Raw genomic sequence first — 254036 nt, 5'->3', positions numbered from 1 at the left:
GTTTGTACAGTTTAATAAAATGTTGTGTATAATTGGGAAATGGGCGCTGAAGTGATTAAATAGGGACAAAGCATAGAGGTGCATAGAAAAACCATTAAAATGGCTCTGTGCTGTCTGGGGGATGTTCCCCAGGGGAATTTCAGCCCATAAATACACAGCAGCAGCAAGCACTTGAACAATTATAACTACTCCACAGGGCAATATCTGAAACAAGGATTTGGCACCATGCAAAGGTATCCAAAAAGAGAGTAGAATGTTCCTTTTTACTACCAGAAGGTGACATGGCTCTGAATGAGGTATAGTATCTCAAAGGGGTTGCAGAGGAGATGTGTAGAGGTCATAACTATTAGAGAATGATTCAGAACATCTTCCTTTGACACCTGAATGAGGCTGGGTCAGCCAAGTCCTTGAGTCTGTCCATGACCCATGTCCACTCTGATGGAGTCTGGTCAGCCTGATCCAGACTAGAGATTGCATTTCCGAGCGTTTGAAGACTGGCAGTGCCCCCAAATGACTGTTAGGGGTGTTCTCTGTGCAGCAAGTTTGGGCTTGACACCAATGCAGGGACACCCCAAGATCATAGACTAAGGAAGGAGGGTGCTGGTTCACCTCTTGTGGTTAAGTCACTGAAGAAGAACATGCTTTAACACCTCCCTGACCAGAGGCAGGGCTCTCTGCACTCCACATGTTGTCCCATACAGCCAAAGGTAAGAGTGACTTGTGAAGGAACCTGTTGAGTAACTCCTAGAGCAGGCACAGCATTAGGATTAGCGAGAAGCTTTTGATGCAAACCACAAGAAGAAGCACCTGCTTCTCTCTGCAAGATGCCTTCAGCTTAAAAAGCAAATAGAAACCCATTGAGGATAGGGGCAGGGAGATGGGGAGAGGTGGGTAAGAGCCACCACAAACGTGCTTGCTGTGTGTCCCACCAGTGCTGCAGCCCTAGCAGCCTCCCAGCTGTGCCTGTGGGGTGTGAAGAGTGACGTGGGAAGCAGCAAATGCTTTCCTGTGGTGACAGTGATGGAGAGATAACAGCCAGGGAGGGCTGAGTGCCAAACACCCACGCAGAAATGAGCAGGAGCCCAGGTACTCACAGAGATGCTCCTTTGCCTCAGCTGAACCTCCATTGCTATCTTCTTTTTTTCTCTCCCCCCCTCCATAAAGTGTTCACTTTATGGCATGGTACATGGGTTTGGGTATTCACTTGCTGAAGGCTCAGTCCTGTTCTGGAGCCCTGTGGGATCACAGCACTACTGCAGGACCACGGCACCAGCAGACATCTGTCTGACATCCAGCACCACCTGCTTCAACTCAGGTTTTGGGAGTCCTCACCACCCAAATGCTCCTTCCTCAGCCTTGCTGGCTCACTTGATGGATGTATGAATTCCTACTTGTTGGCATCCACCAAATCAGGATGAGTGGGAGTCACCTGTGAATTACAGCCCTGATTTCAGCACTCCTGCAAGGACTTCCAAGAGGAGGTGGGTTGGTCTCACAGCTCCTCACAGCATTCAGAAGAGAAAACCAAGCTCTGTCCTGCACCCCACCATGCTCTTTTCAGGCTGTACTGAAAGGAAAGACAGCTGTCCCCACTCCTGTAGTGCAGAGGTGTCACCAAGAGTCCTTGTCTGACAGCACAACTCCAAAGAATGGGTCCTGGCAGTCGAAACACTCCTCCCTTTGTAATGATATTTGTACTTTAGACATCTAAAACCCAAATGAGAGATCCCAGCTGGGACCTAACCTCACTCCAGGGATGCTACATCACCTGCAGCCACCAGATAATCATCAATGTGTGGCACAAAGTGTGTCTTGTGGTGTGAAGCCAGCAGAGCTCTCAGTGCAGAGCTCAGGAAGCTTTTCTACCTTCCTTGCTTGCGCTGAAGTTTTATCTCTGGTACATCACAGCAGCCAAGACAGCACATGCAGAGCTGGTGAATACAGGAAATAAGTGTATTTTTGGCTCTTTGCAGCCCAGTGATTGTACCTGATGTAGTGGGGTCTGTGCCACTCTTTGGTAACAGGCACCTTGGAGTCCTTTATCCTCTACCTCACCTCAAAATTTATACACATAAAGATATAATTAAAAAATAGATGAAAAGTGAAGCAAAGAAAATACTAGCATTGAATTGTGAAAGTTGAAGCAAGCACAGAAAAGGCAAATAAGGAAGAAAAGAGTGATACAGGTTGGGGTAATGTTATGTAACACTTCCCTTCATCAACTGGTTTCAATTAGAGCTCTGCTCTTTTCTTTCAAAGCCACCACTACCATCCTAGAGTTGCTTTTGTAGCCAAAGCATAGAAGTTTGGGAGATTTCAGAGGATGAGACAGCCTGAGACCAGAATGGCTCTGATCTGGCCTCCCAGGTAGCACAGAGCTGCCCCTTCCACTCTGACATCTCCCCTAAAATCCAAATATTTCTGTTTTGAATCTGGATTCAGGTCCCGATTCAAATATTTTTATTTGCCTGTTTGTATCAGGGGAATGCAGGTTAACTGCTCATCTTTAGTCACATAGCATCACTGAGACACCTTGGGTTATCCTGGAGGACTTCTGGTAAATATGGGTTTCTCCTACAACCTGTGACTTATCCCACAGCTCTATTTCCCCAAAACACCCCTGACAGCCACAGACACCTCTCTGTAAGCAGCAGAACCAGGCCAGAGCTCACTCCTCAGAAGGCACCTGCACTCGACCAGTCAAGTCTTGTAAGAAGAAACATCAAAAATTAGTTATCAACGTGTCTTCTGCAGTTGCTAAAGAAACTTCATGAAGGAAATCCTCCATCCTCCTGGTACATCCTCATTAAGGGGGACCAGAGAACACTGCATTCCCATTTCCATTGGCAATCACATTCCCTTCTCCCATACTAAAGCAGTGATAACAAGAGAGGCACAAAGCTCAGCATTTATGCTCTTTTGAGAGCTGTCTTTGCTTTTGAGGGGAAACACTTCTAAGCTGAAAGAAGGTAGGTTTAGATCAGATGTTAGGAAGAATTTTTTTACTCAGAGAGTGGGGAGGTCCTGGCACATGTTGCCTAGAGAAGCTGTGGCTGCCCCTGGATCCCTGGAAGTGTTCAAGGCCAGGTTGGACAGGGTTTGGAGCAACCTGGGATGGTGGAAGGTGTCCCTGCCCATGGTAGAGGGTTTGGAATGAGGTGGCTTTAATGTCCTTTCCAACCCAAACCATTCTGTGATTCTGTGATTCAGTCACAGGAAATACATAATAGGAGAAGCTCAGTTAAAACAAAGCTTAAGGGCACCATCTCTTTCTCATTCTGTGTTTTCACATGTGGAATTTAAAAAACCCTTAATCTCTGTTCCAAGAATCAACTGGATTCTGCCTGTCTGGGACCCAGCGATCACTCAGCTCATGCTGCTCTTCTGCCTAAACAAAAACCTGCCAGTGCACAGCAGCTGGGGAGGTGAATCATTACTTTAATAATCACCTAGAGGAAAACATGCTGCTTGAGTGGAGAGAAAATAAAAATTAAGTATCACATTTAATTTATGATGTGGCCTTTTATTTTAAAGGAACATAAACTGGAAATATTCAGACATCAAAGGAAGAATCTCAGCTTTCACTTCTAAATTCTATTTTATTATTGCTGTTAGCCTCCCAGTAGCAAAGGAAATGAGTTCTCCGGTAATCATTTCCATTTAATTTTCAGCTCCCTTCTGTTGATAGCATCGTGTGTAACCTTTTTTTTCTAACAGTTACTTTAAACTGTGTATTTTGATATTCCATTCAGCTGGTGGAGAAAGAAAAATCAGTTCTAAAAAAGCCATTTTATCTCTGCTGTACATGAGCTCAGCAGGATAATGTGATATCTCAGTGGGCATATTTATTTCAAGTTATTGGTATTTTCCACCAGGGTGAAATTGTGCAAGATATAACCTCTCATTGCCTCCCTCCTTCCCACCCAAAAATATCATGGGGCCAAAGCAGTGGAGAAAAAGGAACAAAACAGAAACGCTCTTTCAAAAGGAACAATAATCCACCAGCAAATCAACTCAGTTCTGGTCATTCTGGGCAGAATGAAAAGAGTGAAAAAAACTGACAAAATGGGGGAAATGGAGCACACAATTATCATAGGGATAATAAATCCCTGACCACAGTGGCAATTTTGAGATAGTGAGGTAGAAGTTAGCAGTGACACCGAGTGACCTTTCTTGCAGAGCTGTTAAAGCTCGATAATGTGGTTTGGTTCTTCAGGAGATCCAGTGACATTGGAATTCGGATGGGAAGAGGAATGCTGGTTTTCCCTTTGTGCTGGGCTGTCTCTCCACCAAATCACTGACTTGCTTCTCTTTCTTTGGGACTACTGAAAAGAAAGGAATAAATAGAAAGCCTCCACAAAAGACCACAGCAGCTTTGGCTGAAAAACAGCCAAAAGCAGAGCTTGAACCTTCTGAAATGAGGACTAAGGGCCTTAATATTTCAATTAAATGCCTTGTCTGAGATTCAGCAACACTTTCACAGACTTACATGGAATAACCACTGTCACTGTTGAGCAGCTAGCAGAGTAATGAATGCATCAGTTCTCAGTGGCAAGAAGGAATGACCTTTATTGTTTTGATTTCATCACATATATAGAGTTCTCAAAAGTCACCCAGATTGGTCAGTCAGAAGCCTTCCCCCAGGCCTGATTGGCCAGGCCTGCACTGCCCAAGTTCTGGGACACTGTTCCAAAAACATCCAAACTTTATCTTTATTTACAAAACACAAGAAAATTTCTCATGGGAAAAACCTGTGCTAGCCACAAACCACTGAAGTGTGAGACAGCTGTATCAGCTCAAGCCACTGCTTGTAGCAGCAGCAACCACCTTGAAACACTTCCCATATTCCAAAAAGAGGGTCTCCAGTGGAGCTCTGGGGAACTCTGATGTGGTTCTTTACCAGCACAGGACTATATGGGAGAATAAGATCTCCTGATTCTAAAGTCTGCCAAAATTTTATGTCTAGACACAGCTGAGGAGGTGACTAGGAAAATTCGAGATCCAGGCTGGGGCTGCAAAAGGTCCCTGCAGGAGAAAAGGTGCATGTGTTCTTGGTATGAAGAAATAACAAAGCCTGATGGCTGTGGAGTCGCTCTCTGAAATGCACACTTCTTCCTTGCCATCAGTGCTCAGCCAAACGCTGACACTGAAGAGTGGTGAAAGGATGACCAAGCTCTTCATTTTCCAAAGAAATAACTCAGCACTCAGGTGGAAGCACCTGTCCACCATGCTTTTCCACAGGTGGAGCTCAGTGTCCCTGGCACAATGTCTGATTTACACCAGGGAATCAGCCCCAAATATCTGCCTGTTCATTTGGTTAGAGATTTTGGATTCATCTTTTGCTTCTTCTGCTGCTACAGAGGAGAGGTCTGGAAAGTGTTTTTATTTGAGTGTTGCTCTGCAAACAACATAACCCTTGCTTAATATGGTGAAGATCCCTTTTATTCAGGGTTTGTAGACCTGAGTTTGATTTTAAGTTTGCAATCTATTTTCTGTGATAGCACAAGCCTTATTTCTTTCACCTGCCTTTAGCTGTAGGGATCATGGGATTGTTTAAATTGAAAAAGACATCTAATATCATGGAGTCCACCCATTAATCCAGCACTGCCAGGTACCCCAGAGGTCCAACTCAACAAGACAGGGAGGTTCCCCACACGATCAGGAGATGCTCATGGACAGGGAGGTTGATCCCATCCCAAACAGGGGATCAGCAAACAATGAAATATTCTCCAGATGCCTGTAAGACCAACACCAGGACTGAGCCAATGCTGTGTCTGTGGCACATTCACAGCCCAGGTAACATTACAGTGCTGTAGAAATCAGGTCTGTGATTTATACCTGCACTAGAGTGTAGAGTGCAGGTGTTTGTACCTGGATAAGCACAACCTCAGCTCCCTCTACAGTCACTAAGGATTAATTATTACTGTCAGAGAAACTTATCACCCTCTTGTAGCCTGCCCCTGGAGGGATAAGTGTTTATTACCTTGATAGCAAGCACCAAAAATGCTGTGAAGTAAACCCAGTTGGGATCTCTGTGTTATTCTCTCTAAGTTCCTAGTGAAAACATTAACAGGCTGAAAATATTACCCTGATCCCTCTCTTTCTAGACCTGCAATCTCTGAATAAGGAGAAATCAGCTATCCTGAAGTGACCTCATCCAAAACATTCAGTGTTTTTATTCCAGATTTACACCACTGTAAAACATCCTGGGTTTCTCCTGAGTCCTTGACAACCCCAGGGCAGCAATGGGCTGGGACCTCTTCCCTTTGCATCACCTCTGTGCTCTTCTGCATGTGCAGATGTTCATCCTCCTGTCACTTTTCAGCCTACAGAGGGGGGATTTCATCTATCCAGAATTATTTCAGAAGGTGCTTTGTGCCACGGATGCACTTGGAAATGCCCAGGTGAAGCCTCTGGATCTGCTCCAGGGCTAAGTAAAAAAAAAAAAAAAATCCAGAAGCCTCAATAAATTTATTTGAAATAAAACTTATTCAAGTAGCTTTAATGAGTATCAAAATATTCTTCCTGTGAGGGAAAGAAACTACTTTTATCTACTCTGAATCTTAGCATCTTCCTTCAGTGCTCTCAGCAATGTCCTTAGCAAGCTGAGGACCTGGATCCCCAATTCCTGCAGGTCTGGCCATCTTTGGACGTGGAGATTGAGTTCATATCAGTCTCTCTCGGGCTCTTTTTCTCTCATTCACTGACTGTGTTTAAATTATTCCTTCCTTTTTACTCACTCAGCAGAGAATTGAAATTTGCTGATGTCAGGATCTCGGAACAGATGGGAGAGCGGTATTGATTAAGCAGTTGAGAGTAGGACATAAATAGCTTGTTAAAAGTAAATAATAATGGTTTAAATGCTGTGTACAAACCTTTATAAAACCTAGTGAAGCAAATCGAATAATCCTTCCAGAAATCTATCCGAGTTTTTTAGCAAGGTGATGAAATTCAAGAGTCTTTTTCACTTACTTAGGTTAGTGCTGATGTAAGAGCTGATTGAATCAACAGTCTGGAACTGCTAGAGATGAGCCTGCCTTCAGCATCACAGCCAAATGAGATGTTTGCAGCTGATGTGTGAAAGGGAAGAGAGAATTGATGAGGGGGAGAGAGCAGGAGGACAGGAGCTGCAGAGTGTGAGCCAGTTTTGTTCGTGGGGAGGGAAATTTATTTTTCATCAAAAATTCAGAGTCTGGGCCGAAACTCACTGCTGTGTGTGACATCCAAATTGGGGTCTAAGGCAGGGCATGGTATAAAGCCATGGATGAGATGTATCCTTATTGATTTTGGTTCAGGTTTGATATGTACAAAGTCCTTCAGAACTGAGAGCTTTGTGAAGTCCGTGCTTAAAATCCATCTGTTCCTCCATCCACAAACCACACAGTACCCAGCTGGTTGTGACTCCCAATTATCATGGTAGATATGAAAAAGAGATTAAAATTCTAAGGTTATGTATCAAAGAGAAGATCTAGGGACGGAAAATACATTTTGAGCTCGGGCTGCTATTATCCCTCATGTAAATGCCATGTTTTCCTGACCCATCTCTCTGCTGATCAATCAGCTTCAGGACAAAGTCTGCAGCAGACACTGAGTCACTTCAGGAGAAGTGTTCAAAATTATAATGAAAGCTCAAGGTGAGGAACATGGTATTTTTACCAAAAAAAGGGGAAAAAAAGATCTTGCAAGTCATTTGTTTGGGAGAAAACAGGATTTTCCTGTATCCCTCTTGTTTTCACATTGACCTATTCCAGCTCCAGCTCAACCAACACCCAGGAGGTGGCTCAGCATCACAGCCACATTCCCAGACACCCAGGAAGGTGCCCAGGGACATGGTGAACCCACACTGATGGCAGGGCTGTCCCTGTCCCCTGACATGCTGGAGATGCCTCTTCTGGAAGGATATAGCTTCCCTCAAGTGTTCATCAGTGCTGCTGCAGAAAGAAATGCTGGAATCTCACTGCCTCCATCTCCTGAGCCCTGATTTTCATCCACAATGTGGGGTTGGGCGCCATGAAGAGGCTCCCTGCTTGCTTTTTTTTTCTTTTTTCTGGCAATGAGCCCGAGGAAACTCCCTCCTTTGCACCTGTGCACTCTCCCCAAAGCACCTATGGCTTTTTCAAGGTTTCCAGTGGCTCATTTCAGAAAAATTGAAATGTCCTGAGGAGATTCTGTTGGGATGTTTTCAGCTGAAATTTGTTACAGATTCAAGGTGCTTTCAAAAAAATCCCTATTTAAAGAAAAAGTGAGAGATCCCAAAGACTTTTAAAACAGATTCAACCTCCCCATGCAGAGATAAATTAAATATCTGGCCCCAGGACTTTCAGCAGAAGTGACAGCCCAGGAAATCTGAGCTATGGGCACACTGGAATACACAGCACTGCAGGGAAGCAAAAATTCTTACACAGCTTCATAACCAAAAAGACAAATCAATTAAAGATTTTGAAACAAACTGCATTAAATGAATAATTAACTTGTGGAAATCGCTGCTGAAGGATAGTGTGGAGTTTAACCGCAGATCTAAATGTTTTAGTCATTTGTAGCAAAGACATTTGTGGAAATGGGAAATAATATGATGAGAAAATGCACAGCTGGGTTAGATCAATAGAATTCATGGTGTGCAAACATCTCTCCAACCATGGTGAGAAGTCCTTGTGCAGGGAAAAAGTCTAAGAAAAGAGGGATCCTCCTAATTTTCCCTCTCTTTCAGCTCCAAACCTAACGTAAAGAAGGAATTGAGTATCAACAGAGAATATAATTCTCTGGCAATGGCAATACAGAAGAGAATTGGGTATAATCCCATTTTCCAGATTTACCTTTAGCAAAGGACAAATTTTACCTCGGCACACTTCGTTTCCTGTGAAAAAGACATTACCAGTCTTCCTTAAAAAGCAGGTGTGATAAGTGCAGAGCCAGAGCACTTTGGAGATTATCTGCTGATATGATTATGAAAAACACAGACATTAGATGAAAAGACCAATAAAGGAAAAATTGTTTAAGTTGTGTTACTACTGATTCACATCAAAAAAAAGAAGACAATTCCCACAGTGAAGAATTTCACTTATGAGCAGAAGGTTGCTGTGTAACAACACTAAGGCATCACAGCAACAATAAAGAGAATTGCTGCTATAAACAAGTTATTTGATATATTGAGGATATTTTGTTTGTTTGCCTTAATTATTCACAAACAGGTGGTATTTTTACTAATTTGTTCTCTGCTAAAAATAGTTGGTTTAAACATATTTTTGTCTCTCTGACAGCACATCAGTAATGTTCTCATTACTCCTTCCTGGCTATTCGTGTCACTGTAGGATATTAAATCACACATCAGATATTATGATTTTGCCACTACAGCGTCAGCTGCCTCTTAAAAAAAAGGGGGGAAAAAAACCCTTTCCTTTTTTTTTTTTTTTTTGGTTGGCAAATCATCTGCAAAAAGCTCAGCATTGTTTGAATAATAAAAAAGCTTTTACAGATGGCCACAAAAGTGTTTGAAACGAGAGTATTCTCATGAATATTTATTCTCACCAATTCTCCTGACAACTTAACTTTCTGCAGACATTCTTACAAGCAAACATTCAAACAGTCTCCAAAAAGCAAATAAAAAGGTTTTGTATATAAACACAAGAAAACTCACAGATTCTTTATTTTGCAGCGGTATCTCAAAATCTCACCCAGAAGAAAAGCCCTCTTGTGTTCAGTTCTGTAGATACACAGATGAGAAATTCCCTCCTTAGTGGAGAGTTTGGTCTAAATGCACCAAAAAAATTATCCAGTAACTGTTCAGATTTTCCAGACAGGGATCTGATGTTGACCACAACTTGCCCTAATTATTAGGGGCAAAAAAAAATCATAAAAATGACTTGCCTTAAATTAGACTGCGAACAGAAGAATCACAAAGCTAGCCTCTACTCTCCCTGAAAACCCATCTTTGCACCTAGATCTAGGTGCTTTCTGCCAGGCAGTGATTTAGGAATTCTTTAGTGTATGGATTTTTTGGCCTATCCACTTTCTGATAACTCCAAACTATGTGCTACCCTGTAAAGAGTTCCCTATGTAAAATCTTAGAGTCATGTTGGAAAGGAAACTTAAAGACCATTTTGCTCTACCCTCTGCCACGGCAGGGACACCTTCCACTATCCCAGCTTGCTCCAGGCCCTGTCCAGCCTGGCCTTGGACACTCCCAGGGATCCAGGGGCAGCCACAGCTTCTCTGGGCACCCTGTGCCTCCCCACCCTCACAGGGTAGAATTTCTGTCTAATGTCTAATGTAAACCTGCTCACTTTCAGTTTAAAGCCATTCCCTGTGTCTTGTCCCTCCATGCCTTGTCCCCAGTCCATCTGCAGCTCTCCTGGAGCTCCTTCAGGCTCTAAGGTCTCCCTGGAGCCTTTTCTTCTCCAGGTGAACATTCCCAGCTCCCGCAGCCTGGCAGAGCAGCAGTGCTCTGGCCCACACAGAATCTTTGTAGCTACTTCTAGACTCACTCCAGCAGGTCCACGTCCTTCCTGTGTTGGATTTTTTTTGTTTTTTTTTTTTCTTGAGATTGCCTCAACCCAGGCTCAGGACCTTGCACTTGGTCTTTTTGAACTCCACAAGGCTCACACAGCTCCACATCTCCAACCTGCCCATCTTCCCCCAAATCACATCCCCTATAGAAGCACTTTGTGTTTAGTGTCCCTACACTCCACATCCCAGCAGATGCAAGAACTGGAATTGTCCCCTTGATAATGAGCACAGGCTCTTTTGCTTCAGCCAAATTCCGCTCCCATTGCACGATTTTTGAAACAAAGGCAGAATCTTTTCATGGATTGCCATAGTTCAGTAGAGTTTGAATGGCACAGCAGCACATTGGGTGCAAGGCAGAGGCTGGAGGTATGGAGGGTGATGTATTCAGCTGGGCTACTTTTCCCCACATGGTTCTTTTACAGGAGTTGAATCGTTGCAGATTATGCCTGGTTGAAAGGAAACAGTATATTCTGTGGTGTTTAAAGATGTCACACTCATCGCAGAGCTTTTGCAAACCGGTGAGTCAGCAGGAGGAACACAATGCTGGTTCCAGCTATTAGGCAGTTATTTAAAACAAAACAAACAGAAACAAAAAAAAAAAAAAAAAAAAGCCACTTGTGAATTCAACAGATGCAGTGAATTCCCTGCTTTGCAAAGGCTAAAGTGTTTGCACAGAGGAAAGGGGCACTTTTATTAACATAAAGGTCACCGCAGTTCAATTCCTCATTTGAATGAATTATTCAGTATTTCCTTTTAATCTCGTTAAATGTGGATGTCTGTAAACAAATTCTGACGATGCAGAGAAAATCAGACTAGCAGAAAGCATGTGCAGTGATGGAAAAGAAACAGAACTGACAACTTTCGGGTGCGCAAGGAGCACAGGCAGATCTTAGCTCAATGAAGGAATCACACATGAGAGCTCAAAATGCCATCTGACTTCTCGTGAGCCTCCTCACACATGTTTTGCCTTCCCCATGCATGGCTGGCTTGTTGCAGATGTGTTTCCTTCTCCTCCTTAGAGAATGGAAGGGCCTGTGACCCACGAAATCCATCACTGAATCCTCTAGAGATCCCCAGAGACCCCCAGGTAAAACAGGATCAAATTCCCTCAAGACAGGATCAGACAGCCCAAGTTCTCCTAAGCCCACATGTCCAGTGTTTCCCACTGGTGTTTCAAAGCATTCAGAGATGGTATCTGCTTAGAAAGTAATTAGGTATAATTTCAATATCAACTGGAATGCATTGTTTGATGTTTTCAGAATATTGAGATGCTTAACTTCTTTTAAGTGGAAACTGAAGTCACCATAGATCACATGGCAGAATGGAATTCCCTAAGCTCTCTGGCACAGATCTGCGCTCTGCCTGTCTGTGTATCTATAAAAACTCAGAATAGACTTGTATGGATTCTGTAGACATAACTGGAACTTAAGAAATACCTTTTTTCACTTTTCCATGCATAGAAATTAATATATGCAAAGACAGAAGCTCCAGATCTGTACATCCAGCATCTGGATGTTTGAGTTCTGGAGCCAGCTAAAAAATCAAAATAGTGGAAAGGGGGAAAAAAGAAATCACAGCATCTTCTGATTAAGAATTGTCTGTGTACAGACTTTTAATTTTCACCAACTCATTTGTCAGTCACAGCTATTTGAGGAGTGCTTTGAGCAGCCATCTCATCATTGATCTTTGTAGCTTATTCTTTTGCAACATCTGTCTTCATTTGCACTTCATTAGCCTGGTTGAGTGATGGTGTCACTGTAAATCTTCCCTTTGTTTGCTGATTTTGGGTCCATAACACTCTCCACGTTTAGGCAGCCGTATTTAGCCAAAACCTGGAACTAACATCTCTTCTGGTTAAAGGCAACACTCTATTTCCAGGAATAACTACATGCTTTGTTTTCATCTAATGAATTCCTAGTGTTTAGTTACTAAAGCCCTTCAGTTTTATTTGCAGCCCTGCCTAAGCACAGAGATAAATCTAAATCCAAGACTCATATCCACTGTAAGCTTCTCCTGGTGGATGGTGATTTAGGCTTGGGACTTTGATCTGTGGATTTTGTCTCTTCGAAATTGGTTCTCCTCAGGTTGAGAACAGGGTGAATTTTATTTTTAAGTATAAAACAAGCTAAAATTGCAGAGATTTGCTCATTGCCAGTCTGAGCTGCAGAAGGTCCCTGCAGCTCTGGAGTCTGGTGTTGCAGAAAACTTCTTACGAACTTTTTAATTCTTGTATGCCAGAGAAATGTCCTGTTTTCTCAGAACCCCTCTTCCTTATAACTACAACTTATTCCCATGGCAATGGCACCAGCCTTTTTTTTTTTTTTAATAGTTCACAGAATTTCTTTTTCTCTGAAACAGAAAACCACATTGCAAGTTGATCACCCTTGTGTGTAGTTGAGTCAGATTCAAAAATAAAGAACAGACAAGTTCAAACCCAAACAATGACATTAAAGAAGGCTCTCCAAGACAGAGTTGGCTCATAATCAACCAATTTCCAGTAAAATTTCAGAGAAAGACTTCAAGGGGACTACTCTCAACCATATTTGGTGCTACTGTACTGGCTCTAAATAGTTCTCTTCTTAAAGCCTTTGCATAGAAAAGGACAGATCCAGCAATACTCATTTGTAGCCACCTTTTTCTCCTCAAAATTCTCTTGTGTCAGTGCCCTCCTGACAAAGGAAAGAAAGGAACAACAGAGAGCAGCCAGGGCAGGGGTGGAACTCTGACTCCAGTTCAGGACAGCAGCCTGATCCTGACCTGAACTTCAATCACCTGGATAATTTCCTTTCTCCTAAAGTCAAACTCTAATTAACTCAATCCATGCGACTTTTGTACACTTCCAGTGTGAAGTCACTGGTAAGTGATTACAGCCACATAAAACACAAGTCTAACAGATTCTGCCATCCTGGACAGTTAAGAGGAAAAACCAATTAAAGTTCAGGCACCTGAGGTGAATTTAGGACATAACCCAGACTTCAGAACTCAGCAGATTTAATGTAATGCAGTGCACCCAAAAAATTACCACCCCAGACACTGCATTGAAAGCAATTTGAGTAAAGAAAATATTTCAGTCTTCATTTTCCTCCTCCTTTTCCAGTTAAATAAGACTTAACAATCCTGTTCTCTGATTTTTTTTTCTTCTTATCTTTTTTGTGCTCTGTTCAACTTCTGGGTCCATTGAAAACAAAATTAATAAACAGAAAGAGGAGAGTCCCTACCATGAAAGTCACCATGGTCAGGGCTCTTCCTGTGCACTTCTCTATCAAGTGCAACTCCTTCACCTCCAAGAAAAGTCCCATCAAAAGTGACTTTTGAATTGCCCTTTGATCCATGCTAAGTTTTGGATGGTGGAAGTTGTCTGGAAGAACCTCAGCCAGTGAAAGTTTAGGGTTTTTTTTTTTTTGTTTGTTTGTTTAGTTTTTTTGGGGTTTTTTTTTGTTGTTGTTGTTGTTGGTTTTTTTGTTGTTGTTGTTTTTTGGGTTTTTTTGTTTGGGTTTTTTGGGTTTTTTTTAATCATTCTAGTAACTGAACCATTGCAATCCAGATCTTGTGTAATTTCTTGCTATGGACACTACCCCACAGATGTGATTAAAATGTCCATCGCAAGTCAAGAACCACATTTGTACTGCCAGATTACTCCATATCTCTGCTTTGGACCCATGAGAGCCACAAAGGTTCACAGAATCCTGAAAGGGGAAGAGAAGAGATTTTCTGAAAGAAGCTGTTCCTTCCCAAACTGTTCTAATGTAGAAGACAGCACAAGCTACACAGAGAGAATATGACCAATAATCTCAAATAGCTTCTTTCCCTCTTTTTCCTTTTTATTGGAATCAGCAGATGGGGGTTTTTCTTCAGACTCAAATCCCAGCTGATGGTCAATTATTTCCTAAGTCCCTCGAATTATTTGTAATTCTTCCACAAGCAGCACTTCTTTGTCACAAACTCAGTCTGACTCTAAGTGTGTCCACATTAACTCCACATTAATTGGGATCCAATGCCCTTGAGTTGGAAATAGCTCCAAGATCATGACCTTCTGCTAGAGCTTTTTAGCAAAGCTTTTTCCTGAGAAAACAAGGAATTAAAGGAGACATTTTGTAGCTCTGGGTGACCCAGCCTGCTGATTTGTGCCCATCCTTGTGAGACTGTGAGCCCCATGGAGGTCACTCACAGCATTTTTATTGTGCCCACCTGGGAGAGTGTTGCACTTAGAGCACATTTCCAGCCTGCCTAGTTGACTCTTGCAAATTTGAAATCTGCTCTCCAAATGAGTTGCTTTAATTAGCTGTTTGAGTGGAGTTTTCTGCCAGCAAACTCATTTGCTAAAATGTGCATAGGAGGTAAATGCAGAAGAATATCTGTCAGTTGAGAGCGTGTCTGAAAATTAGAGTGAATATCCACTGCCCTGATTTGACAGTAATTGCTATGATGTATTAAATCTGGGGCATTTTTATGCCTGGAACCATGATTCCTGAGTCCTGAAGTTGTCTGAGTCTGTTCTGTACATCCTCTTCACTTGTACAGCTGCTGAATCCAGCCGAGGTCGGGTATGAAAGGAAGTCATTTTTATCTGACAGCCATTTGTTGGTGACAATAAAATCAGCTGGCAATCACAGCTCATTTCCTGCTCCTGAGAAGCCTCACCAATAATTCCCAAGCCTCACATGATTCCCTGCAGAGAAGCCTGAGTCTGGATGAGTGAGGTTGGTCTCATCTCAGATGCACAGGGTGGGAATCATGCACCACCCCAGGCCCCCTCTGAGCTCAGAGGGAGCAAAAGCTGCCAGCCCTGCTCAGGGCAGCAGATCAGGGCACTCACACCCCTCTGAACTCTTCTATGATTAAATGGTTGGGCTCAGTGACCTTAGAGGTCTTGTTCAGCCTAAATGACTCTATGATTCTATGATGATACACTCAGGGAGAGCCAAAACTGTCTTTTTTCTCTCTGAACCTCCTCTGTGCTGCCTGTGCAAGAGCTGCATGGCTGGGAAATATGACTGTATCACATCTTATATCTTTCCAAACTCCTTCATCCCTCTCCTTGAGGTCCCTGTGTCATTAAACACAGTGCCCAAACCCTGGGGCTGGAAAGCAAATGGGAGGCTTTTCCAAAAGTTCTCCATGCTGGTATGGCTTGGTGGGCAACAGGGCAGGAAATGCCAGTGCAAAAGCTTCTTCCCACTTGGGGTATTTGTTTGTGTTTTCCCTGTCCCTGTATCAACCCTTCTCTTCTGTTTTCCGTCTGGATTATGAACCTTCCCTGCTGTAGTTGTGTCCAGGGAGACCTGGTCCACAGTGGGAATTGCTAATTATCCCTCAAAGCAGCTCACATAAATGAGTAAAGGATGGTCAATCTCATCCCTGCTTCAAAACCATGACCTCTGATCTCATGGTTTTCACAAACAGCAGCTCTGACACTCACATATTGTGCAGCCAGCAGCAAATCTGTCACTGCTTCAAAGCTGGCCAAATGTCACCTGGTTTCTTTTGCAAATGTCCAGTGCAGGTCTAGGTCAAAAACTCAGCACTGAGGCGACAGCGTGGTAGAAATAATATAGAATAACAAATACAAATGGTGCTGTGAGCACCTTTTTTGTACATTTAGGTTGACTGGGCAAGGTTTAATCTGGCAGTGCCCCACTTTTTGCAAACAGGCTGAAACTGGCTTTAATAGTTTCAAGAGCTCCTTCCAGGAGGGAATTGTTGGCTGGATTTAATAACATGATAATCAAGTCCAGATATAGCCCATCAGACTAGATAATGCAAAGTTTCTGAAATGCACTGAAATTTTACAGGGTGGGAAAAATAATCACATGTTTGATTTTAAACGGTGTTTCTAGTGGCTTGCCAGACTATTTGTGATAGGAATGAGCACAAAGCTGAAACACCTTCTGGGATATGAGTTGCACACACCTTTGATGAGCAAAAACTTTAAAATTCTACCTGGAGACCCTGGGTGGGATGGAAATGGAGCTTGACCTAGACTTTATGCCCCTGTCTTGTGTTGATCCAGGGTTTGCCAATAGTTATTATTTTTGTCAGGAAAGCTGCCAAAGAGATTGAAAATCTGTAGCCTTCACTGTAGCTCAGTGAAGAAAAAAGCTTCTGTCTCCAGAAATGAACACAAGATGGTGCTGCCATCCACCAACTGCCAGCCTTGCTTGTAGCCTTACACTGATTCTGGTTCTTGGGGTGTTTAAAATGAGACTTACTAGAAAAGCCTGAGAATGGTCATGTAGAAATTAGGGCTTCTCCCCAAAAAACGTGGTGGGATCAATAACCCAACTGAGGTGCGTCTAAACCCATCACGTGCCTCAAATTGCACCAGAAGAGGTTAATCTAATATCCACTATTGGATAGCAGAAAAAAATCCTTCACTGAAAGGCTTGTCAAGTATTGGAATGGGTTGCTCAGGGCAGTGGTGGAGTCACCATCCCTGAAGGGATTTAAAAGACATGTAGATGTAGCACTTGGGGACATGGATTAGTGTCAGACCTGGCAGTGCTGGGTTAATGGTTGGATTCAATGATGTTAGAGATATTTTCCAAACTGAATGTTGCTCTGATTCTGTGAAAATCCTCATTAGTCCAGGCAGAAAGTGCCAGATGGCAAATGCAACACAAGCTGAGCAAAAACTAACAACAAAAAATGCACTATCCAGGATAATACTGCAACCAAATTCAGAGCTGCTGTGTCTGCAGTGTTCTCAGCCCAGTCAGCATTTGGGAAAGACTTCTCAGTCTGCTGTGGATGCAATGCAAATTCCCAGCTCTTTTTCTGTCTCTAAGGAAAAGCTCTGACTGATGGATGTGAGACTTGAGCCACTGGACATCAAAAAGGGAAAAGAAGCCTCATCTACCAGGGAGATGGAGCAGATGGCAACTCACTGCTCCCAGAGCCATGTGATTATGTGAGACTCACTCCGAGAAAGATGTGCCAGACTAACAAATTTTAATGAAAATGGGGAAACCAATTCCTCATAAAGCCAAAATCCATCCTTTCTTGGCTTCTGTGGCTAAACCCTGTAGGCACATGACTGAGACACTTATGAACCACTTGTTTATGTTCATTGCTCTTGCATGGAGCTTCTTTGTGCCCAGGGACTTTGTCTTCCTTTCATTAGAGGCTCCCATAGAGATTCTTCTTTCCACCCAGCCCCTTGCTTGCAAAATCCATGGGCATGTCAGTTCCTGGGAGATGTCTCTGTCCCTGCTGACTGGGATTGGAACCAGCCAAGTGGCTCAATGGTTCTTGGTGGGACACACAGCACTGGGTAAGTCTCTTTCCAAAGGAAACAAGGCTAAAGGGAGATTTCTTTCCTCCTTGGGGAGATTTTCCCACACATTAAAAAACATAATGCAGATTTCTTCCCATCAGGAGGGAGAGAGCTGCACTGTGGTTTTGGACTCTGAGTGACTTGTGCTGCATTAGTCCTGTCCCATCCCTCATTTCTTGGCTTCCCAGTCCAGACTAGATCATTTGGATCTGTGTCTTTCCCACCTTCATGGTGCTTAGGCAGGACCAGGGGCTGTCCTTTGTACAGATGAGGCTTGAATATTTTCTCTGGTGTTTTGGTTTTTTTCCCATCAAAACCCAAATGGTTTTCCCCTTCACACAGCCATGCCACCAGATCTTAGAATGTTCTGAATATCCTGAGTTGGAAAGGACCCACAAGGATCACCAAAATCCAGCTCCAGTGGAGGTGTCTTGAGTTGCCATCCTGGTCAGTTCAGTGACACAGGGAAAACCAAAAAGCTGTTATTAATATTACTGGCCCTGAACCAAACCAATCTTCTCCTCTCAGCCCCCTGAAACTGGTTTGAAGACATTCCTAGAAGTTTCCACTCCAAGTTTCCCCCTCCAAGGCACAGACAGGCATAACTAAAAGTCAGATACCACCTGGAAATGCCTGTAAAATTTTAGCCTGTAATTTTTCCGTCTGGGCTCTGAGATTCACCTATTGTTTGGCAGCACATCAAATTAATAGCTGAGTGATTGGAGGTGAATAAACCAAGTAGTAGAAAAATGCAGAATGGCTCAGATGTTCACCAATTCAATGGGTGGGCCTTGAATGCTGTGGTCAAATCCTCATCCTTCTTTAAATACCGACTTAGCCATCTCTTCCCTGAAACTACCTTGATCTTTGCAGTAGCCAAACTACTTCTTGATGCTGATTTGTCTTCAGGATCACTTGTTTGAAGGTCCCTGCTCCTCCTGGAAAGGCCTTTCTGCTGACACACAAGCATCCTCCTTTCTGTCCCTATTTCTGTGATATCCTATACTTTATCAATAAATAGGATATTGATGGGGATGTGGTGAGGAAAGTCACTCACACACAGCTCACTAGTCCAAAGCTCTTGTTTTTAAGACAGATGATACCAGAAAGGGCAAATACTGGTTGGGATTGAAACCAGGGGAAAATAAGTGGGAAAACACTCAGGTGAAATTTCAGTTGCCAAAAAGCAATTCCAGGCAAACAGCCTGTATGTGATTCCTTTCCATACCACAATTGCACATGATGTCTAACCCTTCCCAGGGAGGAGGATGAGCAGGCTACAAGCCCAAAGGAATTGTCCTGTTGTCCTATGAAACAGAGCTAAATCAGGGAAGTTCACAATACGTCTGAGCAAGCAAAAGTGAATGTCAACTCAAAGAGCATCATCTCAGGGATCCAGGACACACCTAGGCCTGCAAGGATGTACACCCAGCTCAGGTTATACCTGTTGGGGTAGAGACAGCAGCAGGGATTGTCCAGGAGGAGACAACATGGATTGGTCAGGAATTCAGGTCCTTAGAGCTGCTCGTTTAATCAGTTTATCACCAGAGGTGAAGCAGGAATACATTGTCCAGGCCATGTCAGTGGCCAGACAAATGAGTGGAGACATCTTTCTCCAAAAGCCAAGCACTTCTGTGCTCCCTGTCAGCAGGTACCACACACCTGGCAACAGTGCCAGCCCCAAAATGCTCTCCCTCACAAGCCCCCTTGATTCCTAAAGGAAGGCCCAGAAGGCTGGCCTCGCAGTGATATGGACATTTTCTGTTCAGAACCACGCCAAGAACTGTCAAACTCGTTCATCAGCTGCCTCTGTACACATGGCAGCAGCATTCACTGGCCTGGAGCTTGGCAGGCGTTCAGAGCACTGACCTAGAAGTTAAAGGCTCTTTGTTTATTACTAATCCCTGGAGCTATGCAGTCCCAAAGCCATTCCCTTTCTGTGCAACACAAGACCAGCTTTCACAGCCCTAGCCTGAGCCCAGTGGAGTCAATAGAAAGGCTGCCATTGTCTCTGGTGACCAATGCACTGTCCCTGGATTCTGCAAAACGAGACTGGCTCCTGCTTTTGTTGAAATCAATACAAGTATTACCAGTGGCTGCTGCTGAATCCAAATGGGGCCACTGCACATGTCCCTCAGGAGTCTGAAATCTGTGGCCACCTTTTTCTGAATATTTCAGAGAATGCAGGATAAAATGGCTTGAAATTTTAGCAGGTTTTTAATATTTTTAGGTGCCTTTTATTCCCAAACGGACTTCTTGCAACCACACTTGGATCATGTACTCTTTTGTCATACTCCCACATAACCCTTTTTGGAAGCATTACATCTCCTAGAAGTTCTTCTGCTGTGATGTGAAACCACTGTCCTGGTATAACAACACTTTCCCAGTGCAAAAACTGAGCTGGGAAATGGGGGATCAGTCAAATAAACATCAGCTAGTTGTTTGAACCCATCCAAGAATCTGCTTTAGAGATAGAAGCAAAATCCCTGGGTTGTATCCTTGAGCCAAGCTTCTCCTGGATTGCTGGGATCTTCTCTGCTCTCACTGTCTTTGTGTCATTAATGACATCACTGATGTTAATTGGTTCTTGACAAGGATAAGAATGATTCTCAGATTTGGGGGGAAAAAAAAATAATAATTAAGAAATGGAGCCATGAAATCCTGGGCCAGCCATCCAAGAGGAGGATGAGTTACCCTCTGGAATTTTCATCTTCTCCATTTTGACTACAAGGAGTACCAAACCAGTATTTTCCACTAAACCCTTGTCCTTTCACTGACAGAACCTAGAGGAAAACTGACCCACTGAAAGCAAACCCATCCCACTGACCATGGCCAACACAAGGTTAAGCCACAGTGTTTTGGGCCTAATTTTTCAGAGCTTTCTTCAATTTTGAATAATTATTGCAGGTAAAATGGCCTTTTTAGGCCTAGGCAACCAAAAAAAATTGCATCTTGTTATTTTCTGCTTTAAAAGAATAGTTTGCATTGAAATTTTGAATGTTGAGAAATGATAATTTGCTTCTTATTGATTTAGGTTATTTTTATTCCAAAAAAGGCTGAGTGGAGCATTTCTATGCTGAGTTAATTGTATTTAATGCATCAGCAGAAGGGCCCAAGACAGATGCTGGTGGAGGACTGACATTTCCTTTTAGGCCAGTAGATGGAGCTATATCCTCAATAATGTTCTTTTCCAGCCAGGCGAGCCGAGAAAAGGAATTGTGCTGGTCACTTCTCCCAGAACTTCATCCAGATGGGGACTGCGTTGCCAAAGGAGATCAATAAGCAGGAAAGAATGAAGACATTTCCAGGATTGGGATCATTATCCATTTCTCCAAGAGCTTTCTTTACCAGACATTTACAATGGGAGTTATAATCCCCTTTCAACTCCATCCACTGTAACAAGTGCTAGAAGAAAATCCCCTGGGTTACAGCGTTGAGGAAGACTTCTGGACTGCTGGAAATTCCTCTGTGTGCCATTAATAACATCACTGATATTTATTCATCCTTGATAAAGATTAGAATGATTCTCAGATCTGGGAAGGGCAGGGAGTAGTAGTAATAATAATAATAATATTAATAATAATATTAATAATAATAATAACAATAACCACAATACCAATAACAACAACAACCAAAACCAAAAAAACAAACAAAAAAAAAAAACCCCAAGGCCAAAGAACTTGTATGTTGCACATACAAGTGTTTGCACTTTTCCACAGCCTGGCTGCAGCCAACCCTCAGACCACCAGTCTTCTCCCAGAGTGGTTTTGTTCCCTCTTGTTCAATGGAAGAGCTGAGGCTCTTCATTAAATTCCAGGGATTCATTATTTAAATGCCTGTCAAATGGTTTTATTAGCCATAGTGTCTTCAATGTCCCTCCTTCTCCTGCCAGGGACCCTGAGCTCTTTGCTTCTCCTTTCCCATGCAACAGCTGAAGTCCTGGAGATCTTTTTCATTTATATGGGTTAAAACCTCCTCTGGCATATGTTCATGCTTCATCTTCAGGACTCCATAAATTCCTTCAGCATTCTCTTCCAGACCTGCTACTCCCAAGTTTTCATGCATTCTCTCTAAAAGAAGAACAGAGAGAGACTCCTTCCTCCCCCCACAATGATAGAAGCCATAATTTTGAATATTATTTCCTTGAAGTGGTCGAAAACTGAATCATTGTGTAAGCACAACACCTTATTATTTATGGGCAGGCAAATCACAGAAAGATATTTTAATAATCCCGTGTTTATCATCACAAAAACCTCGGCAACATTTCCACAAGACTGAGCAGCTGCAGCCCAGAGCCTTCAGGTTATTGTGAAAGGCATCCATGAAAATGTAAAACCATCTCAGCCTTTAGCAGAGCCTAAGCTGGGTGGGGTAGGAGGGAAAGTTTATTTATTATTTCTAAATCCATTCTGTTCCAACCAGGGCTAAACAAGCTGTTCCTGGATGACAGAACCTGCCTGGATTTGTTGTTTGGAAACTCGTGGTTGGATTTTCAATGCCTGTGAGCTTCCAGTGGGGCTTTCCCTCTACCTCAGGTTTTAATTTGAATTCTTTGGTGCCTCGTAAGGAATGAGTTCGTGGCATAGACCTTCCTTCAGTGGGGTAATTGCTACATTTTCTGTCTTCCTTCAGGCTACCTACTTTCATTAAACTCCTTGGAAATAGTACTTTCGCAGCCTTTTTCTCTCTGCCAGGTTCAGTTTAAACAGTCTGTAGCATCCTAAAGCTATTGGGGTGGAAGGACTCACCTCAGCTGTCCAGCATCCTCACAGCTAGAAACTGGGAATGGAGCTGGAAAAATGTGGGATTTCAACATGCTTCAAAAACGAGGCAGTTCCCATGAATGTGTCAGTGTCACCAGCATCCTCGCAAATTCCAGGAAAAAAAAATTAGATTTCCTGGGATAAGAGCTGCAACTGTTGCCTGAATGTCTGCTTCAACTTGCATACCTGAGATGCTTCTGATTTGTGGACAGGGAGACACTGGCAGAGTGAATTGCCCTCCTCTGGTGTATTCCTCCCTCTCTTTCCCTTACCCCTGCCAAGAAATCAGGAGTGAAGTGACCACTCCCTGGTAATCAACCCACATCTATGCCTTAGAAAGGCAGCACAAGGCTTTTGTAGCTTTTAATCTGACCCGAAACATGTTGGGACCGGGCAGAGGGAACTGAGCTTCGCTGCGTTCGTGGGGAAAGCTGGCAGACATGTGCTCTGCCCTGTTGGCAGATGAGTAAGGCCAGGGCCCAAGCGTGGAGACAGTTTTGAAGGAGCTACAAGTCTGCAAAACACTCAGGTATTTCCAGCTGGGAGACTTTTCAATGCCCTCCAGTGAGGTTTAGGATGCTGGTGGAGAGAGAAGCCAGGTAGGAGAGGGGAACGTGCTGCTGGTTTTTAACCATTCCACCCACCGTGGAGCGAGGCAAGCGCCAGGAACACATTTCATAACATCTCTGATGTTTTCCCCTCCACAAGAAAGAGCTTTCAGTTGTGGTTCTCGCGCTCAGATAAGATCACAGGGTGCAGGGGCAGAGGAGAGGTGCTGACTGGGACTATTGTAAGCTCCGAAGCTCCTCGGTCCCAGGTAGGAGCCATGTGAGAGCAACATGTGCCGTGGGAATGCAGGCAGGAGGGGCACTGGGGCTGGAACTTGTTTATTGTTCTTGCCTGATCCCAGCCTGGAAGGCGAGGGGGAGCTCAGGAGGACACAATGTACCCTGCTGCCTTCCTGTGTCCACCCAAAGGCAATTTATTCTTGAGCTGAGCCGCGGCCCCAAAGCAAAATAAATTCCCGTGTTTGGCTCCGAACAGAGTAGACTGCAATTAAGGAAACCTTCAGTGCAAAATGCTTCCCATATGGGAAATGTTGATGGAAAATGAGGGACAAGGACATGTCCCACATTATTGGCACTTCTGGCTGTAGCAGAGGGTTCTTGTGCCCTTGGGAGGGATTTCTATAACATTCACACTCTTGTCTTACCTTCAATTCTCCCTTTTGGGTTTCCCTTTAGGTTTTCTCCCTCTGTCCTGGAAGGGTTATGGATAGTTTAAGGAGGTGATGAAAAGGACTGGGAAGGATCCCTGGCTTTGGAGATGGGCTGTGTGCCCCACAGTCCTGGTTCCCCAGCTGCCCAGGCCATAGTCTCATGCTCTTGGTGTCACACAGCCCCACATCCCAACAAGAAGCAAAGGTGTGTTGGTGGTGACCAAGGCTTCAAGCAAGCTGTAGGTGGCACTGAACACCCTCCTGTGTCTACAGGACCTGGTCTTACTCATGTTGGATCAGGTTAATGCCTTAATATCTTCTGGAAACAAACACAAACCACAGGAATTCACAAAACTAATTGAAAATGGAGCACTGGGCAGAGAAGATTTGCCCACTAAAACTCACTTTGAAAATATTCTCTTAAATTGCTGAAAATAGTCTCTTGAAAATATTCCCTGGGGATGTCCAAAATCCTTCTTTTTTCCTTGGATTTAGATGAAGATGGAACAAGCAAGAGAACAGGAGATACTTATCCCTACTTATCTAAGCAGCAGAAGAAAGATGAACCTCCTGCTGTCATAATCTGGAGAGAGGGACAAGACAAGACAATGTCTGTCCTGTACATTTGTCAAAGTAATGCAGTGGAGATTGTTTGCTCCTGTCACCTTCTTGCTGTGATGAGCTCAGCAAACCAGAGGTGGTTTGAACCCTTCATAGATGTCTTCTGCATAAAAATCACTGGGGTTAGACTCCCTCCACAGCCAGTGAAACACAATTTATCTGCTGCACATCTATGTTTGGAAAACTGAGTCGAATATTGTGGTCAATAATCTGGTCAGTGACATAACTCACTCTATGTCAGGCACCTGCATGTGACTGGCTGGATCCCTGCCTAGATTCTATTTTAACTAAATCTCCTTTGGGCTCCTAAATCACATGGGGACACCTCTGGATGCCTTCACTGAGTGCCTGTATCAGGAAGATGAATCTGATCCCCATGTTGGCTTTGTGAGGTGGAAAGAACAGCATGGAACAACCCTGTGGTCTCTGACCTCCACAGAAAGGAAAGAAAAAATGGTAAATGGAAATTTTCCCTGCTTTGCCATTGGCCCGGGGATTTGCAGGTCCTTCAGTGTTCTGTGGATGCAACAGGTGAGTTCCTCCCCTCTGCAAAAATAGAAGCTGTTTTTAAACCAGATTAGATGATCTTTATGGCAGGTTGTGTTACACAATTCCAACATGACTCTGCAAGTACCCAGTGTTTCTCCTTCCTTGAAATGGCAGCACTAAAGAAAATATCTTGATCTTCTTTTACTTGGGAATGTGTGGAGGTGAAGTCAGGAGAGGTAAAACTACACAGAATCCCTGAATGTCCTGAGTTGGAAGGGACCCACAAAGATCATTGGGTCCAACTCCTGGTCCTGCACAGGACACCCCAAGAATGACACCATGTGCCTGAGAGCACAGCTACACATTTCCCAAGGGATGTCCAGTTAGTCAGCAATGGTCACTTGGTTTCTAAACAGGCAGAGAGGACCAGGCAGGTCTTCCAGGCATCCCAGACTGTGGGTAACTGCAGAAACTGCTGTCACATCTGCTGTCACATCACACCATATCTTGTAACTGAAGAAAAAGGACCTGCAGTGCATTTCATCCCTACATGCACACCCTGCCCTGGGCTGACCTCCTTCACCAGAAAAATGTTTGTGGGCTGCTGGGTTTCGATATGTTCAAGTGGCAGTTTCAGTGCACCAGCCCTTGGGCACCAGCTATTGAAAAGCATTCTGTTTATCTGATCCAGCTCTTACCAAGACTGCAACCCCTCCTTCTCAACAGGATGGAATTTGCTGGCACCACCACAAGCCTATTCCATCTTTTCAATAATTGCCATGACCGTGCAGCGTCCCAGGGTGTTGGCAGATGCTCTCCAGAGTAGGAGGGCATTGCTCTGCATGCCTTTGCTTTCATAAAAAGCATTCCCCAGAATTATTATATTAGCCCCCATTCCCAAAACATGTCTAGACAGAGTTATTTAGGATGGGCTGTACTACAGTGTCCTGCCTCAAAGGGCTAACCACCACTGAATTGTTCATGATTTGTTTATTGAGAGAGTTGAAGTCAGAGATCCCTGTCTCCCTACGTGCTAGTCAGAAAGAAAACACTTGAAACACAGATATCCATTCCTCAAGCAGGTACAGCCTGAAAAAGATGAAATAAATAGAGAGAAAAGAAACCAGTGTGTAAGAGTGCAAAATTATTTGGTTGTTAAAGACCTTGGAGCAAGCACAGAGAAATTCAAGGGCAAAACTGATGGTTTTACCTTTATTTTCTCAACTCAAAATTTTAGGGATTCGTTTTCAGGGCAGATCTTTAGCAAGAGGGAGTGGGGGAAGGTATGAGGATTGTTTAGGTTTTGTGAATCTTTTGAAATTTCAAACCTAGAACAAAGTGTAGCCGGATATATTTTGAAATTGGGGGTATCAAGAAACATTCCTCCATGCAATTTAAGACATTGTTTGTACAAGCAAGATGCCCTGACTGAGTTCTTTGACTTTGTAACTGAATGCAAGACTGTGTTATGCAAGCTTTAATTATTCTTATTTGGAAACAATTTTCCCTTTTTCTTTCAGGGTTCTTTGGGGAATAGGAGGCAGCTCAAAACAGCAGGGTTTGCCAAAGCCAAAGCTCAGAAAATCTTCCAAAAAGTTTCACTCTAAGTCTGTGTTGTAGCAATTCTGATAAACTTTAATTTTGGCAGAAGAATGTGTCTTCTCCTAATCTTCTCTTGGGTACCAAATATTATCCCAGCACCATTGCTTCAAAGTAAAACTCTCTGGGGATTTACTACAAATGAACACTTCAGGATCTGACTGTTTCAAGAGAATAACACCAAGTTCACTGAGATTGGAGAAGCAAATATTAACCTCAGGGTTTACACATTTTACAAGAAAAATAAAAGAGTAAAAAATGTCAGGCTGGCTGGAAATTCAACCAGAGTTGAATCCTAGTTTCAGCCTCTGCACCAAGGGCTTGAAATATCATTCTGCTGCAGCCATACTGATTTTGGTATATGAAACACTTCTGTATAAAGTCAGCAACATTTATTGTAAATACCATGAGGATCTGTCCCTGAGAAAGTAGAATCATGAGTATTTACTCTTTCCACTCTGAACTGTGCCATTCAGGAAAGTATGTGCAACCTGAAGCTGTGGGACAGGTTAACCTTTGAGATCAGTAGATAGAGGGATGATATTTTTTTTATTTGAAGGTTTCGCTCCAGATTCTTCAGACACAAATGAGTATGATGACAGGCAATGTGGGGTTTTGTTGTTCAGAATGAAATCAAACTCAGCTGAGCTTTCAAGTTGTTTCCATGTTGGGTTTTGGGTTTGGTTTTTCTTTCTGTGGCAAAATTCATAGAATCACAGAGTGGCTTGGGCAGGAAGGGATCTTAAAAATCCTCAATCCCAATCACTGTTCCATACTCTGAAGTTTGTGCACAGCCTTGCAATTGGTCCCATCCCTCAAGCACTCTGCCCCTAATGGTATGAGGGCAATTTTCTGAGGAAAGCTATGGCAAATGGGAGCACAGGGAATGTCCTGAAAGTTGCCTTATATCAACCTCCATCTTATTCCACAAAGTCACTGCTGCCCATCTGGGCACTGTGCCTGGAGGATCTGTCCCTACACCACAGGTCACTGCCACTGCTGGGGGAGTGATGCTTCCCAGTATGGACTGGGACAGACACAACCTGCTGTGGGATATGATGGTGTCTGGACATCCTGTCAAGGTGTTGCAGTTGGGTTCCTCCTTTGTTTCCCATTTTCACAGCAAGCAGGAAAAATATCAACCCCTCCTTACCCAAATTTTGGAGATTTCCTACCTCTACACATTGCAGGTGGCTGGGCACACCCAGCCAAGAGAAGTCAGGGAGAAACCTGGCCCAGAGGAAGGTGTTCCTGCCCATGGCAGGGGGCTGCAACAGGATGATCTTTAAGATCCTTTCGAACTCAAACTATTCTATGGTTCTTTGATTGAATCAGCTGTTCTGAATTCTCATTTCATCCAAGCTTCTTCTTGCAGCTCCATCCCACACATCCACTCTGTGCTTTGCAAAGGACACTGCATTCAGACCCTTCATGTCCCCACCCACCCACAGCTGCAGCAGCAGGGAATTTTGGACCAGACCAAGGAGGGACAATCACCTCCATGTTCTCCTGTGCCAGGCAGCCTTTCCCAAGCTCTTTTTGAGGTCATGAGCCTTTCCTGCCCAGGCAGTACTGTCTGTGCTTTGAGGATTTGGAGCACAAGTCTTATGAGCAGCAGCTGAGGGAACTGGAGTTGTTTAGTCTGGAGAAAAGGTGGCTCTGGGGGAACCTTATCACTCTCTACAAGTACGTGAAAGGAGGTTGTAGACAGAGGGGGTTTGGTCTTTTTCCCAGGTAACAAGTGATAGGTAAGGAGGGAACAGCTCCAGGTTGTGCCAGGTGGGGTTTATATTGGATATTAAGGAAAACGTCTTCACCAAAAGGGTTGTCAAGCACTGGAACTGGTTTCCCAGGGAAGTGGTAGAGTCACCATTCCTAGAGGGATTTAAGAGTAGATGTGGCACCTGGGGACATGGCTTAGTGTTTGGTTAATGGTTGGACTCAATGACATTAGAGATCTTCTCCAATCTTAATTATTCTGTGATTCTGTGAGTACTTTCCCCCACAGAGCTGTCAGCTTAGGAACAACCCCAACCCTCCACCCCTACCCCTCTGCCTCCCCTGAAAAATGACATCACTCCAGACAATTTACTGCTAATCAATAGGATTTAAAAGGCAGATAGAGCCCCGAAAGAAGCCGCTGATGCAGCTGTATCCCGCCAGCAGCAAACACCTCCATGTGAATGGAAGCATGGTCTGCCTTCGTTGGCGTTTTCTGCTTTGTCTCTCACTAGCATTTGCATCTCCTAATTAAATAAGTATGGGCAACTGTATAAATATATATATAGCATTGCATTAAAGCCCTGGGATCTGTCTGACAGCCCAGCATGATGCAGCAGCATTAGCAATGTTTGCTGTACCGTTTCAAATGACCTCATTTGGAGGGGAATTGCAGCCAGGCTGTGCGTGTTCTAACCCAGACAGTTGCAGGCACATGGGTTTTAGTGGAAATACATCCAGTGAATTTCGTTTGGCAGTTCTTTTCTTTGTAAAGGCCGTGAGTGCTCTTAGTGAAGTTAATCTGTGCTTGCGCGACTGTGGATTACATTCTGATGTGTTCCATCAGATAAGTGAGCTGTCAAGCTGTGATGGCAAAGTGTTGGATGCTGACAGATGATTGATGATTGGGAAACTGCAATTTGGCCTCCTCACACACCAGGACTAGGTCTTCAGCTTCGTCATCCCCAAAATGTTTTTCTTCTCCAGGCACAGGATGAGCAGCTCTTCAAGGATGGGTCAGTGTTCTGCGGAAGGAAGAACTCTGATGAAGCAAAAGAGACAGGATGAGCTACTTGCTTTGGAGGGTGACATTCCCCTGCTAGCCTTACCACTGAAGAGGATGATTTAATCAGTTCTACAAGGTCTTATATGTTATTTCCATATCACCTTTTCCTAGGCTGCCAGTGCAACTCCAGGCTCATTTACACACAGTTCACTTCAGTGCAGGGCAGTGTCATGTGCAGCCCAGGCTGGAAATGCTTTTCCACTGACATCAAGAGTTGAATTTGGTCCAGAGGTGAATTTACAATCTCAAGAGTCATCTCCCTTCTCCACTGAACGTGTTCTCCACTGTTCACTGAACAGCATGACCCGTGTCATCCATTGCTCAGCAGAAAACAAACAGGGAAGGGATGATTTAGATTTCTTGGGTTACCTACAAGCTGGTTCTTAGAGCATCAGTGAGGGTGACAATTAACTCTACCCTCACAGCTGCCAGTGTTTAAATATGTTTCTTAGTCTTGCAAGCAGGAAGCAGGATGATAAGTTAGATTATCTCATCATTATCTTCAGGAAGGAGGCCAGCTGGGTCGGTACAACACTGCTTAGCATGACAGCTGGTGTATAAATAGGATCAGGACTTACAGATGATGACCAAGGTTAAAAGAATAACTAGTGTATAAATATACTGTGATCATGGTCAGATTCTGCCTGTATTTCCTGTGCAGGGGTTGAGCATGACGAGCATTCATAAACAATGTTTTTGGGAGCACCAGGGGATCTCTGCAGGCACCACGGGCAGATAGGAGAGGGCAGGGTGCCTGCCAGCTGGGCAGGGTGGATCTGTGCTCCCCATCATCTCCCCAGGCAATGATGGAAATCAACTTTCCCCTCCCCCTGACCTGGAACAGATGCAGCACAGGACTGTCATGAGGACCAATTAGTTAATAAGATGCCAATGTCCCCCAGGCAGGCAGAAACATGAAATGACACAGGGATGCTCTGTCTGTGGAGGCAGGGATGCTGGCATGGATCTGGAGGGTTTTCTCTGGGTTCATCCTTCAATGAAAGCCAAACTAAAGTGTCTTCTAGGATTCACAGCACCATTCGCACAGCACAGGAACCTGCTTGAATAACTCGGACTGCTGAGGAGATCAAGTGGGATTGGAAAGGGATGCTCAGGCTGCTCCCTGCCAAGGAGCAGACCTTGCTCCTCTACACTCAGTTGGCAAAGGCAGGGAATAAGGGTCAAAACAAACCCCAGTGGCTTCAAGAGGCTTTTAGGCAGGTGAAGGAGGAGCCAAAGCAAGAGCTCAGCCCAGCCTGCAGTCTGCACAGGCACTGTGCCTTGGGAAGCCAAGGATCATGTTTTCTCTTCCAAAAGCCATGGGCATGAAGTGCTTGTTGCCACAGAGGTCTTGAATTTGTGCATTTCCTGAGAAACCTCTCTGCCTTAGCAGTGACGTGCAGCCGATGAGCACAGCCTTAACTTTTGATGGTGATTTTCCATCCTTTGCTTCCCTCCCCGCCAAAAAAATTATATAACCCCATCCATTTTTAGAAACGCAGACCCAGGGCTCAGCAGATCAGGCTAATATTGATCGTTTCAGCCGTCATGAATTCAGAAAGCCAAATTCTCCACAGGGCAGGACAGGGCAGGACAGGGCAGGGGAGTGAGAACAGAGCACTTAAGGGGCACAGGCAGCACTTTTGTGTGGAACAGAGGACATGTTATCTGCTTGCACACCATCTTCTGACCTGCTTTTGCCCCAAGAAGAATTTGTATTCATAAATACTGGAGCTGTACCCCTGGGAGGTGAGGGAAGAGGGAAGGAAAATAGTGGGTTTATCAAATCTGGGATCGCTGAAGGGCTTGGAAAAATAACTTTCTTCCTCTCTCTTCCAGCCCAACTGTAAACCATACTGCCTCCAAGAGGGCTTGTTTATTGGCCCTTGAATTGGACATTTTGGGCCAAGACAGCTCCCCTGTCAGTGACCTTTGGTTGATAGCAGAGCAAAACAGATTCACGAGATCATCCTGCTCCCCTCCGTGCCTCCAAGAAGGTGTTGACTGAATGACTTAATTCTGGAAGACTTTACTCAGTGCTGATGTTCTTTTGGGCAGAAAAAGGCCAGAGAGGGTAGTATATCAGAAAATACTCACCTCTCTGCTTTGCCATGTGAGAACCCAGAGAGAGAGGAGAAATTTGGGGACAACTCAAGGTGGGTGGTGAAGAAGGACATTGGAAGAAGGGGAATGAAAGCTAGCATGTAACTGGAAAGATCAGGGCACCACAGGCATCCAGGCCCTTCTTGGCATTTGGAATATGAAGCACAATTCTTGTTCTCCAAAAAAACTGGAAGAGATACAGAGAGGAGCAGTAGGAGGGCTGAAATACAGATCTGACCTTGCACTTCAAGAATTCAAACATTTCAGCTAGAAATGGGGTGTTGCAAGTGGAATAAAATGCCTAGAATACCATGAGTGGTCTGAAGGAGCTGTTAGATAAAAACTCAGAGGGAACATCAACCCCACCTCCAGCCTTGGCTGTGCCACTCTGAGTGACAGAGCTGGCAGTCCCCAATCCATGTGTCCTGGCAAGTGGTTTTTTCTTCACAAGGGATTGCACTTGCTAAGTCAGGCAGGCATAGCTGAAAGATAATGGTTTTTTCCTGTTGAAAATTTTTTTATGCCTGCAAGAGCAGCCAAGGCACGCTATGAAAAAGCAACCAGAAAGCTCTAAGGATGCACCTAAAGGACATCTATTCACAAGTTTAAAATCTGTGGGAACTTGCTCTTGCTGTAGACGTTCTGTGGCTTTTGTTTAGGGTTTATTTAAGATAAGGCTGCTCAGTGGTAAGCAGAGATCTAAGTTCAAATCCCTACATTCTTTGCTGGTTATTTCCTCTGGGATCTTCAGTACATCTCTCTGTGTGCTCCAATTTTCTCACAAATAACTCTAACTACCTGCCTGAAGAGTTGGGTGAGATACAATAAAGGCTGTAAAGAGTTGAGATAATGTTGTAACAGGAGCTGTAAAAACACCCACAGAAAATAGAGATCCCTTTATATCACCATTGGAGCTAATATGGGATGCAGCTTGTGAAAAAGGCACATGACTGCAGGAGTATCTTGGGCTCACTGGGAGAATCCAGTTACACTCAGCACTGAAGTCACTTCGTGTTGTTTCCCAGCCTCTGGCAGAGCAGCCAAATATTTACACACAACTTCCACTTTCACTTCAGAGGCTGTCTGAAATCTCACCCCATGCCTGGGGAAGCAGCTCAGGTGTGAAGGGAAGAGTCTTCTTTACAGGCAGCGATATGACAGAGGGGAGCAACTTTAAACTGAAAGAGAAGAGATTTAGATTAGAAATTATGAAGAAATTCTTCCCTGGGAGGCTGGTGAGGCCCTGGCACAGGTTGCCTAGAGAAGTTGTGGCTCCCCCATCCCTGGAAGTGTCCAAGGTGAGGTTAGTCAGGGTTTGGAACAATCTGGACAAAGATTGGCCAGAACTTGGAGGGGTGGAACTTGATGGTTTTTAAGGTTTCTTCCAGCCCAAGCAATTCAATGATTTTATTACTTTTTTTTTAGATAATCACATTGCAAAGTGAATTTTTCCTACACAAAATAAGTCATAAGCATGAGAGTGAGGGAAAATCTGATTTATCATCACCAAAATGTTTTCTTCCCCTCTTTGCAGCTCTGTCTGAGGTGATGGGCTCCGTGCAAGGACACATTCAACAGTGCCAGATCATGTGTTGGGAATGTGGAAAGGAGCACAAGACACAATCCTGTTGCACTTTCAGGTATTTCATTTTATCAGAATTTGAATTTTTCCCTCCAAGGAATTTTGTGCACGAGTAATTTACCACAAGGGAATGTACCACAAAGCCTAGTTGCAAAAGAACTCAGTCCCAAGCCAGACAGAGCCCCAAAAACATCAACAGCAGAGTCAAAGTACTTCCCACGGAGCTGAATGTCACCTGAGGAAGACGAGGGGACGCTGCAGCCTTGGGGACAGCCACTAGATGGGGGCACGAACACACAGGTCCAGAAGGCCCGAGCTGAACCCCAGAGCACCAACACCAGGAGGTGACACCTCACCGACCTTCCCTGCCCCTTGGCAGGACCAGGACTCTCCAGGGAAGTGGATCTGCTATCCACCAGATTCACAGGAGTGAGCCATGTGTGCATCGCCTCACAGTCTCTCTATTAACTGGGGTAATAACAGCTGACTGTGGTATGGTTTTGGGGAGCTCAGGCTGGGCCATGAACACCCCAAACAGCCCATGTGCTTTCCACTCGAGATCACTGTGGAGCCACAGAACCCTGACCTCAGAATCTGCTCCTAAAGATTCCTTTGTTCAATGCTGCCAGCCAGCTGATTCTCCCTCCCACTACAAAAAGCCTGCCCACTTCTCTGGAGAGCTCAGCTCCTCCAGAGCATCACTGGAAACAGCCTGTGGGCTCTGTCTGCTGCCTGCCTTTTGACAAGGTGTCCCACAAATCGGCTGTGACTGAGCACAGCGCTGCTTTCCCAGAGCCTGGAGGGATGTGAGGATGGGAAACCTCCTCCTGACCCCAACACATCCAACGTGCTCTCTTGGTGAAGGACCAAGTTCAAGAGGCTGCCAAGCACATCAGCCCTGGAGCCTGAGCAAATCTGCCATGAACTGCAGCTTATACACTCACAGATCTCTTCCCTCCTCCAAAAGGAGCCACGGAGGGAGGGGGAATTTGCCTCCTTCTTGGAATGTTAAGCTTACCCTGTTTGTCTGACCAGCTTTGCAGAAACATAAAGAGGTCTAAACAGTTTCCACTAATGATGTGTCATCAATTAAGCAGTTTTATGAGGGAAGATGGTTTGGCTAATGCACAGTCCTGATGACATATCCATGGAAAAGCTCCTTGAGCAGGCGCCACTTCAGACCCATCCTTCAGATGATGAGTAAGCCAGGGAAACTGGGAGCCACTTGGCTTCTTGACCCCATGATGGGGCAAAACAGTGGAGAGCACTTCCCTCCTTGTGTTCAAAAGGATGCTCATAGCAGTTTTTCCAGGAACCCTTGGATGGGAGCTTACACAGACAGCCTGTCTCCTAAAATAACTTTTCTCACCCCCAAAATAGGAAGGCCCCCATCCTTTCTTGAGTCCCTGCTGACTGACACTGATCCAGCAGGTTTTCCCTCTGCTCTGAGGCAGAGAATCCATGCCATTCACTTTGAAAACCTCTGGGAATTTAGTGGTATAGGGCAAGATCATCTGTCACACAGAGGTTATAATAAATCCACATCCCTTTTCATCCTCCAGCACCTCATGGTCACCACGGTTTAGAAACACTTGATGAGAGGTTTGGAAGTTGCAAATAATTCTGTCCAGACATATCCCAGCCAGCCTGACCCTTGATAGCTTCTGCCAACTGAGGAAACAGAGAGTTTTTCAGATTATATTGTTTTCTCCCTGTAACTGAGGCTCCTTGTTCAATGCAAGAAGAAAATAGCTCATTGTCAAGCCTGTCTTTGCCACCGACATGTGACCAAAATATCAGTTTCTCCTTTTTGCTAAGGCCCAGCTGCTCCTTCACTGGTAGAAGGGAAATCCCTGGAAACAGAGAGCAAAGTCAACAACACGCAGCCTGAATCCTTGAGTCAGCATGGCAAAGTTCTCCTCATTCCCCCTCTGCCAGCCCAAAGCTGCTGAGAAGACGTTGTTGTTGTTGTTGTTGTTGTTCTTGGGTGGGTTTTGGGGGTTTTTCAGTTCAGCATTTTCTACAGCCGGACACATGACCCTGACTTCCTCAGTTACACTTGTGGTGTCTTCACGTGCAAGCACTGAGCAGGTCTGGGTCTACTTAGCATCTGAATTCAAAGAAAAAGCTGTTTTCAACCCTACATGGCAAAGCGCCAAGGAGTCTCAGTTCTGTGGTGTTACATTTTATTTCGGGGTGAACTTAGAAGCAACTTTGCCTCCAAGACCTTCTCTTGCCTTGAAATAACCTTTTCTCTTTCTCTTGGTTTTTTTTCCTCTTTTGTATTGAGACACAATCTTCACTGTGGCAATGACAGCTGAGGATGGCAGCTTCTGTTGAAATTTTGGCTTCACTCCCCTTCTTGAGGGACTCAAAGGTCTCAGCTCTGCATGCTTGGAAAGCCTTTTACCAATAGCTGGGCACTCCAGGAGGGCTGGCTGGGCTTTGTGCCCTGAGATCCACAAAGATTTTCTCCTTGATCCAAGGACTTCCAGGAGAGTGGAATGGGCTTGTTTGGCCAAGGTCACCAACCTCTTTATTCTCTTGTTTACAGGCTGGCAGAAGGAAAATGCTGATTCAGCAGGCACGAGAGAAAATATCAACAGGGGAAAATGCACAAGGAGTATCCTGGCTGCACTTCTGCCGCTTAGTTCTCCTTTTTTTGTTATCCTGGTTTCCGTGTTTCCTGCACCCAACAGATACATTTGACAAAGTCGGGTTTTCAAAATCAGGGATGCCCCACTTTGTCCATTTTAAACACTTCCTACCCCAAACCACAAAGGAGATTGGTAAGTGCCTGGAGAGGACTCAGAGCCAGTATTTCTCCGAAATTTGAGCAAAGTTGTAATACAATCAAACAGAGACAAAAATAGGTGACAGTGGCTTTGGTGAAGGTTGTTGTGCTCTGAGGCTCTTTGGGAGGGAGTTTCTCTTGATCCTCCCAGGTAGCACGTGGAGAGTAGTGGTTAAAAAGAGAGGCTGTGTCCTCACATCCTCCCGCAAGTCCTAAGCTGATTTTCGTAGGTCTATTTTGTGCTCTAGCTCCGGGTGTCCCAGTGACCCACTCCTGGCCCTCCCTCTTGCAGACTGCCCGTCTTGGCTCGTTGCTTGTATTCATTTCCAAAAGCAACTCAGTGTGAGCTGTCACATGCTCAGGGCAATTGTCCATCTGAAAGACTTCATTAAGCATTTCTGGTAAAATGTGTGTGTCACTAAATGGCTTTAAGATGAGACTTCCAAATGAGTCTATGTCTTTCATCAGGTCTTTGCTCCTAGAGGAGGCTTTTTTTTTTTTTCCCCCACATAAATAAACTCAGATATTTAGGCTGGAAGTGAGATTCAAGGAGCTCTGTCAGGTCAGGGGGATTTGGATGACCTCCTTTCTTCAGGTCTTTGCTAAGAGCAGCACAGCCAGAGCATCAGCTGCAGGAGACATTCAGGGTGAATTTGAGAAGGCATTTTACTTCTCTATGCCTCTGTTTGCCCCTCTGCAAAATGAGGATCTGGTTCTTCACCATAGACTCCCCTTGCTTTTTAAAGATCTTTGAGCTCAAGGGCTGAAAATTCTGCATAAAACCTTGACAACATTATTATTTACCTACACAAATAAGAGAACTTGGTCTTGCAAAGACAACCTTTAGCTTTAAGTCTTTCCTCAGCTCTACGGGAAAACAGTCTATGAACAGACACAGAATTAGTCACACGAGGAAAACAAGCTCTTGGGCAAGTTTTGCTTTTCTTTTATCTCCACCTGCTACCCAAGTTTCAGGTGTTTCTCTTAGACAAACATTGTCAGCCACTATTGGTTTTGTTGGAGAGCCATGGAATCTTTAATGTTGGGAAAGACCTCTACACAGTGTTCGAGAGACTGTGAGAGATGCCTTGCTTTTGTTTCAAAACGTTATGAAAGAGTGTTTCCAGTGCTCATTGTTTCAGGCCAAAAAAAAAAAAAAGGAAAACACTTCAGAAAATACTCAGAAATAATTGACATCCTCTTGGATATTACTTGAGGCAGCAAAAGAGCCTTGTGGGTGCATGAAATGTTTGTCTTTGCATTGCTTTCGTTCTATTGCTTTATAACCACACATTTCCTTTACTTTCTCCTCTTCCAGTATCCTTAGATGTCTGTGCTGGGCATGCACCTTCTGCATGGCTCCTGCCTGCACAATTGGGCAATTAAACTGAGATTGTCTTCTGTCACCCGTGGCATTTGGAGCCACAGAACCGTGCTGCAGCATTTCGAGAAAGCAAAGGGCAAAGATCTTGTGTTACACCAAGGCAGAACTTTATGGGCTCATTAGAAAATTGCCTGTTATTAATCCTGCTGAGAGTAAAACCAGACTGGTGTAAAACAGCCCAGCAACAACCCCTCTAGCCTATCATGTTGATTTATTCCAGTGTGTTGTCTGGGCCAGCCTCAATCATGGTCAGATTTGCTGGACCTTTAGATAACAGGTGCCAATCTGCCATGTGTGAAACATCATCAGCTTGAAACCTGAGATTTAACTGAAGCAAGAAAAATCAGCCTGAAGCTGAAACCACTTGAATTACCAAATCTAATTTGAGGGGGAGCAGGCAGCAAGGAAGATGACAGGGGATGCAATGCTCCATGGCACTTCTTCAGAAGCTTTTTCACACCCTTATGAGTATTTGTCAAGTCAGACCATAAATCAGACCCTGCTAAAAATTTGTATCTGCTTTAGGCTTCAGGCATCTGCTAGAAAGGATCCCTTGGGTCTATGTCATGCACATCTTGTGAAATTTGCAGTGGTTTTATTCAGAATTAGGCAACAATACACAATTCACCCTTTTTTTGTGTGTGTATGTGTTATCAGCCTGCAAGAAGGGGAATAAATTAACAAAACACTGTGAGATCATTCACAGCATCCTCATTCACTAAAAAAATTCATCACAGCAGCCTGACCCGGCCAGGGGACTTCAGCACAGCTGTGTCACAGCCACTCCAGGTCACTGCCAGAGCACAGAGCTGGAGGGCAAAGGCAGGAGGGGATTTCATCCCGAGTAGCCCAGAGCAGGTATTGCAGAGCAGAGCTGGAGCACACTCGGGGTTGTTGACTTTGCTGCAGACAGTCGGGCTGGGGCAGAGTCAGACAGCAACAAACCCTTTGTGAAAGCAGCCGGGAAAAAGAATCAAAGACATCCAGGAACCGCCAGTTCCTGCTGGACAAAGTTAACCCGTTCAGCATTCCCAAACAGCTAGTTTGCCTGATTGGCACCTGCTCAGCTCATGTCTTGGCTCAGTTAAACCCCTAAATTCAATGTCTCCAGAAACATGAGGGCACAAAGCACTTCCAGGGTCCATTCCATAGTCATCCCATTACCCAGTCCACACCGTAAGTGTCTATACCATCTTTTTAAAAGCTGGTGTATGCCAGGGTTGGTTTCCCCACTCCCTGAGCTTTCTGAGAAGCTGTCACAGAACTCCCTGTCCTGGTGAATAGGACATGTCCTTGGCCCTAATGTCTTATGGAAAACAGAGCACATGGAGAACATGGGGACTAAAGTCCCACGTTCTTGTTTTCTTCAAGCCATGAATGCTCCAGAAACTGAGCCAAGGTGGCTTCAGCTGCAGGTGATGACATCAGTGAGTCAGGAGGATTGGAGAACACAGCAGGAAATTAAATCAGAGCAGAGCTGAGAGAAGAGGCAGAGCTAACTTCAGCCTTGAAGACCATCTACTTGGACCTTTAACTCCTTCCACAGCGCCATGGATGCAAAACATTGGCTCTCAGGAAGACAAAACACAACACAGTTTATTCTGAGCTGGGGTAACTCAGCGAGTGCAGAACCAGAACATGTGTGGACAGAAGGTGACATCCCAGACAAAGGCTGGCACTCCCACAGAGCTCCCCTGGGAGGGACATGGGCCTGCATTAGGGTGACAACATGTTTGTGCCCATCTGCTGCAGATGGCACTGTGCCACTTCACAGCTTCATTTCTCCCTGGGATGCTGGACTGGGGCAGCGACTTGCTCAGCCCTGCCAGGGTTCGGTCCCAGGGGCAGGTGGTGACCTCTGAGCAGGCAGCAAACCAAGCAAAACCAAGGCAGAAGTGTGCTGGGATTGGCCAATGCAATCACAGTGAGACGCTGGAGGACAACATATCCTTGGAGACAACAGTGCCTGATTTCCTCAGTCCTTGTAAAGGAACCCAACCCCAAGTTTATACATGGATTTTTGCCAGTGCCAGAGACCTGGGACTGTTCTCCCACGTTATCTCTGTTGGTTATAGTTTATCTCTCCCGTTTTATTACGTCTGAAGCAGCTCTTTGCCATTAGGGTCACTAAGAGTGCACACAATCCCTTCTGTACTCACTGTCTACATTCTGCTGAAGAAAACTGTCATTATTGCAGCATCTGCTGAAGGATGTAGAACTGATGTTTCTCTGTATCATGTCCCCATTTTAAGCCTCAGTGCAGTGCCTCTTCTTCCTTTAAAAAGCCCTCAATGAGATGAGATGAGATGTGATGGGTGATGCTTTCTGGGGTAACACCAGAAATCAGTTTGCAGGAGGCACTTTTAGAAAACATGAAAAATTTATTAAGAATTCAGTGTTTTGAGGCTAAATCTACTGCTCCACAGGCTTAAATTATTATTCTGACCTTATAGAATGATCAGAAATTAAATGTATTACTAGATACTTAACTACTATCAGATATATTTATATATTCACACATGCAGAGTGTTTGTGCATAAATTTCTATCTACCTAATAATCAATCAATCTACCATATATTGATATATTTCTGTATGTCCATGTACATCTTCATGTTTTTCAGGAGATTTTACATATTTATATCAAGGAGATTCTGCCTGGGATTTGCCCTAACACTTGCCTAGAAGCCTTTAGGGGATTTCTACATTCATCTTCTCACTCCTGCACAACATGTAGATACAAAAAAATGGGGTTTAATACTTGTATCTACATAAGAGATGCCACGTGCTGATAAGCAGTTTTCTGAAAAGCTCACACTGTGATCTCACATGTATTAACATTGATAATTACAATGATAGGAAGACTCCATGCTGTTGGAGCTCTTTTCCAAAACGTAGTGATTCTCTGATCCCAGGAGAGAACTCCATGCCATATTAGGGAAATCCCGGTGTGTCCTGGGTCATTTTGAACCAGGAAAGGTCAGCACAGATGTGTCCCTCAAGAACAACAAAGTCTCAACTCCTTGCAGGACCTCCACACTCAGAGGACTCCCAGGACAGCCACACTCACTCTTGGAGAGGACTTTTGATTGGAATTATTTACCTTTCCCTCTTTCTTTCCAGTAAAACTGGGAGACTGAGCTGGCTGTCTGACAGCTGCGGGAGGGTTTCGTGTAAACGCACTGGAATTAATTCGTCTGATCGGTGTGAGCTCTGCTAATGGCCAGGGCATGAGGCAGCCAGTTATTTGGATATTTTTTGGCTCTGGGAGAGGTTAAGTGAGGACAGTGCTGAGAGCTGCATTGAGATTTGGCAGCCCCAAAGGGGAAGTCTGTCTCAGAGAGCAACCGCCTGTTTTTCAGCTGAAAATATATTTCCTCAGCTGTCTCTGAAAGTAAGGTTAAGCTTAATTTAAAGCGGAGCTTTAGCAGCCTGGAAAGTAAAAGTTGTAGAAAAAAACTTGTTTCTCTTTTCTGACACTCTTAATGTGGTTTTCTCTATCATTGTCTTCTCTTCAGTCATTGTAACCACTCCCCATCTTGCCCTAAGAGAGATTTTTTTAGAGTCTCAACAAACCAGTCATCCAGCACTTCTTCCAGCTACCAGAAAGAGATTCCAGGTTTTCTCACTAAATCCAGGAAAACAATTCACCCAAGTACCCCTTGAGCTTCCCTGACATTGGCTTCTTATGCAGAGCAATAACCATCCCCATCTGATTGAGTTGTTGTGAAAAAAACAATGGAAATGAGAAAAAAAAAAAAGTGGGAATTCCAGCTTGTGGTAAGTGAAAACTTGTCAGCGGTGGTGATAAACAAGATTTGAGCTGGCATAATTTAACATTTTGTGGTTTACTGGAGGAATGAAAGGCAAGGCAAGTGATGTGCTTGCAGAGAGTCACACCTGTGCCAAAACATGGACCTGAACCCACCTGGAGTGGCCAGGGAAAGGGGGAAAGGAGATGACAGGTTTTTGTTTGACTTTATGCTAAAGTATATAACATCAGGCACTGTCAGATCCAGCAGATGATGCAAAAGGAAGATAAATCCATCAGCCTTTGATGGGACTTGCACTGGTGGTGGTTCTGGACACAGTACCATCAATCACCCCACAGTGGGGATAAGACAAGAAAAAGAGGTTTCTTGAAGGAATTTCCTAGTGCAGAAAAACTGACAGCAGGAATAAAATAACCCTATATAAGTGCACACACACAAAAAAAGGTAAAAATCTTAGAATTTGAGGTTTCCCCTTCCTTGTATAAATAGGCAGAGTAGATCTAACAGAGCAGGGACAAATGAGGAGGGATCTTGGCACTTTTGGTCTGATCACTCAGCTCTGTTATTGAGTGTAACTTGCACTCAGAGTGGATGTGATGTAGGATGACATCTGACCTTTGAGATCCAAGAAAGCCACCCTGGATCTCATTAAAACCCTGAGTTTGGCACTCAGCAGTGATTATTCACAGACACAAAGGTTGGAGCCTGAAGGGGCTCATTGTGACCAACTCATCAGCCTGGTGGTGACTCAGCTCTGCTGTCCTGATCGAGCTGGACATTTTTGTAGGGAAATATCTGGCTTGGTTTAAGGGGTAGGGATGGGACTCAACAGCTCAAACACAGCTCTATCAACATCTGAACTGGTTATTTCCAATGTCAGTGAAGAGAAACTGTCTGGATTGTGGGTTATTGAACCTAAATAGGGCAAATGAATCACACTTCCAAGTGCCTGATGTCTTCCAGGGATTAAGAAGGAAGCTGTCAGTGGTTAGCTCGAGGTGATGTCTGCACAGCAAACACTGGAAGTGCAACTTAACAATAATCACTGTTGTCTGAGGATAACAAATCAAGTAAATGTTGTCCTCCTCCATTTTCACACATCATTTCCTGCATGTGTGTGGTTTCCTGGGGTTGCAGTAGACTCAAGTGTTCACCATAAGGGAACCCCTGGAAGGAAGCACAGGCTGAGAGCTGCAGACAGCTGGGTTTGAAGATGTTGGGATTCCTACATCTCCACAGGTTTTGGAAAGCAGGTCCAACTTGTCCTTGCCTCCAGCCAGCTCCTCACATCCCTTGGCCTCCCTCACCCAGGACAGCAGGTAAGGACACAGCCCTTCCAGTGTGAGTAAAACCAACAAGTGTGGTCAGCTTTGGCTTCTCAGTGGAGATCACTCTTCGTGGGATGTGACAGGAACCATGTGGATGCAGTGGGATTAGGAGAGAAGGAAAAGACAACCTCTGTCCCTTAACTTCAGTTTTTGTGGTCCAGAATTCCCTCTCACCTCCTGGAAATGGGAATATTCAAATCTCTTCTCTGGTCTTTCTATGCCCAGGAAGAGAGAAGGACTTTCCTCTTATAGGGCAAAGGTACAACTTTAATGCCAAGGAATTCTGATCTAAAACCTTGCTGCAGGGCTGAAAACCCAGGATGAAATCACTTGGCTTCTGACAGGTGTGAAGGCCACAGCAGAGTATCATGATTCTCCTTTCTGGCTCACAGAGTTGTGACTATTTAAATAACAGCATTTTAAAAGGGGTAAGAGAGTCCACATTGATAGTTTTGTTTTTCAGTGCTGAAGTGCAAAGACATGTCTGAGCCTGAGCTATTTCACCTGACATCCAGAATATCAGTTATAGCAAAAAATAGACCACTGATTTCCCCTGGTCTAAGTGAGGTGACTGTAATCACAGCATCATGCCCAGAACCTGCTCAATGGTTTTAGGCACTGAAAATGCTCAGAGTGATAAGGGAGACAGTAAATGCTGGAAGTCACAGGTGTGTTGAACGTGGCAAATCACCTGACAGAGGGCAGGTTTGGATCAGGTATTAGGAAGAAATTCTACAGTGTGAAGGTGGGTGAGGCACTGGGTTTTCTCGAGAAGCTGTGGCTGCCCCTGGATCCCTGGAGGTGTCCAAGGCCAGGTTGGAGAGAGCTTGGAGCAACCTGGGATAGTGGAAGGTGTCCCAGCCCATGGCAGAGGGATTGAAATGAGGTGATTTTTAAGGTCTCTTCCAACACAAAGCATTCTGTGATTCTGTCATTCCGTTTGCCTCACAACAAGGAGGTACTCCAGTGCCACAACACCTCAGGGAATTCCTGTCTGTGAGTCCTGGGAGGCATCAGTCCCCTCCATCCAGCCCAGAGCAGGGTTTTTCATGCCATGCTGTCAGTGTGAGCTACACCAGTCAAAGTGGGGCAGAAGAGATGAAAACTTCATTAGCATTGTGCTTCCCTCTTCATCTGTCCAGTAAATCCTACCTAAACCAGCGTAGGGAGAGAAAGTGGTTTGTCTTCCTTCAACCACTTAGACTCTCCTCTCCCTTTTCACTGCTGTCCTCAGCCCTCCACATATCCACCCATCTAGGAGGTTGCTGATGATATAATTTTATTTTTCCTTATTGCCTTCCAGGTTGTGAGTGAAGCTGACAATCCACTCTTCTTCCTGGGTAAAGAGGCTTTTTGATTTTTTTTTTTTTAATTTTCATTAATTTCTCTTGAATGCTCACGAAACCAAGCATGTCTGAGAAATCCCATCACTCCATCAGCCTGAGGATTTTCTACCCATTTCTGTGCATTAGGTTAATGGAAAATACAGTCTCTGTATAGCTTGAGGTTTATATCATTTGCCTGCGAATTTGAATTCCCACATGTACACACAGTTTTACTCTTTTCCCTTGGGGAAAATGAAAACAAACCACTTCATTTCTGCTTCAAATCACTTAAAATCATCCTTTTGTTTTGTTTTGTTAAGTAGAAATGAAGCATTTTGCTTGGGTCATGCTGACCTCATGCTCTGCCTATTTTCATTGCACAGGGACTTCATAAAAGTGCTTTCCAGTGTCTTAGACATTTTTCTTTAGCTTGAGGCAACATTCCAGCATGGACAACATTTTCCTTGGTACGCCCTAGACCTTGACTTGCACTTTGTCCATGTTCATCCAGTAAAAGAGGGGAATGCAGTGCCTGGCTGGGGGTAGATGGGATCCTGATACCATTAAACCCAAACACAGATGGTCTCTGACAGCTCAGAAAGATTCAGGTTAATTGTTATGGAAAAATACTCCACCAAAAAAAAACCCAGAAACAACAACCCACAACAAAAAATAATAATTATTAAAAATCGAAAACAAACCAAACCCAAACAAACAGAAACATTATTAAATCCAGGAATTTGAAAATGTTTCCTTTGGATTAGAAATACCAAAACAAGGTCTTTCCAGAGACATGTTTAAAGGGAGGGACAGCTGTTCTGGAAATGTTAATATTTCAGAGCGGTTTTGACTAATTTGGAAGAAAATAATGGCATTTTTCTGGGCCCACAGCTCTTGTTTCAACTGGCTGTAACACAACCTCACATCCAGCACCTCCAGACCTTCTGGGAGATGGGCAATCCACATTTTTCATGAGAAACACAATTTGCCCAGCAAGAGATGGAGCAAGTTTGAGGAAAGCACTGCAAGAATAATGGGGAAAGAGGATCTGTGGAGAGCTTGTAGAGCCAAAAGAGGAAATCATGAGAATGGACTTCTCTTTGTCTAAAAGGGGAAGGTAGAAGCTGAAATCCGTGTGCACAGCTAAGCCTGCAGCAGTGACACATTCCCTTTCCAGGATCATATGAGAGGCATGAGTCACACTGTCCCCATCCCCACCTTGGAGGGATGAAGTGCAGCATCGCAGTTTGCAGTGCACTCGACTGGAAATAATCTCTTTGGGACAAAAGGCCTCGTTGGAAGCTGCTGCCATTTCCAAATGCCAGCATTTGGAAGCGTGCAAAGAATGACAGTCACAGGAGTTGGGATTTGAGCAGGAAAAGCGGTGCCAAGTGCTATATTTGGGCATGATTATTGCTGTGTTTGTTATTATTATTATCCCCACTCGAATTATAGTTCTGGTTGGAGACTATGCTTGAGATCAGATCTCCTTTTAGCAAGGGCTGCCTGCAAATATTGTGAGAGATAGTCCCTTCTCCCAGGGCAAAAATAAATAAAGATGTTAAAAAATATATCTTTTCAGTAACAGCAAGGTTGTCCTGTGTGTACAAGAAGAGAGGACTTCAGGATATGCAGGAAAGTTCTGATAAGTGCAGCCCAAATCGTCTATCTGAGAGATAGTTCCTCTTATCAAGGAGTTTTTTCTCCTAGTAGATAAGAAAGAGTGAAGAATTGCCATCTCTTTCTGAGGCACAGAGAGATGAAGCAACTCACCCCAAAACTTACCAGGAGATCTCCCTAAGCTCAGCCTTCCTAGTTCAGAGGAGAAGAAAGCTAGTTTCTTCTAAACTGGAGTTTGGTCACAGGAGGTTTAAATACAGATGTCACTGCCTGGGCCACCTGACCCAGGAGAATCCCAGAACCCTTGAAAGTAAGGCTTTCAAGGGGACACACTAAGGAAATATGGTTGGTCTGGTGTCTTTAGGGATTCCACGCCAATCACAGCCCTGTTGGTGTTTTTAGGGATTACTTTAAAACAGGGATTTGTTTTCTAGGGCACCAGAGTATTGGGGTGTATGGGAGACCTGCAGTGCCTACAATGACACAGGGACAGGACTGAGGGCAGTCAATATAACCTTGTGTGTCACTCTTTCCACCCCACACTTTCCCAGCAGGTTTCCAGCTGCTCCTCCTCAAGGCATGGATCTCTCACAGACCTCTGTCATATCTGCCTGCCCTGTTTTGAGACATCTCAAGTGACAAAAGACACCTCTGTTTAAGCAGCAGATCCTTTTCTGTGTGCCAGGTGTCTCCTGGTGAGGTGGATATCCAACCTCCTGTTACAGGCAGCAGAGACCTAGGGCTCCACCAAGCACTTGGAGCTGCCAACAGCCAGGTGAGATGTTGTGGCTTCCCTGAAACATCTAAGCAGCACAAATATATAAGACCTTCACAAAATTTATTTCCTTTTGTAGTGGCAGCTGGAAGGTGGGAGGTACTATAGGGCCTCACATATGGCACAGGACATATGGGAAGCTGAATTGTGTCCCTAACCTCTGAGATAAATCCCATCCATCCAGTGTATTCTTCCCTGTGGGGCCTTAAAAATCTCTCATCACCTTTCTTATGAGCTCATCTGTTGTTGTGACTGTTTTCCAGCAGCATCCCAAATGACTTTAAAAAGGAAAAGGATCTGTTTCAGGGGTGAGGGAAGTGTGGCACAGAGAGGTGAGCTGAGATGCCTGTGGTCATCCCAAAGACAGAGCTGGGAGCAAAGCCCAGTTCTCTGAACCATCAGTCCAGGCCCTCTAACCAGGAGGTGTAGCTCTGTATCCCAGACTCTGATCCTCAGATCCAGCACAGGAGTTAGTGCACTCCAGCTTCTGGCTGAGGGTTTCCTTTTTCCTGTAACTGGAGGTTGAAAAGCAGTGAAGTTTCCAATATTCAGTTTATCTAAGCCCAGCCTCACTCCTGAAGTGACTGGAGGGCAGATGTCCATCTCATTAATATTTTTGGACCCTCAGAGGAAGGTTTGGAGCACGTGGCCACATCCCACTGCTTCGATGCACCCAGAATTCTTACTCCCATTTGCTGCTGGGCTCTGAAAATTTGAAAATTCCCTCTGCCTGTTCCCCCTCCTGGCTGTGTGCATTGATATTCTCCTCCATCCGAGTGCACTGATGTGGCTCTGTGCACTGAATTTCAATTAGTGAGTAGGGGGTACAGTCCTCATGCAGAAATCCATTAGAAGCTGCCTGCTATTGAAGAGCAGTGAGCAGATAAATGTGATTGTCTACGAGTCTGAAAACAAAGGGAATGTGCTGTGATTTTACTGGAAGAAAGGCACTGTCAGTGGAAATGGTTCAATATAAAAACTGCTCTCAGCTGCTGCGCTGAAAAGTCTGGGAAAATTGAGATGAATAAGGAAAGCAATTTAGCTAGGAGGGGGAAAATAAGGGAGGGGAAAAGGAGCTTTATTTTATTAAATTACAGCTGCAGGATTTCTTTATTTTTAAATTCATGGGATGGTTGAGAGAAAGGTCAGAAGCCTCATTCTTCAAAGCCGATGCCCAAGCCCCACGCACAGCAGTTCAGAGCAGAGACTGCCTTTTCACACTGTGTTCCTAATGTGTCAGACATCCCTTGGGCTTCCTGGGCAACTTCCTAAGAATTTTCTGACTGATTCTCTCAGCTTCAGCTGGAGCAGCCACTTTCCCTGGGTGCAGGTGAGTCATAGAAAGCCTCATAAAGAGCTGTGGGTGGCTGAGTGCTGATGGAGGCAGCACACCTCATTATCCCTGCGGATCCAGCCCTTGGAATTCCACTCCTACCATCCCTTGAAGGGGACACCCAGTGCCAACCAGCAGAACCTGTGTGGCCTCCAGCTCCCAATCCCAAAAGCAGCCTTGTGGTCCTGAAAATCCAGGGTCATATCTGCTAGCTCCACGTGGATGTCTCATACCTGGGGCAAGTCTGAGCTCTTGAATCAAGGTCCTGAAGTGGGGTGAGGGTATTGCTACCTCCATACCTAAACATCTTTGGACAATTCACCTGGAAAAGTAAGGCAGAAAGCCTTGCCAGCAGCAATCCCCACCAGCTGTGCTGGCATCTTCCCCTGCAGGTCCACAGGAAGGTGTGATATTCATTTAATTTTAACTCTGCATAATGCATCTCAGCGATGGAAAAGCCCAATTCCCAGCCAGGGCAGGAATAAGCTATAAACTGACCCAGACTCATCTCTGCTTCACCTTCCTGTGCCCTCCAAATGTGAGATTTCGACTTTTCTGCACCTCAGGCTCCATTTCCCAGCCTTCAAACAACAGCCATGGCACAACAGATCTGTCTCTAAGTATCACAGCTATAATTTGCACTTTAGTGCAACCCTCCAGGGTTTCAGAGAACCACTAAATAGCAGGGATAGCTCTTTGGAAAGTGGAGGAAGTGTCTTCTGCCCTGTGTCCTCCTCTGACTTTTCCATAGACCAGCAGGAGGGAAGTTTGTCATTCCAACACAAACTCTGTGCCCAAACCACACAGTTTTCTGCATAGTCCCTGATGGTACCAACACCAGTGCTTGAAACAGGAAACAAGTGAAATGGGGAAGGAACAACAGAACGAGTGTAGAGACCTTGTTAAACTGCCAGAGCACTTCCCTCCTGCCCTTTATTTCTGCTCTCACTCATAGTTGTGTGGCCTCCCTGCCTCGAGGCTCCCTGCCTTAACATATCCAGATCCCACTGATCACCTCTGCCAAGCAGACAGAAAAATCCCACTTGTGGTCCCTTCTGTCCTGTGGAGTTGGCTGGGACCAAACCCAGGAGCTTGATCCACTTGGTAGTTTCAATAGCACAGAAGCACCCAGTGCCATTTGAGACACCCTTGGGTACCTGAAACACCTGCAAAGCACTTGCAGATGTGGCACATCATCTGTGAGAGGTCAGGAGCAGATGAAGAAGGTGGGAAGCCCCACTTTGGAGCAAATGTCTGTAAAATTCAGAATCCTACATTAAAATATAGAAACAGTTCTGCAGTAGACTCATAAATCCTAGACATCAGAATAAAAACATTGTGAACCACTATTGCTCTTCCTGCTTATTCACCCATATTTCTCCACCCAAAACACATCAGATGGTATCCATTTTCTCCTGACTTTTAGGCTCCTATTCACCTTCTGCATCACATTCACAAATCCCAGCCTTCCCTTCCAATCAGGACAGGGTTACACATCTGCTCTCATTTCTTACAGTTTCCCAACCATGCAGCCTTTTCTGCAGGAATAAAGCTACTCCATGCCTCCATCCACATCCCAATTCCTCCTCCAGGACACACTGTTCCCTGCCTGGCAGGTCTTCTCTCAAACACCTCTTTAAAACAGACACTGGAGTGTCTGTTTTAGGATGACACATCCCATAATGGAAACAAACGAGAGGAAAAAGTTCAACAGAAACTAAATTTGGATCTTGAAGCTTAAAGACCTGAAGACCTGGTGAGGCTGAAGGAAGGTCCAGCCTTCAGTGGGTTTTTTTCCCCTCTGTTTTTGCAGAGAGCACAGTCAATACATGGTGTGCCGCATGTTTAGTCTCTTTACTGAGATAAAACAGCCAGAAATGCTGTTGTTGTCTCCCATGGCTCTTTTTTTTCAACTGGGCTATAGCAATGAGAGATAAAACTGGGATTGCATGGTGGCCAAAATATTGGAGTGACATGATGCCATGTGACATTAATGCACCAGAGAGCTTAATGCTAAACTTGTCCTTTAATCATTAATCATCTTGTAAATAGCATTAATCTGATTCTCGAAGGAATTACTCTGCAAAAGGCTTTGATCCCAGCCTTTTGGGGAATAAAGCCGTTTGGGAGTGATTTTAAAATCACTTTCATTCTATCAAATATGGTGAATTGAAGAGAGCCAGCACCTCCAGTTGTTTTCACTGTGTTCTAAAACAGGACAAGGATTCCTTCAGAGCTAGCCAAAAAAGGGGAAATTGCAAACACCCAGATTCTCCTGATTTTATTCAAAGTTTTTATTTCCAGACATACTTTCAAGAGATTATGCCAACCTTCACTGCCTTATCCAGAGTCAGCTGTTCCAGCTTCCCTGAGCATATCACAAGTCGGCATGAGGCAGAGATAAGCCTCGAAGGAGGTCAGCAAGAGTTCGAAAGAGCAGACCGAGGACAAAAGGCAAGGAGGATCCACGATAAAAAAATGCAAATGCATGAGACTGGAGAGAAAGGCACATGAAGTGCAGCTGTGTTCGCTCACTCTGAACCTTGTGGAAGGGCAGGTTGTCTAGACTGTGCAGCTGCAGGACTCAGGGAGGGATGGAGCCCCATGTGATGGAGGAAGAGCAGCAGGAGAGCAGGGGTAACAGCTCCTGCAATTCTCATCTGCCTCAACCCATTTACGTCCAGAGAATTCAGTTTAAAAGAGATGCGACCAAGATTTTCACCAAAATCCAGCATCAGCTTTGGCATTTCCGAGAGGCTGAAGATTATGAAAAGCTTTGCTCAGTAGCTTTTCTTCTTCTCTTTTTCTTTCTTTGAGAAAATGGTCGTGATTTCTGGTGCAGGCCCATCTCTTTGGGACATGCCTCTTAAATTTGCTCACACACCGCTCCACCACCTCTATATTGCACACACACATCCCTCAGAGGAGAGAGATGTTCTTCATGGCTAAAGAGTTTTTTATTTTAGACAAAAAAAGTATGAAAAAAAAAAATTTAAAATCACGTGGCAAAGATGGACACAAAATGAGTCATGACGTAAAAGGAAGCACCTGAAAGGAAACTGAAACCAGCAGCTTCCTCCTTGTCACAGGCTGCAGTGTGCTGAGGGGTTGAGAGGAAAGTGAGAACTTTTCTGCTCCATGGCCAACACATCCAGTGCTGTAACCCAACTCCTGGGCTCTCCCTGTGCTCACACTCCATTTCCCCAGCCTGGGCTGCAGCTGCAGAAGTGAAATCAAATGAAATTCTGCTGTGCTTCAGCACGGGCGAAAGAAAGCTTCATATCAAAGAATACATGATGCTGCAAGTGACGGCAAACTCAGACCACAGGCAAAGTTCCCACAGTGAAGTGAAACTCAAATGTCTTCACCAGATCAGGCAGCAACATGCCAGCTTCACCTGAAGTCATCAGACAGATATTTTCCCTTCACTGACACAGGAGAGGGCAAATCTTCCCTGCTTCCCTGGTCCTCTGCTTGTCTATACAAAGCCCTGCACTGCTGTAACTAAGATAACCTCATGAGGGAAAATTGGAATTTAAAATAAGAGAAAAGTTAAAAAAAAAAAAACCAGCATTGGGGATTTGTTTGTGGTTTGGTTCTGGGGATTTTCTTCAACTTTTTCAGAAGCCACAGTCTGCCTTAGTCCTGTGTGGTTTCATACACCCCACCAGCCACCTGGAACAGAGGCAGCGCAGTCTGAGTTCATACTCAGTGCAGAGCATCAGGGTCTCATGAGTCCTTGGCTTCTCTTCTCACCCCAAGATTGTCCCCTTTCTTCTACTTATGTCGCGACAAAACATCTCCCATCAATACAGAGGATAAAAATTAAGAAGAAAAGTTAAAACTGCATGGATTTTAGCAAACAGTGGCTACTAAAAGATGCCTGCTCCCCAGCCCTTAAAAAAATTATGTTTCCAAGCCCTTTTTCATCTGTGATCACTTGCTGAATTCATGCAGAGTCCACAACGAGCTTCTGCCCATCTGAAGCTCTGCTTCATGCCAAGACCACCCTCTCAGCCCAAGTCCTGAGCCTTTGAAGTCACTGAGAGACCAAAGCCCTCAGCATCATCCAGCCCTAAACCACATTTTGCAAGGCTGGTTCTGGTAGGAAAATGATCAGAGGGGAAATAGGTTCCCCATCCCCCACAGAGGCACTGGTTGCTTTCTCAATTATCTGAAGCTGCGAAGAAAAAGGACAGTTTACAATCCAAACCTCGGGTCAAATTCGAGCATGTTGCCTCCCTTTTCCTGTACATCCTTAGGGAATCATGACAGGGAAATATTCCACTTTAATTTTCCAGCCAAGCTGAATATTGACATTTAACCCAGGGCCACGATTTGCTCCGAGCACTGATCAGCTTCCCACAGCTTCTCACAGGAAGCTGCCACCAGCTCCTAGCATTTTTCACTTCAATATTTACTCCTTTTCCTTCTGCTGACATTTCCTGGCTCTGCACCTTGCACATGACTCAGAGATTTCCCGGACCCCGACTCGGCAGTGACATCAGCTCTGAGAGCTCAGATTAATAAACACCACTCGTTATGTCAAACTGTAATTACGGGGGAGGTTGTTAGGCTTTTTTTTCAAGTGAGGATGTTGAGTTTCCTCTAAAACCATATTTGGACCTGAGCTGCAGCACGCCTGCTGTAAGGAATCGTGATTTTAGTGACCAAAGGAGAGAAAGTAGATCACAGGGCTTTGTTTTGGTCCCGGCTGTCTCAAGGGACAAAAGTATGCATAAAGCAAACTGTGCTGTAGAACACCTGGTATAGACATAAGGCAAAAGTCCAGCAGAGCTTCGAGGTGATTTCCATGTCCTGAAATCACCTCTGAGGGTGACTTCATCTCCAGGAGACTCGGCGGCTTAAAAAAAATAAAAACAAAACAGTGAAGATATTTCAGACATGCCCAGCATCTGCCGCCTCAAGCAAACATGAGTAACTCTATAAATACATCTGCTTTCCTGCTTGATGTTGTACATTCACTTTTTACTTTTAAAAGAAGTAAATATCTCATCCTACACAGGCAAGGTGAAGCAGAGCTGGGGCAGCATGTGAATTTCAGAGAATCATGGAAATGTTTGGGTTGGAAGGGACCCTGAAGATCATCCAGTTCCAAATCCCATGCCATGGACAGGGATGTCACCCACTAGATCAGCTTGCTCAGGGCCTCATCCAACCTGGCCTTGAACACTTCCATGAATATTCCCTGTACATCCAATAGTGATTCTGTTTATACTGGGTTTCAGCACAGTGAATTTTTTTACCAGCTTAAACACAAATCACCTTAAATTTTACAGATTCTCAGTTTCCACCGAGATTTGCTTGAAATCACCTCTTTTCTGTATTTTTTATATGATTTTTGTGTATATATTTTTTTTTTTTAATTTTTTTTTTTACTTTTTTTCTTTGCAGGATTTTCAGGTTCACTTCCACGATACCTCAATTCTTCAGCCAGAGTTCAAGTAGAGCCACTCGCAACCACATCACCTTTTCTTTCCAGGACAAGGTGACACACCTGCCAGCACTACCTGGGGCTGTGACTCAGCTCTGCCAGGAGTCACGGGCCCCAGGGAGCTGCCAGGCCACAGGTAACACGTGTTCACACAGGGGGTAAGTTCTGAGCTGTCACGAGAATAAGGCATGAACCTGTTGGAAATGCCAGCCAGGCATCTCCTGCTAGCACAGGAACCAACGAGATTGCAGGGCTGGGGAGGTTCTTGCAGCACTTCCAGGCTGCCACAGGTGACTTTTAATCTGGTTTATCAGCAGGTCATTGAATTTCAGCAGAGTAATTTAGTCTACCTCACCTCTTTAGAAAAAAAAAAGTAAACTCAAAAAAAAAAAAAAAAAAAAAAAAAAAAAAATCAGGCTTCATAACATAAGCAAGATGTTATGAGAAACGCCCTGGAGTTCTGGTAGAGATATTTGTTTTTTCAGCCTGGATTTCTCCCCCTTTTTTCTTTTTCTTTTTTTCCTTTTAGGGTGTGTTTTTTAATCTTTTAATAACTCTGTCTGGAGTTATTTCTCTGTGAAAACTGCCACCCTGCTCATAAAAGGTAGAAATAATGTTGTGAGCAAATGCAAACAGGCACCTTTTCAATGTCTAAATTATGTGGGGAATTTGGGGTTGAGGGATCAGAGCAGACATGTCCAGGTGGGGAAATCATGCTTACAGATTGAAGGGGAGATTTTGGCTGATATCAAACTTTCAGGGCAGGGATTTTGAGCTGGCTTTTCCTCCAGGGCTGGTGTTTTATTGACCAGGTATGGCAGCAATGGGTCAGCAGCACCTCTGCCATGGATGCAGGCTGAAGCACCTCTCCCAAATGCTTCCCACATTTCTGGAACTGGGCTTGAGGGTGACAAAACCTGTCCTCTGCCCTGAGCCCTCTCAGCTCTCCCAGTTTATCCTCTCCAGTGTCTAATGTGGACACAACCACCCTAACATCAGTTGCTCATGGTCCTACAGGTGAATTTCTGCTCAGTATTCTTGCTGATATTTAAGTTCAATGCTTTATACTGAGCAGCTGAGACCCAGTGTAGAAGAAACAGGATTCAAAACAGCCAACAACTGTGTCCAGAGCTGATGAACCTCACTTTCCAAACAGCTCAGAGCAAGACTTTCTCCCCAACCTCATCTCCTCCTGTGGTTATTCTGTGACTCACAGCCTCAGGTCACTGGAAGGCTTTCCCAGGAGAAGGCTCCAATATTCTGCTCAGTCACTGCTGGCCGTGGTCCATGTGGACCATCAAAATGATGCTGTACAGCTGCTTTCATGCTCATCCTGTTTTTACATGTTTTTTTCTGTTAATTTCAGGGATGACATTGGACTCATCCTCTCTCATCCCACTCTTGTGCTCATCCTGGGAACTGTGGGTTGGAACCAAAGACTACAAACACAAGTGTTGTACTTATTTGTGGAAAACAACATAAAAATGACTACTCAAGGGCCATCTAGCCAGTGTTTTGGTTGACAGAATTGACCTAAGGGAAAATATGACAAGATAAACATATGGTCACATTTTTCCGGAATGCTGTCCCAGTGAATTTGTGCAAATAACTTCCAAAACCCTGAAAGCAGCAGGACTTTGTCCATGGCATATTTGGTGATGGAAAATATGTCCCTGGCAATGGAGAACATCTGTGGACAGTCAGAGCTTTGCTTTTCATCCCCTGGGCTTTAAAAAGACTGAGGTGAAGGTGCTGCAGCTCCGAGAGCAGCACCAGGGTAGGGCTGAAGGTCCTAAGGAAACAGGAGAGCAGCACAAAGCAGAGAAAAACCTTGGATGCTAACACTGTAGCTTTTCTATGGTCATATTTGGGTTATTTGGGGATGGCTAATAGGACCACTACTATCAAATAAATAGGATTTTGCCTGAGCTGTGTTAATGGAGTAACTCTGTGAAAGACAGTCCTGCTGCACGAGCAGCAAAGGGTGAATGCAGCTGTTTGATGTGCTGGACAAGAAACTCTTTGTGTCCCCAAAAGTAGTCACATCTGTGTTGTACATACTCATGGGCAGACCATAGATTTTGCTGCCAGGTGTGTTGGTTATTTTAGTGTTTGGCTGCAAATACCCCAGAGGAGAGGCTACAACGTGGCTCTGACTCTTGGAAACAACAAAAAAGAAGTCTGAGGCCTTAAAGACGACTGAATCGTTTTGGAATTTAAATGATGTGGGGAAAAAGTCCTGAGGAAGTGTGAAAAGGAATCTGGAACAGGCTTCCCAGGGGAGTGGTGGAGTCACCATCTTTGTCAGTGTTCAAAAAACTTTGTAGGTGTGGCACTTCACAATATGGTTTATTTGGCATGATGGTGTTTGGTTGAAGGTTGGACTTAATGATCTTGGAGGATTTTTCCAACCTAAATGATACTATGATTCCAAGATATTACAGAATCAAGTAACTCTTCTTTAAACCTTAAAAACTGCAGAAAAAAAATTACTTAAAATGACTGAAACTGTCAGGGCAATGTCGAGATTTGGTTCAGATCTTAAAAGCAAGGGAAATATGAACACTGCAAACCCGTGTGGTGAATATCTGCTTCTCAGACAAGCTGCTACCTGAACAGAGCCTGTTGTAGCAAAATAGGTCCCTCCACACCACTTCACTGGAAAAATCCTGCAGAGGAACCACGTTTGCCTGCCACGTAGCAGAGAAGAGAAAGATTCCGTGGCTATGTGAAAAGCATCACTTGGGAGACCTCAGCGTGTCTGAGGTTTGGGCTTTGGCACAGTCGTGGAAACAAAACTCCCTTGACAGTGACTTGGCCCCTGGAGCATCCTCACTGTCCTTGCGTGTGCTTCCCTCTGTCTGTGGCCAGCAACCTGGAAAGGTAAAGCTAATGACAGCAGGACTCGGCTAATCTGAGAATAGGAAACCTTCAATGAGTCTGACCCATTAACCCTAATCTCATAATTAGCCCGCCATTGATCAGGAAGTGTGCGCTAATTAGCAGAGCGTTAGGGCAGAAATTCGCGCCCAAGGCGTGAGTCACGAGCCTAATTATCAACACCTCCTCCAGGCCTCACAAAGGCTGGGACTGCAGCAGGTGATGTTGTTGTGTCCCTCTCCTTTCGGGTGGAAATGGCTCACAAGTACCTGAGAAAATGAGTCTTGTCGCTTGTCTTGCACCATGTTGTCTTTGTCAGCTGCTCCAGTGGCAACATGGTCCCGAAAGGATTTATGTGACAGAAATGTCATCATTGAATCACAGAAATGTTTGGGTTGGAAGAGAACTAAAAACCATCCAGTTCAGGCCCCAGCCATGGGCAGGGACACCTTCCACTATCCCAAGTTACTCCAAGCCTTGTCCAACCTGGCCTTGGACATTCCAGGGATCCAGGGGCAGCTGCAGCTCCTCTGGGCACCCTGTGCCAGGGCCTCACTGCCCTCACAGTGAAGGATTTATTCCTAACATCCAATTTAAATATATTCTATCAGTTTTAAGCCATTCCTCCTTATCCTATCACTGCATGCCTTTTAAAAAGTCCCTCTCCAGCCTTCAGGGTCAGCCAAGCAGAATCCAGCCTTGCTTTCTGGGTGACACTAACCCAAAAGGGAAGGCCTGGGGACTGATTCTTATTCATGCTGTCTCATTTTCTTGTGCAAAGTAAGCTTAGCCCCTGCACAAACTAAAGTGGCCATGTAGCAAAAGCTTAAAACCATCAGGCTGCAGAATCCACTTTGGATCCATGTCTCTGTTGCTTTCTCCAGCCTTCCCCTTGTTCTGCAGGGTTTTTAAGCCCTAATGACCCAGCGTGGTTGACCCTTGAAGAGATTTCCCACTGAATTTCTCTGGGTTTGCTCCTCCTCAGGAGAAATGTGGGCTTCATCCAGCCACATGCTCACCTGGAGGGGCTCCTATGGAGGTCTCAGGGGAAGGAGATTAAAATGTTTCACCAGGGAAGGACCAGCTCTATTCCCAATTCTGTTCTCACCACAATGATGGGGACTTTTGGGAAGGAAAATCCTTCCTCCTAAGCTCTGCTGGGCCTAAGAGAATGGCAGGTCTGTGGGAAGATCACCCTGCTGTTGCTGTACAGTCACACCTGGGCTTTATCTCAGGAGTTCTTAGAAGACTTTTCTTGGCAGGCACAAGGTCCAGGTGGAGATATCACCCTTCCTCGTGTTGGTTATCTGCAGGGGACTGACAGCAGGAGCTGACTCCTCCTGCCATCCTGAACTTTGGGCCCAGGAGATCTCACCAAGCCTGGGCAGCTGGGGAAGCTACAGAGCTCCCTTGGGGACAACACAGAGGAGGAAGGAGCTTTGGGCTTTGCAGACTCTCATTCTCAGTTCAGATTGTCAGTGTCTTCACCACAGAGGTGCCTGGGACAAAAAAATCTGGATTTTCACCTTTAGGGTCTTGTGCAGTGCTCAAAGGGAGGAGCCAGAGACAAAAGCCATTCCATCAGACATCACCATTCCTGCTGAAAATAAAACTTCTCTGGTCAATGAGTCAAAATAAAGCTTTTTTATTATTATTATTTTGTTTGTTAATTTATCAGCCACAGGCAACTGCAGTGTGGGATTGGAGAACTTCTCGGCCAAGGGCATCCCTAAATCATTCCTCCTGTAGTCCTCAGTCCAAGCAATGAGCTCCCACATGCAGCCCACATCAAGCCCTTCCTTGCACCATGGTCGTGAGTCAGGAATGAGTACGTGGAGCTCCTCATGTGCCAAATGCAGCTTTACTTTTGGTTTCGTTTCTGTGAATTTCTGATATGGACGGGAAAAAACGTTAAAGCAACAAACAAACATAACTGCACATAAATATATTATTTTGCTACTAATGCCTGAAAGGTGAGAGTAAAATCTTCCAGTATTCCAGGAGCTAAGTCCAGGTCAGCTCCTACACCAAGAGATTAATTTGCTAAGAATGGTGTTATTCTGCCTTGTGTCTTTGAGAACTGCTGGAAACTAAATCTTGGGGGGTTTTGTCCTGGGCTGACAAATTATCCACTTGCTGTAAAACTCCATTTTCAACTCTTGTAAGCAGCTTGTGACCGGGAATATTGTCTGAGGTGGTGCAAGGTCCAAATAGCAGCTCACCCTTCAGCAAGGATCAAGTTCCACTGCTGCATGTGGTGTGCAGCTCTCTTTTGCCCTGACCTTGGGACTTGCTACTTCATGTGCCTGGAAAGCAGAATTTAAACTGATAGCAATGATATTATTTCCCTTACAGTCTATTTTTCTTCCAAGAATCTTCAGGCACTTTGGAATTCCTGGGAGGCTCTGGTCAAGTTCAACATCACACCTCTCTCTGAATCGTTTTTGTTCACTATTTGTTCAAACATCACCACGTTAGCAGGCTCTAAACATGAGGGAGTGGTGAGAATAATGGAAACTCTTCTTGTTGGATAACGTTGTACCATATGTGTGACTCATCTTTGTTCCCTATGATTTTGGTGGGACTCCCCTCAGCACCACAAATTACCACAATTTCATTCAATCCATGTGTAAAATGGCACTGAAAAGGCAATTCTGCCCCAAAGTCATCCTTGAAGATGGGTAAAATACTTAAAAAATGGTGTCCTTCAGGATCTTTTATTACTCTTACAAAATATTCTTTGTATCTCTTTCGCAGATAACTCACAATATACAAGAATCTGGAAAAATAAAATTAAAAGGAAGTAAAGAAAAAAAAAATTATTAGAGCACTACTGACAGCAAAGGATGAAGGGTAGGTGTAAGAGATGATCCTGTAGTGGATAAGAACAGATTAAACAAGTCCCTTTTCTTCCACAGAGGAAATCTGAGCTGCTTTTAACTCTTTGCATGGAAATATTTATCTCCATAAGTCTGAAAACAGCCAAATCTCTGGGAAGGTGGCCTGAAGTCGTCATCTGACTAATTTAAAGTGTGTTGGAGTAAAAAAGGAGCAACTTCTCAGTGGAGAAATTCCATGTGGAAAGTGCCCATGGGTAGAATCAACCTGACAGGCAGCCTTAGCTCAGACCAGAGACCACATCAGCAGAATTTGATTGCTGTGGCTACTCATGAAGAGTCACTTCTTCATCCAGTTAGAGCCTAGTAAGATACAGAGCTTTAAAAATCTCTGTTATGGTGTGTTTGGGATAGAATTACAGAATGATTTGGGTTGGAAAGCATCCTTGAAAGGCCATCTAGTCCAACACCCCTGCCATTGGCAGGGACACCTTCCACTAGACCAGGTGGAAAACTCCATCCAGCCTTGAATAGGGCAGAGCAGTCCAAGCTTTTACTTTCCCCCCCGATTTTGGAGCATTTTCTACCAGAGGTGTGGGTGGATTCCTTTGTTCTTGTTGGTTGTCATAAGCCAAACCCAAACTTGCCATCACAAGCTGCTCCAAAGCACAGTGTGGATGCTGAGGTCACAAATTGAAGCTGAAAATTTGAAAATGATAAGGATCTTCACATTCCCTGGCACTTCTCTAGTCATCTTGGAGACAGTGAGGAATTCATCCCTCCTGCAGAGTGCTCTGTGCTTCTTCTGTTTTACACAGAGGTAATGTGAGCCACGGAGATGTTTAAACATCCTGGCCAAGCTCTTGGAGGAGTCTCAGCCACAGATTCAGAAACAGAGCTCAGATGTCTCCCCTCCAAATCCTGCTGATGGAGCACTGTCAAAAGCTCCTTGTCCCATCACCTCAGGTAGATTCCTTTGTGCTGAATCACTGGCAGCAAAAAGAATATAACAATTAGAATAATTAACTCCTACACAAGCAAGACATGATGCAGTTTGCAGAGATCTCCAAGAATTCCTTACCAGTAATTCTCATCTACATAAATGGAAGCACTGGAGAGGCAAACCACTCAACCCCAGGCCTGTCCTTCTCAGTCACAGGCATGTCTGGGATCAGAGAGGCCGCTGTGATCTCCTGAAATACAGCTCTCCTCATGCCGAGGCACACCGAGACACCAAAGGTGGGTGAGAACACGAGTTAATGTTATCACATGCCTACAAGCCATCCCAGGGAGGCTGCTTGCAACACCTCATCCCTGAAGCATTCAGCATATGACCAAGGTCACATTTTGCACGTCAAATTTCCCAGCTGGAGACCTGGGCAATGCCCACGAGGAATTTGGGTGTGTTTGCATAACTCTACTTTTATCCAGACATTCAGCATGTCAGGAGGTGCAGCACAAGCATGTTAGCTAGAAGAGATGCTACTAAGAATTTGGTGAAAACCATGGTTTTTCAGGAGGTTATCCATGGTTGAGAGGAGTCTGCATTTCTCATGCCCTTTTAGACTTGGTGTCTAATATTGGTCTTCGGAAGAGGGACGAAGCCAATGTTTCAACTGGAGTTTCATTCCTGCAGGAGCCACACTGAGGGTTTTTGTTTGTTTTCCGTGGAAAAAGCCTTCAGGTTGCTATGCACAGCACTCCTAATTTACCCAACCATCTGCAGCAGAAGGCTGGTGGTGAATCAACACCAACTGGAGCTCAGCAGAAGCATTTAGATTGCAATTATGCTGGGCTGTGCTCTGAACCTTCATTAACGGGAACCTCCCAGTCCTTTCTAATATCTACTGATGCCTTGATTGATCACATCCTCATCAGAAGAGCAAGCAAGAGGTCCTGACATTGTATCTGACTCCCAGCCCACAAGCACTCCTAGATGATTGTTGGTGTCACTAAGCAAAGTGGTTTTAATAAGCTCAGTCTCCAATTTTCAGTTCCTCCTCCAAAAATCCACCCTAATTTTGGGCTACAGGTTCCTCAAAAGCTGCTTTCTTCAATTTTCCAGAACCCAGGAAATCTGACAGCATGTAAGACCTTGGAGAAAGCAAAGTGTTTGGTGTGGGAGTGTGCCAAGATCAGTTCCCAAATCTCTCAGCCAAGACATTAGATGATGTCCAGGCCACCTGTAGGGTTTCCTGCCCTGTCCATGGACCACAGGAGAGGAATATATAGTTGAATGTGCACATTTTGTCAAAACTGTGATTTGGAGCCATCCCACAACCCTTCTTATTTGGTCAAACTGATCCAAGTTCCTAATAATGGTTTCTCTAACCAGAATAATTAAGTGCAAACAAATGCATGGGGCTTTGAGCTACCTGGTCTAGTGCAAGATTGAAATTGGGCAATTTTTAAGGTCCCTTCCAACCCAAATCCTTCTGTGATTGTATAATAGAGAGATATTTGTTCTCATTTACTTACCTGTGAGCAGAAACAAAGCTTCCCTCACATTAAACGATGAGGAAATGTTAGATTGACACATGATAGGATAGGTGTGGCTGAAGCAATAGATCTATCTCTATGTCATGTTCCAATCCCAACCAACTTGAAGCAAATCTGTTGAAATCACTGAATATACATAGAATTTCCAGCCCCTGAATTAGGCATGGAACTTGATTGTCTGTGCTTTTCCCAGGAGAAAAAAAATGGAGGGTTTTTTTTCCTCAAAAAAACTGGCTTAGACCAGTTGCTCAAAGCTCCATCCAACCTGGCCTTGGACACTTCCAAGGGTGGGGCAGCCACAACTTCTCTGGGAAACTTGTCTTTGTTTCCCTCTGACCTTCACTGTATGAGCTGCTCAGTCTTCACAGCTTTATGCTGACGGTGGAGAACATCCTACAGGAAGACACAGGTCAGAAATAACAGCACTGTAGCTCCCAGTCATTATCTTTCACCTGGAGCTTGCTCATTGTCAGATAACAGTCATCAAGTATTTCATTTTTCATTTTCTATGAATTCATAAGGGAAATGGCACCAGGTTTTTATCCCCAGACACTGGCAGTTTATCATAATTTCCAGTCAGCCCATAAAAACAGGGTCTAGCTACTAATAATTCAACCCGATGATCCTGAAAGCATCCTCTAAACCCATTCCTGGAGGGATCGCCGGGGAGCCAAGATACGGCATGGCAGCAGATGGCGCTGAAGACCTTGAAGCCCATCAAGGAGCCCTGATCAACCCACTCCCACCTTGTGGGGCTTCCCAAAAAACCTTCCCCCACTCTGTTCCCCTCTTACAGCAGAACACAAGCAGACCTTGTCGCTGAAAACTGGAACATCTTAGGGCCACATGCTCTGGATGATGGTTAGAGGGTCTAACTGGGACTATGAGAATGGCAACAAGCCAGGGACCGCAGAAGATCCCTATTTCTGGACAGCAGCCCTGTGTAATGCCTTCTCCCTCTATTCCAGCCTATTTGGAGGGCTCCATGCAGCCACAAAGCAGCTGATGGCCCCTTGCTCTGATCTCGGTAATCTCTCCAGAGGCAATTTACATTTATAGCTTCACAAGTGTGTCTCCAATTATAGAACTGCTGCAGGGTGGCTCCAAGGCACTGTCTGCCACTGTCACCATGAGACCTCTGGGGACTTGTGACAGCCTGTGCTGTGGGAGCTCAGGTCAGGAGACATCCTACTTCCTCTTATCTGATAGAGCACCCTTGTATCTTAGGTGGAACTTGACATATCTGATTGAAAAAAAGACTGCTGTGACCTCCCAGCTTTCCCTGTCTGTTCTTTTGATGGTTTCAAGAAAAAAACAGAGGAAGGGACTCCTTTGGCCTGCTCAGTAGGTGATGTACACATGATGGGGTGGCTGGAGGAGGCTGTACCTTATGGTGACTCAAGTCTGGGACCACAGATGTTTCTTCGCTGAAAAAATGCAAATTAGTGTCTATGCTATCGGTGGGTGGAAGAAATGCACATTTCCAGGTGCCCACAGTGAGTAGCAGTGGAAGGAAGACTTCAGGCAGACCATGTATCATGTTGAAGCACTTCCTGGTGTGACTGAGTTGTGCCTTCTGTACCTCCAAGGGAGAGAGCAGAGCAGATATCCAGATTTGCCTATTCCTGGCTCCCTGTCCAATCGAGTCAAAGGCAGAAGGGCATTTGGTCACCTAAATTTAAGATGGGCATCACACCCACTGCTTTAACTGGGAGCTGAGCATCACCCACCTTTCCCTTGAAAGTTAAACTGCAGTGTGGGCACTGCAGGTGCTGGGACATCTCAATTAAGTACTGCCTGTTCCTGGCAAATTGGTGTCATAAAGGCTATAAAAGTAGATAAGAATAAAATATGTCCTTAATTGCCTGTGAGGATGGGAACAGCCAGGCTTGGGCCAGACAAGAATCTCCGTGTTGTCCTTAATGCTTCTTTGAGTTACCAGTTCAAATTCAGGGGTCTCACCAGGGCAGTGGAGAAATACCCCGAGGATCATATCTGAATAAACCTCAGCTCCATAAAGTACTCAGGATAGCTGAGAAATCCCCTCCCTTTCACATCCTTGCAGTCATTGGGAAAAACCTTCCCCTGGGGCCAGTTCCCTGACCTCCAGCAGCCCACGGTTACTCATCACATCGCAGCTCATTGTGACCATTTTAGACAGGAAATTAAGCTTCTCGCTAAACACCCTTATCTAATCTCCATGGTCAATATTTCCACCTTGCTTGCCCTAAAGACATTTCCCTCAACATCCATAAAGCTGGGAGAGATCAAAGGGCAGCTATCACGGGTTGTGTGTGCTCACAGTGATGGAAAGCTCTTTCTCACAGGTGCTACACCTTCACGTTTTACCTGCAGCCTCCTTAAGTTCCTCGGATGGAATTCTTCAGTGGTCATGTGGGCAAACCAGGAACTTATCATCTTTAGTCACATAAGGACATTTCATTCTTCTCATGACAGTTACACTCAGATGATCAGGACATTGATGCCCACATTGGATTCATATTGATTCTGCCAAGTACAACAGGTGTATGATATTTGTTTTATGAACAGGAACAAGGGCATGTGGTGACAGGACAAGGGGTAATGGCTTTTAAATGGAAGAGAGTAGGTTTACATGAGATATTATGAAGAAAGTCTTCCCTGTGAGGGTGGTGAGGCCCTGGCACAGGGTGCCCAGAGAAGCTGTGGCTGCCTTTGCATCTCTGGAAGTGTCCAAGGCCAGGCTGGACAGGGCTTGGAGCAACCTGGGATAGTGGAATGTGTCCTTGTCCATGGCAGGGGGGTGGAATGAGATGGAATTTAAGGTCCTTTCCAACCCAAACTATCCAGTGGCTTTTAATTAACTGCTTCTGCTGGGGTTTACTCTGGCTGGGATAACCAGTGCTGTGTGCTAACTTAATTCATCCCAGAAACATACCCATAAAAGCCCATGCTGGTGTTAAGCACACCTAAATGTTCACAACTAGACAGATGGAGAAAAGATGCTCATGTGTGTATGCCAAGACTGAAATGGCATCATCTGTCATGCTTTCGCTCCTGCAAACATCAGATTTATGCATTAGTAATGCCAAGGCACCCAGATTATCACTTCCAGCACTGTGTGCTCATACGTAGGTGAGCGTGGGTGGGTAGATATCTGTGGATGTTAAATACTTTAGCATACACACATGAATATGTAAAAATCTCTGAGTGTAAGATTATAAATGGATAGGCAGATTTGTGGTGCAGAAGTTCAGATATCCAAAAAGAAATCTCCTCGTGCATCTAGACGTCAAATTGCTAGAAACCCCTGCATACTTATAACAAATCTTGCTGGGATCAAAGGCATCCATCATCCAAGAATGAGTGTGTGCCCCTGTGACACAGAGAAACAAATATTTGGATGCTGACTGGTGATAAATAAATACCTGGCAGTGTTTATTCCACACCCCAGGGTGGGGCTGGCACTCAGGCGGATCAAGTGAGTCCCTTTGGTGTTTGTTTGGTCGGTTTCCGGGGGGGCATTTCCCGTCCTTTCCCAGCCCTCCGGTGGGGTTTGGTAGGCAGGGTCGGTAGGTAGGCTCGCTGTGACAAGAAAAGCTGCGGAGGTGGGCTGGGGACTCGTTCATCAGGGAGCTTTAATGAGCAGTGTGGGGAAAGGAGAAGCATCTCCCTAAATGCAGAGTGAGTCAAACTCACCTCTGGCGAAGGGAGAAGAAGACCTGGAGCAGAGGAGGCGTTGACAAGGCACCGTATGTGCTCTCAGTCACATCCTCTGCTGTTTACTCAGGCTGCAGGGATGTGAGCAGAAGTAAAACCTGATTTAGGTCACATATGCCTTTCTCTTTGCTCAGTGCCGGAGTCAAAACATCCCGTGGGCAAGAGGAGGAGGAGGAGACGAGGAGCCGGTGCATTGTCTGGGAGATGAGATAGGGCTTGATGTGCAGTGCTGGGCTAGCAACCAGGCCATTTCTCCCAGCAGAGAGCTGGGTTTGCTTCTCTCTAAAACATTCTTTTATGTTGTTGTTGTTATTGCTTTTGTTGTTGTGGACTTCATGCCAGGTAAGTTTGGCTTATCTGAGACTTTATTTCCATAATCAAATAGCTTTGAATAATTAATGAACTAGCTTCCCAGCTTGCTCTGTAAAGCAAACCCTAGCTGGCAAGGAGTTGGCTAGATTTATGCACCTAAACAATGGATATGTTTTGCTTCCTCATCTCCTCCCCTCCCACCCACCCACACTGCCTTTCCAGTGCAGCCTCTGGGGTCTGTATAAAACCATGGGAATTGGTAATTCCCATGGAAGTCCCAGTGCACTAAGGGTGGAATCTTGGTCAGCCTCTGGGTATTGCCCTGGTGACCTGATTGTCCTGTGATTTACTGACTGATTTTCCAAAGGCACTGGTGTCCTTGGAATCAGGGAGTCAGTTTGGGATCTCTGCTCCATCTGCTGAGCAAAGCCAGAAGGAGCTGTGCCAGAGCTGCTGCAGGTAACCCAAAACACCTGACCCCATCTCTGTGCAATTTAAATGTGGGGTGGTGGTAGGGCCATCACTTCCAGGGATGGGGCAACCACAGCTTCTCTGGGCAGCTCTGCCAGGTCCTCACCGCCTTCACAATCAAGAATTTCTTTGTTTTATCTAATCTAAATCTCCTCTTTTTTAGTTTAAAACCCTTCCTCCCTGTCCTATCACTATCTGCCTGTGTAAAAAATCACCCTCCTTTTTATAAACTCCCTTCAGGTACCAGAACGTGTCTTAAGGTCTCCCCAGAGGCTTCTCTTCTCCAGGTTGAACACTCCCAGCTCTCCCAGCCTGGCTTCAGAGCAGAGGAGCCCCAGTCCTTGGACCAGCCCAATGTCCTCCTCTGGACTCACTCCAGCAGCTCCACGTCCTTCAGATGTTGGGGATCCCAGAGCTGGAGGCAGCTCTGCAGCTGGGGTCTCACCAGAGCAGGGCAGAGAGGGACAATCCTCTCCCTGGATCTGCAGCCCACACTTCTTGTGATGAAGCCCAGGATGCACTTCCATCACAGCTCCAGTGAATTAACTGGAAGAAATCTCCTCACCAGCAGGCCACCTGTGGGGATGGATCACAAGATCAGTGCTGCTGGTTGTCTCTGCTGTGACATCAGCAGAGAAGAAAAAGGAGACTTCAAGCCCTGTGACCAAGCAGTGGGAGAGCTCTCCACCATCTGCCTGGTGGTAAATTAAACATGAGCTTTGCCTAAGCACACACCAATTACTGGAAAAGGCTGACTGTGACATGTGGTGACATCCTCCCCCTCACTTCCCCTCTCCCCCTGTGTGAACGCAGCCGTGACTCTGGTTTTGAGCAGCTGAGCCAGCACCAGGAAAAGATGCAAATCTCAGTCACTTCTTGCACTCACCACGTGTGACAGGGCTGCATTTGACAGAGAAATACCTACCCACAGCTTCAAACACTGCTGCACTCACAGCCCGACTGCCTCCAGAGTTCCTCCTTCCAGGGAGGAGCCAAACCTGCCTGCCTCATGCAGGCTTTGTAGAAATGAGAGGACAGAATGCACCTGAAGTCCAGAAGTTTTATGGCTTAAACTGGTTGCTGTTAACCTTTTCCAGCCTGGTGGAGAGTTAGGAATACAACAATTGAAGCCTGGGGGTCGACTGCAAAAGGAGCTGCAAATTTTGGCAGTGGCAGCACCTGCCAAGCAAGGCACAGGTTGTAAATCAAAGCATCAGCACTAATAAATGCAATGTCAAGACGCTAAAGAAAAGGTAAATATCCAGTTTGGACATCATTTAGAGGTTCTCCTGTGCTTTATGACTCCAGTGGTCCATCGGCAGATAGTGATAGGACAAGGAGGAATGGTTTTAAAATAAAAGATTTGGATTAGGTGGCTTGGAGCAACCTGGGATGGTGGAAGGTGTCCCTGCCCATGGCAGGGGTTGGAACTGAGTGATCCTTAAGGTCCCTTCCAGCCCAAACCATTCTGTGATTCTGTCAGCCTCTGCCCCATTAGACAACATCACTTCTGCTGCAATCCCCCAAGCCCAGCAGATCCTAAATGAGAAGGCAGTGACCAAAGTGAGGTGAGAGCACAAGGTTGATGTGCCCTGTGGGAAAACTGCTCACTCGCTATTGCTAATGGCAGATCTCAGGACTGCAGAAAATCCATAACTGGGACCATGGGGGAGGAGGGGGATGTTGGCTCTGGAAGGCAAGGAGGATGTGTTTCCAGCTTGTCTCTCTTTTGAGGGATGCCCTGGCTATGTTTGAAAGCACAATGGGCTCCACATCTGAGCCCTGGGTTTGATCTCTTCCCATACAGCTTCATGAATCAAACTGCTGGAGATCCAGGTGGATGTGTGACTCTTCCTAGAGGCTGAAACAGAAATTTATCCCTCCAGGAATCAGTGAAGTATCCCTGGGGATTGCAGATGGTGAGAAATTAGGCATTTCACTGCTTCTGTTCCTTCCTGGACAAATAAACCAAACACAGGGTTTGAGCTGCAACAGAGCTATCCTGAATCCACTCTCTGGATCCCTCTCTGACCTCCTGGCTCTCAAGAAGCACAGATGAGCTCATGCCACTCCCAGACATAATAAGAGTGATAGGAACAAAGACAACAATGATAATAGTAATAATAAAAACACAACTTTTCTGTCCATCAAGGCCAGACCTGCTTTGGGGTGATTTACACACATGCAAGCTCAGACACCAGCACAACAGGCAACTTTCAGTGGTTCAACAACCAGAGCTGGCAGCTGAGGGTGAAAATTTTTTTCTGCCCCTGCCCCAGAAATGTATAAAACCAGGTGTTTTCCCACAGCTCTCCCCTTCCACATGCAAGCAGTGGGGAAGGATCCATGGGGATGGAGTTTCCCTCTGAGTGTTGGGATTTCCCTGGGGCTGTGCATGCTATGGCCATGGTGTGCATCACATTCATGTGGCCCCAGCTGCTCTGAGTCTTACCCAGTTCATCTACCGTGGCTATTGTCCCCCTGACAGCAGAATGCTGCCCTCAGCTGTGCTCACAGACCCTGAAGTTATAATCCACACAATCCTGTGCTCCACAGGCTGCACCCGTGGTCAAGATCTTTCTCAGAGTGCCTCAGATAAGGAGCTGGTTTGAGCACTCTGATTTATTTTGGGAGAGTATCTTTGGAGAACAGACCCTCACAGCTGATCCTTGTACACAAACTGGGCACAGTGTGGCTGCATCCCTGAGCTGTGGCATTCGCTGCCCTGCTCCTGCTTAGTCCAGGCCACACCAAACCAGGGACACACCAAAACACCACTGATGATCCTTGCCCTGACCCCATTGCTTGGCCAGAATAAACACAGCCTGGCATGTGGATGCCAGAAAGAGCTTCAATTTTTGACAAACCAACATTCTCAGCTAGGAAAAAAGCTCACCCAGAAGAACCCTGCATGTCTCTGCCTGCATTCCCAGCCTGACTTAAACACAGATGATTTCTCCCAGCAGCCACAGCCCAGCTATGATCCCTCGCTGCTCAGATGAGCTCCTACAGACAGTGGCTATAAATAATCCCAGCCAGCATCAGAAACGACCTCCCTGACAGTTTTATTTACTGCAGGCGTGGCCAATACACAATGATTTAATTTGCTGTTTGCACACAGTTGCTTTGGTCCTTTGGTTAATTACCTAGAAGAGGATGCTACTGGATTTCCACCCTGGAATACATCAGTTTTTATGGCTTTGGTGCTGTGGTGTGTCTCAGCAGAGGTGATGATAACCCAGAGAGGGTTGCAGCTAATGGGATCTGTCTGAAACACGACCAGTTCACCTGAGGACACCAGGCCTGATCTTGATACAGCCATTAGGTCCATTTCCTGGCGTGGATTTATTCCTAAGCCCTCCCAGTAGATGTTGACTTATCCAGAGGTATCTTGATCTCTGGCATTTGCCTACTGAAGCATGAGGTCATGGTGAGAGTGAATCTCCCACGTTTCCTGGCCTTGAACTCCACCCTTCAAAACTGACCCAGACCTCTTCCAGAGATGGATTCCACAGCTGTTTATCTCAAATCAGCTCTGCAAAACAGTAGAGGAATTTGGCAGCTGCTTAATGTTTCACTTTACCTTTGCATAGGGGTAAACATATTCCCTTTTGGAGCAAAGACAGTTTGCTTATTCTCATTAGCATTTAAGCCCTGATTTCTGAACAGTTTTTGTTTATTAGTTGTTGCTCGTGTTCCTTTTGGCATCGATGGTTTAGTTTTAGGTGGTTCTGTGAGCCACAAGGAGTTGGATGTAACAATCCATGTGGGTTCCTTCCAATCTGAGATGTTCCATACTCCTACAACTTTGATCTATAGAGATGCACAGGCATGAGAATTCCATCCACAGCCAGTGGACAGGATGGACATTGTGATTGTGAAGGACCCTGCAAACATCATGCTTCCCAAAAATCCTGGCTGTGTCAAAGGCAAGCCATGGAGGCAAATCCTTTCCCCCAGGCTAGCACAAAAGCCCTCCAGGGCACCAAATACTTTGCAATGCATTTTACTGCCATCGGGAAGTACCAGAGGGGCAGATCCCCAGGCTGCATTTGGGGGAAAAAAAAAAAAACAAAAAAAATTTTTAAAAAGGGGAAGAGGCTCCTAAAGAAGCTTCAAAACTCAAATTATGGTCCTAGACACACAACCAAACCATGGCAAGGCAGCCCATCAGCCAAACCCAACACGTGCATGGGGTCATCCTGTGGCAGCTGTGTCATTGCCCGGCTCAGCTTAACCCTCCCAGCTCTGCAGAGTCAGCCTTTCTGCGGGAAAATCAGCTTCACAGCCAAGGCAAAAAGTCACCCCGGGCCGGGTGACACTCTCAGAGCCCTTAATCAGCCCCCAGCCTGTCCTCAGCCCTTGGAGTGGCAGAGCTTTGCTAGGAGAGGCTCCGGGAGGAAGGTGCAGACAGGCTCAGATCAGCTGAGCAGATAGAAGGTAATTAATGCTGTGATAAAACCAGCAAGGGCAGACAGGTGGGCTTTGTGCTCAAGCCTGCCCCTCCCAGCCTCTGTCCCTGTCTGGGGCTTTGCTGACAGGGCTGCAGAGAACATTTCCAGGGATGCCAGTGGGATAGCAGAGACACCACGCTGAGTCACAGCTGCATTCCTGAGGTTGCTCCTCTCTGCTGAGTCTCCTAGGAGGTGCCTGGAGGTGACCTGGTGTATGGACAAGGTGGGTGTCCAGCTCCGTGCAAGATAAGGGCAATAAAAACCCCATTTTATCTTTAATGAGTGATATATGGCATCTCCCCTCCTCCCACCAGTGGCATTTCTTCCCCAGCATTCATCCATTCCACTTCCAACAAAGGAATGTTTTGTCAAAAAAGGCCAACACTTCTTTAAAAACATCTTCAGCAAAACAGGGAAAATGATATGTCAGTTTGTGAGGTCAAAAGGAGCTTCAGAAAGTTTGAAAAATATCAGTTTCTATCCCATTTGGACCAGAAGGTATTTTTATTTTTATTTACGTTTAAAAAAGAAGATCTCTGGTGAACCGAGATCCTTGGTTTTCAGCCAGCTGTAACCATGAATCTTCCAAACCCTTTATTACAACTTTTCTGGCTTAATTCACTTTCTTCTCAGTCCCATCTGTTTCTAGGATTTGCTGATCCCTACAAGTGATTTAAATTAAGAGATGCAGGTGGACTTCATTCCCCTCTGCAACAGACCCCAGCACAGGCCACAAGAAGAGGCTTAAATCAGTCTCTGTGCAGTGGCCATGCTCAGAAATATTCACTACAAACTGCTTAGCAAGTCTGGAAAAGCATCCCAGTCATTATGACAAATTAATTATGGTGAATATTAACGCTTTATTAAGGTACCTGTGTGAGAGCCACAGCCTCCTGACCCCTCTGCCACTGATGGATCAGTGCCCTGGCGTTATTAGTGGGTAGAGATGGACCAAAAACCAGAGAAATGTGTGGTGACATTGTCTTCTCCATGCTGCCACATGCTGGGGCTCCCAGGGGAGGACATCAATATTTTTAGGTACCACCAACCAGAAAACCTTCTCCTCTCTTCATCTCCAGCTCTGCCCACAGGTTGGCATCCAGCTTTGGTGGAGGCATCCAACACAGCCTCTCCAGTCTGGTTTGGATGACATTTATCAAAATGCTGGGTTTTCTTTCTGCTGATGCTCAGGCCATCATTTGGGTGGATGGAGGCAGAGAATGGCAAGACCCAGCTCTGGAAATACCTCTTCATAATGACCAAAATCACAGCTTAATTGTGGGGTTTGAGCTGGAAATATCTGGATTTGGGGCTGTGCTCATTCTTGAGCTGCCCTCCCCCATGGTAATTATTCGTTAGGTCTTACTTGCTGTTTCTCTTTGTAGCTCTAATTCAGCTGCATTTTTTGGTCACAACTTCTGCTGCCACCCACTTTTCTAACTTCCTCTCCTAGCCACCAACATCAACTTCAGTACAAAGAGCACTCAGATACCTCTTAAAGACCAAATAATGTTTTCTGGTGTCTGGTGAGGAGTAGGTGCAATATCACAGTCTGTACCTTCTGCTAGAGGGAGAAGCAATTCACAAAGCCTGTGGGATCCTGAATGTTATCACCATCCCTTCAGACCATGTTAGATCTGACTCTTAGATCAGCAATAATCTTCTCACTTTGCAACAAGCTGGGTGGAAGATGCATCAGCTGGGTTTTATCTGGCTTGCTCTGAACCTCACCAGGCTCAGGACGTTGTCAAAGTCTTATCAGGTTGCGAATTATGTTGTCCTTAGGACTGTGGGAAATAACATCCCAGAAGACCTCGAAAGGCATTCAGGGCACCATCAGCTGAGCTGGAGCTGCTGGGTGCACCCATGGCCTCCCCAGAGATCCTGGGGATGGAGAACAGAGCAGGACAGAGGATCAGCAGGATGCAGCAGGACACTTCAGCTGGAACACAAGAGATGAAGCCAAGCTTGATGTAGGCATTGTAAATTAATTTCCTGGAACAGAATCATCGGATAGTCCAGGTTGGAAGGGACTTTAAAGGTCATCTAGTCCAACATCCCTGCAATGAGCAGGGACAGCTCCAGCTAGATCAGGTATTTTGGGGTCATGTCAACCCTTTTGGTATTGACTTTCACCACTACTCCTCCATCCACATGATGTCTTCCAGCACTGCTGACAAATAAATTCAGTTTTGATACACTTTTACTACCCACCACATCCATAAGCCTCAGAGACAACACGTGGACACACCAACAAGGGAAATGTGAGGCACAAATATTCACATCCACGCAGCTTTCACTTAACCATGAATGAAACACAGGCTCCCCTGGGAATGGGGAAGGGATCCTGACACTTGGCAGAGTTTAGGCATGGAGCAGCAAGACTGATTTACAGAGCTACAAAATAAATCTTCCATATTTCATCACAAATATATTCCTTCCCAGGACGTGTTGGTTGCAGCAAAACCACACAAGTGCATCTAGACACCTAGAAATAATGCAAATAATTCCTAGTAGAGCCCCTTGCAAAGCAATTCCCGAAAATATCCGGTTTTTTTATTCTTTTTTCCCACAGACGGATAAAAAAGAAGAGAAATCCCCTCCAATCCCATGATGTGAGGGCAGTCACTCCCCAGCCCGAGGCAGGTGAGCCTGTGCTGCATCCAACGTGTTGCATTGTAAAGGTTTGCCCGCGGTTTAGTTAATCCCAGACACATTCCTGAGCCATCAATCAGAGCTGAGTCAGCCAGCGTGACTAGTCTGCCCTTTTTATTATTTTTTTTTTGGCAATCACAAGTTCTCTCGCCTTGTTTGCCAGCAGTGAGCTGGGGGTTTATTCCTTTTTTTTTAAATCATTTTAATAAAAATTGGACTTGACTGGGAGCAGGGAAATGTTCCTGCTGTCGAGCATAACCTTTAAAACTTCACTTCCTCGAGGAACTTCCCCTCTCTGTGATGCTGCAAAACGCATCGCATGGAAGAAAAATAAAGGATGCTGCTTGGGATAGCACTGATTCCCCTCCCTTCCTTGGGGATGGCATGACACAACCCCCATGGAAGGAGACTTTTTGGAGGGGGGGATTTTCCTTGGAAGTGCTCAGGGAGGAAAAACCTTCCCCTCCCCGTGCTCCTCCTGCAAGGACAAGGTTTTATCACAGACAAGGTTTCATCACGGCTTCCAAGCAGCCCCTGTGTGCCCTGGGGAAGGCAGGAGAGCTGCACTGATGTTGTGGCTTTCTGTGACCTCAGCCCACCCTGGCTGGAGGTGTTATCAGCCCCCTGCACACTTGCAGGGCTCCCTGTGAGGAGGGTGCAAGGCTAAACTCTTTGCCCTAAAACAAATGTTTTGTCTCTGCCTGGGTCGAGGAGATGGCCAAGCTGCTAGAGATAAAAAAGAATAACTCAAAGAAAATTTAAATCTCGTGGTTGCTGGATTTCCCGGAGAGCAAAGGTCCTCCCTGCCCTCAGGATGCTTGCAGGGATGAGCACCACCACAATCTCACACAGATGTGTGTCCACCTAGAAAATAGCATTGCAGATACCTCAGTCACGCTTAAAATGAGAGAATTTCCTCCCTGGTGAGAGGCCCTGGGGCAACTGGGAGAAGGGAGATGATCCCTGTGCATCCCAAAAAGCTCTGGACCAAAGGCTTGACAGGTTCTGACAGCCCAGGGGAGAGCAGAGCTAGGGCTGCACATCAGCCAAGAGGAGTAATCCACAGAGCTGAGCTGGGATGCATAGCACTCTCCCCATTTTAGCCTCTTTTGCTCCTCACAGTCTTTTGGAGATCCAACTGCTGGAGCTGGACAGGTCTCCAGTCACAGGGGGAGCATCCAGCCAAGGAGTGCTCCAGAAAATCATGTCAAATTACACCTCTCCCTACCTCCTCCCACCTTTTCTTTGGAAGAATAAATTAATTTAAAAGAAACAACTTTGCAGGGAACTTTATTTAGAGGTGGCATCTGTTTTCCTGCCTTCAGGGCACAGACAGCCCTGATCTCAGGGGACAGCTCTTGTCCAGCCCTTCACTTAGCACTAATTTGTTTTAAGCACCTATTTGATTTCAAGAACTACACTAGGTTTGAATAAATGCCGAGCCCTGCCTAATTTGCAGCCTGGATTTAGAACTAGGCAGGACAAGGCCCAAGGCATCACCTTTCTACTCAAGAGTGATGGAGCAAGAAGAACTTTGGGGGGATTTGCTTGTAGAATTCACAGAATGGTTTGAAAAACACCTTCCACTAGACCACGATGCTCCAAGCCCCCTTCAACTCAGCCTTGAACACTCCCAGGAATGGAGCACCCACAATTTCTTTTATTAGAATTTTTATTTATGAGGCACAGGGCCATGTGTGAGGCAGCACATGGTGATCCTTAGGGCCTGAGACCATAATTTCTAACACAAGAAAGAACCAGGTCAGGTCTGTATTTCAACAAGATAGTTTATTGGTCCAGCAACTGCAAAATATACAAATTTCTGAAAGGCAGACCCTGTTTTTAAGCTGGCACAGCTTTACATCAGGCAATTATTCCAGACATATATACAGAACAGTTAACATACCACAAATCAAAAAAAAAAAAAAAAAAAAGGTAATCCCAAGTAACTACACCCTTCTCTCCAAGCTTTGCAGTATACATTAAATAAATAAAGAGCACTTTGCTATGAAAAAAAATTAAAAAATAAATTCAAGTATCACAAAGGAAAACAAACCAGGGAAAAAAAAAGAGGGGGGAAGAAATCATTGGTGTGCTTTGACATGTCCTCTCTCCCAACCTGCCTTGGCTGTGGCATCACTGCCCAGCCCTTGGCTCAGTGAACCAAAAATGATGGGCAGTGAGTTTTTGGGGCAGTGTGATGGCACAGGGTTGACACCAGCCCACCAACCCCTCCAGCTCAAGAGGAAATCAAGAGCCCAGTTTTCCCATTGCTGGTAAAAATGCCATGGTCGAATTTCAGGTTTTTGTAGATCTGAGATATCTATCATTACTAAAGGAAAAAAGTTTAGGGCCTTTTTTTGTTGTTTTATATCTATATATATATATTTATATATATATATATACACACACACACAAATACACACCAAAACATCCGCGCAATTACAAGTGTACAGGGCTGATCTCGGGGCAGCCAGACGTCACATTTGTTACTTGCTGCCTTATCTTTTTGCAGCAGCAGGAGGAGGAGAGAGAGATAAAACTCCCCAGGAAGGAGGAGGCTGAAAAAATAGAGCCAAGTGAGTGGCCTTCCCCAGACATTCATTTATCTGAAAGGCAGAGAAACCGAAAGCCCAGGTGCCACGCAGGGCACGTGGGGAGAAGTCTGCTTTTAATGAGGCTATTAAAAAAGAAAAAAAAAAAGCAGTGTGGGGGGGAAGTGTTGTTTTATCTGTACAGGAATATGATACACATATGCACAAGCTCACACAGGCAGGGCACTGCCGGGATTGTCATCCCTGTGGGACAGGGGCTGAGCGTGGCCCCGGCACCCTCCCGCCGTCCGTGCCGCTCCGAGCACAGAGCCGAAGCGCGAGGCACTGTGGTTCGCCTTTTCCCAAAGGAAAAACAGACCAAAACCCCCCAAAAACAGACACACTCTCACAAAAAACAAACAAAAAAATAATTTCTTCCCCAAACTTCTCCATTCTCATCTCTGGGGAGGGTGTTTCCTACCCAGGGCGCTGGGGAAAGCCATGGGAAAGATGAATCCAAAGGGTTGTCCGTGTCCAGAGGGGTGAATGTCTTCACCTCCTGCCTCCAGCCAAAAACCCCATGAGATGGGCATGGAGAAGGTGCTGCACATAGGTGGGGAAAAAACCAAAACCCAACCAAAAACCCTTAAAAATTTTCAAAAAGAATTTCCAACAAATTCAAAATCCACAGACATTTGCACAAAGCAATAGTGGTTAATTGCCATTTTTAGCTGCTGTCTCCCAGCCCAGGACAAGCTGCCAACAAGAGATCTCATGGATCAAACCACTGGGAGTTGGCTGATGGAGTCAGTCAGGACCTCATGTTGTTCCCCCCACCTCTAACACTGTAACTACTATTGTTTTGTAGTCCCAGCTTTCCAGCATGCAAAATACAATTAAAAACAAAAAAGTTGCCTGTATTCAGGCTTCCCCATTAAGGGGCACAACTTGGAAAAAAATAAAGTAGTTATGCTTCTGCCACAAATAAAGTGCAAAAACCAAGCAGTTTCTAAAATATATACTTATACACACACGTGTGTGCATGTATATATAAAATTAAAATATGACAATACAGACAAAACTGTCCCTTCTTGTGGCTTTTTGCAGTCAGACAGGGACTCCTGCAACCCAGCCAGACCTCTGGCCACCTCCATGAGAACCTGTGTGTCTACAAAATGCATCTAACTCAGCCTAGGGATTCAAACCCCTCCCAGTATCTCCCCTTCCATCTAAAAAGGAGGAAAGGGGAGATGAAGTACCAACACAGCACCTCAAACAGTGCTCAGCCTCCCCAAAATTCAACCCATGCCTGAAGTCAGACCATCTCTGGATGCTCCCCAAGATGAAAGCATCAAGCCCCTGCTGGCATGGTTCCTCACACACTGCAGGCAGCTTTCAGCCAGTTTTAGCAGATCTACATTCTCTGCAAACCCCTTCAAGGTGTGCTGATTAAAGAAAAAATGAAATAATGGGTTTGGGGTTTTTTTCATTAAACCCAGCAGTTCTTGCAGTGAAGGAGCTCACTCAGCTGCTTTCCTGGGGCTCACAGATCTGCATGAGCCAGGCTGGCATGTGTGACAGGCTCTCGTGTGGGTGAGGGACTGCAGCACAGCACATCAGGGGCTTATTCAAAAGTAATTAACAATAATAACAATTTAAAAAAAAAAATGCAAAACCCCACCCCCCCCTTCCCGCTATTTCTCTACTAACCCCGCACCATCCACATATATACACACCCCACCCGGAGCTGGATGGGTACCAATCATCTATACAGAAGATCAAAACCACTGAAGAGAGGAAAATTAAACTCCTGTGCGCTACAGAAGCACTTTACAGCTCGCTACGACCTAACAGGATGCCGGAGAGGAGAGCAAACGCTGCAGCCTGGAGAGCTGGTGGTGACCCCGAGGGGGAAGCTGGGCTCCTCCTCCGCTCTCCTGCATCCCTCCCCGCTCTGGGGATTTTGGGGATGAGTGGAGACAGCCGAGGGTCAGGCTGGCTGCAGCCAAAGGGGCCCAGGTTGTAAGCAAGCTTCGGGAATGGCGATGGGATGAGAAGCTGGCGGCAGTGCCGGTGGCCTCACGACGGTGCCCACGGAGTCACGATGGCTTCTGGGAGTTGTTCATGTTCTGGAATGAGAGGGGAAGGAAGAGAGGTGTTGGGGGCTGTGCTGGGGTCAGGCCCCATCCCAGCAGCACCTTGTAGGAACATGGCAACGAGGGACAAAGCCACACACTGGTCACTACGAGCACCCACCAGAGAGGAGAGGACACTGTCCACCCGAGGAGAGAGGCAGGTGACTGATTTGCTACTCAACCCCTCAAGCAATGCCTGGCTTTAATTACAGGGTGAGAATTTAGATATCCCTAAAAACTGAGCTAAACCCAAGGCAACCTTCCAACCCCATCCACTGTGCATTTCTGAAGCTGCCCTTGGGACCACAGTGATCATCACTCAAGCAGCCCAATTAATTAAACATCTCTCTCTTGCTCCCCTTGAGGATGGGCAGTGTCCCCCCTGCCCCACCAAGGACAAGGTCATTGTTTGTCCATCCTTGGCAGTGCCAAGGACAGGCAGCTCCCACTGGCCATGCCAAGCCAGCAGCAGTGTTAGAGCAGGAGCACAACTTCCCTGAAGACACCCCATGAGGATTCATGGGCCCAAGAGACACTGCAGACACAGCCCTGGTGCAGGGTGAGACAACAGGCACCCACCAGGCTGTGGTGAGGACCACAAAACCAGAGACAACCAGCTAAACACAAGCAGGACCAGCCCCAAGGAGAGCATCCACTCCAGGAGGGACCACAAGGACATTTCCCAACTCACAGAACTACATGGAACAAAGTAAGGGGAAAAAAGGACTAGGAAACAGCTAGGAAGGTTTCTCGAATTTTTTTTGTTGGGGTTTTTTTTTTTTTTTGTTTGTTTTTAAATGCTTTTACTACCTAAGCTACCTCTTACAAGCACGAGGAATCCCAGCCAGCCTACAAGGCAGAGCAGGCTGAGCTGTTCTGTTATCTAAGGAGACAGGAGGAGGGTTAGGAAAAGCCACATGCACCACAGCCATTTACCTTGGAAATATTAGCAAAGAGAAAACTTTGAGAAAGTGACAAACGGGTCTTCTTTTTAAGCATGAAAAGTGAAGGGGAGAAGAAGGGAGTGGGATCAGGTGACTGTTCAAAAGTGCACTTTGGATCACAAACCAAGCAAAAGGAAAAGAAATCATCACACCAGGTAGTCCCACAACCCCAGATCAGCTCAATCCCACAGCCAGGAGGACTCTGAGGTACTCAGCCACATCCCCAGCCTCTCCAGGTGTCCCCTCGTCCTCCTGGATGGTGATCAAGACCCCAGCAGTGAGAGCTGATGCAATGAAGCTCCCACTGCCAACCCAGGCCATGGTGCAAGTTGTGAAGGAGGTACCTTCCACCTCCCCAGCCCCATACAGGTGGTGACAATGAGGGACAAACAAGTGACCAAACAGCAGCCTCCCAGAGCTAACAGCAGTGTGAATGTCACCAAGCCTTGAGTCTGGTGTGTCCTCATGGGTGCCACAAAAGCAGCCTGTAAGTCCCACACTGGGAGGTGGAGACAGGCTCCCAGCAGCTGGAGATGGTAAATCTGCTGCTGCCAGCCTGCACCTGCCATAGTAACCATCACTGCCTGCTCCAGCAAAATCTGACACATCCATCTCCAAACTCAACACCCAGAGAGCATTTTCAGTGTCCCAGGAAGCACCGAGGCACGCAGCACCTTTTATTACAATACAGATGGAATAAAAAGGTGGAGGGAGGGATGGACAAAAACTAAAATGCTTTCAGAGCAACCCAAGAGGACCAAGCATTTCATCAGGGGCTTCTGTGGCCATGAGCAGCAAGGGAAGGAGCACAGGCATGCAGGCCATGCTGAGCAACTCAACCTCTACACTCGTGCAGGAGCACGATGATCTCACCCTACCCACCCACCAGCAAAGCCAAGTGCAACAGTCCTAACTTCCCTTTTCCCAAAAATATTTACTTTAAAAGTGGAAGAAACAAGAGGTTCAGCAGCTGCTAAATGCAAGCAGGGCTGAGCTCTGGCCTGGCCCTGTTAGAGCAGATCACTCCATCTTCAGCCTACAAAACAACCCCAGCCAGGTTGTCAAATATCAAATCAGCTCACAGGCTGATTTGAACTGGCCCTGCTTATTTGAACTGGGCATAAAGATCCCCTGGGCACTACCCCACTAACAGTTCAGCCTCAAGTCTTCCCAGTCTTTGAGAAGATGTTTGAGCACAGCTGAACAACTGTTGAGAGCAACTCGATGTAGCTTGAATTAAAACTAAAAGCTTCAATTTGTCCTGTTACTCAAGGATCTAACAGCACTAAAACAATCTGCCAGAGCCTTCATGATTCATAATTGGTGCATTAAACACTCAAGGAGTTTTGCTTTCTTAATAGAGGTAGCAAAGGACAATTTGCATTTACTCTGCCCACGACATTTAAGGCTGACTGTTCCCAAAATCCAGGTCTGCAGAACTGCAGACTCCTAGTCACAGGATCATCCAGCTCCAGAAAACGCATCATTGAGAAGGTCAGAGCCATCTCAGATATGACTCTGGTGCCAAAACTCAGACACAGCTCTGAGCCCTCAGGAAGAACAGAGGTCTATCACCTACAGTATAATGTGCTACCACTGCAGAGACAACTCCAGGAAAATCCAACAGCATCGCCCACATCAGAGTGCAAGTGATAATTTCCTTAATTTCACAACAAAATGGGGCCATTTCATCAAGCTAGGATACAAACCAGCACCCACAGCCTCCTCTTCACCCTACCTAAGACAAATGCCTCTCCCCCCCAAACAGCAAAATATTAACACCAAGTCATCCACACCCCATCCAGATTTCGCAACAACAAAACAACCCGGCGGGATAGCAAGAGACATGGAAAAATAGGGTTTGAAGGGGAATAAGACGCAAGAAGGTACTTACAGGCATGCCTTCCCTAGTAAAGGCTGCAAAGAGACAGAGAGAACAGAGAGAGGTGTCAGTAACTGTGCCACACAGGGCAGAGGACAGTGGAGAGCAGCGAGGGGCACCAGGCAGCCAGAGCTGGCAAAAGGTTTGTTGTGAGTGAGACTCAACCAGCCCAAGCAGAGCCCTGGGAGCTGAGAGAGACCCAGCTGTGCTGGGAGGCTCATGCAAAGCAGCAGCCAAGCAGAGAAGTGGGGGAGCACAGAGCCATTCCTAACCTGCCTGGGATCTGGGTGAGGAAGGGAGAAAGGACAGCACACAACACAGACAGCAGGAGGGGCTGGGCAAGACAGCGAGACCAACAGGCAGCTGGTGGCAAGGGCAGCATGGCAAAGGCTCCTATAGATTATATAGGACTCCTTAGTGAGCTCAGGAGGGAGTTTGTGCCTGGAGAAGTGAGCAGCAAGCAAGGTCTCTCCTCCTATGTCCCCTCAGAGGCAGGTGAAAGAGGAGAGGACACACAAGCATCATCAGGTTTCACCCAGGTTCATCACACCAAGAGCCTTCTACTCAATTTTGGCCCATTTTGCCTATGGCTCCAGGATGAAGCAGACCCTTCCAGCCAAAGATGAGTCTTGGCAGCTCCTCCTCAAGAGAAGCACAAAAGCATCTGATTTATTGTCATGCCCAGGTCTACACCAGAGCCAAGCACATCCAGAGGGAAGGCATGAGCCCTTTGTTCCTGCTCACTCCAGGGAAGACACTCCTCAGGAGGTTGATGAAGGCACTAAATAAATGCAGCCTAGAGCTTGGTGGAAGTTCATGATGCTCTGAAAACCCAAGAGAGGATCAACAGGGACCCTTGGCCGGGTGATCCTGAAACCAGCCCAAGGCAGGGAGGGACAGCAGCCGTGGGAGGAAGGAAGGTGCATCTCAGACAACAGCACAGGTTGCGACAAGTGCAAGCAGTTCCTCAGCTTCAGGAGTGACAGGAGGACAACAAACAATAAAACAACGAGAACAACAACTAAAGAAAAAAAAAAGAGAAAAAAAAAGAAAAGGGAAAAAAAAAAAAAAAAGAAGAGTTCAACTAACTTGTCCCGGCATCTGCGTGGGCACTTCCTGAGGAACACAGCCTGGCAGGGCAGAAGAAACAGCCACATGCTCCTCAAAGCTGTTGATGCGAGGCTTTTTGGTGGGCTCTGGGCTTGCTAGAGGGGTAACGCTATTACGTCTCATGAGCGGGTTAGGTCCCTTCTTTGCTTCCTAAATTAAAGTGAGACAAAGAAAATAAAAGTAAATATAAAAAAATAAAGCGAAATGAAAAAAAAAAAAGGAAGAAGGCGACAGTTATAAAGGAAAAAAAAAAAGAAGCAGGTTGCTTTGGGTTTCTTTTTTTCCTAAAGTGGACTCTGCTTTTCCCCACAATCACTGTCAATAAGTAAAGGATGCACTGAAAGGCTTTGGACACCAAAAAAAAAAAAAAAAACCTGATGTAAAATGTTCGAGAGTACAGAAGGGGAGGGGGAGAAAAAAAAAAGAAGGTTCTGCACTCAGACATGAGACAGATTGAGTCTCATCTCACAAAAAAAAGTAACTACAGGTAGCTAAAAACACCCAGCAGCAGCCAAGCCATGACTCTGCATGACAGAGAGGTGCCCATCAGTGTCTCCTCAACGCCAGGCCCTTCACCCAGAAAGGGGGTGAAAGCAAGAAGAGGGAAGATGAACCAGCCCAGGCTGATCAGGAAGATTTGGGAAGTGGGAGCAGAGCAGCCAGAAAGGGTCAGCACCATGCCAAGCTCCAACTCAAGCGAGGAGGGATGGAGGCAAAGCCGAGCAGGAGGACCCAAGCACTTGGCATGTCTCACCCCATCCTACCTGAGACCTTCCTGCCATCCCCACAGAGGGTGGCAAAGGAGGGCTTCAGTGGCCCCATGGCAGGGGAAGGACTGGCTTCCCCCCTAGAGCTGTGGGGAGGGACAGGTGGCTCAGGTGCTGCCACCTGACAAGGTCAGGAAGCAAAGGAGACTTGGGCCAAAAGGGGACAGCTCCAACTGTTCAGCATCTCTTTGGTGTCCACCACCACCAAGTACAAGTCAGAAGTGGCCCATTATCTGTGGTCATGGGTGCTGCCAGGGTCCCTGTGGCCCACTCTGGGTGGCTGCCCAACCGTGGCATCCTCCTGTCCTGGCCTCTGAGCTCCCAGTGGAGCCCTTGGCACACAGACCCAACCTTGCAGGACTTTTTCTCCACAGGAAGGGTCTCCTCCACACAGCACCCCCAGCCCAGCCCCCAGCACTTCCCATCCTGCAGATGACAAAACCATGGACAAACCAGGAAAAAAAGACCCTCAGAGGCAGATGTAGGGCAAGCATCGAGCCCAGACTCTGCCAGCCAACTGGGAGACCTGGGAGAAGTCACCTTCTCCACCCACAGCTCCGTCCCCTGCTCTGGAGAGCGGATGACCATGCAGGTGAAAGTCAAGAGACCAGGGAGGAGTTTTCCCTGGGCAAACACACTGGGAAGCAGGAACATGCAACAGTCCTTTTCCCTTGGAAAACCCTCAGCTGGCCATGACTTTGCAGAGCAAGAACCCATCTGATGCTCCCAGTCTTCCAGCAGCACTTCCAAGCACCCAGCTGAGCAATCTCCCCATGCCCACCCCAGGCATTCCTGCTGCCAGCTGACCACAGGGGACTGCAGGGGGACACCAAAGGACAGCTCCAGGGAAAAGTGACACTCACCTCTGGCCGATCTCTGTGGGTGTTGACAGCTTCAATGTTCAGCGAGATGGATTCCACCCGGCAGCCTGCAGAAAGGAGCAGGAGGAGATCAGTAAACCCAGGAGGCACAGGATGTTACCAAGGGATCTGTTACCCACCACAGATCCCTGCTTCTCTGCCAGAGGCAGCTTGGATTTAGCAGGAGGTACAAATCAAACCCCCTGGCATGTCTAGGAAGGTCTCACTCACCATAGGCTACCGGGGTCAGCTTCAGCACCGTGTGGAGGGGACATTTCAGGTAGGGCATTTCATCTGCAGAGACAGCAAAGCAGGAGGGTTAATCCACCTCTCCAAAGGCATCTCAGACACCTCCATCCCACACCAAAGGGATGTGAACACCATCTCCCCAGAGCTGTGTCCATCATCCCTCCTCCAGCAGGGCCAATCCTCGGAGCTCACCTGCACTCTTGTCCAGGAAGTATGCCAGGAGACAGCGCATGACAGCCTGGTGACAGATGACAAGGACATTCTCTTGCCTCTCCAGCTCCATGATGACTGGCTCCAGGCGCTGCACCAGGTCTTGGTAGGACTGGGAAAGAAGGGAAATGAAACATGGAATCAAGGCAGCAACCACCACAGGGAAACAGTCCTTATCTTGGTACACCTCCTGATTTCATGCCTCTGACTTAACCAACAAATACTCATTTTCAGGCAACTCTAGAACTTCTTCTGTCAGAGAAGGAGCTGCTCACATCTCAGTGAATCACAGCTCAGTCACAGTAAGCAAGGTGGCTTTTTTACCTTATTAAGGTAAGCAAGAGTGGGTTTGAAGATAGTATTTCTCTATCATCTTTGAAATTGGATTTTGTACGGGATTTCTAAGTTTTGAAAAGCATGGAGGAACCTGAGAAACCCTAAGGTTTTGAAGAACCTCATATAAAACCATGACAGGCAGCCAGAAGGAGCCCCAGACACCCAGAGTTTGTGTGGGGATATCAGACATTCTTCTGTTAGATACACAGTCAGGAGGATGTCTTCAAAGATTTTTCCAAAATGTTTATGGGTGTGGCTTTCAATTTGGGGATAATTAGCTCAATTCACAGCCTAAAGTACCATCGAGAACTGATGCAAATTCCCACCTCATTGTGTCACGCTGTGAAAGCAGACTGCCAGGAACAGAGATTACCATCAACCCTTAGGGAATGATACTGAGAACAAGGTGAAAATTACTTTTTTTTTGGAAATAAAAGGAAAGAAAATTGGGGCAGCACAACACTTTGAGTGGATATAATGATGGAGGTTGGACTAGAAACCTCCAGAGAGCTTTCCCTACTAATTTGCTGTAAAGCCAGCAGGACTATTTATTAAGTGACATTTCTTAGTGAGATCTTCACACACCAATATTTCACAAGGGCTCAATGCAGAGGCAAATATAAACCCTGACCCTTCTTAACTCTAGTTTCTAGCTCTCACTGCTCAAGAGCAGAGGACAGAATGAGGACAAAAAGGCCACATTTAAAGTAAAACTCATGACTCTGAAGGCCTCCCTGCAGACCTACCTCCCCAGAAGGATAACGGTAGTAATATTTATCCTGATCACGTAGAGCAAATTCCTCTGGATGTTGCTCCCTGATTTCTTCATAGGTCATTTCTTCACACACACCCTGCCAGAACAGGACATCCATGAGGTTACTGGATATGCTACAGTCAAACAGCATCAGCACAGCCACCATGCAAAACCTCATTTTTTTTTTGTCAAGCAACAAGCAGCCCCATCCCCTGTTCTGGCTGCACAGATACTCACAGCATCGATTTCATTGAGGGCTTTCCACTGCTCATAGGGCAGCTGGAGAGCTTCTGCTGTTTGGATTGTCCTCTTTAGTTGGCTGGTCCAGACTTTGAGGTCCTTCAGGTTCTGCTCTTCCACAAATTTGTTCAGTGCCACTGCAAACTGTGGGACATAAAAAGAGGTCGATGCCTGGTCCGTATCTTCCCAATGGGCTGCATTCCCTGCTTCCCAGTAAGTTTTCCCTTTTATAGGCAGATCAACCTTCTGCTCTGAGGGGAAGGGCAGCCACACACTCATTGATCCAAAAGCTACAGATGGATCCTCAGCAGCCCAGTTGTCATCAACCATGCACTTAACCCAAGCCAAATCACTCCTGGAAGCCACAGGGGAATGTTGTCCTTCTCCCTCACCTTCTTGCCCCTGTTGGAGAGGCCAGAGTCACCTCCAATCCTCCCCTTGAGGTTGGACTCACTCTCGCCGTGCCGACAGAGGTAAATGGTGCGGGGCTGGACGTGGATGTTCATCAGGTAATAAACAATCCTGCTCTGGATGTGATCCTGAACCCTGTTGACCAGGAACCGCCGGCCCACGTCGATGACTTTGATGAGAGAAAGTTCCCTAGGGACAGACAGAGACACCACTCTCAAAAGGCAGCCCTGGGAGTCATCTCTGTCCACGTAATCACTGGATAAAAGGATTTCCTGCGGGCTATTTTCAGCAGGGAGCCAACAGGTAACAGGGATTCATGGAGAGCTGAATAGCAGCAGTGTAAATCACCACCCCTCCTTGCAGCAGGAAAGAGGATTAAACAGGACTAACAGGGAACATACTTCTCTCCAGGACAGGGATCAGCACTAGGATAATCTGTGCAGGGCACACAGACGTGTTTGTGAGCAGTGGAAAGGCTGGGAGGTGCCTGCAGAGTCAGGCAGGACAGCAAAGCTCTTCCAAGGCACACAACCAGGCAGAAACCACAGGGTTTGCTCAACCCTGTGGTGTGAGCCAAGCAGTGCCTTCCTTTAAATGGGACAATGACAAAAGCACCTCAACCACTCAAACTCAAGTGCTTTCCCAAAGCCTTTATATTTAAACCCACAGAACAAGGTTGAAAACAAATTAAGAGAGCCAAGAGCCTGGGAAGGCATCAGTGCCCATTTCCCTGGCACAGGGCCAGGGGAAAAAAAAAAAAAAGCATTTTCATGAAAAAAGCCTGAATTCAAGGTGAGGCTTGGCCATACATCATTCTAGCGCAGTCAGGTGTTTGAAGACAAAGTGAAATAGAGCTCCACCCTTCACTGCTCCTCTCCTGGGACAGGGTGGCTGTTCAAGGCAGCTCAGAAGCCAAAATCTCTCACCTGTCATAGTCATCAGGGTCGAGGGGCTGGTAGCTGGCTTGGTAACAATTGATCCTCTTCATGAAATCCTCCATGGCATCAGTGGAATTACAGTCCCGGTAGTCTGGGCTGGATAATTTGACTTCCTGCAACAGGGGAAAAAAAAAAAATGCCACAAGGAGAGGTTAGGAAGCTTTCCAAGCCAGACAGTGCTAATCTGGAATTTCAAAGTCCTGCCAAGATCCAGTGATCAGCTGAAACTAAGTGATGACAACTTTATAGTCATCACTTATCATAGGGCAGAAAATAAGCAAACTAGACCCAAACCCAAGCATAAGGTGGGAGAATTTGGTATAAACCATTCCATGATTAGTACAGATACTCATCAGTCCACTCTCATTCTCCCAGCAGTTGGGGTAGCACCTCACCAGCCAGCACAGTGGGAAAACTGAGCTTCCTTATGGCTAAAAACACTCCATCAGGTTTGAATTCAAGCTGGATATGGGAAGTACATGAGCTTGGACAAGATGTTTATCCCAGCTCAGCTGCAGGACAGTAGGATGGTAACATTCAAACCCTTTCTGTGCATTATTTGCTGCAAGGTACTGGGCTGAGAGCCGCTATAAAGAGGCAGTGTGAATATCCACAACTCCCATGGACTAAGCCCTGCCTGAACTAATCTAAGAGGCTGTTTTTCCTGAAGATGAGTTTGGACAGCAGCATTACAGTTTAGTAACTTAACAAGCAGTCCTGAAACAAACAGGATAACACAACAGGGTGACACACGAGGAAGCATCCCAGGCCTGGGTTGTATTTTCCACACTGATCCCAGCACTAAGAGCATCATTCATCCGCAGTTCCCTGTGGAGCAAAATCCCATGCTCAGCTAGTAGCTCATTTTCTCGCCCTTCAAGCATTAGTTTCCAAATAAAGGGATTAAAATCCTCCAAAAAAAAAATCCAGCTTGGAAAAGAAAAAAAGTAGCAAACTGAGCATTCTGCTGTGGAAAAGGCTGTGTATAATCTCCAAAAAAGTTGGTCACTGGGACAACAGCTCTCAAAAGCAGCAGAAGACACACTTCAGCCCCATCCCCTGGCTGGCAGCACGATTTGCCTCCAGGGAAGCCATGGTGGCTGTCAGCAATCACCTCCTTGTTTTCCACATGCCTTAGCAGAGCTTCCAGGATGATCTGCTCCATGATCTTCCCAAACACTTGAGGTGAGACTGTGCTTGTAGTTCCCCAGTTCTGCCAGGGCTTTGTCTTTTCTAACCCAATCCCTGGCTGCCCAGACAATCTCTGTATCCTCTCAGGCTGCCTGTCCTTCCATCCTCCCTCTGTAGGCTTCCTTTTTGTGTTTGAGTTTGTCCAGGAGCTCTTTGTTCATCCATGCAGCCCTCCTGGCATTTTTAGCGACTGTTCCTCCCTCGGGAATGCATCACAGCTGACCTTGGAGAAGACAATCCTTGAACATTTATCAGTTTTCTTGGGTACCTCTTCCCTCCTGGGCTTTTTATCCCATGGTACTGCAGGCCAAAATCTTCTCTCCTGACATCTCATTTCACAGCCACTGCAGCCCAGGCTGCCCTGCAGCTTCACATTCCTCACCATCCCCTCCTTGATGGTGACAAGGTGCAACACAGATGAACAAACAAGGAGAGGTGCTATCACTTTGAGAAGGAAATAGTCACCAATGCATTCCAGGAACCTCCTGGACTGCCTGGGCCATGCCGTGCTGTCCCTCCAGCAGGTATCAGGGTGCTTGAAGTCCACCATGAAGCCTAGAGCTTGTGATGGTGATGCCATTCCTACCTCTCTACCGAGGGAAAGCAAAAGCAGGAAACTTCCACAAGTTCCACACTTACCATAACATTGGTGGCGACCACGTTGGGATCATTGCAGACAGATTCGATGAAGAAAACCTGCGGAGCAAAGCAAAAGCTCAGCTGACAGCCACCAACAGGGTTTGTAATAATTCAACCAGCTCCTCACTCAACCCAACCTCCTCCCTGCTTGACCAGAGAGCTCTCCCTCTGCCCCATGCCATCATTTCCTTCTCCAGGGCTCAGTAAGGGGAATGAAGGAAGAATTTCATATTTTTAACCAAACCCAGCAGCGAAATCTCCCATGGCACCAACCTTGAATCCATTTTCTTTGGCAAAGTTCAGGATCATCCCTCTCCTCTCCCGCGTGGTATTGGTGGCATCAAAAACCTTTAGAAGCAAAAGGTCTCAATCAGCACCACAAGGGCCTGGTTTCCCACTGAGTCCCTCATCAGAGAAGGGACAGCAGAGGACCTTTGGGGTTGGCAATGCTGCCAAACCCCAGAGCATATCCTGGAACTCACCGCAATCTGCCCAGCCTCCTCGGTCAGGTACAGCTTCACATCCCTCAGGGCAGCCATGGCACATTGCCTGCAAAGCAGGGGACACAGGTGAGGTCCTGATGTCCTCTGGGTGTGTTGGTCACCCTCAAGTTACCAAGTCTGTGCAGATTCAATTTTGAGCTCTTGGAACCCTCGTTGGGCTGGCAGGGGAAACTCAAACCCGAGCCCAACTTTTCTGTTCATCAGCCCCAAATTGGGTATTTGTGCTCCCAGCCATGACTTCCCCACCCAGGTGGGAGCAGGGAGGTGATGCCCACACTCACCTCCTGACTTTCATGGCTTCCTCGTTGTCAGGGCGGAAGAAGTCATAGGAGCTGTAATGCTTCACGGCCTCACGGCGATACTCCCCCACGTTGAAAACTGGGTGGGAAAGGCAATTAAAAAAAAAAAAAAATCAAAATGAGCAGCTTGACTCAGTTGTGCAGCTTCTGCAGTTAAAGCAAGCAATGAGACAAGAAATGACATTCTTAGAGCAAATGGCTCAGGGCATCCCTTGGTCTTCAAGGTGAAGGAGAACCTGGGCTGCAGCAGGATGTGAAACCATAGATGTTTGGCCTGTGGGATCTTGGAAGGATCTCCCACTACCTCCCATCTCCCAAAGCACTGAGCTCCTGAGCGAATTCCTGAGGCCCACAGCTCATGCCTTCCCCTGTTAACCAGTGCAAGCCTCACCTTTTGTGGGGACTCCAATCCAGTTGAGGTAGCGAGTGAGCTTCTTGGAGATGTAGGTCTTGCCACGGGCTGGGAGGCCAACCATCACTATCACCGTGGGGGAATTGGCAAGCTGAGGCCCACAGGCTGCAAGGAAAAACAGGAGGAGCTGTTAATTCTCCAGCTCATCTTGTAACAACCCTACAAGGGACTTGTTTTTATCCAGACTCCTTCCAAGTCCTTCAGCAGCTGGAGGAAACCTGAAAACCACAGCAAGACTATCCTGATGGCTGAAAAGTAGGAAAGGAGCCAGCAGCTGGCTCAGGATCTCTGTGCCTCAGTTTCATCACTTGCAACCAACATAATAAATAATTTTAAAAATTAATGTAAGCACAACTTCACATTCCCACGGCTTTGTCAATTCCATGAAAAGCTCAAGGGTAGTCAAGGACTTTGGACTTGTCCCTGCAGCAGTGTCAGTGCTGAAATAGCAGGTCTGCTCCAATATCTTCACCCACAGAGAGCATCTTCCAAAATATTTGACTAGATTTTTGGCTGACAGACAACCAACTAACTGGACTTTCTGAAGACAAACAAAGCAAGAGAAGAGAACTACCCACATTTAAAAGCAGATATCCAAGTGGTTTATCCCTTTTTTTCCTTATAAACTCAAGCTGGGTTGTTGGTATTTTTGATTTTTTTTTTTTTTTGTGGTAAAGTGGGTCCACATCAAACATCTGGAAAGAAAATCCAGAGGCAGCATTTGCAGGACAGATGGGACCCTGCAGGGGATTTCTCACCCACCCTTCCATCCACCCGGTGAGCCCAGAGACCTCATAGGAAAGGAATGCAGGGAGTGAGTGGCTGGTGGCAGAGCCATAAAACCCAGCTTAATTATGGCCTGGGTGGAGAGCTCTGCCTGCCTGTCACAGCTGCCTGAAGATGCAGGGACCAGGAGATGCCAGGGGCTCCTGGGGATGCAGACAGGGCTGGGGTATATTTTTCCTCAGTGAATGTCTGGAACGTGCAAACAAGCAGAGAAGTAGCCACAGAACATGCAAAGTACATGGAATTATCCTCCCCTTCTATGAAAAAAAATTAAGGATGAAAAAGCCAAATTAAGGCCACAAGGAAGAGATATGGCACTGGTACAAGTCTGGTTTGCACAAAACCCCACAAGCTTATTAGATAAAGGGAGGAGGAAGGAGTAATAGTGAATAAACTCTTCCTTCCCCTACCTGCCAGTGGACAAAGGATCTCAAAGAGCAGAGGCAAGATGATTTGGGGCCATTAAATAGCACTCCAAGAGGACAGGACAATGCTGGGCATTGTTCATGTCCCTAGGGCTCCAGACAGCTGTGACAGTCCCAGGGCTGGCACTGTGTGGTGACACATGTCACCTCCAAGGGGAGCTGCAAGAGTTAAACACCCCTAATTCAGGAATCTACCCCCAATTTTTGCTGCCAAAGGAAAAACCCACGTTCCCCTTGGACAATGGAAAATCACCCGGGAAGCAACTCCCAAAACACCAAGGCATCAGTGAGCAACTTTTCGTCAGCAATCTGAGCCCAAACCAAAAGTCTCCGGGAAACTTTGCATCAGGGATGAAAACAGAACCCAGTGTTTTGCTCCCAGTGTTTCACAAAGGCCTCATTCATCATTTCTTTTCACCGCTGCTGGGAAGCTATCAGTGATTTCAATACATATTCATTACTCCTTGTCGACATCTAGCTAGGTAAGTCAAGGGCAGGGATGACTTTCTGGCTCAATCAGAGGGTATTTAAAAGGAGATAATAACTTCTACTATTTGTCAGCTTCACCAGTGGGTAAAAGGAAGAGAAGGAAGAAAAAAAAAAAAAAAAGCACAAAAGGGAAGGAAATTTGCTTTTATGAAAAGTAGGATAAAACAGCCATATCCTCACTTCAGGCATTTTTACTGTCTCGTAAGTATTCCCCAAAACCTCCCACAAGCCCAGACCGCATGTTCTGTTAGCTCTATTCCCCATTTTCCAGCTTCCTCGGGCTGGAAGAAGAATTCCAACACCTCCACGGCTGCCTGACTCCGCACGCCCCATCACCCGCACACGTGGAATCGCTAAGATCCCAACCCCTGCGAGCCGGGATAAAAGCACACATCCCGATGCGTGTTTCCACACCCACCGAGCCGCAGGGATGGGAAAAAGGATGGAGAGAGGCAGCGGCAGGCTCTTCCCTCTCAGAGCATCCCCCTCCCCTCGCCCGGCTCTGCCCAGCCCGCGCCTTGGACGGCTTGACTTTCCCAGCCCCTACGTGAGAGACGTGCAGCGTGACAGCAATTTAATGGATCGCCGTCAAAAGGCCAGCTGAAGGCATCGCTGCAGCCGCTCCAGCCTCCCCTGGACGAGCAATCAGACAATCGGACTAATTATTTCACCCCCACGGAGCGTCCTGCCAGAGGATGCTCCCAGGGATGCGCCTGCTCTCCCTCCAGGCATCTCACTGGATGTGGTCTCCGTTATTCCTCCCTCCCCACCCAGATTTGTAGCCCTTGCTCTTTGTTGCTGCTGAGGAATTAATAGCGGCTCGAGTTCAAAATAGCTTGATTTAAAAATGAAAAGCTAAAAAAAAAAAAAAAAGCTGAATACCCCTCTTGCCACATTGCACAGAGAACGCTGCCCAGCGTGGCTTGTTCACATTCCAAGAAAAAATAATTAGAAGCCACATTATGTTATTAATAAGCCCCTCGGTGGCTTTATATTAATATGTTAGTTTTCCCCTATGCCAAGGGGGAGCTCTCTCTGAGAAACCAGGTGAATGAAGTGGCATAAAACCACTGCGTGCACAAGGGATTTCTTTCAGAGGTGCCAGTCCTTGAGAAAAATCAAGCCACACGGACACACGTGCAAAGCATTAAGCCAGGAGACGTTTTACCCCACTCCAAGCAAAGCCCCTTGGCAACCCAGATGTGCAGCCTGTTGCTGAAACCCATTTCCTCGGCAGCTCCCGCTGCAGAGCTGCCCTTGCCAGGCACAGGCTGCACATCCCAACATCTGCTCCAGGGTGCCTGACCCACAGCCGCGGGCAACAACATCTGGCGAGCTCATACGATATCTATTTTTTTTTTTAAATAATTATTATTTAGAAGATGAAAGTTTCCAGCCACGGGAAATAAACATCGGAAGCGACTTTAAACGCCTGATGAAGAAAAGCATCGGAAAGACTGATTCACTCAAGCCACCTCCATCCCTCGCCAGGCTGCGAGTGCCACCTCCTCCATCCCGGCTCTGCACATTCCTGCCACGCTCATTTAGAGCTACGAGTTGCCCAACTGGCAGGTTGTCAGTGTAGCTGTTGGGTGAGTTAAAGGAGCTGCCTCCTGAGCTTTCAGATTGGATTGTGATTCATGATTTGGTTTATAGTAACACCGGGATGACACAAGCATTTGATTTATGTATATGTGTATAGATAAATATTACTTTTAACCCACGGAGGTTGGTTTCAACCACTCAAGTATCTTGCCGAGCTCCAGAGTGAAGCGGAAACCACCGCAGAAGTTTCAGCATGAATTTCTGCCTTCCCCTCCACCTGCCTCCTATCTCACCCCCCAGGGTTAAATGGTAAAGTGCAAACGGCTGGTATTTGATTGGGTTTTTTCTCCCCTTAATCCATAGCCCTAATCCTCCCTCCACCTCCAAAAAATAAATCACAGCACACTAATTGGTCGGGGCTTGGAGCAACCCTGTCTAGTGGAAGGTGTCCTGTCACATGGCAGGAGGGCTGCGGAGCGAGGTTATCATTACGGTCCTCCCAGCCCAAACCATTCATGCCTCTGTCATTGACAAATCCGAGCCATGCGCTTGCAACCGTGACAATCCCAGCTGAGCCGGCGAGGTGACCAACCTGCTCCCTCTCTCCTTTTAATCCCAAGGCGGGGAGCGCAGGGGGGTGTGGGAATTGGGCCACGCGTGTTCCTCAGCACCTCCGCGCATCCTCCGCTCCGCGGGGCCATGTGACAATGGCACCTTCCTGCCGCTGCCCGGGGCTGGCAGCGAGTCACGGGATGGCAGCGGGTGGGATGCGGGCACGGCAGGATGCTGGGCGCGGAGGGGAGGGAGGAGGGATGCTGCAGGATGCTCAGGGCGCCGCTGAGAGCCCCGCCGGGGTGCGCAGAGAAAGGGGAGTGACTCCCTCCCATGCCATGCCATCCCTCCGTGCCATCCCCATCCCTCCATGCCTCCCCATCCCTCCGGGATGCTGCGGCGCCCGTACTCACAGCGGCGGGGCAGCGCCGGGCGGTTGTCATTGGGAAGCCAAATCTTCTGGATGCGGCTTTGCGTCAGCTCCATGGGCATTTTTAAAACAAAGGTCTTTTTGCGCTCCGCGTCCACCTTGATGCGTTTGCGGGAGGGAGGAGGAGGAAAAAAAAAAGGGGGGGTGGAAGGAGGTGGGGGAAATATATGACGAGAAAATAAAAAGGGTTTTTTGTTGCAGTCGGTGGTTTGGGCGAGCGGCTGCGGCGCTTTCGGATGCTGCTCGGAGCCTCGTGAAGGTTTTACGGCAGGAGGGGGAGGAGGAGGAAGAGGAGGGCCGGGGCTGCAGGGCACAAAGCCGGCAGGAGCGGAACCAGCGCGGCCGCTGCGCGCTGCGAGGGAGCGAGGGCGAGCCCCGCCGCGAATCGCGATGGAAAGCGGGGTGAAAAAAATATATAGATATTAAAAATAAAAACAAAATTAGCTCCCCCTTTAAATCGGAAAAAAAAAATAATAATCAGAGAAGAAAGGCAGGAGAATCTCCACGCGAGGCAGCCGGGGAAGGAGCGGTGCCGCAGTCCGGCCGTGCTGCTCTGATGGGCTCCGCTCACGATGTGCCGGCAGCCGCCGCGCCGCCTATTTCTATCCCGACAGGCCGGACTGCCTCCGGGGCGGGGCTGGGCAGGGCGGGCGCTGCGGCGCCGCGGAGGAGGAGGAGGAGGAGGAGAAGAAGGAGGAGAAGGAGGAGGAGGAGGATGGGCAGGAGGAGGTTGAAGGGGAGGGAGGGAGGAAGGGAGGGGGGATATCAGCGCGGCCCCTGCTGCCCCCTGCCGCCCGCGCGGCGCACTGCAGCGCGGACAAAGGACGCGCTTTGTTCCGCGGCACCGAACCTCCCCCGGCGCGGAACCCCCAAAATTCCAGCCGTACGGTGAAATAAATGCCCTGTTTGATTTTTAATTGCCGTGGGGAAATGGTGAGAAATGATGGAAAGGGATTTTTTTTAAAAAATGGAAAATTAAAATTAAATAGTAAATAACTTTTTTAAAACTATTAAAAAATAAAAGGAGGGACAGATATAAAGAGAAAAAATAAAATAAAATAAAAATGAATTAAGGAAATAAATAGGGAATAGAGGGGGAATAAGGAGGGAAAAATGAAATAAACCCGAAGGAAAAATGGGATAAAATAATTTTTAAAAGTGGTAAAAATACAGAAAATAAAAATGGAATAAAATAAGAAAAATAAAGGAAAAGAAGGAAAAGAAAAAAATTTTTAAAGGAAATAAAGTTGAATAAAATTTAAAAATTTTAATAAGAAATAAAATAAAACCGAGACAAAATAAAAATAAATTTTAAAAATAAGAATTAAAAGACGAAGAACCCTAAGTACACAGCGGTGGGATGGGGCGGGGGGGACACCGCCGGCGCGCCCCTTGCGCTCCCCCTCGGCGCTCCGCGGGTTCGGGCTGGGGGATGCCGGAGGGTCCCGGGGGCTGGGGGATGCTGCCTCTGCGCTCTGCACGTCGCTCACGTCGCACATGCGGTGCCGCGCCGCCTCCCCCGGAGGGGATGCCCGGGATGCGGCAGCTCCGCCTCCGCCCGCGGCCAGCGCGGCTGCTCCGCCCGCTCCGCGCCCGGGCGGGGCAGGCAGCCGGCAGATCCTCCGCATCCCTTCTAGAGCAGCGGCTCGGGGGCTGGAGCGGCCGCAGCGCTGGGGATGCTCCGCGGGGAACCTCTGCTCCCAAACGGGCGCGTGATGCTAATTTTTTAAAATTTTAACATGAATTTTAATTTATTTAATCATTATTATTTTGATTATTTATTATTCACAGTCTTTCTATAATTATATATTTTTCTTTTACTATTAATTTAATATTTTCTAATTATAATTTATTTTCATATGTAATTATTATTAATAATAACAATTTTTTATTATTATTTTCGTTCTTTTATTAGTTTGTTAAACTTCTCCATCCACCCACCAGCTTCCTGCAAGTTACGTTTCCACCCTAAATTAGGCTACAAACAGCACCCCAGCAATGCTGACACTCCCACACAGCCCCTGTTTGCAGCACAGAGGGGTTGAACCATCCTGAAAACTCCCGTGGCGACACCCAAATCCCAAACACGCAGCTGCTCAAACCCCCCTTGTCCCCCAACACTGATGGGGACAATCCCACCTGACACTGAGGGGTCTCCTTGGAAGGATTCTGCATGGGAAATGTGCCTCAGCAGGGAAATGTGGGAATATCTCATCCCTGGGAAGAGCTGCAGAGGTGGGAACATCTGCTTTGATGGGTTTTAATAAAGCAAATTTTGCTTGAAAATTTAAAGCCCCTTAAGGAGCATCTTGGATACGTAAAATGTTCAATAACCCTTTTTTATTTTTTATTACATAGGGCATTTTCTTCCTCTGGAGGCAAAGGCTTGTGTTTTTAAAAAGCATCAAGAAAGAAGATATTTTTGGGCTAATTCCTTACATGGAGCCAAGATGGATGGAGTAAAAAGTGCACAATCCTTCCCTCTCCTACGCAGGGAAAAAAATATTCACAGGCAAAAAAAAAAAAAAATTAAAAAAGAAATTTGAAAAAAAGCTACTATGAGGGAGCTGGAAAAGAACCAGAGATTCGGGATGTGGGAAGGAAGATGGGAGAGAGCTGTGAGTGCTCCAGTTGGCAAGGATGGGATGGGAGTGAGGCACAACAGCGCTCCCTGGACCACTCTGCCCAAAATCCCCAAATCCTTCTCACATATAGGGCGACAGAAAGCCGGTTCCCATCTAGAGCATGAGTCAGAGGGAGGACAAAAATTCACATGATGGCACAGGACAAGGAATTTGGGCATCACTCCCCTTCCTCCAGCACCTCTCTCCCCCCTCCGTGGCTCTTTCCCACTCCACAAATCACCTCCCCCACGATGTGAAAAGGAGCCCAAAAGCAAAACCCTGCCTGAATTAAAATCACAGTCGCTTCAAATTAGATCCACCTAGTAACTCTTGGCTTAGAAACTCCTAAATAACTGGAGCAGAAAGCTTCAACTCCTAAATAAGTGGCCTGGATTTCAAAGGCACGAGCACCCAGCTGCTCCGAGGGAGGTCAGCTGGAAGAAACATTACTATTTATAAGACATTTTCACCCCGGGGAGAGGGTGGGGAGCAGGATGGCACTAGGTGCATTCAGAGGATTATTTTTCCCCCTCCCAAGTCGTGCTATGTAAAATCTCAGCTCCCTAAAAATAGCACCTGGGCTGGTAAATAAGCTGTTGCTCGCAGCTGCTGCGAAAGGAGCCCCAGGGGTGCTTAGCTCAGCGATTTTTTGGGACATCAAGTCACTGAGAGGAAGGGAATGTTGTCAGCAAGAGCTCTCTGAGAGTCACCACAGGCACAGTGTGACATGGGACAGCCAGTGATGCTGTCCCACATCCTCACTGTGTGACAGGGTGTGGAGGGAGGAATCAACCAGCCATGCCTCCCCCATCCCAAAGTCTGGCAGATATTTAATAAATGAGAAGGAACAGGGGTAAAGATATAGTGCTGGGGCTTGAAATCTGGAAGTCCTGGTGGTAGATGGGGAAAAAAATTACTTTAAGCACCCAAGGGATGAATGCAGCAGGTCCAGAGAGGCAGGAGAGGGAAGGGCAGCACAGAGGGGAAATCTGGGACAAAAGGGAAAACTCTCTATTTCTGTGAGAATGGGACACCCACTTCTTATGGGGTTTACAGTCTTCAAACTTCTCCAAATCACCAAAACTAAACCCTCTCAATTCCCTCCTTTGTTCCACTGCTGCTCCAACGTCAAACTCACCTAGCAACCCATCACGAACAGTGGCATTAGGCCCTGGATGCATCCCAAAATAACAACTCCAGACCTAATTCTCCATCCCCTTTGGAAGAACCTACCGGTCACCAGCCAGCCTTCCCTGACTCCCTCCCCCCACATCCAAATGCCAGCACCAGCAGCGATTGCTCTGGCGAGCCCCAACTCTGACTAAGCCGTGATTCATCCTCCTCTTTTAATGTCTTTTTTTTTTAATTTATTTGATTCCCTCTAAAGGAAACTTGGAAGGGAAGGACCAGTCACGTTCTTGCCTACGTTCAGTGCAACACGCATCATCTCCTTTTGGACGTGGCACAGGGGGGCAGATGGGGAGATGCCTGGTGGGATCCGAGTCACACAGCCAGGAATTCTTTGCGTGGTTAGGGTTTGGAGAGGGTGGCTGGGAGCTGTGTGTGCATCACTGTATGGATGCAGCCATATGTGTGCTCTGTTTGTGTCAGGGCAGCTTCATCTGCAGCAGTTTCCATTATGGCCTTGGTTTATCAGCCTGGAATGTGGGCAAAAAGTTCAGAATCACGGCAAGGTTTGGGTTTGAAGGGATTTTCAAGATCACCCATTCCACCCCTGCCATGGGCAGGGACAGCTTCCACTATCCCAGGTTGCTCCAAGCCCCGTCCAGCCTGGCCTTGGACACTTCCAGGGATCCAGGAGCAGCCACAGCTTCTCTGGACAACCTGTGCCAGGGTTTAACCACCCTCACAGGGGAGAATTTCTTCCTAACATCCCACCTTAATCTACTCTCATCCGGTTTAAAGCCGTTCCAAAATGATCCCTATCCGGGGAGGGAGGTTGCAAAAGCCAGGCAGCAGCTGCCCAGATTCTTGTTAGTGCCTTAATGACATTTTCTTGCAGCAGAGAAATTTATTCCTCTGGGTTGACCAAGGGGTATTTATATGGTTTTTCCGAAAAAAAAAAAAAAGAACCCAAAACAAAACAAAGCAAAATGCTAAATATTACACTCGGGGAAAAAAAAAAAAAAAAAAAAGTTGGTGGGATACTGACGAAGCCGAGAAAATTGTCGGCAGTATTTTTGGGGAATTAGATGCTTTCAGAAACGTCAGGAAGGAAACCAAGCGGTTGCCCCTCCTCTCGACCGCTGGATGCTGAGCAGTTCTCACTTGGCGCTTTCTTTGCAGGGACTTGGAAAAAAGCTGCTAAGGGTCAGGCTCGTGATGGGGAGGGTGACAAATATCTGATTTTTATCAGGCTGACAAAAATGTTTGGATTTGGAGAGGCAGCTGGAGTTCATGGTCCTTTGCTCCTGCAGGTTTTAATCGCCTCCCTCGCCCCTCGCAGGTATTCAATTAGAGGAATAAATAAACAAGGAGCGAAGTGTGAACTGTACCCGGATCACCGCGATGTCACCTCTCCCTCTCCCTCATCCTGCCCAAGTCCCGATGCCCGGGGGAGAACACGATGAGCTCTTGCAATAGATCGGGGAGTTTCTGGGAAAAGCTTTTTCTTCCCTCTCCTCTTAACAAGCTGTGTTTTCCTTCCTCATTTTTTGCCTTTCACCCTCCTGCTCTTGCAGCCTAAATCTCCTTTTCGTCCTCCTGCCGCATCGGCCCCTCTGCCGGACGAAGGGGAACTGAAATTAGGCAAAACCATCACTTCACGAGATTATTTGCAGGCAGGGCTTCCTGCGGGGATTACGGAGTGCTGCTCAGCCTGGGATTTACAGACCCTTACCCTGAAATCAGGGGAGACATCCTGGCTGAGATTTCTGCAGGGAGCTCTGAGCTCTGCCGAGGTGAAGGATCCAGGCAGGGCAGCGAACATCTCACACCCCAGAGATCTCCATCCTTTCCCCCACCGGTGCAGACACAAATTCTCCTGGCTGCGGACAAGCCGTGCAGCTTTTCAGCCTGTTGCACTCTCTAATTGCACCTAATGTGCTCATGAAACTTCTTCCTTCCTTCCCGGACTGTAAGAAATTCAGCCCATTGCTGACAACAGCCGGGCAGTGGGACACCAGTGAAGCAAGACCTGAGCTGCCACAATCCTGCCTGTGGGTGAAGCTTTGCTTAAAAATAGCCACAGGCAGAGAAAGGGGGAAATTCAGCGGGGTTCAGCTTCTGACAGTGAGAAACCAGGGCTGAGCCCCGGAGGGGGAAATCCCATCAGAGGCACAGAGCATTGCTCACCCCGCGCTATCAGCCCGTCAAACATCGCGCCCAGAGCTGGTCTTGCTTTCCTGGCAGCCAAGGGACAGGGAAAGCCAGGGAAAGGTTGCAGAAATGTGGAATTCAGTCTCATTACAGCTTAGGGACCTGCTTGCTTTTGCCCAGCCCTCTGCTCCGAGCTCTCCACATGTCGTCACCAACATTGTCATACTCAGAGTCACGCAGAAATTCTTTCCAGAGCAGTAAATTCTTCCTGAAGTCAACCCTCTGCAATTTTTTTAAAATTTCTTTTAATTTATAGCTCTTCAAGCAGGAGGACAAGCGTTCAAACCTTGTTTAGTTTGAGTGGTCAGATCTGTGCCCTAAGTAGAGGTGTTTGGCTATAACTGGCTGAGTTAAAGGTCTACAGGAAAGGAAAAGGGAGAGTTGTGAATGCAGTGCCTGGCTTTGATGAATATGGGGAAGGAGGAAGGATGAGAGCCTGGATTCAATCTCAATTCACCAGATTAAAAGCAAAAGCATTCAAGGCTCTCTCCACTGTTCTCAGAGAGGTGGGTGCCTCCAGCTGTGGCTTGGATGGTCCCTGGGAAGACATAGTAAATCTTAAGACCAAAGATGGGGAGGTGTGAGATGGGTGTCCATAAGCCAGGATTGATGACCCCAAAAGAGCCTCCCAGACTGAGGTTCATATTTAAAATCTCAGGAAAGGAAGTTTATTTGTAATTTTTTGAATAATTATATTCTGTAATTCTAAAAAAACCCCATAATTTGGAAAGCATATTCTGAAGTTGCAAATATCCATTGGAGCAGGGACATTTCTCAAAACTGGCAAGTCTGCTCAGAAACAGGTCCAGGAGGATTGAGCAATGTCCTGTGAAAGTTCCTGACCTTACAAGACTAGTGCAAAACAACACTCACCCCATAAATGGGCTAAATCATAAAGATGGTTGACTCCATAGGTTGCAGAGAGGGTAGATTTAGAGGAGATATTACAAAGAAATTTTCTACTGTCAGTGTGGTGAGGCTCTGGCACAGGTTGCCCAAAGTAGTTGTGGTGACTTCATACCTGGAAATATTCCAGGTTGGATGGGGCTTAAAGCAAAACCTATTTTTGTGGAAGGTGTCCCTGCCCATGGCAGAGGTTGGAACTGGATGATCCTAAAGGTCACTTCCAATCCAGGCCATTCTGTGATTCCATGAAGCTAAAAGTGGGTTTCTAAAAGTGGTTAGAGGGTAATTAAATTGCAAGAATTAGGGATATTCCAGCCTCAGGACTTTAATACTGGCTCTTCTTGAAATAAAACCTGGCTGCAAAAGTTCAGGCTTGGTCCCAACAGAAAGGGTCAAGGAGTGTAGGTCAGTCAGAGAGCCACAATTCGGGTTTTGGCATTGTCAGAGCTTCTGAAAAGACAATATTCACATTAGCCTGACACTGGGTTGAGCCTTCTACTCCCAGGTATTTTTAGGTACGTGAAAGGAACACCTCCCTGTTTGCCCTGTTATTCTAAGGTGTGAAATTCCCCACTGAAAGTCCTGGGATTGATTTAGGGTGTAAATCCACAGGATGTTGAACTTGACTTTCGGTTACCTCATCCCTAATCAAGAGGTCACAACTACCTGTGACAAGGCACTGATCCAGCACAAAAATCCCACTGGTCTGAGAGAAAAGTGTGTTTACAGGGCTACTCTGCCCCAGCTGCCAGATCAGATATTCCCCGTCCTGCTGCTGCCAGCAGAACTTGGCATGTGTTACCACAGTGCCTTCTCCGGGAAAATCAGCAGAATTACAGCCATTTGCTAACACCTGAACCAGAGCTAATTTAGGATTGTCACGGTTTAAACTCGGCTGGGAGCTCAGCTCCACTCACTCACATCCCCAGAGTGGGATGGGGGAGAGAACTGGAAGGTAGAAGTGAGGAAATTCGTGGGTTGAGACACAAACAGTTTAATGGGTGAAGCAAAAGCCATGAGCACAAGCAAAGCAAAACAAAGAGCTCATTCCCCACTTCCCACAGGTGTCCAGTGATCTCCAGGAAAAGAGGGCTCCATGTGAGACAAACACCACCACCCCGAATGTCCCTCCTTTCATAAGCATGATAAATATGTTATGGAATATTTTGGGTCAGTTTGGGATCAGCTGTCCTTGCTCTGTCCCCTCCCAGCTCCTTGTGCCCCGCAGCCTCCTCGGTGGTGGGGTGGGATGAGGAGCAGAAAAGCCTTGAGTCTATGTAAGCCCTGCTCTGCAATAACAAAAACATCTCTGTATTATCAACATTATTTCGGTCACAAATCCGAAACACAGCCCCAGAGCAGCCACTCTGAAGAAAATCAACCCAAACCCGCACAGGGGTCCAAAGTGATGCAGTATTTTGGGGATGTGATGGGAAGAATAAAGAATTTCAGCCCTCCTGCATGCGCAGATTGTTATAGGATTTATTTTCATGGAGGTGCCCAATGGCTGAAGTAATACTGTGTTCATGAAGAACTGAATTCCCATCCCGGTGAAGCACCTGGGATGCAGCTCTCCAGGTCTCCTGCCTGCAGGCACTCAGCGAGGGATGCGAAACCCCCCAGGGATGAGGAGTCTGTTCAGCCCATTTTCGGGGAAGATCATCCCCTTCCATCACCCTCCGGAAATCGCAGCCTGTCATTATCCCATGGACTTTGCCATTGAACTGTTTCCTAACTTCTCATTACCACCCACCTTTCATTAGGAGCCTGGATCGTTATCTCATCATTGCAGGTTATTAAATCAAACAATGGCAAAGGCTGTGGCCTTTCTGGGGCTGACTCACCTCATTATGTAACAAGCCCGGGCCGGTGACAACCTCAGCATTGTCATGGTGACCGAGAAGCGTCTGAAAAAGTTGTAGGCAACGGTGTGGTGAAACCAGATTCCCTAAAGATGCTGGGGAATCTCTTCAAAGTAACGCAGGAAAACTAAAACACAAATCTCTGGGGGAGAAAATGTGGTGGTTTGTACTTCTGATGATCAAGGAGGATGTGCTTGTAGGCAGCAGCGGGCACCAGATTAATCACAGCCTAGGAAAAAGGGTATTTTTTTATCTCAGGCCTCAACCCCCGCTGATAATCAGTTTGGCTCCTGATACAGGGGCTTTTGAAGCAGCATCCCAGAAGGATCTGCTCTGCCTGGGAGGCTCAGATGGAAAGGTTCCCCTGAGGGATGCTGAGCAGGGAGGAGGCGTTGGAAGCTCAGCTCCTGCTGTTCTGCCTCCATCCACTGTAAAGCTGTGGGTAGTATTTGGGAAGGCTTTATGTAATTTTGGGCTGTCTAGCACGAATTGGTCACCTTTGAGCACTTCTACCACCTGTGGGGAGAAATGGGCACTCACTTGCACTCAGAACAATTCAGCTGCCCTGCTGTGGGTGCTGACTGCAAACCAGGATGGGATGTGTCCTGGAGGAGTTTGTATCCTGTGAGTGCAGAAGGAACCTCAGTGCTACATCCAAAACCATTCCATGCACATCTCAGTGCTCTCTAGCATCAACTGACCCCAAACACAATTCCTTGTCCAATCCATGCAGGGAGGAAGAGCAGAGCCTTGGTGAGGAGCTGCATTTCGAAATGGTGTACGTGCAGAGGATCTTCCCACGCACACCCTCACTTGCACGTCTGTGCCACGGACAGCCTGCTCATCCCTGCTTCCTCGCAGGGCTGGGATGATCCAGGCTATGGTTGCCCAACAGTGGCCCACACAGCTCAGCTCTGGTCAAGAAGAACCACTTTTGGGACCAGCACCACCCCTGGGGTTGAGCTGTTCCCTGGATCAACCTCCCCAAGGGTTCCCCTCTCCATTCAGCTGGTGGAAACCACAAAGCATCCAGAGGTGAGGTCTAAGTGTCCCACTTTCCCAGAGTGTTGCCATGTGCTTTTAAACTCGAGACCTGCAGGTATTGCTTTTAGGAGGTCTGTAAGAGACAAGTGAGTGGGAGAGTGTGTGGTGAATGAACTGAAATTTAGAATAGTAAGGCCCAGTTGTGTTTCTGTATCTTTTGCTGGAGCTCCCTACAGTCAAAACCGCTCTCAGGGAACCTCCAATTTCCTAGCAATTCTCCTAACCGAGTTTTGGACCTAAATCACTGGAATCAGATCACACAGATTGCTGGAATGCAGAAGTTAAATAACCAAATTTCCTTATCATGGTTTTCTTAAAATTCTTCCACTTAAAGAGCAATGATTTTAATGTATTTAATTCCTAGCAGATGATTTTCATTTGTGCATTTCATTTATTTTTTTTTATGCCATGGAGACCTGGCTGGGAAAAAAAAACATAAAGGCTAAAATTGTTAAAAGATATCTGCAGAATTTGGTTCTTCTTTCCCTGATATTTTCCAATCAGACATGAAAAATATTAATGGAAAATTTCTCTGGAATTTTGGGGCAAGCTGAAACAATATGGAGAACTTGCTGCCAACATATTTTCTCAAATACTTTTATATTTTCCAACCGTCAGTGACAAGCTGTTAACAGCTCCTCGGGGAAAAAAAATTGAGCTGAATGTTTAGATTTCTGCCCTGGAGTTTAATAGGGAGTAGCAAAACAGTGTCTGGGTGCCTGGCAGAGGTCACAAGGAAAGATGCTGTGCTTCAAAGCTCTTGGGAGGGCCTCAGTTTTCTCCCAAAACAACTGCTGTTACTCGAGCTGACAGACAGAGCCAGGAGGGGATGGCACAGGTGGAAGCACATGTTGGCCAGAGATTATGATTTATCTCCACTGAGCAATGATGGAGAAGGGGGAAAACCACTTTTATTTTCTCTGCTTCAGCATTTCCAGCAATATTGCTTGTTGGGGAAACATGGAATGGTTTGGGTTGGAAGGGACATTAAAAATCACCCAGTGCCACCCCTGCCATGGCAGGAACACCTTCCACTATCCCAGATTGCTCCAAGCCCTGTCCAGCCTGGCCTTGGACACTTCCAGGGGCAGCCACAGCTTCTCTGGGCACTCTGTGCCAGCACAAACTCTGTGCCACAAATAGGACAATTCTCAATCCCTGTAATCCAGACAAATGACCCCAGGACAGGGCTCCCCTCACTGTCCATCCCCTGTGCCCACCTGCACAGCTCTGGTGACTTCGTGCTGCCCGCATGTCCCCAGGTTGAGCCGGCAGTGACAGCACAGCCACAGCCAGGGTGTCACATTTCCCAGCCCAGCTGTTTACCCGGAGCTCATCCTGAATGAAAACAACTGCTGGACTGTCAACAAGAGATCTGAGAGCCACCCGACTCCCAGGCAGGCATTCCTGCCAACTTCCCAATAAAGAAAGAGAGCTGGGCTCGGGCTCAAGGCACGACCTTGCTTCACTTGGTGTTGTGTGTTTATTATCCGGCTGGGATAGCCCCAGGCACCTGATTGATGGCACCTTTCCCCCAGTGCCGGGTGAAGGCATTTGTGATGCCTCACAGTTCCCGTGGATGGTCACTGAGCCAGCAGGAGGTACAGTCTGCACACAGAGCAGAGTCTCAAACCTGCCAGCTATGCAACAGCAAGGCCTTTCTGCAGCTGTGGCTAAGGGGATCCCACCAGGATGGGACTGGGATGAAGGTGGGGTAGCCAGAAGGCCACAGCAGCTGCAGCACCACAGCTGCAGGACATGGGTCTGTTTTGTGTCCCCTCCCTGTCCTGCCCTAAACACTGCTGCTCATTCCACACCTGACCAACTGAATATCCCTAAAAAACCATCTCATGCAGGCTCAAAGCCATCTCAACCCAGAGACTGAGCAAGCACAGCTCCCTTGGACACGTGCAGGAGCACACAGACACCCCAAACTGGCAGCTGCCAGTGCCTTGGGATGCTACTCAAAAATCTGGTCCTTTTGCATTCACACAGAGCCAGTCATCCATGGCAGGGCTGACTAAGGCTCAGCCCTGGCACACGCCAGCCTCATCCCACACTGCCTTGTCTCATCTTGTTTGCAGCCAGGCCTGATACCTGCCAGGCCACCCAACCCCGTGGCTGCCAGCAAGGTATGACAGCACATCCCAAGCCAGGCTGGAAAAGGTAACCTCAGGTCGTCCAGACTTTGGGCTAGTAAAGTCACATCTATAAAAGAACTCTTCCCACCCTCTTGTCTTTCCACCTAATTGCTGCTGTTGCAACAGCCATAGATGATTTAATGGTTTATTACATTGTTCTTTTGTTTATGGGGTAAAAGCTTTGGACGTGATCAGTTTCTCAGCAGCTCAGCTGCACACAAAGATTATGAAGAGAAAAAAAAAAAAAAAGAAAAAAAAAGGAAAGGGAAAACTCTGCAGCAACCAGAGGTGATTTAATGTTTAAGAGAAACAAAGGCTTTGCTGAGTGTGTGTTCCCCTATGCACATGCTCTGCACAGCTGGCAGGAGGTGGAAATCCATTCCCTGCCTTTGGCAAAGCCACATTGGAGAAAAAAATAAACACAGAAATCACTGCTGGCAGGTGCCTCTTCTGTCTCAACTCATCCTGCTCAGGTTGATTCAACAACATGGAGATTTTGGTGGTGAAGCTACTTCTGAATCCCTCTTCCTACCCCAGAGTCTCGCCTTCCAGCTGGGAAATGGACTCAGGATGGAAAAAACAAAACAAAACAAAACAGTTTTTTTTCTTTATTATTACTCTATATGGTGTTTATTCTATAAATTTATTTTTCTTTATTTTGTTCTGAATGGGAGTGTTGTTTTGTGAACTTGGGTCTATCCCTTGAGCACCTGGTGTTGGCATAAAGCCATCCCACATTGCTATTGTGGAGGGGCTTTACTGGGTCACCCAAGCCCAAATCACAGCCTCAGCTATGTCTTACTGTTCCTGTGAGAAATCCCGTGCTAATAAGGGGTTTTTCTAAGAAAATCTGTGTGAAGGAGAAAAAAAATAAATCAAATCCTCAAATTTCTGCACCAGCCATATTAGAGTCTCCACTGGCATTAAGGTGGGATGCTTGCCTGGGTCATACCTGGGATGAAAGCACAAATTTCCTCCAAATATTGGTGACTGAGGAGCCTTTATTTTGCACTTATGCCAGGCGACCTTGCAGCACCCATTTGTATTTTTAGGGGCAGAACAAACTGATCTCACAGGCACAGAAATCACCAGCTCCACCAGTTGTCCAGCCCCCACCTTCAAGCCCCATCCTCCTGTTTATCCTACAGGAGATCCTGTTTATCCCCGGCGCATCTCGGCTCGGGGAAGACCAAAACTGGGAACACAAATTCCTCCTCGAGGGTCACAGATTTGCGAGCAGGACGAAAAACGCCCAACTTTCCTCCCAGTCCCACTGGGAGAAAAACACCCCCAACACCAGCAGGTTATCCCGGTTGTTTACGAGCCTCAGCTGCTCTCCGGGCTGTCTGGAAATAGCCGGAAAGGCCAGCAGCTCTCCCGGCTCAAACACGCTCCTTTCGCGTGTCCCGGAGGAGGAGGTGCTGCTGCCGAGCGCAGGACAGCGGAGCCGCAGCGCTTCGTCCCGCAGTTCATGTGAACGCGGCATGCACAGCCCGTGTGCCTTCCCGGGGCTGGCACGTGTCCGCTGTCCCCGCTGTCGCTTGTCCCGCATTGCCAGCAGGCCGATAAAATAATAAATAAATGGGTAAACAAGTCCACCCCGCTGCCCTGGGAAAGGTTTTCGGATAAACAAGCTCTGGAGGAGGCAGGGAGGGGGATAAATCAAGTTGGCAGCACTTTAACACCAGCCCTGCCTGTCCCTGACCGAAGAGAGTCCAAAAAGAGCCCAAAGAGGCGCAAAGGACATGGCAATAGCTCCTTTTCTCCGTGGATTTATCATCACCTTCTCCCACCGCCCCTTCCCCAGCAGCGTTGTTTCTCCCCAAACCATTTCACAAAAAGACATTGGTCTGTCTCAGCTTTCCCCCTCTATCCTCAGATAATCTTGTCCAGGGCTGAGCAAAGCTTTCCTTGATTTCCAGCCAAAGCAACATCTCTCTCCGTGGCGTTTTAACACCCTGCTCCTGCCCACAGGGGCTGGTTTGTAAGTTCTGTATTGTATTCTGATTTGTAATATTTGCACTACAATGAGGTCTGAACCAGTAACAACCCCCCGAATGTGCCTACAGAGGGAACACAGCCCAGGATGCTCAGGTTTGGTGCAGAGAGAGCTGGATCTGTGGATAAGAGCAGCTAAAGGCCCTGTCACTGCAGCCTCCAGCCCAACACTGCACCCTCCTGTGCCTCAGTTTCTCGGATAAAGATGGATTCAATGAGCAGCAAAGGACTTGGGAGAGGGGGAACAAAAATGTCTCAGCATCAACTCTGAATAAATAACATTAAATCCCTGGACAAAATATTAATACTATTAATATTAATATTAATACTATTAATATTAATATTAATAATTAAAAACAAAAAGGAAAGCCCAACTCCATGGTGTTTTAGCATAGTATACAAAATGCAGGAGGTTGGGTTTTCTGGACTGGATGGTGCTGCTTCCTCAGCACCAAGGAAAGGCACATCTCACTCCAGGCCCTGTGCTTTTGGGAAGAGGCTTCATCTGGGATGGGACAGAGTGGGCAATACCAATGAGATGTTTTCAGAACAGGATATATGTAAGAGCACAAAATGAGAATTACTTTTTTACCCAGGAGGGAAAAAAACTGGGGAATAGCTTTCAGCCTGGAAAAGGATGCTACGGAGAAGATAAAAGCTATTCTTTACAGCAAGGAATATTTAAGGTTTATACAGGAAATGTTGCCCCAGTATTTGTGGAATCCTAATACCCCTTGCCAGGACAAGAAATTCTTCAGGGGAAAACACAAGGGAAATCTAAATCTGCCTGTGGGGGTTTGATCTTGACTCCCAACTGGGGCCTGTGTGCCATCCTTTTTTTTTTCCCCCCAGTCTTAAAGCATAGTTATGATGGGGAAAAAAGCAGGTGTCCTGCAGAGGTGTGTGTAGCTGCACGCACACACCAGGAAAACAGGGATCACACCTTGACGGCTGCTGGTTTTGAAATCCTCCCACGCCCCTCCATGAAAAAGCCTGTGGTCATCTGATTTAAAGCCTTTGGAGCTGTTTTGTGCTGAGATCAATTTCCCCATCGTGGAGGGTGTGTTAGGGAAAGGTTCAGCATGGCAGCAGCTCTGCTGGCACAGCTCTGGTGGCACGAGGATGGTGGAATGCTAGGTGGGAAAGTAGCCTGGGAGGTGTTGGTGGTGGGATCTGAGCAATGAGGTCAAGCCCAAGCCTATGCTGGGCTTCTTTTCAGCTGGTGGCTCGATAAAAAGCACCAGGATTTTGCCAATGCATTTTTGCCATGCAGAAGGGAGGCAGGATGCCAACAAGAGGGGTTTTCCACCATCCTGAGTTGCTTGGTGGGCTGCTGGCCCTGGCAGGGCAGGTTTTGGGTTTGTGCTCCCAGGTTAGGAGATGAGGAAATGCCACTGACACTTCTGTGTGGTTTAATTCCCAGACTCAGGAAGTCTGAGAGGTGCTAACAACCCATATCTCACATGTTTTCTGTGGAATGATCAGAATGCAGAGAGAGTCCCAAAAATCCCACTGGACCTCACAGAGCTGCACACACCTTAGAAGGCCTACAACAGTTTCTGGAGGAGAGGTGGTTCCACCTGCAGCTGGTGGCAGCCAAGGTTGTCCCACCTGGCCACCACACCAGAGCCATGAGATGTGGTGGGCTCTGCTGCTTGGCTGTGCACGACCCTGTGAGCAGCAAGGGGAGCAAAACCAGTCATGGTGACCCCGAAATCCATTAGCAACTCTCCACGAGTGGCCATAAATGCTAAAGAAAGTGCAAAAGCCAAGAGGCAGCAGAGAGGTCAAGCTCACCGAGGGCTTTCTTGGAAGTGCAGGGAGGTGCTGGGAGGGGTGGGATGAGGGGACAAACACCTGCTCCTCTGGGCCCTTCGGCTCAAGAGGCTGGGGAGGTGAAAGGGGATGAACCGAAAACAAGAGCCAGAAGGAAAATACCACAGAGAAACATAGGCCAGGGAGCAAAGCAGATGGGAGGGGATTTCCAGCCTTCCAGGAAAGGTGTTCAGTGAAAACAAGGTGATAGTTTGACTCAGGCACGAGCCGGTGAGTCAGGAGAGCCTGGGCCAGTTCTGCCACACATTTCCTCCCAGCCCTTTGAGCAGACACCCACGGTGTCACTGTCACCAGGACAGTCCCTACAGGGAGCTGCAGCAGGCAGGACCCTCCTCAGGCAGCTTCTGACTGCTCACATGGCTTCTCTGCATTGTGTGCATAGCTCATCAGCACTTAAAAATCCTGCCCAGTGCCTCTGACAGGAAATGCAGGATAAAAACTTTTCCAGGGCTGCCAGGAAAACATGACATCAAGGAGCGATGGGTGACGTGACCGGCAAAGGCAGCAGTGTGTGGGTTTGCAGGGCATTGCTAGCAATCCAAAAAGCAGCCCAAAGTGACAAGATTATCCCTTGCAATACCTAAAAAATGCTTCAGAAAGGCAGTTCTCCACCTTTAGCTCCCTGCAAAAGCAGAGTTTCCCATCAGGGGGTGTTGTGATCTGAGTCACTGCAGGAGCTGGGATAGCAAGGAAGTGCTTGGTGGAGCAGGGGACAGGCAGCAGAAATAAATAACAATGCTGGGATGTGGCACAGTCCTGCCCTTTCCCTTCATGCTCACGGGCAAAAGGCACCTCTACTCCTGCTGACAAGAGCCTCCCTGATCCTAACAAGCAGAAATGACAGCAGGAGATGCTGTAACTTCTGCTAGCTGAATGTACAGAGGCTTAATAAAGAGCAGTGTTATTACAGTGACCAGGCTGTCCTGCTCCCCTCACCACGCAGCTGGAAATCACCGGGCTTGGTGGCAGAAATCACCTCCACAAATCATCCCCACCAGAGCATTTCTGCTGCCAAAACAATTCCAATTATCAGTTTCCCTGCTGTGTAACAACTTCTGCCACCTTTGAATAGGAGCTGCTTGCAGGAGATCCAAGAATCATGGGATGGTTTGGGTTGGAAAGGACCTTCAAGATCATCCAGTTCCAGCTCCCTGCCATGGGCAGGAACACCTTCCAGGGTCCCAGGGTGCTCAGAGCCCCATCCAGCCTGGTCTTGGACACTTCCAGGGATCCAGGGGCAGCCACAACTCTTTCATGAGAATGTTTTATGCTGAGTGAATCAGTCCTTATGGAGGAAGGGGATGCAGGGAGGTAGAACTCTGGGAAAATCAGAGATGATTTTCAAACCTGCTGCTCCCCTCTGCATGGTGGGTTCTCTGTTCCTCCAGCCCCTGCTAGCCGTGAGGTTTGTGCTCATCTCAGCTGTGTGTTGCCACCTTGGAGGCAACTCTCTGGCTCTCCTTGTGGTCTCCTTGTGTCTCTTGCCCAATTCAACACCACACAGGATCCTTTGCTCACAACATTCCAGCAGTAACATTCCCTGATGACCAGTGGTCCAAACTGTGCCCAGTGGGTTCCACGTCCAACAGCTCAAATCCAACCTGCACCTTTATATAGACCCATAAATAATATATTCATGGAGTCATGTTTTTGTTTCTGCTGGGAAACACTTGCACCATGCATTTGCCATGCCCTGGGCAGCTTGATAATGGCTGTACCCCAATGGGGAGCCAGAGCTGGGTCAGGGCAGTGTCTGGTGTCAGTCCAGGCTGGGAGATAAAGGGATTGAGAGCAGTCCTGCCATACTGGGGGTGCTGGTGGATGAGAGGCTAGACATGCCCTGGCTGTGTGTGCTGGGAGCCCAGAAACCCCCTGTTCCCTGGGCTGCATCCAAGGCTGTGAGAGCAGCAGAAGAGATTGTCCCCCTCCACTCTCCTCTTGTGAGACCCCACCTGGAACACCCTGTCCAGATCTGGGGTCCCCAGGATGAGAGGGATGTGAAGCTGTTGGAGCAAGTGCAGAAAGGCCATGAAAGTGCTCCAAGAGCTGGACAACTTCCATCATGGAGACAGGCTGAGAGAGCTAGGGGTGTTCATCTGGAGAAGGGAAGGCTCTGGGCAGACTTTAGAGTCCTTCCAGTGCCCAAAGGGAACCTATAAGAAAGATGGGGACATTTTTTAGCAGAATCTCTTGCAATAGGACAAGGCATGATGGTTTCAAAGAGTTGATTTATATTAGATATAAGGAAGAAATTTTTTAGGATGAAGGTGATGAGGCCCTGGCACAGGTTGCCAAGAGAGGTGGTGAATGCCCCATCCCTTGAAATATTCAAGGCCAGGTTGGACTGGACTTTGAGTATCCTCATCAAGTACAAGATATCCTTGCCTTGTCAGAGGGTTTGGAACTAGATCATATTTACATCCTTTCCACCCCAAACTGTTCTGTGCTTCTATCATCAAGAGTTCAATCTCTGCTTGCTGCCTTTCAGCCTTATCTCCAGCTCCTTCCCAGCCAGCAGTACCAGGATTTCATTTGTCCTTTGACAGATGACAAATGTCCTGCTGGCTGGAAATGTCCTGGCAGCTTATCACCTGCACACTCCCAGGCTTCCTCGCGCCAGCTGCAGTAATTAAATCATATTTCTCAGGAAGGGCACTTTAGGTGAAAGCTCCCAACACCTCCTGCCAGCAGAGCTGCAGCCACAGACAGGTCTTTGCCAGGGTGATGGCACTGCTTGGGGATCAGGACTCTCTCCAGTGCTCCCAGCTGATGCAGCAGTGCTGGAAGAAATTAATTCCTGTCCTAAGCTCATTCCTTCTGGCTGTCCTTGAGCATCCCTGCTAGAAATACCTTTCTTTAATATCTGAAACTGCCAGATGCCTTGAGGTTGGCTAAATAGCAGCTGTTACACAGACATGAAGTGCAGATCCTGTGGCACCACCAGCTACAATGCCTGAGGAGAAAGGAGGCAGAACAGAGCCAAGGCAATCAGGATTTCACACAGACTTCTCAGGGAGACACGGGAAAGCGATGCCAAAGCTGCAAGTGGTGAGAAACCAGCAAAGACGGGGGTGGAGTTTGCATTTTCCTCTGCAGGATACTCCATTTCCATACACAGGAGTGTGCAAAAACAGCTGAGAGCCTCCAAAATGCTCATCCCAAAGCCTCCCTGTGCATCAAGGTACATGGGGTTTGCAGAGCAGCAGCCCTTAGGCAGAACCTTCTCTTTGCACCCTGGATCAGGGTGGCAGTGAGCAAGCCCTGAGGTGAGATGCTGTTCCCAAAAGGCTCCCAAAGTAAAGGCTCAACCTCCTTGCCCAGCTGCCCAGAGTCCCACATTCTTCTGGGAGGATCAGGAACACAGCCAGATTCCAGCTCAGCTGAAGCCACCACCTTGAGCAAGGATTTTTATGCGCCAAGTTGAAATGTGAGGAAAATATCTTCATGCCCAACTCTCTTGCAAACTCAGGATGTGCACAGCTTGCTGGGGGCAGCTTTTGGAGAGCAATCACAAGGCTGTGCTCTCCACGAGTGTCCTGCCTGATGGCTTACAGAGGTTCCCTGTATCTGCCCAGCAGCAGCCACCCAGCAGTGCCCCACCAGCCCAACGGGGGGCAACCTGTTACAGGCTGCAGCCAGGTCACAGCACTGCTAAGCCACCACTAAACCATGGCCCCAAGTGCCAGATCTACATATCCTTTAAATCCCTCCAGGCATGGTGACTCCACGACTTCCCCAGGCAGCCTTTCTCAGAGCTTGTCAACTTTTGTGGTGATGAAATTTTTCCTTAAATACACAAGCAATGGACAAAACTCATCCACATTGGCCTCTCTGCCACCTTGTACTCTGGAGCTGCGCGGAGCTGCCGAAAGCTGCTCTGGCATTTCAAGGTTGACCTCTAGAGGAAGTTTGTAGCCAGACGAGCTGCGGCTGCGAGGGTGACACAAGGGCTGCAGGACCGAATGGCTGAGGACTCGCAGGTCAGCTGTGCCCCTCGTGCCTGGCAGCGATGACAAGGACAGCCTTGTGTCCCAGCGGAGGCGTCCTGCCCGGTTTAGGTGTGCTGGGCAGGACCGCACGGAAAAGCATCAATTACCGCAAATCCACCGTGTGTCCCCAAGTGCTGGAATCCTGCCTGTCATTCCTACCCCTGCTGAGGCTGCAGGAGAGCCACTCTCCATCATGGGAAGCTCCCCCGGGCTCTCCCTGCTCCCCACCAAGAGCTCAGTGCTTTCAAAGTCTCACACAAAGTCTCCCTCCCACCGCCCACCCCCAGCATCTCTCCCTCTACTCTAAATTAATCCCTTTATCACCTAAAATTAAATCAAGCCCTGCAGTCTGCTGCGCTGTCAAGATGCGAGGGTGTGAACCACATCACGCTCCGCTGAGCCTTAAAAGGCAAGAGAAACCTCGGCGCCGAGATAAAGATTCTGTGAGCATCACTGCGGGCTCTGCCTCGCCCCCGAAACATCCTCCCCAGAGCAGGGAGAGGGGAGAAAAACAAATACAGCCCTCTCCCCGCAAATTTCATCCCCTCCTTGCTGCCCCTCGATGCCGTGGCAGTCGCAGGGTGTGACACCTCTGTCCCTGCCCGCCGGCCAAAGCACCTGTGCGCGACACTGAGCAGCACCTTCTCCCCGTGTCCTTCACATCCCGACCTAACGCTGCCTCCCCTGGCTTTTTTGTCTCCTGGAGAAGTCTTTTCCCCCTCGGTTTCTCCGCCCAATAGAGCTGTTAGGAAAAGAGACCACCACAAGCATCCCACCCTGTGTCCCACCGTGCCCGCGATGCCCTCTGGAACGAGGAGGGGACATTCCAGAGTCTCTGCTTCACAGCAGCCCGGAGAGGATGGAAAACTCATCCAGGAGCACCCGTCAGGGTTTTAGGTCCCATACTGGGTGCTTCTTGCCCACACTAGGAGGTGGCAAGTGGGGATTTCTACCGGCTGAGTTCTGTGGAAAAGAGGTGGTTTGGGGTGCAGAGCCGAGAGCACCACGGCGTGAAAGAGGCTTGCTCAGGTGGGATATCCTTCCCGAAAGCCATTTACCTCCCCAGTCTCTCTTCCCAGCCCCTCACTGAGCACCTTCAAGGACACAAATGCGCGCAGGTTGCCAAATCTCAGAGCATCGCCCCGGCGAGCCCCCAGCAGCACCCTTTGCCCAGGAACATCCTGCTGTCCTCTGTCCTCAGTCCCTGCACCACCCAGAGCAGCTCATTCTCCTCGCCCGGGGACAGAGGAAAAACCCCACAGCCCGGGGAAGGCGGAGAGGGGACATTTGCCTTTATCGGGCTGCACAGAAACACTCACACACCGCGCACACAACCTCGGGGTGTTCCCCAGCCTCCCCCAAAGCCAGCGGTGCGGCAGAGCTCCCATCTCCCACCCCTGCAGGAGGCACCGCCCGGGGCACGGACACAGCCCTGCATCCCCAAAATTCCTTCCCGGCGCTCCGGGGGAGCATCCCGGGATGCTGCCCACCCATCCAGCCCTACCTTTGCGGAACGGCATGGAGCGGGAGGAGGCAGCGCTGCGCTCGGACGCCTGGGTGCCGCGGACGCGGACGCTTTCTCTTAGATATATAAATTAAAAAAAATAAATATATATATATTTCTTCTATATCTGTATTTTTTTCCTTCTTCTTCCTTCTTCTTTCAGAAGGAAACGGACATATTTGGGCAAAGCCCGGCAGAAACCAGCGTCATTCCGAGGGTGGCACTGCAGAAAGGAGGAAGTTCTTGCAGTTTCAGAGCTTTTAACCCTTCGTTTCCCGGAGACAGCAGGGTTGGGAGGGAGGTGACAGGAACAGGACAAGGAGCTGATGGATTTAGAAAGGGATGGAAGGTACTGGGAAAAGGTTTTTGAGTTGATTTGTGGTGTTTTTTTGTTGGTAGGTTCAGTACCGAACTGAGTGTAACGGATGTGGATTTGATAATGCAGTTTTGGCCTCCTGCATCACTTCTGCTGATTTCTGAGCTCATCAGAGCACCAATCCCATCTTCGTTGTGGTGGCACTGGGGCAAACTGGGAAAACTCAACTGCTTCAGAAACAAGGGGGTCAGAATCTCAGATCCCCATGTTCAGCATCTCCTGCCTGCCCTTGCACAGGCAATTGGAAATGCAGATCCTGCTGTGCTGGATCCTGAGGATGAGCTAATACCTCTGGGATCACAGGGGATCTCCTGGGATCACAGGGCTGGGATGAACCATCAGCTTTGGAGCAACATCAGGTCTGTGTGTCCTCAGGTTGCAGCAGGAGGTGTAGGTGAAGCTTTCAAATCTCTATAAAACACAAAACCAGATTTTTACAGTTTTATTACCCAGGATAAATGTGGATAAGCAGTTCATCTCTAGAAATATTTCCAGCACACAATTCCAGAGCTTTGCAAAAGAAATTTGATGCAATATACTCCAGGTTAGACCTAGAATGAACTTGGGCATCTTATCCATCAAAATCCATGTTCATGTCCAAGTTTGTTGTCCATAACACTGTGCACAGCTTGAAAGGGACTTAGTTCCTCAGGTGGATTTTTTTTTTTTTTGTCCCAACACTGATCTTGCCTGGACACTGCCACTTCAGCTCCAAAAACTTCCCAGCAGGAGCTTCCCAGAGCTTTGTAGTTGCAACCAGGACTTGTATTAGAGGATGATGGTTCAGGTCCACTTCTGCCACCTGGTTCTTGCCCTGGGATTTGCTCCTGGTATTCTGTGCATTGACCTAGAAAGATCTCAGATGGGACCATCTTTGGTGTCCATACTTCTGCTTTCAGTGCTCCCTGTGGGAAAATTCCAGAAACTATCTTCCAAGCTCCAGTCAAAGCCATTGCAGGAGTCAGAGCATCATTTCCTATATCAGATACTATTGGGTTTCACCCACAGAAAGCACCTCAGGCATCTCAGTGGTGCCAGGCAGCTTAAATAAGAAGAGAAGACTTCAAACATAGCCTGGGAATTTCTGTTGTATGAGGATCTTCACTCCTTACTGTTCAACAGCATTACTGTCTGGGATCTAAAAAGAACAACATAAAAGTAACAATAGTAATAATTAAAAAAAATACTGAGAATCAAGCTGGTCCCAAAACAAGATTTAGATGAACAAACTCTGGTCCAGGACAGTGAAATCAGGGTATCTCTCCTCCTGGCAGAGCACAAATGCCAGGCTGCACAACCAGAGAGGGTGGCAGCAGCTCAGCATCACTTGAGGTTTTCAGAACAGGTTAGGCAAACACAAACACCCTGGGAAGGGTTTCAGCCAGCACTGATTGTGCCCCAGGGCTGAGGGATGGTCCAGAAAGCTTCATGGGATCTTCCCAAGCTCTGGTTTCTGTGGGAGAGGCACTTGGAGCCTCAATGGTTGCTACCAGCTTTCCCAGCCATGTCCTGTAGGAAGATGTCTCCAAAGGAAACAAAAGCATAATTTAATGACTAATATGTCAGGGAGGTTGTTTAGTTAGAAGTGACCCAGCAAAGGCTCATTTTATCTTTCTCCCAGGTTTAAAACCCATATGTCTTAGAAATATAGAATAGTTTGGGTTGGAATGGATCTCAAAGACAACCTAGTGCCAAATCCCCTGCCATGGCAGGGACATCTTCCACTTTCCCAGGTTGCTCCAAGCCCAATCCAGCCTGGCCTTGGACAATTCCAGGGATCCAGAGGCAGCCTCAGCTTCTCTGGGCAACGTCTTCCAGGGCCTCCCCACCCTCATGGGGAAGATTTTTCCCCTCAACTTTATCCTTAGGCACAGAAAAACCTTTTTAGCCAGGATGGAGACTTAATTTGCCTTCCCCACCTTGCACTGAATCCCTCCATGTGCACAGCCAGGCTTTGCACCAAGGGGCACAGGGATGAAATGAGCTGCTCTGCACATACCTGAGGGAAGCTGAGACATCTTTACCTGTGCTGGGAGGAATTGATCTTGGAGTCAGTGATTGCCCAGCCAGGAAATCAGTATTGAACTGTTCTGCCTTTCCAGTTAGTGAGATAATGGGTGGGAGCAGAGTGAGACAGGAATGTCAGTGCTTTCAGCCTGAGAATCAGTCACGGGGATCTCCTTCACTGCAAGGCTTGTACTCTACAAGCAAATAAGAATGCAAACAGCTCCTTTGAAATATTTATAACATTTTGAATAGCTTGCATGGCACAAACCCAAGGAAGATGAGGGTGCTGGGAATTGCTGGCACTGGGTACACCGTGGGACTTGCTAGCATGATTGATCTGGCTTGCAAAGTTCTATTTTGTCCTTTTGTAAGATATCTCCCAGAAGAGACTGGGAACAATGAGCTTTTGGAGAGTTTAGAGACAACCCCCCCTGTACACTGTAGCCTGACCTAGAGAGATTACTTTTATTAACCTCTGGTATTAGTGCTGGCATCTTCATATCACAAAGATTAGATGCTCTGTAAAGGTGTAGAGACAAGATTGGATTAGAGAGATGCAGGTCAAAGACTTAGGACAAGGAGGAATGGTTTTAAACAGACAGAGGGCAGGGGTGGATTAGAGATTAGGAAGAAATTCTTCCCCATGAGGGTGGTGAGGCCCTGGCACAGGTTGCCCAGAGAAGCTGTGGCTGCCCCAGGATCCCTGGAAGTGTCCAAGGCCAGGTTGGACAGGGCTTGGAGCAACCTGGGATAGTGGAAGATGTTGGAATTAGATTATCTTGAAGGTCCCTTCTAATCCAAACCATTTTGTTCCCAGATACTCTTGGTCCCTTGCACAGCTCAGGATCCTGGTCTCCTGTTTTGCACAATTTTCAGCTTTTGGGTTTAGGAGAACTGGACAGTGTTTCCCAGGAGTGATCTGCAGGCAGGAATTACTGCAGCTGTCAGGTACAAACCTTCCTGGCTCTGCTGCTGCTGCTGCCAGCTCCAGCAGGTTTCTAAATTTGATTTTGCTCTTTCCACGCAGGAAACTCACTTTCCCTTCTCCATTGATTTCTGTGGCTTTGAATTGCTACCACACACCCACCTGGCACTGAGGAGGAAATGTCACATTTGGAGAAACATCTGCATCCTTCTTCTGATGCATCAAGAGTGACAGAAAATCAATTCTATTTCACACAGTCGAGGCTTGCTGAGGCAAATCCTTGCCATGCAGTTAACTCCCCCTTTTTCAAAAACAGGGAAAAAAAAAAAAAGATGTATTGATTTTATGATGCCAACACCATTATTTTTGAACATAAAAGCTGATAGGAGCCTCAAGTTTCCAGGCTTTTATGTTCCCCAATACTGCAGGAAAATCAAAAACCTTCAGGCTTTGCCCATGAATAAATCAGCTGGCTGGATAGAAATAAAATGAAGCAGAACATTTTTAAATGTTCAGGTAGAAATCCAAGCAAAGAAAGGGGAGGAAACACATGACTAATATGTGATAGCTGAAGATATTTCAAAACTTAATTTCCTTATTAGCCCTTAATTCCTGACTTCCTCAGAAGAGCTGACTCCTTGAAGGTGAATGTGATACTTCTGGGGCAGTGTCTTAGGATGCAATGGTGTGTTATATGGGATGGTGGGCAGGGCTGTACTGATGTGGTGCAGAGAGATGGATCTCTCTCTAAAATTTGTGCTTGAAGCAAATCCCTGAATCCCAGTTTGAGTACAGTTCTTTGCCACAGGATTATTTCCCTGAAAAGGTCTTTAAATTTTGCTGGGCGAGTGCAACAACACCTCCTACAAAGAGGGAAGACAAGACACTGGGAATTCTCCAGCTCTCATCCTCTCCCAGTGGTAACTCTGCCTCACTACAACTGCACAAACCCAGCACTTGCCCCAAATGGAAAAACAAGACCCCACCAATTTTCCTTTCCCATCCTCCCAAGAGAAGCTCGGTGTGTTTTGCCAGAGTATCATTTGAGTTTTGGTTCACAGTTGCTATACAAGTTTTACAAGTTGAAAGCAGAGAAGTCCAAAAGTTCTACCCAGCTTTGTGCCTGCGGCAGAAGGTGGAGAAACCCACGATGAGCTGAAGACCTTTGTCTTGGCAGGACCATGTGGATTCCTGAGCTGTTGACTTGCTGCAAGCTCTCAAATGGAGGCCAGAGATCAACACCTTAGAGACTGGGAGAGGAAAAACAGCTCAAGGGCTGTGGAGTGGCAAGATGCTTAAAAGCTGCTTTGAAAAAAAAAACAACAACCCCACATTCTTCTCAGAGGAGGAATAAGAAGCAGGAGAGAAGAAAGGAAAGGGTTAGGCATTTCCATGGGAAAGATCTTGTTTTCTTAGAGCTGAGGTTGTTTGGGGCTTTAAGGATGTGCTGTAACTGTTGGGGACTTTTATCATCCATTCTCTCTCTCAAGGAACAGAAGTGAAAGACTTTAGGTTTGCCCAGCTTTTTGTCCAGCAGTTAAAAGTCCTGCAGACTTTACAGCACTTTTTTCTTCCTTGCCACTAACTTGCTGATTTGCATCTCGAGTGACACAAAACGTATTTTTGCAGTAAATAGGAGATAAAATCACACTGGACATTCAAGGCAAGCAGCACTGGTAACCCCCTGACCTGCAGAAAGAGAAAGGCAATCTTGCCAACCCAAGCACTCATTTTGAAAAAGTTTCAGAGTTACTAAATCCTTCAGTGAGGAGGAAAAAAGAGCAACTACTCCTTTAGTGCTCCTGACACAAGGCATGAGTATCTATGATTAGATCTAGGGCTGCCCAGGGGTTAAGGCCTGTCAGCTCTGGCTGATGTTATGAGCAACTCATGTAATTACCAGTTTTTGCATCCTCAAAAAATCTTGTCATCCTTTGTGAAGCAGGAAATGTCACTGAAGTCGTAACCTGAAAAAAAGGTTTATTTTTGAGCAACCTGGTCTGGTGGAAAGTGTCTCTGCCTATGGCAAAGTTTTGGAACTAGATGGGCTTTGAGGTCATTTCCAAACCAAACCATTCTATGATTTTATGATTCAGAACAAGGCAAAGCAAGTGAATTTATCCACTACACTACATCACAGGTAAATAACACCTGTGTTCACATATTAAACACGAAGTTAAGGGCCATGTGCCCTGCCAGGAGCTGCCTGACCATCTCCAGCTGGGCTCCAGAAGTTCCATAACCAGAGGCCAGGGGTGGTGTATGAGGGTAAATGGAACTGATCAGATGATAAAGGCACTGGGACTGCTCTTTAACTTCTCTGCAGCTTGAATAAAATCACAGCATCACAGGGCAAGAGGGAAGTCCTTTATTGAAAGTCCTATCTACAGGACACACCAAAAGAATTCCCAAGCCCAGGTGCTACTCCCAAACCCATCTGTAAAGAACCTACATCTCCACAGGTCAGCACAGCAGAAATCCACATCTCCTGGCTGTGTCCTCTCATTGATTAGAGATAGCAAATTAACAGAGCACACACTGCTAAACACAATCAATCTGTTTGTCTTTAAGGACAATTGCCTGATCACCTAAAGGCAGGAATTCTCCTAAGGACTCAGTCATTACAGTACTGAACTTACAGCTACAGAAGCTGCTTGTAAAAACACAGTAAATACTCCATGATCACATCTTGCTTTTTTGGGAAAAGGAATAGGGTTAGTCTTGCACCCAGCTAGGAGCACTTTACCAATGCCAGATGCATCCATACATGGCCCTCAGCTGTGTGATGTTCTTGCTGTCTTCCAATTTTTAGAGAATTTTAATTAATTTTTACAATTCTGAGAGTAGCTAAGCATGGACACTGTTCTTACGAAGGACAAGAAAATCATCAATAACAGTCAGCATGGATTCCCTGAGGGAAAGTCAGGTTTTACCAACTTGATAACCTTCCACAATGGAATGACTGGCCAGGCACACAGTGGGAGAGCAGAGGGTATTGTCTGCCTGGACTTCTGTAAGGCTTCCAACCATTGTCTCCTGTAAGATCCTCCTCACAAAGACGCTCTTGAAGCTGCAGGAGCCGACACCAAAAACTGGGAATGCCTGGTCCCAGCGATCAGTGGCTGAGGGTCTGGCTGGAGGCCAGGAGCTCCTGGTGAACTCCAGTGGTCAATGCTGGCTCCAGCCCTCTTTAACACCTTTATTAAAGCAAGTTTGCAGATCGCAGACTGGGAGGAGTGGCAGCTACTTCAGAGTGTCATGCTGCCACCCAGAGGGACCTGGGCAGGTCGGGAAGAGGTTGGCAGGAATATAATGGTGCTCAACGAGAAGTGCCAAGTCCTGTACCTAGGGAGGAGCAATCCCCAGCACGAACGTGGGATTTAATTTAATGTAACACAGGGTGGGTGAATCTCCGTCTTGCTCAGGACCTCTTGCACCAAGTGCTGTAAGGACTGAAAGTTCTCACTCCCTCATTGGACTTCTGCTTGTGCAACAGGAAGGATCTGAGAGTTTAAGATCCTCTTTGAAACCTTCCATATTTGTCCTTCTATCTTTAAGAAAACTATATGAGGTTACAGCATGTATTTTCTCTTGCACAGAAGGGTAAAACACCCAACGCACTCAAATCTCCCACAGGAGCTTGATTTCAGATAAGCCCCTCCTACAGCAACCACTTACACAGCACATGAATTCCATCTCCTGAATTTATTTCAGAATCCAAAGCTCAAGGCTAAGAGAATTTACCATTTTCTGTTGCCAAAAGAAAAAGCAGCTCCACAAGGAACGTGGATTTTGGTTGCAAGTACAGGGAAATAGGGTGAAATCCCAACTCTCTAAACCACCTTTTGCATATCCTTGGGCAAGATTTTTTTTTGTATCTGCCTCCCTCCTTTAATGGCTATTCAGACAGAAATTCTTTGGGGTAACAGCTCTCACTTTTCATGTAACAGTGGCAAAGTAAACTTAGATTTTGATAATAGTGTGGTAAAAATATTCCCTGCAAGCTCCATCTCATCAAATTTCAGTTTGACACTGAGTAGATGAAGTAATAAACTGACACGTGGAATTCAACAGAGGTTAAGTGCAGAACCGTGCAGGTGAGAAAATAAATCATAATCTATGTCCTTAATGATGGGTTCTGAAATAGCAGTTAGTGCTCAGCAACAACACCTTGGGGTTTTAACAATTAGGAAAGTAATCAAGTCCCTAAATCCTCAGTTAAAATAGTAGCCAGTGTTCTGACTTAAGAAGAGAACAAGGCAGCAAAGAGTGATGCCATCTTGCAAATCCCTGTTCTTAAGACCTCAGGGCTGTTAATGCACCAGGCACCTCATTCAGCTCTGGGCTGGCACGTGCTACACGTCCCTCTCAGCTTCCTGGTTGCTTCAGGACACTCAAATCTCTCTAAGCAGGCATCTAATCTGAATTCCCAGAAGCAATGAACACTTCATACTTAGCCCAAGAGGAGCTGCAGTTATTCAACACATTAGAGAATCACAGCACTTACACAGGTACTTAAGCCAAGGAATTAAAGCTTAAATTTAGGAAGTCACACCTGTAAAACAGCCAGTGCTTCACTTGAAGCACCATAACCAATCCTACACTGCCAATAAGGCAAATGTTCTTAACAGCCCATCCTCTTCACTTTCTGTAAAATCAGAACCTTTCAAGGCACCACACAAAAAGAGAAACAAAAATATTATTTCTTCAGACCAGTCACCACATACGTATCTGACAGGAAGAGGCGGCTGCACAATTTCCAGGATGTAAAGACAACCAAGTAAAGCTTCGTAGCTGCAAAGAGCTCCAAATTATGTGCTGCTGAGCCTTTGGAAAGGGCACTGATGAATCACAGAGGAGAAAAATGGATGTGTAAGCAGGAAGAGCTGGGGGTGTTAGATAAAAAGTCATTTGAGCAACTACTAGAAATAGAAGTCAGTGACAAAATTCCAGAGGAGGCCAATTCTCCAGCAGAGAAGTAAATTCAAAACCAAATTTTTCAAGGGATGCAAGATACAAACATGCCTGAGAAAGGCTGAGCCAACACATCAGCAGTGTTGAAGAAAAGGGAGAAGGTGCATTAGCAAAAAAATACTTCCTGCTAAGGAGATAAGGTCTGACCACAGAGCTCAGTGAGTGTCTGAACCTTTGCAGGTTTCCACACCTGTGCAGGTGTTGCTTTGCATCATCTGTGGCCACCTGCTTGCACACCTGGCTCCAGTGTCATGTGTTTGTGCATCACCCACCAAAGAGATGGAACTCAGGAGGTGTAGGTCTGCTCCACTTCAGGTTTGCATGTTTTAGTGTCCTCATGGTACAGGAAAATACCTAATTTATTGCACGAATCTCCTAAACAAAATACAGATGAACAAATCCTCTTCCCTACATTTTCATGGATAAACTTTATCCCTGTCTTCAACCACAATAAAGATTCCCAGAATGAAATGGTTTGAAAGTTGCCAATGAAGCCATTCTCAGCAAATAGAAAACCTCCAAGTTATCAGACTGGAAGCTCAGAAGCTGGTGCTAAAAAATGATCAGCTGGTTAAAAGCACAAAAACCAGTCTGTGTACCTCAAGAAATGCTCACAGCCTAGTCACTCAGAGGTATATGCTGAAATAAGAACCATAAATAAATCACATTACTTAAAGCCAAGTCGTATTTCAAGCTAAGTTCAGATCGCACTAAATCTGTTACTAGTGGTTAAACTTTCTACTGCAGCCCCACAGATCATTTGAGTACTACAAGCAAACCTCTGCTAATTCATATCAGGCTAATCTCTTTGTTTTACTACACAGCAGCAAAGGCCTGAAAGTGTTGCTCCAAGTCAAAGAGAACTAAGAGCAGAGGCAGGAACAGAATCTAGATTCTGGTTTTGCCCCAAGTCCTGTGGTTTTGATGTCAATCAGGCCTGCTCTTCACCTCTGCTGCAGTGAGGGTTTCTTGGGGCGGATTAGACAGTACCAACTTGTGGTGCAGAAGTGCCCAACTCTGAGGGAAGTCCTTGCACAACAGAAGAATAAGGAAGCCAACACTCAGCAGGTAAAATACCAGTTTTTAAAAAAAATTCGGTTTTACAAGCAGATGTTTGTACAGAGCTCGGTGGAACACAAGCAGACAAAATAAGCGAAACACAAGACCCAAGGGCTTGTCATAGAAATCTGCGGCCAAAACTCAACAAAAGGGCAGTAACTGCAGATATTCACAGCACTGAACTACATGTCTATCCCCCCTCCCCCCAGTCCATGTGTGTAACAGGAAGGAGACATTCAGCATCAGCTTTCAAACAGCTAAAATGCCCTCAGGGCTCACAGCCATTTCAGTATCTGCACAATTCTGGGTGCAATGGGGCACAGAGACAACTGCCACCACTGCAGCCACCTTTGCCAACTCTTTGTCACATTCTGTTCCCAAACAAAAAGCAAACATAAATCCAGGAGCAGAGAGTTGTGCACTATTTTACACCAAGTTAAAAATAAGAGTAGTGTGTTTAGTAGTTTAGTTTGTCAACTCTTCAGATTTTCATATGAGAACTTCCCTCCACAGCCTCCTACTTTGAAAACTTCCACAGGCAGGCCTTCCCAAAAAGAAAAAAAATGTCTAACCCTGATGGTATTTGACCTCAAATATAGAAATATACACAGAGAGAGCAAATGCCAGGTTTGAAATGATTAAACAGTTAGTCGCCCATGTGTGAGTTAGAGGAAGTGAGGTTCTGACAGCTGGCCAGATTCAGGAGGGAGTTTCCCTTCTCTCTACCAAATGACCTGTAATCAGTTATCCCTGGATATTCCCAGCAGACACTGCCTGACAGCACAGAGCTCCTGCTAAAAGTCCATTAAATTCCTTCCTCTTTCCATTTCCCTGGGTTAGACATGGACTTTCGTTGGATCTGTGAAGACAGACTCAATCCTTGTTATTTTTGTCTCCATTCTGGCACAGTAAGTATTGTCCTGGAGTCAGGAGAACAAACCAGCTCCAGCTGCAACTGTCAATGACCCAAATCACTGGTGTGCAGAGATGAGGACTCAGGAGAGCAAGGCTCTAACTCTAAGAGAGACCACCAGGGAAGAGAAGATCACAGCACACAGTCCTTGTCCAAAGCTTCACACTTATTGTGGATCCAGCACAGGGACTCCGTGATGAAGCACCAGAACAAAGAAAGCAGGAATACAGACAAAGCATCTCCTCAGCCGTGGGTTTTCAACAGAACAAAGTCATCTGAAAGCTCAAAAAAAAAAACAAACCAGGATCCCCAGAGCAGTAAGCAGAAATGTGCAATTCAAAACCACACAGACGTGAATCTTACTTTCAAAGGGCTTTATATTACAAAAAAACGTAAGTCACAACGAATGTGTAAAATCCATTCAATGAGGCTTGTTTCCAGTTTGCTAGGAAAGCTACTTTTCTTTATTCCCAGCCTACTGCTGAAAACGTGATTGCCAAAACAATGACACCTCGAGCTAGATTTTTGAAATCAAACTTGTTCCGCCAGATCCAGCACTCTGAACTTGTCCAGGTTGTAGAAACAAGCCTTCACCACTCTGCCTCCAAAATATCTTCCATTTAGATCCACAACAGCTGGAATTGAAACAAAGAGCAGATCAGCAAGCAGCAATTCAGTAAAATAAACATTTAACTAAACAGCCTGACCAGTGGGACTGTTTAATGTCTCTACAGAAGTTTGAGGTTGACAGGACACAATTTAGGATCTTACCTTTGATGGCAGATTCAACCCGTTCAAACTCTAAAAATATTCTTACAGCTTCATCATCAGGGGCACCAGGGATCTGAAACAAAACAAAAACCCCAAACCACAGGTAATTAGAACAGCAGGAAAAACATTGTTTTCAATTGCTGTTCTTCATAAAGGCAGTGAAAAGAATGAAATAAAAAGGTTCCAAAAGCACAATACTCAGAAATCTTTGCCCCATTACTGTTGTTAGAAACTTGTATCTTACAGATACAGAAAATCCAAAATTCCAACACAGGAAAAGACCCTCAGACCTTCCATGTATGCACCTTCAGGCAGTAACACACCACTCATGAGGGATGAGTGCCCAGTTTGCTTTCAGAGCAGCCCAAAAGAGAGACACATCATCTCTTACCTCAAAGATGACACATTTCCCAACTTTGCCATATTTCTCACATTCCTCCTTAGTTTCAACTTCAAGATCTTCATCCACCTCCCCAGCACCGACCATGTTCTGAAAGGTAAAGAATCAACCCAACTCACTGGATGAAGTCTGTGCAGGAGATTGTGCAGACAAATCACAGTTGCTCTGTGAACTGTGACCATGAATGCTTTAAAAGCTTAAGTGCTACAGGAGACAGTTCCCTGTCCCTAAGACAAAGGAATTGTACAATTTAAAGCAGTGCTGATATTAAGTCACAACTTTTACCCCAGGAAGTCACACAATTTCTCCAGAACACAAAACACCATGAGGGTGCAGGCCAAAACCATTTGACCTGTGCAGAGTCTTCTATCAGGAACAGAGATTTAAACATTTCAACACTAAAACACATTCCCTTACTCCCAACTTACCCTCAGTAAGACCACTTTAGTTGGGCATTTCAGGATCTCAGTCAGGGGGTTGGAATCTGCCTTCTTCCCCGTTTCTGTTATGAAGAAAGAACAGTGAATCACAGAATAATTTAAGATTAAAGCTCAACTGGGGACTTTTATCAGAATCTTATTGATTGAACAATGGAATAAAAGCCACAAAATATAATTTCATATTGGTGAGGAACAGTTATACACAACTTGTAGCTACCTGGAGTGACAGTGAGTAGAAAAATCAATTCCAATGATGTGAATTAAACAAGAACACTGATAATGTACTGTTTCTTTTTGGGAAATAATTAATTTTTTCTTTGAGAGAGAAAATTCAGAATTGTATAATATAATTGTATCATAAGAATCAGGTCTCCTGACTTCCACCACTTGTGCTCAGGCAGAGGTGCTGTGCCAGTAGGCCTGGATGTTGTCTCTAGATCAGACAAGAGCAGGGAAATGAGAGCAATGTCTAGAGGATGTGACAGGGAGAAAGCCCTCAGGGGCAGAGCAGGATCAGCACTGAAAGAGGTTTCCAAACACTAAAGGAGGACAACTGATAGAGGAAGATGAGCTAAAAAAAAAATGCACACAGGATCACTTCACAAAAAGATAAATTTCCACAAGAAAAAAATACGAGTCATTTTTCCAACTCCAATGTTTTCAACAAGGACAGATGGTTAACAAAATTTAATCTAGGAGCTTCAATTCTCCCAGACTTAGTGCAGGACACAATTACCTTTCTCTGTAGATTCGCCAACAATGATCTTGCCACCCCTCTTGCTCGTTTTCTCCACTGACAGTGCTGTGCTGAGCCCCTGTTCATGCTTGCCCAGCCCCTGGCCCTCTCTGAAACCATATTTCTGCATGATTTTGTGAGCTACTGTCCCCCTGCAAAGAGAAAAACCATCAGTTAGTAAATATTTCAGCTCCGCTGAAATTACTTGAAACATCAGTTTGGTGACATGTAGCAAATTTAAGACAAAGCTGAAAAAGGAACCTAGAGGAACTAACATGCCACCTGTGTTCTCAAGTAAACTCCATTGTTTGGATTGTACAGGCCATAAACACTTTATGCTGAAGTGTGGCTTAAAAGCACAGCCTTGAATGCAACTACCTCAGGTGTGTTTCCCTCAATCCTATCAATCCACATATTTTTCTGTATCCTGCCAGTTTCGACTCTCGGAACTCAGACTAACCACGCACATGCAATAGGTTGTGTTCTTCTCTCCGAACAAATTACTTTAGCTTTTGGTTTCCACCACCTTCCAATGCCTTTTCCCACAAAATGTGCAGAAGTCCCTAATTTACCCCATGTTGGCAAGGAAGGAGTTGCTGGGTCCTGTGGGGGAACGAGGTCTCTCTGGCTCATCATACACTGGAGGAGGAATGGCTGCTTTGGAAGAAGGTGCCCGAGGTCTCGACTCCTCCTCATATGGGAATGATGCTACAGCTGGAGAAAACAGAGAGATTTGCTTTTTTTTCAATAAAATTCTAACAAACTATGAAAAAAGCTCTTCCATAAATCCAAATCAGAAGAATTTTTTCCCTTGCACATGCTGTTTTAACATCCCCTCACTTCTCTCTCTCTCTCAGAAACAACATTTGAGTTATCCTGGATTTCCCTCCTTGGATATAGATCTCCACAGCTTTACAATGTATTTCTTAACCTCATATTAAGAGGTCACCTGCATTACAATGAGTTTATCCAGAAGACAAACTCCCATTCATCAGGAACAGAATTATGACAAAAGTCGATCAATGCACACAGCCTGAGGCCCAAGGACTGTAACTAAAAATTCACTGCACATTTGCAGAGAAGGGAAACCAGTCTATGAAAAGAATGAATGGAACTCATCTCAATGACAATTTCTGAACTGCAGCTCTTTCTGGGGATGGAGATATATTTGGATATCTCAATCATATTAGTTAGATTATTAGAGCACCTTCCACTAACAAGTCAAATGGCAAAATTAAAACAAAAAGCCTACAGAACACTCGAAAAAAATCACTTTTGAATGGACTTATGAACTTTGATCAGACTGACAATTTCAAAATATTTTCTTCTACACTAGCTCTTGTATCTTATCAAGTAAAAGGTCAGATGTGAAGTTTGGGGATGTCACAAGAGTAAAACCAATTCCTATTTAAGCAGCATATGGAATAGACTATGGGACTTTTGCTACACCAATATTTTCTTGTTTTCTTCCAGCTTGGATTTGAGCATCAAGTAAGAAGACATACAACGGTTTCTTTGTGGGACCAAGTCACATTTTAAAAGCTCTCCCCATAAAAATATTTCTGCCATTTCCAGCCTATATTTACTTTTTCTTGACACCACACAATTCCTCTTATTTACTCAAAAAAATCTCTTCCTGTTTTGAACATTTACACACATGAAATGCTTTCACTGCCGTATCAATCACTTTGGGCTTTTTTTTTTTTTACATTTCAATCTTCTCATAAATGAAAGGAGGACTCCCAAAGGAAATTTTGTGTGCATAAGATCCTTCCTTCTTATTATTTTTTAAAGTAGACAAAATACTGCTAATTATTTTAAATTTTAATTTTAGAATTTACAACAGGCATGGGAAAATAAAAAGGGAATGGTTTTGTTCCTACAGCAGGATGACGCCACCTCGTGGACAACTGAGATCCTCACATCACTTTCACTGACTGAGGGAAATACCAGCGCACACAACTATCTTCAGCTAAATTGTACCCCTGAAAAACTTACAAAATTCTGTCTCTAGTGAATAACTCCTTCAGAAAAGATTCACTCAGTATTAAACGAAGAGCAATGGAAAAATTCCCCCTCCACACTATCCAGAGAAACCTGTCTGTGACATTTCCTCTTTCACATCACAAGTGAGTAGCTGCACATGCTTGTAAGAGCCCAGTTTGCCAAACCACTCATACAGCACTACAGAAAAATTCTTCAGCACAGATGTGAATGAAGCACAGCAGCACCACAGGTCCCCCACAGCTTCCCCCCATGAACAAAGAACTTGTTCATGTCCTGCTGTGACAAAGAATCCAATGGGAAAGGCAGGAGGACTTAAATGAACAGAAAACTGAGTGAGAAATAAACAATACTGCTGGGTTTAGAGAAGAGGATTTTGGAGTACTCACGTTCTTTGTCCTTCTCCACCAGAGAAGTGGGTGGTGCAATGGCAGCTCCTCCCATACCTGTGCGCAAAATGGAACACAACAAATTTGAAAGATATCACAACAGACCTGAATTATTTACTGTAACTTTGTTGCTGAGAGAGAATAACGCTTTATTTTGTTTTTTAATGCAAAGACGTATTTCTGATCCCCATCACCTGAAAAGCTGAAAAGTAACAAATGTAGGAATCAAAAGCTGCAATAGTGAAAACTCGACAGTGGTTCTCACAGCCTGATTTTATATCATGTCTCACCCCCTCCCTGGAACCTACACCATGCAGGAACTTAGAACAGGTATCTACAAACTAAGGTAAATAGAAGTATTTCCACAAACAGTTTGACTGCCATCTGTCTCCCTGGAAAAACACTAGTCTTCTGCATTATGCTATGTTGTAATAAAATGCCAGACTTATTCTAAAGGCTCAGAATTAACAGTTTACTCATGGGAGGACAGAGAAATACAGAATCCATGAAACAGGACTGTGAATCCCCCCCCATTTTTCTCCTCTTTCTGCACCAAAACCATAAGCAGCTCCCTTACTTCTTTTCCGTCTCTCCCTTTCATAATCTTCATCTTCATCAGAATCAGGATCTGGTCTTCTTGAAAACCCACTGGCTTCATGTCTGTCTTTACGCCTTCTAGGAGACATAGCAAGTTAGGATGAGAAACCATGGAAGTTAACTCTTTGCTTTAATTTGTGATCCCACCTTTGCAGGGTGAATTATTCTGCTCCATCCAACTGCCATTTAATATATTTCTCATGAAGGTGAAATTTCACCATTTGTTTCTTTGTTTCTATCCTCATGGGGCATTTTTGATAAAACATAATATGGATCCAATCCAATATAATTTTTCACTTTGAAGTCAGCCAAGAAGAATGTATGGAAAGGAAGAAGCACCTGAAAAAATCTTGTCCAAACAAACCAGAGTGACTGAATGACTACAGTGGAACAAGTGTTGGATGGCACAGAGAGTAAGGAAATAGACATTAATTAATCACCCTGCTTTGGACAGAATCTCATTTTACATTTCCCATCACAGGCTATATAGAGTAATATAACTTACTCAATAAAAATATATCCTCATGCTTAAATATCAGATTGTTGAGAAGCTTGCTTGGCAATTAAAATAACAATCAGGCATAACTTTTAACATGAAGTAAGGAATGCTTCAAGATTTGTTTGCACTTCAACTGTTATCTAAATGTGATCAAGAAATTACTCCTTTTAATGCTTTACAATAAAAAGGAAAAGCACTTTTCCTCAAAAGTTAAGAGCACAACCTGGTGCATAAACCAGACCTCATTCCTAGCACAGCCATCAAAAAACAGCTCCACTGTGGAACCACACGAGGTTTCTGAATCTCTCACTGTGAATTCCAAACAAATATACAGCCTGTTATCCCAAAGCACACATCTGATGCAGATTTGGCTGAGTTTGTTTCCCCAGCTCAAAACCAAAATGTATTATGCATTTTTCACTTCTTTTCTCTAATGTTTATATATATAAAGACTCTTGGCCCACACACAAGTACAAACTGGAAATGACATTCCCAGATTCCTGAGGTTTTGCATGCCAGTAGGACAGAGCCTCAGGCACTCCCTCTCCATCAAAACAACAATGTAACCAAGACAGAGACGTTCTAATGACTAGAAATATTAATTTCCACAATCTAAACATGGCAGCAGAACTGTAATTCCAGACTTCAGATGATTCATACTGTGATGAAGACGGTTTATTCACTTCACTTAAAATGAGCAAATGTAATCTTCTGCCTGGCTGGCAGGCATTTTACCACTTACAACAATCAAATACTCAATCTGCATTCAACTTCCTTAACACGATTACAGAGATCTCTTACTTCAGGGAAAGGGTATTAAATATAGGTAGTATTTTCTTTTGTCCAGAGACAATAGAGTAATAAACATGTAATTACATTACTTAAATTGACTGCAGAGTATTAAAAAGGAAATGCCTCTCAAAGGCTGTGCTAGCTACATTTGAAATTCAATGCATTCACGGATCAGTTTGTAGTTTTTAGAAGTAGAAATGATGGTTCATCACTGAGTGTTGAAAAGGTTTTACTGCAGTCAGGTGACACTGACATCAAATACTCCAAAATACCTGCAAGATCAAAGTCTGGTAAGTATGCATGAATTACCCAAGTATTGCTGCTACTGTTGAAACAAAGCAAATTCAGAATAATTTTAACAGGGGTCTTTCAGCCAAAAAGGCTGCAAACCTGATAATTCTTATCATTTGTGCACTGTTAGGTGATTTTACCAAGAGCATTAAAACATATTACTTAAAACATTGCTTGTTTCTACAAGCACACAGTATCCACAAAATCTCTAAGGATTTCCCTGAAAGTAGAGAGATAAAATTAAACAAGTTGACATTTCTATTCTTTAAAGAGTCAATATGTCAAGAATTTAAACTAAACACTTACTTTTCTCTTTCTTCAATCTCCTTTTGCCTCTCCAGCTCCCGCTGCCGCTGTCGTTCCTCCCTCTGACGTTTCACCACCTTTTCGTAGTCATTTGGGAACATGGGATCATACTCATCTGCCAGGGGAATTAACACATCTCCTGCAGAAAAACCACTAGGGACAGGATCCTGAAAAAAAAGGAAAAAGGAGCTTTTCTAGCTGAGATTTGGAAAAAAACATCCAGTTTGAAAGCAAAAATTTAACATCTCCCGTTCCTGACTTCTGTAATGTCAGGTAATATTCTAATCCCACTGGGGCTAGAAGAAATCTTGGCTTTACTTAAAACTAACATTTCATCCAGTCTCTCATTACAGCAAATTTTCCCATGAAGAAAGAACCACCCCCTCCTCCCCTTGCCAAATGCAAAGCAGCAGCAAATCATCACGGACAAGAATTTTCAAACCCCATTAATTCACTATTAGAAGTTTTATGGCATCTTGCTGCTGCAACCATCTGCCAGGGTCCTCCCACACAACCTCATCAGGCTTTTTATCAGCTGCTATTAATGTAATACCAACAGAGGCACACAGACTGTTCTTCTCTAATCTGAAAGAACTATTTCAGAATTTTTCTTTGAAAAAGCTTCAGGGAAAAAGTTTCCCTTGATTCCTAACCATGAGAAATCCACTTACAAGGTTAAGTGGCTTTTATTTTTCAGCTGATTGTTATACAGGTCCAGTTCCAACATTGGTGCAACCACAATTATAGTCATTATTTAGCTGCTCAAATTGCAGCCTTGCCAAACAGTTTGAAGCTGTCCAGGACAAATATTCTACGAATACTGTTTTATAACTGCACATTAACTGTGGTAATTCCACACTGTATCACATGGAAGTCTGTATGAAGTTGAAATGTTCATTCATTAAACAACTCTCAGCAGAGGAAAACATTCTCAGAAAAAAATCACTTTTTTGACCACCAGAACACATTCAATTTCCAAAACTTTTTTTAACAGGTGGACCTTGTAGCTGCCCTGCTCTTACCTTTAGCCCAGCTGCTACATGAGGGGGTGTATCCACGATCTGTCTCTCATCAGAGGAGCTGCCTCGCTTCAGGTCAATCACTGGAGCAAGGACTGTGGTTTGTTTTGTTCTTTGACTCTGCAAAAATCACCAAAACACAAAATGTCTGAGAAAGATAAGACAGTTTTCCAAAACTCAGCTTGCTTGATATACTTTGCAGTGGTAGGTGAATGGTCCTAGGTTTTGACTGGGACCAGAAACACACATTAAAAATTCATACAATCTCTTCAAGTGAGTTTGAACCAAGTTAGTTTTTAAGAAGCTCAGATTTATTCCACAGATCTACTGCTCTTCCCATTCATCATCAGATAAAATATTTTAATCTATTCTGAACTCTTGAGTTTTCTAATCCTATCCTATTCTATTCTTCTGTTAGGCTATGGATACACTGCACATCAGTTACATGGACAAAGAATATAACTAATATAGCAGTCAGTAAGTTTCATTCATGCAGTTTTTGCCAATTATCAACTAAATCCTGCCCCAAATTTCAGCAGCATAAATCAGGAGTAATTCCAGTGAAAAAAACGCTGTGCCTATTTAAGTATTTGGAATCAGTGCTACTGTTTCTTTTTTAATTTAGTAATCTCACAACAAACCTACACACCTCAAAGAGCACATGCATCCTGCCTGAACCAAAATATCAACATTGCTCACAGAAAAAGGGTGAAATTAAAAGAAGCAGCAATAAAAAGAGGAAATGGCTCTGTCACAGTTTAAGATCTAGGAATTAGCTTGCACTCCCTCCCTTTCCCCTAAACTGGAAAAATCCCAGGAAAATTACCTCAAATTGGTATTCTGAGATCACAAACACAATGCACTGAACACATAAGAAGTCTGAATAGCAGGAAGCAAAACCACAAAAGGACTGTACCTTTGCTTGTGTGAGAGCTGCTTTCTTCACCTGCAACTGAGACTGCAACAGTTTGAAATTCTTGGACCAGCCTTCTGTTTTGGAATCGCTGGTCTCAACTCCCAAGTCATCGTAAAGTGACATTTTCTCTTCAATTTAAAACTGAAAGACAGAAGAAAAAAGAAAAAACTCCAGATGACTCCAGCAAAACTATTTCCAGGTTATTTGCTAATAGTTTGCACATATGGGTATGTCATACTTTATTTTACTTTTCCTAAAGCCAGAGAAAATTGACCTTTTTCTGAGTAGTGGCAAATACACATAACTTTAGCAAAGCTGAATACAAGTAACAGTTTGAAAGGTCATGAAAACTGTTCAAGAACTTAGTCCCGCAGTAGAATATGAGCAATCAGAGCTCAACAAAATGGAATTTACTGCAAGAAAAAGCAGGAGGTTTTGGAAATTATTAAACCTCTGGGCACAGGGGGATGAAACATGGGGGGTTATAAAGGCAGAGAGGCACAAGATGAGGACAGGGCATTGTAGGAATTCCCAGCTGCCACAGAGGAGTGGGATTTAGGCAGCAGGAGTGCTGTTATTCTGAGAAGAAAGGATGCACCGGGGGGAATCACAGAATCAATCAGATTGGAAAAGACATCTGAGGTCATCAAATCCAGCCTATGACCAATCACCACCCTGTCAACCAGACCATGGCACTGAGTGCCACATCCAGTCTTTCCTTGGACAGCTCCAGGGATGGAGACTTCACCACCTTCCCGGGCAGCCCATTCCAATGCTTAATCATCCTTTCTGTTAAGAAATTCTTCCTGAGGTCCAGCCTAAACATCCCTATGTGCAGCTTGATGCCCTTTCCTATTATCCTGCTGCTTGTTACCTGTGAGCAGAGCCCGACCCCCACCCGGCTGCACCCTCCTGTCAGGCAGCTGTGGAAAGCCAGAAGATCTCCCCTGAGCCTCCTTTTCTGCAGCCACTCCTCATCAGATTTGTGCTGCAGCCCCTTCCCCAGCTCCGCTGCCCTTCTCTGGACAACGTATGGACGTAAGGATGAATGCAGGACAGGCGCTGTCACCGCGGGGAAGGGAAAAGGCAGCGAGGCACAGGGGCTGTCCCCACGATAAAAGGGTAAAAAGAAAGGTGGGCTGCCATCCGCCGCTCTGGGGACAGAGGGGGCGAAGCAGGCCCTGACCCCCCCCACCTTCCACACAGGCCAAGACCCCTCCGAGGAGCCTCTGAGCGCGGGATACCCGTCCCGCCTTGCCCTCCCCTGCCTCCCCACAGCCCGCGGAGCCCTGAACCGCCTCCCCGCACAGCCGGGCCGTGGCCAGGCCCGGAGCCGCCGCTCACCCGTCCCGGCGCCGCCGCCGCCATGAGCCGGCGCTGAGCACGCCGGGAGCAGCCGCGCCTGCGCACTGCGCCCAGCTCCGCGCCGCGCCAGCGCCCCCCGGCGGCGGGAGGAGGGAGCGGCACCGCCGCCATTGCTGTCCCTCACGGGCACAGCGGTGAGGACAGCAGCGACTGGGAGCGCAGCGCGGCGCCGGGAGAGGCGGAAAGGGATCCACAAAGGGCTGTTGGAATGCTGTCCTCGCCTCAGCTGCCCTCCCAGTCGCAGAGAAGCTGCCTACCCAAAGAATAAGAAGTCCGAGTTCCCTTGGGTTCTCTCAGCGCACGCCGAGTGTGATCTGCGCTCTGAGCTTTTGCGCAATCACAGAATCACAGAGAGTGTCCAAAGGAGGCCACGGGGATGGGGAAGGGTCTGAAGGGGAAGCCCTGAGGAGCGGCTGAGGGCATTTGGGCTGTTCAGCTGGAGAAGAGGAGGCTGAGGGGACCTCACTGGTGTTTTCAGCATTGTCCCAAGGGCAGGAGGGCTGGCAGTGATCTCTGGTGACCAGTGACAGGAACAGAGGACAGGACTCTATTTATGCCCAGCGCTATTTTCCCTGTGCGTTCTCTCACAATTTTCTATACTGTGTTTCTGACTCCTTAAGAACTCTGTGGTAGCTTATTCAATGAGTAACCTTTGTCCACGGGCATTCAGCATTTCCAGTTACTTACCAACGGCACCTGAGATTTTGGAGAAAGAAATGGAGACAATGATATGAGACTCTTGTGAGTTTGGCAACACTGTCATGCTGAGAAAGTTAGGATGAGTTAGTTTCTCATCAAGTGTATTTTGAACATCTTTCTACTATTCCAGTAAGTTTGCTGCCATTTTACTGTGTCATTGCTGCTACTAATGCTGGGGTTTCTGGCTAATTGTTATTGCAAAGTATTTGGCTGTTAGGACTTACTGCATTATGTCATTTGGGCCTAAAGTAGACTGTTTCGGTCTGCAGAAATAATTTGTCTTTTCCAAAGCAAACCTTAGAATTCCATGTCTGTCTGAGCCTGGATTTTACCCAACCATACCAATTTCCCACCCCAATATCTTGCAGTAATTTTTCAATATCTTCTTTTTGACAGTGGCAAAATGGATTTTTTTTTTTTTTTTTACTTACACCGAGGCAGTGTATCTCCAGCTCATACCAAGCATGTGAAACAGTTGAGCTTTCTAAGAATTATGGCCACTTGCACCACATGATGAAGCAGATAAACATGCAAGAGTGTCTGCAATGCCAAGCACAACCTCCAGCCCTGAAGCAGATAGATTTGGCACGTCAACCTCAAAATATTACAAGCACTATCTCTGTATTAATCAGAAAGTTTTTATCTCCAGCATGGCTTCCGGCTATGCTACTGTGCAGTTTATTTCCCCATGGCTAGCTGAAAAAATAAATAAAATAAAGCTACTACTTCCCTTCCTACTTATGCTGCTTTCTAGTAACCCAATCTTTCTAAACATGTTTACAGATATGTCTATTTTCATAATAACAGGGAAGGCTTCTTAAGTATAAGAAGAAATTATCTTCACTTTATTTATAGAGGATCTTCCAAGTAGCTTCTGGTGGTTTCTTGCCTTAGAAATGCCTGCATTTTTTAAAGGAAGGATTGATATAATTTACATATCTGTAACCTTGTGGAAGAAAAAAAATTCGCCAAGGCACTAATTTCACAGTGTCAGAATCACACTGAGAAAAGAACTGGTGTCCTGTGTTAAAAGAAGGAATAAAATAATTAATTGCATCAAAAGGTACTGAGAGAAACCACAGTGGATTGAAATGTCACAGAGCAATATCACAGCATGACAGTCACTGGGAGAAACTAAAAGGAGATTAGAGTCTGCAAAGGTGGAGAACATGATAGCAACAGGAGATTTCAGCTCCTTCTCAGAATAAGTCATAACAGGGAGGGAAAAGGCTAAATTATCAGACCTGTAAATAACCAGCTATTAAAGCCATGAATCAGATAACTCACAAGGAGAGAAGCAGCTCTTGGTTAAGTCTGGAAAGTACATTAGGCACGGATCAAAACTGATCCATCACTGTAATAATAGCCACAGTGTATTTGTACACAGCCATTTAGGAGCAAAGGAACCAACAAAATCCTTCTCATTAAATTCAAGGAGGCTGCTGGCAGATAGAGAAACCTTGCCCTGCCGCCAAGTCTGGAGGTCTCAGACTGGAAATAGAGGAGAAATTGGTGAGGTCATCCCCAACACTACACATCTTGAAGTTGGGTAATTGTGGCTGAAATCTCCTTTTCAGCTATATCTGCAAAGGTGGGGGAGCACTCACCTGCTCTGTGCCTTCAACAGACTCTTAAAGTTGTTGAAGTCTGATCTTCCAGCTCTTTTTATTTTTTTTCCATTCAGATTTCAAACCTTTCCATTTTGGTGCTTTTCCTCTTGAATCCCACTAATGATTTCCATGTCTTTCTTATCTCACGTGGCTCTGTCTGTACCTTTTCTTGCAGCTCTTTTCTCCCAACTTTACAATTTTCTCATCATTTTCAGATGAATTTGCTGCAGCTGCGTCTCCTGAATGACTGGGAGAGTAGCTGAGGGAGATTATGGAGATGGGATTAACTACATGCAGGATCAAAAAGCTATGAATAAACAAATTTTCCCGCTGTAAGAAAAGCCTCCACCCTTGATTAGGACCCCTCTTTGTACCAACAGGCCACCTGGAAAAGGTGAACAGCCAAGGTGATGAAATTTGCTGCAAATCCCAATTTATTCAGAGTAATCAGCCAAAAGCTGAAAGCAAGAAGTTGCAGAAGGATGGCATGGCGCTGGCTGGGTGATGAGATGGCAGATGGGACCCAGTGTTAATGAATGCAAAGCAATGCACACAAGATAAAATAGCACTAACCAAACACACACAGTGGCTGCTCTAAATCAGCTGCTTCCATTAAGGAAAGAGATGCTGCATTCATTGTGGATAATTTTCCAGAAATGCCTACTTAGTGCTATGAAGGAAGCGGGAAAGCAAACAGGCTGCTGGGAAGCATTAAAATTTTAAAAAAGGAGGAAATATCTTCATAAATGCAGCATGCACATGCACCTTTCAGTGGCCACCTGCACTCCTGGGCATCTCATCCTCTCCAAGAAGCAGCAGTGCAACACAAAAACTTAAAGAAATCAAATGTGTTGGGTGAAAAGTGGCAGCTGAAGGGAACCATGAAAGCATCAAGCACTCAAAATTATCCAGAAAAGGTAAATAGGGAATTCTAATTTTTCTTCCTGATGGTGATTTCTAAGAATGTGTAAAGTAAAGCAGTGCTGGGGAAAAAAAAGCAGCCTATAAATATTTCATTTATGTCTCATTTCCCTAAAGCATTGATAGGAGTTTTTGGTGGATGTGGATCATTTGTACTACATTACAGATCTCCTCTGGGGCTGAGGGTTGCAAATATGCCAAAATGGCATTAGAGGGCAGTGCATGGCAACCTAACTGGAGTTTTTTGGGGTGGCAATCGTGGCTGTGGGAAACCACCCTTCAAAACCTCTGAGGATCAGGAGAATGGAGCAGCTTCCACTCACACAGGTGGGAAATGGTGGGGACTGCCACGTGGCACAAAAACAAAACACCAGGGCTGATCAGAGCAGCGTCAGCCTGGTGAAAAGGTAGTTAAATTCCATTAAATAGTGATTTCCAGCCAATGGTGGAGATCCCAAGCAGAGAACCAACCCTGCTACACATCACTTTTGTGGTAGCTCTGGCAGGACCCTCAAACCTTTCTGGATTTGATTTTCTTTATTTTCTTTCCCCAGAAAATACTCCTTGCTTATCACTCTTGTCTTCCCAATGATCTTCAGCACTGCCCACGTGGCAAAATGAAATATGAAGAGGAAAGTGCCAGGGCAAAACTTATCCTGGCTTAGGGAGATTGGCTTAGGTTTGCTGGCTTGAAAAAAAGCAACAAAAAACTTCAAGGAGAGGCAAGCTGAAGGAATTGAAAATTATTAGAAAGGCATTTGAAATATTCTTTCTTCTACTAAGAGAGTAGCTGAAAATGTGACTGTGAAAGCAGTGAAGAGTGCCTTTTTGCCATATATGGAATAACCCAACCCCCCAGAAAATTGTGGGGGTTTTTTACCTACTTTTTACTTGCTTCACATTTTCACCTAGTTTCATACTTCGGCTGAGTTCCATAACTAAAATGAGTAAGAAATGTCTCAGAACAGAAACATTTCATCACAGATGAAGTTTCAACACACATACTTCAATATTTTTGGTGACAACTGAAGAAAACTCCATTGCTTCTGACACTGGACTGAGAGTGTTTTTGTTTGGCCAGCCATGGGAAAAAAACCCATGCTTTAAATGAGGAAATGACCATTTTGTCCTACCACCACTGTCTCAAGCTTGTTTGAAGAAGTGAGAAAATGTCAAAAACATAACAGTGAAAATATTACACATGACTAGACTCAGTACAGATGGAATGTCTGCCATCACTGAGGGAAAAAAAACGGTTGTGCTGCTCTGCTAGAGGAAGGATTTGGATAAGAAGTTTTTCAGAACTCCCCTATGTTAGCCATGAAGTGGGTCTCTGTGCCAAAAATGCAGGTTTCTTACATGCTGAAAATACCACTGCCTCCAAAATTGGAGGGTTTTGAGGAGGTTGTCTTTTCAGAATTCTGGGAGATTCTGAGTTAAAAGGGACCTGCAAAGATCTGGGTTAAGAACCTTTGCTGGGAGTTGGACTCGTGTCTAATATCGAGTGGATCCCTGTGTGTCCCTTCCAGCTTAAAATATTCTGTGATTTTATGAAAATGAGGGGGATGGGGGGAGTTAAACCTCCATTGCATTGGTCACCAGTTTTAAAACTAATAACTTTGAGAAAGATACTGGAAGCCAAGGCAAACAGTGAGGGAGGGTTTGGAAGAGGAGAAAATCAGCTTTAAAAACATCTGAATGCAAGCTCTATCCAAATTTACTGGTACACTTTTTGGACTGAAATAAAACCCTGGATATGAGATTAAATTCTAAGAACTGTGGGTTGTTACCGAGCGGAGCAACATCGCTCTGGAAATGCCTCTGCTCTGATGATTCACCAAGAGGTGAGGTTACCCTTCCGCTTGCTCAAGATTTGTATCAAGTTCTCATGAACAACTGTTTTCAGTCCAAAACAGCTGAGTCCAAGAACTTGAAGTTCAACGAGAATTCTCTGATGTCCTGTCATGGTAGCTGTCACGACGTTCTTGGCATAAACAGAATTATTTGGTGCTAAAAGCACATTGATGGGCAGTAAGATGTTGATGGATAGTAACAGGTTGCCCAGAGAGGTTTTGCGGTCTCCATCCTTGGAGGTTTGCAAGCTCTAACAGAGTAAATCCAGGCGGGATCTCATAACCAGCTTTATGTTTCCAATCTGAATTCTTTGATGAGTCTGTGATTATTTCTATGGCTTTGTTACTTGCTGTACTTCTCCAGAGAGATGAAGGAGAAGATATAGCATCCAGACTTGCTTTGGGTTTACTCTCCAAGTGCTCTGACCACTGGGAAAATGTCAAAAGGAGTTCTCCTGCTCTGTTAGGGATTGCCAGCTTTTAAACAGAAATTCAGCTCATTTCCCACACATACAGACTTTTGTGCAGGGAGATGGTCTCGTCTGTCTTGTTTTATGCATTTCTTCCCATGTGGGTCATGTGCAGCATACTGGGCCCTGAAGTATGTCCAGTGGCATTGATATTCCAGGTGAATTTTTGAGGCTAAGACCAAAGTTCAGAATCTGTTGAATGAAGGAATGCTGGTTTAGGGTAGTCCTAGAGAACTTACACATTTACCCTTCAAGTTTGTCTCTGCCACAGAGGTGCTTTATGCAAACAGAGACAGGAATACCACAATATCCTCATCCTTGACCAGTCTGGTCTGAGTGATATGACTCTGGTTTAGGTTCAGAACCTCCTTAAGCCCCAGGCAGCATTTTCCAGCTGTTTAGAAGTTACACTTTCCATCTCACAAGAGGACCATGTATATTGCATATATGGACTCAGGGATGTTATTTTATGCAATTATAATCTAATTAATCTCATCCAGTTTTAGCTTTCTAAAACTGAGATGGCCAATATGTGTTCAAGTACGGCTGCAGACAGGTGGTGAATCATCTCTAGAACACAATCCATAGAGCAACACTTTCCTAATTTACTGGGACACTTTCTATATTTCACTTTATATCCTAGGACTTATTTTTATTTAAAGTTTTCACTTTATAAAAAAGGAAATAATTGTGAGCCTTGAAGCTTCTGGTAATTCTACAATTCACAAGATGCTGCTGGAGCAAGAAACATAGACTTGTGTGTTTATTCAGAATATGGATCTCACGCAGGACAGAAAAAATATTATAAAACAACCTAATGACTGGAAGTTAAACCAAGATTAAGAACAAATGCTGATTATTCTATGTTTGTCTAGGCAGGATTTCTTGCCCCTTCCTTCCGAGACAATAATACCCTGATTATTGAAGAGGTCCTGATGCTGAACTACACTGATGGGTACTGTTGCCCATCCTGTCAACTCTTGTTTCTTAAAAAAAAGAAAAAAAGCAGAGATAGAGTCTTCTAAAGTCCTTAATGATCTGATCCCACCATGGATCAGATCACTGTATTAAGAAAGGCAAATATGAAAATTGAACACTGAGCTTTCACCTTTTTCAACCCGACAAGGTTCACCATGTGTCTTGTTTCCTTCTACACTCACTCCAGTACCTTAACCATAAATGAGCAATGGCCAGGTATGAGCATTGTCCATTCTTCTGTTCCTGAAAAACAAGGAAGATATTAAAAAAACCCACCCCAAACCTACTCTTCAGGTAAACATCATTATCTCCACCATCAGACCAGACCACATGTGCGTAAAAGGATGTGTTATCAAAAATATCTGTAATGGTGACCTTAAAAAAGTACAAGAAGTGCTAATGAATTTCTTGTTATTTTAGAAAGGGACTTTCTTCTCCGTTGGTGCAGAGAGCTTCCTGAAGCAAAAACAAATGAAGCTTTTCTCTCTTTCTTTTTAAATGTAAGGTAGAAACATTTTGACTAAGCTTCTGCTCTATTGTTTTCTAGTTATTCAGAATTAGGAGGAGATATTTTTAATTATCCTTCAGCCTGGAAAAGAGAAGGATCTGGGGAGAACTTAGGACACTTTCCACTATCTCAGCAGTCTCCAAGAGAGCTGGAGATGGACTTTGGACAAGGGCATGGAGTGACAGGACAAGGGGGAATGTCTTTAAAGTGAAAGAGAGTAGGGTTATATTGCATATTAGGAAGAAATTCTTTACTGTGAGAGTAGTGAGCTCTGGCACAGGCTGCCCAGAGAATCTGTGGCTGCCCCATCACTGGAAGTGTTCCAGGCCAGGTTGGATGGGGTTTGGAGCAATCTGATCTAGTGGAAGATGTCTCTGCCAATGGCAGGGGGGTAGAATGAGATGATATTTAAGGTCTCTCCAAACCCAAATGATTCTGTGATTCTAAGACAAAGTCCTGTTTTAGCTCAAAGACTGCACATGGTATCAAGCAGGAGAACACAGAGACATCTCTGCAGTTAAAATGGAGGTTTTTATCAATAATTTATTGTAATCAAGAGTTTTCACGAGTTGGGCAAGTGGAAAGGCAAGGAAGTGACTTCCCCAGTCCACATTTGGAGTTAGTGGAGGAGCCAAAATTAGGACGAGGTTCCCTTAGCTGTCTCCTCTGGGCTCCTCCTTCTGATGCTTGTTGCCTTTGGCAGCAGGTCCTTCTCATGAAGCTCTCCCTCTCGTATCCCTTCTGTTTTCCATTTACATTTGTTGGTTATGATTTCTCATTTCGAAGCTCCGCACTGGAGCTGGGTGTTGCTGGGGTGGAGCATTCCAAGGGCAGAGCCAGACTGTGCCGCCATGGGGAGCTAACAGCAATGCTTGTGACAATCAGTCAGTGCCAGCAGCTCTGCTCAGGCAATATCACTTTCTGGGGAGCAGGAGAGGCTGAGGTTTGGCTGTGCATGGACGTTTGGGATGCCACAGCAACCAGGATGCAAACCCAGTTGTATTAAAATGGGTGCAGTTAATGTCTTTGTGCAAAGATTTAATTTTGAATTTTCTTGATCCCACTAAAGAGAGATGATACAGATATAAACATCTTGGTGGATACTCTTTAAATACTGAACAGCCAAGCAGGTAGATACTATTATTCTATTATAATTTATTTTTTCATATTATCTTTTATCTGTTCTTTTATAGCCTTTGAACTTCATGTATCTGGCACAGCATCTGGAGTACTTTCCACTTCTAAATGACCTGACAAAACACTCCAAACTGAGGAGGCTCAGTGTCTGACTTTTATTAGTCATATCACATATTTCAGGTTTTCCATTTGCTCACCATGAAAATGACTAATGAGATGTTTTTTGAGTGCTACTCTTTGTATCATGCAGGTGACAGATATAATGAAGGTGGTCATGAGGGCATCTGAGCGAGGGACAGTCTGGCTGATGAGAAGTAAATCAGCCCTGGAAATTGTCCTCTCTTTGTTCCTTCAACACAAGTGACATCAGCCTCTGTGTGACATGAGGCCGAGTGAACCCCTCTACCCAAAATATTCTCACTTTCAGAGATTTATTTAATAATTCACTATATTAAAATTAAGATGTTGTTGCAAGTCAAACATGAGGAAATGTTGATCTCTGGGAATTAAAAATAAAGAAATGTAGGCATTGGAACAATTCACCTTAGAAAAGAGCCTAAACTTATAAGATTGTTTAATGTTTTCTTCAGAGGCGTTGTCCTGTCTTTGGTTATCAACATGCAGCGATCAAAATAGATAGGATTTCAGGAGGCCTGAACTGTGATAATTAGAGGTATCAGTAGAGAAGAGGGTGCGTGTATGACCGGAAGAGATAAAAGATCCCACATGTTGGTTTTTTATCTGATTTCCTACCTGCAGTGTCACCATACCATTTCAAAATACAAGATCATCCCACACATGATGGAATTCTGCGGAATAAGGTGGTCTCCAGCAAAGTTGCACATCTTGTGCAGTTGGTAAATACAATCAGATTCAAAGACAATTGCACTCACTGTCTGAGCTTAGCATTTTGGGGTGAGGACTCTTTTTTCCAGCACTGAGTGCTCTTGAGTTACAATGAGCTTTGTCCTGATCTCTGGGGGAAAGTTTGAGGCCATTTGCCCCACATGAATGATTCCTCTAAAACCTCCAAAGCCAATCACCAGGCAGTTCCCTCAGCTGAATGGATGAAGGTGATGAAATAAGGTCTGGCTGTAAAGTGTGGACAGTTTAATTCCTTAGGGTCAGAGGAGAATTTCCTCAGGGTAAATGAACTTATGTTGAACAGCCTGATAAATAGCTGCTGTTTTCTTGGAAGAACAGCTACAGGGCATGAAATATGAACTGCTTTATGGAAATAACTCCTGCATTTCATTAGCATGTTTTACACTCAGCTCGATCTCATCTAGGTCATCTTTCTCTTTCCTTCTCCTCTCAAGCACCAGAGAGGCACTGACCATCAGAGTCCCTGAACAGAACAAGTGTTAGAACTGGTGTGGACATCTTGGACCTTTCCATACTACATATTTTCCAGCTGCAGTCCATTGCTTTCACCTTTAATTGCATTACCCTTCAAGAGCAAAGTTGTCCAGAATTCAGCCCCACACCTGCTGTCCTCCAGCATTCTGTGCACAAGAGTCAGGGAGATGGCAGGGTTTGTGACAGGGCCTGGATCCAGGACATTTAACAAATTTCTAGCTCATCTGATGGAAGAGATTAAACCTGGAGGTAGGGAGGTTGTTTTTGTCAAGGTCTCTAAGCACTGGGAGGCTGTTATGGACACCAAGGCAATGCTTGGGGCTAATTATAGCAGTTTGTAGCAGTTGAATGCCAGATGGGAGGTTTGGTGAGTATCCTCAAACCCAATGTGAGATTTGCAGCATTTGGATGTTCATAGCCAGTACAGAGAAGCAGCCCCTTCACTGTGGAGTTCATTTCACCCCAATGCAAACATCAAAAATAGGTCATCTGAGCTGTTTCTTCTCTCCTTTCACCGCGACAGCAGACGGGTGACTAACTCAAAAGTCTGTGTCGACACCAATATCTCATATTGACTGAGAAATGGTGAAACCCACCTTGTTGATCCAAAATTCTTTTCTGATCTTGTCTCAGCAGTCATGTGGTCTCAGGAGAAAGACGTGGAGTGCTCTGAAATCCTCTGTGGGCCTGTCAAGTTACTCAGAGCTTTACCTAAACATCTATCAACAACTCATGGTCAGGGAAACCTTAGAGTAGGACCCCAGTTTCCAAAGGAAGTCTGCAAGAAAGCTGGAGAGGGACTTTTCACAAGGGCATGGAGAGTTAGGACAAGAGGAAATGGCCTTAAGCCAAAGGAGGGTAGAGTTGGATTAGATATTAAGAAGAATTTCTTTACTGTGAAGGTGGTGAGGCCCCAGCACATGTTTTCCAGAGAGTCTGTTGGCTCCCCATCCCTGGAAGTGTTCAAGGCCAGGTTGGAGCAACCTGGTCTACTAGAAGGTGTCCTTGCCCAAAGCAGAAACTGGAATGAAACTGGATGATCTTTGAAGTCCCTTCCAACCCAAACCATTCTGGGACTCTGTAATTGTATGATTTTCTAAACCCAAGATCTCCATCGCAACCCCATCCTTCTCCACTGTATAAAGAGTGCTCAGTCAATGAAAGTGGTGTTAGGTTAAGTGTAATGGGCCATGGAGATCTGACCCAATGGAAAGGGTACCCACCAGTGAGCTATTTATTTAATATCTTGCCCATAATTTTCTGTCTTCGAATGTCCAGCTCTGCTGAACATCAGTTCTCCCTCATTAATGCTTCATTATCCCATTTTACTTTGCCTCATCTACAATCACTTCAAGACTGGTGTCACTGCAGTATTTGAGAACCACTGAATGTCCATTAGAAAAATGCCCTACAGGGAAAATCCTAGAGCAACCACAGGAAATCATGATTTCACTATTCAGTCCCAAGTCATCAAGTCTGACTTTTGTAACAAATCTTAGTCTGAGTTACTCTGGCAATAATTGGAAGGATTGCGTTTGATTCTGTAAGAAGAGGATTTCCATCATCGAAAAGATGTTGGACAGAGTCCTGAGCCTCATTAGAAGCAAAGAAACAAGGCATGAACTCTTATTCTGCACTGAATAAAAGGGTCAGCTTTAATAATTTCTGCTCAAGAGGGAAAAATCTCCTATTATTTTCAGTTTCTTTAGCCTGGCTGAAGCAAAATGCATCCTGAGCTTTCTACTCAGCTTCTCTTTTTCTCACTCTGTACTTGCTTCCTGAGTACCAAACCAATTTTCACACTTGAATACCAACTTTTCTTGGTTGGTGGTTAGATTTAGAAATTTCCAGGTTGCTCGAGCTGAAGAACTTCTCTGAATATTTGCCACTACTATTTGTATTTAGAAGTTCTTATTTTTTGCATTTCTATAAGGAATCCTCAAAATCCATCCAGTTCAGAAGTCTTTTTTTCACTCCCAGGGTAAGGAACTAGATTAAGGTCTGAGAACTGAAATGACACTGTTTGCTTTTCATTTCTGTGGCAGAGAATTTATCCCCAGTTCTTGGAACATCTACATCAGCTTCCTATGAGGTGGTAAATTCAGAGCTGACTCAACAGATTTGTACAGCCAAGATTAACTGTGCTTTCACTGAGCTCAAGGGAGGCACTGAGCTGTGCCTTCCAAAACAGAAGCATCTACCCAGGCCATGAAGGTAAGGAAGAGGTGGAAAGGTGCCTTCTGACATGCAGCAGAAAGATTTGTGATGACGATCTTCAACCATGGAGAGTTCACTTGGCAATTTAGGGGCCAAAGGTGGGATGGGAATAGTGTGATGTGCCAAACTGAGCATTAAAACTTGCTCACATTCATATCTCCTGATTTTAGATCCCTCTAAAAAAAGGGATGTGCCCTATTAAGATAGTCCCTAGACTCTAGTGCTGGAAAGAGACTTGAGGGCTCATCTAGTCCATGCCTAGATCAGCTCCATCACTACCACTCCTAAGGCTCTCATCTTGTCCCCTTGTCTATCATCATTCCTCAGACAGCTTCAAGTTATTCAGTCTTTTCTCTTATAAAAGGTTTTCTAGACCCTTTTGTCATTCCCATTGCTTTCCTCCGAACTGTCTTCTGCTGCTCCATGTTTTTCTCAGTGTGCAGTGCCCACAAGTAGGGGCAGCATCCTATCCATGGCTTTGCTGTCTTTCTTTGCATGTACTGTACAGTCCAGAGTTAGATTTAAGTTTTTCATGTGGGAAATTGCCAATTGGTATTCATCATCCATGGAACTGCTGAAAATACTGAATAACCAAAGACTCACCTGGGCACCATTCTTTTCAGTGCATCCTTCTCTTCTGATAGTTAATCAGTGCCTCTCAATATGCTCTTTGATTTGACACAGTTTTGAACCATTTTAAAGGCACTTTATTTTCAGGGATTTTTCAGTAAATTTTGTACTCACCTCATAATTCTTCTAGGTTATACTTCCATAACTTCACAGATAATATAAAAATTCTTACTGAAATGGAGCAAAGAGATGGTGTCTTGGCTAAGGAGCTCGCTGCAGAGGCTGTCTTAAGACTTGTGCACTTTACAGGATTAAATATAGTTGATTCACTATAACTTCCTGGTAATAAAAAGAAGAGAGTAAATAAATAACAGTCATGCAATAATATACTTCATTCACCAGTTCCTCAATTTTTTTTTGCTCAGTCCATAGGAATGATGATTACAAATTAGAAAAGGAAGGAAGTTATCTGTACTTTTCAGCTTCGTGGGGAAGTTTTAAGGAACCCAGTCTAGGCATTGGTATGTTAAGAACATTGTGGCAGTACTCACTGCATGGAAACTAAATCTTTCCAAGAGTTTTTCAAGTTCCTCATGTATTTGTCTCACAACTCAGCATCAGTGAAAGGAATTAATATGAGCCAAAATGAACCATATCTAGGATGTTTGACAGGAAGGACTGTTCTAAGTCACTAAACAATCAATTTAAATTCTATTTTCAAACTCAGCATGGATTTTCAGGATGGATTTGTCTCATCCAGCTGGGGTACATAAAATACCTGTTGTGCTGGCTTGACAGTTGTCTGCAGATGGGAGAGAGAGAAGGAAAGAAGATGAGAGGAATGATTCATCTGGTGGCTGTACATATCCAGAAGAGGAGGTGAATCACTCTCTAGATACTTTTAGTAACTCTCCACTGACTCAAGGAGGAACTCTGACAACTGTATTGACCCTACAACTCTCTCTTGAGTTGAACCTTGTGGATCTTGCAGAGATGCTCCATTTGAGGTGTGAAATTTGTGTGCCTCATGTCAGCTCCCTCTCACTCTTGTGGGAAATAGAAAGTTATTAAAACCAGTTTGACCTTTGTAAATAATTAGGATGAATTAGGATGAAAAATGGGATGAAAATTTTCTGGTGATAATTTCTAAGACGTGGTATAACTTGGGCTTCCCCAAACCTCTGCTCTGCAGCAGAGCTGGATGCTGCTGTGGAGGTTGGGAAAGGCCCTTGTGGGTGCATAATGTGAGTTCACAACCACCATTACCATAATTTTAAGGATGCATGAACAATATGCTGATTAACAGAGTTTAGTTAGCTGTTAGAGCCACCTCCACACCCTCCCTAGGAAGGTCCATATGAAATGTTATTGCCCTGATTAGAGGACTCATGTAAGAGTGATCCACAGCAGAAAAGCTGAATAAAACACAAAGCTGGCTTATTTCAGTGAGCTGTATGGATGTTTAGAGCTGCTTTGAACTGGGAAGGGCTGCAATAAGATGACAGTGTTGTCCTTTCTTCAAGCTGGCTGAGACACCAGTTTAAGGAAAGGACCTTAAACCTCCATAGCAAATGAATTTGTGCACTAAAAGTTTTAAAAGCACTTGCAGGGTTTCAAAAGGACCTTGTTAAACCCAGATCTAAAAAGAGTTTAGCTGGGTTTGTGGTTTACTTCCTGGCAACTCCATTTCTGTATTTGTCATGATCTTGTGACACTGAATAAAAATAATCTTTATAATCTTGTCTGTGGTGGCCTGAGCTACGTGACAGCCTCTTTTCCTCCCAGCTCTCTGCTGAAACAGAGGATTTACCCGAGCAGCAAACTCTGCTGATCAATGGAGGAAAGTCAAGGATCAACACAGACCCCAGCACCTTCTTTTCCTCCCACACCTTCCTTGATTCTCAAGAAGCCTTTTTTTAAATTTCCCTCCACCACTTCCCAGATATCCACTGAGTTTTCACAGCACCTCCCTTGCTTTACTGCCATACCTAATTCTGTTGTTAACATCTCATGTTAATTATCTAAGTTATTATGCTAGTAATGGTTTTTTCTCATAAGGTTTTTATCTGTGTCTGGATGCCTTTCCCTGTTGCTGGGTCTCTCTGTTCTGAGTCTTCCCTTCTCTACTTCATTCTGTTTTGGGTCAGTTCCTTGCAGAATCAGCACTGTTTTTTCCCTAGAATCATTCAGCAATCTGACCTGTTTCCCAAAGCTGATCTGGCTAATTCCTCTCACACACCATAACTGTTTTTGTGACCTTTAAGAGGTGGAAATGTTGAGTTACAGGTCTTTCTCATGCAACCTGTGTTTGTAGCAATGAGCCACCTGAAGTCACCATTCCTTCCAGTACAACTGGCTGTACTTTCCGTGTTCATTCCTGCATAAAAACTCACCCTTTAAAATAAAATTTTAGTGGGTGTTACCCACCTGTGCTGAGGTTTGCTACCTGAAAACAAATATCTTGATGAGAGATTGCACTGGAGGACTGCAAGAAAACGACCCCCATCTCTGTCTACATCATTAAAATAGCTATGGAATTAAATAGTTTGACCAAGCAAGAAATTGAAGCAGATGTTGGCAAGTAAATCACTTCACCTCAAAAGAACAGACCCATGTTTAATAAGGAAAGGATAAAAAGGTTGGGATTTCTTTCTGGGCAATGTAAAAAATATGTCTTACCAGCCCAGATGGCTGCAGGGTTCAGGTAGTTGCATATATCCAGGCATCTTGGAAAAAGGTGAAGAATTGGGGTCTAAGACTTTCAGGAAGATTTTTCAGGAGCAAAACTCTCTACATCCTTCACAGGGCTTTGGCATGAGCTTTTCCAATTACACTGCTAAATACGGAAGATGATTTGATACTAAAGCAAGGGCAATAAATACCTGTGGAGCGTGAAGCAGCCCCAGGGTGAGCAGAGCATTTTACCCACAGCAGTTACTTCAGAAGTCTTACTTGTTCTCCATGCCCTGTTGCATTTGGATTTGGGAAGTAATCTCCTGGCTAAAGCCTCACAGCTGGCAAAGCCTGCCAGGAGGATTTGTCACCTGCATCACAAAGCTGCAGAAAATCTTTCATGAAAAGAGCAAAGGGAGTTTTATCAGGAGAAAGGTAGCAGAGTGATTGATGCAGCTGTAGCAGCATTTAAAAATGTATCACATCTGTTCCTTAGCTTGCCTGTTAAGATTTAATTCATTGAGGATTCATAAAAGAGAAATAAATGCCCAGTATGTAGTAATCATGATAGAATACCACAGATAGTTTAAATCTGTTTTTTTTCTGTAGTCTATCCCAATTAATTCACTAGTTACTGACAGGAAATAATTTCCGTGGAAATTGCTGAAGAAAAACTACATAAAGGCTGATGATTCTTTGATAATTTCCAGTTTTCCACTGGCATTTGGAAGAATTTCACTGGAGTATGTCACGCCCAGCCAGTTGAGGAACAAGGGAAACACTTTCCAACCTGCCAGCCTCACCCTCATGTTTTTTGGTTGGTTTTTTTAATCAAACTCTCCATCCTTCAGAAGCTCAGCTGTGATTCAGAGAAACTGCAAACATGCCTCAAAACCAAAAGCAGGGTGGCTTTATCATCACTAACAGCAGACCTCTGGAAAGCCAGAAGGATAAACCATGGAACCTTTTCTTTGCAGGTAGAGCCCACTGATGGTGCCTGAGATCCATTGTGGCACACCAGACATCTATTCCACAGGCATGGTCCCTCTCTAATCCCTCTCCAGCCACAGATTTGGGGCTGAGCACTTGCACAAACCTATAAAATCTTCCGCCTTCTAGTGACCTCAGCTGGAGGGAAATGTGAAAGAGCTCTGGAGCCAGTAGCTCCGATGTGTCAAACCACTTCCTACACATGATGGCATGCTCCGCCACACGGAGCACTGAATTTGGTTTCCTGGATAAAAGACTAATACCTGAACAGAAAGCAGCCTTTGTTCTTTCCTGTGGAGCCAGCGAAACGATTATTTGCTGACCAAAGCCCTCACTGCACACGCGGGTGATGCTCCCAGACAGTCTCATCAGGCAGTAACCAGCTCCTTGGCTTGGTTGGCAACAGCTCATCACCTCTGAGAAACTTCACCATCCTCAGAGGTGTGGAGAAAAGATGTGGACAACTCCCATGGAACTCACGTGGCTTTTGATGTGGCTCTTGTATGGATTCATCAAGGGGAACAAGCCAGGTAAAAGACTCTTTTTGCCTTTTGGGGAGGGAAAATATGATCTGGGGGGTTTGGTGGCTATTAGAGGGTGTTCACAACATCCTGGCTCCTTTCAGCAGAGGAAAGATGTTAAGGAGCTTAAGGAATTTATTATTCCAAGGAAATGAGAGAAATGGGTTTTGTGCCCACAAACTGTCAACTGCAGAAAATCCAGAGCTTTAGAGGATATTTTTTGTCTGACTAATATATGTATCCTCCAACCATCATTGGAACAGTGGGCAGATCAAAGCAGCCTTCGGTAGCTCTTTGCATTTGCTTTTTCCATTTTGCTTGTAACTTTAGGAAACATAAAAATAGACACTGAAATGCTAGTACCCCTTTAGGTAAAATTGATGGCAATGCTGTTAGTTAAAAGGTACCATCCATATTTGCTGTGGGTACTATAGATATGAAATATTTTTTCAGCCATGCCTCTCAATCAGTAGTGCCTATAAACTGTGAATGGAGACAGCTAATCCAATTTAGCATAATTTGACACATTTATAAATGGTGACACTGCTTAGATTTGGCTTATCTATTGTGACAAGTGTGTGCATTGAAAAATGGTCTGGTGATGCATTAGTGTATTTAAATTTAAACTGCTTTGTTCCAAGGAGGGTAAAAAAATCTTCCATTCTCAATGCTCCATAAATGTGATATTTCCTTCTGTGTTTGATGATGATGTCCAGGCTGAGAGGTATGAACAGACACAGCCTAAGGCAGGTTCTCAGATATGCTGATACTGTAAGTGCTGATGGATTATCTTCAGCAGGGCTGGGAATTTTCCTCAGGGCTGCCTCTCTCACAGGAAGAGTGTGTTGCTAATGACTAAACTCTTTAATACAGGAAGGACCTTCCTGCATTGAAGCCCCAGGTGATTTTATTCTCGTTATTTTGCCAGTAAATGCTGCACCTTCTCCTTCTCGGGGCATTTTCACTGCCAGAGGAGGTGCCAGAGCCCACGGGAAGTGTTTCGGGGCTGCGTGCAGGAGCAGCACTGCGAGATGTTCAGCCAGAGATGTGTCAGTGGGATCAGTTCTGGGATGAGTCAGGTCCCCCAGATCACACTTTCTGTATTACTGTGCCTGGAACATGTTGTGAAACTTCTTGCTGGCAGGTCTCGTTTATCAGAAACCTTTCTGGTTTTTTGGAAAAAAAATGAGGGGTGTCAGAGCAGTTGCATTTTGTGCTATATGATGTGATTTTATTCACCACTGAATGAATAAATGCATAGCATTGCATTCTTCACTGTATCACTAAGCTCTTCTTTTCTCAGCTTCCTGTACTTATTTTCAATGTCTCTCTCAAAGTTTAAACATAGTATTTATATGTATATATTTGTAATTTCTCCCTGTGAATAATATGCTAAGGTAGAAACACCACTTTTTACCAAGCCAAGGTATTTAATTGTAGGGCAAGGTATAATTTTTAATTCCTTTGGGGAATCAACAAGGATATCTGGGAACAGATATAAGCAAAGGAAAGGAAGAGAGGCTGGGTCAAATTGCTCAAATATCAACCAGGCCTCAGCACATTCAGTGCTTTTTTTATTATTTTGCCTCAGTCTTTTCAGCTCTTCCCCAAGACTGCAAATTCAGGTTTGTAAATAGATACAGCCTTAGATGGTGTTAGGCAAAATGCACTATCAGGAATAAATACAATGAGAGGAAAAAAAAAATAGAAAGCCTTTGTTTTACAGAACAGTTTCACTGATAGTTGTCAAAATGCTTTGAGGCGGCAAAGTTCTCTGATACATAACTGGGGAAACTAAGGCATGGGATGGTCATTCATTTAATAAAAATTAAACTACCTGTTAGTGTTAAAGAGAAGAAAAATGCTGATTTTCTGGTGAAAAGCATCACATTTATCTCCTTCACTCTGCACAGCAGTAGTGCCTAGAAGCTGCAGGCATGGGTGAAGCCTGAAGTGAGGGTCAAACACAAGGTAAAACCTGGTCTGTGCTCCTACAATCTTTCCATCTTGCTATTCATCATACAGGGAGACACTGAACAGATTTGCAAGTTAAACCTGGAAAGGATTAAAACTCACAAAAGAAAGAATTTCATTCAAGTGAATTTCATTCACACAAGATGGGTACCAGATCTCAGTCATTTAAATGAGAGGAATTTCTTTGCCATTATACTTGCATATTAGTGCTGGCTCCCATGGATTTGAAATGCAATGCAGAATACATTAAAGTTGTCAAACACAGACAAGTGATTCTTGTAAGGTCAACTAGAGAGCAAATACCATTATAAACCTTACTGCTACTGTGGCCCTCAGCAATAAAGGGCTCAATATACAGCTACAATTTTTTAAAAAAGTATAAAATATGTTAAAAAATGTTTAAGAAGAGTGATCCTACAGGGGAAAAGCAGATATTACAGACAGAAATCCTGCAGTACCTATTTCTTCAACTGGAGGAATTGTTTTCCCACCTTATTAGGGGTGGGATGTCCTTTTTTCTTTTATTGGAGAAGAAAATCCACTCTATCTACTTCTAGAAAGCCCCTGCTTCTGACTTTGCTCCCTGTTGCCTTCAGAATGTTGTTATTTTGGTGCCCCTACATCCTCAATGTTCAGCTTTGTCTGCCCTGTTTTCCCTGTTGCATTAATGCTATCTTCAAAGCCCAGCTGCTGGATATTTTCTATCGACGGATTCCATTCCCTGACCTTGGTCCTGAATCCTGGAACAATGTGGCTCACTGAGTCTTTGCTCCTCCTCCTCCAGTGCTTCCCCAAACCTCACATTTCCAAAGTCCTTCCATGACTTTCCTCACTTGACTCCTTGTTCCTCAGCCCTGCCAGGGGAGCAGCACTCTGTCATCTGCTGCTTTTTCTTGATGTTCTTGATTTGTAAAGTGTGAGCCCTTGCAGAAAGAATATATAACCCTCTCCATGTGGAAAAATATTTAATGCATGGCAAAGTCAGAAAAATCATTGACACATGCAGAAAATTTGCATTGCACTCTTGAGAGCTCCAGGGAGAAGCTCCATGACCATGCTAAGTCCTTAAGTCAGGTTAGATGAGTCCTAAGGCCACATTTGAAATTAAAAATTTCCCCACTAGACCTTTTTTCCACTTTCCCAAGGCTGGGACACACACTTGTCAGACCATTCAATTATTTTTAGAGAGGATGTTCTCTACTGCCGTTTCAGCCCAATAAAAGGCAAGGCAGAGGAAGTTCCAGACAGAGGAAAGAATGTGTATCTCTGCTCTGTTTAAAAAGCCAATTTTTGTTCTCAGTATTTTTTTTTTCCTTTAGATGAAAATACCAGAGACATGGATGTCACTGAGGTAGTCTGTTTAAGCAAAAATGTCACACAGCAAAACAAGGCTTTCACATATGATATTCTCAAAACTTACCTCTGTGTTCTGCTACAAAACCATGTGCCGTGGTTGCAATTAGAGAGTCTGAGCTCTGTGGCTTTACCACAGAACCAAGGATGTTATAAACACCCAAAAACGTAAACAAATGTTCCCTGTTCTTCACTTAGTGCTTTTTCTACACAGCACACTGTGCTCAGGCTAGTTTTCCTCCCTCTCCCTCTTTCCTAATGTTCCATCTTCTAATTCCATGTTCCAATTCCAATTCCAAGTCCCCAGCTCAGCCTCCCTGCTAGGGCAGGTGTGAGATACATCAATGCATCAGGTAAACCACTCTGATTATCCATGTGAGCATGTAAGAACATTTTTCCACCACTGCAGCTGCTAAAAAGAAAGAAGCATCTTCAGGCTTTGCTTTGGAGACGGTAAATTAGGTGTCTGCTGTGCTCTAGAGAGGTTTGCCCAGCTCCACTTCTCACAGAGGGAGCTGAGAAGGCACATTCCTGAGGCTAAATTATGCATAGCATGAGAAAGATTTGTCCATTCTCCAACCAAATCTAGCCTTGCTATATATGGATTTTTTTTGCATTAGATTCTACTGCTTAGGTCAATGGCAAACAGCTGGTCAGCATGATTAAGCCAAGAGAGAAGAGAAGTGCATTTCTCCCAAACCCAGTTTTCTATGGTCCTAAAGCTCCTGACAGTTCACACTCCAGTTTATTTTACACTGTCTTTCCAGCAGAGAGATCTGCTGGTACAGCAAACTCAGCAGGCACTGAACTGCCAAATCCTTAGAACAGGATATTCCCCTTCTCCAGTGCTGGGAACATTCAGACCCACATCCTTCCCCATAAGACTGATCTATCCTCCAATTCTGTTTGTGTTAAAACTTGTGCCTGGACATTTCATCTGCACTGTATTTCTGTCACACTGCAGACTTACTACTACTAAAATTATTTTTTTAAATAATCTCTTTATAATCTAAGGTACAGCTAATAATCTCACAGGCAAATTACAGTAAAGTTGAGTTCTGTATCCCAACCCCACATCTGTGATCTATTCCCATCTTACAAATCCACATAAGCAATAAATGACATTAATGGGAGGGGAAAGAATCGTGCAGAACTGAGGCTTGCTTGTTAAAGGACCCTTTGGGAATAAGTTTTGAAGTTAGAAAAAGTTCATTACCATTTCTGTCCAGTTGTCGGTATCAATTCCTTCTCTTTGCCTGTATCAGTTTCATCTTCATAAGCCTGCATGATTTAGAGAGCACAGTTTCACACAGCACATAAATCCCCAGGGCTGATTTAACTTTTCAGGCATAGCTGGGGAAATATCTTCTTTTTTGGCCTGGTTTGATTTGTTAGTGTCTCTGGGGAGAGGTGCTCTTCATCTCTGAACCAGGCAGGTGTGTGCAGTGCCTGGTTTCTTCCACTTCTTCTACCCAAATCTTCAGAATATCCAGTTTCTTACCAATCCTGTCTTACTGCCTTTGTAGTGAGGGGAAAATCATCCTATTTTTTTGCACCTTGCTGTTTTAACTCGACATCAGAATAGTGTCAGGGCTGGTGACACACAGCCACGTGACAGAGGAAGTTCTGAGTTTAGGTTATTGTGGCATGACTCACTGTCTGTGTTTTACCTAGCACTAAAAATACCTGTTGCAAATTTTCCCCACTCACTTCTTGTGGACTAAAGGTGTTGTTCTGATACCTCATCTAACACTGCTCTGCCAACTCAGACATGGAAGAGAAACAGGCAGGAAGGTTTCATGAAGCCTGGTACTACCAGCACACTCACTAAGAGCAGTTTTGTGGTTGGGTCAGTGACATATTTGAATGGGAAACGTGAGGGAAGAAACCTGAAAGAACTGATGCTGTTTTAGCTGCTGGGTTTCTTTCCCTCCAATATCTCCTGTGTGATATCTGACAGCTCATGTTGAAATTCTAGATGGCCTGAGACATCTCAAATGGCATCAGACACCCTAGCTCACACCTATCTGTTGGCTCAGATGACAAGGCTTGCAGGTCTCAAAAAACTTATCAAACTTAATTTTGGGAGCATTCCAGCAGAACAAATAACTGATTTTTAATTTTTATGTTTCATGGCTGTCTATCGGCTGAATTCACTAGTCTCCTTCTAGTTCCAAGGGTTTGTCTCCATCCACTCCATCACAGTAATTGAAACCAGCTCCAGAATTTCCAGAAAGGCACCAGAAGTCCACGAATATGGGAAGAAACAGAAATTCCCATCCGCCTTAGGAGAGTTAAGTGTTCTTATAATTCTGTAACTGCAAGAAGAGCTAAATGCCCATAAACAAAATTACTTAATGCCCATAAACAAAATCTCTGTTTGGCCCATTGAGTACCTTTAAGTGCAGAGAAATGGAGTCTCAGGACACTTTTGGGGAGAAGTGAGAATGGTAGGTAGGGGCATCTTGTGAATGGAGGAAAGGGAGAACAGTGGACATCAGGATAGAAAGAGAAGGAAATAGTGGCACACAGCACCTTGTCATAGGGATGAAAAATTGGAATATGTGCAGAGGGGAAATAAGGAGGCAAACAAAACCTCAAGAGATCTGAAGGCAATGTGAGGGCAGTATTTTCAACCAATAACAGCATGAGTGCAATCCTGGAGCAGCTGTGGAGGGATGCAGAATCCAGGGAATGTGGAGCTTTGCAAAACTGGGCCACCCCAGGCTCTGAGACAGGTTATGCTCAGATGTGCTGGTCTTTTAAAAGATTGATATTTTCATACCACACCAGCTCAAACAAATTGATTGATGAATTCCCAATAAAACAGAAAAACAGAAAAACCAACAACAATAACCAAAATTAAAACAAACAAAGCAAAAAAACCAAAAAAAAACCCCAAAAAAACCCAAAAAACCCAAAAAAACCCAAAAAACCCCCAACCTCCCCCGCCCCACACCAAAAAAAAAACCATACCAAAAAACCAAACCTAATCTCCTCTAAAAATAGAAAAAGTCAGAAATCTAATGAAGGAGTAAATCATTCCCAGACTTCTTCCCATGCCTTGGCTCTTTTACCACTCATGCAGCAAGAATGTTGATTTTTTTAGGGGTAAACCATGCAGTTTCCTTGGGCACAAAAATGGAATGAATTAGGCACAATTCACTCCAGAGATTAGTACAGTCCAGACTGCATCAGGTCTGCATCCTTTCTGCACAGCCTTCCTACACTATGCCCGGAGGTTCCATGGCATGAAACACAAGAAAGAGATGGAGATGCTAGAACATGGCAATGGAGCTGGGGAAAGGTCTGGAGCACAAGTCTGATGGGGAGAGGCTGTGGGAGCTGGGAGGGCCTAGCCTGGAGAAGAGGAAGCTCAGGAAGGACCTTCTTGCAACTCCCTGGCAGGAGGGTGTATGGGTTGCATGTTGAGTGCCTACCTGTTCTAGAAAGGTGAGTAAAAACCACATAAAGAGAAGCACCTCTGAAAATATAAGACACTTTGAGACAATTAAGAGCAATAGTGGCAATGGGTATCTTGCAATATCCATATTCATGCACAGCTCCTCCCAGCATGTGGATTGGTACACCAATAAACCCAAAAGCTGATGACTTTGATATTAAACACATTGGTGAGGAGCTCCAGCATGGGAAAAGAAGCCCATGTTTTGAAAGGTTGTGAATGGTTACTAAGGAGAAAGTTCTTGAAAATGGAAGCCAAATATTTGATGTGACAGCGAAGCAGGTAAAAGTCAAAGGGAGGTTGGTACAAGGTCACAACAAGACCTGGGAAATTCATCTTTCAAAACTCTTTCTGGATCAGAGAAAGGAATATGATTGTGAAGGCCAAAGATGATAGTGCAGTTATTTAGATGTGAAAAGACAAGAATTTGAGCAATGTGGATGAAATTAAAGGCTGGATCTGAGGAAGGTTGTGTGCAATCCAGCTGCAATGTGGAGGTTCATTGTCTCCCAAATACACTATTTCTGCACAGTTCCTGTCTGATGTGTGCAAGTTCAGAAGAACCCAACATCTGATCATCAATTAAAAGAATGTTTGCCCTTTTTGATGAGTAGGTTAAATGTTGTGGGTTTTCTTAAGAAGAGACTAATGAGTTGTAGGTTTGAGTGCCTTGTGTTGAGATTCAGATCTGCAATCTGCTTCAAAGAGGCTTTTGAAGTCTTGAGGGAAACAAGTTTTAGCTTTCAGGGAAAGTGAGAGTACATGATCTCAACTTGCTGCTGATCTGATAACTCTTTAATTTTAATCACCCTGACAGTCTGTGGTAAACCATGTGGTTAACTATTTCGGGTGCAGTCACTTCTCTCAAAGCCACAGTCTGATGTAGTCTACAAGGCAAATCCTTTGATAACACAGAGATGCAAAAGGATTAAAACAACCCTTATGCAGATCAGCTGTAAAGCCACTCACATACTTTGCATCATTCCCTTCTTCAAACTTTGTGACTTTTACTAAACAGCAAGACAACATAAAGTAGAAAGGGCAGAAAATACCAAAGTGAGAAAATGAAAGAGAAGGGCATTACAGGGCTGGGGCGGGCTGGTTGAGTTGCTGTTGGTCTTTCAAGGAGAAGGCATTTTAGGAGTCAAGGGCAGACACCAAATGATGAACAGCTATCAAGGCCTTCCACAGTCATTCCTGCTGGTTGCTAAGGCTGCGTTAATTATGGCTGCAGAAAATGTGAGGATATGATGATTAAGGAATTTCACTCCTACTAGCTCTTACTGTTGTGCATAAGCATAAAGGGCCACAGATTGTGCAACCAAAGATCCAGAGTGCCAGCCCAGGTGCAACCAGACTGGTTGATCTTTTCATTTCTCAGCCTTTAGGCCTTAAATAATCATTAAATAGCACCTTTATCAACTTCTTGAGCAGGCTTTTCAAGTGTCCTGAAATGATCTAACTTAATTCATTCCAACTGATTGAGTAATATATTTAGATATGATTTGCTGATGACACGACATTTCACATCCTTGTTTTGGGACAAGTTATATTTAGGTTTGCAAACTTATTTCACAAGTTTAAGCTGCTCTTTGGTGCCCTCAGATCAAACTGAGAGTCTACACCCATTCCCAATATTTGCTTATTGATGATTGCAATTTTTAGTTGCTTACTTTTGCCTATTGTGCCTCACTTCATAGACTCAGGGCTGCACACCCTGGTGCAGGTAGTTGCTCTCCAAAATGATTGTGTCATTTTGAGAGATCATTAAGAAAATGTTGATAGTGTTTCATGTTGCCCATCTGCTGGACATATCTGGTATTGAGAATGGGGAAGTCTTTGATGCATAAAGTAGAATGCTAGACTGTCTTGATTCTCAAGCTTTCTATTTGCAGAAAAATGCCCACATCTTCCAACAACTGAATTTGCTGACGTTACTGCTGAAATGTATCCACTACAGACCAAACTGTACTATAAGTGTGATCCTGGCTATGACAGAGAAATTGGTGTATCCTCAGGAATTAAGTGTGAGAGTGAACAGCAGGGTGCTGTTTGGAAATACAAACAATTTAAATGCTTTGGTGAGTGACTGTTGTATTTTTTTCTATACATAGAGGTGTTTTTCCAATGTGTTACTTGGTATAAAACACACCTGGGCATTAACAAAAGATCTTTTGTGCTTATCTTTGTATATTAGAACTTGAAACAGCACTATCCAACCTCTTAAAGTTTGGATGCTCTGGCTTTGTTCTGGTATTTGTCCTGCTGTAACTCAGCAAGTGTAACTTCTCCACAGATAAGAAAAAACTGTTATCAATGGCTCCCATGACAGAGTTAGAACTTACACAGAAGCCGGAAAGAGAACCAAGGAGCCCTGCACCCCAGGAGCCAGAAAACCTTTTGGAGTTCAGCCAAAAAGGTAAATTTGAGCCCATTCTATACTGTATCACTTCTCCTGCTGATTTCCATGGAAGCAGGGAAAGAATGGTGAGTAATATTTAATTATTTTGCAGACAGAGGGAAAGAAATGATTGCTGTAATATCTAGGTCAAACAAGATATATGGTGTAAGCAAATGAGTATTTTATAACCTAACCAAGACTTAGAAAGGCTTGGTGTATCCTGCTTGTCTATATTTTCTAAGAATACAAGATATTCAAGAAAAGAAGCAGTGTGCAAAATCTGTCTGCTTTAACCATGTGCTGCCTTGTGCTCCTGCAGATTTCTGTGGTCCTCCCAAGGCTATTCCACATGCCTCCATAAAGCTGCCCCAAGAGCATTACGTGGGACAAGTTTTACATTTCAAATGCCAGGCAGGTTATGATAAGAGACCCCCTACCTCTGGCAGCAGAACATGCAAGAAGGTGGATGGCAAAATCATCTGGACTCCCCTTGACGTGAGATGCACCAATGACAGCAACCAGTGGCCACCACAGACTATTGAGCCAGGTAAGTTGGGTGTGATTCACCACATCAGAGTCATGACCTGCTCCTGTGGGCCCAGACCTCACAACTGTTGTGGGGAGAGTGGGAGCTTCAAAAAAATTTACTAGACAAGCCCTGCCACTGACTCTGAGGGGAGGAAAGAACTCCCTTGTGTATTTAAACACCTTCACAGGAAGGGTTTGAAATGAAGGCAAATCCTTCCTTAGCTTCAGATTTGGCAACAGTTTAAATTTAGGGAATCACTTTGTCCTGCAAATCCTAGTAATGACAAATCAGATGTTTTTCCAGAAAAATTAATCTTTTATGAAGACAAATGAACAGGAGATAACAGACAGAAGATCTTAATCAGATTTACTCACTACAGAGTATAAAACTAAAAGAACTATTAGTAGATTATAGCATAACATAAAACAGGAATAGTATTGATTAGGAATCAAATAACTTAATTTACTGCCAAAATGATGATAATCTACAGAGATTCCTTCACTTAATCCCTTGGAAAGTAACTGTGAAATAGGCATCCCTATGCACAGGACAAACTCCACACATTTCCAGGAAAATGTACAGCTTTCTGCTTTGTCAAAGTCTTCTGTGGCTTTTATAGCTGTAAAATGAATGGCTGTCAGTCAGAAATTCAGTCTATCTTGTCAGATCTTACTTCAAAAGTAGGATTCTTATTGGCAGCTGGGAGATACCAGACCAGTGTTAACTCCATGATGCCAAAATAACTCACTACAAGACAGCTTGTCCTGCTTATCTTACTGATTAACAAACAATGAGTAAGTTCTTGTGGGGCATAAAATGCCCTGCTAGTACGTGGACAGACCCAGCTGTCCACACCCTCTACAGTCCTCTACAGTCCTTCTTCATCTGAAGAGCAAATTGATACAAAAATCAAGAATTTCTCTCTCTTCATAGGTTTGGCTCATGCATCCCTTTCCTCACCAGGGACTCTTCCAGTGACAGGTATGCCATTTTATTGAAGACTTCACTCCATCACCCAGAGCACTTGCTTGGTCTTTCAGTTTGTTGTTCTATTCCAAAGAGATTCATTTCTGTTAGAAGAGCTACTAAATATGCTGCAAGACACATCCATATCCATGTATTGGATGCAAAGTTAGTAAAGACAGTATAAACAGATTGTTTAAGCACTTAAAATTTTATAAAGAAGTTTTCAAAGACTCATAAGGAATGTAAAAGAAAATGGATCAACCAGAAGTCTATTTTTTAAATCAAGCCATTTTCAGATTCTTCTCGGAGACTTTCTGTGAATTTGGTGAATCACTTCAACTGGAAAAAAGCAGGAAAAAAATGTAAATATTTAAATGATGACTTATTTCACATTTTCAAAGGAATAAAAATAGATGGGCAAAAAGAACATTTCCTCACAGCTAAACCATTGCATTTAGATCAGTCTGAAGATATTTTCTTCTCCCCCTTCCTCATCTTGCACTCAGCCATTAGCTGATGAAATAGAAATTGTTTCTTACTGTGCATATGCTCAAGACTTTGCACAAGGGCTCTTGATTCCAACTGGAGTCTGTCAAAAACTGTAGTACACATTATAATGAAGAGGAATGAAATGAAGGAAGGGAAGGAGGAGTTTTGCAAACTACTCCAGAGACCACAAGATCACTATTGGTTATTTGACTGTGGTCAATCTCTAATTGCCCAAGTCCCCTCTGGTTGGGTCTTGGGAGCAATGGGGCAACATGGAAAAATTCCTGCGTCTGGGCATAGGGCAAGATGAGACCCAGTCTCTAATCTTGCCTTTCTCCCAGCTGAAGTAAATGCAGTAATTAAGATAGCTCCAGATGCTAACCATATTGATTTTCTGGTTTTACAGATATCTGGTTTGTTCTGCTTATCATTCCTGCTCTCTTTGTGTGACTCACCAAGCAGACAATTCAGTAAGTGGGACAGAACAAGGAAAATGTGAAATCTAAACAAAAATCCCTAGTGGTGGAAGAGTTATTAACTGGATCAACCTCTGCCTATTGCACTGCTAAGATTTCGGGACACCTTCTTTGGTGTTAAATGTGACCCTGGATTTTGGGGTTGTCTGGTTCAGCTGTTGAATACTGGCGCAAGAAAAGGAGGAAGCAGAGCTTTTGAAATCAAAAAGCTTCAGAAGAAGTTGCCCAGAGAGGTTGTGGACTCCCCAGCCCTGGAAGTGTTCAAGGCCAGGCTGGATGGGGCTCTGAGCAACCTGGTTTAGGGGAAGGTGTCCTTGCCCATGGCAGGGGAATGGAACAAGATGGTCTTTAAGGTCTCTTTAAGCCCAAACCATCTTGTGATTCTATAATTCTAAAAAGCAGGTTTTTTCCCAGCCATTGTGTAACTGAGAATGGCAGTTCAAATAATGGGTGGAAAATTAATCCCATGGGAAAATTAAGGTTAATTATGTAAACTTGTTGGTTTCAGATTGATTACACAACCATTTTTTTTCTCTCTGGCCAAACTGTGGGAAGTCTGGGTGGAGCATCTACCACCACAACCACATAATTCTGTTTCCTTCATCCCCCTTATTTCTTGAGTTATGTCATGACAACTTTGTACTTCAGATTTATTTCAGTCTGGCCTCCTCCTTGTTTCTGTTACTACACTGAGATGCACCAAGGCTGTTGCTGTTCACAGGCTCCCCAGCCTAGTTAAGCCAAGATGTCCCTATCTGACATTTGGGAATTCTTCTCTTCTCCTCTCTCTTTGCTGATCCTCATTCTCGTTTCTCTTCATGTTCCTTACTAATTACTGATGCTTAGCTGAATGGGGATTTTTCTTGAAAATTGGGACGGGAGGACCTCGTGAAATTGCATCAGAAGTGGATTTTTGTTTATTTGTGACTGGATAAAGCCATATAAAGTGTAAACAATGCTTTGAAACATGCTTAGTAAAGATGGTCAACCATAGGGCAGATTGCCTGGGCCACTGTAGGATTTCTGAAAATATGTTAGGTGAAAAAGTGTTAAGAATTATCTACATTTTACTGGCTCTGTTGTGGAACAAGTGGTGAAATAGCCAATATCAGATGAAATAGTAACTGACAAGTGAAAGAGTAACTCAGATCCTAAATGGTGTCTTCTGCAAAAAATTCCCCTGTTGCTTCTCATTGTAAATACAGAAGAATCCATAGAAAACCTGCTACTTCTCACCTGTAGTAAAATCTTTTTCCCCTCATAGGGAAGACTTCTCAGGGAATTGTGGCATTAGATGCAAACTCGTGAAATTAATGGCTTGCCACAGAAGAATCAAGATTGTACCAGCAACTCCAAGACCAGCAGTGGCAAACAAGGAGGAGGCCTGGACACTCCAATCGAACATGTGAAGGAGGCAGAAGATGTTACAGCTTAATTCTTACAGGGACAGAGTGACTTTCCACCTACAGAATGCTGGTAGGAGGAGTGCACTCTATCACTGACAAATGGGGAAAGAGCCCTGCCTGAAACTGCTTCCCTAAACCCGCTTGTCCTCCTCCTACCATGCAGCAGATGCATTGCTGATATAACTGCAGCCCCTCCCAAGCGACCAGGAGTACAGATGGACCACTCGCCCAGGCACGTTAAATGGTATCACTGTCATTTCAGCCCACACACCGCCTTCCCCACAAACAGAGCTGCTTTGCTGGACACCTGATGTCCCCCTGACCCTTCCTCACCCAGGTGGGTCAAGTGCAGGCACAGTTTTCTCCTTCTCAAATTGTTCCCCTTGGAAATTAAACCTGTTCACCCCCTGCACCTAAGCTGAAAATCTGACTGGACTCCCTTATGGTTCGATATATACATGATTTGTCATCACCTCCCTCTACCCAGTCATTTTGGATTAGTCCTTTCCACAGCAGATCCTACATCATTCCTCCAGCTCAGACAAGGATGCTGGAGATTGTGGCAGCTGATTAATTTGACAGCTCCTTTCATAGCTGCAGAGCATGAGAGACCCCAGTGCAAAGGCATCTGAGGATGGGCTCAAGCACGCACAATACTTTACATGTTCCTATATTATTGGGAATTAGTGAGGTCTGGATCTCTTTCTGCATTTTTTTAGCCATGCTCAGCCTGGTAAGATGGGTTTCGCCTGGCTGAATACAAGTATCTGTGTGTGAGGCAGGCAGGGGGGAGGAAAAAGTCCATTTAGAGAGCAGTTCATCTTACCCTATTGCTAAATATATATAATAATAAATATATACTTTATATATGTAATACATGTAGTACTATTCTGTAATATATGTATGTGCACATGTATTTATACACACACACAGATATATAGCTACATATACATATATACATATTTATAATGTTTTCTGAAGACTTCTCATGCTTGAAAATGGAAGACACTTAGCAGCAAAACCTTCTCCTCATTTTTTTTTCTTTTTCTTCTAAAAAAGCAATATAAAAATCCTTGATTTGAAATCTTTTTAGATGTCTAAGGTCCAGAGTTTACCTAGACACTTGCAAAGACAGCAAGTGTTTGTGGGTAGCCATAGTCTTTATATTCCACCTTCATGTAAACCACCATGGACAGAGATAAATCACTGCTCCTAGCATTTACTCTCTGTGGGATGGAGGTAGTGCAGTCTGTTTACTTCCAGCTCAGAAATCCCTGGTTCAGCCTTCTTGAGCTCGTAGGTCTTTCTACCATATTTTATCACACAGTTACATTTGCTTTGGGCTTTCAGTCTTATGTGAAGGTAGTGGGCAAAAATGTAACTTCACGTAAAAAGAAAAACAAAAGAATACCAACTTGCATTCCCAAGATTCAGTACTGCTGTTGAATGATGTTGGCATTTTCTGGACTTTTTCAGCATCTGATGAAAATCCCCTCAAACCCACTGGCACAGCAGAACCATCCATCCAGCACTTGAGACAGATCAGGCTGATCTTGAGTCCAGTTTCTCTCTTAGTTCTCATCAAGGAATGAATATGCATCCTTGAAAAGTTCTTTAGATTGTGAAGCATTTTGAGGTTTACAATCAATCACAAATGAGCAATTCTCTGAAAATAATGTCAAATAAAATCAGACTATTTTTGCATAAGAATTTGTCATTTTCAGAGGAAACGTGAATGTGACTTGGATTCTCAAAAGCAGCCTCTGTTGTCATGGCCTTTGAGTATTCCTTAGAATGGATCAGATGTTTCTACAGAGATATAATCATCTATAGCATTTTGCTGAGCCCCTCTTAAATGGAGTGCCATCCACTGGGGAAAGATATATTTGAAAGGGCAAAAAGACTTGATGTGTTTGGGTTTTGTTGTTCCAATATTTGCAGAGTCAAATGTGAATCATACTGGAGGAGAACCCAGATGATATCCAAGAACAATAGTGAAATCAAGAAAAATATGGGAACTGACCAATTGTGTAATTTGTTTGAATAAGTTTGGTGAATAAGTTTTGTTGAAGTCCAGGTAGACATTTCCATAGCCTCCCTGTCATCCACTGGCACAGTCATCTGGCCATCAAATAGGATCAGGTTGGTCAGGCAGGACCTGCCTTTCCTAAACCTCTGGGGGCTGGGTGTGATACCTTGGTTATCCTGTAAGTGTTGTATGATCATACTCAGGACAATCTGCTCTGTAACCCTTCTGGGAAATGAGGTCAAGTGGACACCCCAGAGGCTCCCCAGGTTCTTCTTCCAGCCCTTCTTGCGGATGGCTGTCACAATGGCCTAATTCTAGGCATTTGGGACCTTGCTAATTACCCAGCACTGATTACAAGTAATGGAAAGCAGCAGCCCTTATAAATGAACCAAGGCAAAATGCAAACATTATTTTCTCTCTTGGGCTTGCCATATATTTCACAAGCTTGCTGTGGAGGGAAGGGCATTTCTGGGTACTGCCAGGGGTAAAGGTCCTCAGGACAACTCAGGAGCTGATTGAGGAGGTGGGACTCATGGGGGTGGTCAAGCAGCCTGTGGCTCCAGAGCCTGGAAAGCAGGAGCAGTGGGGCATGGGATGAGCAGTGGTGAGGATGAGTGTGGTGGCAGTCCCAGCAGGTGTGAAGAGGTGGTGAGCGAGTCAGAGGGAGAACCCTGATGTACAGCAGAGGTGTCAGTAGAGCAGGAGAAACTGGAGTATGATGCTGACACTTGTGTGGGAGTTATAGCACCCTCTGATAGTATTTGGACACCCAATCTCCTGCAAGGATGCTCTGGGCACTGTGTCATGACTGCTGGTGGAGGAAATCTCACTGGGAAGCAACCTGTGGTTTGTGTATTAAATGACCCTGCAAAGCAGCACTGCAGCAAATAACTTTTATTGTGAGCTCTTGCAAAATAAATGATCAGGCACACATTTGTCTTTAATAACCATTGAACACATTTCCCCAAATCACTTTCCCATAAATCTGCAGGACAGCTTCAGAAGAACCGCAGAGAATGAAGGTAACCAAGCAGTGTATCACAGAAATTTACCTTTGGCATTCTCAAACTTCTTGTATATCTGATCTGATGCCTGATTCTGCCTGTCTGATAGCTCAGCTGCTGCTGTCAAGGTGCAGTTTCAAAAGCAAGCAAACAAAGCCTTATGCCAAGATCACAAAATCACTGAATTGTTGGGTTTTGGAGGGACCTCTCAAGATCTTCTAGTCCAGGCCCCTGCTCAAGCAAGATCAGCTAGAGCAGGCTGTCCAGGATTGTGTGTTGTTGGGGTTTGAGTATGTCCACATATGGAGTTGTCACCACCACAAGATCTCTGGGCAACCTGAGGTGCCCTGGTCCCACAGCCTTCCTAAGGAGGTGAGGGCCAAGCCCTGAGGGACAGAGCTGGAAACACAGCAGAGATGGAATCAGCACAAATGCTGCACAGGACATTTGTCCCACTCTACTGTGCTCTGGTGAGACCCTGCCTGCAGTGCTGCCTCCAGCTCTGGGGCCCACAAGACAAGAAGGACATGAAGCTGATGGAGTCCAGAGGATACCATGAAGGTGCTCTAAAGGCTGGAGCACATTTGCTGGAGAGAGGGTGAGAGAGCTGTGGGTGTTCAGCCTGGAAAAGACTCCTGGGAGTGAAGTATCTAAAGGGTGTCTAAGAGAGCAGGAGAGGAACTTTGGACAAGGATAGGGAGTGACAGGGCAAGAGGGAATGGTTTCTGAGTGGTGAAAGGCAGGGTTAGATATGATAAAGAAATTAATTACTGTGGGCATGCTGTTGTACAAGCAAAAGTTACCCAGAGACGTTGTGGCTGTTCCATCCTTGGAAGCATTCAAGGCCAAGCTGGACAAGGCTTGGAACAATCTGGTCTGAGGGAAGGTTTCCCTGCCCATGGCAGGGGGCTCAGAACGAGATGATCTTTAACGTCCCATCAAACTCCACCCATTCTGTGATTCTATGATATGTGGGAAAATCTCTCAACCCTTTTCCCTTCAGGATGTGAGGCTTATTCTCGTGGACATTTACTGTTGAACAGAATAACCTCTTGACCCCCATATAGCTCGGTCAATGTGTCCTCCAGCTTCCCCAGTGTGAGGAGCTTGAACTCGTTCTTGTCATTCTCAGCAATGACAGCCCAGGCCCTCATGGGCTCTTCACCCACCAGACAGCAGGCAGCTGACCAGATGTAGCTGGGTTTGTTAACCCTCCCATTGGAGACGTAGTTGTCCCCAGGCACAGCACCCACAATGACATAAGTGGTTGTACAGCCCTTGCTGTGTTCTTTCATCGTTTTAAACACATAGTCATTCCAGGCTCCCTTGTTGAGACTGCTATCCAGGGGCACTATGTTGGTCAGGGTGAAGGTAGCCGACTTGCTGTCGTAGTCACTCTGATGGCCAGTGGGGCTCAAATGGCCACGGTCCAAACCAATCAGGTTGTCGTAGTCTTCAAGGACAGCCTGGCTCTCTTTGATTTGGTCTAATGTGAACTTGCGTTGCTCTATGAGGATCGATTCTGTTTCCATCTCTTTAAGATTACTTTCACCTATCAGCTTCACAGGGAAAGAGAAAAGAGGTGTTAGAATGGGGAATGGGAGTAATGCAGCAGATTTCCTCAGAGCTCTCGTCTCTGAGTGTCAAGATGTCATTTTTTGTGATGTCAGTGTATGAAAATGTATGAATCGGAGAAATCATAGATGTGCCCCTCCTGGATGAACACAAGAGCTTTAAAGAGAAAGCAGCTCAGAATCTGACTGCTCTCAGTTTGGCTTGTGACCTTTGTGATCCAGCCTGCAGCCTGTGCTGGGAGTGTGGCGGGATGCAAGAGACAAAAAGCATTCTGCACTCCTGGGTTTGAAAGGTGACTTTGGTGAGACACCATCCCTGCCACATCTGCTTCCCTTTCCTCCTGTCTCCACAGCCCAAATCTGCCCAGGGCTCTCCCTGGATCTCCTCATGCCATTCTGTGATTCTGCTATTCTGCCATTCTGTGATTCTGTGATTTTATGTGTGCTTGCTACAGGTGTACCCGCATCGTGGAACACCAGAGGTTGCCTCCTCTAAGCCCATACACAGGGAGATGTGCTGGGAAATCTGTCCTGGAGCTGAGGTTTCCCTAGGAGAGCTACAGTTCATTCAAGGATGAATATTTCTTCTCAGTAATGAAAGAAAAATAAAATCCGTCTCAATGTAAATGAATTCTGCTACTGCAGTGCTAAGAATGGGTCTCAGAACTGATCTGTGCCAGGGATGATCTTCTTCAGGATCATTGCATCATTGTAGAGAAGCTGAAAATTATCAGCCTCTTCAAGGAGCCTGTAATCCCAAAAGTGTCCTGGGAAAACTAAATACTCCTAAAAGGCCTCTGAACAAACTTACCAAAATCAGGATTTTTCAGGTGGCTTGGGTCATGGTTCAGGAGGAAAAGGTCAGGTTGGATAGGGTTTGGAGCATCCTGGTCTACAGGCAGGAGGCCTGGCCCGTGCAGAGGAGTTGGATTGAGATGATCTTTAAGGTTCTTTCCAACACAAACCACTCTCTGATTCTGAGATTCTACGAAAAGAGAGTTATTATCCCACCCCAATGTGGAGGCTGCAGTGGTGCAAGACCAGATTATTTTCTTGAGTTTCTTTACCTAATAGGCCGAAAAGATTGGTTTTTTCCATACCTTCAACAACTTTTTTGTTCATTTTTAGGGAAAAATATTTAGCCTTCCTCTGGAATAGGGCATATGGATATTTGCAGTGGCTCACCTTCCCCCAGATTCTCTCCTGCTGCTCTGTCCTTAGCAATGACATGAATTTCCTCTTTTTCTGTTCTGCAATTGGCCTGGCCTGTTCTCCTGAAGTTTGTCTGAAGGGTGTTAGGGTGGGCTCTGCAGTTTGTGGAGATCTGGGTGTCTGTTGGATATTTCTGGGCAAAGCCTGAGCCAAAGGTGCTCAAAGGGCATCTGCTTGTGGATGGAGATCACAGCCTTCTGACTGGACTGACACTGATGCTCCTCACTTTGCACTGCCTGAAACATCACTCCAGAAATCCCCCCACTGTTAACCTGACCCTCTCATCTCCAGTGCCTGTGCCTGCCTTGGCTTTGTCCCTGGACCATCTCACCCCATTCTGAGTTTCTTCTCACTTCTCTCACGCCACTCACAAAGTCTCTTTGACTCTTGACTGGGAGCAGATAAACTCTGTCAGGGATGCAGAACAGCTCAGGGCAAAGTGGAGATCAGAGCCCAGCAGGACTGTTGGTCCCTTAAATTCAGCCTCTCTTGGATGCCTTTTCCCCACCATTTGGTTTCCCACCACAGCAGGGCACAGGGAGAGGAGATCATTTGACTTTGTAATGTAATGCAAAGTAATTTGATTTGCTGTTCCTGTCAGGTCACTGCAGAAAACTGGGCACCTTTGGGATATGACTCATCTCATCTTCCTCCTGATGTGTCAGATGCATCAGAGGAACCATGTGGGGCATGTCTATGAAGTCAAACGACAAGAATCCCATTGAGTGTGTCCATTTGCATGTGTGTAGAGAGGTGGGAGGAAACAGAAATGGTTATTTAAATGCTGTAGCTCATCTTTGAGTGGCTAGATAGTGATGTGCTGTAAGAGGGACTCACCTGGGGCTCAACAAACCACGAATGAAAAGGTCTTCTGTCAGGTTTAGGCCGGTAGATGTAAGCAGAGTACACGGGAATTCTCCGGTTTCTGTCGTACAGGGTGGCAAAGTGATACTGGTTGTTGTAGCGCTGGCAGATCCAGGCTGGGCTCGTTGGCTCCAGGGCTTCATTTGGTGGGGTCTCCAAGTAGAAAAACTGAGGACAACTTGCAAAGGACATCACGACCTCGCTGTGTCCCAGCCAGAGGCAGCTTGCCAACACCTGCAGCAGCAGCAGCCACAGCATTGTGGGAGGATTTCAATGAAGGCCTCTTGTTCTCCTGGAAGGCAAATGCAGAGGGACACTCAGCTTGGAGAGAGCTAGTCATGGCCTGGAACCTTTTTTTGTGGCAGGGGAGCACAGCTGGCAGAGGAGGGGACTATGAGAGACCCGGAAAGGGGTAACTTCTGTCCTCCTGGATGGGGGGAATATCATGAGGACACTAAGGGGGAAAGATAACACAGGGTTACGGTGTCTAGAGGAGGCAGCATTGGAAGAATTCAGCCTGTATGAGGAACAATCCAGATCTACTCCATTCCTAATCAATTGTCACAGCAAAGTTATCTTGGAACTGAGGAACAGCCTTGGGACAAGGTCACCTTTTCCCATCTCCCTCCTGCTCTGAGCACCTTCCCACAGCAGACACCTGCAACTGGACAGGGATTCTGCTCAGCCCCCTGCAATGCTGAGCTGGGCTTTAGTCTCATGGAGCATTTGGCAGGGAAAGAACATCGATGCTGCACTTCCCATATGTCTCTGGCCCCATCCAGGTTCACACAGACATGCAGCTCTTCCAGTCAGACCCAACACTGAACCCCAAATGCTCCACCTGGGGTGCTGCCTCTCAGCTGACATTGGGCAATGAGTGTCCTGCTGCTCAGCTTGCATTTCCACATTATCCACCCCACACTCTGAACTTGCAGACACATGGAGACAGAAAATGAAGGGGCCAAGCAGATGGTAGCAGCAAGCAGGATGGAGGACAACACCTCTATCTTATCAGCACAATGGTTGCTGCAATGCAAGCACTGAGGGGCAGCTCTTGCCATGCTTGCATGGGATTCCTGCTGGTCCCCATCTTCAGCTTTGCTGATTGATTTTCCTGTACAGTCAAAGGCACTGTTGCAGGAATTTCTATTTCCTGGACAGCAACCTGTCCTATCTTGTCTTTCTCAATGCTGACATGATTTTCAGCAGTCAGCAAGATCATTTCTCTGGAAGAAAACAACTGGTAAGCTCCCTGTGATGCTGGCAGCCCAGCAAGGGGCTTTGTCTCCTTTCAGAGGTAGCACAGGCTTTGTGAGAGCAGTGATGTTTCCATTTGCATTGCCAGATACTCGATGGAGTGATTTAATATCATTAGCATTTGGAATTAGGCAGGCAGGACAGGAAGATAAAGGATTCCTGAGAGAGGAGCTGCCACAGCCACTAAAGCACAAAGCCCACCTTTGTCTGGGAAGGGTCTGAGCTGAGGACTGCTGAAGGCTTGACAAGTCACCTGGCACATTTGCTCTTTTCTTATTCTTCTCCCTGACCCTCATCTCTCCATTTCTTCTGGATTCAGGATGTTGAGCTACAAACACCCCTGTTCTGACCCAAGGCACCTGGTTCTTTTTCTTTTTACCAGCTTTGGATTGGGAATGTGGTGACCGATAAGCTGGAAAGTGAGAACTGGAACCACAAGTGGTGTCTTTTTACAGTACTCTGCAGAGCACAGCCATATTTGCCCCAAATTCAGCAGCGAAGTTTCTTAAAAGTCGTTTCACATTACTCCCTCCATGAGCTTAAAATATATTTAACTAATTTAATATCTAACTTAGTAACTATATAGAAACCAACCTACCATGAGAAAGAGCAGCACAGGATTCTGCTCGCAGCTCCAAAGTGGCAGAGGATTCTCAAAGGGCTCTCCTGCTGTCTGATACTGGCTGCTTTTATATCATCTCCAACAAGGAAGATGTGTAAGACTTCCCAAGCAGGGTTTAGTGTGATCTTTTCCAGCATTTCAGACAGTACTTGTTTTTTTCCAGGGGACTTTTGCAACATCCTGGGCGGGTTTTGGTATTCAATATGCTCTTCCTCCGTCCTAATTAAGATATTTGATGTTATTTCTGATGGTGACGTGGCCTGAGTTTTGTTTGCTAAGGAAGAAACGGAGCAAATGCAAGGGAGTGTAAAATCAGTGGTGACTGAAGAACTTGAGAAATGGGAATGTGAAGCAACTAAGCTGATTCCTTCCACTGTTGGGCTTCCTGTTGCTGTTGTGCAGCTAGCAGAGTAATGAAAGCACCAGTTCTCAGTGGCAAGAAGGAATGACCTTTATTGTTTTGATTTCATCACATATATAGAGTTCTCAAAAGTCACCCAGATTGGTCAGTCAGAAGCCTTCCCCCAGGCCTGATTGGCCAGGCCTGCACTGTCCAAGCTCTGGGACACTGCTCCAACAACACCCAAACTTTATCTTTATTTACAAAACACAAGAAGAGTTCCCGTGGGAAAAACCTGTGCTAGCCACAGCTTCCTAAGTGTTTTACAAGCTTGCTGTGGAGGGAAGGGCATTTCTGGGTACTGCCAGGGGTAAAGGTCCACAGGACAACCCAGGAGCTGATTGAGGAGGTGGGACTCATGGGGATGTTCAAGCAGCCTGTGGCTCCAGCGGCTGGAAAGCAGGAGCAGTTGGGCATGGGATGAGCAGTGATGAGGATGAGTGTGGTGTCAATCCCAGCAGGTGTGAAGAGGTGGGTGAGTGAATCAGAGGGAGAACCCTGAGGCGCAGCAGAGGTGTCAGCAGGGGTACCCCTGCGTGAAATCACACTGATGCATTCAGTACATCAGGAGGCTGTGTAAACTGTTGATCCCAGGAGAAAAAAAAAATTATCCTGGGATTGCAGGTGCTCAGTTTGTATCCCTCAAAAGCACTGCCCGGGTATAAATATTCTCAGCAGCATCCTTGGGTCTGTGGCACAATGCTTGGGCAGCAGCATTCCTGAACACCTCCTCACCTCATGAACCTCACAGGTGCAGGACTGATGTTTCTGTGCCAAAGTGCTGTTGCCCAGCAGCAAGGGACAGTTTGCCCAGGCACAGCAAGTGAGAACCTAAGTGCAGGGAGTGTTACCTTACATGAACCCATCCAGATACACATGAGATAAGTAGTTCCTCGACTTGAAAATCGACTACAGAAATCAAAGGAGGTGGAACCTTCTAAAATAACCTTATGAAACTTGCCTGACAGGAATGTTTGCCTCCCGGATAGACCAAAGGAACTTTGCCCAGCTGCTCTCTCAAGCAGAAGCAAGAAGATGGCAGTGCCTTAATTTTTTGATTCCTTCTCTTTTGGGACAATACATGGCAACACGTTGAGTTCACAAAATGTGAACCCTTGGTGTTATTGGAAAAGGGCTAAGCAAGCTACATGATCCATCCCACTGGGCAGTGAAGTGCATTTAGCTCCCAGCATCTCTTCACAGATGCTGGCAAAAATAATTTTTCCTTAGTGGTGTCTAAATTCCCAGTGACACACTGGTGCCCAGAACTCTCCCCAGAGATGGACAGACACAGAGCAAACTGAAAACTTCCTCTCCCATGTCAGTGCAGCTGCATCTTGCCAGGGGACAGAGGTGCTTTTCACCCCACTGTGGGCATGGACCAGCTCTGGGCTCAGCAAAGGGCTGTATCCCTATTCCCCATTCACACCAGGCCCAGCAGAAAACAGAGGCAATCATGGATGAGAGGTGCCTGGCAGGATGCTTGTGGAGCTGGGGCAGCCTTGTGCTCAGCTCCAAGCTGGGCTGCTGTGAGAAGCACAGAATGCTTTCTGTTGGAAAAGGCCTCTGAGATTCACCCTGTGGCTGATCACCACCTGGTCAACTGGACCATGTCACTGAGTGCCACATCCAGCCCTAAATACCTCCAGGCATGGAGACTCCACCACTTCCACAGGCAGTGCACTCCAATGTTGAATCACCCTTTATGTGAAGAAATTCCTACAGATGTCCCACTGGAACCTTCCCTGGTGCAGGTTGAGGCCTTGTCCTCTCATCCTCTCGCTAGTGGCCTGGGAGAAATGTCAAACCCCTCCTGGCTACACCCCATTTTCAGGGAGCTGTAGAGAGAGATAATCTCTGTGAGCCTCCTTTTCTCTTGGTTAAAGAAGCCCAGCTGCCTCAGCCTCTCCTCACAGGCCTTACCCTCCATGTCCTTCAGCAGCTTTGTGGCCTTTCTCTGGACTGGCTGCAGAGGTGGCCTGGGCCATCGATCCAGCCTGTCCAGATCCCTCTGCAGAGCATTCCTAGCCTCCAGCAGCTTAAATCTTGTTGCAGAGCAGAGCAACAGACCTTCAAAGCCAAAGTGACCTTCTGTCTCTGGTTGGGAAGAAGCCCTGGGACCAGTGAAAAACATCCTGGTCACAGGGGAAGTGGAAATAGAGCATTTTGGGCCTGTGAACTGCTGGACCTTTCAGAGGTGAGGAGCACGGTTTGTTACCTTAATTTAGGTTTGTTTACCTGTTGCCATAACATAATGTTGTGAAACACGATAGTTAATTAGAGTCTTTTGTAGTGTAGAGTTATTTCCTATTTGTGTTGCAGTATATAAGCAATTATCACTGCCCAATATAGGTCTTTGCCATTCCATCGTGGAGATCGGGTGTTTAACACCACACAGTCTCCCATCAAACTTGGTGTCATCCGTGATCTTACTGAGGGTTCACTCCATCCCCTCATCCAGATCAGCAGTAAAGGTATTAAACAGGACTAGGCCCAGCACTGATCCCTGGGGTACTCCACCTGTGGCCGGATGCCAGCTGGACGTGGCACTGTCCAGCAACACTCTCTGGGCCTGGACATCCAGACAGTTCTTAACCCAGCTGAGAGTGCACTTGTGCAAGGCCTGAGATGACAGCATCTCCAGGAGAATGCTGTGGCAGACAGTAGCAAAGGCTTTGTTGAAGTCCAAGTCATCGCTTCCACAGCCTCCCTGTCATCCACTTGCACAGTCATCTGGCTATCAGAGGATATCAGGTTGGTCAGGCAGGACCTGCCTTTCCTAAACCTCTGGGGGCTGGGTGTGATGCCTTGGTTATCCTGTAAGTGCTGTATGATCATACTCAGGACAATCTGCTCTGTAACCCTTCTGGGAAGTGAGGTCAGGTGGACACCCCAGAGGCTCCCCAGAATCTCCTTCCAGCCCGTCTTGTGGATGGCTGTCACAATGGCCAAACTCCACGAATCTGGAACCCCACCTGTTCCCCAGCACTGATTAGAAGTAATGGAAAGCAGCACCCCTGCTGAATAAACCAAGGCAGAATGCAAAATGACTCTTCTCTCTTTTGCACTTGCCATGAATTTCACATGCTTGCTGTGGTGGGCAGGGCATTTCTGGGTACTGCCAGGGGTAAAGGTCCTCAGGACAGCCCAGGAGCTGCTGATTGAGGAGGTGGGACACATGGAGGTGGTCAAGCAGCCTGTGGCTCCAGAGCCTGGAAAGCAGGAGCAGTGGGGTGTAATAAAAAGACTACTTCTTGTTCATCAAAATCTTGCTAAGGCCTCTTGAACAAAAGGAAATTGCGAATCTTGCTAACACTGCTTAAAAACAAAGGGAAAGTTGTTTTGGGTGGGAAAAGGTTCACTAGCAAAATAAGAAGTAATCTGTAAGCTTGGCATTCTGCAAGATGTACTGTCTCAGCAGAAGAAGAACAGAAGCAGCCCAGAAAGCCACACAGTGCAGGGTACACATAACCCAGAAGATAAGGCCTATAAAAGGACTGTAAGGGGGGGAGTTGCGTGCCTTTGGCCACCCAGAGCTGCTATGTTGGCTACCGCTTGCTAATAAATTATAAATTTTTAATTGGCTTGACTCCGTACTGGTTCTGTGAGTCCAATCTATAACATGGGGCATGGGATGGGCAGTGGTGAGGATGAATGTGGTGTCAATCCCAGCAGGTGGGAAGAGGTGGTGAGCGAGTCAGAGGGAGCACCCTGAAGTACAGCAGAGGTGTCAGCAGAGGAGAAGTAACTGGAGTCTGATGCTGACTCTTGTGTGGAAGTGATGGGATACCCCATCTCCTGCAAGGATGCTCTGGGCACTCTGAAATTACAGCTGGTGGTGGAAATCTCAGTGGGAAGCAACCTGTGGTTTCCATATGAAGTGACCCTGCAAACCAGCACTGCAGCAAATAACTTTTATTGTGAGCTCTTGCAAAATAACTGATCTGACACACATTAATCTTTATAACAATGGAATACATTTTCCCAAATCAGTTTCCCATAAATCTGCAGAAAAGCTTCAGAAGAACAGCAGACAATAAAAGTATCCAAGCAGTGTATCACAGAAATTTACCTTTGGCTGCTCAAACTTCTTGTATATCTGATGCCTGATTCTGCCTGTCTGATACCGCAGCTGCTGCTGTCAAGGTGCAGTTTCAAAAGCAACCAAAAAAAGCCTTATCCCAGGATCACATAATCACTGAATTGTTGGGGTTTGGAGGGACCTCTCAAGATCTTCTAGTCCAGACCCCTGCTCAAGCAGGATCCCCTAGAGCAGGTTGTCCAGGATTGTGCATTTTTGGGGTGTGAGATTCTCTAGACATGGAGTCACCACCACAAGATCTCTGGACAACCTGAGGTGCCCTGGTCCCACAGCCTTCCTAGGGAGGTGAGGGCCAAGCCCTGAGGGACAGAGCTGGAAACACAGCAGAGAAGGAAGCAGCACAGATGCTGCACAGGACATTTGTCCCATTCTACTGTGCTCTGGTGAGACCCTGCCTGCAGTGCTGATCCCAGTTCTGGGGCTTACAAGACAAGAAGGACATGAAAGTGTTGGAGTGGAGTCCAGAGGAGGCCATGAAGATGCTCCAAGGGCTGGAGCACATTTGCTCTGGAGAGAGGGTGAGAGAGCTGTGGGTGTTCTGCCTGTGGGAGACTCCTGGGAGTGCAGTTCCTAAAGGGTAAGAGAGCTGGAGAGAGACTTTGGACGAGGATAAGGAGTGACTGGACAAGAGGGAATGGATTCTGACTGGTGGAGGGCAGGGTTAGATATGATAAAGAAATTAATTACTGTGGGCATGCTGTTGTACAAGCAAAAGTTGCCCAGAGTTGTTCTCACTACCCCATCACTGGGAGTGTTCAAGGCCAGGCTGGACAGGGCTTGGAGCACCCTGGTCTAGTGGAAGATTGAGCTGCCCATGGCAGGGGGCTCAGAACAAGATGATTTTTAAGGTGCCATCAAACCCAACCCATTCTGTGATTCTATGACAGGTGGGAAAAGCTCCTGAGCCTTTTCCAGCCAGCATGTCAGGCTTATTTGAGAGGACAGTCACTGTGGAACAGAGAAACCTTTCCCTTCCCATAGAGGTTCGCCAATGTGTTCTGCACATCCTCCAGTGTGGTAACTGCAACTTTGCTCTTACTATTGTTTTTAGCAATGACCCCCCAAGCCCTCTTCTTAGCTGGGCAGCAGGCAACTGACCAGATGTGGCTGGGTATGTTAACCCTTCCCTGTTGGTTTTGGGGTTTACTAGGCACAGCACCTGTGATGACGTAGGTGGTTTCACAGTCCTCGGTCTTCTCTCTCATCGTTCTCTCCTCGTATTTTCTCCAGGCACCGATGTTTAATTGCTTGTCCTGGGGCACTATGTTGGTGAGGGTGAAGGTCGGCAACTTTGTGCCATAGCTGTCGTGGTGGCCACTGGGGTTCAAATGGCCACGGGTCATACCATGGAGTGCCTTGTAGTCATCATCCACAGCCTGGCTCTTCTTGAGATCCTCAAGGAGGTCAGGGTGCTTAGTTCTAAAATCCAACTCTTTTTCCATATCTCTGGAATAAGTTGAGTCAATCAGCTTGACAAGGAAAGAAGATGCAATAGTGTTAGTTTTGGAGAAGGGAGTGATGGAGCAGTTTTCTCTGGAGCAGAAGACTCTGAGTAACAAGCATGATTTTTTCTGCCATCTAAATGTATGAAAATGTATGAGTCAGAAAGAAATCATAGAGCTGCCCCTCATGGATGAACACAAGAGCTTTAAAGTGAAAAAAATCAGAATCTGACAGCTCTCATTTTGATTTGTGACTTTTGTGATCCAGCCTGCAGCCTGTGTTGGGAAATTGGGTGAATGCATGAGACTGCAAAAAGATCTCTGCAAAAAGATACCAAAATCAAAGATTTTTCAGGTGGGCTGGGTCTGTGGTCCAGGAGGAAAAGTACAGCTTGGATGTGGCTCTACTGCAACCTATTCTAGTAAAAGGTTTTCCTGCCTGTGCAGGAGGTCTGGATTGAGGAGATTTTTAACATTCTTTCCAACACAAAGCACTATATGACTTTATGATTCCACATAAGATTTTCTGCCTGCTAAATGTGGAGGTTGCAGTGGTGCAAGACCAGATTAGTTGCTCGAGTTCCTATGGGGAACAAGTGCAAATGATTATTTTTTTCATATCTGCAACACCTTTCTTTTCATCTGTAGGGAAACATTTTCAGGCTTCCTCTGAAACTGGGCATATGGATACTTGCTGTGGCTCATTTTCCCCCAAAACTCCCTCCTGCTACTCTGATCTTAGCAATGACAGGAATTTCCTCTTTTTGTGTTCTGCAATTGGCCTGGCCTGTTCTCCTGAAGTTTGTCTGAAGGGTGTTTGGGTGGGCTCTGTAGCCTGTGGAGATTTCTGTGTCTGTTGTGTCTGCTGGATACTTCTGGGCCAAGCCTGAGCCAAAGGTGCTCAAGGGGCAACTGCTTGTGGATGGAGATCACAGCCTTCTGACTGGACTGACACCGATGCTCCTCACTTTGCACTGCCTGAAACATCACTCCAGAAATCCCCCACTGTTAACCTTACCCTTTCATCTCCAGTGCCTGTGCCTGCCTTGGCTTTGTCCCTGGACCATCTCACCCATTCTGAGTTTCTTCTCACTTCTCTCATGCCACTCACAAAGTCTCTTTGACTCTTGACTAGGAGCAGATAAGCTCTGTCAGGAATGCAGAACAGCTTAGGGCAAAGTGGAGATCAGCGCCCAGTACTGCTGCCCCGTCAAATTTTGCGTCTCTTGGATGCCTTTTCCCCATCACTTGGCCTCCTACCACAGCAAGGAAGGGTAAGTTGGCGTTGTTTGAGTTTGTAATGGAATGCAAAGTAATTTGATTTTCTGTTCCTGTCAGGTCACTGCAGAAAACTGGGCACCTTTGGGATATGACTCATCTCATTCTCCTCCTGATGTCTCAGATGCATCAGAGAAACCATGTGGGGCAGGCGTTTGAAGTCAAAAGAGAAGAATCCCTTTGTGTGTGTCCATTTGCATGTGTGTAGAGGGGTGGGAAGCAATAGAAATGTTGGGTCAAATGCTGCAGTTTTTCTATTGGTGGTTGGAGGGTGATGTACTGTAAGAGAAACACTCACCTGGGGCTCAATCAGCCACCCTTGAGGTCTCTTATCCTCTCCAGGCTGGTAGATGTAAGCAGAGTAAACGGGAATGCGGGCATCTCTGTTGTACAGGGTGGCAAAGTGATACTGGTTGTTATAGCGCTGGCAGATCCTGGCTGAGTTGTCCGGGTTGATGGCATTATTTGGGGGTTCCCCCTGATAGAAAAACTGAGGACAGCTTGCAAAGGATTTCACCACCTCGCTGCGTCCCAGCCAGAGGCAGCTCGCCAAGTGCCACCAAATCACAATCAGCCTCGACATCGCGAGAGGATATCAGTGAAGGTCACTTCTTACCCTGGAAGGCAAATGCAGAGGGACACTCAGCTTGGAGAGAGCTGCTCATGGCCTGAAACCTTTTTTGTGGAAGGCAGGGACACAGCTGGCAGAGGAGGGAACTATGAGAGACCAGGAAAGGAGTAACTTTTGTCCTCCTGGATGGGGGGAAAATCACAAGAAAACTAAGGGGGAAAGATAGCACAGGGTAAAGGCGGCCAGAGGAGGCAGCATTGGAAGGACTCAGCCTGCATGAGCAATGATCCAAATCTACTCCATTCCTAATCAATTGTCACAGAAAAGTTATCTTGGAACTGAGGAACAGCCTTGGGACAAGGTCACCTCTTCCCATCTCCCTCCTGCTCTGAGCACCTTCCCACAGCAGACACCTGCAACTGGACAGGGATTCTGCTCAGCCCCCTGCAATGCTGAGCTGGGCTTTAGTCTCATGGAGGATTTGTTAAGTAGAGTACATCGATGCTGCACTTCCCATATGTCTCTGGCCCCATCCAGGTTCACACAGACATGCAGCTCTTCCAGTCAGACCCAACACTGAACCCCAAATGCTCCACCTGGGCTGCTGCTTCTCAGCCGACATTGGGCAATGAGTGTCCTTCTGCTCAGCTTGCATTTCCACATTATCCACCCCAAATTCTGAACTTGCAGACACATGGAGAGAGAAAATGAAGGGGCCAAGCAGGTGGTAGCAGCAAGCAGGATGGAGGACAACACCTCTATCTTATCAGCACAATGGCTGCTGCAATGCAAGCACTGAGGGGCAGCTCTTGCCATGCTTGCATGGGATTCCTGCTGATCCCCATCTTCAGCTTTGCTGATTGATTTTCCTGTATAGTCAAAGGCACTGTTGCAGGAATTTCTATTTCCTGGACAGCAACCTGTCCTATCTTGTCTTTCTCAATGCTGACATGATTTTCAGCAGTCAGCAAGATCATTTCTTTAGGAGAAAACAGCTGGAAAGCTCCCTGTGATGCTGGCAGCCCAGCAAGGGGCTTTGTCTCCTGTCAGAGGCAGCACAGGCTTTGGGAGAGCAGTGATGTTTCCATTTGCATTGCCAGACACTCGATGGAGTGATTTCATATCAATAGTATTTGGAATTAGGCAGGCAGGACAGGGAGCTAAGAGAATTCCTGGGAGAGAAGCTGCCACAGCCACTAAAGCACAAAGCCCACCTTTGTCTGGGAAGAGTCTGAGCTGAGGACTGCTGAAGGCTTGACAAGTCACCTGGCACATTTGCTCTTTTCTTATTCTTCATTCCCTGACCCTCATCTCTCCATGTCTTCTGGATTCAGGATGTTGAGCTACACACAGCCCTGCTCTGACGTTAGACACCTGGTTCTTTTTCCCTTTACCTGCCTTAGATCAGCAATGTGCTGACCAAGAAGTTGGAAAGTGAGAACTGGAACCACAAGTGGTGACTTTTTACAGTACTCTGCAGAGCACAGCCACATCTGCCCCAAATCAAGCAGAGATGTTCCTGAAAAGACCTGTTCCGTGACCCACTCTGCAAAATTAAAATATATCTAATTAACTTTATATCTAACTTAATGTGAGATATCAAAAAACCAATCTACCATGAGAAAGTGCAGCACAGGACTCTGCTCACAGCCCCAAAGTGGCAGAGGACGTCTCAGAGGCCTCTGTTGCACCCTGATACTGTATGCGTTTATAGGAAGTGAGAGTTGTTAGATTTCCCAAACAGGGTTTAGAGTGAATTTTTCCAGGAGTTCAGGCAGCATCTGTTTGTCCAGAGGCTTTTTGCAAGGTCACGGGTGGGTTTGTGGTACTCAATAATCGCCCTGTGGCTTCTTATTCAACAGTTCGATGTTAATTTTCAAGTGAGATGGCTTGAGTTTCTTTCCCAAAGCATTCCTTGTGTCCTTGCCTTCCTAACTGACAGAAAATTCTAAAGTGCTGCAAAATTCAGTGCATGCATGAACTCTGAGTGCTCCCTGAAGATCATCAACTCCAGCCTGGGCTTTATCTATATATATTCGAAGGCTCAGGAAAGACTTTGAATATTGGAAACAATGTGGAGAAAGGAGGAAGAGCTTACCTTGAAGCAGAGTCTCAGAACAGGCAGCTGAACTGTTCCTTCCCTCTTCTCCCTGGAGAAAGGATTGCTTGAATCCTCAGGAGTGCCACGGCAATATATACCCAGTCATAAATCTGCCCCTTCTCATTAACAGGGAATTCCACAGAAAAGAGAAGTTGTCTATTTTTGTTCATGGGAGTTTGTTTATGCCCACCCTGAAATGGGCTGACAGTTGTTTGTTACAGTTTCCTCAGAATTTCTCCCAAATTTGCTGACTTGCAGCATGCTATGTCGGGATCTGTTAAATATAGTCCCAGTCATAAACCTGCCCCTTCTCATTAACAGGGAATTCCACAGAAAAGAGAAGTTTTCTATTTTTGTTAAGGGGAGTCTGTTCATGCACACCTGAAATGGGTTGACAGTTGGGCTTTATAGTTTCTCAGAATTTGTCCCAAATTTGCTGAGTTGCAGCATGATATTATTATCAGTCATAATCTGTTAACAGGGTCCATTGACTTCCTTGTTCATTTCCTCATTCTCACCAGGTCCAGCTGCTGCTGCTGCTGCTGCAGCACCTACATGTGTTTCTGCTCCCAGCAGAACGTCTCTGGCCTTTCTCTGACTACACTCAAGTATTCACAGTCTGCTCTTCTGCAGCCTCTCATAATAGCATTAATATGGCCAGGCTACATCTATTCTCTTGCCTGACTGCCATGGCTTTTTAACACCTCTTATTCATGCTACCAGCCTGAGGCTGAGAAGGCCCTGGGGATACCTCTGAGTCCCTTCCAGTACTTTAAGGGTCTCCAAGAGAGCTGCAGACAGACTTTGGACAAGGGCATGGAGTTGACGGGTGTGCTGGTTTCAGCTGGGGTAGACTTAATTTTCTCAACAGTGGCAGGTGTGGGGCTGTGGTTTGAATTTGTGCTGAGCACAGAATTGATAACACAGAGATGTTTTTGCTATTGCTGAGCAGTACTTACACAGAGCCAAGGCCTTTTCTGCTTTTTGTAGTGCCCAGCTGGCGAGGAGGCTGGATGTTGGGGGTTGAGAATTTCTTCCCATTCCTTTCACTAGGCAACAAATCGTCTGATTTTCGGAGCAATCAAGCCCTTTTGTAAAAGACAAAGGCTAGGTTTTTGGGCAGGGCAAGGTAAGGGAGAGCTGCTGGGGAACACGCTCTCGTGGTTCGGACGCTGAGGGTAGAGGCTGCTGGCTCTTTGCTTTCCGGCTGCTACCAGAGGAGATCCAGCTGTGCCCTGTTTCTCTTCTCTCCTGGCTGGGTGAGCTTTGATTCAACTTTTTCTCCTCACGGGGAAGGGCACATTTCGACCCACCCCCCCCCCCCCCGGGCTGCGTTCCCTCGTGGCTGCTGCCGGGAGAGTTCGGCTGCCTCTGCTGCCTGCCCCGCCCTCTGCCGCGCGAGACCGCGGCGTCTGCTGTGACTGTAGAAATTCTCGCTGGCCGGAGAGAGAGAGAGAGAGAGCACCCGCTCCTGCTGCCCTGTTCCCTCGCTGCCCTGAGCTGTTTCCTGCTGCGCTGCGTGTTTCTCAGCCTGTCCGCCATTGCAGCCGCCGGACGGTGACCTGACCCTGCGCCACAGCGCCACCTACAGCCGCTCGGGAGTCATCGCACCTGCCCTGCCCGGCCGGGAGCTCAACAGCGCCCCTGCTGCTTGCAACTGTGATTACACCACACGGGAGAACGTTCAGCAGCTCACGTTATCTGCTGTTTGGTTTTCTGGTTCTAGTTGTGGTTTGCTATTATTGTTATTGTTTGTTTATAGATACTAGTAAAAGAACTGATACTCCTTTTTTCCCATACCTTTGCCTGAAAGCCCTTGATTTACAAAATTAAATAATTCGGAGGGAGGAGGGGAAGGAAAATCACATCCTCTGCTCTAGGGGAGGGTTCAGCCTCTCTTGGCAGACACCTGTCTTTCAAACCAAGACACTGGAGGTGCCTGGGAGGTTGGGAGGAGACACAGCCAGGACAGGTGACCCCACCTGACCAAAGGGATAGTCCAGAGCATGTGACATCATGCTGACTGTGCAAAGAGAGGGGAAGAAGGAGGAAGGAGGGGAGATTTGGAGTGATGGGTTCTTTCTTCCCAGGTAACAGTTAGGTGGGATGGGGCCCTGCCCTCCTGGAGGTGGCTGAACAGCTTTCTGCCTATGGGAAGCAGAGAAAGGATTCCTCATTGTGCTTTGCTTGTGTGCATGGCTTTGGATTTCCCTTTTCAACTGTCTTTATCTCCACCCACGAGTTTCCCAGCTTTTACCCTTCCAATTCTCTCCCTGTTTCCAGTAGTCATGGAGCGAGCAGTTGTGTGGGGCATGGCTGCTGGCTGGAATTAAACCACAGCGTTAAGACAAAGTGAAATGGCTTTAAATGAAAGGCATGTAGGTTTAGATTGGATATTAGGAAGATATTTTTTACTGTCTTGGTGGTGACACCCTGGCACAGGTTGCCCAGAGCAGCTGTGACTGCCCCTGGATCCCTGGAAGTGTCCAAGACCCAGTTGGATGGAACTTGGGGCAACCTGGGATAGTGCATGGTGACCCTATCCATGGCAGAAGGGTGGAACTGGATGGTCATTAAAGTCCTTTCCAACCCAAAATGTTCTTTGATGCTATGATCATTCATTCAAATCTAAATTGGACTCAATTTCTTCCACATCCAGAAGTCTGGAAATAATGTAATGACAAAGTGGTTGTTACAACCATAAATATCCAACAGAGGTGTCATAGACTTGAAGGTGGCTTAAACAAACTCGTTGAGTCCTATGGTTTATTTTGTCCTAGTTGACCTGGGACTGATGTCTTAAACAAAGTGGGGTTAGCCAGATAAGGGAGAAGACAAATTAGAAGCAGATCTGATGGTGGTGTGGAAGTGCTTTTTATCTTGGCAATTTCACTCTTTTCTTATGAGTCCCAAGGGGCATAACAAAGCAGGGCCCAACAGTAGTTGCATCATTAGAAGGGGCCATAAACCATCAAAGACCCCTGAAGTGTTCCCCAATTCCACAGTGCTGCATTACACAATGTAGAACCCCTCCCCAGGGGAAGTGGGGCAATCTGGGTATGGGGTAACCCTGAACCCACAGAACCCGTTGAACTCCTTGTTGCACAGGACCCAAACCCTAAAAGATCGAGACTGAGGACATCAAAATTGCAAGTCTCATTGCTAGAGCCATGGAGGTATCTTGTATGAGTTGTTGGCACCCTGGTCCACTTTGTCCATGCACAATCAGAGGAGAAGTCACTGGAGTCTGCTGCTGACACTTGTGTGGATGTTAATTGCATCCTCTGATTGCATTTGGACACCCAACCTCCCACAAGGATTGTCTGTGCACTGTGACTTTACCACTGGTGGAAATTTAGATGGGAAGCAGCTTGTGATTTACATATGAGGTGACCCTGCAATTCAGCACTGCACAAGTAATTTTTATTGTGAACCACTCAGGAATTAAATGATTTCTCTGACATTTATTTTTTGATTGTGACATTGAAAACATACACTACATTTCCCCAAATCAGTTTTCCATAAATCTGCACTGGAGAGAGGGTGAGAGAGCAGGGGATGTTCAGCCTGGAGAAAAGAAAGCTCTTGGGAGAACTTGGATCCCCTTCCAGTGTCTAAAGGGTTTTAAAGAGATATGAAAAGGGATTTTGGACAAGGATATGTCCATGGAGTAACAGTCCAAGAGGGAATAACTTTAAACTGAAAGAGAGTGAGGTTAGATGTTAGGAAGAAATTCTTGACTGTGAGGGTCGTGAGGCACTGGCATGGGTTGGTCAGAGAAGTTTTGGCTGCCCCATCCGTGGAAGTGTTCAGAGCCAGGTTTGATAGGGCTTGGAGCAACTTGATCTCGGGGAAGATGTCCCTGCAGATGGCACTGGAGCTGAAACTACGTGGATGGTCTTTGAAGTTCCTTCCAACCCAAACCATTATGTGATTTTATGACATGTGGCAAAAGCTCTTGAGGCTTTTCCACCCAGGATGTGCGGCTTAGTCCCAGGGACAGTCACTGTCAAACAGGGAAACCTGTCCCCTCCCATAGAGCTGGGTCAATGTCTCCTCCAGCTCCCCTAGCGTGAGGAGCTGAACCTGGTTCTTGTCGTTCTCGGCAATGACTGCCCAAGCCTTTATGTAGTTGTTGTCCACCACGCAGCAGGCAGCTGACCAGAGGTGGCTGGGTTTGTTAACCCTGCCCTTGGCAATGTAGTTGTTCCCAGGCACAGCACCCACAATGGCATAAGTGATTGTACAGCCCTGGGTCCTCCTGATCATCGTTTGCTGCTCGTAGTTGTTCCAGGCACCACCATTGAGTTTCTCATCCTGGGGCACTATGTTGGTGAGGGTGAAGGTAGCCATCCTGCTGCTGTAGTCATCATGGTGGCCATTTGGGTTCAAATGGCCTTGGTTCAAACCCGTCAGTTTCTTGTAGTCATGAAGGATAGCCTGGCTCTGGCTGAGTTTCTCCAAGCTGACATTGTATCGATTTAAGAGTGTCCACTCTTTTTCCATAGTCTTGGGATATGTTGTGCCATCAGCTTGAGAGAGAAAGAAGAGGAAAAGGTGTTAGTATTGGGCATGGGAATAATGGAACAGATTTCCCTGGAGCAGAAGTTTCTGAGTGTCAAGATCCTGGCCTTTATCTGGTCTTAATGTGGTACAATACCCGATTAGTTGCTCAAGTTCCTATGAGGAACAAACGCAAATATTTTTTATTTTGGAAATTCCTGTCACATTTAGTGCATTATATTTAGCCTTCCTTTTGAAACAGTTAATATGGATTTCTTTCATGGTTCATTTTCACCTAAATCAATTCTGCCACTCTATCATTAGCAACTACATGAATTTCTTCTTTTTGTGTCTGTTATTTTCTTGGCCTGTTTTCCTAAAGTTCTCCTAAAGTTTGTCTGAAAGATGTTTGGGAGAACTCTGTAGTTTGTGGAGATCTTTGTGTCTGCTGGATTCTTATGGACCAACCCTGAGCCAAAGGTGCTCAAGGGCAACTGCTTGTGGATGGAGATCACAGCCTTCTGACTGGACTGACACTGATGCTCCTCACTTTGCACTGCCTGAAACATCACTCCAGAAATCCCCCCACTGTTAACCTGACCCTCTCATCTCCAGTGCCTGTGCCTGCCTTGGCTTTGTCCCTGGGCCATCTCACCTATTCTGAGTTTCTTCTCACTTCTCTCATGCCCCTCACAAAGTCTATTTGACTCTTGACTGGGAGCACATAAGCTCTGTCAGGGATTCAGAACAGCTCAGGGCAAAGTGGAGATCAGAGCCCAGCAGGATTGTTGGTCCCTTAAGTTTAGCCTCTCTGGGATGCCTTTTCCCCATCATTTGGTCTCCACAGCAGGGCACAGGGAGAGGAGATCATTTGACTTTGCAATGGAATGCAAAGTAATTTGATTTGCTGTTCCTGTCTGGTCACATCAGAAAACTGGGCACCTTTGGGAAATTACTCATCTCATCATCCTGCTGATGTCTCAGATGCATCAGAGGAACCATGTGGTGAAGGTGTTTGAAGCTAAATGAAAAGAATCTCATGCAGTGTGTCCATTTGCATGTGTGTAGAGGGGTGGGAGAAAATAGAAATGGTTATTTAAATACTGCTTTTAATGATTGGTGGGTGATGTGCTGTAAGAGAGACACTCACCTGGGGCTCAACCAGCCACGTTTTAGGTCTCTTGCCAGGTCCGGGCTGGTAGATGTAAGCAGAGTACACAGGAATACGCATCTTTCTGTCATACAAGGTGGCAAAGTAATACTGGTTCTTGTAGCGCTGGCAGATCCAGGCTGGGTTCTGCGGCTCCAGGGCTTCATTTGGGGGAGTCTCCCGGAAAAAAAACTGAGGACATGAAGTTTCAAAGGATGTCACCACCTCACTGTGTCCCAGCCAGAGGCAGCTCACTGACACCTGCAGCACCAGCAGCCACAGCATTGTGGGAGGATTTCAGGTGAAGGGCTCTTGTTCCCTGGAAGGCAAATGCACAGGAGGGAACTGTGAGAGACCAAGGAAGGGGTAACTTCTGTCCTCCTGGGTGTGGAAAAATCAGCAGCACTATAGGATTGTGTAGGGAGATGAGTGGGGATAAAAGGATAATGGTACAGAAGTTAGAAGGGAAAATATGGTTGCTTTTCCCTGGATGAAACATGTTCAGCATACCTGGCCTCCCACACACAGTACAATCTAAGGGGGACTGAAAACAAAGGTTGGAGTGGAGTGGAGTGGAGTGGAGTGGAGTGGAGTGGAGTGGAGACACCATGGCCAGGCTCTGTCAAAACCCTTGAAGAGGAGGCACCTTGATGGTACTTCCTAGCTCATAAACTGCATGGCAGCTGAAAACCATGAGAGATAAATGAAGATGTCCTGCTGTTGAATCAGGAACCATGGTGAAATCACTCTCCTTGCACTGGCACACACCCCCATCCCAAGGTTATTGCATGTACTTTACTGAGATATCCACCCCCAATGTATGGTCACCCTTTACTTATTAAATGGTATGACTACACTTGGATCTCCACCTAAATGTAAAGAAACAGTATAAAAGTGAGTTAAAAAGGGGGAGAAGTGATGGAAGACTCCATTGGTAACTTCTGGGATCAGTCAATGGGCTGAATCTATCTTTTCCCCTTAAGGATGCCTATTGAGTAAGAATCCTACTCTATGCATGCTGAATGATTACCTCAAGCCAGCTTTTGTTGGGGATTAAAGCTCATTAGTATGTTGCTCTGAGTTAGTATATTGCTTTGAATATCTTTTTGCCCTCAGATACTTCCACTGGCAAGCCTCAACCCTTAACCTGTCACCATTTTATTAATAAAAAGTGTAATTGTGTAAACAGTTAAAGTAAGACCTCCAAGGGCATTGGGAGTTGCTGGCAGTGGGTAAAAGTGTGGAGACCCAGGAGGGGTTTCTCTGGTTGCTGTGTGACCCTGAACAAGTCAGGTCAAACCCAAAGAACTGCTCAGTAAAGAGTCCCCACAACAGGACACTGACAGACTGGTCAGGCAGAAGGGTTTTGGCTTTCATGGGGTGCTGAGAGACTAAACACAAAGGGTTTGAGCAAATCTCTCTTTTCCACACAACAGGTTGAAATCTAAAATGGGTTTTAGGTGCCTAGAAGAGGCATCAGTGGGTGCATTCAGTCTGTCTGAGGGGTGTTCCAAACCCTCCCCATGCCTAAATAGCTCTTACAGCAAAGTTATTGTAGAACTGAGGTGTGGCATTGGGACAAGTTCACCTTTTCCAACCTTCTTCAATTGGTGAGGACCTCAGATTTTCACTGGCACTGCTGCAGTGTCAGAAAGTCCTGCAAACACCCAGGGCCTGAAACCCCCATTTCCCAATATGATAGAATCATAGAATATGCAGAGTTGGAAGGCACTCAATAGGATCATCAAGTCCAACTTCCAGCCCCACCCAGGACAGCCCCAGAAATCCCACCATGTGTCTGAGAGTATTGTACAAACAGTTCTTGAACTCAGGCAGGCATGATGCTGTGAACACTTCCCTGGGGAGACTGTTCCAGGCCTCAACCACCATCTGAATGAAAAACCTCTTCCTGATACCCAGCTAAAACTCCTGACTCAGCTTCATGCCATTCTCATTTCCTTCTGCTCTGAGCACCTTCCCACAGCAGACACCTGCAACTGGACAGGGATTCTGCTCAGCCCCCTGCAATGCTGACCTGGGCTTTAGTCTCATGAGGCATTTGGCAGGGAAAGAACATCAATGCTGTACTTCCCATATGTCTCTGGCCCCATCCAGGTTCACACAGACATGCAGCAGACTTCAGCCATGTCTAATATTGAATCCAAAGTAGTCCAGCCTGGGGGCCTGGCTCTCAGCTGACATTGGATACTGAGCTACATAAACCCTTGGCTCTGACCCAAGACATCTGGTCCTTTTTCCCTTTACCAACCTTGGATCAGGAACGAGGTGACCAGTAAGCTGGAAACTGAGAACAGGAACCACAAGTGGTGACTGTCTACAGTGCTTTCCAGAGCATGCCCATAGCTGCCCCAAATCAAGCAGAGAAGTTCCTGAAAAGTCCTTTTGCATGGCCCCCTCCACAAGATTAAAATAGATCTAACTAACTTAATATCTAACTTAACATCAGTTATATAGAAACTAACCTACCGTTGGAAAGAGCAGCATAGGACTCTGCTCGCAGCCCTAAAGTGGCAGAGGACTCTCAAATGCCTTAGCTGCAGTCTGACACTGGCAGGTTTTATAGGAGCTCCAGGAAGGCAGAGTAGTTAGATTTCCCAGATAGGGTTTAGAGAGAATTTGTCCAGGATTTCAGCCACCTGTGTTTGTCCAAAGGCCTTTAGCAAGGCCATGGGTAGAGTTTTGTTACTCAATAAACTCACCCCTCCTTCTTATTCAACAGTTTGATCTTAATTTTCCAGGTGACTTGGCTTGAAATTCTTTCCCAAATCATTCCTTGTGTCCTTGCCCTCCTTTACAGAAAATGCTAAAGAGCTGCAAAATTCAGTGCATTAAAAATACATAAACTCTGATTGCTCCTTGGAGGGCAGATGTTGGAGCTCAGCAACTCCAGCCTGGGCTTTCTCTATATATATTTATTCCAAGGCTCAGGAAAGACATGAAATATTGGCGTCAATGCTGAGAAAGGAGGGAGAGCTTACCTTGAAGCAGAGTCTCAGAACAGGCAGCTGAAGAGCTCCTTTCTTCTTCTCCCTGCAGAAACACTTGGCTGATCCCTCAGGAGTCCCAGTGCAATATCTACCTGGTCGTAAATCTTGCGATAAACAGGGAATTTCACTGAGAAGAGAAATTTTCTGTAGTTATTCAAGGAGATTTGTTCATGCCTGCCCTGAAGTGGGGTGACAGTTGCTCTTTGCAATTTCCTCAGGATTTCTCCCAGGTTCTTGCAGCATCACGTGTCAGGAGAAAATATCTGAGTCTGGTGACCTCTCTATTTCCTCATTCCCCATGAATGGGGACCTACATGTGTTTCTGCTCCTTGCAGAACATCTCTAGTGGCATTAGACTGACTGGTCTGTCTTTGAGTACACCCAGATGTTCACAGCCTGCTCTTCTGCAGCCTCTCAGAATACAATTAATATGGCCAGGCTGCATATTTTCCCTTGCCTGACTGCCATGACTTTGTAAGAGCCCTTATTCATGCCCAGCCTGGTGCTGAGAAGGCTCTGGGGACATCTGAAAGACCCTTCCAGAACCTGAAAGTGGTTCAGCTGGAGAGGACCTTTTGGCAAGGGCTTGGAGTGACAGGACAACAGGGAGCAGCTTCAAATTGACAGAAGGCAGGCTTAGATTAGACATTAGGATTCGATTTTAGTCCCAAGAAGAGCAGGTTCAGGGCACTGTACAGCTACCTGAAAGGAGGTTGTAATGAGGTTGAGATTGGTCTCTTCCACCATGCCAGTAGTGAGAGGACTAGAGGAAAAGGCCTTAGGATGAGACAGGTGAGATTCAGATTAGATATTAGAAAAAAAAGCTTTCAACTGTCATGTAGTCAAGCAATGGAATAGTTTGCCCAGGGAGGTGCTGGAATCACCATCCCTGGAGGTGCTTCAGAGGCATCTGGATCTGACACTGGCTGATATAGATTAGTGGTTTAAGGGTTACAGTGACAGTGCTGGGAGGATGGTGGGACTGGATGACCTTGGAGGCTATTCCAACTTCTCAAATTCTATCATTCAGTGATTCTATGAAACTAATTCCTTTCTCTTTTTGGCTTCCCAAATATTTCACAAGCTTGCTGTGGAGGGCAGGGCATTTCTGAGTACTGCCAGGGATGAAGGTCCTTAGGACAACCCAGGAGCTGAGGTTGAGATTCATGGGGGTGGTCAAGCAGCCTGTGGCTCCAGAGCCTGGAAAGCAGGAGCAGTGGGGCATGGGATGAGCAGTGGGGCATGGGATGAGTGTGGTGTCAATCCCAGCAGGTGTGAAGAGGTGGGTGAGCAAGTCAGAGGGAAAACCCTGAGGTACAGTAGAGGTGTCAGCAGAAGTGCCTCAGCCTGAAATAGCACTGATGTTCTGGGTACTGTGACATTACTGGTAGTAGAAATTTCAGCATGAAGCAACTTGTGGTTTATATATGAGGAGACCTTGCAAACCAGCAGTGCTGCAAATAATTTTTATTGTGAACTACTCAAGAACTAAATTATCTCCCCCATACACTGATCTTTTGATTGTGACATTGAATATATTGAATACATTGAATACAGTGAATATAATGAAATAATTTCCCCAAACCAGTTTCCTCTAATTTTGCAGAAAAGCTTCAGAAGAACAGCAGAGAATGAAGGTATCCAAGCAGTGTATCACAGAAATTTAGCTTTGGCTGCTCAAATTTCTTGTATATCTGATGCCTGATTCTGCCTGTGTGATAGCTCAGCTGCTGCTGTCAAGGCGCAGTTTCAAAAGCAAGCAAACAAAGCCTTATCCCAGGATCACAAAATCACTGAATTGTTGGGTTTTGGAGAGACCTCTCAAGATCTTCTAGTCCAGGCCCCTGCTCAAGCAAGATCAACTAGAGCAGGCTGTCCAGAATCTTGTCCTTGTACCTGGAGTGCTGTGTTCAGCTCTGGGACCAACAACATGAGAAGGACACAAACCTATTGGAGTAGAATCCAGAGGAGGCCACAAAGATGTTCCAACGTCTGCAACACCTCTGCTATGGAGACAGGTTAAGATAGTTGAGGGTGTTCAGCCTTAACAGGAAGAGGCTCTGGGGAGAAGTTGAATCCCCTTCCACTACCTCAAAGTTTACCGAGAGGTCAGGAGAGGGACTGTGGACAAGGGTGTGGAGTGACAGGACAAGAGGGAATGGTTTCACACTGACAGTGCGCAGCATTAGATGAGATGATAGGGAGAAATTCAATACTGAGGGAGTGGTGAGGCCCTAGCACAGGTTGCCCAGAGAAGCTGTGGCTGCCCCATCCCTGGAAGTGGTCAAGGCCAGGCTGGACAGAGATTGGAACAACCTGGTCTAGTGGAAGCTGTCACTGTAGAGGGCAGGGGATGGAATGAGATGATCTTTAAGGTCCCAACAAATGCAACCCATTCTGTGATTCTCTAATTCTATTACATGTCAAAAAAACACTGAGCCTTTTCCGCAGAGCATGTGATGTTTGTTAGCGGCAGTTACCGCGGAACAGAGAAACCTGTCCCCTCCTATAGTACTGGGTCAAGCTGGTCTCCAGAGCCTGCAGCGTGATGTTCTGGACTTGGTTCTTGTCGTTCTCGGCAAAGACAGCCCAAGTCTTGGTGGCATTTTGGCTCACCACACAGCAGGCAGCTGCCCAGAGGTGGCTGGGTTTGTTAACCCTTCCATTGGGGATGAAGTTGTTCCCAGGCACAGCACCCACGATGACATAGGTGATGTGACAGCCCTGGGATTCCTGCTGCATCGTTTGGGTCTCAAAGACTCTCCAGGCACCTCGGTTGAGACTGCTGTTCTGGGGCACTGCATTGGTGAGAGTGAAGGTAGCCCACTTGCTGTTGTTGCTATCGTGGTGGACAACCGGGCTCAAATGGCCACAGTCCAAGCCAGTCAGATTTTGGTAGTCACTGTTGATAGCCTGGTTCTGGCCAATTTGATCTCTGAGGAAACGCTGTGTTTCCATATCATTTGGATAAGTTTCGCCGATCAGCTTCACAGGGAAAGAAGAGAAAAAGGTGTCAGAAGATGCATGTAATGAAAAGAGATGACCCTGAAGGAGAAGTCTCTGAGTGTCAAGATCCCGTATTTTGTGATGTCAGTGTATGAAAATGTATGAATCTGAGAGAAATCATAGATGTGCCCCTCCTGGATGAACACAAGAGCTTTAAAGAGAAAGCAGCTCAGAATCTGACTGCTCTCAGTTTGGCTTGTAACCTTTGTGATCCAGCCTGCAGCCTGTGCTGGGAGTGTGGCGGGATGCAAGAGACAAAAAGCATTTTGCACTCCTGGGTTTGAAAGGTGACTTTGGTGAGACACCATCCCTGCCACATCTGCTTCCCTTTCCTCCTGTCTCCACAGCCCAAATCTGCCCAGGGCTCTCCCTGCATCCCCTCATGCCATTCTGTGATTTTATGTGTGCTTGCTACAGGGGTAACCCAACCGTGGAACACCAGAGGTTGCCTCCTCTAACCCCATACACAGGGAGATGTGCTGGGAAAGCAGTCCTGGAGCTGAGGTTTCCCTGGGAGAGCTACAGTTCGTTCTAGGATGAACATTTTTGCTCAGTAATGAATGAAAAAATCCATGTCAATGTAAACGAAATCTGCTACTGCAGTGCTAAGAATGGGTCTTAGAGCTGATCTGGGCCTGGGATGATCTTCTTCAGGATCATTGCATCATTGAGAAGAAGTTAGAAATTATCAGCTTCTTCAAGGAGCCTGTAATCCCAAAAGTGTTCTGGGAGAACTAAAATACTCCAAAAAGGCCTCTGAAGAAATTTACCAAAATCAAAGTTTTTTCAGGTGGCCTGGGTCCATGATACAGGAGAAAAAGGCCAGGTTGGATAGGGTTTGGAGCATCCTGGTCTAGTGGCAGGTGGCCTGGCCCATGCAGGGGAGTTGGATTGAGATGATCTTTAAGGTTTCTTCCCACAAAAACCATTCTATGATTCTACAAAAAGACAGAATTTTTTATCCCTCCCTAAAGTGGAGGCTGCAGTGGTGCCAGACCAGATTATTTGCTCAAGTTCATGTGAGTAACAAGTACAAATTATTATGTTTTTCATAACTTCAACCCCTTTCTTCTCATCTCTAGGGAAACATATTTAGCGTTCATCTGGAACTAGGCATTATGTTTTGGAACATTTTTACCCAAAACTCTCCTGCTAGTGTCCGTAGACAGGCTCTTAATTTCATGTTCTTCTGTTCCTTAATTGGCTCGGCCTTTTTTAATGAAGATCTGAGAGACATTTGTGAAGGCTCTGTAGCCTGTGGAGATCTGGGTGTCTGCTGAATCCTTCTGAGCCAAGCCTGAGCCAAAGGTGCTCCAAGGGCAAGTGCTTGTGGATGGAGATCACAGCCTTCTGACTGGACTGACACTGATGCTCCTCACTTTGCACTGCCTGAAACATCACTCCAGATATCCCCCCACTATTAACCTGACCTTCTCATCTCCAGTGCCTGTGCCTGCCTAGGCTTTGTCCCTGGACCATCTCATCTCATCTCATCTCATCTCATCTCATCTCATCTCATCTCAATCTCATCATATTCTGAGTTTCTCCTCACTTCTCTCACACCACTCACAAAGCCTATTTGACTCTTGACTGGGAGCACATAAGCTCTGAGAGATGCCAAACAGCTCAGGGCAAAGTGGAGATCAGCACCCAGGACTGCTGCCCCTTCAAATTTAGCCTCTCTTGGATGCCTTTTCCCCATCACTTGGTCTCCTAGCACAGCAGGGCACAAGGAGGGTGTGTTATTTTACTTTGTAATGAAATGAAATTTATTTTAATTTGCTGTTCCTGTCAAAACAAACTGCAAAACTGGGCACCTTTGGCATATGACAGATCTCAGATGCATCAGAGGAACCATGTGGTGCAGGTGTTTGAAGCTAAATGAGAAGAATTTCATTGAGTGTGTCCATTTGCATATGTGTAGAGGGGTGGGGGAAAATAGAAATATTGTGTTAAATGCTGCAATTTCTCTATTAGTGACTGGATTGCTGTAAGAGAAACACTCACCTGGGGCTCAACAAACCACGACGACACATTAGGTCTCTGGCCAGTTCCAGGCTGGTAGATGTAAGCAGAGTACACAGGAATGCGCAAGGCTTTGTCATACAGGGTGGCAAAGTAATACTGGTTGTTGTAGCGCTGGCAGATCTTGGCTGGGTTCTGTGGACCCAGATTAGTTGGGGTAGTATTACTGTAGAAAAACGTAGGACATGAAGTTTCAAAGGATGTCACCACCTCGCTGTGTCCCAGCCAGAGGCAGCTTGCCAACACCTGCAGCAGCAGCAGCCACAGCATTGTGGGAGGATTTCAGATGAAGGGCTCTTCTTACCCTGGAAGGCAAATGCAGAGGGACACTCAGCTTGGAGAGAGCTAGTCATGGCCTGGAACCTTTTTTTGTGGCAGGGGAGCACAGCTGGCAGAGGAGGGGACTATGAGAGACCAGGAAAGAGGTAACTTCTGTCCTCCTGGATGGGGGGAATATCATGAGGACACTAAAGGGGAAAGATAACACAGGGTTACGGTGTCTAGAGGAGGCAGCATTGGAAGAATTCAGCCTGCATGAGGAACAATCCACATCTACTCCATTCCTAATCAATTGTCACAGAAAAGTTATCTTGGAACTGAGGAACAGCCTTGGAACAAGGTCACTTTTTCCCATCTCCCTCCTGCTCTGAGCACCTTCCCACAGCAGACACCTGCAACTGGACAGGGATTCTGCTCAGCCCCCTGCAATGCTGACCTGGGCTTTAGTCTCATGGGGCATTTGGCAGGGAAAGAACATCGATGCTGCACTTCCCATATGTCTCTGGCCCCATCCAGGTTCACACAGACATGCAGCTCTTCCAGTCAGACCCAACACTGAACCCCAAATGCTCCACCTGGGGTGCTGCCTCTCAGCTGACATTGGGCAATGAGTGTCCTGCTGCTCAGCTTGCATTTCCACATTATCCACCCCACACTCTGAACTTGCAGACACATGGAGACAGAAAATGAAGGGGCCAAGCAGATGGTAGCAGCAAGCAGGATGGAGGACAACACCTCTATCTTATCAGCACAATGGCTGCTGCAATGCAAGCACTGAGGGGCAGCTCTTGCCATGCTTGCATGGGATTCCTGCTGATCCCCATCTTCAGCTTTGCTGATTGATTTTCCTGTACAGTCAAAGGCACTGTTGCAGGAATTTCTATTTCCTGGACAACAACCTGTCCTATCTTGTCTTTCTCAATGCTGACATGATTTTCAGCAGTCAGCAAGATCATTTCTTTAGGAGAAAACAGCTGGAAAGCTCCCTGTGATGCTGGCAGCCCAGCAAGGGGCTTTGTGTCCTTTCAGAGGCAGCACAGGCTTTGGGAGAGCAGTGATGTTTCCATTTGCATTGCCAGACACTCGATGGAGTGATTTCATATCATTAGTATTTGGAATAAGGCAGGCAGGACAGGAAGCTAAAAGGATTCCTGAGAGAGAAGCTGCCACAGCCACTAAAGCACAAAGCCCACCTTTGTCTGGGAAGGGTCTGAGCTGAGGACTGCTGAAGGCTTGACAAATCACCTGGCACATTTGCTCTTTTCTTATTCTTCTCCCTCACCCTCATGTCTACATGTCTTCTGGATTCAGGATGTTGAGCTACACACAGCCCTGCTCTGACCTTAGACACCTGGTTCTTTTTCCCTTTACCAGCCTTAGATCAGCAATGTGCTGACCAAGAAGCTGGAAAGTGAGAACTGGAACCACAAGTGGTGACTTTTTACAGTACTCTGCAGAGCACAGCCATATCTGCCCCAAATCAAGCAGAGAAGTTCCTGAAAAGACCTGTTCTGTGACCCACTCTGCAAAATTAAAATATATCTAAATAACTTTATATCTAACTTAATGTCAGATATCAAGAAACCAATCTACCATGAGAAAGAGCAGCACAGGACTCTGCCCACAGCCCCAAAGTGACAGAGGACGTCTCAGAGGCCTCTGCTGCACTCTGAGACTGTCTGTGTTTATAGGATCTCTGTGAAGTGAGAGTTGCTAGATTTCCCAAATAGGGTTTAGAGTGAATTTTTCCAGGAGTTCAGGCAGCATCTGTTTGTCCAGAGGCTTTTTGCAAGGTCATGGGTGGGTTTATGGTGCTCAATAATCTCCCCCTGGCTCCTTATTCAACAGTTTGATGTTAATTTTCAAGTGAGATGGCTTGAGTTTTTTTCCCAAAGCATTCCTTGTGTCCTTGCCCTCCTAACTGACAGAAAATGCTAAAGTGCTGCAAAATTCAGTGCATGCATGAACTCTGATTACTCCCTGAAGATCATCAACTCCAGCCTGGGCTTTATCTATATATATTTATTCCAAGGCTCAGGAAAGACTTTCAATATTGGAGTCAAAGTGGAGAAAGGAGGAAGAGCTTACCTTGAAGCAGAGTCTCAGAACAGGCAGCTGAACTGTTCCTTCCCTCTTCTCCCTGGAGAAAGAATTGCTTGAATCCTCAGGAGTGCCTCTGCAATATATACCCAGTCATAAACCTGCCCCTACTCATTAACAGGGAATTTCACAGAAAAGAGAAGTTTTCCATTTTTGTTCATGGGTGTTTGTTCATGCCCACCATGAAATGGGTTGACAGTTGTTTGTGACACTTTTCTCAGAATTTCTCCCAAATTTGCTGAGTTGCAGCATGATATTATTATCAGTCATTATCTGTTAACAGGGTCCGTTGATTTCATTGTTCATTTCCTCATTCTCACCAGGTCCAGCTGCTGCTGCTGCTGCTGCAGCACCTACATGTGTTTCTGCTCCCAGCAGAACATCTCTGGCCTTTCTCTGACTACACTCAAGTATTCACAGTCTGCTCTTCTGCAGCCTCTCATAATAGCATTAATATGGCCAGGCTACATCTATTCTCTTGCCTGACTGCCATGGCTTTTTAACACCTCTTATTCATGCTACCAGCCTGAGGCTGAGAAGGCCCTGGGGATACCTCTGAGTCCCTTCCAGTACTTTAAGGGTCTCCAAGAGAGCTGCAGACAGACTTTGGACAAGGGCATGGAGTTGACGGGTGTGCTGGTTTCAGCTGGGGTAGACTTAATTTTCTCAACAGTGGCAGGTATAGGGCTGTGGTTTGAATTTGTGCTGAGCACAGAATTGATAACACAGAGATGTTTTTGCTATTGCTGAGCAGTACTTACACAGAGCCAAGGCCTTTTCTGCTTTTTGTAGTGCCCAGCTGGCGAGGAGGCTGGAGGTGCCTGGGAGGTTTGGAGGAGACACAGCCAGGACAGGTGACCCCACCTGACCAAAGGAATAGTCCAGAGCATGTGACATCGTGCTGACTGTGCAAAGAGAGGGGAAGAAGGAGGAAGGAGGGGAGATTTGGAGTGATGGGTTCTTTCTTCCCAGGTAACAGTTAGGTGGGATGGGGCCCTGCCCTCCTGGAGGTGGCTGAACAGCTTTCTGCCTATGGGAAGCAGAGAAAGGATTCCTCGTTGTGCTTTGCTTGTGTGCATGGCTTTGGATTTCCCTTTTCAACTGTCTTTATCTCCACCCACGAGTTTCCCAGCTTTTACCCTTCCAATTCTCTCCCTGTTTCCAGTAGTCATGGAGCGAGCAGTTGTGTGGGGCATGGCTGCTGGCTGGAATTAAACCACAGCGTTAAGACAAAGTGAAATGGCTTTAAATGAAAGGCATGTAGGTTTAGATTGGATATTAGGAAGATATTTTTTACTGTCTTGGTGGTGACACCCGGGGACAGGTTGCCTAGAGGAGCTGTGACTGCCCCTGGATCCCTGGAAGTGTCCAAGACCCAGTTGGATGGGACTTGGGGCAACCTGGGATAGTGCATGGTGACCCTGTCCATGGCAGAGGGGTGGAACTGGATGGTCATTAAGGTCCTTTCCAACCCAAAATGTTCTTTGATGCTATGATCATTCATTCAAATCTAAATTGGACTCAATTTCTTCCACATCCAGAAGTCTGGAAATAATGTAATGACAAAGTGGTTGTTACAACCATAAATATCCAACAGAGGTGTCATAGACTTGAAGGTGGCTTAAACAAACTCGTTGAGTCCTATGGTTTATTTTGTCCTAGTTGACCTGGGACTGATGTCTTAAACAAAGTGTGGTTAGCCAGATAAGGGAGAAGACAAATTAGAAGCAGATTTGATGGTGGTGTGGGAGTGCTTTTTATCTTGGCAATTTCACTCTTTTCTTATGAGTCCCAAGGGGCATAACAAAGCAGGGCCCAACAGTAGTTGTATCATTAGAAGGGGCCATAAAACCATCAAAGACCCCTGAAGTGTTCCCCAACTCCACAGTGCTGCATTACACAATGTAGAACCCCTCCCCAGGGGAAGTGGGGCAATCTGGGTATGGGGTAACCCTGAACCCACAGAACCCGTTGAACTCCTTGTTGCACAGGACCCCAAACCCTAAAAGATCAAGATAGAGGACATCAAAATTGCAAGTCTTGTTGCTAGAGCCATGGAGATATCGTGTATGAGCTGTTGGCACCCTGCTCCACTTTGTCCATGCACAATCAGAGGAGATGTCACTGGAGTCTGCTGCTGACACTTGTGTGGATGTTAATTGCATCCTCTGATTGCATTTGGACACCCAACCTCCCACAAGGATTGTCTGTGCACTGTGACTTTACCACTGGTGGAAATTTAGATGGGAAGCAGCTTGTGATTTACATATGAGGTGACCCTGCCATTCAGCACCGCACAAGTAATTTTTATTGTGAACCACTCAGGAATTAAATGATTTCTCTGACATTTATTTTTTAATTCTGACATTGAATACATTGACTACATTTCCCCAAATCAGTTTTCCATAAATCTGCACTGGAGAGAGGGTGAGAGAGCAGGGGATGTTCAGCCTGGAGAAAAGAAGGCTCTTGGGAGAACTTGGATCCCCTTCCAGTGTCTAAAGGGTTTTAAAGAGATATGAAAAGGGATTTTGGACAAGGACATGGAGTAACAGGACAAGAGGGAATGGCTTTAAACTGAAAGAGAGTGAGGTTAGATGTTAGGAAGAAATTCTTGACTGTGAGGGTTATGAGCCACTGGTAGAGAACTTGGTCAGAGAAGTTTTGGCTGCCCCATCCCTGGAAGTGTTCAGGGCCAGGTTTGATAGGGCTTGGAGCAACTTGATCTCGGGGAAGGTGTCCCTGCCCATGGCACGGGAGCTGAAACTACATGGATCGTCTTTGAAGTTCCTTCCAACCCAAACCATTATGTGATTTTATGACATGTGGCAAAAGCTCTTGAGGCTTTTTCACCCAGGATGTGAGGCTTAGTCCCGGGGACAGTCACTGTCAAACAGGGAAACCTGTCCCCTCCCATAGAGCTGGGTCAATGTGTCCTCCAGCTCCCCTAGCGTGAGGAGCTGAACCTGGTTCTTGTCGTTCTCGGCAATGACTGCCCAAGCCTTTATGTAGTTGTCCACCACGCAGCAGGCAGCTGACCAGAGGTGGCTGGGTTTGTTAACCCTGCCCTTGGCAATGTAGTTGTTCCCAGGCACAGCACCCACAATGGCATAAGTGATTGTACAGCCCTGGGTCCTCCTGATCATTGTTTGCTGCTCGTAGTTGTTCCAGGCACCGCCGTTGAGTTTCTCATCCTGGGGCACTATGTTGGTGAGGGTGAAGGTAGCCATCCTGCTGCTGTAGTCATCATGGTGGCCATTGGGGTTCAAATGGCCCCTATTCAAACCTGTCAGGTTCTTGTAGTCATGAAGGATAGCTTGGCTCTGGCTGAGTTTCTCTAAGCTGACATTGTATCGATTTAAGAGTGTCCACTCTTTTTCCATAGTCTTGGGATAAGTTGGGCCCATCAGCTTGACAGAGAAAGAAGAGAAAAAGGTGTTAGTATTGGGTATAGGAATAATGGAACAGATTTCCCTGGAGCAGATATTTCTGAGTGTCAAGATCTTGGATTTTGTCTGGTCCTAATGTGGTACAATACCCGATTATTTGCTTAAGTTCCTATGAGGAACAAGTGCAAATATTTTTTTATTTCGGAAATTCATTTCACATTTAGTGCATTATATTTAGCCTTCCTTTGAAACAGTTGATATGGGTTTCTTCTCTTGTTCATTTGGGCACCTTTGGCATATGACTGATCTCATCCTCCTGCTGTTGTCTCAGACGCATCAGAGGAACCATGTGGTACAGGTGTTTGAAGCTAAATGAAAAGAATCTCATGCAGTGTGTCCATTTGCATGTGTGTAGAGGGGTGGGGGAAAATAGAAATGGTTATTTAAATACTGCTTTTAATGATTGGAGGGTGATGTGCTGTAAGAGAGACACTCACCTGGGGCTCAACCAGCCACGTTTTAGGTCTCTTGCCAGGTCCGGGCTGGTAGATGTAAGCAGAGTACACAGGAATACGCATCTTTCTGTCATACAAGGTGGCAAAGTAATACTGGTTCTTGTAGCGCTGGCAGATCCAGGCTGGGTTCTGCGGCTCCAGGGCTTCATTTGGGGGAGTCTCCCGGAAAAAAAACTGAGGACATGAAGTTTCAAAGGATGTCACCACCTCACTGTGTCCCAGCCAGAGGCAGCTCACTGACACCTGCAGCACCAGCAGCCACAGCATTGTGGGAGGATTTCAGGTGAAGGGCTCTTGTTCCCTGGAAGGCAAATGCACAGGAGGGAACTGTGAGAGACCAAGGAAGGGGTAACTTCTGTCCTCCTGGGTATGGAAAAATCAGCAGCACTATAGGATTGTGTAGGGAGATGAGTGGGGATAAAAGGATAATGGTACAGAAGTTAGAAGGGAAAATATGGTTGCTTTTCCCTGGATGAAACATGTTCAGCATACCTGGCCTCCCACACACAGTACAATCTAAGGGGACCTAAACAAAGGTTGGAGTGGAGACACCATGGCCAGGCTCTGTCAAAACCCTTGAAGAGGAGGCACCTTGATGGTACTTCCTAGCTCATAAACTGCATGGCAGCTGAAAACCATGAGAGATAAATGAAGATGTCCTGCTGTTGAATCAGGAATCATGGTGAAATCACTCTCCTTGCACTGGCACACACCCCCATCCCAAGGTTATTGCATGTACTTTACTGAGATATCCACCCCCAATGTATGGTCACCCTTTACTTATTAAATGGTATGACTACACTTGATCTCCACCTAAATGTAAAGAAACAGTATAAAAGTGAGTTAAAAAGGGGGAGAAGTGATGGAAGACTCCATTGTAACTTCTGGGATCAGTCAATGGGCTGAATCTATCTTTTCCCCTTAAGGATGCCTATTGGGTAAGAATCCTACTCTATGCATGCTGAATGATTACCTCAAGCCAGCTTTTGTTGGGGATTAAAGCTCATTAGTATGTTGCTCTGAGTTAGTATATTGCTTTGAATATCTTTTTGCCCTCAGATACTTCCACTGGCAAGCCTCAACCCTTAACCTGTCACCATTTTATTAATAAAAAGTGTAATTGTGTAAACAGTTAAAGTAAGACCTCCAAGGGCATTGGGAGTTGCTGGCAGTGGGTAAAAGTGTGGAGACCCAGGAGGGGTTTCTCTGGTTGCTGTATGACCCTGAACAAGTCAGGTCAAACCCAAAGAACTGCTCAGTAAAGAGTCCCCACAACAGGACACTGACAGACTGGTCAGGCAGAAGGGTTTTGGCTTTCATGGGGTGCTGACAGACTAAACACAAAGGGTTTGAGCAAATCTCTCTTTTCCACACAACAGGTTGAAATCTAAAATGGGTTTTAGGTGCCTAGAAGAGGCATCAGTGGGTGCATTCAGTCTGTCTGAGGGGTGTTCCAAACCCTCCCCATGCCTAAATAGCTCTTACAGCAAAGTTATTGTAGAACTGAAGTGTGGCATTGGGACAAGTTCACCTTTTCCAACCTTCTTCAATTGGTGAGGACCTCAGATTATCACTGGCACTGCTGCAGTGTCAGAAAGTCCTGCAAACACCCAGGGCCTGAAACCCCCATTTCCCAATATGATAGAATCATAGAATATGCAGAGTTGGAAGGCACTCAATAGGATCATCAGTCCTTGCCACCCAGGACAGCCCCAGAAATCCCACCATGTGTCTGAGAGTATTGTACAAACAGTTCTTGAACTCAGGCAGGCATGATGCTGTGAACACTTCCCTGGGGAGACTGTTCCAGGCCTCAACCACCATCTGAATGAAAAACCTCTTCCTGATACCCAGCTAAAACTCCTGACTCAGCTTCATGCCATTCTCATTTCCTTCTGCTCTGAGCACCTTCCCACAGCAGACACCTGCAACTGGACAGGGATTCTGCTCAGCCCCCTGCAATGCTGACCTGGGCTTTAGTCTCATGAGGCATTTCGCAGGGAAAGAACATCAATGCTGTACTTCCCATATGTCTCTGGCCCCATCCAGGTTCACACAGACATGCAGCAGACTTCAGCCATGTCTAATATTGAATCCAAAGTAGTCCAGCCTGGGGGCCTGGCTCTCAGCTGACATTGGATACTGAGCTACATAAACCCTTGGCTCTGACCCAAGACATCTGGTCCTTTTTCCCTTTACCAACCTCGGATCAGGAACGAGGTGACCAGTAAGCTGGAAACTGAGAACAGGAACCACAAGTGGTGACTGTCTACAGTGCTTTCCAGAGCATGCCCATAGCTGCCCCAAATCAAGCAGAGAAGTTCCTGAAAAGTCCTTTTGCATGCCCCCTCCACAACATTAAAAAAGATCTAATTAACTTAATATCTAACTTAAAATCAGTTATATAGAAACTAACCTACCATTGAAAAGAGCAGCAGAGGACTCTGCTCGCAGCCCCAAAGTGGCAGAGGACTCTCAAATGCCTTAGCTGCAGTCTGACACTGGCAGGTTTTATAGGAGCTCCAGGAAGGCAGAGTAGTTAGATTTCCCAGATAGGGTTTAGAGAGAATTTGTCCAGGATTTCAGCCACCTGTGTTTGTCCAAAGGCCTTTAGCAAGGCCATGGGTAGAGTTTTGTTACTCAATAAACTCACCCCTCCTTCTTATTCAACAGTTTGATCTTAATTTTCCAGGTGACTTGGCTTGAAATTCTTTCCCAAATCATTCCTTGTGTCCTTGCCCTCCTTTACAGAAAATGCTAAAGAGCTGCAAAATTCAGTGCATTAAAAATACATAAACTCTGATTGCTCCTTGGAGGGCAGATGTTGGAGCTCAGCAACTCCAGCCTGGGCTTTCTCTATATATATTTATTCCAAGGCTCAGGAAAGACATGAAATATTGGTGTCAATGTTGAGAAAGGAGGGAGAGCTTACCTTGAAGCAGAGTCTCAGAACAGGCAGCTGAAGAGTTCCTTTCTTCTTCTCCCTGCAGAAACACTTGGCTGATCCCTCAGGAGTCCCAGTGCAATATCTACCTGGTCGTAAATCTGCCCATTGCGATAAACAGGGAATTTCACTGAGAAGAGAAATTTTTTGTAGTTATTTAAGGAGATTTGTTCATGCCTGCCCTGAAGTGGGTTGACAGTTGCTATTTGCAATTTCCTCAGGATTGCTCCAAGGTTCTTGCAGCATCACGTGTCAGGAGAAAATATCTGAGTCTGGTGACCTCTCTGTCTATTTCCTCATTCCCCATGAATGGGGACCTACATGTGTTTCTGCTCCTTGCAGAACATCTCTAGTGGCATTAGACTGACTGGTCTGTCTTTGAGTACACCCAGATGTTCACAGCCTGCTCTTCTGCAGCCTCTCAGAATACAATTAATATGGCCAGGCTGCATATTTTCCCTTGCCTGACTGCCATGACTTTGTAAGAGCCCTTATTCACTCCCAGCCTGGTGCTGAGAAGGCTCTGGGGACATCTGAAAGACCATTCCAGAACCTGAAAGTGGTTCAGCTGGAGAGGACCTTTTGGCAAGCACTTGGAGTGACAGGACAACAGGGAGCAGCTTCAAATTGACAGAAGGCAGGCTTAGATTAGACATTAGGATTCGATTTTAGTCCCAAGAAGAGCAGGTTCAGGGCACTGTACAGCTACCTGAAAGGAGGTTGTAATGAGGTTGAGATTGGTCTCTTCCACCATGCCAGTAGTGAGAGGACTAGAGGAAAAGGCCTTAGGATGAGACAGGTGAGATTCAGATTAGATATTAGAAAAAAAAGCTTTCAACTGTCATGTAGTCAAGCAATGGAATAGTTTGCCCAGGGAGGTGCTGGAATCACCATCCCTGGAGGTGCTTCAGAGGCATCTGGATCTGACACTGGCTGATATAGATTAGTGGTTTAAGGGTTACAGTGACAGTGCTGGGAGGATGGTGGGACTGGATGACCTTGGAGGCTATTCCAACTTCTCAAATTCTATCATTCAGTGATTCTATGAAACTAATTCCTTTCTCTTTTTGGCTTCCCAAATATTTCACAAGCTTGGTGTGGAGGGCAGGGCATTTCTGAGTACTGCCAGGGATGAAGGTCCTTAGGACAACCCAGGAGCTGAGGTTGAGATTCATGGGGGTGGTCAAGCAGCCTGTGGCTCCAGAGCCTGGAAAGCAGGAGCAGTGGGGCATGGGATGTGCAGTGGGGCATGGGATGAGTGTGGTGTCAATCCCAGAAGGTGTGAAGAGGTGGGTGAGCAAGTCAGAGGGAAAACCCTGAGGTACAGCAGAGGTGTCAGCAGAAGTGCCTCAGCCTGAAATAGCACTGATGTTCTGGGTACTGTGACATTACTGGTAGCAGAAATTTCAGCATGAAGCAACTTGTGGTTTATATATGAGGAGACCTTGCAAACCAGCAGTGCTGCAAATAATTTTTATTGTGAACTACTCAAGAACTAAATTATCTCCCCCATACACTGATCTTTTGATTGTGACATTGAATATATTGAATACATTGAATACAGTGAATATGATGAAATCATTTCCCCAAACCAGTTTCCTCTAATTTTGCAGAAAAGCGTCAGAAGAACAGCAGAGAATGAAGGTATCCAAGCAGTGTATCACAGAAATTTAGCTTTGGCTGCTCAAACTTCTTGTATATCTGATGCCTGATTCTGCCTGTGTGATACCTCAGCTGCTGCTCTCAAGGCGCAGTTTCAAAAGCAAGCAAACAAAGCCTTATCCCAGGATCACAAAATCACTGAATTGTTGGGTTTTGGAGAGACCTCTCAAGATCTTCTAGTCCAGGCCCCTGCTCAAGCAGGATCAACTAGAGCAGGTTTTCCAGAATCTTGTCCTTGTACCTGGAGTGCTGTGTTCAGCTCTGGGACCCACAACATGAGAAGGACACAAACCTATTGGAGTAGAATCCAGAGAAGGCCACAAAGATGTTCCAAGGTCTGCAACACCTCTGCTATGGAGACAGGTTAAGATAGTTGAGGGTGCTCAGCCTTGACAAGAAGAGGCTCTGGGGAGAAGTTGAATCCCCTTCCACTACCTCGAAGTTCACCAAGAGATGTGGAGAGGGACTGTTGGCAAGGGTGTGGAGTGACAGGACAAGAGGGAATGGTTTCATGCTGACAAAGGGCAGGGTTAGATGGGATGTTAGGGAGAAATTCAATACTGAGGGAGTGGTGAGGCCCTAGCACAGGTTGCCCAGAGAAGCTGTGGCTGCCCCATCCCTGGAAGTGGTCAAGGCCAGGCTGGACAGAGATTGGAACAACCTGGTCTAGTGGAAGCTGTCACTGTAGAGGGCAGGGGATGGAATGAGATGATCTTTAAGGTCCCAACAAATGCAACCCATTCTGTGATTCTCTAATTCTATGACATGTTGAAAAAGACACCAAGCCCTTTCCACACAGTGTGTGATGTTTGTTAGCGGGGACAGTTACTGTGGAACAGAGAAACCTGTCCCCTCCTATAGTACTGGGTCAAGCTGGTCTCCAGAGCCTGCAGCGTGATGTTCTGGACTTGGTTCTTGTCGTTCTCGGCAAAGGCAGCCCAAGTCTTCATGGGATTTTGGCCCACCACACAGCAGGCAGCTGCCCAGAGGTGGCTGGGTTTGTTAACCCTTCCATTGGGGATGAAGTTGTTCCCAGGCACAGCACCCACGATGACATAGGTGGTGTTACAGCCCTGGGATTCCTGCCGCATCGTTTGGGTCTCAAAGACTTTCCAGGCACCTCGGTTGAGACTGCTGTACTGGGGCACTGCATTGGTGAGAGTGAAGGTAGCCCACTTGCTGTTGTTGCTATCGTGATGGACAACCGGGCTCAAATGGCCACAGTCCAAGCCAGTCAGATTGTGGTAGTCACTGTTGATAGCCTGGTTCTGGCCAATTTGATCTCTGAGGAAAAGCTGTGTTTTCATATCATTTGGATAAGTTTCGCCGATCAGCTTGGCAGGGAAAGAAGAGAAAAAGGTGTCAGAAGATGCATGTAATGAAAAGAGATGACCCTGAAGGAGAAGTCTCTGAGTGTCAAGATCCCGTTTTTTGTGATGTCAGTGTATGAAAATGTATGAATCTGAGAGAAATCATAGATGTGCCCCTCCTGGATGAACACAAGAGCTTTAAAGAGAAAGCAGCTCAGAATCTGACTGCTCTCAGTTTGGCTTGTAACCTTTGTGATCCAGCCTGCAGCCTGTGCTGGGAGTGTGGGGGGATGCAAGAGACAAAAAGCATTTTGCACTCCTGCGTTTGAAAGCTGACTTTGGTGAGACACCATCCCTGCCACATCTGCTTCCCTTTCCTCCTGTCTCCACAGCCCAAATCTGCCCAGGGCTCTCCCTGCATCCCCTCATGCCATTCTGTGATTTTATGTGTGCTTGCTACAGGGGTACCCCAACCGTGGAACACCAGTGGTTGCCTCCTCTAAGCCCATACACAGGGAGATGTGCTGGGAAAGCAGTCCTGGAGCTGAGGTTTCCCTGGGAGAGCTACAGTTCGTTCAAGGATGAACATTTTTGCTCAGTAATGAATGAAAAAATCCATGTCAATGTAAATGAAATCTGCTATTGCAGTGCTAAGAATGGGTCTCAGAGCTGATCTGGGCCTGGGATGATCTTCTTCAGGATCATTGCATCATTGAGAAGAAGTTAGAAATTATCAGCTTCTTCAAGGAGCCTGTAATCCCAAAAGTGTCCTGGGAAAACTAAATACTCCTAAAAGGCCTCTGAAGAAAGTTACCAAAATCAGGATTTTTCAGGTGGCCTGGGTCCATGATACAGGAGAAAAAGGCCAGGTTGGATAGGGTTTGGAGCATCCTGGTCTAGTGGCAGGTGGCCTGGCCCATGCAGGGGAGTTGGATTGAGATGATCTTTAAGGTTTCTTTCCAACACAAACCATTCTACGATTCTACAAAAAGACAGAATTTTTTATCCCTCCCCTAAAGTGGAGGCTGCAGTGGTGCAAAACCAGATTATTTGCTCAAGCTCATGTGAGTAACAAGTACAAATGATTACGTTTTTCATAAGTCCAACACCTTTCTTCTCATCTTTAGGGAAACATATTTAGCCTTCATCTGGAACTAGGCATTATGCTCTGGCGCATTTTCACCCAAAACTCTCCTGCTAAAGTGTCCTTAGACAGGCCCTGAATTTCATGTTCTTCTGTTCCTTAATTGGCTCGGCCTTTTTTAATGAAGATCTGAGAGACATTTGTGAAGGCTCTGTAGCCTGTGGAGATCTGGGTGTCTGCTGAATCCTTCTGAGCCAAGCCTGAGCCAAAGGTGCTCCAAGGGCATCTGCTTGTGGATGGAGATCACAGCCTTCTGACTGGACTGACACTGATGCTCCTCACTTTGCACTGCCTGAAACATCACTCCAGAAATCCCCCACTGTTAACCTGACCCTCTCATCTCCAGTGCCTGTGCCTGCCTAGGCTTTGTCCCTGGGCTATCTCATCTCATCATCTCATCATCTCATCTCATCTCATCTCATCTCATCTCATCTCATCTCATCTCAATTTCATTCTGAGTTTCTCCTGACTGCTCTCACACCACTCACAAAGCCTATTTGACTCTTGACTGGGAGCACATAAGCTCTGTGAGAGATGCCAAAAAGCTCAGGGCAAAGTGGGGATCAGAGCCCAGCAGGACTATTGGTCCCTTAAGTTTAGCCTCTCTTGGATGCTTCTTCCCCATCACTTGGTCTCCTACCACAGCAGGGCACAAGGAGGGTGTGTTGTTTTACTTTATAATGTAATGAAATTTATTTTGATTTGCTGTTCCTGTCAAAACAAACTGCAAAACTGGGCACCTTTGGCATATGACAGATCTCAGATGCATCAGAGGAACCATGTGGTGCAGGTGTTTGAAGCTAAATGAGAAGAATTTCATTGAGTGTGTCCATTTGCATGTGTGTAGAGAGGTGGGAGAAAATAGAAGTATTGTGTTAAATGCTGCAATTTCTCTATTAGTGACTGGATTGCTGTAAGAGAAACACTCACCTGGGGCTCAACAAACCACGACGACACATTAGGTCTCGGGCCAGTTCCAGGCTGGTAGATGTAAGCAGAGTACACAGGAATGCGCAAGGCTTTGTCATACAGGGTGGCAAAGTAATACTGGTTGTCGTAGCGCTGGCAGATCCTGGCTAGTTTCTTTGGATCCAGATTAGCTGGGGTAGTATTGTTGTAGAAAAACTGAGGACATGAAGTTTCAAAGGATGTCACCACCTCGCTGTGTCCCAGCCAGAGGCAGCTCGCCGACACCTGCAGCAGCAGCAGCCACAGCATTGTGGGAGGATTTCAGATGAAGGGCTCTTCTTACCCTGGAAGGCAAATGCAGAGGGACACTCAGCTTGGAGAGAGGTGATCATGGCCTGTGCAGGTGAAACACAGCTGGCAGAGGAGCAGTCTAATCCCACTGCTCATTCATTGACAACTAAAGTGGACTCATTTTCCTTCACTTCCAAAAGTCCAGGAATATTGTAAACAGCATGTTGGTCGTTATCACCAGATATAAGCATAAGAAGTAATGAATGTCTCAACCAGCTCCTGAGGTCTACAAGCTCGTGTTTTTGCATTTCCTTCTTTTTTATAAAAATTTGTGCTCTAATGCTTCATAGCTGGATCTTCTCTGCCTTTCATGTCAGTAGTGGCAGTGCCTAAGTGTTGTCCTGAGCTGTTCACTTTCTGGATGGAAAGGTGTGAAAGATGTTCAATGAGCTCTGCTGCCCATTGATCCAACTCCCTCTGGTCCATAAGACAAACCTCCATTTCTTCAACTTGGAAAAAATATTGGATCCTCCAGTTTTCTCCCAGTTGGGAGCTCAGAGATTCCTAGAGGAAGTACTTTTGGTAAGTTTTCTATAGTATGGTAGAAAAGAAACAGGACTTGCAGCACTTTTTTAGGGAAATTGTTTTGAAGTCCAGATCTGGCTTCTCCCTGTGGATGTTTTCCTGATCTCTCCCTAAGTTATTTTCTATCAGATGTTAAAGGTAGCAGTCCAATCTTGTGCTCAAAGCAGGGCAAGCTGTGAAGTAGCTGAGCAAATGCAGGGAAATTGAAACAGCTTTTATGACTGCAGTACTGTAAAAAAGGGGATTTTGGATCAGAGAGCAGTACTGTTTCTACTTTAATAGCTGGACATGGCACTCAGTGTCATGGTCTCGTTAACAAGGTGGTGATTGATTAAAGGTATGAACAGATGATCTTGGACATCTGTTCCAACCTAAATGATGCTGTCATTCTACTGAGGAAAAATGAGGTGCCATCACAACCTTCTCCTGAGTCTTCAGTCCCTAAGTAAAAAGGATGTGAATAGCCAAAAGATGCTAAGGTGATGGAAGGCTGCAAGTCTTCAGGGCAAAGTAAATTGCAGCAGCAGAAGCCAAATGCACACAATAAAACAAAATGCAAGAAAGAAATATTGCTTGGACAGTTGGATCAAAGAGATTTGTGTTCTTCTGGACTGTTTTCACTGAAGGACAGCAAAGATCCCATAGCCACAAGCAGGATCTGGAGGCATCTGGATGCTGGACATTCCATTCTCATTGACCTGCATGCCACCTCTGGTTTTGGGAGGTGCTCTGCTGATGTGAGTGAGGACAGACAGGGAGTGTAGACACCTCAAGGCCAGCACACTCTTTCCATCAGCCAGGATGGTGATGCATGTCTCACCTTTCATATCAAGTATGTTCATAGAATCACAGAAAGAATCATGGGATGGTTTGGATCGGAAGGGACTTTAGAGATCATCCAGTTCCAACCCCCCTGCCATGACACCAAGCAAGGACAACTTCCACTAGACCAGGCTGCTCAAAGTCCCATCCAGCCTGGCCTTGAACACTTCCAGGCAATAAGCATTCACATGTTTGCCTTTACCAGGTGTTCAAATGAGTGTGAGCTTCAAGTGATGGGTAAAGCACTGACCCAATCAGACCAAAGATTAGAGGTTCTCAGAAGATGTAACAGCTGCTTCTTCTGTCCTTCCCCCGCCTTCCAGAAGTGATCCTAAAGCACCTCTGCCATGCAGCTCTCCCTCAAGGAACACAGCCCATTTTCTGTGTGGAAAATAGAACCTTTGCCCAGAGCCATGTGAAAAGTATCACTTTTATGGAGAGAAGTTCGAGGAAAAGGTAAGTATATAAAAGATTGACTATGTTACCAAATTCCCCCAAGGACAGCAGATATACATTATCCGTTTTAAACAATTTTCCTCAACCCACTCTATGCAATACTCCAAATGCTGGCTTATGGCAATCCTTGAATATTTGAGATAAATGGGTTCAATATATTCTTTCCTCAAAGCATCAACAGTTGGTTTTTTTTAATATCCCACAGTTCACCTGAAAAGGTTGGTGTGGGATTTGGATACATTTGGTTATTTTGACTCCTCCAGACCAAGTGCCACAATCCCTTTTGCAGGCAGAGCAGGTAACACTGATGTGACAGAGGGGTCACTTCCTTCCCACCAATGAAGCACCACCCTGCTACAGACACTCACCAGCTGAGAGCTGCCAGGTTCCCTGTAGTTACTCTCACTCTTTCTGTTTCTTTCAGCTTTGGAGACGAAATATCAGTACATTATTTTACTTTCTGATTCTCATGTGGCAAAATCTCTGAACTGCATAAGACAGCGGGGGTGAGCAACCATCACTGGAGGCTATAAGCCAGGTTTTGAGCCAGATAAGGGAGAAGGATGACAAGAAGCAGGTTCAGTGGAGGCAGGATGATGCTTTTATCATGGCAATTGTCCTCACTCACACAACTGGCTCAGCTGTAAAACTCCTGCCCCTTGCCCAGGGGGATGGTCACATTCACACCTGAGGGTTTTCATCCCTTCTGATGAGCCATAATGGGCTAAACGGCACTGATGTGAGCATCAGCTGAGAAGAGGTCATAACCATCAAAGAGCCCTGAAGTGCCCCCAGACTCATTTCTGAGGACTTCCACTGGGGAGGACTGAATGCTCCTCCCAGGTGAGGTATCTGGGCATTTCAACCCAGCCTAAGCATATTTTAACCCATCAGACTTTTTGTTTGAGGGCTTTTCCCTCCACCACCTATGGATCAAGAATGTGACCATCACTTCGACCAACAGACATCAAAATAGCAACAATCAAGTCTTGCTACTGGATCCACAAGCAGTGAGATCTTTCCACTTTTATCCTTTCTTTCTCTTTCCTTTTTTCCTCTACATATTTTCTAAAGTGATACGTTAATGCATATATATGGATTATATGGATAGATATATATAATATGGGTATATGGAGAGATATATATATATATTATAAGGGTACATAATATGGATACTGTTAAAGATAATACAAAATTACTATATATCTCATTTCCGTTGCAACCAAATTGTTCTCTACAGTTTTCCTCAGTTAAAATGGAAAGTCCCAGGGTAGTAAAGCAACTCTGGAGCCTGAATTCTGAATTTGTGGAATTTTCTTTCCACCATGCAGTGATAACAACACACTTCCTCATAAGCTATAGCAACACTCACAACTGCACTTTGATTTCATGAATATTTTGGTCTGTATGGAAATTAATTCATGCTGTGGTTTCATACAGATATATTTTTCAGAGGATGAAATATCTTTACCTATCAACACAATCTGCTTATTAAGCCTCCTTTGATTTCTCTTCCTGGAAGATGTTTGTATATTACAGCCAGGATTTCACCATGTATGTGAACCCCAAAATGCTGTTGAGATTTGGCTGATTTGAAGCTGCTCTCAGATATGATACCACAGTGGTCTGAGGCATGGAGCACACACCTTTGGAAAACAGGGATTCAGGCTTGTTGAGTCTGGCCAAAGGGAGGCCAAAGGGCAGACCAACAGCCCCCTACAGCTACTCAAAATGTCAAGGACAAAAGAATCAAGCTCTTTGTGGCAGAGCCAGACCCTGGAACAAAGGATAGCACCCACAGACTGGGAGGTGTAGGTTGCACAGCAGGATAAATAGTGCCTCTAGGTAGGCAGTACAGCACTGGGAGAGCTTGTTGGGAAATGACAAATGATGAATTGCAGGGGTGACTCAAGGCTTAGCTGGATGAAAACACAGCTGAATTAGAGTCCTGAGGCTGATGTTGCCAAACAGCATTTCTTTGCTCCTATGGTACATGCATCTCCCATCTTCTCCCCACCTGGCCCTGGCCTGCCATACTCAGATATTGCCTGGAAAATTATAACACAGTAAATGCCCAAATTCTCTGGTCCTGAGAGTTGTACTTTTAAGTCTTTCTGCTTCCCAAAGTCACAGAAAACACACCACATACCTGAGAAGGCCAAGAGGAGGACACGCTTCCAGAATCCTGGTTCAGACTCCTCTGGGGAAAAGACAGCAACTAGATGAGACTCCAGCAGCTTGTCTCTCTCGCTAAGGAGAGACTGATCTTTTTCAACAGTGTCTGGACCAAGTTGGTTCCTCTGGCCATCCCCACGCTGCAATAAATACAAGCTTTGCTGTTGCACATTAGTTATGCAGATGGTAATTAGCAGTTACGTCAATGTGAATTCCAGTTTGACTGCTGGCTCACTTCATATGGAAATGAGGCTGTTTATTGCAAGAGGTAATATGTCAGACCAGGCTTCAAAGAAAGAGCCTGGTTGCTCATGAGGAAGAGCGTTTGTGCTCAGAGGCTGTGCCTTTGGTCATCGCTGCTGGACTTGGCATCACCTGGAGCTCATGGATGTGGCACAGAATAGAGGGCCAGCTGTGTGCAGTGGGCAATGCTGATCTTCCCTTCAACCCTGAAGGTCACTCAGAGCTCTCTGCCTCCTGCCAGAGAAGATGTGATAATGCTGTGTTGTAAAAACTGGCAGACTCAAATGCTGGCCTAATTAAGAACAGGTTCTAATTACAATGATTTCATAAGAAACTAGCCATTGAGGACTGTCGCAGTGCAACGTGTTAGCTGTGAAGTCCAGCAGCTGCAGAAGTCTTTTGTCATCAGTTAATGTGAGAGATAAACTGAATTGCCCCTGGCAAGGACTGAGGCTGATTGCAAGACCAAGACTGTTTACCTTGTGCATGGGTGATTAGCAGGGGAAGTTAAGCAGAGATGACAGCTATCATCTCTGTATATCAGGAAAGAAAAACATATAACCCTGGAAGGCGGTGGAGTTCGGTTTTGTAATAGTATAAGAACATGATGTTTTCTGTTCAATAAATGGGACTTTGCATGAACCAGGCTGAGTCCCCAAATCAAAGTCTGACAAATAGTGCCCCGTGTGAGTAAGCGACAGGACCCCTATCTGGCATCTGTTGGTGTGCCCCGTTGGAACAAAGTGCTGTTGAAAGAAACAGAAAAGCTGGCCAGCGACTGAATCCCTCTGGTGTGGAAGGTGAGCCACGGAGAACAATGGGTACGGGAGAGTCCCCAGAGGACAGCCATGTTTCGGAAAAACATGGAGAGTCCGGGAATTCCCAATCCCTAAATGCGCTGTGTTGCACAGTTGCTAAAGTGCTACACTGTGCACTACTCTTGTTATTAGAAATAAACCCGAGAACCGCCATTTCGTCAGAGGTGCGGGATGAAGCAGAAAACGAGTTGCAAGATCGTGGTACAGGAGATGAAGCAGCTGCTCAAATGCTGCCTGCCCAGAGTGTGATACTGATCAGGCAAACAAAGACAATGCTGCTTCTGAAAGCAGTTCCTCCTTGGAGGGAGAGACAGCTGATGCTGTGCCATCTCCAGCTGCCCCTGTATCCTCCACTCCTGTGCGCCCTGATCCCTGTAGCCTGCCTGCTGTGGAAGTCGCCCTTGGACCTTCCCACGCGTTGCTGCTGGATGCAGACTATGATCCCAGAAGAAAGAACAGCGCTGTCAGGAAACAGGTCACAGGGTGCGGGATGGCACCACGCAATGACAGGGATACCCTCGTCCCCTGTACAACTGAGCACCAGAGAGATTCTTCAACCTCAGCATCAGCCACACACGCACCAGCTGCAGCAAGCAGCCCCAGCATGGACTTGGCCACAGTAACACTAACACTTTTAAAAACTCCACAGTGCATTTGCTATCAGTTGGGACAGTTGGACTGCTGGGGGAGGGAGGTCACAGTGCTTTGTTGCTAAAGAGATCTTCTATTAACCCATCTAGTGTTTTCGTCCTACCTAAAGTAATTAATTCTGATTTTGCAGGTGAAATCAAGATAATGGTGTAAAATCCCTTTCCACCCTGCACTGTACTTATAAAGTCTTGCATTGTTAAACTGCTTTTATTTTCTGTATCCCCTATATTACCCTTGCATTTCAACAGGGGGGAAGGGGGGAGTTTGGCTCCACCAGGAGCCCTGGAATTTGGTGGATACTAAAGCAGATGTTACTGCAATTTCTCGACCTAATTGATCTCTAGCTTTGGTTTCACAAAATCTTTCAGAAATTTAGTAGAGTGAGCAATTGGTACAAAATAGATAATTGCAGTGCCAACATCAAACCTTTTGTTTTTTCAGTTCCCATGGTGTTGTGAGGAGGAAATCTCCTCTCTCAGCTCAGTCTGAGATTGCAATCTGATTTTTTAGGAGGAGCCATTGTGCACCATCCAACAATTGACATGGAAAACAGCTAAAAAGCCACTACCTGAAAAAACAAAATTCAGATGCTTTACTAATGGCATTATCTAATTTTGCAGGCACACTGCTTGCTAAAACTATCTGAAATTCCTTTGCGAGCCCTAAAAATATAAGCTGATGGGTCAGGATTACCACCCAAACACCCATCAGTGGACATTAGATGTTGCCATTGTTAACTAGCAACTGTTGTGTGCTTTTAAAAAATGGGATACTCACTTTACCATTGACCTTTCCACAGACTCCTTTTGTGTCACAGGAACTGTTGGAAAAGCCAAAATGTGCAGTTCTGCAAAAGACTGCTAACCATTACTTTTTTTCCTATCTGCAGAAGCTTGATTTTCTTTTAGATAACTGTAGATGCATATCCTCTCCCAAGTTTTAGTGTAAAACTTTACCTTCAACTACCATGACATTAACCCTCGATGTCTGCAAAGGCTTCGATTGTAGCAAACTGATGTTACCCATTTCCCTGAATATGTAGTCCCTTAAAATATATTCCTCCATTAACACCTTTTCAGGAGCTCTGTTTACATCCTGCCATGCAAGGAGAAGCAACAAAGGATGCTAAACTGCTTTTGCATTTTTTAAGTGTGCCATCAGGAAAGAAAAACATGTAACCCTGGAAGGCGGTGGAGTTGGGTTTTCTAATAGTATAAGAAGATGATGTTTTGTGTTCAGTAAATGAGACTTTGCATGAACCAGGCTGAGTCCCCAAATCAAAGGCCAACAGAGGACAGACTAACACAGACAAAAAGCTGTAGGTACTCCCTTCTGATGTTGCTCGCTGCGGGAGGATGGCAGGAGGCGGTAGCCTCACAAAACGAGGTCCCCGCAGTGCGTATCTCCACGAAGTGCGGGCCGGGCGGCCCCCAGGGTGCGCTTAGCGTGGCATGGGATTCTGGCCACAGAAATTCTACCAGAAAACATGGTAAGACAGAAGAACATAATGGACTCCATCTCCATTCTGCCAGGGAAGTTTATTTAGGGTCTTTGGGGGGGGTTGAAGGGAAGGGAAGAGGGGGAGGAAAGCAGGGGAAGGTCAGAGAGGAGATGGAGACCCTGAGCTCACGCAGGCCTCAGCTTATAAAGGAAGGGAAGGGGGAGGGATTGGCTCTCCCAGAGCCAGTCCCAGGAGGTCTGAAGGAAAGACAGGTGGGGGAACACACCAATAGATTTCGGGTAAAGCAGGGTGCGTATTTCAAAAACAGCCAAATACATACAGAGCAGGGCAACAAAGGAAAAACCCTCGTGGAGCTTTGCAGGACCACGTTGCTACACCCTTCTGGCTCACCCTATCTAAATGACTTGTAGTCTCATGAGCTCTGGTTATGGCTAAGTAGGATTTGCCTTCTTTAAGGGCTGATTTTCAGCATTCCCTGTAGAGTCAATACAAGAAGAATACACACATTACCAGGGCACAGCTCACACCAGGCAAATAAAGGGAATTACACTATGAAAGTGTTTCTTCCTCTCTGAAGACTATAAGGATTCACAGAGGGACAAGCTCTGATTTACACCTCCAACATTACTTGAGGCGACTCGTACTTTATGTTGCCATCTCTGAACCCATGATGTCTGTATCACATTACTTAGCCTAAGCAGAACAGAAAAATACAAAACCCATCCTTTTCCAAAGCCCTTCCCGTATGGACAGACGTCCAAAGCAAACAACCTCTCCTCATTCATTCTCATGGGCTTCATGTGTCAATCCAGAAGGAATTTCAGGGGAGTGTTGTCACTTGCTGTGCTGACAGCCACCTTCCTGTGTGGCAGGATGTTTTCTTGAGAGCATGACAAAAAAATAATCAACATAGCAAGGAAGAGGAGGGAAGGATGCATGTCGTGCAATTCAGTCTGAATGTTCTCAGACCAAGATGTTTGATGTGATTGCAGAAGACAACAGAGGGTGCAGAACAGAGGTTATTTTTCTTACTTTGTGGCAGGGCTGTCTTACTCAATCCCAAAATTGCTGATCACAGCAGCAGATCACCTGGTGAAAAGTTGCACTCATGCTGAATTGGCCATGGACCAGATGCAAATCAGGGTTCTTGAGAAGTGAAATCAACACCCGTTTGTGCAGGTGACTTCCTCTGAGTAGTCAGACTGCCTGCTGGACCAAGAGCCAGCTCATGGACTCAATGGAGCAGTCAAAAGTCACCTTAGGCATCCTCTGTGCTGACACATCCCCTTGTGATCCAGTCTCAACCTGCAACACTCCCTCTTCCATCCCAAACAGGTGACCTCTGAGGGTCCAGTGATGCTTCCTTTGTGTCTTGGTTTTCTGCTGCAGATACCATTTCTGCCTGGGACATGGCCATTGCCCATGGGATGTGCGAGAAAATCCTGAGTCTGGATGCTATGGATGCACAATTCCATGCTCCTTTTCACTCAGAAGCACGAGGAGAACAAGCCTATGATTAGAAAGTACCTCTGTCTATAACAAGAAATTGTGGAAATTTTAGATGTGTATTTCCAACACCAGGTCAACAAAATGTGATGAGTCAAAAAATTTCATAGGCAAGTTCACCATATCCTTTGTTTTGTGGGATTCTGCACCGATGTGGTTCTGCAAGTGTTGTACATGGGCAGCATCTCACTTCCCAAGTAGGAGAGAGAGCAATGGGAACATGGAGGGTGGATGCGTTTGCAGGTGTAACTTGGAACAGGATGAGAAAATCAGCCGTAACAATGGCTCTATGCTTCAGTGATGAGCCACGATTTCCCTCAAACTAAACCAGACAGGAACCCATCAGGGAAAAGCAGAAAGCTGCACATGAGCAGCTCAGACCTCGCCTCAGCTGGCTCTTTGATGCTGAAAAATCTTCCCTAGAACACAACATCCCCACCAGGGACCACATGCCAGGACCCAGCTCTAGTGAGGGATATTTTCTGGGGCAGAGAAGGCAGCTGATGAGGTTAGGGAAGTGCTGGGCAGCAGTACCCACAGCCCAACTATGGCTCTCTGAAGAGGCTGTTTGACTCTTGAGAAACAAAAGCAGAAGCAGAAGCCTCTGCTGTCATGAGTCAGGAAACCGCTTACAGGCAATGACTTATAAGAGATGAATTTGCAATCCAGACTGGCTGATAATGGTCAGATCCGATAACAATGACATTTTGGAAGGTGAGGTGTTTATGCCTGTTTAACCTCTGGGGTTGGGCCACACCTGGTTGTCCTCCTTGGAGCTCTTGGTTGCCTTGGTAGAAAAAGTCACATTCACCATTCTGTTACAGGCTGTGGTGCCTGGAGGAAAGCAAGAGCAAATGGCAGCAGCAGCATTTGGCACTGGGGAACCCTAAACTGGAAGCACATCCATCAACCTCACGGTAGAAGTACTAAACACAAAGCCATAGATTTGATCCAACTGTCCAGTGGGAACTCTTGGAGACACCACAATGCTCAGGATGGAGCCAATCTTGAGCAGTTGCATCCAGGATTGATGATAGATCTGCTGCAATGATCTCAATGATCTTAGAGATCTTTTCCAATCTAAATGATTCTGTGATTCCAAACCAACACCTTTCTATGGTTACAGAGCTTGGTACTGAGGTTTTCCTTCTGAGAATGGAGGGGGGCCTGAGAATGGAGTTGATGTGCAGTCAAGTCCAGCCTCAAATGTCAAAAGGCAAATATTTATACAAGCATGGGCATTGTGAAAAATTGTGGTGAGTTATTTAAAATGGGACCAGAACACAGGTCAATGTGGGCAAGGCTGGAGGATTACGAAGGTAGAAATTACCATGTTTAGCAGTAGCTGCATGGTAGGAAGTGGCAGACCTTGTCCATACACAGACATCACCTTTGTCAAGAGACTGAAACTTTGATTTAAGAGAAAGGCCTCAGAGATGCTGAAGTTTTCAGCAGAGCATTTTTCATGTTAAATGTCAACTTATAGTCATAGAATATCCTGAATTGGAGGGAGATAACAGGACCATCAAGTGCAGCTCCTGGCCCTGCACAGAACACTCCAAGAATCCCAACATGTGCTTGAGAGCATTGTCCAAGTGCTTCCTGAACTCAGACAGGCTTGGGGCTGTGACCACTGCCCTGGGAACCCTGTTCCAGTGCTCAACCACCGCTCCATGTGGGGTGTTTAATGCATTCTTTGCCTCTGTCTTCAACATGGATTGCAGAGCGAGGGGCTCTCAGTGCCCTGAGCTGGAGACCCATGACTGGGGATGATCAACTCACATTGACCCTGAAATATTATGGGATCTGCTGCTCCAGCTGGATCCCTACAAGACTATGTGGCCTGATGGGATTCATCCAAGAACCCTCAAACAGCTCCTGATGTCATAGCAAAGGCTCACTCGATGATTTTTTGAGCAATCTTTGAAATCCAGAGGGGTTTACTGGAAGCTGGAGAACTTTGTCCCAGTTTTCAAGAAGGGCAAGACGGGAGGATCCCAGAAACTACGGACAGGTCAGTCTCCCTGCAGTATCTGGTAAAGTTATGGAGGAGATTATTTTGGAAGGTATTGAAAAACACATCTGAAGGACAACACAGTTATTACAAGAGGTTTTTCACCTAGAGGGTGGTTGGGCTCTGGAACAGGTGCTTCAGGGCAGTGGTCACAGCACAAAGCCTGGTAGAGCCCAAAAATGTTTGGATGATGATCTCGGGCACAGGGTCTGAGTCTTGGGGATGGGGTTGTGCCGAGTCTGGAGTTGGACCCAATAATCCTTGTGGGTCCTTTCCAGCTAAGCTTATTGTGGCTGTGACTCTGTGTGAACCTTTTCTTAATATCCATCTTCAACCTCTCAGTTTCAGACCTTCTCCTCAGTTCCCATCCCTGGTCACCAGAGAGAAGAGATCAGTGCTGGTCCCTCCCTGTAGAGTCAATGCAAGAGGAATACACACGTTTCCAAGGCACAGCTCACACCAGGCAAATAAAGGGAATTACACTATGAAAGTGTTTCTTCCTCTCTGAAGACTATAAGGATTCACAGAGGGGCAAGCTCTGATTTACACCTCCAACATTACTTGAGGTGAGTCCTACTTTATGTTGCCGTCTCTGAACCCATGATGTCTGTATCGTATTACTTAGCCTAAGCAGAACAGAAAAATACAAAACCCATCCTTTTCTAAAGCCCTTTCCTTATGGACAGACATCCAAAGCAAACAGCCTTTCCTCATTCATCCTCATGGGCTTTATGTGTCAATCCAGCAGGAATTTCAGGGGAGTTTTGTAACCTGACAGCCTGTTGTCAGGTTACCTGACAGCCTGTTGTGCTGTTGTGCTGACAGCCCCTTTGCTGTGTGGCAGGATGGTTTCTTGAGAGCACAACTGTTGGGGCCTGGGTACAGGAGGAACTGTAAGAACAAAGGATGAACTGTAAGGGGTATGCAAGAACAAAGGAAGAACTGTAAAAGGCATGAAAGAACAAAGAAAGGCTAGTTGAAGTATCGCTGAAGCAACATGAGAACTGAGGAAGCAAGTAACAAAAAATAAGATACTGTAGCAAGAACTAGTTTTACTTACGCACAAAATTTATCCAATCATAAGAGAGAGTTATTCATGTGAACAAAGCGTCACATCCAATCATAATTATGTGTGATCGTGGTACGATCGCGTGTACGGAACAAATTGTATTATAAATTATGAGCTTATATAATAATAAATTGGCTATCAGAGCATCACATTGGTGTGCTGTAGTCCGTTCCTCGCACAGATCCCAACACACAACAAACAAATAATCAATATAGCAAGGAAATAGAGGGAAGGATGCATGCCACGCAATTCAGTCTGAATGTTCTCAGACCAAGATGTTTGATGTGACTGCAGAAGACAACAGAGGGTGCAGAACAGAGGTTATTTTCTTACTTCCTGGTAGGCCTGGCTGTGTGTTTTAGGTCTTACTCATTCCCAAAATTGCTGATCACAGCAGCAGATCACCTGGTGCAAAGATGAGCTCATGCTGAATTGGCCATGGACCAGATGCAAATCAGGGTTCTTGAGAAGTGAAATCAACACCCGTTTGTGCAGGTGACTTCCTCTGAGTAGTCAGACTACCTGCTGGACCAAGGGCCAGCTCATGGACTCAATGGAGCAGTCAAAAGTCACCTTAGGATTCCTCTGAGGGTCCAGTGATGCTTCCTTTGTGCCTTGGTTTTCTGCTGCAGATACCATTTCTGCCTGGGACATGGCCATTGCCCATGGGATGTGCGAGAAAATCCTGAGTCTGGATGCTATGGGTGCACAATTCCATGCTCCTTTTCACTCAGAAGCATGAGGAGAACAAGCCTATGATTAAAAAGTACCTCTGTCCATAACAAGAAATTGTGGAAATTTCCATCAGTCAGTCAACAAGATGTGATGAGTCATGAAATGCGGTAGACAAACTCAGCACTGCCGTTGTTTTGTGAGATTCTGCGCTGATGTGGTTCTGCAAGTGTTGTACATGGGCAGCATCTCACTTCCCAAGTAGGAGAAATGTGAGCACAGAGGGTGGATGCATTTGCAGGTGTAACTTGGAACAGGATGAGAAAATCAGCCATAACAATGAGCAAATGCTTCAGTGATGAGCCATGATTTTCCTCCAACTAAACCAGACAGGAACCCATCAGGGAAAAGCAGAAAGCTGCACATCAGCAGCTCAGACCTCGCCTCAGCTGGCTCTTTGATGCTGAAAAATATTCTCTAGAACACAACATCCCCACCAGGGACCACATGCCAGGACCCAGCTCTAGTGAGGGATATTTTCTGGGGCAGAGAAGGCAGCTGATGAGGTTAGGGAAGTGCTGGGCAGCAGTACCCACAGCCCAACTATGGCTCTCTGAAGAGGCTGTTTGACTCTTGAGAAACAAAAGCAGAAGCAGAAGCCTGTGCTGTCATGGGTGAGGAAATCAGCCCAGCAAAACTGTCTTACAGGAGATGAATTTGCAATCCAGACTGGCTGATAATGGTCAGATCCGATAACAACGACATTTTGGAAGGCTTCTGTGGTGTTTATGCCTGTTTAACCTCTGGGATTGGGCCACACTAGGTTTCTTCCCTGGAGCTCTTGGTTGCCTTGGTAGAAAAAGTCACATTCACCGTTCTGTTACAGGCTGTGGTGCCTGGAGAAAGCAAGAGCAAATGGCAGCAGCATCATTTGGTAGTGGGGAACCCTAAACTGGAAGCACATCAACCTCATGGTGGAGATAATGAACACAAAGCCATAGATTTGATCCAACTGTCCAGTGGGAACTCTTGGAGACATCATGAAGCTCGAGATGGAGCCAATCTTGAGCAGTTGCATCCAGCACTGATGGTAGATCTGCTGCAAGGATCTCGATGATCTTAGAGATCTTTTCCAACCGAAATGATTTTGTGATTCTAAAACATATATTTCTATGGTTACAGATCTTGGTACAGAGGTTTCACCTCTGACAGTGGAGAGGGGAGAGGGAGTCAGCGTGCAGTCAAGTCCAACCTTAAATGTCAAAAGGCAAATATGTCGCTGTAGCAGCCGGGATGGAGAGATGTGGCACACGCACATCCAGTGAGACAGTAGAGTGAGTTTTATTATTTACAACTTCTGCTTATACAAGCTAAAATTCCATAGGGGGTTGGTCAGTGGTCACCCATCTCCTGGGGTGATTGGCTGAAGTCCTACAACACCCTATTCCAAACACTCTCTGCCTTAAACACAAAAAGATCAGGAAAACAGCAGGTGTTCAGATACTATTTACAAAAAACATCTTATTGTTTTATAGCTTGCATGGGAAAGGAGAGATTCTCACAGAGTACTGCAAGAAGCAGGGAAAACCTTCTGCTAGCAGCTTTTCAGTATCCACACAAATATTTATACAGTCGTGAGCATTGTGAAAAAAATATGGAGAATTATTCAAAATAGGACCAAAACACAGGTCAATGTGGGCAAGGTTGGAGCAATAATACGATCGAAAGTGCCCAGTTAGCACTCAGTTTCTATGTCCTGGTTCTTGTTTTTCAATCAACCGCAGATCAAAATCACAGAAATCAGCACAAAATGCAATGGTTGACACTTTTATGGTTTTTTGGTGGTAGCAACTGTTTCTTATAAATGCAGAGCTGTTATTATCAGCCCCAACAGAGTATCCTGGGAGTTTGTACTACAGGAAACACAGCGCTGAGAACATGACCCTTTCTTTGAGTACTGCTCTCACACTTGTTCCTGAGTATTATAATCATAGAATCACCGAAGGGTTTGGATTGAAAGGAACCTTACAGATCATCTCATTCCAACCCCTGCCATTGGCAGGGACATTTTCCACTGTCCCAGGGTGCTCCAAGCCCTGTCCAACCTGGCCTTGGACATTCCAGGGATCCAGGGGCAGCCACAGCTTCTCTGGGCAACCTTTGCCAGGGCCTCACCATGCTCACAGCCAAGAATTTCTCCCCACCATCCACCTAACCCTGCCTTCTTTCAGTGGGAAGATATTCCCCCTTGTCTTGTTCCTCCAGGCCCTTGTCCAAAGTCCCTCTCCAGCTCTCCTTTAGCCCCTTTAGGTCCTGGAAGGGGTTCTGAGGTCTCCCTGGAGCTTTCTCTTCTCCAGGCTGAATACTCCCAACTCTCAGCCTGTCTCCAGAGCAGAGATGTTCCAGCTCTCTAGTTACTCCATTCCCTGTGGATGCATTATTGTGAAGGCATGCTGGTGTTAGTGGTACAAACTTGCCAATAAATCCATGCAATTATTTAATATCAACCTTTCAAAACATCATTTTTCTGCAGGATTAAAACAGGGAACAGCCCTCTTTATTGTAACCTAGGGCAACTGCTCAGCCAGATTATTCCATTACAGAATTCTTCTCTCCTAAAGATCACAGGTGCCCTGCAGCTATTTGGGCATTATCTGTCAGTGCTTTTACCATGAAGTCTTCTGCTCATCTGAGATTCTTTCTCTGTGTGTCATATTTTGTATTGAACTTTGATTTTTACTCTTGGAAACCACTCAAACATTCAGGAAATAGAGGAACAGTCTTAAAGATATTATTTACTTTCAAACTGCTCCCTCATTCTCCAAATTATTTAGCATCCATTAAGGCAGCTCATATAGGCAGCCTATAAAAGGCTGCATGTTTTTTATCCTCAGTCATCCAAGCAAATTAACCTGCAAAAACAAACTGTCTCCAAAGATCAGCAAATAGTGTTTACTAAGCACAGGTAAAAACTCACAGCTTTTATTGGTTTGTCTGCCAGAGACTGACTTTCCTGTAGAAGACAAATTTCAGTGTATTGCAAACACTGCAATCAGCATTTTTCAATTTCAATACTGCAATTAGTTGTAATAAAGTTACATAACTTTACTGATAAGCTATGAGAAAAAGTAATATGCCAGTATGGAGGATTTCTCTGTCTACTTTCTACTTGTGATATTCTTGGGCAAAATACACAAGGTATTAAAAACTGACTATGTTCTTTCGTTGCCTGACCATGTTCTTTGAAGAAGCCCATTGTGAAATTCCCATCTTCCCAACCCCAAAGCTGCCAGGCTCTCAGGAACCTACATCAGCAATAAAACACAAGGCAACCAAGTTTTACTTTTAGAAAACCCCAACTATTTTTAGCACGTGTATTTCACTCCATCCTACCCAGAGCACTGCAACGATGTCACACGGAGAAGGAAAAGAGCCCACCCACCACATCATGTTCTACACAGTGCTGAGGCGGGGAAGAGGCTGGGGAAGAGGCCTTCCTGGAACCAGAGATGCTTTTTGACCATTTCTTTTATGGGGAAGCAGAACAGGGTCAACAACCCTGGCACAGGAAGGAGCCTGCCTGTGCTGGATCGCGCTCAGCGATCGCGCGCAGGAAGTGGCACAACTCTTCCCTGTACGCAGCAACTGCTGAGACCGCAGCACCCTGGTTTCAGCTGGGGATTGATGTGAGCCCCATGAGGCAGCTGTGTGGGATCCTTCCCTTGGAGCAGAAAAGCTCTTTATCTTTGCCCTGAACCACTCCAACCAGCAAGAGTTCTGCTGGCAAAGCAGGATGGTGTGCACTCAACTTGTGAACGCAGGCGAAATTCTTTATGAGAAATGTCAGGCTTGGTCTTCCTTTGGCTTGTCTCTGCTGTTATGAACAACACCCTGCTGGCTGCAGGATGGGAGCCAGGATTTCCTGAGCTCTGACCTCAGCTTTCACAGGGACTTGCCAAAGGACCATTGCAAACCCCTAAATCCTCTGCTTCAGCCTCCCTACCTCGATATGACCAACATGAAACACTTGGGAGCTTATGAGTGTCCTAAATGGCACAGAAGATTGCCCTGGAAAAGGCATTTTGTCCATCACCAACCCTCAGAACAGTTCAATCCAGAGTACGCCATTCCTGGCAGCTGCCCATCCCATCTACTCACAAAAATGTTATTTATTGTAGACTCCAGCACATGCCTGGGCAGCGCATCCTTACCGGCATTACTTAACTACGTTGGCTGCCCTTCCTGCTGAATTATTATTTTATTCCTATTGTAAATACTAAATGTGTTTATTACTGAAATTGTTGAAGGGTTGATTTAACATTCTGTCCACTAGCACATCAAGGAGGAGGAGGAGGAGGAGGAGGAGGTCAGCATTATTGTAAAATTATTTATGTTGGAGAAGCCTTCTAACATCACCAAGTCTAAACACTAACCCAGCACTGCCAAGGCCACCACTAAACCACATCCCCAAGTGCCACCTTTTCACATCTTTCAAATCCCTCTGGGGGTGGTGACTCCACCACTGCCCTGGGCAGCCTGTTCCAACACTTGAAAACCCTTTCAGTGAATAATTTTTGCTAATATCGAATCTAAACCTCCCCAGGCATAAACTGAGGCCATTTCCCATACTACAATTGGTGATTCAGGACAGCTTTCAATAAGTGAAAAGATATTTTACAGGAGTCAGGAAAAGGGGGAAATAACCCACAAATTCACTTTTTATTTTAGGTCCTGAAATCTGCTCTTTCCCTTAGTCAATAATTCTAAGATTAGCCATTATTTTTGCTCTCTAAGGGTGTTTTGGAAGAGTTTTGAAATTCAGATTTGCAAATGCTTGTAGCTGAACACACATGTGCCTTTCCGCTTGACTTGTTCCTATTTTAAAATAAATGATACTGAGATCTCAAGGTCAAAGTTCTCCAAGTGAAGGAAAGATGCATCACTGTAAGCCAGGTAAATCTCAAGCTTTTCATTGACCTCAGTTTCAGGAGATGGCTTAGAGAAAGTAGAAACCAGGGCAGCTTCAAAGAGATCAGCCTCCTTGTATCGAGCATGCTGGGACAGAATGAGAAACACAGCTCACACCTTGTCTGGGGCAATGGAAAATCTCTTTTTAGGTGCTCTGACCATCATCACATGACCAGGAGCTGAATTTGCTGCTCAGTGCAGAGGGTGGTTGTTGATGGGGAGAACTACACAGCCGAGAGTACCCAGGAGCAGAAGACGCCTTCACCTCTCCTGCCTCAGGGACTACTCTGCAATGCTTAAAAACAGCTGCTGGAAATTGGCTTTAGGAACTTGAGCAGGGTAAGAAAATGCTTTCACATGAAGAAAGAGGGGAAGGCATGCTTATCTTTAGAAGTATATCTTTACATATCTTTAGATCTTTCTATATCTTTAGAAATAAGGTGTGGGAGGAAAAAATGGACTCTGCAACCTATAAACCTGGGAGGATGATCTTCGTTCCATTGCAGAACAACTGCCGAGGACACCTTTCTGCAAGCTCCTATAAAGTGGCAGGAGAGAGGGGGTTTGTAAAGAGCAGATTTTCTCAGACCAGTCTGATTTCTTGTGAGCTGGTAGCAGACCTTGTGGGTAAGGGAGAGACAGATGATTTCACATCACTTCTTTTTGAAAAGACTTTGGATCATGTCTCCCATGGCAGTATTTGAGAGACCAGAGGCTGACATAATGCATTGGGATACATGTGGAAAGTGATAGGAAGTGCTCCCAGGGAGTGCCTTTAATGGTCCACACCAGAGTGGAGGAACATGGGTTTCCCCAGAGTCTCCTGAGTTTCAATGCCTTCATTGGTAGCTCAGCTGATGGAGCAGACCATATCCTTGTTAAATTCACATTCTTTAATTCTTGGAATTAAATTCCAAGCAGGAAAGGAGTTCAAGGACATGGAGGAGCAGGATTAATATTTAACAGGATCAAAACAAGTTAGAGAGATATTCTAGATGGAAAAATACCACCATGAAATTCATAAGCACGGTAGGAGAGCCTTCAAGATTTAACTGTTCCACTTCATCCCTGTTCCACTTCCATCATGGGAGTTAAAAAAGATTTTAGATGTGTAATGGACTGGATTGGTACAGAGGTACCATGAGGTCAGACCAGCCTGGGCAGGTACTGGAGGGCAGGGCACAAGACCAGTATAGGAAATATCAGAACTAATCTGAAAGTTATGTGCCTCAAGCTGTGGTTGTCAGATGGTGATGTGACAGTGCTGAATCCTGCAGTCCACCACGGCACAGACCACAATGGCACCAGGATATGGCATTTGGCATGAGATTCCTCAAAGATCCAAACACCATCCCTGATATCCACACAGTAAGGGCTCAGCTGGAGTGGCAGACTGAGTTAATACAGTTTGGGTCAGATATTAGGAAGGTTTCCCCAACTTTCTGAGTACTGGAACAGGCTCTCTGGGAAGGTAGGAGGTGACTCCATCATGGGATGTCTTCCACATAAACCACAAGCATGATTTCTTCTGGGCTTTGGTTGGGAAATGCATGGGATGGACTTTGAGGTCAGCCACGAGCCACAGAATCAGAGAATCACAGAATGGTTTGGGTTTGAAGGCACCTTAGAGATCCTCCAATTCCAACCCCCTGCCATGGGCAGGGACACCTTCCATTAGACCAGGTTGCTCCAAGCCCTGTCCAATCTGGCCTTGAACACTTCCAGCCACAACTTCTCTGACCAACCATTTCTCTATCTCTAATCTTACAACTGTGCTTGATCTTCTGCTGATTTACAGTTTGCCTGAAATAAAACTACTCAGATTTTTGGAGTTGTTTTCCTCACAGCACTAAGTCATAAAACTGAATCTTGCTCAGTTATCCTGAAGATTCCTAACTAGTGAAAATGTGCCCTAAAGGTGTGAAAGACTCCAACGACTGCCTGATTAAACAATATTTGATTTGCTTCTTACCAACATCCCTCCAACATGTTAGAAAGAGCACAATTAATCCCTGCCAAATTCTTTTATCTTAGTGCCTTTGCAGCTGCCATCACATCCCTGCAGACCTCATCTTTAGCTGAGGGAAGTGAAAGCAAGTCCTCCCTGAAGTCCTTCAGCTCAGTTGCATCTCTCCCAACAGCAGTGAGGAAGATATTTTTTGCTGTCGCTGAACCCTCTGGGGAATGCTCAGCAACGAAAGACTGTTCTGAGTCAGAGCTTTCTTCTTTCATTCTGCCCAATCTTTTAAGTGTCTGGATCTGCCAGAGACACCAATCCCTGCAGCCACTTTCACATCTCTTTCTTTTAAACACCAGAGACTGTGGTGTTAAATCCGTGGTGGGTGTGTGTGACACTCCATTTGTGGGTAGGTGCCCTTATTCAAGTCCTCCTTTTAAATCACCAACTCAGGAGTCACCAAAGTTTGAGTAAAACGCTTAAAAAAATATGGATCCATAACTGGAGGGAGCAGGGGCCTCGGCTGGAGACAATTTTTAGAAATACTATTCTTATATGTCAGAGGCCTCCAGTAAGCTCCTCTTGTTGCAGAGGGCAAGACAAAACTAAATGGGATGCAACGATTCAGCATTTATTTCTAATCCCTTTGCAGATGCTTGTTTCAAATTAAATCCATCTAAATGAAAAGGGGCAATGAGAAACAGAAAGGAAAAAAGTTGAGGAAGGGCAAGAATGGGGAAGAACTGTTTTGGGAAAACAATGATGAAGAAGAACAGGAAGTAGTTGCACTCTGTCAGTGTTTTGAGGAACAAAGAAGCAACATAGGTCATGCGAAAACCACAGGGAAGACCTTCAGGAAGAAGGTTTTGGGGGTGGAAACAAGGGTGGATGACATTATCAAAAGGGTGAATGCCATGATCCCAGTAACTCAGCCACTGAGAAAGAGCTTTCCATGAGCACACAGGATGGGATCACTCAGGAGATACGAGTGTGTGCCACGCTTACTTCCCTCTCTACCCTTGAAAATATTGAGCAACGGCCTGATTAGAATCAAGACAAGATCACAGCTTGGGTGTCCAGGCAGGATAGCATGGCCTCCTGTATTCCCTGAATTATCCATGATCCAACTTGGGTAAGTGACAACATTGCATGAGACATTGTACAGAAGTTGAGTGTAACATTCTCGTGCATTCCTGCTAATATTTGGTACTCAGACCCAGAGTGGTTGCAGGAATTGGCAGTCCCTGGACAGCAGTGCTTGCTGGACACCCCCAGTCCTGGGTGTCCTCCCTCCATGGAGATTAAAGCTCCCTGTGGCAGGGATGAGCACAACCCATTGATGGAGGGGCAGTTTGGAAGATGCTGACATTTGAAAAGCAGAGACTCACAGAGGAGCAGAAGGGAGGGAATCCCAAAGCTTTGCAAGGGCTGGAGTGACTGAAAGGTAAATTGCTACATCTGCATTCAGTGGTTTCTCAGAGTGGGGGAGGGTGGATGGTTGCAAAGCACTTGCAGGGCAGAGGGTGTAAATCATCTTATAGCAGAGACCTTAGAGTCCCTTCCAGTACCTAAATGGGGCTTACAGAAGGTGGGAGAGGGATATTCTGCATGGGAAATCAGTGATAGGACAAGGATTTAAGCTGGAGAAGGGTAGATTTAGATTAGATACAAGAAAGAAACTCTTCCCTGTGAGGGTGGTGAGGCCCTGGCACAGGTTGCCCAGAGAAGCTGTGGCTGCCCCTGGATCCCTGGAAGTGTCCAAGGCCAGGTTGGACAGGACTTGAAGCAACCTGGGATAGTAGAATGTTGGAATGAGATGATCTTTAAGATCCCTTATGATTCTATGATCTTTGCAGAGAGTGGCATAGAGTTACTGGTGTGTTACTGGTGTTACTGGTGTGACTAGGGCTGATCTGCTGCTGCTGGGAGGATTTTCCCAGTTGCCCCTATAATGGGGATTCAGGCTGCTGATCCCACAATTCTATGGTGGAGGTTGAAGAAATGGACTAATTTCTTTTTTAGTTCCTGGAAAAGCTGAAGGACATGGAAAGGCTTTTTTCTTTCCAGAACAGAGATACTGCTTATGCATGTCTTTTTGAGGAATCTCATAGATTCACAGAATGGTTTGGGTTGGAAGGGACCTTAAAGATCACCTGGTTACAACTTCTCTGCCATGGGCAGGGACAACTCTCACTACAACAGGTTGTTTCAAGTCCTGTCCCAGCTGGCCTTGAACATTTCCAGGGATGAGGCAGTCACAGCTTCTCTGGGCAACCTGTGCCTCACTATCCTCACAGTAACGCATTTTTTCCAATACCTGATCTAACCCTGTCCTCTGTCATGTCACCCCTTGTCCTGTCACTCCATGCTATTGTAAAGAGCTCCTCTCTACATGCTACCCAGGGAGGAAGAGGAGAAGGATGATGATGATGATGATGATGATGATGATGATGATAACAGCATCACAGCCATGCATTTTCTGCAAACACTCTAGAAATTGTCCTCAAAGCAGCACCAGCAGCATCAACTGCCATTTCACAGCAGGAGCCCTCACAAACAGGGAGGAGGAGAAGGGGTTTGCAATTCAATCCCTTAAATCTCTCACACCCCAGTGACCCCCAGAGTAGACTACAAAGCCAACCACCTCCAGGTATTGCAGCACCATGACAGAGATGAGCCTCTGACCAGCTGACAGGACACCACACAGTGGAAGAGGGGGACTTCAACAATATTTGTCAAACACACTGTCCCTGCAGCCTCACCTCAGGAGTGTTCCAACTCTGAAACCTGAACTCCTGTTGATGATCAATGGTGAATGCAACTCCCCAGAGCAAATACCAGCTGAGGATGTGAAGTGGAGAGAAGTTTTCTTTCCTTGTTTTCTGCACTGGAAGGAGCTTTAGTCATGAATGGGAAGTTTGCTGACAGAGAGCATGTGGGGTCACCAGCATGAATGCTTACCAGGCAAAAGTGAAAAGCAGAAGTTGAGGTCAGATAACCATTTCTTACACTTGAGTTCAAAAGAACAAGGGTTTCTCCATTTAGAAAGATGCCTGGGTGCAGCCAGGGGCCAGGAGCAGGATGGGGCCTCAGTCAGGTATTCTCCAGCAGCTCACTGGGCATCATTGCCAGTCACCTCCTACAAGGCAGAGCCCTGCTTGGTGTGGGGTGAAGTCAGGAGGTGGCTTTTCCAGGCTGCTCTAAATCCCTAATCCCTCCTGGGAGCAACCTCAGTGTGACTCTGTCCCTTTCAGAGAATACCACCACAGGAACACAGCAGCAGTTTTAAATTGGCACTGTGGGATGGATGAAACCCTGTGGGGTCAGATAAAAAGCCATAATTCCTGGAGATGAGACATGAACTGAAACTCCCTTGGCATGCCAAGGGTTTTTTCCATCATTCTCTATCAGCTTTCTCCTGCAGCAGTGCCAGGGATGGGCAAACCCGTGCAACACCTACAACACCTCCCCAGCTGGGCCCACAGGCCAGCTCCAAAGAGACAACTCCCCTCAAAAACTCCTCTCTGGCCACAAATTTGCTCCCTGTCATGAGACCAGGCAGAGAAGAAGGGCTGACTGGATGCCTTCCCTCGAGTTTTGCCCCAGTGGGCTCAGCATCCTCTGGAGCTCACTGTGGTCCCTGGAGGTACTAGGGGATGCCTGAGGGTGCCAGGGCAGGATCTGGGGCTGGTTGTCCATGATCATCCATGGGAATCATGTCTGTATCCTAAGATTATAGGTTTCTGTCTGGCTACATGGTATGTGTTGAGGTGGAACTTCTTGTGTTTTAGTTTATGGCCATCACTCCTTGTCCTGTCACTGGGCACCACTGAGAAGAGTCTGGCATCATCCTCGTGACTCCCACCTTTGAGATATTTCTATGTTTTGAGATCTTACCCTTGAAAGAGCCTCCTGATCAGCTCTAGGTAAGAGGAGACAAGGATAGGAGCAGAACCCAGGTGTCTTGACAAAAAACAGGATAAAAAGCCATTCCTACATCCAGCCCTTACAGCTGCCTGTGAAACCAATCAAATTTACATTTCACTGCTTAGATTAGTGTTCCCTTCAATTCAGAGCTGCTGCTGCAGGTTGGAGTCCCAGCAATTAAACAAAGGAGTGAAACTCAACAGGTGAAGGTAGATGTTTAGTCCTGCTGCTAATGGCAGCCCAGAAACATTGGTAAAAAAAAGAGGAAAACAGCCAACAAAAGAAGTTACTACATCAGACGAGCGGCAAACCCAATGAGTCAGTCAGGAGTGAACCTGTGCCCTTTAAACTCACAGAATGGTTCCATACCTGGTAATGTCATAAAGGATCAGATCTAGAGGCACCATAAAGGTAGAGAAAAAATCCCAGGGCACAGCTTGTGGGTGCAGAGGATGTGTTATCCCCCAAATGCTGAGCTCTGTCCCTAGGCTGAACTCTACCCAATGCAAAAGTTGTCTCTCCCAACTCTGCTGGGCTGCTCCATGGTCCATAGCCTTGGAAGGAACAGGTTACCAGTGACACATCCCCTGTACAAGCTGATCTCGCTGGCTTTTAGGGCCAATTACATGTTGGTTTAACCTTTACTGAGAGCTTCAGCTACAGGGGAGCATGAAGCCATCAGTGGTGCTGGAGGTATCCATAGTCATGGCACTCCAAGGCATTGATTTCCACTGTGTGGGACTTTGAGATTTAGTAGGAACAATAAGCATTGATTTGCTCTTCCTCGGTCTTGATTTAGACTTCAGGTGCTTGGTTTGGCTGCTGACTGGGGACTCTTAGCCAGGCTGAAGGAGCCTTTACCATGTGCCTGTCTGTCCTGGAGTATGTCAGCTCGTGGGGTGCTGCAGAGCCAGTTTTCAACCAGCTCCTTCTCAAACAGCAAATCTGAAAGGAAGAAATAAAAAAAAAAAAAAAAGGGAGCAGCAGCTGCACTTGTTTTTGCTGCAGGAAGTTCTCTGATGGGGAGAAAACTTCCTTTTAAAAACAAGGCATTCGTTAGCACTTCTTGCTCTTTGCTTTGCAGTTGCCTTTGGGTCATCACAGTATTGCTTGTTTTTATTTTGTGCCTGTCATCCAGCTCACTGTTGCTCCAGTGGACAATAATCCCCCCAGGAGTTCCAGGGGCCTTCACTTCTCAGAAAAAAAAAAAAAACCCGCGATTTTTTAATTGCAATCATGGTTTTTTTTGCTTCTGTCCTCCTGGGTGAGCCATTTTGCCTATGTGTCTCTCCCTCCTCACCCAATTCACTCCTGCTGGCAGTAATTCTTAGCTGTTGAGCCCAAGATCTAATGGCAATCTCAAGATCTAAATGACCTTTATCAGCTTTATCTCCTGTTTCCGAACTAGTACTTAATAGCAGACAAACAAACGTATTTCCTCATTGTAATAACTTTCTAGGTACCATAAACCTGCTATCACCCCTGCTTTGCTGAAGATATTCCTTACTCCCAAAGCTTGACTGAGTGTTCAGCTATCTCAACTTTGGCTGCACATTTAAAAATGCCACTAGAAAGGGTCAGTTTGGGTGTCTCTAGTGAAAATTTATCACCTTGGGCTAAAATTCCTGGGCTGTTTTCCAGCTCTCCCCACCTATGGCATCATCACTGTCAGCTCAAGAATATCAAAAATCCAGCACTGAACATTGTTTGCAGCTAATAAAGAGCTGAGCAAACACCAGCTCTGACACTGAAGGTATAAAACCCCAAACCACAATTATTTATGGGCAACCTAGTCTAGTGGAAGGTGTCCCTGCTTATGATGAGAGGCTGGAACTAGAGGATCTTTAAGGTCCCTTCCAGCACAGACCATTGTACGACTCTGTGATTTCACAGTATGGCAGAATTAAGGTTTCTGTTGTTATAAGGTTTCCATCAAGTCTTTAACCTGGAAGGATGGGAATGGTGCATGGAAATGACTCACTGGTGGCTCCTCGTGGAAATTCCTGAAGTTGCACCCATGGCTGCACCTACCCCATGGCTCACACAAAACCTGCTGTGATGAGACCAGAGGAAGTGTCCTCCTTCCGTGACCTGAGAAACATCACTTCTGATCATCCAGGCTGCCACTGTCAGCTTGTGTCTTCTCCTGACACCGTGCCTTCCCCAGAAACCCAGAGGCACCACACAGATCCTCCTTCCCTGTCTCCTGCCAAGGGATCAATGCAGTTTTCCATGACTGACATGGCTGAGCTGCCAAAATGCCCTGAAATTTCTCTGCAGGAGAGTCAGCATTGAGAAAAACAACAAGTTCACCTCTATGCTGTGAGGTTGGCAGAGAGATACAGCCCTGTGCTGGCCAAAGCAGCAAGTCCTGGCATTTCCCAGCTCCATGACCTGCACTGGAAGAACCATAATGATTGAGGCTTGTACTGACACAGGCAGAGCTCCGGCAGCAAGAGCTGTTATTGAACTAAACTCCTGGCAGATGCTGGTGAATAGACTTTGTGTCAAAAATCTCTCAGGAGCAGTAGAAAATAGAAGAAATTTACAGCATGCATTTGTTTCCAAATATGCCGGGAAATTATCCTGATCTGCAGCTGACAAATGCTTGGGGGAAGATTTCCCCCAGAGATGTGGATGAGCTGAAGGTTGATTAAGGCAGCTCCATTGGAGAGCTCAGGGTGTAAGTGGAGCCAAGCCCTGTGCAGAGAGAGGAGGGGAATCCTCCACATCTCCAGGGGTGAGGGGGGAAATGACTGTTTTGGCTCTTCATAAAGGAGAAAATCTCCAGAGCAGCTGGTTTGGAGATCAGACTCGTCTGTGGGTGGTGTGGCTTCCATGAGTGTGTCCTGAACATTCCCCAGGGTGCACAGACCGGCAGGACTGCCAACACTGAGCACAGACAGTGTGGTCATCCCTCCTGGTCATCCTTCCATGGCCATCATTACCTGGTCATCCCTCCATGGCCATCATTACCTGGTCATCTGCCCATGAGCATCCTTCCATAATCATCCCCCCAGGGTCATCCCTCCAGGATCATCCCTGCAGGGTCATTCCACCATGGTTATCCCCACCACGGTCATCCCTCCAGTGTCATCTCCCCACAGTCATCCCCACCATGGTCATCCCACCATGGTCATATCTCCATGGTCATCCCCCCAGGGTCATCCTTCCATGGCCATCCCCCCAGGGTCATCCCTCCAGTGTCATCTCCCCACAGTCATCCCCACCGTGGTCATCCCTCCAAGATCATTCCCCCTGGTCATCCCCCCTCATTGTCATCCCTCCACAGACACCCCTCCATGGTCATTCCCCAGTGATAACCTCCCCATGCTCATCCTTCTATGGTCATCTGCCCATGGTCATCCCTCTATGATGATCTCTCTGTGGTCATCCCCCCCATGGTCATCCCCCCCATGGTCATCCTTCCAAGGGCAATATGGGGTCCTGTCCCCTTCCTGCCACCTTGTTCCTCCCCTACCCTTTCCCCCAGGCCCCCAGTCCCTCCCCTGAACCCATCCCAGGAGGCTCATGCTCGCAGTAGGGTGGTGGCAGAGCGATGCTGTGCCCGATGAGTTGTTGCCACTGTCCCCAGGAGCAGTGCCACCTCCTCGGCAGAGCCAACGGTGCTTAAAGTCCCCAGCCAGCCCTGCTGGCCACCACCCTGAATTATGGGGTGTCCCAGAAAACCCCATTTCAGCTCCCAGTGTCACCTCCCCGGCACTGAGAGGACACGGACCAGGTGTGTCCCTGGACAGCTCAGCATCACTTCAGCCTCTCCTTTCCCGGTGGCTTTCAAACACCGCCCTTCGCTGGGGCTCTGCCCAGCCCAAGGTGACCAAGGTGTCCCCTTTCTCCAGCTCCAAGCTGCTCCGGGTGTCTCTGCACGCTGTCCCCTGGCTGTCACAGCAGCTCCGGCGATGCCAGCGGTGCCAGCCCAGCCCCGTGCACATGGTTCTGCTTCCCTCTAGTGACGGCACAGCCTCACATCAGCAGCATCACTGCTCTGCCTGGAGCCTGTGGAGACGGGATCCTTGGGATCCTCACTGTAAGCCCCATGGAAGGGAGGTGGGAGCATCTCCACCCCCAGTGAGTTGTGCAGAGCTTGACATGAAAGATTCTGTGTCCATGGGAATAATGTGCATTTCCCTGTCCATGTTTTCGTGGTCAGTTTCTCCCCCAGCACAGTGCTGGGATGCTCGAGAGCCTTGGGAAGGTGAACTGGGAAAGGCTGATTTGGAGAGGAGCTGCACGGAGAGGGGGCAGTTGGTGGCAGATGTGACCCCAAAGTCCTTCCAGCATTCAAGCCCATCATCTTTTTTCCGAAAATAGCCTCATGGAGCAGCAGTGAGGGGATGGGTGAGGATGGAACAGGGACAGAGCTGGACTCCAGTCCAGTCCAGTGGCTGGAGCACTCAGCTGGGGAAAAAGCAGGATCAAATCCCTTCTCAAATCCACATCTCAAATGCCTTCTTTTCTGACAAAACACCCAAAACTCATTTACAAATCATGGTTCATTGCTCTTTTGGCTCCTCAACACAGAGTCTCTCCCACGGTGGCCAAAAGCAGCCATGTCCTAATAACAAATCTGGTTTCTGCAAGATGAAATCTCTGAGTTGTCTCCGTGGATATTTTTTTAATTCCAAAGCTTCTGTGCACAAAACATTTTTCCAAAGAAACCCATTTCTCCCCACAATTTTTCTAGGCTCTCCTCATCACTATATAACAGCTTAACTGCTCTTTGGGGTGCTCTGAATGTACTTTCTGTTAAATTTTAGCCACCCTCCAAGGTTGTTCCACAACCCAAACCATGATCCCAATATCTGTTGTATGTGATGCCCCAAGTACCTCATCCCATGCCCCTAGAATTTGTTTTGGAGCTCAGGGGGCTTTTGACCCTTGTCCCTGGGACCCACCATCCATTCCATGGCTGTGCCCAACATCCCCTCCTCTGCCCAGCTCAACATTTTCAGCCCAATTCCCATGCCTGAGCCTCCTTGTCCTCCCACCACCCAGGGACTGATCCAGCTCTGGAGGGAGCATCTCCAGGTGCTCCACATCCCCATGGCAGCCCTGCAGCCCCTTTGCTGGGTGGACACCTTGAGGGATCATCACTCCAGGTGTCTCTGGCACCACCATGGCTCATTCATCCTGATTTATCCCCTCACTGATTGACTCCCCGACTTCTGGTCAGCCAGTCCTGTGTGTTTATTCACCAGGGGACAACTTCCCTTTGCCTCATAATTGATTGTTTGAGGCTCTGCAGAGTTTTCTGCTTCATCACCACCTTGTTTCGGGAAAAGGGACTTTCTGGGGAGGTGATTCATTGCTCTGTGGATTTTCCTGCATACTCAGAACTTCAGCTGCCCCATCCTCTCCCCCTTGCTGCTCCTTCCCCCGATTCACCCATTCCTCAGAGCAAATTGATTCACCGTTGAGGTTTATTTTTGGCTTCCAGCTGTCAGGCTCCTCGCAGCTGCCTCGAGCTGGTGTGCTCCTCTCTGCTCCCCCAGAGTCTCTCCTCCTCCTCATTTTCCTCCTGCTGCTACTCCTGGCTATATTCCTCCATCCTATTCCCCTGCTGCCTCCTCCATGCAATGTTTGGCTAATGTTTTTAATGGTCTGAGGGCAGCAGGAGTTTGGGGCAGGTTTTGCACAGCACAGATCTGGAGGCACAACATGTGGGGTGAGCAGGGCTTCAGAGTAAGGTGCCACCAGCCCCTGGTCACCAGGCTGAAGGGCAGTCACTCATTCCCTGGTCCAGGCTGAGCATATAACACAGCAGGATCAAGCCTATCCCTTCACTCCTCCATGTTCACAAGGAGCAGCAGTGATTGACCTGAGCTGATGCCACAAGAACAAGGTGGCCAGGGTGGCTTTAACCACTGGTCCCCACCAGATCCAAAGGAGCTGCTTTCTGTGAGTCAATGAAGCCATGGAGATGTGGAGTAGGGGGATTTAGGCAGCTTGATGCCAACTGCAGCACCTAAAGCCAAACCCTGGCTCTGTAAATCTCCAGCTCAGCTGTTATTTAATCCCCGAGGCGTCTCAGTTCTGCAATGCCCTCAGCATAAGGGGGATGCTGGCCAGGCAGAGGCTCTGTCCTGGGGAGCTTCCCCTGATCCTTCCCTTGTGTCAAACCCTCCTGGATGTACAAATTCCTGTGGGGTCTCAGCAGAGGGGTTTAGTCCCTTGGTGCTCTCCTGTTATGATCCAATAATTAAGGTTCTTTGGAAATACCTCTGCCCAAATTAAGGTGCCAACAAGACCACATGCCAGTCAATAGTATCAGTTTTATTTGATAGTAAGTATGAGAGAGAGAGGAAAAGAGAAAAGGAGAAATAGGAAAAGAGGGTGACAGAGATAGAATAAAGAAAATATCACCATCCATGGATCCCAATGATGTTGCGTTGATCCTCTCCAGTTGATCTTCTTATCTAATCTCAGCAGTTTGACTCTCAGTCCAAAGTCCTAGTCAGCTATCTTCAGGGAGGCTTGATTGTAGCTTCTTTACACAGTTTTTGTTATAATGAGCAGAACTTTGTATCAATGTTTGAGGCATGAACTATTTCAGTCTCTGACATCTCCAGGCCACCCACCCCAGGAACCAAGCTCTGGGGTCCCTTGGACACAGGACATGGTGGTGGCAGGCAGGGATCCACCCTCCTCAATGGAGTAACACACTGAGCTCAGCTTTATCTGAGAGGTTTTTCCCAACTTTTCCTCACTCCTGGAACACTCCTTTGAAATCCTTCCCATTTTCCAGCCCCCTTTTTGCAGCATGGACCCTGAGCCTGGGCACAGCACCCCTGTGCCTTTCCCCACATGCTCTCCCTGCCCTGGTTTGGCATTCACTCACAGCAGCACTTAGCTCAAGCTGTGTTTGTGTCTCCCATTTGGGTGATTATTGACCCAAAACCTGTGTTTTAGGGATTTTCCACTTCCTGAGTCCAGGTGCTCTGGCCTTGGATCTCATCCCAGACGGTGCCAAGCTCAGGTTTACACAGCTGCAGGCACTAGGCAATTCATCTCACCAATGACTTGTTTTCACCCCATTTTTGCCCAGCAAACAGGCTCTGCTCCAATTCCAGTTCCTTCTGGGGCTGGATGAAATAGCTGGGAGCACAGATCCAAGCCCAAGGGGACACTGCTGGGAGCAGAGCTTTATCCACCCCATCTGCAGTCACACTGGTGCTGTGCTGGGTTTAATGTGGGCCACGGGGATGTTCACAGCCTTTTCATGAGAATACAGAGAGACAGAATCACAGAATGGTTTGGGGTGGAAGGGACCTTAAAAACCATCTAATTCCTACCTCCAGATCATTTATGGCTAAGCCGAACACCTTCTGGAAACCTGAACATGTTACAAACCATGTTCTCAGGTGTGAAACCCTGTAAAAATAACTTGCACCGTCACAGCTTGTTCTAAGCCTCCACCAGGCACAAATTCCACAACTTTCTGCCTTCCCCTCGCCTGAGACTCCGCACGTCTGGTTTTTCTCCACTAGGCTGCAGCATTAACTTCAATTTTCCTCTCCTTACCAAACCAAAAAACTGGGGACTTTTTTTCAGCAGGCAGCTCTGCCTTGTCACCCCTCGTGGCTCCTGCACGGGGTTCCCGAGGGCTGTGGTGACTCAGTGTGGGGTGGCCAGAGATTCCCCTGGGGTCCCTACAGAAGGGCCTCGGCTCCTATTTGCATCTGGGCTCGCCTTGTTCGTATTCATTGTGAAATTAAAAGTGAAAACAAACCCAGTAATCACTAATTATATCGCCAGCATGAAGCCTGGAGGAAGGGGACAATGAAGGACCACCAACGCACTCCTTATCTCTCCTCCCAGACAGCTCTTTCCGCCGGTGCTGATGGTGACGACTGTGAAGTTGTTCCTGCTGATTTATAGCTTCACCCTCACAAACTGGCACGTAGCAAGGTTTCTAGCGCGGAAAACATGAGTGGTGTGTCATGTCCAGCTCCTTCCCCTGGCCCAGCCCTGCTGCCAACCCCTCCAAGGGCAGCACAGGATGCTCTGGGTGTTCTCTCCTGGATGGGGCTGGGTCTCCCAGGGAACCTGGACCAGCTGCCCCCTCCAGGGATTCGTGTCTCCCCAGTTCACCTGTCTGGAGCTGTCTGCCCCGTAATGAGGTGTAAATTGCTTTCTGGACCCTCCAACATGGTCAGAAAGCCAGACAGGGCTGAGTCCCGTGGGAGATGCTGGTGCTGGTGACTCATGCCCCACAGCTGAGCCCAGGATGCTCTGGCTGCTGCCCTGGTTTTGGGGGAGATCAGTGGGGTTTGAAGGGGGTTTTCTGTGCTTTCACTATGAGCAAATGGTGCCAGCAGTGGGGATAAAGCCCTGCACAGCCCTGAGCAGCTGAGGGTGAGCTAAGAACTGGCTATGAACACATGAAAGGTGGGTGGTAGAGACACAGCCAAACTCCTCCCTGTCGTGCTGGACTGTGACAAGAAGCACCAGTGGCAAACTGGGGCTTGGGAGGCTCAGGCTGGATGTGAAAATCTCTCACTGGGAGACAGTGCTGCCCTGGGGCAGAGATCCCCTAAACTGTACCTCTCATGCTTAGGGGATTTAGGACTTGGCCAGATCTTGGCTGATAGCCTGGCTGCAGTGCTGCTCAGAGTGGGAGGCTGGAATTGGGATATTCCTCAGACCCAACATTTCTATGCATGTTTCATAAAAAATAATTGGTTTTCCTGCTTCTGTGTGTCCTCGAGCTGCTTTTGTGCTGTCTCTGCAGCCCCGGGCTCTCCAGCTTATGAAATAACGGTGTTTCCAACAGCAACAGTGATGCAGAGCTCCAGAGGTGGAGGAAGCAGCGAGGAGGAGCACAGGAATCCCCTGCAGCAGCAGGAAATGCCCAGACAGACGAGTGCCAAGTCCCCTTTGGAGCCATCCAGGCATTGTTCCATGGTGAATTACCATTCCTCCTGCTCCCAAGTCCTTCTCAGCTCCCTCCTACTCAAACCCACACCCCAGGGGCCTTCTGAGGTCTCAGCTCACTGGTGCTGTGCTCATCTCCCCAGCTCCTGTCCTGCATTTGGGACAGATCCTTCGCAAGCTCACCAGCCTTAGGCTAATGCAGCCTCACAAATCCTCCCCTCACATCCCACTTTTTCCCTCTGCCAAAGCCAAGCGAGAGGTGTTGAGCCTGGAGGGTGTTTTCGGACATGGAAACACAGAACATGGAAATCCCAAACCTGTCTGGCCAGAGGACTCTGGAGGCAGAAAGAAAAGGTGGATGTTGTGGAAGCTCCTGCTTGGAGGGAGCCCAGGACACGTGTCCTTGTGTGGACAGATCTGGCTGTGCCTGGGGCAGCTGAGAGCACACAGTGTTCAGCAAGCTGTTCCCAAGGGCTCCAGGGGCTGGAACATCTCGAGAGGAGGGCTGCAGCCTCACCCTCAGGGTTTTCCTGGCATTTAACCAAGTCCCACAAGTACAAGCTATTCCCAACACAACAAACACCCGCTCGGCACCGCTGGCTTCCCTCTGCCCTCCCACTGCTCCCGTGGTCTGCTCTCTGCTTCCCCAAACACAATTCCTCCATGGCTGACTGCTAAAGCAACGATGGACCCAAGCCCTGAGGTAACCCCCAGATTTTTTCTATCCCAGATGCAGCTTCTTCGTGCTGCCCTTGCTCTGTGATGGGTTCATAGGGTGTATAGGGCAGGAGAGGTGAAGAGATCTCCACATCGCTCACGAGTCCTTTGGCTGGAACGATGTCCTGTTCTTTCCTTCCAGACCTGTGGCTTTTTACCTGCACTGACCTTCCCTGACTCGTTGTTTACCTTGAGAGAAAGGGAACATTTGCTGCCTAGTGGAGCTCAGCTACAGCTTTTCAGTCAGCGATCAAAACACTCGAAAGCTAAGAGCAGCATTTGAATTTAAAAATCATAATTGCAGCGCCCAAGAGGCAGAAGTTGGAAGAGGGCAATGAACAAAGCAGGGGGTTGGAAGAAAACAGAGAAAGGCATGAGAGGAATCTGTGCTTTGAACAGTGTGTCCTGAGTATCTTGCACCGGCTACTTCAAATTGGGCACCCAAAATTAATAGATTCTTTGACCTTCGTTTCTCTGTGCTCTGGTTCTTTCTTTGTAAAGCAGCAACCACAAAAGAGCCTCAAAAAGAAAAAAGAAAGATGTCATCACAGTAACTACTCTAGCCAAAGCACTCAGATGCTGCAGAGAAGAGGATGAAGAAGTCAAAAAACCCCAACCCTGTATGGCTTTTCAGCAAGTGAGTACAACACTGTGTGCGGGGAGCGGCACAGTGTCCTCTGGAATAAAAAATATCTCCCAATGGTGTAATTAAGAATGAACCACACACACCCACGGGGGCTCTGTGGGCAGCCTGAAGGCAGGCGTCTCTTGACTTTTAAAAGCTTTCTCAACCTTGTCACTTCTGGTGTTATTTTGATGGGTTTTACGCATAGGACTCTGCTATATTAAGAGCATGTCTATGTATCTCACAAGTGACTCTGCCTGCAGAGGAAAGCCTGGCACAAACAAACAGAGCCTCAAGGCTGCTGCCTCTGGTCTAAGGAATTGGATATTGTGCTTGGGCAATTCTAGGAATGAGTACAGAGAATGGATGGAGCAGCCCTGGGGAGAAGGGCTTGGGGGAGTTTCTGGATGAAAAAGTCAACATGACCCAGCAATGGCAGCCCAGACAATCCCAGTCATGGGCTGTATCACAAGTGTGAGCAGCACGCCAGGGAGGAGATTGTGCCCTCCATTCAGGTGAGATCTCACCTGCAGAGCTGCCTCCAGCCCTGGAAAAAACAGGTGCTGGAGTGAGTCATGAGGATGACTGCTCTGAGGGATGCAGTCCTTCTGCTCTGGAGGCAGGCTGGGAGAGCTGGAGAGGGGGAATAAGGCTCCAGGGAGAATTTACAGCCCCTTCCAGTGCCTAAAGGGGCTCCAGTAGAGCTGGAGAGGGACTTTGGACAGTGACATGGAGTGACAGGACAAGTGGGAATGGCTTCCCACTGGCAGAGGGCAGGGATGGATGGGATATTAGGAAGGAATTGTTCCCTGTGAGAGTGGGGAGGCCCTGGCACAGGGTGAGAAGTTGAGGCTGCCCTTTGATCCCTGGAAATGTTCAAGGCCAGGTTGGACAGGGCTTGGAACAACCTGGGTTAGTGCAAGGTGTCCCTGCCTTACGAAGGGAGGTTGGAAATAGAGAATTTTTAGGTCCTTTCCAACCCAAACCATTCTGTTTTGGTGATCACTGACTGCACCATCACGTTACCTCACTGCTGGATCCCACTGGATTTATTACACTTGGGTGTCCCTTCTGCCATGCAGGATGCAAGAGGAAGGATAAAATCCACATGCCCTAATTCTAGAGTTGTGCTCCTTTAAACAGATGTGGGAGGGAGGGTTGGTAAATCTTTGGACAGTTTTTCATCTTGCCTCGACTGGGCTGGGCTTTGGGCTCAGTCTGTTGTCTGGTCCCCTGTCATAGCTGCTGTTGTAATGATTCATCCATCTGGTTTTCTGGGAAAAGAAAATGAGCTAGGGAAATGTTTTTCTTTTTTCTTTTGGCTGTATCTTTCCTGAAACAGTTACAGCTTTGCACCCCCTGGAGTTGATGGGGGGAGAAGGAGTTTTACACATCACTTTTCGCTTGTTGGAGCAGAGACAGAAGTGCTGAGAATCCCATTCCTCAAAGTCAGACCGTGACGGTTTTGTCCTCAACTGTGTTTCCAAAGAGCAAAAAGGATCCAAAAAAACCCAGCAGAAGATCCAGGCTGTCTTCAGCGGGTGCACTGGACAAAACCTTGTGCTGATCACTCTGGGGATATCCGCTCCTTCCGCTGGCTCCTCGTCTGCCTGAGCTGTCCAGAAATGATGTGGGATGAGCTGCAGGGAGGCAGCTTGGACAGAAATCCAGGTGGAAAACAAGGACACTGAAGATCTCCTTGGACTGCAACAGCTACTCTCAGAAGTGGTGTAATTTATCATAAATTAGATAATATGGGGGGAAAAAATCCAAGGAGTTCACACTGGGCAACATTCAGTCTCAGAGTGTAACGGGAAGCCACACTGGAGTTTTTCCTTGTTGCTTTGCACAGTAAGGATGAGAAAATGTGCCCATCCAGCTAGGAACAGCAAGGCAACCTACTTCAGTGGCAATGTTAAGTCCTTTTGCCAGCAGCCCTTAAAACACTGTCATAAACCAGCCAGCTCCAGAGATCTCCTCCTACTCCTAGCTCCAGGAATGAATCTTCCTTGATCCAAGCGTGGTTAGAGGTTAGACTGGGAAAGCAGGAGCCTGCCTGGGAGCAATCACTTCTCCATTCCGATACATATTCATCAATTTCCATCAAAGGGGTCAGGTAGCAGAGCTGTTCTTTGTTGTTGGAGAAAACCTTCCTGTGACAAATTCCTGCCCTTATTCCAGCTCTGTATCTCTTACAAGCGACTCTTGCCAGAACCAGATCCTCCTCGACTCCCCCAGCACAAGAACTGCTCTCCTCTGTGGTCCAGCACCCTTCCTCTCCCGTCCCCATATTTTTTAGGTCTCCTTCTCCTCACCAGCCTTTCCTCGCGCCTGCCCGTTCCATGATTTCATCCGAGGTGGGTGGTGAGCTCTCTCTCCCTCATGCAGCCTCTTCCCAGCGGCTCCCGGGATCGCTGCCAGCTCCTCTCCTCTCCACCCACGGCCTCTCCCGAGGAGCAGAACCGTGCAGCTCCCGCTGCCTCCCGCGCCAAAGGCAGCATCACACATCTGCTGGGCTGGCTGGGCAAGGGGAAGGGGAGCCAAGGAGCTCCTCACCTATCCCCTGCACCAGTGCCTTCCAGGGGTTGGCATCTCCACCCCTGCGTCCCACGGGATGCTCGGCTTTCTGCCCAGGACACGGTGATGAAGTGACTCTTGAACGGTCAAATGCTGCAACCTGAAATTTAAGTTTAGAAAACAGCTTTGCTGGGTTGAAAATCAAATAAAAACTGCTTTTCACTTTTTTTTTTTAGTTACTCCTATGCACAAAACCTCTACATGGATTTAAGCATTCCCAGCCTGGCTAATGCAGGAGCACCAAGCAATGAAGTCAACTAGTCCCATGGATTCAGAGATTGCAGAGCTGAATGCGGCAAAGCAGATTTGAATCAAATTTTGAATTTGTTAAACCAAAGTTTTGGTTTAAAATTGAAAACTGAGCACAGGATAGGTTCTCAAACCTTTTGGGTTCTTCCCTCTGTTTTTTTGCCATGGTTTAAAAAAATTCATCTCTTGACTATTCCTCCTGATGCCATTTCTGTGAGTCCATAAAACCATTTTCTCCTTGTCATAAAATTCAGACACCGGTGATTTATAGGCTTTGCTTGGAACGCAGCACACAAGTACTTCACTTTTTCATTCGCCCTTTCTAAACGTTTTTAACGATCTGCTTCCTCAGATCTGTTTACATTTGGGACATTAAAAGCTAAGCAACAACTCCATTATGAGCAAGAACACCATAAAAATTCCACCATTGCCAGGAAACATCTCAATACAGTGACAAACGTAGCCACTCTCTGGTCCTGCTGCTCATCCGTGGGAAGACTGGCTTATAAATTATTCAGGACTGCCTTAAAATTTCCAGCCTAATCTCAACTAAAAAGTGGGGTTTTTCTACACCATTGTTTCGCTCCGAAGTTCTCCAACTGGAATTTTGATTTGCATAGGGAAATCTGAAAATTTACTTGCACTGAATTTCTTTCCTTCAAGTTGTGATTTCAGTTCTCACACTGGAAACATAGTGGGGAGTCTTTATGTGACAACTTACTTGGAAGCCTGGAAATCCTCCATAATTCCAAGGAATTTCCTGAGAAATTTAAGTTTTCCCAGATGTGATTTTTGAGCAGGTTCAGATCTGTACGGATTTTGGCACTCATCAGCAGGCCATCCCACCACCCCATGGCATTTGTAGTAATGATGAACTATTTGTGGGACTATCAAGCCATTCTCTTCCCAGTCTGTTCCACAGTAAGGGTAGGTAAGACTGAAGATTAAATGATGGCAGAATTTAAAAGAGAAAATCACTCTGTGGTCCTCTGGAGGCTATTAACAGACCAGCTCTCTCACCTGTACTCATGGATTTTACAGCTGTCATCTGTTCTGGGATTTAATCTGCACAGTAGCATTGGAGTATCTTCCACGTAAAATCATCAATTATAAAAAAAATCCCGCTGGGTTTTTCTGCAGTAATGTTACAGTAGCACAAACAATAGTGATATTTGAAGCAATGGAGTTAAAAGAGTTGCCTTACATTCCTCTTGATGTCCATGACCTCCCATGAAAACTGTGCCACATCCAGCTCCTCCACACTGCACTTTGATGCGCCTTCCCACCCACTTCATCCCAGGCTGTGCTGCTCCAAATGAGGGTCAGTGTCCAGCTTTCCAGGATGGAATGCAGCCAGAAATACAAGGGCTTGACATGTTAATTGCTTTGGCAGAGACAAAAATCCAACCTTCTCTCTACAGCAGTATGTGAAAAGTTCTCCCTTGTGAGGGCAGGAAGGACATGGCACAGAGTGCCCAGAGAAGCTGTGGCTGCCCCTGGATCCCTTGAAGTGTCCAAGGCCAGGCTGGAAAGGGCTTGGAGCAGCCTGGGATAATGGAAGGTGTCCCTGCCCATGGCAGGGGGTGGGACTGGATGGGGTTTAAGGGCCTTTCCAATCCAAATGAATCTGTGACTGAATTTCACCAGTACCAAAATACTTAAATCTTTGTGATCCAAAGGTTCACCTCTCCCTTTTATGCCAAGAGGCCATTAAAAAACTTTGACAAGGAGAAAATGGTTTTATTGACCTGCTCCCAGGACGGAAGACAGACCTTCTGCTGCTGTGGCAGGTTCTCTGGAGAGGAATCCTCTGGGAGAGATGGACACGATGCTGAAGGTGGCACAGATAGAAACTGTATGTGAAGTGACTTAAATACCCAGCAATCTAGGCAGCAGAGCAGGCAGCCACACATCTCTCCATGGACTGTTCTTGGAAAGTTGCTGGAAATGGAGTGAGTGACAAAAGGAAAAACATTTTTTGCCTCCAATTTCAAGGAGCTGAATGGGAATATCTTCTGACCCAGGATCAGTAACCACTTCACTGAGCAGTACACACTAAACATCCTCTTGTCTGCTCAACAGCAGAGGTGGGAACACACAGCTGGTCCAGCTTTCCTGCTTGGAACCCCAAAGTTCTGGATGTTTCCAGGGGAGATGCACCTGCAGCACCTGGAGAAGAGAACCCAGCAGTTGGATGGATTGTTGTCAAGAACCAGGAGAGCAGAGCTGTCTGAGTGACACCTGTGAAGTGAGAACCTCTCATTGCAGGCAGCTTAACCCAGGTTACTTTGCTGGAGGTTTGCTTCACTGCCCTCCCTGGATCTGATTCATTAGATAGTTAGAAATTCTAACACTATTTTCATTAGGATTACCCAAACAAGGAAGAATTTGCTCTCCTGGCACCTTTAAAGTGCTGTGAGCTCCAACAGCCTGTTTTACTGCAGAGTAAAGCTCTGCCAGCATAAGCCTCTGCTGTTTCATACTTAGCAAAGGTCCCAGCAGGACTCAACAGCCCACAGTAAAAGCCACAATACCCAAATTTATCCTCCTCATACCTCTGCTGCCCATTCTGGCATGGGAAATGTGTGCTAAGGACACAGTAGATCCCACACAAACAGGTTATTTTTGGTTACCAAGTCTCAAACTGGCTTGGAAGAAATCAGGGAGCATCTTGTAGAATATCACAATTTTGTCTCATTCCCTGTTCCACTCTTTCATAAGCATCTTATGCCTGGATGTTTTATCAATTAATGATAAAAATTCTATAAATTATAATGAAAATTATGATTCTGACTCTCAATTTATTTGCTGTGCAAACAAAGCAGCTTTTCACCATCACCCCAAGCCCCTATTCAACATAAGGCTCTTTTCCCCCCAGATTCCCAATATACAATGGATCTCACAGAACATCCTTACGTAGAAGCCTGACATTTTAAGACTCTAATGCAAGATCACAGAAGTTTCAGACAAATTAATTGCAACAACTGAAATTTAGGCTTGATGTAGTAGAATGAAGTGGTTTCATGACTCATTAATAGGAAAAGTGTACATTGTTAAGACATTTCTGAAATATTTTTGCATAAAAAATTTCCCTATAGACATCATCCTTCTCTTCCTCTCATCCCAACATCCAGCTCATTTTATATTAATCCAGAAGTGAGAGGGTTTTTTGGGTGAAAGAGTTTACTTCCAGTGCTGCTTTTGGCTTAGTGCAAATGTTGATTTCATTTTAACATCATTCCGGAACACCAGCAGCAGGACAAACTTCTCTGGCCATGAAAACAATCCCCCTGCACGTCACATTTTGTGATTGCTGCAGGGTTTGTCAACAGGAAGATGGAACACACTCACAAAACAAATAGTTTAAGTTATCCACTGTGGTACCTGATCGACGTTTTGAGACTGGTGCAGGTTTTGTAGGCACCATTTTGCATCTAAATCTGTGTGACAATGCAGTCTGTCTTCCAGTAGCTTCACTTTTTTAAAAGGCCAGGAGTTGAAAACAGAGAGGATAAAGTAAAAGAAGAAAAAAAAGAAAAAAGCAACTTGTTACATATGCTTCCCTCTTACTCAGACGTATTTTACACTGAAATGCTTCTGTTTCCAAGCATTTTTCTTCCTTCTTTCATCCTTTCTTTCCCTGTTGCTGAAAGGAAGATCCAACATGAACAGGACACAACCCTGTGAGCACTCAGGCACACCAGCAGCAGTGCTCATGTCTGAAAATACTTCCACGAGATCCAAGCACTCGGCAGCTCCATTTTTCTGACTGTATGGTGCAAACAGAAGAAATTACTACATGTTAAGAACCTCCTGCCTTTCAATAGAAAGAATTAAAACATTATTAATCTTCTTCACCTGTTTCTGCATCACTTTGTAATTGGTTCTAACCTTAAGAGTAGTTTTTGTGTTAACAAGTTTAAGTCCAGACGTTTCAATGCTACACACATAGCACAAGCAGCAAAACTCCAAACAGATCCATCTGCTCCTTCAGGGACTTCACACAAGAAATCATTTCGGCAACTGTCTGCATGGGAGCTCCTCAGGCAGTGGATGTACTTAAAACGTGATTACTTGCAAGTCACGCTTCCAACATCACTTTACTCTGCACAGCTTTTAACCTCCACAAGAACATCTGTCAAACCCCCTAAAACATGTAGCTCTCTGCATCATACTGCAAACCCCCCATGCTGCTAGCCAGTCTGCATTTTCCATATTTTAATCATTTTTTATATTAATTTAAGGGCTTAACCTAAAGTCTTATGTACTAAACACAGCAGAACCCACTTCTCAGCCCAAAGAAAAGCAAAGCATGGGGGTGATTTCATGAATTGATGGAAGTAAGAGACTTGAAAATGGTCACACATCCTTTTCACAGGATGCAAAAAGAGACTTTTCAAAGTCTCTTCTGGTTTGTGATTATCTCAATTAGAAATAAAGACCACCTTGTTCCAACCCCCTGCCATGAACAGGGACACCTTCCACTATCCCAGACTGCTCCAAACCCTATCCAACCTGGCCTTGGACACTTGCAGGGATCTGGGGCAGCCACAGCTTCTTCTCTGGGCACTCTGTGCCAGGGCCTCACCACCCTCACAGGGAAGAATTTATTCCCAGTATCTAATCTCACCATGCCCTCTATTTGAAGCCTTTGCTCATTGTCCTGTCACTCCATCCCCTTGCCAAAATTCCCTCCCCAGCTGTCAATACACTTTCAATATATTTTCATATACCAACAAAAATATGGAGGGAAGAAGAGAAAGGTAAATTTGTTTCCAAAAACCAGCCACAACCTTCAAAGTTCCTCTGAATATTCAAAAGCTGCTCCACTTGTTAACAAACCCCTCTACTTTAGTTTCTCCATATGGAATAATGGGAAAAACAGTACATCGCAGAATTCACCAGGACATCCAGGAAAACACCCTCTGCTATAAGGATGCCTTGGAGGTTGGTGTGTGATGTCTTGCTGTAGCTTGGTTGATGTTATTAACTCCCAAAAAGCTGGATGTAGCATGACCAACTGACTGAAGGATGATTTTCAGACATTATCTTCATGGATCATGAGATTCTGCTGGAACTGGGGACACAACCCACCTTCGACTCTGCCTCCAGCACTTTGCTCCTTTGAAGAGCTAAAATTTCAGAGAGAAGTTCTTAAACACCCTTGGAGAAATTACTCAGGTTTTTTATGGCTCATGCTGTAAGGAGTGTACAAGAGGAGAATGCAAGAAGCTCTCAGGCTGGCAGGGAAAACCTCCACGAGATCTTGCTTTCAGCACATCCAGAGTATGGGAACTGCAGATTGGAACGTTTCCTGCTGCTCCTCGTATTTCCTCATACCTCACAGACAGATCATTAAACCAACAGGGTGGGGCTCTTCTTCTTTGATCCAAAGTCCACACTGGTTATTCTCACCGGAAAACCATCTCCCTTGATCTTCCCTCAGCACCATGAGGCTTTCCAAACCCTGCCAAGGATCATCTTCACACACAGGACCTAAACCAAGACCTTGGGTTACACATTTTACAATTCTCCACCTCCCAGAGTTTAAACTTGTAGCATTAATGACTTCAGCAACTCCATTCACCAGAGTAACACACTTTCCTGTTTTCAGTCCTGGATAATACCATTAAAGCTTCTCTTTGGAGTCTCTTGTGTAAAAATTCACGAGGTGCAATTCCCCAATCACTATAACCGATTTCAAATGGTGCTAGAAATTACTATTAACTCTGAACACCAAAAGAAATCAGTCATCCTCTAAAGGGGTTACGGAGATCTGCAAAGATGAAGAGTTAAGTGCTGGACAGTATTTCACATTGGAGAATCCCCAAATACTTGATATAATTATTAAAGCATTGACGAGAAAACCAGACAGTGAACATTTTCAAAATCAACCATTAGCTACACATTTTAATACAGTAAAAAACTTTTAAATATATAATCTTGCTCCAGATTTCAGTAGACTTGGACAATGTGACCAATTCTCACTGGCCATTTCCATGAGCACCAACCTGCAACCTGCACACTGGCAAGTCCTGTCACACAAAATAAATAACATATTCTGATCTGCCAAACACGCCTCAACAAAAAGCCAAACACGCAGGAGGGATGCAAACAGCATCCAGAACTCCCAGTGCTTCAATGCACAATTACATGCTTCAAATTCTATTGTGTGTCTTGCATGAGACATGTATGAAGTATT

The 254036-nt window shown here is 45.9% G+C and overlaps 10 protein-coding genes and 2 long non-coding RNA genes across 25 annotated transcripts in view; 2 read left to right on the top strand and 10 right to left on the bottom strand.

Annotated features, from left to right (window-relative positions):
* Positions 1–74298: 74298 nt before the first annotated feature.
* On the bottom strand, positions 74299–114603 carry PFKFB3 (6-phosphofructo-2-kinase/fructose-2,6-biphosphatase 3). 8 transcript variants are annotated; one of them, XM_085082322.1, is made up of 17 exons: positions 114414–114603; positions 88923–89048; positions 88514–88610; positions 88212–88278; positions 88003–88077; positions 87730–87786; positions 85888–86012; positions 84943–85150; positions 84548–84694; positions 84303–84407; positions 83203–83332; positions 82993–83055; positions 82765–82829; positions 81114–81284; positions 80037–80059; positions 78135–78185; positions 74299–77192 (listed from the first exon to the last, which is right to left on the bottom strand). In XM_085082322.1, exons 1-17 carry the CDS (start codon positions 114427–114429, stop codon positions 77186–77188), a joined length of 1533 nt encoding a protein of 510 aa, XP_084938448.1. In that variant the 5' UTR covers positions 114430–114603; the 3' UTR covers positions 74299–77185. The 8 variants fall into 8 exon arrangements, with proteins under 8 accessions (XP_084938448.1, XP_084938401.1, XP_084938410.1 ...); XM_085082275.1 differs by lacking the exon at positions 114414–114603 and adding an exon at positions 93154–93802; XM_085082284.1 differs by lacking the exon at positions 114414–114603 and adding an exon at positions 93154–93802 and having other exon boundaries at positions 78135–78182.
* Positions 114604–125026: 10423 nt separating this feature from the next.
* On the bottom strand, positions 125027–135252 carry RBM17 (RNA binding motif protein 17). Of its 2 annotated transcripts, none has more exons than XM_085082246.1 (12): positions 135172–135252; positions 133828–133968; positions 132915–133031; positions 131893–132059; positions 129985–130082; positions 129408–129464; positions 127587–127728; positions 127015–127166; positions 126267–126340; positions 125830–125928; positions 125439–125511; positions 125027–125302 (listed from the first exon to the last, which is right to left on the bottom strand). In XM_085082246.1, exons 2-12 carry the CDS (start codon positions 133948–133950, stop codon positions 125199–125201), a joined length of 1206 nt encoding a protein of 401 aa, XP_084938372.1. In that variant the 5' UTR covers positions 133951–133968; positions 135172–135252; the 3' UTR covers positions 125027–125198. The 2 variants fall into 2 exon arrangements, with proteins under 2 accessions (XP_084938372.1, XP_084938380.1); XM_085082254.1 differs by having other exon boundaries at positions 129985–130079.
* Positions 135253–135956: 704 nt separating this feature from the next.
* Positions 135957–136628, top strand: LOC146443078 (uncharacterized). Its single transcript, XR_014856480.1, has 2 exons — positions 135957–136020; positions 136288–136628. It is a non-coding gene; the product is annotated as an uncharacterized LOC146443078 (long non-coding RNA).
* A 14952-nt stretch (positions 136629–151580) lies between these two features.
* On the top strand, positions 151581–166175 carry LOC146443076 (interleukin-2 receptor subunit alpha-like). Of its 2 annotated transcripts, none has more exons than XM_085082217.1 (7): positions 151581–151707; positions 160384–160569; positions 160785–160907; positions 161209–161436; positions 162352–162399; positions 163280–163343; positions 164614–166175. In XM_085082217.1, exons 1-6 carry the CDS (start codon positions 151632–151634, stop codon positions 163321–163323), a joined length of 705 nt encoding a protein of 234 aa, XP_084938343.1. In that variant the 5' UTR covers positions 151581–151631; the 3' UTR covers positions 163324–163343; positions 164614–166175. The 2 variants fall into 2 exon arrangements, with proteins under 2 accessions (XP_084938343.1, XP_084938350.1); XM_085082224.1 differs by having other exon boundaries at positions 151599–151707; positions 160449–160569.
* LOC146443077 (uncharacterized) lies at positions 151706–162356 on the bottom strand. Of its 2 annotated transcripts, none has more exons than XR_014856475.1 (3): positions 161885–162356; positions 156242–156306; positions 151706–152864 (listed from the first exon to the last, which is right to left on the bottom strand). It is a non-coding gene; the product is annotated as an uncharacterized LOC146443077 (long non-coding RNA). The 2 variants fall into 2 exon arrangements; XR_014856474.1 differs by lacking the exon at positions 151706–152864 and adding an exon at positions 152876–155437.
* A 1488-nt stretch (positions 166176–167663) lies between the features above and the next one.
* On the bottom strand, positions 167664–183293 carry LOC146443075 (endonuclease domain-containing 1 protein-like). Its single transcript, XM_085082185.1, has 3 exons — positions 183209–183293; positions 171412–171730; positions 167664–169347 (listed from the first exon to the last, which is right to left on the bottom strand). Exons 2-3 carry the CDS (start codon positions 171694–171696, stop codon positions 168802–168804), a joined length of 831 nt encoding a protein of 276 aa, XP_084938311.1. The 5' UTR covers positions 171697–171730; positions 183209–183293; the 3' UTR covers positions 167664–168801.
* On the bottom strand, positions 177618–183346 carry LOC146443074 (endonuclease domain-containing 1 protein-like). The gene is made up of 3 exons (XM_085082195.1): positions 183209–183346; positions 180838–181156; positions 177618–179288 (listed from the first exon to the last, which is right to left on the bottom strand). Exons 2-3 carry the CDS (start codon positions 181120–181122, stop codon positions 178749–178751), a joined length of 825 nt encoding a protein of 274 aa, XP_084938321.1. The 5' UTR covers positions 181123–181156; positions 183209–183346; the 3' UTR covers positions 177618–178748.
* A 3266-nt stretch (positions 183347–186612) lies between these two features.
* Positions 186613–189184, bottom strand: LOC146443073 (endonuclease domain-containing 1 protein-like). Its single transcript, XM_085082178.1, has 2 exons — positions 188861–189184; positions 186613–187743 (listed from the first exon to the last, which is right to left on the bottom strand). Exons 1-2 carry the CDS (start codon positions 189147–189149, stop codon positions 187199–187201), a joined length of 834 nt encoding a protein of 277 aa, XP_084938304.1. The 5' UTR covers positions 189150–189184; the 3' UTR covers positions 186613–187198.
* A 4180-nt stretch (positions 189185–193364) lies between these two features.
* On the bottom strand, positions 193365–197182 carry LOC146443072 (endonuclease domain-containing 1 protein-like). The gene is made up of 2 exons (XM_085082206.1): positions 196886–197182; positions 193365–194857 (listed from the first exon to the last, which is right to left on the bottom strand). The coding sequence occupies exons 1-2, from the start codon at positions 197171–197173 to the stop codon at positions 194339–194341; spliced, it is 807 nt and encodes a 268-aa protein (XP_084938332.1). The 5' UTR covers positions 197174–197182; the 3' UTR covers positions 193365–194338.
* Positions 197183–201613: 4431 nt separating this feature from the next.
* On the bottom strand, positions 201614–206345 carry LOC146443071 (endonuclease domain-containing 1 protein-like). The gene is made up of 3 exons (XM_085082165.1): positions 206119–206345; positions 203169–203487; positions 201614–202692 (listed from the first exon to the last, which is right to left on the bottom strand). Exons 2-3 carry the CDS (start codon positions 203451–203453, stop codon positions 202150–202152), a joined length of 828 nt encoding a protein of 275 aa, XP_084938291.1. The 5' UTR covers positions 203454–203487; positions 206119–206345; the 3' UTR covers positions 201614–202149.
* A 1998-nt stretch (positions 206346–208343) lies between these two features.
* LOC146443070 (endonuclease domain-containing 1 protein-like) lies at positions 208344–211488 on the bottom strand. Its single transcript, XM_085079025.1, has 2 exons — positions 211177–211488; positions 208344–209126 (listed from the first exon to the last, which is right to left on the bottom strand). The coding sequence occupies exons 1-2, from the start codon at positions 211462–211464 to the stop codon at positions 208605–208607; spliced, it is 810 nt and encodes a 269-aa protein (XP_084935151.1). The 5' UTR covers positions 211465–211488; the 3' UTR covers positions 208344–208604.
* A 39905-nt stretch (positions 211489–251393) lies between these two features.
* The window catches only part of LOC146443069 (uncharacterized), a 129122-nt gene continuing 126479 nt past the window's right edge, over positions 251394–254036 (bottom strand). For all 4 annotated transcript variants that reach the window (XR_014856453.1, XR_014856454.1, XR_014856452.1 and 1 more), the window contains one exon: positions 251394–254036. This exon is cut by the window's right edge. The gene's annotated coding sequence lies outside the window, so the exon portion shown is untranslated.

Source organism: Lichenostomus cassidix, chromosome 1Aa, assembly GCF_008360975.1.
Source record: "Lichenostomus cassidix isolate B80296 chromosome 1Aa, HeHo_3.0, whole genome shotgun sequence".
Classification (NCBI taxonomy): domain Eukaryota; kingdom Metazoa; phylum Chordata; class Aves; order Passeriformes; family Meliphagidae; genus Lichenostomus; species Lichenostomus cassidix.
Note: the sequence above shows the minus strand (reverse complement) of the source record. Positions and strands in the feature narration are given on the sequence as shown.

Excerpts from the sequence above, each read along its gene's own strand:
- PFKFB3 (XM_085082275.1), bottom strand. The coding sequence starts at position 93,232 with ATGCCCATGGAGCTGACGCAAAGCCGCATCCAGAAGATTTGGCTTCCC. Across the intron at positions 87,787-88,002 it reads CCAAAGAAAATGGATTCAAG|GTTTTCTTCATCGAATCTGT; the intron begins GTTGGTGCCATG and ends TTTGCTCCGCAG. Across the intron at positions 82,830-82,992 it reads GCTGACCCCGGTAGCCTATG|GCTGCCGGGTGGAATCCATC; the intron begins GTGAGTGAGACC and ends TCCTTTCTGCAG.
- RBM17 (XM_085082246.1), bottom strand. The coding sequence starts at position 133,950 with ATGTCACTTTACGATGACTTGGGAGTTGAGACCAGCGATTCCAAAACA. Across the intron at positions 130,083-131,892 it reads GAGATTGAAGAAAGAGAAAA|AAGGCGTAAAGACAGACATG; the intron begins GTAAGTGTTTAG and ends TATGTCTCCTAG. Across the intron at positions 127,729-129,407 it reads GGTGGAGAAGGACAAAGAAC|CTGTAGCATCATTCCCATAT; the intron begins GTGAGTACTCCA and ends TGTTTTCTCCAG.
- LOC146443076 (XM_085082217.1), top strand. The coding sequence starts at position 151,632 with ATGTGGACAACTCCCATGGAACTCACGTGGCTTTTGATGTGGCTCTTG. Across the intron at positions 160,908-161,208 it reads TTTGGAGTTCAGCCAAAAAG|ATTTCTGTGGTCCTCCCAAG; the intron begins GTAAATTTGAGC and ends GTGCTCCTGCAG. Across the intron at positions 161,437-162,351 it reads ACCACAGACTATTGAGCCAG|GTTTGGCTCATGCATCCCTT; the intron begins GTAAGTTGGGTG and ends CTCTCTTCATAG.
- LOC146443075 (XM_085082185.1), bottom strand. The coding sequence starts at position 171,696 with ATGCTGTGGCTGCTGCTGCTGCAGGTGTTGGCAAGCTGCCTCTGGCTG. Across the intron at positions 169,348-171,411 it reads CGTGGTTTGTTGAGCCCCAG|CTGATAGGTGAAAGTAATCT; the intron begins GTGAGTCCCTCT and ends TTCCCTGTGAAG.
- LOC146443074 (XM_085082195.1), bottom strand. The coding sequence starts at position 181,122 with ATGTCGAGGCTGATTGTGATTTGGTGGCACTTGGCGAGCTGCCTCTGG. Across the intron at positions 179,289-180,837 it reads GGTGGCTGATTGAGCCCCAG|CTGATTGACTCAACTTATTC; the intron begins GTGAGTGTTTCT and ends TTCCTTGTCAAG.
- LOC146443073 (XM_085082178.1), bottom strand. The coding sequence starts at position 189,149 with ATGCTGTGGCTGCTGGTGCTGCAGGTGTCAGTGAGCTGCCTCTGGCTG. Across the intron at positions 187,744-188,860 it reads GCTGGTTGAGCCCCAGGTGA|CTGATGGCACAACATATCCC; the intron begins GTGTCTCTCTTA and ends TTCTCTCTCAAG.
- LOC146443072 (XM_085082206.1), bottom strand. The coding sequence starts at position 197,173 with ATGCTGTGGCTGCTGCTGCTGCAGGTGTTGGCAAGCTGCCTCTGGCTG. Across the intron at positions 194,858-196,885 it reads CGTGGTTTGTTGAGCCCCAG|CTGATCGGCGAAACTTATCC; the intron begins GTGAGTGTTTCT and ends TTCCCTGTGAAG.
- LOC146443071 (XM_085082165.1), bottom strand. The coding sequence starts at position 203,453 with ATGCTGTGGCTGCTGGTGCTGCAGGTGTCAGTGAGCTGCCTCTGGCTG. Across the intron at positions 202,693-203,168 it reads CGTGGCTGGTTGAGCCCCAG|CTGATGGGCCCAACTTATCC; the intron begins GTGAGTGTCTCT and ends TTCTCTGTCAAG.
- LOC146443070 (XM_085079025.1), bottom strand. The coding sequence starts at position 211,464 with ATGCTGTGGCTGCTGCTGCTGCAGGTGTCGGCGAGCTGCCTCTGGCTG. Across the intron at positions 209,127-211,176 it reads CGTGGTTTGTTGAGCCCCAG|CTGATCGGCGAAACTTATCC; the intron begins GTGAGTGTTTCT and ends TTCCCTGCCAAG.